The sequence below is a fragment of the Electrophorus electricus genome, chromosome 11 (assembly GCF_013358815.1).
Source record: "Electrophorus electricus isolate fEleEle1 chromosome 11, fEleEle1.pri, whole genome shotgun sequence".
Taxonomy (NCBI): domain Eukaryota; kingdom Metazoa; phylum Chordata; class Actinopteri; order Gymnotiformes; family Gymnotidae; genus Electrophorus; species Electrophorus electricus.
The window spans coordinates 15,795,146-16,046,856 of NC_049545.1; the positions used below are offsets into that span (position 1 = coordinate 15,795,146).

Consider the following 251,711-nt stretch of genomic DNA (forward strand, 5'->3'; position numbering starts at 1 on the left):
GAGAAGATGGGGTGGGGGGAAACGAGTGTTATTACTGTGTGGGGTTTTACTGTACTTTTCAACATGCTTTTAAAAAAGAAACATGTCTGAAATAGTTGGTTTCTAGAAAAGTGTCTAGAAAAGAGTTTCTAGACAGCCTTGTGAATCTAAATTACCAATGTTGACAGGTTGAAACAAATTTTAAAAAGGTTTGAGAAAGAGTGAAAAAAATAGGACATTCAGAGGGGCACTCCACAAACCAAAAAGGAAAGTTTCTTCTTTGTTTTTGCACACTGGTGCTAGCAGATAAACATCAGAAGGCAGGTAGTATTATGGAAGGTTTTATGTGAATTAACTCAATAGAGGAAGACGTTTGTGTCAGGTCTTTAACCACAGCATCCTGAGCACAGTGCATCTTGTCTACAGCTCAGGGGCTTTTTCATGTAAGGAATGCAAGGTTCCTAAATGATGGGCTAAAAAAGCATGAACAATGAGAATGGGTTCACTGCAAAAACAATGACACTACATCTTTAAAGGGGTAACTCTTATCCCCACTGTGAGGGTCTAGAGAGAAATGATAACTTTTGTATGTTATTTACAGTTTTATGTTAGCAGTATCATGCAAGAATCAATATACTCTTACTCCATCATTGTGCATCCTGTTGTAACAGGAACACAGTAAATTAATATCCTTTGAGCTAAACAAATCCTTTTATTCCTCATGTATAAGCTAGCTCACATGATTTTCTAAATAACATGGCTTTATATGCCTTTTTATGTATTGAATTTCAGTGGGGATCAGTGTTTGGAACTATTACTATCAGAACTGGTTGCTAAATGAGCATTTCTGTTAACCTTTTATGGTAGATTTGTTAATGATGGTTTGGACATATTTTTGAGGTCAGGATATTTTGTTCTGTGACCAAAACCATATTTAGACAATAATCTGTTATTTGCCTTTAATTTCAAAGGTTTTATTTCCTCAGCTAATCTTACTGTTGATGTGTGTTTAATGAGAGTATAATGGTCTGTTCCAGATGAAGAACACCTGGAGAAATCAGTAGTTTAACCTGCTGCCCATGAGCTCAACAATGGACAGAATCCTTTTTATACCCAGCAAAATGTTCTATGTGAAATTTAAATTCATTTGCTGACCCACAATTTTGTGGCCAGCAAAACCACGTTCCTTACCATTAAATCACGATGGAATATTACTTGAACAGAATTTTAAATGCATCTGAAAGTTGATGTCCAGTAAAAAGGCAGTGATAGCTCAGTAGTTAAGGTAATTGACTTATAATTGGAAGATTGCTGGTTCAATCCCTGCCACTGCCAAGTTCCCTCTGTTGGCCCCCTGAGCAAGGCCCTTAACCCTCAAGTTCTGTTCACTCATAATTGTAAGTTTTCAAAGTCTGTTTCTAAGAAAGACCAAATCCAATAAAAAGTTATGAGAGTTTATAAAGTCCTCCAGCAGAACATCTTCCCAACTTCAACTATCAATTAAGGAGAAAAATTTGGTTGACACTTTCTTGCACATAAAAGATCATCTTTCCAGGAAACACTGATAAACTGGCTATTGAAGAATCACGAGTCAAACTGACTCAGACACTTCTCATGTAGACTATAGGTCTATAAGAGAATGTGTGATCAAGCTGAATCAAATGAGTATCAGTTGCATTTCTCATGAAAGGAAAACTCAAACACTTACCCAACAATTTCCACCCAGGAGCTCTGCATCAGAGAGCTTATTAATGGTGAAAAATAATCAATCATGTTTTGTTATGGCCTCTATCACTGTTAAGATTCCAGAAGGGCCAATCTGTTCTTGGAGAGATGCAGTGAGTTTCTGAAGCTTGGTTTGGATTTAAACGTTTAATTGCTAGATTTATTTACTCAGTATAGGATGAAGATTTTGGTTTATCAATAAAGTTGATGTGATGGTGCCTACCTGTCTAAACAGTGTGCAGAAGAGAGTATGAATTACTTATAATGACCATTAAAAGTCACCTGTTTTTGATTGTGAATGAAACATCATATAATTTATTGTAATAACAGCTGACCCACCAGCTATTACCAGCAGACTCTGGAGGAAATCACTTCATAAAGAAACTGCAAAAAGTCAAACTTTGCTGTAGTTTACTGCCCAGTGTGTGTATGTGAGAGAAAGAAATGGACATACACAAACTAAAGAACAGAAAGCAATAAGCTATATAATGTCTGCATGTTTAGGTCAAGTTAGGTCAAGTTGTGTACTGTACTTTCCATTTCCTACAGATGAATGCTGATAGGCTGAACACTGTTGGCCATTTGGAGGAAGAGAGTTCTCTCTTCACATTAACACTCAAGAGGGAGAGTCTGCATGGAGTATAATGTGTGCACATTGAAATAATTTCACGTGTACTGTACTCTCAAGTGCTGAGCAAAACGTTTTCATAATGCGTACAGATCACCACCAAATTATAACATTTTATACAATCTTGTTAAGAATGCATTCTGTGATTTTTGGTCAACAGCTATTTGCAGCATTTAAAGCAAATGAATGTAAAAGTTTAAGTAGTTTTTTTTCATTGTCATTCTCATTTTTTGACACATTTCACAAACAAAACATATAACCGAGTTCCTTCTAAAAGGAACTTTCCATATTCAGTACAATTTTCTGTTGGGTTCAGTTAACACTTAAAATAAGGAAAATGTAAAAAGTAGTATAACATTTTATATATTTTTTTATTTATATTTTTATATTATATCTTGCATTCAGCAACTGCAGTGAACCTATGACTTCACCATACACACAAACTTATTTTGAGATGCTCTATAGGTCTTTTTTTAACAGCTATTTATTGTTTGTTGCTGTTCCTTTTCAACAACTAAAATTCTTCACTTGATATCAACAGGGAGCATGACTGTATGATTTGAAAACCTTGAAGAACTTTTTAGTTTGTGTTTCCTGTCTTGTGGAATTAAGAGCACAGTTAACGAGTCATTTATAGAGCACATTTAAAAGACAGCAAGGGTCAGCCAAAGTGCTGCACAATAAAATCTTGTAAAATTCTAAGACAAAATAAAAGAAAAAAAAGCAATAAGACAGTGACACTAGTGATGTACATGCAGATTGAACAGAAACATACTGGAACAGACAACTGGATGTATGGATACATGATTTCTAGAAGGACTCAAATAATAGAAAGTGAAAATGAGTTTTAAAGATTGATTTTATAAACATCTATTGGGGAATATTTGATAAAAGCCAGGACACTGCTATCTCACTAATAATGATGTATGAGTTGGGAGCCATTATGCTTCGGCCACCATGTTTAGGTGTTTTGAATTGCCAGATGTTTCATCTTCCCACTGCATTGGAAAATATTTGTTTTTGATTAAAATACTTCATTTGTACTGTTGCAGTCATTTGCATCGCTGCATTGATGCATATGATTTCATTGACAGTATGGTCAGGTACTTTCTTAACACTTCTGGCTATTGTTCTGTCCTCAATTTCAGTTTATACACATTGTTATACATATTACTGTTATACACACTACCTCCTTTCTTGAGATGCATGGTAAAAAAAATTTAGTACATCAATTTTTCTGTGTTATTGCTTTGATTATTGCATTAGAAATGCACTGAAATTTCTACTTTTATTGGTTGATTATTTTTTGTTTCCTGGTAGTTATTCATGATTCAAATGAGCAGAATTGTATTAGTAAAATTCAGTGTTTAAAATGAGTAGACTGGGCACTGTTGTCACAATGGCAGAAGACAATTTCTCTGTGGTATATGTAAAGAACTGACTTTCAGTATAAAGTCCTCTATTAAATTCCTAAAGACAGCATTGTTAAAAGTCATAAAATTGTGCTTTAAATAAGACACTAGTTCAGTAATTTTAAATGAAGAGGCTTTTATTTACAGCAGTATTGCACAAGTTCAGCACAGCAATGTTTCAGTGCAAAACATAACAAAACAGATGTAAAAACAAAAACTATGACTTTTTGCTACAAATGTACTGGGTCTGCAAGGTGGAGTCAAATCAGTTTATTTGCGGGTGCTCAGTGCAACAACACTGAACAACTTTAAAAGTGTTAGGTCCAGTGAAGTAGTATGGAGATTTGCCTGAAATTCATCTTCTTTGAGAAAGTTTGTTCTAGAATAAAAAGTACAAACAGCTGGAATACCAGGGGTTTGACAATGTCCTAATCATTACATGGGGACTTTAAGGAAATTAGTTGGAATATATAGTGCATAGATACTGAACAGATAGAATGGAAGTCTCAACATTTACATACAGTAGACAGAAAATTCTTTGGTTTGACTGGTAAACCTGAAGTGGCCAAGAAAAGGTAAAATGGCCTGGGTTTTTTCATTTTGGCAAAATGAAAGGAATTAAAAATATATCACTAAACTCATATACACATAACTGCACATTTGGACGTGTGTTACAAGTGAGTTTTTAATTTCCATGTCTTCTATTCATGTACTTAATACATAACTCATGATAATGAACACTTCCCAAGAACTTAGATCTGGAATAAGACCTGAGTCTACTGGAACACTTAATGGAATACTGGGGCAATGGCAATACAGAGGCTGACAAAGACAATAGCCTTTGTAGAGTATAGTTATAGACTGAATTAGGAAGGAAGTCCATTTTGTTCTAGAAATATCCACAGGTAAATCCATAAAATCCCCTGAGTAATTAAGGCTAGTTTTGTACAAAATCCTGAAATCAAGTTTATCTAGACTATTAGGTCAGCTCTCATTCTTGAAAATCCATCAAAAACATGAATCTAGCTCCGGTGTTCTCTTCTATATCTTAAAGTGGTGGTAACCAACAATGATGTTGAATGCATACATTTAGATTATTTCCACTAAAAGCATTTACATGTGAATTTAGTATGTTACATTTCCAATGGGCCAAAATAAGTTAAAAACAAAATCATGTTGAAGGGGGAGCCTTCCTCTATAATCTTTTTTGGAAGTTTCATTCACTCACTGTTTTCCATTCACTTTCTCTGAAGGAAAATGCTGCCTGACTGTGGGTGGTGTGCATATTGAACCTCCAGCAGTATTTAATGACTTGGCATCAAAGCATGGAGGAGGCACCAAGCCAAGGTTAACGTTTCTCTGGCAAATAACACAGTGTGAGAATAATGCTTTTGCTAAAGGATTATTCTTCATGACAGCCCAAATGAAGAAACAAATGTACTCAAAAACATCCGTCTTCAATTTCTGACTTTGTGCCTTTACACTGCGCTAACAAGCTTTCACTTACCAGATGTAGAATTTATCCACACAATTCCATTTCATTGTTCCCCAAAGGCCATAAGGTAATATATGAATATTCAAATAATTTCTTATAACTTCATGTACAGATTATTCAAACAGAAGTGCAAATTTTGACTCAGTGAAGAATGGAAGGGCAGGCAGAACTACAACATTACCGCAGACTGACTATCATCCACTTCAGTAAGAAAAAAGAAAAACAATATACAACTTAAATAGAACAGTGGCAAATAAATACAGTATACAGATGCTTTAAAAATGGACTGAATGAAGCTAATGGAAACTGCTGAAGAAAAAGGTAACATCAGGCACAACGTCAATGAAGGCACATTTTCCACACCTCTTCATGTAAGGAAAAACTGCATGGAGAGTCCTCTCTTCCCAGTGTTTTAATGGCTCAGCTTTCCACCAATGCAGGAAACATTGCCGTAAATTACTCCAGGTTATGTCCCAGAATTTTCATTCTTAGCCAGTATGTCCTCCTCTGAACAGGGAATGTCAACATCAGACAGCAGAAGAAAGCTTGTAAATGCAGATAGGTCCACAAGCAGAGAGAAGAATCCCTACGTGCAAGAGAGGGACAGAAAGATAGAGGAGCGTGGGTTTGGTTCTGCTGCTTCTTATGTACATATGTACAGTCTGGTGCTACTTGTCTGCTGGGTGGGCAGGGTGCCCATTATCTTCTTCTCAGGAGAAGCTGTAATAGGCGTCCAATCAGGAGCCCAATCCACTGCAGCAAAGCGGGTTCATTCTGGGCAGGCTGTTGGGCTGCACCACCATTCCTCTCCACCTGTGGAGATGAGAAATTAGAAAATTCATTTACTTCACCACAAGAAGTAAGCAGGCCTGCAGACATTCACACACTTGCATTAAACATTTACAAACAAACATGAATAACTAATTTGCTAAACAAATCATGTGGAAACTCATTAATAAAATCAGCAGGCAAACACTAACATGCAGCTTGGCACATACACACTTGTTAAGCACCGCCCCCACACACAGCAGTCATCTGTCCTGAAAGCCATGCCCTTAGAAAACTAATAAAATTATTTCAGAAAAATCCACAAACAATGTACAATAAAAGCCTGGGATTTTTTTCTGCAAACTCATTTGTCCAGGAAGCGATCACTTCAGCATTACACAGTGGAATAAATGTAATTAATATTAACACTAGCTTCCAGGTATCATGTCCTTCTCCCACTCTGAGCTCCTGTCTTCAAAAGAAGTGCTCCAGCTAATGACATGGACTCTCCTTAGATTGCCTGAGTAAGACCTGGCTGTGTTGAGTAAGTGGCCTCTTTTGGCCTTCTTCAGTGTTACACACAGAGTGACCATGATAAGAAATGGCCACTTTTCCCTGGGGGCTCTTGGCAGGAACTCACAAGGAAACACAATCCAGAGTGAAAAAGGAAAAGACAAAAAAACCCTTTCCTGTACACAATAAAAGAAGGGTGAAAAACATCAGGCTTAGGGGACTGCCTCTACTGCGCCTCCAGGACACAATTCTCTCATGTTCAGCTATAAAGTTGGATAAAAGTGCCGGTAACGATTAAGGAGACAAATATACATATATATAAAAATTATTAAAATGTGGATTAAGGCAGGTGTGAGCTTGAAGGGAAAAAGACAGGAAAATTAAAGGATGTTGACCTGGAGCATGTGGTTGGAATTAGTCTCAGCAATGCCACTTTTCTAGTTGTGTGTGTGTGTGTGTGTGTGTGTCTGTGTGTGTGTGTGTGTGTTCAATAAACAAATGCAGACGGTGAAAAACAAGAGGAGCGCTCAATTCAGAAAAACACAGCCAAAAACCACAACGTGCCCAAGGAGTAATTGTGTGCTCAGCCAGAGGAAACAGGTGAGGAGGAAGTGGAGTAAATTGAGGGAGATTTAACCCTGCAGTGTGACAGAGGGAGGGAGGAAGGGGAGAGAGAAAGAGAGAGAGAGACAAGCCATTAGTACCACATGAATGACTGGGTTTGGGGAAGGAAAGATTTAATTCCTAACACAACACTCAGTATGTCACCAGGGTGACATTTGATTACTTCAGACCAAGTGTGTGTAATAGTGCCAAGCCACATCACTTTGAGTCAATGAATTTTATACCAGATGATTCACAATGATGCAGATACGTTTTGAAGACCAGCTTCTTCAGCATGCCACCATGTGCAAAGGGCAGCCATGTTTTCATACAATACTATAAGTCAATCACTGTAAGTCAATATTCACACCAAAATAAATGGGTTATTAAATATTAAACATAAACTTTTAATTAAATATTAAAAGTTATCAGGGTCTAGTTAGTAAACGCAAGTTATCTCTGATTTTGATTATCTCTTAATTTAAATTTCCCTATTTATCTCTAGGTTTTATTTTATTTTTAGTTACATTAGCATTGTTGAATGAACTACTCCCTGAACAAGTCATGACAAAGGACATCCTGAGGTCTAAGCGTACGCGAAAACGCATGCAAGACAAACAGAGGAGTCACAGTTGAACAAAGCCAGAGCACTGCAAAACAAGCCTTCCAGCCTGACCGAGCTGCCACAGCATGGATGAGATGATGTGCAGCTGAACTAACTAGTACACATGGCTGCAGTTGCCGGAGGAGAAAAAAACATGCATATGTATACATGTACTAATTATTGTGTCGAATGTGCGTTCAGTTTAGGCATGCCATGTGATGCGCGCGCATACACACACACACACACACACACACACACACACACACACACACACACACACACACACACACACACACACACACACACACAAGTAATAACTTTTTGTTCACTGTGATTAAAAAAGAGAGCAAGGATGATTGAATTACCATTTAATTGTGTAGTATCTACAGTAATATTAACCTTTAAACCTAATTTGCTGAATTTGCTCAAATGATTTATGGAAAGCGATTTTCTTGCTTAAGACTCATTTGAGCTGTTGCAATTTATGTTTCTTTTATTAGCACAAACTACAGAATTAAATTAAAATTCAAATCAATTTATCCTCCAAAATCCATGATTTAATTCAATTCAAGTACTCTGTGGAAGAAAAGGCAGTATATCAGTAAAAGAATTTGCATTTGCAAAAGTGTGTGATGAGGCTTTTTCAAATTACACTAATTACCTCAGACAATGACATGTATTCACGCTTAATGACACCTATTGCTAATAGTAAACTGTCAAACCATTCATTTCATCCTTGGTGACAACAACTGTCAGAGCTCAGTCCTTCTGATAGTCAGTCAATCAAGAGAGGAAAAAAATTGCTCAAGGGAGATACAGAGCTAGCAGTTACACACTGCCAAACAACATGTCTGAACATGAATGCCATTACCCATCTCCTGAGAGGTGGCCATGTGAGTCAATAGAAGTTTCAGTGGCTACAATGGCCCACAGTGTTCTGCTCATTGGGGAGGGGAAGAGGCTTCACAACAAAAGCACACTGATGCGTGGTGCTGCCAGTGATCCAGCACGTGCGCGGGCAGGCCATGCTGCAAACACCACTCTGGTCTGCAAGTGCAAGCCAGCTCTGAGGCCAAACTGCTGCTCCATATTAGTGACAGGTCTGCATACTGCAGCAGAGTGTGTCCACTGGTCTTGCACCAGTACTTCTCACATCGGGCCTCATGAAACATGAAGTGAATGGGCACTGTATGACCCAGCGAGGGCAGCATGATATAGATAAAAGCACTACTCTGCAATGGTTATGTTGTATTCATGCATATTGAGATTCCAATATGCTTTGCAGCAAACTACAGTAAACTACAGTACTCTATGTGAGATGAATCCTTGTCAAGACCTATTCTGTAGTAATTACTAACAAAATATTCTCAGTGAAGAGTGAAGAACACAGTGCCATGGTAAATTCTGTATAAATGAAGAGGTGTGAACAGAGAGGTGTAAATGGTCAAATTACAAGTTCTCTGACAAAACTGCATGGGTTTGACCTGTTGAGGTCAAGCAAAACTGGGCAATGGTAAAAAAAAAAATTTGTCAGGTTGACACTTGAGGCAACAGGACATCGAGTGTTGACGAAGAAGGCCCATAACCAGATGGGATATGTGTGAAGGATTATTCTAACCTAAAAAGGGATAAAGTCAAGTTCATCTTGCTCCAGTATCCTGAGCCTGGCCTTCACCTTAGTTCAGTTTTTGTCATGAGTTGTCAAGGAAGAGGACAGAAAAGAAAACTGAAAGACAACCCATTGCATAATTACATCAAATCCCGAAACTGGGTCAAGGTTACCAAGAGCAGGTGATGTGTGTCCATCAGGCAAAACAAACGTGATGAATGACATCACAGATATGAGCAAATGAAAATAAACAAAACAGGAGGGGAAAAAGAATAGTAACCCCTCCATTTTGATAGTTCACAGGCCAGCTCAATTCTGACCCTGACTAAGAGAAGGTCTAGCTGGGCCTTGAGTGTGTCTCCATGGCGCTAAGTAGAATGACCCAGTGAATAATTAGAGCCCAGAGTCTAACCACAGGGTAAACATAATGAAGTCAACTTGTCCCAGTCACATACAAGCCCTGCCATGCAACACACTGAAGATTTCTCTCTCTCTGTCTTACTGGTACCACTGACTTCATTAGCAGCGGTACCATGCAACTATTACTATCAGTGGTAGGAAGAAGGGGACATCATAATGTTCTTCATCTTCTCTTATGGCATCATGTAAACGCACACCCATCATTGCACTTATTTGGTGTGAACGTTAGTGTTTTACTGTGTGTGGATGCTGGTGAGTAATGGTTTCCTGGAGAAACTGACACCCACATACAAAAAAACAATGTCCATCCATGTTATTGTTTAAAACAGTATGCAACAGTATTATCCAGGGAGGCAAGTACTAATGACAACTATCTTTAAAACTTTTAGCTTGTGTAAAAAAGCATTCTTAAATGCATAATCAGTGACTCTGGTAGAAGCAGACTGAATCTAACTGTTTTGAGACTCCACTGCCAAACAAATACTGCTCCTCCCTTCAGTGTTCCCTCCAAAACTTCACACACATCGTGACTGACAGGCAAGGAATTTTTTTTTTCTCTCTGAGTACACAGTCAAGGCAAAGCAAGTTTATTTGTATAGTACTTATCATACAAAGTGGGAATCCAAAGTGCTTTACACAGACATAGAAGAATAATAAAGCTTGTTACATCCCAAGATCTATTACCTCGGGTATACTTTATTCACAGCATTCAGAAATTGAAGGAATTTTACCAAGCACAGTGTCCTAATTTTGCTGACCCTAAGTTTAATTGATTATTTGTTTTGCTATTTATTAATGCATACAGAAGAAAACACAACCTACAAAAATTAAAATACATAATGTCACCTAACGAGATTTAAAAAAAAAAACATTCTCTTGCAGTCAGTCTGAATGCCAAAGCAAAGATATGTGGTCTGTTACAATGATGCAGAACACCAAGAAAGTACAAAGAAGATATAATAAATGTAAATGTAAAAAACTGCACTCAATCATATTTACTTGACTTTTCTTACCTCATTTCTTGAAATGTTTGTCTTTTTTGAGCATATTTGTACTTCACTCAGCTGTATAAAACTCGGACATAATGAGACCTAAGTTTAAACTGATAATCTAATCTGCCCTTATGCAAACAATAATGCTCAATATGTGATGAATATACAAAGATCATTCTTGTGAATATGGCCAATATGTGAATATGTGCCTTTCATGCATACTTTGGTCCTGAGAGAGCCTTTGGAAAGAATGCAAATAGTATAGTTACAAGTAAAAATTCCTAAAGCTTTTAAAAAGGTCTTGCAGAGAAATGACTGAGATAGTGTCCTGATCATGTGCACAATCTTGGTCATACCAAGCATAAATTATTTATTTTAATTAATATAGTGCATGCAATTTTATTGTAATATATCATAAACATATGTATATATCATAAACTGACAATGAAAAGGCAAAAAAACCCCAAACATGTTCTGTGGAACACAGAAGGATGAACATATACCACTATACCTGTTCTTGTTTTTGGCACATGACATCATCCTTTTTCTAACATCCTAGTAACTTCTACATGGAGTTACAGGAAAACATAACCCAAACACAAACGTGACAGTCACCGCTGTGGGCCAAGACCTGAATATTAGTCATTGTCTCGACAGTCAGCAAGCTGGTATAGCCTGCTCATCAAGATATCTGCAATAGGTGTAATAGAGTGAGATCCTTTAAAGAACACATAAAATGCTAATGTTATTAACAATGGAGGAAAGTTGCTTTATGTAACCACTACTATGCTGCTATGCTACTCCCTTCATTTATTATGAGTAATGTTAAAATGGTTGGATGAAGTATTCCTTAAACCTGTTGTCTTACAATTCCTCTCTCTATTTTTGTGCTCTAAAACATAAGCATGTTGTAGAGAAATAACAGAACAACAAAAATATGATCTGAGATCTAAAGCATAGAGCAAAAAAGCATCCATAAGCAACATTCTTCTCCAAAACACTTTAAAAACTTAATAAATTAACATAAAATAGAGCCATCACTCTAAAATTATTTTTGGGATTTTCTTCAACAAAAAATAATCTGTTGTATGGAGCCAATCAAGATGAACAATGATGAACCAGAGAGAGATTGGCCAATGGCCGATAAGGTATTATTTGCATAAAGAGCTCACTGCAATTAACCAGCACTCCACACTGCAAGGCAGCTGGAGACTCTAATACAATGGCACACATGCCATTGTGTATTAACTTCTGATATAAACCCACATGCCAACAGTTATCACAAAGGCACACTTAGCCAGTCTAAAGCTTTAAATATTGTGTGAGAGGAAATAAAGGGTCAGGATTTATCCACAGATTTATCCACAGGACCACAAGCGTACAGGCCAGAAAGCAAGCCACTGCAGTTAAAAACATGCTTAGCTTTTGACCTCTAGTTCAAGATCCATTGCATATGTACAACTCTTAGTACAGAAAGTATGCTCTATGATGTAAATTCATGCATTATGATGTATAATTAACATGTAATAAATGTCTAATAAATGGTATTAAGACTGTTTCTTTTGATGCTTACTATGAAAAAACACTAAAATAAAAACAAAAAATATTATGGTTTAAGAAGAGGCATGGGTGCCACCAAATACACCTCACTCCTCACTCCATACCTTAGGGAAGCACCTAGATTGCAAATGAAATGATGCAATGTTCAGCAATTCAGTCAAGAAAACACACAGATCCTTCCAAATGAACATGTGTAAACACTCCCTGAGCTCTCACCCTCACCTGAAACTTTCACATGCACTCTCTCAAGCAGCTACTCTCCAGCTCCTGATAATGATCTCAGACTAAAAAGTTGACACTGGATGTTCCTCAGACAACACCAAAGCATGTCAGTATTACTACGGTGAATGAAATAATCATCATCAAGGATATTGTGCACCTGACGTTTGTATATCAGCAACCTACACACAAATACACACCCATACCCATGCATACACACCCACAAACACACACACAGTCACATACACGCACTCACACGCACACGCTCACATGCACACACTCCTACACCCATGTGCCCATGCTCTCACATTACTCACCCCCCGAAAATAAATTCGGTTGAAGTCATCACCGATGCGCCGCAGCTCCTGCGCGACGTACAACTCCGCTCGCATGTCCCTCACAGACAACGCTTCATTAGGGGGTCCGGTCCATAACTCTAGAAACACGTGCACATAGAAACTATTAGCCTGCCATGCAAATTAGTGGCTCTTCATGAGCACTGCAGCATGCATTGTTTTTTTGGAAAAGCATGCATAATGAATTCAATCTGACACTCAGGCGGAAGTGTCAACCCTGTATCAACCTTGACAGTCTATGACAGGTTTTTCACTGATCAAAGATGCTACAGTTCTTTTGATCTGAATCTTAGTTTTAGAAAAACATGATTTAACTTAATTGACTGACATAATATTTTCACAAATAAAATTCTGCCCTTAGTGTGACAGTAGATATTGATAAAGTTTTCAGTCTGTCTGCCTCCTGTTTGTTATTTTATGTTTGTCTGCCTCCTGTTCTTATTTTTTTGGATAATTTCCTGTATTACATTTAATATTATCGTGGTCAATCATCGAAATTACAACAAATAATATTTCACCACCTGAAAAAATTCAAAATATTTGATGAGAAAAAATAAACAATAAGCAACATAAGAACTGATGACCTCTAACAGGAATTTATAGATACATTTTGTGGTTTTACATTTATATTTCCATTTAAGGAATTTGGCAGATGCTCTTATCCAGAGCAACTTACAAAAGTTATTTACTCATAGAATGTATCCTAGCCAATACATTAGGTTAGAATTCAAGACACCATTGAACTAGAATACTATTCTACAGTATAGAGACTACAGGGATCAATGCTGATGCTTAGAAGTGTGAAACATATAAGCTCTATCTCTACAATATTGATTCTGATAAATATGATTTTGATCAACACAACTGGGTGTCAGAAACTTTGACAATGCTATATACAGGTGAGATAAATCAGCTGTCCTACTCTGAGATGGGCAGTAAATCTGGGCACTGGTCTGAATAACAATGAAGAGAGCATTGAGGCTATGCGCTATTATTACAACCACAATCTGGCTGAACCTGCATTGACTCTCCAGCTATGACTCAAGTGAGAACCAGTTTTACTGTTATTTCTCATGCCCAATCATACTACGACCATATGCTACTCATTTCCACACACAGCTAGAAGAGACTAACTGAGGCTTTCACTATTAAATCTCTCAAATCTCACTCAAGATATTACTCAAATATGTGTCCTACTATTACTAGCATGCCACAGGCTAATATTATTGACAGCGATATTGTCAGGTGATAATAACAGCTATGTTTTATTTGTGGATGGCTGTCTCTGTGATTGGATTAATCTGGAACGTGTTCGGTTTTGACCTAAACACGAGTACTTTTTCTGTTTTTTATATCTATGTCTTAGGCATGGCTTCCACACCAGAAATTTCACCAATTTATTTGATCTCCTTCACAACTAGCCGGCAGTGGCTTGGATGATCCACAGCCCTTGACTGAGGGTTGCCAACAAAGATAAACCTTTTGATATATCTCATAAAAAACACAATGAGTCTGCATGTGCTGACACACAACGAAGCCAAACAAGACATCTAAACAAGCGGCTTTTGGTCAGTTAACCAAATTGTGGATGAGACAGTTGAGAGGCCTGATAGCTTAGTGCTGCTTTCCATGTCCATTAAAAGTAGCCTCTTAGAGACAGGATGCTAGTGAGGCACTATAAGCACAGGTCTTATCACTGCCTCCTATCTCTGGGGTCTCAATGGGTTAGAGCAGGAATATCACAATCCCGTGTCTAGTCTTTACAAAAGGCACAGCTCTCTATTTTGGCTGCAGGCAGGTGAAGCTGCCCACCTGAAGCCTCTGCAACAGTATGCAGAAACAAAGACATCGTATACTAACTTCCTGTATAGTTTAAACAATGCAAAAGAAAAAGGTGGGTTTGCAAGATGTTGATGCTCAAACACACCTCCTGTCCCTTGAGATGTACATACAAGCACATGCTTGTAAACATGCAAAGTTCATGTATGTGTGTGTGAGTATATGTGTGCATATATATATATATATATATATATATATATATATATATATATATATATATATATATATATATAGAGAGAGAGAGAGAGAGAGAGAGAGAGAGAGAGAGAGAGAGAGAGAGAGAGAGAGAGAGAGAGAGAGGATCTGCAGTATGACACCTGACACCAGGGGACAGATAATTATTTTCTTTGGTTCTTTAAAATATTCCCTATCGCAGCCACAAACCATAGCTAGCATGATAATCGCGTTACAACTGTGCCGATTTGAACACGGGACTTCGTTTACAAGAAATCGGACATATAGCAGACGCCGGCTCGTTCTACATTTTGCTACTCGGTAACTTGTGTCAAAACAAACGTGCAAGTTAAAAAGACGATAGGCGCTTCATGGCTTTCATTAACACGAAGTATGGGCTCAAACACACGCACAGCGAGAGAAACTTAAAAATGAGAGCGAGTATACATGCAAATATCTTTGAGGATAACGCAGTAAAGTGAGTGAACGTCAAATATCTACAGTGCTATTCTTTTTATTTTGCGAATTTAAACTCCGTAGCGCACAATGTTGTGTTTGCCACAACATATTAACAATTTACAAACTTTGGAGGGGAGCCTTACCATAATTTTGACCGTTGCCTTGCGCTTCGGAAATGCGTTGCAGGGCGTGAATTATCACTTGACTAGATGGACTCGGAGTTTGAGTAGACGTGCTATGTGTCATTAGTGGAGAGCTTGGCTCACTGTCGAACGAAAAATATCCACTCGAGGATCTGGAGAGAGTTCGGAATAGAGGCGACCTTGAATGGTAACCAGAAAGACTACTTGTAATCCCTCCCCTAAATTGGTCCCCTTGGTTCGGATGAGAGCAGTCAAACTGTTCGGGCCGGGAGGCTGTTCCGACACCGGTGTTTTCTCCGCTTTCCCCCTGCTCCTTTAAGAAGGCTGGGCCATTGGCCCGGTTTTGCCGTCTGCAGGACAAATAAAACAGCAGTAATTACTGTTTTGCATGCGAATTGGTCAAGAATATTATTTTTCATGTGGAACCTAACTCACACTAACCACCGCGGTTATGCATTTTACATGCATATACAGCACATGCATGAGAGCTATACGTCTCGAACTGTCGGCTGAAAAGTGACAGCCTGGATTTCGTTTAGTCAACACTGCCCGCTATGTTTACTACGCGGGCCCGACCATCGTTCTCCGCGACGTGCTCACTGTAGTTTCTGAAACGCGTCGAAAGTGGCCCAGCCGCGCGTGTAGGAGCCCGGTAAACTGCGCGTGCCCAGCCGCGCGTGTAGGAGCCCGGTAAACTGCGTCACAAGTAAACTCCACTTCAAGCCAAGTTAACTTCCTATTTCTTCCTTCGATGTGACTCCCTAAAGCCCGCACTCCAAATAATCGAATTCAATTTACAGGTGACATTAAAGTGTGTATTCCTATAAACTGTCAAACATACACCCGATAGCACATCAGCAGTAGGAACTAGGCGAATAATTCCCTCATACAAAGAGATTACCGAATACGATGGTTTATTATAGCTAGTGGGTTTGTAAAAAGAAAAATACAATAATCCCCTTTCTCTGAGCTAACAATTCTAAAACAATATAATGTAATTTCATTTCGTAACTCACGTGAAACGGAGTCTATGACTGACTCAAAACTGCAGACTGTTGCAGCACTTTCTTAAACAGAAAAGGGTAGCTGACAGTCTCGATGATAAAGTAGCCCAGACCTCACTAGCGCACTCACTCTACCTCCACTCACACGTTTATGTCCGCAGGGCTGCTATGAAAACTTGGGAGTCTAAAGAGCGAAATATAAACATGTGTTCTCGGCATAAGATATGATTGGATTACTGCTTATTTGATTGGCAGTCAAGAAGCCAAACAAAACTCATCCACGAAAAAGTTTTCTGGAAATATGAGCACCTCCTAGTGGTTCAACCTTGGGTATTCGGCTCGGCTCCACAAATTCGCAAAAATTCAACATCGCGTGCTGAATAATAAATAAGAAATATAGATAATTAAACAGCGCTATCTTATACACCGCTGTTTGTTAACAAAATCATATGTTTTTAAAAATTTTATTTAATGGAAAGCCACAAAATCTCTGACTCGGCTGCAACATAGTGTACACCGTTTTGCGTATTACAACAACAAAACTTAATCTGAAAACGGACTGCCGTCTTCACGGGTTCCCTTCTCCAGCCTTGGTAAATCGGAAGGAGAAAGTAAAACAAAAACAAACAAGTGTTCTTCTATCCTTTGTACAACATGGCTAAATAATTAAGTCTGTTTAAATGACACGTTTAGACCACTAAGGGGAGTGGACATTCCAGTCACTATATTATCTACTTTGCAACCTTGTCTGTGAACAACTACGGTGCGCGTCACCATTTTCAAGAGGCAAGACCGCGCGATGTGATGTTTCATTTTTATGGTAACCTGCGTGCCTAATAAACTTTTTTCTTCGTATTTCATTGGTAGATATATTAATATGGTTATTTTGGACTTACAACAGCTAAAGTTCAGTATTCTGCAATAATCGTAGAATTTTACACAAAATTAGACAGGCTAATACATGCTTTTTATATCTTAAATCATAGCGATTTTACAGCAATATCGTTGAATTCCAGAGAAAGAAACGTACTGTTATTTAGCACTAACAACTCATAAACAGATTTTTAATACTTTTGGGAAACCTAACTGAAAGCTGGTTTTGATCGGGGTGCGATATTTCCTTCTCGACTTACCTTATCATACTCGAAGATCATAGGATTACTGGATTTCGATAGATAGATTTCGAAAGATAAAAATGACAAGGAAATAGAATGCAACGAAAACTCTGTTTACATAAAAGGCCAGAAAACACTCTAAAAGAAGTTGCATCCAGAAGTTCTTTGCAAAGGACTTTAAAAATGTTATTAAAAATGTTCAAAACTGTGTTGACGGTGTGAAAAAAACTATCCTGGTCAACACCGTTAAACAACATCCACGGGATTGTTTCCGAGTCTTTTGTTTGGTCGCCGTTTGAGAGTAGTGTACTTCCTCGCAGCGGCTCGCGTTTTGACTGAAGCATACAGCGCGCACGTCTGACTGCTTTGCTCAGCGAGGCATTAGTGTCTGCCAACATGGCCCGCCCATCAGAGAGGGCGGGATCTGTAATTTTAACCAGATGGAAGTGGCTAAATCAGCCTGAGCAGTCCTCCAAAGGTAATTTCCATAGTAGAATAACTGCAGCTGTGAAATATGCATTTGTGCAAAAGAACAATGTAAGCTAGTATAGCATTCATACTATATATTTTGAACAAGGGGACCATGCTTTGCATTACATATAATGGAAGTGAAAAATAACAATCACACCTGCAATTTCCTTTGTAAACTTATAAGCATCTGAAATGTTTTATTCACTTGTAGAGCTATGCAAAAGCTAAAAACCACCTACATTACCACTGTCCTCTGGACACTGTCACAAATATCCAGTGCAACACTGTTTTAACTTTTTCAGTATAATATATTGGTAAAAACATGTCATAAAACTAATGCACCATATCTACTGTTTTCTCAATAAAAACTGAAGCACTTCATAACTTTTAATTACCCAAGAAAAAGCATGAAGCATAAATTGCAGTCCTGACTCATATCAAGTGAGTATGAAGCAAGTATGACAGAACACTCTCTGTAGTAGTGATGCTGATCTTAAAAGAATGGTCTAGCTATAAGAATCAATGGGCATCAATATATCTGATAATGAAGAGGAAAAATGCCCTTTTATGTGGCCACTCTTGACCGTGTGCACCACTGTCAGTTTAAATAGTAAACATAAATAACAATCCAAGATGTGTTTAATTACAGCATTCTGTTAAAATCAAACTGGTACCTCTTAATATGTAGCAACTTCATAAATGCTTTGGACAGAATACAAGACGTTTGTACAAGAATACAAGCAATAATGTTATTGAACTCTTACTACCTTATTGGTGGCTCTTAAGAGCAATATCCCTGGAATTGTTTAGAAAAAGGTTGTTAAATTTTTGAAAACAGGTTTCCTGAAATTCTAATTTACATCTGAAATCACAGGACTTATCTGTGAGGTCATAGTCCTCTGCATTCCACTTGGCTGCCATTAGTACCAACAATCCATGGAATGTAACTGAACCCAGAGGTGGAGAAGTAGCACAAAATACTCCATAAAGTATCCTAGTACCTCCAACACATCTGCGAACCTATCTCCGCTAGCTCAGACCAAATGATGAACCAAAAGTGTCAAAACAGGGACAGCGGCTCAGATAGCAGTTGCATGGATACTGTTATGGTGGAGCGCATCCATGATTGGCCTGGTGCAGTTCATCAGGTACCACTGATTTTCAAGACAGGTGACATCTGCATTAAAATCTGTAAGAAAGACTGTAGGTATGCATGTAGCTTTAAACAAACTCGCTAGATTCTTCAGTGGAGGAACAACTGGAAGAACCTTTGCAGTTCTGCTTGCTATCACCATACAGTGCTGACAGACTTGCTCACTTAAGTTCTTAGATCGTACAGCAGAAGCCAAATGGCGAGGCCAAGTATTCTCTCAGAACCTATGAGTCAGCACAGAATTTCCTGGGAACACGTCCAAACACAAGAAGCATATCATCAAATTCGGCAGAGAAGGTGGGAGGGCCAGGTGTTTGGCTGCAGGGGTAATCTTTCTCCCTGAGCTGCTAACACAGTGAACATCGTCAAGGGGTAATGAGCAAGTGTCTTCAGCAATAACACCCAGAGATCTGAAAAGGATAGAAGATAGCTATGGAACAAGATTAAAACATGGATTAAGCAGCATCTTTTATTTAGGGAATCGGTCACCTAAATAAGCATTTGTGATACTGAAAGCCCCGTTAACATCCAAAGGTTCTTATAAAGCAATGGAAAAGTTATCAATCTGTTTATATGTGTAAAATTAAAATACTAATTTGAAAACACAAAGTATTTAAAACTTCCCTTTTCTGAGAAATGATCACAGAAGCAAATGTACATGTAGCTTCCAAGAAAGCACATTACAGTTTATTCATGTTTCAAGGTTTCTGAGGACAAATGAGGTTGCGATGAATGAAAATAATTCTGCAAGATGGAGCAGATAATTTACAACCACAAAAGCTACTCAACCTCAATTATCCATTCCACGTAAATAAAATTATCCATTCTACATAAAGTGTATTGTTAGTGTCTAGCACTTATACTAGTTTGATGAATTTTTTTCCATTCCATTTTAGGTCTGTTTCATTAACAACAATCAATCAATCAAATACTGGTGTTGTTTCGCACACAGCATTAAGATATATGCACACGCACCATCTTCTGAGAATTTAGCATAAATAAATTTATGACCTATTTTTATGCAAACACAGACATAGATTTAATATATAAACAAATAAGAATGATATTCTTATTAACAACATTACAATTGGTAGAATATTAGACACGGATTCCTTTTCTTGACAAAAAGTCTGACAAATCATGATGTTTAATCTGTAAAACCTCTGATAAGGTGCTGTTTACATTAAATAAATCCTAACATTAGACATTATAATAGGAAATACAAAACTGCAATAAGCTCAGCAGAGCTTAGACATGCCTGAAATTGCTAGCTGGTGTAAATAGTGTAACTGCCTCAATTCTGAGCTGAGTCCCAGTGCTGGCTGTCCTCTGCCTCAGAGCTTGGACATGGCCCTCTGCTTGGTCTGGACAGGGGGCATCTCTGGCTTTGGGTAAAATCCCCACTCTGCCCTAGGGTTGGCCACTCCAGCTATGGGTGCCTGGATACAGCATGTAGGCACATTGAAGTCTGCAACCACCTTCAATGCATCATCTTTCACTGCTCTACACAGCTCCAACAACTGCATGGAAAAAAGAAGAGAACAAACATTCTAATATGGTCAGTGTCATCAAGCAACACATATGCATTTACTTAATAGGTAAAGTAAAACTAGCAGTCCACTATTCCATCTGTGGAAAATCACAGATTCGTCCTAAGCACAGCATTGGATGACCAAACGTAAAGGCAGTGACCTGACTACATTGCCCTCTGGTGGCTACATCAGTAAAACAATATTTAGGAATTGTAGAACGTAATTTTTGCCTGCTGCTAAATAAACTACAAGGGATGTCTCAGAAGAATAACATCTTTTATTAAAGAATTGTAGGAAAAAAATATTTTTAGTATAAGAGAACATATTTCTTATGATAATATCTGGATAGCTATATTCAGAGATAAACTATAAGTACTGGGAAACCCACACATTACACCCACTGGAGCTTTTATGACACCTCATCCTAATCCATAAACATTAATATGGAGTTGGTTGCCCTTTGCAGCTATAATAGCTTACACTCTTCTATAAGATTTGAGTGCATCTGTAGGAATTTTTTCCTATTCATCCAGAAGAGTATTTGTGAGGACAGACATTGTTGTTGGACCAGAGGGCCAGGCTATGCAATCTCCATAGTTTTTCTCAAAGGTGTTGGATGAGGTCAAGGTCAGGGCTCTGTGTGGGCCAGTTATGTTCTTCCACACCAAACTCACCCAACCATGCCTTTACGGAACTTGGTTTCTGCATGGGGCAGTCATGCTGGAACAGTAAAGGGCCTTCTCCAGACTATTCTCACAAAGTTGAAAGCATGCAATTGTCCAAAATGTCTTGATATGCTTAAGTTAGGTTTCCCTTCACTGGAATTAAGGAGCCCAGGCCAAACCCCGAAAGACAATCCCATATCATGATCCCTCCTCCACTAAACTTTACAGTTGACACAATGCAGTCAGGAAAGCCCTGGCATTTGCCAAACCCAGACTTGTCTATCAGACTGCCAGATAGAGGAACATGATTTGTCACTTCACTGGACATGTTTCCACTGCTCCAGAGTCCAGTGGTGGCATGTTATACACCACTCCATCTGACACTTGGCAGTGTTCTTGGTGATGTAAGGCTTGAATGCAGCTGCTTGGCCATGGAAACCCATGACATGAGGTGCCCAGCACACAGTTTTATGCTGATGTTAATGCCAAAGAAGATTTGGAACTTCAGTTATTGAGTTAGCAGAGAGTTGGCAACTTTTAAACACTATGCACCTCAGCACTTGGCGAACCCTCTATGTAACTTTATGTGGTCCGCCACTTCGTGGCTGAGTTGCTGAAATTCTTGGAATTTCACAAACTGACTGGTTGCAGTGGTGGCACCCTATTACAGTACCACACTCGAATACAGTGAGCTCTTTAGAACGACTCATAAATGTTTGCAAAGGCTGACTGCATTGCTAGGTGCTTGTGGCAATGGGATGAATGAATGCAACACCTTAAATCAATGATTAAGAGGTGTATTCCAATACTTTTCTCCATATATGTAGTTGGCACCAACAACCTCAAAGGTTCCAGCAAAGGTTATGCACACAACTACCATTCTAATTATGGATTAAAATTTATTATTTTACTGTAGCACACAATCAAAAATTGGACACATTTGCATTCTAATAAATCTCAGTCAAAACATTAGTAGTTAAGTTATGTAATTGGGAAGAAAAAAAATTAAGTGAGAAATTAATGTTTCTAGAACTACGAAGAGAGTGCTTGCAAACATTTAGACACTTAAGCTCACTAGAGGCTCTGTAATGCGAGTGAATGGCAGTATATAGAGTATGCTCTTGCTCATTTACCAGTCATGCTGGGCACTAACCTGAATTTTGGAGCACATGCCTGTGATTATTCAAATCATTGCATTAGCTTTAAACACCATCATACTATCACCTTCACTAGTGGAAATGGAAACATTCAAACTGCACAGATTTTTTTCATTTTGCACCCAAAATAATATTTTGTTAGCTGGACACAAAAGAAAAAAAAAAAAGCAAGTGTTTAAAAAAAGAAAGGCTTAATAATATTACACATTATTCATATCACACATTTACATCCTTCTGTTTGTTTCTCTGATAAATCAGGGCTCATCAGTCAAAACCAAGGCTCACGCTTATATTTCTGACATTTACAAGGTCTCAGAGTGAAAATGTTTCATTGTCTCCTATCGGAGTACCCCCTCTTATTTGCTGAGTATTAGCGACTGAAATGTGCTTTGACGCGTCTGAATCAGCCATCATTCTTAAACGCCAGAGGTGCGTTTGACCACTATCTCTGTTTTTTTTCCTTGAACTATCTGCAATTCTCTGAAGATGAAAGGAAACGAGTTCTCTGTAGTGGAGGTTGAGCTGATTTAAAAAGAGACTAATGGTGGTCATGTGAGAGAGGCAAAAAGAGCCCCAACGACACTCCTCTGCATGTAATGAAAAATATTTAGGAGTGCCAATTGTCTATAAAAAGATACAGAACAAACACAGTCATCTGTATAGTTTATCATATAGTTTATGAAATGGCTTTCAGTTAAAGTGGTTCTAGTTAGTTTGCAAAAAAGTTTTGCTCCAACTCCCTTACAATGAAGCTGGAGGTGGCGCTAATATTGACAAGTTTAATGAGAGTGGTCAGTATACAACAGAGGCCAGGAGCTACTGAGAAAATTCACACCCTGTTGTCAAAAATACTGCCTTAAACCCCCCCCCCCCCACACACACAACACTCGTATGTGCATATTTATGATTGTGAGTACAGACTCGCAACCCAAAAATGTCATACACACATATACAGCATGAGTGAAAAGAGCCAAACCACACAGAAAGCTGTGAAAATATATGTCTAACCTTAAACAGCATACCACTCTGACCTCAGACTAATTGAAAACTGTCACTAAACCTTTAGATGTGTCTTTTACTACCATGAGAAGCTAGTGTGTTAATAGCTGGCTGTGTTAATGATGGTCTGGTGTTAACACTACGTTAATGATTGGTTGGTTGTGTGAAAGTGGGCATTACATGCTTATAATGCTGTTCTAACCAAAATAACCAAGAACTGTTTTTCCCAAGCAAAACTGCGAGGCTTTCCACAAGAACCTTCAGATGTCCAATTAAATCACCAATAACATGAAAGGAGGTCACCTGGTCCTGCATTACTGCACACCACTTTAAACCAATCAGCACTTCCTGGGGCAGGTGGGACTCTTTTCCATATTTGCATGGCTTGGTTCATAGTGTGGTTAACAGTGTGATAAGCAAAAGGCCAGCCGGTTATCTTTTTTAACATGTTTTGATCCACCTATAATAGAGAACCTCTTCATAGGAAGCCCTTTAAGTTACATTCGGTGTCAAATACAGTTGAATTTGGTACAAATTCTTCTGAGGAACTGCACTGTGGCACTGACTTAACGTGCAGTGTTCAACATACAGCACTAGGTCAGAACAAATTTTGCTATCTGCAAAGGCAGAACTAAACACCATGAGGACAGACAGTGTAAACTTAATTCATATGCAAGTATAAAAGTTCAGCATTAAAGTATATTTATAGCTATAGAGCTCAAGTATATTTGAGATTTTCTGGCACCAACCATGACTGACAGGTTCAACGCTGTGAATGCTGTGGATGTTGTGTGTAATGGCCATTTTTCCATTTCCCTAAAATGAGTTGTGGCCTCATGCTGTAACAAGAGCTATTAACCCAATCCTCAGAACATAGAGCAAAAAGCCTTAATCAAAAAGTTCAGCATTAAAGTATATTTATAGCTATGAGCTCAAGTAGATTTGAGATTTTCTGGCACCTACCATGACTGACAGGTTCAATGCTGTGAATGTTGTGGGTAATGGCCATTTTTCATTCCCCTAAAATGAGTTGTGGCCTCATGCTGTAACAAGAGCTATTAAGCCAATCCTCAGAACATAGAGCAAAAAGCCTTAATCAAAAAGCTGAAATAAGAAATAAGGTAGCAATATCTATTCAAAAAGTAATCAGCATGTGGTCATACTAACTACAGGCAACTATACAGTTTCCTAGGCTGAGAAGTGATAAGGCATATTTGTGTGGTGTTTGGCTCTGTTAGCTTTGGAACAATTGCATACAGCCTGGACAGGCGTCTGCTGACTGCATAGTGACAGACTGGTGTCAACCCTACTGTTCTCTGAGCTCCAGTATGCTTCTGTACACGAGAGAGAACCAATAAGGCAGCAGCTCTGTTTAGTAACAGCTAATTGTGAACAACTGGCCAAACCACACGTGGTGTGAGTGTGTGTATGTGGTGTTGGCTGAAGAGAAGGATAATCAATACTCTATTCACATTCGCAATCTGTCGCTGTCCCTGAGCTTCAAATAATAAGTGAAAAGGGTTATTGGACACAGAGGGTCAAAGAACCCTTTTCTTTTTAAATCTGAAGTAGTGGGGAAACTAAATAAATGTGGTTCACAATGGTTAAAATAAGTCATAGTGGAGTAAATATTCAAAGAAAATGGTAAGGTCTCTAACAACAAAACACCATTTTGCTTTATTTAGAATTTTTGGTTGAATAAATCCTTTGAATTCTGATTTCATTCACAATGTCTCATTGTCAGACATAATGCCTTTTTTTTAGAAGGTGAATGGTAGTCAGACTGAATACATACCTGGCTGCGGATCTGCCTGCTAGCCCCAGGGCTAAGGTACTTGTGCTCCAGATACCATGCTCGTTCCTGATACACCAGACTGGTGCCATGAAGAAGGCAAAACTGAAGGTGAAGAGATGAAAAGGAAAAAAAAATACAATAGATTAATATTATTAGGTTGGGTTTGAAATATTAAATACCATTACTGCTGAACAATAGGCGCATATATAAGAAAAAAAAATTCTGAGAAGTATAAAAAAGTGAAAAAAGCTTTTCCATTGTACTATTTTAACTTTTATTTTATTATTTTTAAGTTATTATTTTCAGATGGGGAGTTCATATTTAAAAAAAGAGAAAAAACAGGAAGTGAAACAAAAGGAAAGCACTGTTCAACATAAGCCCTTATACCATTCAGAGAAACCTGAAACAAACAGGATACCTTATCTTTTTTTCTATAAACAAGGGTCCATATATAGTCCCCTGATCGAATGGAACATATTTCTAGTGCTTTAAGCTTGATGAGAGCAGGATGTTGGGTAGAAGATGAAGGGAATGGAAAAAAAAAAAAAAAAAAAAAAAAAAGAGAGTGGCTGAGTTAATATCTCCCCTCACCAGAGGTGAGATTAAAAACTAACCACTGCAAAGCATTACAGAGCTGGGCAGAAAAAAACAGTAGTAGAAGAAAGAGGGGATTTGGAGCTCTCCTCTGCTAGACAGACTGAGGCCAGTAATGTGATCCCATCCCCCCCACAGCTCAGCCAACATGACATTCAGCAAGTCATCTCTCATGACCTTTGACCTCTCTCAGTGTCTTTAATCTGATTCAGCTGGGAATACGCTACAGCCCAAAGTGGTTGGTGTGGGCCAGCGTGCTCAAATGTATGTTAATTAGCGAAGATTTGGACCAGGGACTAACGGGACCTTGGACAGTCAGGCTAAGTGAGTCTACTTCCAAACACTGAAGGCCTTTGTGTGTGCAGTGTAGCATTACTTGTTCAAGCAAGGCTCAAGTTCCATCAGCACATATGGTAGCAACATTTAAGTAATAAGGCATGATTAATGACGATGACAAAACTACAGGTGAGGATGTGAACCTCTTTATAGCATGAAATAAGGACAGCAATGTGTTGACCTCCCTCAAAACAAAATCTCTGATGACGGCAAGAAAACAGGAATGCCTTGCTCAACACAGGTAGGGGAAGCACAGTAGGAGTACACACACACACAAAACGGGCAAAGAGTCTCGACCGGGGACACCTCACGCTTAGTGCCTGCACTTCCCAAAGAGACTAAGGAAAGGCACTCAGATCAACCAGCTTTGTATCAGCTTCTACAAACACATGCTGCAGAATTTACATCGGTGACATCACAGTCTTGGTATGCAACATGGCACATTGGGGCAGTTCTATTGCAGTGGAAAGCTTTCTTGCACCACACACACTGCATAGTCACAGTTCTGTGTGATCCTGTTCACTTTTATACTGTAATTAAACTTACTATTTAACATTCGCCATTTGTATTGCTTATATTTAATGTTAGCTTGGAAATGAAACGACTGTCCCTAAAGTGGTAAAAGACCCTCTCACCCTCCCCCCTCTTGTCCTCTCTCTTATCTTCTCTCCGTGAACATGTCATCCTGTCTATCCTGGTCTCTCTCTCTTTGCCTCTTGTGCTCAGTCTCTTGTTCCTCTGGCTTCCAAACACTGTGCATGCTACTGTCCACTTCCTCATATGCAAACTGGACAGAGAGAGGAAAAGAAGCAGACCTGGACCTTATCACCATGCCACTTTCTGAGCCCCACTACAACACTAGCCAAAGGAGAGACTCAGCCACACAAAATAAAAGCAAGATTGTCGTCACATGCAAACAAGAAGCTTGACACAACAAAATACTATGCATGAACCACTGGAAAGGAGTAGCAAGAACAAAAAATAGGAAAACATGACAGCATGAAAGGGAAGAATAGCTCTTGCTTTCCAGACTGAAATCTGATATTCAATATAACAGCTTTACAGTGGCAGTCAAAAGTTGGTTCAGGTGTTAATAACATTTTGAACTGTTTTAGATATAAAATTTAAGAGAAGCAAGGAAAGAAAAGTAAACAGCTAATTAATTTAGCAAACACAAAGGGAGTTACAGTAACAATCGCAAGTAGCCCACTACTTCTCCATTGCCCTTAATGGGCGTTCTCTTGGGGGATGGGTCTCGGACACATGCACACCATCGGGACAAGACTAGGACCTCTAGAAAGGTGGATTAGACATTAATTGCTTAAATTTTTTCATTTTCTATTTCATTTTCTCTTAAAATTGTTAATATTGTGGTGACCATTGTCACCCAGAGGAGGATGGACGTACCCTTTGAGTCTTGGTTCCTCTCAAGGTTTCTTCCTCATGCTCTAAGGAGTTTTTACTTGCCACTGTCGCCCTTGACTTGCTCACTGGGGGCTTGGACTTGGACATTTATATAGCTGCTGTGACATCATCTGTTGTAAAAAGCACTATATAAATAAATTTGGATTTTGATTGACAATTGGCTAAACTCCACTGGAAATAGTAACTCCGATGTATGCCTTCTACCTTTGCCACATTCGATTAAACACAGTGCCCAAAGATCTAATGTTGGCCATCTAAGAATGAAAGAGTGACAAGCACCAAATTAGTTTCTTTAAAAAATGTGCTTTGACAGATGGAGCAAAATATATTTTGCCAGATGAGTATCCTTTAGCACATTCTTATTGACCACCAGCAATTGACAACCCCTCTTTATGTCCGATTTAAGGACTACATCATGCAAAATTCACAGCAAAAACAGATGCAGTGAAGATTACAATAATCAAGGTCCCTTGAGACCAAAGCCCAGAACAACAATAGTTTTACACTGTTAATATCTAGACTGAGGGTTGAGAGGAATACAAAAAGCCTTCACTTGAAAAAACTAGAAAGATCTTAAAAATGTTATATTACTGTTAAATGTGAAAATGAACAAAAAAAAACTTTAATGTATTAACCTACGTGCACTAAAACATACTCAAGTATGCAAGATTATTTAAATGTGTAAATTTGCTTCTGAAGGACATTGTAATTTATGAGATATTTTTCCGCCCAAACAAGTCATTTTATTTAAATAATCAAAATTCAAATTTAATCATGGCTTTTGCCTGTGATGTTTGTCTCAGTTTACTCAAACTTTATAAATACACATTATATGAACTAAAAAGTAACTAATTGCCAGATAATTGTAGCAGAAGAGTCAATACTGTTACACTCCACCCTTGTCCAGACATGTCATAAAAACATGCACTGAAATTGTAGTCTTGCCCTTGAACACAGACAAAACATACGTTTTGTGGCCATGATTTATCCCACGTCCAAGACTACAAGATTGAGATTTAATCTCTGATAGAAAAAGTCAGACATCTCAGCTGTAGGAATGAGAGTCATGAATGGGGCCATATAGTAATTGACCAGCCATTGTTTATTAGGCAAAGCTTTGGCTGATAGCTACAGTCATGACGATATCATTTGCCATTCTCTTTTTCACATTTTCAATCTGTATGCTGCCTAGGTTTGTCACTGGTCAAGTAAGTCATTTTTATATTACTGAGGTTAATGCACACCTTTATAAAAAAATAAAAATAAATAAATAAATCAACATTACTAATCAAATGTACTGCACAGGTCAAGATATCCACAGAAATACCCTTTTATGTGAACCACTTATAAATGGTCATACCCAACATAACTACATTTCACACTCTCTAAATTATGCATGTCTAACTCATTCATCTCTGAAACTACATTGACTCATACTAATCAAACTGTTAATCAAATATTAGATAGGATGAAAGGTAATCATAAAATCAATTGTTAAAAATGTTTTTAAAATCTTAATGCATCATGCTTCTTTGATATTTTTTGAGCTGTCTGAACAGTTTAAAACATTTTTTTTTTTTACAGAATTTCAGCAGTCATGCTGATATTATAGGTTTAAATTTAATCAGAACATTTACAAAACTGTAAATTACAAAATTTATTTGGAAAATGCTATAATTTTTTTTTTCTGTGATGCTCTGAGTTGGATCCACTTTCTCCTCCACTTCGGTCATTGCCAGCTGTCATTGGTTTCCTCCAATCACACAACAGCTACTGACCTGGAAGGATGAGGGTTAACACATACTTCCACCTAGACACGTGAAGCCAGCAACTGTTCTCTTGGGTACCCAGCCACCTGCAAGCAGGTGGAAATGCAGCTTCCCCTTGTGAAGCCCTGCTTTTTAGGCTTTCTGCTTCTTTCACCCCCAAGAACTTTAGGCACATACAGCATCCAAGAAAACTAAACTATCATTATGTGTTGTATTTATCCACTAATTAATCCATGAATTGTACTTTTTTAATAATCTGATATGTTTTGTACTATGCATTATTAAAAACTGGGACTTAAAGCCTCATAGGTATGACGCTCCAAATCAAACTTTTTGTGCTCTGTCAGTGTTCATCTACAAAATAACTTTTGGTCCAGCTATACAAAAAATATCAGCAGAAGCATAAACCTACCAAAAAAAAAAACTTTTGGTAGGGTGGAAACCTGAAACAAACAATACCCTTTGTTTTAAAATGGTATTCTATAATATATCTATTTATATACCTATAATTCTACAATAGAATAATACAGTATTCTGCATTTTATTACGAGTCACAGAATGTCTATGCATCACTTTATAGGAAGTTGGGTTGGCTTTTACTAGCCAATTTTCAGCAGTTGCACTACTCGATTTTTGTGTACTGGGGAAATTGCAATCATAATCATCTTCCCTGCTCACTTAAAGGAATAAATAATTCGGTGCTTGTTTAAATGTGGAGAACCATTCAGGCCTTGAATATTTATATATTTCACTTTGCCATTTTTCTCTTCAAATGGTGGACTAAAATTCTGAATGCTGTGAAACTTCAAAGGCTGATTTATTTGAAAGTATTGTTCTTTTTTGCATTTTTGAGATTTTCCTTTTTTAAGTGGATTTTTATTTGGGGACATTACATATATTTTATTTAATGTAATAATATATGCATCAGTACTATCCCAGTATCCTCTTTATTGTACAGTGATCTGTAATAGGATATATTTCCTTATTTCATCACTGATCTGTCAGTGGTATGCAGGACCCAGGTGAAAATGTGACACCGATCTCTAAAGTGCTTCCCTGCCTAACAAATACATGTATGGATGTGGGTATTCAAGCCTGACACCTAAAATAATTGGCTGTCATGCATTTTAGCTTATGTAACCAAGCAACTAATGCAAAGCTGACAAACCAATTTGTGGCTTTGGATATCTATATCTTCATTCAGTCTCCAATGGGATATTTCAAGCAAAAATGTTAAATGTTTTGTATTGGTAAATAGTTAGACTGGCTAGCTCTAAAATCTAAATGTCTTTTCTAGTTGTAAAGAAGACTATGGTGTCAATATTAGCTGATCTACATCCTTTAATGGGTTTAATGTAATGCCATTCTCTAGCTTTCCAAAAGCCACTACAGAGGGAGCCAAAGCAGAAGAGATCCGGCAGGGCTGGCCACAAGGCGCTGGCCACAGGCAGCTGACCCAATCAGGGGGCTGACTCCATATATCTCCCCCCCCAAGAACCCAAGAACCTGAATTGAAGCCCAGTACTCTTCACTCCTGGTGCCCAAGTACTTCACTCCTGGCGCAGAAAGTTTAGGGATTTATCAAAACAACAACTCATGACCCAATTTCCAAGATCCCTGAGCCTAAATTTAAAGTCCATGTTGAGATAAATGAGGCACGTGATAAAACAAACATCAAAAGACCTGCCATGCAGAGCACAACTCGGAATACCAGCATTGCATGTACAGAACTGAAAACTGCACGTGCCCCAGTGCTGTTACTGTATACATCGTATGCAGGCAAAGTGTGAAGGAACTCGTCAGTCACATAATGAACCAATTCAGGACCTACAGTCTGCCCCTCCCCACAGAAACAGCCTAAGCTTCACTGGTCAACGCCATCACTGCTTCTCTGAATTCATCTTTCTTTTTTTTCCTTTTTCCACTGCTAAAAAGACCCAACAGCAAACCTCGAATCTCAAGCCTTGAACAGCCGTCTCTGCTGTGGGCACGAAAAGCTGTTCGCGAAGCTTCTGAGAACTTTCCATGGGCTACAACCGATGAGTCAAAAGAGGAAGACAAAGGCAATGCCGCAGCGCATGGCTGAGTGGAAATCTGGTTTTCACACATACCTTGGTTAGCAGGGAGTGGTCTGCTTTCACCTGGCATGCGCGGACAGCTAGTGCAAACTGTTCCAGGGTCACTGGGAGGGAATGAGCAAAAGAGAGGTGGGCAAAGCATGCCTGGCTGACCACAGTGCAGGGTCACTGTACTGCCTCTATATGTCACTTACTGTTCATTTCTATAGGGCTACCTCTAATGCTATAACTTTCTGCTATAATTAAATGAATGGAAGTGAAGTCAATGACAGGAGAATAATAACTATTCATTATTATTAATAAATTGGAGCAATGATACTGTGGTCACAGTTTTTTTGACTTGCAGTTTAGTTAAACATCAAGTACAAAAACCCCACTGGTCAGTATTTAAACCATGCCTCAGCTGATGCTTTTAATAAAGAGCATCATGGTGGTGTCATGTGCATGTTTTTGTGTGTGCATTTGTGTCTGTGTGTGGGAGGAGGCTGAGAGAATGGAAAATTAGTTTGTTTCTTGGGGGGGTCAGCCATGTATAGCTCTATGGTTAACAAGATACTAAGAAGCATGTTCAAGTGCAATGTACACACACAGCAATGCATAATCTATAGCCTATATAGTATAGCTATGAAAAAAATGTGGTTAAGAAGGCTTCACCAAGTAATGGCAAATTCTAATTATACATTGCATAGTTTCTAATTGCTGCTATATATTGGCAGTTGTAGAGGGTTGTCCATCTGAAATGAAAAATTCTGAAATTTCTGATGACACTGTAGTGTACCAAACTATTTTCGAATGTGTACATTCTAGATAATATTCTAATGTGCTCATATTCTCAGTTTAAAAACTTATTACTGATTTAACTTGCTATTTTGTTTTATTTAGTTCCAAATATGCACATTTCTCCATTCATTTAACAAACAATCCTCTGCCCATTTCTTGTGCAGTGCTCTGTAAAAATGTGCTGTAAAAACGGCCTGATGTGTGATGGATCGCTCACCTCGGTGTATATGTGCTAAGGCAAGGCAAGTCACATGATGCAAACATGAGTTCCAGGCATTAAAAAACTCTTCTTTATTCTTCTCTACCTGCTCAGGGTGACAGAAGCAGTGTTATAAAGTTTTGGGGGGGTTTTTTTTGGTAATTTTTTCCATATGCTTCATTAAAGTATTTTAAAAGTGCTTCAGTAGAGGCTTATTCAGCATCCCCCAGACCCCCACCCACCCACCACAACAAAATAAATAACAGTTGAAAACAAGTACAGGGTTTTTTCCAGAATATCTGAGAGGGGCCCATGGTGACACTGACCTTGGTGTAAAGTCGTGAAGCTAGGCTTCGTTGCAAGACCCTCTCCCTGTAACTCAGGGCCTTAAGCAGAAAGTTCAAGTCTCCCACCTTATCCACTGAGAAACTGAAGACACTGGGAGAGGAGAAAAATGCAAGTGTCAGAAAGACACGTGTCAGAGCGCAAAGGGTGTCCGATCAGCCGACTGGAACTGCTGATCTGGACTGTGATTGGCTTCAGGTCTCCGTGACTGTTGCCCTTGTTTGAGTGCCTCGTGCTTGGACCCCTAACATTGGATTCTATTCTCCTAGTAGGACCAGGAAACACATCAGTATACTGCTCCCCTCTGCGGTCATCTCTGTTCTGTGAGGTTTCTCATGGCTTGTGAGATTTTTGCAGCTGGCTACAACTGGAGCAGTTTTATATCCTTGAGTTTTATATCCTTGTATCTTTTATATCCTTGAGTTTGTCTTACAGAGACTGGGGGTGACAGTCTATCTGACAGAGAACAGGGATTTTGTAACAAATCGACTATAACCAGCAAGCTGCTGAAAAGAAAAGCTTTAAGTTTTTGCTTAAAGGAATTAGTGTTGTAATCTATTGATGTAATTCATGTTTAAATTCATGTATCAAGGAAATGGTATTGTAATCTGTACTATATAATTAATACAAAGCACCGCTCAGAAGCTTTAAGTAAATATTTCTCCCTTGTGCATGGTACGGCCCTTCTTCCCAAGTGTATCCCCGTGTGTGTGTTTGTATATATGTATGTACGTACCTACGTACGTATGTACATGCATACATACCATATGTAACACCTGTTTGTAATTGCTTGTCATTTACATGTGCATATAAACCCCAATGGTTCTGTTGTTTGTTATCGGTGTTTGATGTTACAGTAGCTTAATTGCTAGGTGGTCTTCGGTGTCTGTGTGAATAAATGTTGTTGTTGTTCAGCATAACTCATCCCCGCAGCCCTCTTAGCCTCCGTACATTACAGAAACACCGACCTACAAAGGATGACTGGGAAGGGTAAAAAGAAGAAGGGAAGTAAACGCCCTCCCACAGCCCGTGCAGGGAAACCCCCCGTGTTCTTGGGCACCCTCCTGACTCCCACAATAGCGGAGAGTGGTCCAGGTGAGTGTGGTCCAGGTGCGGAAGCGAGTGAGTCGTTCGAAACCACGTCTGCCTACCGGGACTGGTATAATGCTTTCCGGTCCTCGGAGTGAGACTCTGTGGACTCCTCCCATCCCACGGAGAGACCTTCACTCATTCTGGCCTCGCTCCTTGGGTCCACAACGGGGGAGGAACCCACTGGACGATTTTGGGGGGGCCCTGCGTATGGTCTATGGTAGGACTCTACTGAGTCCTATGGAGACCAGCCGGACTACGAGACTCTGCTGGATCCTACAACCCCTACAGGGAATATTTTGAGGGCTACGCTGAGTATGGAGAGAAAGGGGAGTATAGTGACGTCAGTCTGTCGTCGGACACGGGGTCCGATCGTGAGGAGGACCCTGCAATGGAGGTGGAGGAGGCCCCTCATGAGGATCTTCCCTCCCACAGCGACATTACAGGCTCCGAGAACCACGAGCCACCAGCACCCAAGGTTCTGCCCAGGGCACGCAGCCCCGGAGCAAGCAAGCTGCCCCGGGTGACATGTAAGGAGGCATCGTCGTCAGAGGAGGACACTCCTTTCCCTAAGGCGAAGAGCCCCAGGGCGCATGCGCCTACACCTACGCCTAGTAGAGGCAAGAAGGCAGCTGCACCAGTGCCTGCATTGGAAACTGAGGATACAGCGGATGCACTTCCCCATGCGCCAAAACCAAAACAGCCACTGCTATCCAAGCCAGCGATGGACAATCTCACCCAGGTTGGTCAGTCTCTGACCCAGCCAACAACTGGGGGACTGGTTGGGGTTCCTTCCCTCTTTTCTGGACTGTTTAAAAATGCTATGTGTCTGTTCCCAGCCACTTTATCCCCCTTTGTGTCTGTGCCTGTCAGTATGTCTGTTGTCATCCTAGTCCCTTTCCTTCCCTCCTCTGTCCTGCTTGCGCTGGCCTATGGTTCTGTTGTCTGTTGGTGTTTGTTTCACTAGCTTAATTGCTAGGTAGTCTTTGGTGTCTGTGTAAATAAATGTTGCTGTTCAACGTAACTCATCCCCACATCCTGCTTAGCCTCTGTACGTTACATCCCCAAAATAGTAATCTATAACAAAAGATCAATGCTATTGATCTATATTTTTGCAGTACAATTTATGCAAGATTAGTGCATTTAATCTAATCTAATTTGCCAGTTTTAGGTGGTATGTTTAGAGCCTATCTGGGTAAATATCTGAACTAAAACACTGCTTGCTGGACTATTCAAGTGCATTTTAAAGCATTTTTTTGTGCTTGAGGGCTACAACCCTGCACACTTTTGCATTCCCTTTAACAGCAAAGCTAATTAAAATGTGGCCCTTCCAAAAAAGGGTCTAAAGAACACTAGCTCAAAACAGCTATAGAGTATAACTGGCAACATCATATCAGACAAGACAACCAAACAGAAGTGCACTGAGAATAGCTTTAACCTCGAAAGAACATGTCGGACACCCTCCATCTGAATATAATTGCATATAATTACGTAGCATTTCATATTCAGACTAGACCTTGTCCGAAGGTGGTCAGATGCAAAACTGGTCCAGTTTCGGATCAGACCAGCCACGAGGCTGCTCCCCGTCTCCCTTGCATGCTGGGATAACAACTCACGAACCACCACCTACACACACAGGACAAGAAACAGCAGTAAATTACCAGGGCTGCAATGACACCTGTTTGAGAGAGAGAGAGAGAGAGAGAGAGAGAGAGAGAGAGGGAGTGAGGGAGAGGAGATTGTGTGTACACCATTTGTGTTTGTGTGTGTGAGTGAGAAAGAGAGAGACAGAAAGAAAAAAGAAAGAAGAGAATGTGAGAATGAGAGCATGAGACAGAGAGAAACAGAGAGAGAGAGACAGGGGAAGAGAGCAGCTGGCAGAACCTCTTGGTCTCATTATTTCTTTGGTTAAAAATTAGGCCTCCCAAGACCATGCCATTGCCAACATGGCCCCATTTAAACCTAAGGCATGGGGCTGACTGTTACTCTTTTACATTTTAGGTTAATCAAATAGGAGTAGCCTATTCACAAACAAAGCCAAGAGGATTCAAACGATTTAAAATGGTAGAACATTGACATTAATTATCAGTGGAAACATGCACATTTAATATTAATTCACATATCCTGATTTCGCCATCTTGGTTTAACTGAATGAGCAATAATATAGGAAACACATCGAGAAGAAAATGCATGATAAATAGTAATGTGAACATGTTTGATTCAGAAGCAACTCATTTTTGAGAAATAATATAGATGAGATAGCTAAAATCATTTTAAATTATGAAAATTAAAAAACTACAATATAAAATATATGCAAATTCTAAACCAACTCAGGACAGACGTTTCCTTTTCAAGGGGGTTCCCCAAAAGGTGAAGAGGGTTTTAGACAATACTCCCAAGCCCCCTCATGATCTATGCTCTTCAGTCTCTGCTGTGAAGCATCTGCAGTTGGGTGACCAATTCCCCCGTTTACTCTTGTTCACCCTGTGAAAAGGTGGGGCTGGGTTTTATTTTACTCTCTCATGTTTTTGGTAATACAAGTGTGCTATCAGTTTATTTCACAGAGTAGCAGAGAATGACTATTTTAGTACTGGGAGGGCTGCAATCTAATTATAGAAGAAAAGTTTGGTGGGTCTTCAGGTGAGGCAGTGAATAATGACCTTGTATTTTGAAAGGTGTGTGTGCTTGAGTTGGAGGTATTGTTTTGCAAAAGGCAAACTGAATTTAAAGTTTTACCCTGATCATCACAGCAGTTATTTCATAACTCCACAGCCAAAGCCTGCTGGATTATGGTGTCCCAGGCATAACACAAGGTTTTGCCTCCTCACATTACAATTGCTAATTCCAGTGCAAGCGTTATATGTGAAATGCAGATGATGGAGGAGTCTTGTCAGAATAGTTCCAATAGATCCTGTAGGTTTTCTCTATTTTTGCTATTTACAGTCTTTGGTTTATTATACAACAGATTATGGGGAACCACATACCAATGCCAGGCTTAAAAAGGCCTCCTATTTCTAAAATAAGAGAACATGACAAATAACAACCTTGAGCAAAATGGCGTTGGCACACAAGCCCTGTGAACGAAAATTAGAACACAACTAACTCCACCCCCCACGTCACATACGCCCCTCGTGGTTATTGATAAATTAAGATGTGAGCATATTGTTATGAGGCTACTGTGTAGAGAGCCACAGGTTCGCAGGTCAAAGCTCACCTGGAGCATGACCATATTGTCCCCCTCAAATGTCACAAAGGCGTCCGAGTCACATTTCAGAGATGGGATCCTGTTCTCCATCATGAAGCCCTGATGGTAAAAATTGGTGAAAATCAATGACTGGTCATGTGCGTTGGCTTTTAATTTTCCCATGTCCTGGTGTAGTTCAAAAGATTTAAATTCTAACAAAAGTAGAGTGCCAAAGAAAAAAGTTTGTTTCCTTTTACTTTTTTATGATGATGTGTGATGAGAGCGCTGAAAAGTTAAAATATGTCAAAGGATACAAGACAGAAAAGGTGAACATTTCGGTATAAACTTCACTGCTATATATCACTATGGGGGTGCAGTTTTGTGGTTTTCCCCTGCTTTTGGCAATGCACATTGCATATAACTGCAAAGCCATGATGACATGTGCTTTGAGATGTAATTCTGAATTAAGTTTGACCCAAATGTTATGTCTCAAAACAAAATCAACAAATACATCAAAGAGATAGTCATCAGTAAGCTGTATAGTAAAAAAAGGGGAAAAAGAATTGTGAATATAAAATCACAGATTGTTATCCAGGTTCACCAGAGTATCATCATACGAGAGCTGCCCCCTAGTGGCAGTCAGATGAGGCCTCATCAATGAGCCTGGATTTCGAGATTCATTGTTCCATGCAGTGCTCATGACTGGGGATCCCTAAAACTGCATGTGACTAAACTGCACTCTGACTGGGTAAGACCAGTGGGATTCCACCCTCTCTGATACAGCAGTCAGTGAGACCATAGACTACTGTTACACCAACAATCTGGTCAAGCAGCACTTTCCTCCAGGTGTACATAGCTGCTGGATGATGCTTGATGGATAATTAATGGTCAGAAAATACAGTGTGCATTCTAGAGAATGGTTTGTCTCATGGTTACTGCTACTAATCAGAGTGGTCACGTCCACAAGAGGACCTAGCTACAGTCCTGCAACATCTAGCCTAAATTCATTTTAAAACATGCCAGTTAAAAAGAAAAGGTGTTTATTGTGGCATGCGTGTGTTCGTTCCTGCACAGACCCACCATGGCTCCAGTACACTCACGACAGCCCTGGAGGCAGGCTATGTTGGCCCAAGTGCTGTAGGCCTTGAGGCCAGCCACTAATGCCTGTAGCATGCGATTGCCCTGGAGGTCCTGCCCCTGACACAGTGCATCATCCATCAGGCCTGCAGTATACCTAAACATACAGATATGCATGCCCATGCACTGGTTAAAAATACAAATAAAACAGTTATTTGAACAATAATATCTTTCTATTGAATAATAAAAATGGAGGCATGAAAAAGGGCTTCATACTGGAGTGCATCACAGAGAACCTTAGAAAATGTCATGCACAAAATCACACTCTCTCATTGTCCCTTTTCCCCTTAATGCAAAGTGAGAATACCAAGACTAAAATGTCAAGGCAGTCCTACTGAGGTGTTATAAATATCACAAATATTGGTGTTCAGTTTTCTCCGAACATGTATCTACCCACCCCCACACCCCTGGGTGTGTGGTATTTCTCAGAAAGAGTACGGTATGTGTTCATGTGTACAGCACCCAAGAACCAAAATTCTTCAATCTAATAAACAACCTTGTTTAACCTTAATACAATACACAAACTAACCTTATCATCAAGTAGCATGCAGAAGTGTCAGATCTTACTTGCAAAAAAGACAATCTATATGTCTACCCATCCATCCATCTCTCTACATATCAATCCATTTCAGTACCCATCCATCTATACAGCCACCCCTCTATCTACCCACCCATTTTAACCATTCAAACAGAGCAGTGCAGAGTTTGAGTAGGAGTGGGTATTCTGACCTGGTCGTGAAGGTGAGAGCAAGAGCTGTGGCCAGGTGGGGCATCAATCTCAGATACTGCGTCTGATGTTCGATGATCTTAACCTCATCCTGGGCTTTAGGCCCAAACTGTCTGCGGCTGAAAGACAGAGAAAAAGAGAGTGCGAGTGAGAGTGAGAGTGACAGAGAGAGAAAAAGAGTGAGGCTGCATGTGTTTAAAAACACTGATGTTGCTGTGGTTGCAACCAGAGTGTGAGATATAGTCTACATTATTTGTGCTCGGGTGTGTTCAGTTGCACACTGCTGCGGTGGCCTGTCATCCTTGTGCTCAGAGTCTTGTGTGGGTGAGGGTGTGTGTGTCTCTCTGCTGGGGCCATCACAGCTAAGATATGCACACCTGTTGCCCCTGAACTACCACAACTCTATCTCTCCATCTACAAACTGCAGGTGGCTTCCCCACAAGACGGGGGGGGGGGGGGGGGGGGGGGGGGGGACAAAAATTGAACAAGAGTGGTGTAGGTGTGTGTGTGTGTGTGTGTGTGTGGTAGGTTTCCAAAGTGGCACGATATTGAATAAATGGCCTTGTGCACCTTTCTTACCAGCATAGTGCATGAGTCAATCAATGATTCTTTTAACTGGCACAAGTGATTTTTCACATGTAGCCACTGGCTACTTTCAGAACAAGTACATACATGACACTCTTACAGTAGTGTGGAAAGACCTCAAACTCCACACACTTCAGATCAATAATATCTAACTCGCTGGCCAAACTCAACCATTTTTAAACGTTTTTTAAAAATGGCTGTGATTTTGAATGCATTAAAAAAACACCTGTGCTTGACCTAACTCCTGCATGTGACAGAACAGCTCTGTCAGTGCTCAACAAGCAATGGTTATCACCTTTAATATCCTAATAAAGAGAAGTAGAAGCAGTTCCTAGATGGTGACACTATTATGAGATTCTGACAACACCAGGATGTCAGACGAAGCTGGTTCATGACAAAATGTTTGAGATTAAAGAATTGGAGTGTGTATGGGTTGGCAATTGCCAATCAGAGGAAGTCCTCTCCATGAACAGCCCCCTCCCACAACACAGACCTGCATGGGCTGCCCTTTAGCAGCGCTTTCTAGCCCTCACAGCCAAAGGCCCCCGCAGGCCACTTTTGATACTGCAGCAAGACATTCTTACAAAACAGCTGCACTACAAACCGGAGGCCCAAGCTGTAGAATCATAACTATCATCCTCACTGTCAGGAATCACAATGTTAGGCCTGGGGCAATACTTGCACTCTCTCCACAATTTCCAATTGTAGCATCAACAATGAGCCAAAGGGAGCCTAAAGGATGAGTCATGTTCACGCCCCAAGCCCTAGGTGTAGGCATCGAAGGCTTCTAGGTACTTTTTTGCAGTCTTCATTCTTGTATGCTCAAAGAGCACTCAACCAATTGCAAATGGATGCCAAAGAGCCTACTCAGAGTTTGCCGGCACTGAAGAACAGCTAAAGAGGTACTGAATATCGAATAATGTGAAAGACTAAAGTGTGCCAAGAGAATTAGTCACATGACATTAAGTGAGCACTGACTTTTACAGACTACAGAAATTTAAAATAAACAACATAGATACCACTAAATTCTTAAACTATGATTTCTAAAAAGGGCACATGGGTTATAATTCCCATTATCTCAGAAATACCTACTTGACAAAAATAAAAACATTACATCAACAAGCAAAAGCAACTCAAAATGGCTGTTAAATATGTTCAGTGAATTAACTAAGTTGGGATACATCAAGATACAACCCAAAATAATGAATTGCATATTGTCATTTTAATGTCCCATGTATATATAATTCGAACAGTTTTGCTTATTTTAAGAATAAGACCAGTCTTACAACTTCTCAACTCACCAATCTAATCAAAGTAATCTAAAGTTACTGCATTAATGAAATACTGTTGGATCACTGGACTATAAGACAGCATATACATTTATGGTGTTTTCTTTGGAAAGACATGGAAAGCAAGGCTATAATGAGCTCTCAGCTTATAAGAAACAATAGAAGTTTTATCAGACGGAAAATGTTCAAATGGAAATCGTGTTTATGTTTGCCTCACTTTAAGCTTTTATGCCTTCATTTGTAGCATCATTTCCAGATGTGAGCTTCCAGGGCCACTGAGTGGCACAGCTGTTTCACTTTATCATTGAGAGATCAAGAGATGCCACATGCATCTGAAAAAAGCCCCCAGAGGTGTCGCATCTTAATCAGTGTTGCCCTTCTTCAGGTGAGAGAGACATGACTAGTAGGGTGGACCTACTGATGAATAACCTAGGTAACAGCTCAATTTACTTCATTAAAGTAAGGCTTTTTTTTTTTAAATAGTTTCAGATATTTTAGTGGATTTATATGATCGTTAATGATTTCAAGATATGAATCTAGTCTTACTAAGGTTATCGTCACTTATCCCAAGTAGCAGGCTTACTTTATAAATTTTTTTACGCTTAGACAGGCAGCTTGGATTTCATTAAAACCAACCCTGGTGCAATTACTCTATTAAATCAAATAAATCAGTTCAGTTAGAGCAAGTGGGAACGTTGCCTTTCAAACCCTGGTGTGTAGCAAATACATGGAGCTCTGAGCAGATTGGTCTCTGTCTCCATCCAAATGAACTCTGGTATGGTTCATTTGAACTGTGAGCACAGTTTGGACAAAACATGACAAACAGACCAAAACAGGATGTGATATGACAACATGTGGAGGAATTCCTGCAGTATGTTTTGATTCTTTATGCATTTTAGCCACTCTTAATCAGTTTTAAGGTGGACCCTCATACAACCTTCAGTGCACTAGTAACAGCATTTCGCTCATAGGTGTGATTATCTAATCCATGTGTGGGTGCAGAAGGCTGTTTTGTAAATGGAAAACCTGCGACCATAGAAAGCAAACATTTCCTCTCTCTCTGGGGATACCATCTTTGGAGACAACCCTGCAGCTCTTCCACCCACGCATATATTGAAGTGCACATGCACAAACACACACGCACGCTTATACACACACACACACACACACACACACACACACACACACACACACACACACACACACACACACACACACACGTGCGTGCACACATACACCCCCCACATACAAAGCCACATGTAAGGAGGATAGAGAGCAGCAGACACGGGGAGACCTCGAGTCCCCCCTCTGAACGGGATGTTCTCTGTGGTGAGCAGCATCTCCACACGTCACTGCTACATCGGGCTGCTCTTTTGTAGACTTGCTTGTTTTCTCCCTTTTCTGCCCCCTGACCACATAAATGGCTTTTATAGATTGTGCATCCTGTTTTTGATGTCAGCACTTCATTTTAATCTCAAATGGCAGCAGAATTCTTACTCCTAAATGACATAGTAGATATTAATTGCTGTCCACGTTGGCTGTTTGTTGTAGAGCTGCACTAAGGGTGAAAATAGAATGGTATCCATTCATTCTTCTCACACACATATCGAGTTATCCTACCTGTGACTGTAACACACTGCTATGATGAGTCCAAGCTGTAGGAAAAAGAGGAAAAAATAAAAAGTCACATGCATTTGAATCCAAAAAAATGATGGAAAATTCTCATCACCAACAAGGCAGCAGAAGGACAGGGCATTAGAGTAAATGCATATGAGGAGCTATAGGGTGCATCATTCCTGCACCCGTTATCCTTCCTTATTAGCATATGCATAATGCCCGAGATCCAGAACAAGATCAAGACTGCCCAGCAGACAACCACTACAATATAAACAGTGCTGGAATGCAACAGGAACAGCAAAACACTATCCGTTCACCACACACCTGCAGTCTGCTATCAGAAGTACAATCATATCTTCAGCTTGTGCACACCATCACCTGACTGCTGCCATTATACCATAGCACTATATGCTTCTCTGACTTTTGCATACAGTTTGCACTATCTATAGTCCACTATTCTGTACTGCACACTGTAGTGCCTTTTGAGCAGTTTGGTCATGTCATATGGGTTTGTATTGGACTGCACTGGCTATTTCATTGTTGGGCCATCTTTACAATATTACTTATCCCTTGTATTTTTTTTATTTAATAATAAATAAATAAATTAGATAAATAAATAAAAGAGTTAATTGAGAGAGAAACAAACACTCACAGGTTCAACAAACCCATAAGAGGTGGAACCCTGTTTAATCAGATGGGCTGGGCCATCAAGATTTATCTGAAACATTTTTGGGTGATGAAACCCTAAAACACCCTATTTAGTACCTCTATCAGCAAAAGTCTTCGTTAACAGACCATGATGTCAGTCTGTTGACACGATTAGCCTGCCAGGGTTTCAGTGTAGGTTACTGGAATATTCTTTAGATTACTGAGCTTAACAATGGCCTTGAACTCTTTGCAAGGAAAGTGGGGAAAGGTACTTATAGAGTGACAGACTATTTCTATTCATAAACCTCTTATGGATAGCTTTACCAGGGCAAGGACTACATTAAAAGCAGTACTCCTTTTTTAAAATTAAAGGGCTTGGGGAATATTAAAGGTGCAGTTCAAGAGCTCCCCCTTGTGGTGACCACTAGTTACTGGTTGACCAGAAAACACCACTACAGCTTAAACTTGGGTACAAGGGATGAAATTGCAGGCCAATCACATGCGGAGACCCGTACTTTCATGGCAGCCATAGCTTGTGCAGTGAGGGCCAGACGAGTGGGTGTGAGGGCAGCCAGCATAGCGTTGAAGCGACTGCCCTTACTCTGGATAGGAGAGGTGTACTGGCCATCAGGTGACACTGATCCAAATCTGTAAGGCACACACACAAAAAGTAATTACTAAAAAGTATACACAAAAAGTACTAAAAAAGTACACACAAGCCTAAAATGAAGTATACACACACAAAAAAAATTTAATACAACATTTATGTGTTTACAAACATTTTTCAGTCTTAGAAACTGTGCACTGACAATCAATTCTTTGAACAATTCTCTGAACAATAACTAAAACCGACCGCCCATGCTACTTCTGAGTCCAGGTCTGTTAGACCTTCTTTAATTTAATGTATGTCCCAGAATTAACATTTTCGAACACTTTTATTCACTGGCTAATGTTCATTGAACATTTTTCATTCACTAGCAATTAGAAAAACAGTCCTGACAGGTAGTGTATGATGCTATAAAAATAGATCATTTCATCATGCAGTCAAAAACATATGGACTACAGACACATGAGCTGATAACCTGCTTGTGGACTTCATCTGCATATTCAGTAGTACTACCCTAAACCACTGTTACAAATTGTCAAGCACAAGCAGACCCTTCTCCATCTTTAAAGCGGTCTGCGACTTCCTGACAAACAGGAAACAATACTGTATGTTCATCTGAGCCCCTACCTGCCAGACTGTCTTACTATCTATGCAGGTGCCTTTCACAGCCATGCATGTGCTGTGTTACTCTCCTTCCTCCACCCTAGCTGCTGCAAGTCCTTGATCAAAACCCAGAGATGCACAGATCCCATGATACCACTGCAACCCTAATCACAGATGGTAGAGAGGCAGGAGGGTGGGTCATCTCCAGTTTTTGATCTATAAAAACCAATCTGGAGCCTGAACACAATTAAAGGTGTTCTTCATCTTGAACATGAAATATCACAAAGAATGCACAGCAAGAAAACTGCTTACTGGGATATCAGCCATTCCAGGAACAACTAGATAAACTCATTACTGAAACATTGATGAGATCTTTTATCATTTCCTGGTTTGGTTCAGCATCTGCCTACATTAAGAGTGTCAGTACACTGTCAGACTAGACGAGAAAGTCATTATTTCGTCTCCTCCATTTAAGATCTGCATACATGTTCTGCAAAGTGGCACTGATGCCCATCACCACTCTGACAGAGGACCCAGTTGGATTCTTTAACCTCCCCCCCCCCCATGAACATTTTCACAGCACAGCTGATGTGTGTGAGATGGGGAAACAATGATATGGGAAATAATTCAACTCTTCTTAAGCTTCAGTCATGATAATTTTAAGCTTTACTGTATTTAGTAATATTGGAGCTATATACTGAAATTTCTAAAATGGAAAAAAATAATGTCTTTTTAAATACTTAGATATTTTTCAAATTTAGATGTTACCCTATAAAGTATTAAAGACCACACACTTCTCACGTCTCTACAAGAGCTTACAAGTCACTGCAGTAACCCTAACCTAGCAAATTTCCTGAAAATACAAGTTATGCACTAGGTATTTGGTAAATGAGTGTATTAAATCATTGTTACTCATTGTTTTGGGGGTAATATAGCCATACAAACAGTGAATTTGTAGCCATAAGAACTGATAACTACATAAATGGTTGCAGAGCACATAAAGGTTACTGGAGTGCATCTAAAAAGAAGCACATTGATGAATCCAGATATTTTCTGAAGACATCACTATATCTCTAGGGTAACATGGATTATGTAAATTACGCCGTTTATATTTCATTACCATACACTACACTAAAGACTACACAGAGTGCAGCCACTGCAACATTTGAACATTAACTTGTTGCCAAACTGCTTTGTGTTGTGTGCCAATGTTCTGCTACATGATTGGAAATGAGAATTTACATTAAAATCTACCCATCAGATTTTTACACGCAACTATTTGTACATATCTACAAGTCCAGCTTTGTACATTTTCAACTCTTTTTCACTAAAAAGTTGTCTTTTTTTCTTTAGACATGAGAGTATACCAAAAATAATCAATGATTATGTGTGTAATTTGTATTGAAATTATGAATATATTCATTCATTTTTATTAAACAATTACTTGTACTTGATTATTTATTAAATATTTGTATCAATTCACATATTGTTGCAAAGTCATATGAACATTTGAAAAACTCAGTTCATATTTGCAAGTCACAGTTACAGGTCATGGTTCACATTTATAGATTACAAAACGTAGTTTACATATTTGTATATTCTGGTGGATTTTTTATAAAACCTCATAAGTATCTCTCTGCACATACAGTAACTGAAAGAACAGTATTCTATGTGAATTGATAATTTCTAATGTACATACTGGTAGGTAAAAATAATTTTTGCCATACTTTACACAAAGGCTGAAATACTCCCTTGCCATACTTTATACAAAAGGTGAGATACTCACTTGCCCAGCAGGTTTTCCCGTGGTATTCTGACATGGTCAAATGTCAAGATACCATTATCAACTCCGTGCAGACCTTAATGAAAACACAAAGAGCAACTAAGTCTTTCTTGAACATTCCAGTATCTGCTTTTTAAGGTTATAACATGACATCCATCTCAACAAAAATATCCCTACTCCACCTTCTTTATATTTCATGTCAGTGGCAGTCACCCCTGGCCACATGACTCTATACTGGTCACGAATTGGCACAATGAAACAGTGGGGACCTGAGAGAGAAACAGAGCAACACAAGCACAGTAAACATTTACAGCATTTAGCTGATGCTTTTATCCAAAGCAACTTACAATTATGACCGAGTACAACTTGAGCAATTCAGGATTAAGGGCCTTGCTTAGGGGCCCAACAGTAGCAACCTGGCACTTTACAGTTGAAAACAATATTCATTTGTAATTGTTTCCATTACTTAGTATTATTTTGTATGCTCAGTATTATCCAGTATTGCCCAAAGATGAACGGGTCCCCTTTTGACTCTAGTACGCTAAAGGTTTCTTCTTTCAACCAAAGGAATTTTTCCCTTGATCATTAAGGGTCTAGACTTGGTTCCTGTAGAAGAGCTACATAAATAAACTTAATTTACATTACAGTTACCTGATGCTTGTATCCAAAGTGACTTAGAATTACGACTGAGTACAACATGAGCAATTCTGGGTTAAGGGCCTTGCTCAGGGGCCCAACAATGGAAACTTGGCAGTGGTGAGGCTTGAACTGGCAACCTTCTGACTACTAGTCAAGTACCTTAACCAACACAGTTTGTGAGTAGTATGTTGCAGCATAATGATCAAATGATGAAGCTCTATTGCTCCTGCATACCATGAGATTCTCCATTGATTATGAGCTGGGCAAATACAGCAGCATAGTTTCCCTTCATTGCATTCCCAATGTACATCTTCTGAGCCTCTTCACAAGGAGTGTGGATAATGAACTCCTGTATAAGCATGAACGCAATGGAAGTAATCAGTGACATGATAAGTGCATTGTGGTTCAGCAGGACAATGTAGCAGTAACTATGGAACCATGGTGTAGAGGCATGATAATGCATGAATAAAGGGACTCTTCAGTAAAATCAGTGATTAAGAAAAATGAATAAAATATAGTGGGAATCCAGCTAATATTACTATATTTGCATAATAACAACTGGTCCATCTTCATCCATCAACTGCAATCACAGGAGTAACCGTTGTACTGTATCTAGAGCAACATTTATTTTAACCAATCACTACAATGTGATGTCATCACACTCCCACTCCGGTCCTCCCTACTGATATGTTTGAAAACTTTGCAAATAAGCAAGTTATTTTAAATTTTATTTATTGAAGTTACATATTTTAATTCATAAAATTAAAAAAATAATTATTAAAACTTAGTTTATGCATGGATAGTTGACCTCAGCTGAGTCATTTTAAATATTCCCTCAAACAAGTGAGTCCTCCAGAGTCAGAGCACTGTGGCTCTACAGTCGTGGCCAAAAGTTGATCAAAATGACTGATCCATTGAAAAATACTGAGTCTATACCTTTTCATCATTCACTGAAATGAAGACTCTAAGGAGATGCATAGCTATTCAGCCTGCTTATCTAGTTAGCTAGGCATGTGCCTAGCTTAACAATGCACAGTGTAATGACACCAGATAGCAATTGCTGGTTCAAAGAATATTTATATAGGAACATATACTATTTGAAAAAAAATCACCCATCAGCAACTTTAGCATTAACCAGAAAAGCATTGTTTTATTGAGCTGAAAATCAAAACTAACTACAAAAACAAAAACATAGATAACATGAATTTTACTGTGCCTGACTCAGGTAAAATTGGATTATCTTGTCTACAAGCAAACAGATGTTTATTAATTAAGATAACAATTCACCTGTGTAGACGGATCATACCGAGCCTCAGTGAGAATGCCTCGCACATTACTCCCATGTCCCCGCTCTGTCATGGCAAACATGGCAGTGAATGCCAACTCCTGCAATTTATTGTAGGGGGAAAATAGAAGAGAATAGAGAAGACACAAACATTATATATTTTAACAAATTATGGCACAAGAAATACATAAAATTACATAGCATGTACTAGAGCCTTGATTCCCAGACAAGAGATGTGCTGTGCCAACATCATAGGATGAACCCTCCTTTTTTTTAGTTTGTTCATGTCATCATAATGACATAATAAAAAGAATGTTTACAGGAAAATAGGTTTCAACATTGAATTTGAAATATTAACATAAAACATAAAGGTTAATAGAGATTCTTTATCATTATAAAATGATCTGTGCACAGAGAGTGTACTTTGTAGAGGCCTCTGCAAGCTTCTACAAAGGATTCTGGGTAGGCTTCAGCAGACCTCTGTATAGGACACACAATCTCTCCACAAGGTACAGGATGGTACAGAAAAAAAACAACCCAATCTTGCGTATGTAAAATTAATTTTTTTTTTTTTTTTTTAAGGGCTCTTCTCTTGGACAGTAATGGTACCAAGCTCCAACTGGTATAGGTATTGAATATTAATTTGCATATATTGAATAATGTATGGTTAAGATAGAATAATAAAACAAATTTTAAACACTAGTTTAAACTAGTTTAAAAGAAGGTGGGGTTATCACAATCACTTCTGAAAACTGTACAAATTTGGGTTCTTTGTGTGATTATCAGATATTCTCTGAAGGAGGCCCCAATAATGCTTGTTAACTTTGATCTGTAATAAAGAATGGTACCAGCTATTCTCTTCAACTATTTGTCAAGTCTGCATTTTTATTCTTGAATGAAATAGAAATGACTATGCCAGCATATAGAGGAATTTAGGAATGACTGTAATCTGTAAATGTACAACTGTCTTTTTGTTTGTCACCAATTCTCATCCCAATGTTGGTCAATTCCAATTCTCCCTTATGATAGTTACCAGCTGGAGTGAGTGAGGGTCAACAAGCTTCCTCTACTACAAATGTAGCAAATTATGTAACTGACATGTAGACAATGATGCAATATCTATTGAATCTGAACACCAGGATGGGATTTAATTTGTGTCAGTCAAGCAGTTTTGGATGTCAAAGCTCATTCAAATCCATCATCTTCACCAAGATATCATTGTAGAGAACTTTATGGCTGGAAAGCATAACTGCTAGCTATAGCCTATAATTTGCTTGATATTTGTGCAGGCAAGCAAACACGCAAGCAAGAAAATAAGAAACTGAAACAGGTCAGCTATGCAACTTTTAAAATATGTCACACTCACCGTCACTGGCACATAACATTTCTCCACTTGCTTTGGACTACCTAAATTAGTCACAGCCCCACCATACAGTCCACACACAACACCCATCTGCCGGTTAGAAGAGAAAGTACAGTAAGATCATACAACTGAATGAGCACCTTATTCAGATATACACCTCAATAAAGCATAGATATCAGATGCAGCACCTTTACTCCAGTTGCCATATCTGCAGAACAGATTGCCTCTGTGATCCCCATGCTCTTAGTTATGAAACCCCTCTTTCTTCCAATCACCTACAGGCAGCACAAGTCATAAAGAGAGCTATGACTTGTTATTTGAAATTAGTACTGCAGACTGTATCCTATGCACTGAGCGCATTTCGGTGTTTCTATTGCTTTCACCTGATCCTCGAGGTGACGTCGTATTACTGGTAGTTTTAACACATATCGTAGCCTGTCTTCGGTTAGGTCTCTGATATGCTCCAGAGAGAGGTCGTAGCTAAAAGTGAGCAAAGGAATTTTGGAATTAGGGGCGCTTGGATTACCGCCTCGTGGGCTGCGTGATTAAAGGCATACCATTATTTATACACTCAGGTTTCAGGTGTATTAGTGAAAATTGAGCTATATCTCTCAGGTTGTTGAGGCGCCGTGGCGTCGGTGAATGGCGGTTGATCAGTGTACTTCCCGCTCAGATTGCCCATACACTATAATATGACAATTAATCGAAACACATCTTAATAACATGAGCGATAAATTAACTAATATTGTGACAGCCACGCCGGTTTTGTCTATGGAAAGACTATTGTTTGCTCACCTACTGTGTTGAAATAGATCACATTTGGAAATTTCTTCCCAAAGGATGCCCTTGGTTTCCCAGAACTCCCCATCAAGATATCTGGAAAGGCTGGTGGCTAAATGTTTCTCAGCCATGCAGGTTGACTACGCTAAAGAATGAAGACTCTTGCCGGTTCTTTTCACACTCACTTCCGCGTTCTGATGATGTCACTTCAGCGCAGAGCAACTGATTGCCCGCTTGTAAAATAAAAGTGCATGAATCATACATTAGTCACTGTCAATATTCCAGTTGAAAGTTCATGTACGTTAGATAGAGGAAGGTTTAATAGTCTGGTATATTGGAATATATGAAGTAAACGTTTTTCAAGAATTTAATAAACTGATACCTGGAGTTGTCACATGAATAATGTCATTCAGCATGCTAAAACTCGGTTGATGTAGTTCAATTTCTGAACTGTGAATGTTTAAAACACAAAATACTATATTTATTCTTAAAACACAAAAGCCTATTATTTACATTCTCGTTCTACATGCGAACATACAGTACTTAGGTTTTACAATGGAAATGGAATCAGTATAGTTTCAGAAATCACAGCAATTGGTAGAACTGTGCAGTACTAACGGTAACTTTATCAATGGATTAACAATGCTACTATTCTGTACATGCAGTGACTCCTTTTCTGTGTTATTCAAATACTCGATCCTATAGTTCTAAAGCAATAGACCATTCCAAGTGATCTGGAAAATAATTATAAAGGTAGAAAACGTCCAGCTGAGTGAAATATCTACACCTCGTATATCTTTTGCTAGTATAATTTAATATGTATTAAATATTGATAGAGCCTTTGCCCACTAATCTAGTGAAAGTTTTTTGCACAAAACATGATCACTTTCAAAAAGGTTATTTTATTAAAAACTGTAAGGTTTTTCAGATGGGAAACTTTCATATTAGCTAGGATGCAAAAGAGACATAAGCTGTTTAGAATTTTCCAAGTTTATGCAACCTAAGTATGTTTTCTTTATTATTCAGTGTGTCCATTTACTTGTGGCAGTCTGATGGCCATGGTACAGTCAGCCGTTTCCAATAGAACAGTATTTAAAGCAGTAACTTGCCAAGTCTGAGCTAAGAATTTGTGGTTAATGTATATATTTAGTGTTTATATAGTTGTTCATAAGTACACTGGCACAAATGGTGCAAAAGCAAACAGCTTGTATTTGGCTTCTTATTATGTCCTAGAAAAGCCTGACTCTACAAAAATATTTCAAATTTTCAAACAAACAACCAACCAAAAAACAAACAAACAAATATTATAGGCTAAAGTAAGAAAAGTAATTAATTAAAAAATGTATTCAACCTCATTAAGCCTCAGAAGGCACAGTCTGATTTTATGGGGTTTGGATTTTCCATATGGATTTTTTCACCTGCAATTATTTACTAAATGTATGTTACATGTCTAAAGGAAACTCTGGGGTGAGAGCAGAAAAGGGCATGGTTTGCATTCTCGGTTTATCCTCGATTCACTTTGTGTTGCAAAATGTAACATAGGCCTATGTATAGTACACCGGTTTGAGTAATATATACGTTATGCTAAGAAACTATATACATATTTTAACAGGATCTACAATTGCCTGCATATTTCTGTTATGTTGATGCCTCCCAATTGTATCAGTGGATAGCTGTGAGCTCCAGAGTTAGACAGGGACCAGCTTACCGAGCTGTCAGTTCAGTGTTCATAGTGTTCTTACTGTTCAGTTTTTCAGTACTGGAAGAGCCTATCGTACTCCTCACGTTCTGTCAACGGCTTTAGTTGGCAATTTATCTTATTTCATTCGGCAGGGGGAGCACATTTCTATTTTGGAAGCCAAGCAAGATGCGATGAGCGCTCCCTTTTTAAAAACTAATGGATAGGCATACTTTGAAAATAAATGCTCAGCGACGTCCTGTGCTCCGTTTTATCCTACATTTTAGAGAAAGAATGCGGGGAGAAAAATTTAATGACTAGTGCATTGATGTTTGAACATCTTCCACAAAATAACGGAAATTAATCGAACAAGGAAAAACTCTAGACAATGAGGATTTTGATCTTAACCCTTGCGATGCGCTACTGTTGTTGTTTGCATTTCGAGTGTCCGGAGATCTGTCGGTGTTCCATCAAGACTATTAACTGCAACAGTGTGACAGAGGCCACGGCACTGAAGCAGCACTCGACCTACAACAGACTGTAAGTGAAAAGGGATACTATTTTTCTGATTATGAGTAAGGTTCCAACATTTTGTACAGAAACGTTATTTCAAATACAAGGGCCGTGCAATAAGCAAATAGTCATAAAGAGACATCATTCACCGAATGATAAAGGAATTTCTTCATTCATTCACTTGCGTTTGCGCAATTACGCACGACATGAGATATATGTTGGTTAATGACGCTTATTTAATGTTGTAACGATGTTACGATGACCTTACTACATTCGTAAATGTTCTCTCATTTGTATACATGTTTTAGAACAGTGTTACTTAGTAAATTAACCGTATGAACATTAAAGATGTCTAGGTTATAGTGGATGACCACGCACTGTGTGCATTTTTAAATGACAAAGACATTAAGACATTGTATTTATATTTATTTATGTTTTATTTATATTTTATCATAATACATTTCTCAGGTCTTTACGAGGAAAATATAAATATTTTTAAGTGCAGTAAAAGAGACAAAACATTTTTATTTTAGGTTTACAGCTTCATGGTTATAGCATTAGTGAGCTAGATTATGCAGAAGTACACAAATGTGCCTTTAAGAATAGAAAAACACACGCACGCGCCTGTGTCGGGTAAGATAAGAGGCACAGAGTGAAATCTTGTAGGACCTGAACAATCCTTCCCACACAATATTAGTACTGTCCTACTGTCCTATGCGATTCATAACACATTTCATTAACTCCTTTCACAAGAGCTGTGTGTTGCCTTAGTAACTTGGTTTCAATGCAAGCAGGGACTTCAGTGCAACCAAGTAGTTTCCGACGATTCTTTTTCACATCGTATCTCCAGTTACGGATTTGAATGTTGAAACAGCGACGGTGGAGTGAAGACCTTGAATCCAAAAGCTTCCCAATTCCGACACAGAGATAAAATAGATTCTCAACTGACCTCAGAGCAACTGTTAGCTACGGACTTAACCATACTGCTAACTGTCGTGCGTTTGTCTTTTATATATAGCTGCTTAGCTACAACTAGCCTATCGACAGCCTATTCAGTCCCAGGCTGAATTGAAAAAAGATGTCACTTAGCTTTAATTAAAGTGAACATTAATGTGAGGTTTGTGTTGAAACTTCTATTACTAGCTTTTTTTAAACCATAAGTTTCAAAATTATTTATTTAATATATTTACGATCTCTTAGGAAAAAATGCACAGAGAGTAACAGACGCAGGTTAAAAGCTAAAATAAAAAGTAACATAAAAACCCACGCGAAACCATACGATGATGATTAAAGAAACAGCTTATGAATACTTAAATAAACACGTAATCATTAATTAAACATACCATATACTACAAATATTCAAGTGTTTCAATTATACACAGTGTGTGTCAGTAAGAATAACATAATTACCAAATTACCATTACGCAACATATGTTTGTATGTATATATACTAGCATTATTAAACTTATCAGACAACACTGCAGAGATCATAGTTTAACATAGGGGTATTAGCTTTGCTACATAGGACAGCTGTAAAATGTTTCATATTCTTAGTAATGTCCTTTTATTCTAAGCATATCCTTGGTTCACACATTTTGAGAATAATTCAGGAACAATAGCATCACACAGTTATTGCTGTGTGCTTTAATCTATAGTTTAAAGAAATTAATTGATACTGTGTTTGCCAAGTACTCTTCAGGATTCTGTCATTAATCATACTGTGTCTTATATTTGGATTATGTAAACTAACATTTAATTTTTTTAAAATAATTTAATTAGTTTTTTTTTCTTTTCCTGTTTAGTGGCATTGCTGTATATAGGAATGAGAGCGAGAGAGAGAGAGAGAGAGAGAGAGAGAGAGAGAGAGAGAAAGAGAAAGAGAAAGAGATTGTTTGAACTTGCTCACTCTGCTCATTGCCAGTTTAAAGAAGTTTTCTTGGATTATTTTTTGCAACCTTTTGCCTTTTATTTCCTTAGGATTTTGTTAATGAGATTAGTGAACTACTCCTGTTGTCAGCTTTTTTGTCACTATTCTTATATTTTGCGGCATTATGCAATATCTAGCTCCACCATAGTCCTGTTTGGATAGGGCATGTGTTACAGCACTATGACCTCAATTACCCTTTCGTTCTGGATATTTCATAGAAACTCTATTTCTAGACACCTTTTTGTTTCCAGAAAAGTGCATGTTTGCTTTTCTCAGAAAGACATCTCCTTCTTTTGAGAAGAGCCAATAAGGGAGTTGTGAGCAAATGTGAAAACTATCTCAAGAAGGAAGGTCAAGTTGGTTTGCCAACTGCAGATACTCCTTTGGCCATGTGGTGTCAAGAACAGGCTTGTTAGTAGAGTATGGAAAATAGTGCCTGCTGAAACTGAATAATGTGCATTTAATGTCCTTGAGCACTTAAATAATCTCCTGTATCTCAGACCAAGTCCTTGAGTCTTGATAAGAGCTGGAATCAGTCAAGGGCATCAGACCAATCAATGACATGTTGAAAAGGGCATTTCATGCAAAATTCATAATTTACCATTTATTTTTCCATAATGTATCACATATATTACACTATAAATGTAGTTTTAAGAAACTTAGTCAACACTCACAATGTACTGTGTACTTGATCAGTACAATATACAGTTTAACTATCACAACATGATGCAAGAGCGACTGAAAAATATATTTATTCCAAGGACATCCTAGAATCATGGCTATTCAAATAGTCTGAAGTTATGAAATGGTGTCCATATGGATATTAAGCAAATTCATTATGAGCAAGCCAAACACTGGTCTATGAAGTCTTGCTTCGTAACTCAGTCTTGCCACTACACATTTTTGTCCCCTTCCTGAATTTGCTTAAATTCAGATTTATTGCTTGAATTTATTATACCCTTAATATTAATTAGCCTAGAATATGTTGTGGTAATACTGTCAGTTAACAATGTTCTTACTGAAAGCCTACTGTAGACCTAATGACACATAAACTTATGGCAAGAAATTGTTTTTTTCAGATAAATAATGTAGCTGTGTGATTTTAAAACATCTTTTAGACAGGCAATGAAACATTAGAGTGACACTTTGGCTTCAGAAAGAAAGTGACTTACAGTGCTGCATCTAGTGCTTCACTTGGGACCACTTGAATAAACACTACACTAGGGCACTCAATTTATTTATGTATATATTTGTGTTTGCAATTCCCACCTTGCACCCTGTACTACCAGGATACCCCCCCCCCCCCCCCCCCGCCGCCCAGCAGTGGGTTTATAAGATGAATGAATGAATGAATGAATGAATGAATGAATGAATGAATGAATGAATTTGAAGACATATGTGGGGCTATTAAATGTGGCGGAGTACTGTTACGTATACATTTAGTGTACACCCAGCATTTAGTGATCCCACACCAGGATCTGTTGACTATGATTGATGTTGTTTGGGCTAGGCGTGTCTGTGGTAGCCAGATACTCAGCAGACTTCCTTGAGGCATATCAAAAACATTATATAAAACTTTGTGAGACAAGAAGCTGGCAAAACTGTGTAGTTGCCAAAATATTGCTGTAATTTTCCTATAATTACCTAAAATGTGATGGTGAAAAAATGTACAGTGGATATTATAGAATTGCTCTGCAGGTTATTCTAAAAGGTCATAAATGGTCAAAATGCTAACGTTACCTCCTTGCAAGGTGTAATGGTTGTTGAAGCTGCAATCAAGAATAAGTACAACTGACAAATAAGCTTCAACCAATTACATACACTTTTTAGAGTTTAGCCAACACTCTCTGAGATCATCAGTTATAATAGTTTATACACAGTAAATGATCCAAGAATTTATATCAAGCATTTGCCTTTCCATATTGTCTGTGCCTATAGCCTGGGTTTCGTCTGTATGTCTGCAGGCTTACGGTAGGAAACGGAATATAAAACATTGTAAGGCAAAGGACCCCTTTGAATACCTTATATATCAGTACAGAATAATATACAGTGCTGGCTATAAGCGATTGGCAAAAACATGCTTTTGTTGGTTTTTCTCTGATTTAGCACACTGGATTCAAAAAGAAGAAATGGCTGAGATTAAAGCACAAAAAACGCCTACTTTCATTCAAGGGTTTTTGTAACGGTGAGCGGTAAAGAGGCGGAGAAGAGCGAAATTTATTAAGGGCAAATCCAAAGTCGTAGTCGTTAGGGTTGTCCAGGGTCATATTACCAATACGGAGAGTCGTAGAATACAAGATGAACCAAAAACACAAGTACACGAAGGCAAACAGTAGAAGCAGGTTACAGCAGAAACTAGGAAATAACACGGAGGTATGGAAGAACAAACGTAGGATTCGAAAAAAAAAGACGCGTTTTCTAATACAATGATCAGCATCTACACAGGCCATCAGGCAGGGTTTAAATACATAAACTTAACAGGGTAGAAAAGAGGGAAAGGTGTGAGCAATCAAACGAGGGACGGAGAAAACGAAACTACGGCATGGAACTTAAATGCACAAGACAGGGAAAACATGAAAGCTAGGAGAGACTAATCGTAACATTTTTACATATTATGACAGACACTATTGGAATTAATCACCGTAATCTCTTCATGTCTCTTAATTCTAACTCCTCCCGTTTAACCTTTGTGAAACCTTTCTCCAAAGCCCCCTTGCAAATACATGTATTTTTAGTGGTTATCCTACTCTTCTAATCATGTGCTGTGAATGTGCAAACTAAGGCAGGAAAGTTTTCTCTAACTGATTAATAAAGCCAGTCTATGATGAACTTCTAGTTACTATTTTTAGTGTTTCACCTTCAGGATTTAAAGACAAATTGTTCTTAAAACAATGACTTAAGCAACTTTAAGTAAAATGGTAACATTTAGTATTTCAGTACAAATCCTTTTCCAGTTGATGACTGCTTGAATTCTGTAGCCCATAAACATCACCAGATGCTGGGTATTTTATCTGGTGATATTCATTTCTGTAATGCCTTCTTCATCTTCAGTTTGTTCTTTTTTGAACGTAGTCTTGTTCTTGGATGCAATTGTGCCTTGAAGGTTTGCAGTTAAGGTTTTAATAATGTTAAAGTTCTAATAATGTATGCAATCTTTTTTTCCAGTGTTTTGAACTATATCCACTTGAAGAGTATTCCAAAGCTCAGCTTTGATGGACTGCAGTGTGTTAAAAGAATGTGAGTATCTGAGGAGTGTCATTACAATTTGAATCTTTGACCTCTGATTCATGAAGAAGTGGATCGACATTTTACTTTAGAACTGGATTAATAAAGAGAGAACATGAAGTGTGAATTTATATGAACTGGATATGAAAATAACTCAAAATAGATCAAGATTTTCAACATCAATTTGCAGCATCAGTGACAATGATCAGTTCAACTACTCAGCAAATTAGGTTTAGGTCAGAAAAAAATGTCAGGAAAAAAATGCTTGGACAGAATATGTTTCCTGCATAAAAAGGGAATTTCTAACATGTTCTAAGTATTGCAACTAAGCTACAAAAGTGGATATCACTACACCAATACTATATAAAATATTTTATTTCATTACTTGCCAGTAAAGCTCCTTAGTCCTCTTCTGACTTTGGTTAAAAGAGACTACTTCATGACCTCAACTAATACAGCAGAAGAGTCCTTCCATAGTTGTCTTCCTCCTTAGGTAATGTTTCAAAAGTTTCCAGCTAATATAAACTGTCAACGGTCTGTCTACTTACCAGCCATTTTAACAGCAACACCATAATAAAACTGAATAGGTTCCGCATTTTTTCCTCAAACACCCTCTGTTCTTTGTGGCCTGGATTCCATGGAAGTATAGGAAATGTTCTTTTGAGATTTTGGTCCATATTGACATGATTGTATCATATAATTGTTGCAGATTTAACAGCTGCATATTCATGCTATGAATGTCTCATTCGACCACATGCCAAAGGTGCTCTATTGGATTCCAGTTTGGCAACTGGGGAGGTTACTGTACATTGAGGTCACTGTCATGGAACCAGGTTAATATAATTTTTATTTTGTGACATGGTGAATTATTAAACTGGAATTAGCCATTTAAAAATGGCCCAATGTGTGCAAAGATTATATTTACACCACCATTATCATACATAAACAGCTGTTGAAACTCATCAGGTTTGGTCCTTTCTTTTAAATTGTCTATGCCAAAATGGCAGCAGAACTGTACACTATATTGCCAAAAGTATTCGCTTTTCTGTCTTCGCATGCATATGAACTTGAGTGACATCCAAATCTTAATCCATAGGGTTTAATATGATGTCGGCTTACCCTTTGTAGCTATAAAAGCTTCAACTCTTCTGGGAAGGCACTCCACAAGGTTTAGGAGTGTGTTTATGGGAATTCTTGACCATTCTTCCAGAAGCGCATTTGTGAGGTCAGACACTGATGTTGGACAAGAAGGCCTGGCTCGCAATTCAACCCAAAGGTGTTCTGTTGGTTTGAGGTCAGGACTCTGTGCACACCAAACTTGCTTATCCATGTCTTTATGGACCTTGCTTTGTGCACTGTTGCAGTCATGTTGGAACTCGAAGAGGCCATCCTCAAACTGTTCCCACAAAGTTGGGAGCATGAAATTGTCCAAAATCTCTTGGTATGCTGAAGCATTAACAGTTCCTTTAACTGAAACTAAGGGGCTGAGCCTAACTCCTGAAAAACAAACCCCACACCATAATCCCCCCGCCACCAAACTTTACGCTTGGCACAATGCAGTCAGATAAGTACAGTTCTCCTGGCAACTGCCAAACCCATACTCAACCATCTGATTGTCAGATGGAGAAGTGTGATTTGTCACTCCAGAGAACATGTCTTCACTGCTTTAGAGTCCAGTGCCTGCGTGCTTTACACCACTGCATCCGACGCTTTGCATTGCGCTTGGTGATGTAAGGCTTGGATGCAGCTGCTCGGCCATGGAAACCCATTCCATGAAGATCTCTGTGCACTGTTCTTGAGCAAATCTGGAGGCCACATGAAGTTTAGAGGTCTGTAGCGATTGACTCTGGAGAAAGTTGGGGACCTCTGTGAACTATATGCCTCAGCATCTGTCATTTTATGTGGCCTACCGATTTGTGGTTGAGTTGCAGTCATTCCCAATTGCTTCCACTTTGTTATAATACCACTGACAGTTGACTGTGGAATATTTAGTAGCGAGGAAATTTCACAACTGGACTTGTTGCACAGGTGGCATCCTATCACAGTACCACGCTGGAATTCACTGAACTGTCAAGGTTCAATTTTTTGAATATTCTGAGATTTTCTGCTCATCACAGTTGAAAGTTGTTATATGAGTTAACATATATGAGTTGTATTGCCAGTCATCACTGTCAGTATTGCCATTTTCCTCTGATCTCTTTCATCTGTTAAACATTTCTACCCACTACTCATCTAAGGTTTTTTATTTTTGCACTATTCTATGTAAACTATTCAGACTGTTGTTCATGAAAATCCCAGGACAATTTAAAAAATTTTTTAACCTATTTTGATGTAAACATTAACTGAAGACCCATAGCTACATAATTATGTGCATTGCACCACTACCCATGTGACTGATTGGATAATTACATAAATGCTCCTAATAAAATGGCTGGTGAGTTTGTAGTATGATATGCAACTGCCACTAGATCTATGGGTGGGCCAGTCAGGAGGGAAGAGAGGAACATGGCGAGGACTTCCAAAATACCGTGGATCTCTCCACAGACTTTATTTAGTTAATTACTCAAAAGTACTTGTTTGAGAGGTTGACTTATGTGCAAGTATTGGTTCAGTTTAGTTATATCTTTTTTTTAGTTTATTAGAGTGTAGTAGGTACTTTGTTTACCATCAGTATGCAACGCATGTCATTTGACTATCCTTGGCCCATTTAGCCTTAATGTAGCTCCATTTTGATTGTTGGCTGTGTGCAACGTTTTTAAAGACTGCAGTTTATAGTAAAGAATGAACGAATGAAGTTATATTTATATAGCCCCTTTTGGGTAACCCAAAGTTGCTTTACAATTAACACACACAGCTTTTACATCCAGTCACATACCAGTGAGAAGCGGCAGCCAATTGTGCACAGCCTTCTCTAAACTGGAAACCTCAGCCACCTGGGGGACTGAATTAGGTGCAAGGAGGGGAGAGATGGCACCCAGAGCACCATCCACCACTGGGCATGTAGACACACAATTATTCACACATATTCATACTAGCACAATTTTATTAGACATGCAGACATACAAAATCATACACACACACACACACCAGGATAATTGATTTGGGTTAGCAAATTCCCCTAACCTCCATGTTTTTGGACTTGCAGAATGACATGTTTGTATGTGACAGCTATTAAGTATGTAATGAATAACAGAATTAATAAATATTTTTATGATAAATAGTTTATTTATTTATTTTATTTATTCAATATGGCATTGTTATGATAAAAACTAGTATATCCACATTCAAATCTACCTTTTATGTTTTATCTGTTATAATGAAGACACACACGAGGGAGAGAATTCAATTGCTAGAGGTTTTATTTAGTGTATGGGGCAGGTAGGGATCGTAGGTAGAGGTGGTAGAGCTTGGAGCTTTCCAAGCTAGTTAAGAGGAGTTAGGGTAATCATGGTCAGGTCAGTCCGAGGAAGGTGTCCAGGGGTCAAGCATGAGACGAGGTCTGTAACACAGGCAGGATTCAGAAACCAGGAAGACAAACACATTCATAGAAGGCTCGGTATGCAACATGAGAATGGCAATACTTCACAAAGAGTGTGTGAGGGAGTGGAGCTTAAATATGAGGGTAGTAATGGAGAGAAAAGTCATCAGGTGTGTAATTAGTACTCTGGCGAACCAGATCGGAGATGTCGGTGGGAAGAGGTAGGTGTGGCAGTGTAGGGATGAGCAAGGCTCCTGGAGTTCATGACATCTGTGTGGTCGTGAATTGGACATTATGCCATCCTGGGTAATTTGAACTTTGGAGTCAGCCAAGTTCTGTAGTCTTGATCCACTGATTTGGATTTTAGAAGGCTTATCAAACTTCCCTTGAGTAAATGTGTAACGATGAGCAGTAAGGAGGCGGACACGTATGGAGAATAGCGAGATTTATTTGGGGCAAATCCAAAATCAGAGTCATGGTAGCAGTCCAGGGTCATAGATCCAACACGGAGAGTATGGGGATACATGGTAACAAAAACAAGGGCTAGGATAAACGAAGGCAAACGGAAAGCAGGCTATAACAAAGACTAGGAGGAAACGTACGGAGCTAAGGTAAAACAAAACAGCTAGAATAACAGGTTAATGGACACAGAGGCTTAGAAACAAAGACGGGGTTACATACATCCAATATGTTGAAATATTCAATATATTCCACACAGACACACGCAAGGAAAAACAGTGAACCTATCAAACGCAATGAACCTAAATTTGAACACAATGAAGAGCAAAAACCAAGGGCACAAGGAAGGGTTTAAATTCCTCAACTAAACGAGGAACAGGTATTGAAAATCAAATGAGGGGTGGAGAAAACGAAACTATGGAATGAAACTAAAATACAGAAGACAGGGAAAACATGGAACACAGAAGCTGGGAGGGACTAATCGTGACAAATGGTGCATTGTTAAGATGGAAACGGTGATTGCCCCAATTCATAGTGCAAGGACAAGCCAAGACAAGGCAAAATCTGAAACTGGCCATTTGTCAAATGTGCTTGAAGAAGAGATTATATCATTTGTACACATATTACATCATAACCAATAACTGACAGTCTTTTAGCTGCAACTCTTTCTTCCTGGAAGAAGAGTTAATTATTTTTATCTCTTGCCTAGAATGACTTCTTCTACTTTGTGATTTCAGAGAAATTGCTCAGAGTGTCACACTGGAGACCATAGAAACCCAAGCCTTCAACAGCCTTCTTAACCTCTCAGAGATGTAAGTGTTAGTTAAGGACATGTAAAAAAGCATCATGTATTAACCTGGTTAACAAGGCATGAAAGTTGGGGATAGGTAATATGATCAGTTAACATGATACTTTGCTCCTGACACTCAGTCAGCTGTTTTCAGTTGTTACCAATATCAGCATTTTTTGTTTTATGTATGCCTTGTAATAAGACATTGGTACCATATTCTATATAAAAAAGGTAATATCCCTGTAACCCTGCACAATCAGGGTTATTAATGTTTCTTCATGAACCATGACTCATGTATGATTTGACTACAGATCAATCCAAAACACAAGGAGCCTGATTTACATCCACCAACAAGCCTTCAACAAGCTACCCAAACTGAGATATTTGTGAGCACCACATTTATTCTTACTTCTGAATAATATTGCTATCCTATAGAGTATGAGGGGTCTAAATGAGTTAAGCCAGTTCCAATCACAAACCAAAATGCTCCTACACTCAATCTTTCATAAGACTGAACAAATGATTAAATATATGAAAAAAGTCTAGTTTTAATGCCAACAATAGAGGCCCCATGATCATGATACAAATCTTTCTGTATGAATCTGACATCTTGAATTTGAATGTTTCATTCAAAACAATTATGGAGCAGTAGAGCAGTTATTTGTTTGAAATTTAGATTGTTGAAGTTTTTTTTTGTGTGTGAAATGTATATATATATATATATATTTTTTCCTACAGATATCATGAACGGATTTGACAGTTTTATAAAGAAACAGAAACGCTTTGCTTATAAGACTACTAAAGCACTTTTTCTACCAATGACATACAGTGTTTCTCATAGTGAGGTGATATTTATTGTCTTGGTCATCACCTGGTTCCCAACACACACACACATTCTCTCTCTCTCTCTCTCTCTCTCTCTCTCTCTCTCTCTCTCTCTCTCTCTCTTCTCTTTCTTCTCTCTGTACCTCTCAGTGTGAAAATCTTGTGAACATCACAAGAAAAAAAAAGTTTGAATATATTAAAGCCATAGAGTAATTAACTTCAATCATTTTGTGGCAGTGAGCAGTGCTAAGACCCTCTTTGCTCTTGTTTAAATGCTCTCACTAGAAGGCAGATTGCCTGTTCCCCCACATTGGGGTAAAAAAAAAACTACATAATAGCAACACAAGGATATTTGCAATTGAACATAATAGTTTTAATTGTTAATGTGAAGAAAACTCTACAGTTAAACACAACAGCTAACATACACTCAAACTCTACAGCTAACATGCAAATAAACTGTACTCAAACCACCTGGCTGTTATCACGTGACCTGTTTTGTTATTTTCAGGCTGGATTTGTGGTATTGGATTGGTTACAACCATCTCTAGAGAACAACCTTGGAATGCTCCTAAAGCTGTTTCCACATCATTTCATACATTCAAATTTGATTAGCTAAACTGCTAGTATGATTAGATCTAGGCCAACCAAGACCTGCTGTTCAGGTCACGACTGCTCCTCTTCTTTTGTCTGGCAACACCTGGTCGTCAGATTTGTATCCCAGTGGCAGTAGCTTAATGACATCTTCTCCACAAACAAAAAGACACGAAAACCTAGCTTGTGGAAGCCACATCCAACGATCCTTGAGGCTAATTCTGTTATCTTGGTTATGATGGCCAGTTGCTTTTGTTGACCCACTGCTTTTCATTTCCACAGGAGCATCTCCAATACCGGGATAACTGTGTTTCCTGATCTGACATCCATTTCTTCTCTTGAAGCCTATTTTATACTGTGAGTTATATCAGTGTCACATGATTGTCACATGATTTTTTTGGGCCTTAGCCAGAAAAAGGGATGAAAATCATGGCACACATTAATCCACCACATAGTTTTTTTCTATTATGAACTGTTATGCAGACTACTAACTAGTGTAATGTAGTCTAATAGAATTATTTTTTTGGCTAAACAGCTAGCATCAATAAAACAGCTATTTGCAGACCACAACCTGAGCCAGCCGTGCTTGTTATATTAGAAGTAAATTTTCCAGTGTGGAACATTTGGATTTTTAATGAGTCTGAGAATGCTGAGAACAGTCTCACATGATCTGTAATAATTGGTTCACCCACACACATTAACATATAGATGCTTCAACAAGCAATGTTTATTTTTATGTGTTGTCCAGTTTTAAAGGAAAAACCTTTTTTCCCCTTATTTTTGAAGTGATATTTGTGACAACCTCCACCTGCGGTCAATCCCATCAAATGCCTTCATTGGAATGACAAGGGAAGAAACTGCAATGTTAGTATACAGGTTCTGTTACTAAAGAATACATTTCATTTACAATTACTTTTTTGTGTGCTTTTACATTTTCAAGGGCGTTGATATTTGTGTTACTGAGATAAATGCATCTTGCCTAATGCACCTTGCCCACATGTTGGTGCCATTCATTATGTTCACACTGTTCAGAAGAATAGTCATGGTCTTTAAATGTAGTAATCCAAACAGTAAATAAATCCATTTCAGTTCAATCTAGTTTAGACTGTTTACACTGAAAAAAATTAATGACACTGTCAGTATAACATTGTCTCTCATTCTTTTTCACTTTTAATCATATTTCCTTGTGCATATTTGGTTCTTCTAGGAATCTTTATAACAATGGCTTCAGGGAAATTCAAAACTATGCCTTCAATGGGACAAGCTTAGACAAACTGTAAATATTGTTGTTTTTTTAACATTGATGTTCAGGTCATTGTTCTGAACTTGTCAGTTTTACAGCAGAATGTATTTGAACTTTTCCCTTATTTGTTTCTCAGAGTGTTAAAAAACAACCGAAACCTGCAAATAATCCACAAGGATGCTTTTTCTGGAGCTATGGGTCCTACTGTTTTGTAAGATATCCTGCAAAACTTAAGACATGTTATATTTTGTTTCATTAGTTGAGCTTGCATCTACTTGAGAAACCTCATTCTACTTAATAAATTAATTACATAAATGTTCTGCATACTTAAGATGCTCATTAAGCATATCTGATTCAGTCCAGTTTATCCCATCATACTCTGAAAAACATTTTAAAATAGAGTGTTGAAAAATAAATAAATACAGGCCAATTTTGCCACATTTGTTGTATTGTTGCTGTACCGCAGAGATGTATCATCCACTGCTCTGGAGACGCTTCCCTCTCGAGGACTACGGTCTGTACACATGTTAGTGGCGCGCTCAGCATTCTCAATGAAGGGATTACCTCCCCTAAAGAGCTTTGAGAGTTTGAGAGAGGCCCACCTCACCTACCCCAGTCACTGCTGTGCGCTGCTCACCTGGAATGCTCACAGGTGCCTGTCACTTTAATTATACATGCTGCATTGATCCTTAAGAGGTTGTTAATCTATTCACTACTGACCTGGACATTTTGATTAGCACCAGTTTAGACTATAGAATATCACACCTGCAGGTGTGCACTCATATCATAATATCTTCTTGTGATCTTTGTATAAATGTGCATTGTAATATGAGTATTATCCATTACCTAGTCCTGGAAGCAGATTTACACTGCACACATTTGCACTTTCCTTACCATAACACTCCTGACACATTATTGGCTAATTGTAAGTTCCTTCATTAGTGGAATCAGGTATATGAAGCCAGACACATCATAAAACTATGGAATACAGGCAAGGATGTTTCTGTACTAATAGTTTATTATTAGCTAATTATCAGTCTATTCATTAGTTGATTCAGGTATTTGAAGCCAGACATATAATAAAACTATGGAATACAGGCAAAGATACTTCTGTATTAATACTTTATTATAGTTAAGGATTGGATTATTATAGTTAAGGATTTATGATTGTAAAAGTTTTTACATTATTTTACATGATTTTACATTAGAGTTATAGAGTTTTAAATTAGATTTAAAGAATCTTTATGCCATTTTTTGCACTTCTTTTAAAATATATAGCAATAACTCTGTAATGGTTAGTATCCTTTGTTAGCATCCTTGTTAGTATCCTTCAGGTTAAGTTATTGTGTATATGCTCCAACAGGGACGATCAATATTCAGCACAGAGAAACGGATCTTCATACTGTGAAGAGCACAGTTTATTACCAAGGTAAGGGATACCACTTTACTGTTAAAAATGATGTGGGTCAGAGAAGACTCCCTAACAATTATTCTCAATTGGCATACACTGGTCTGCAATTTTGTGTAATGGACAGTTTAAAAACAAACGTAATATGAAGTACATATTCTCTTTTTTGTGCTAGTGACATTTTATTTAATGACCACATGTTTAGGAGTAAAGATGGGATTTTCTCCCACAAGCCCAAAATGGTGAATGTGTCATTTTCCACCAACACTTTGAAGCCCCTACCTGTAGAATCCATTTTTGGCAATGTAGACTTTGAGTACCCAGAACTGGAGTCCTGCCAGACCAGATCAGCTCTCGAGTGCACCCCAGAGGCAGACGCCTTTAACCCCTGTGAGGACATTGCTGGGTTCGGATTCCTGCGCGTGGCCATCTGGTTCATCAACATCCTCGCCATTGTCGGCAACCTCACTGTACTCCTAGTGCTAGTTGCTAGCCGGTGCAAACTCACTGTCCCACGCTTCCTCATGTGTCACCTGGCCTTTGCCGACTTCTGCATAGGCGTCTACCTGCTCATGATTGCCACCGTGGACCTGCGCACACGTGGCCACTACAGCCAACACGCCATTGAGTGGCAGACTGGGGCGGGCTGTGGCGTCGCTGGCTTCTTGTCTGTCTTTGGCGGTGAGCTGTCTGTTTACACTCTGTCTACAATCACCGTGGAACGCTGGCACACCATCACCCATGCACTCCGGCTTGAGCGCAGGCTGGGCCTGGCCCATGCTGCTGCCATCACGGCCTTCGGCTGGTTACTCTGCCTGGTCATGGCCCTTCTCCCCTTAGTGGGTGTCAGTAGTTATAGCAAGGTCAGCATGTGCCTGCCTATGGATATTGAGACACCTCTGGCCCAAGCTTATGTCATCCTCCTGCTGCTCTTCAATGTGGGTGCTTTCCTGGTGATCTGTGGCTGCTACGTACGGATCTATGCGGCTGTACAGCACCCAGAGGTGCCCGGCCGTGCTGCCGATGCCAAAATCGCAAAGAGAATGGCTGTGCTCATTTTTACAGACTTCCTCTGCATGGCGCCCATCTCTTTCTTCGCCATCTCCGCAGCCTTTAAGGTCCCCCTCATCACGGTCACTAATTCCAAGATCCTCCTGGTGCTCTTCTATCCTATCAACTCCTGTGCCAACCCCTTTCTTTATGCCATTTTCACCAAGGCCTTCAGAAAGGATGCTTGCATACTTCTGAGCTCCATCGGCTGCTGTGAGGACAAAGCCCAAATGTACCGCACAAAAACCTACTGTTCAGAGCAGGCTGGGAAAAGCAAGAGTACCTCAGTCGGCAAGGCCCCTCACATGTGGCTGTCCTCCTTTCCTCAGCAGAAGCCCCGACTGCAGATAGAGAGTGTGCAGAAAGACAGCTGAGGAAAGTATATCACACATCACATCCTGGATTTGTCCTGCTCTTGTCTTTTCATCACTGGGCAATATTGTATAGTGCATTATGTTAGCCAAGCATCCCTCCAATAGTTTTAAAAAATCAATTCTGACAAAGGTAAGGTTAGAATTTGGGGTAGACACAGTTATTATCCCTCAGACAATGATATTATTTTTCTCAATTAGTAGGGATAATGATAACTTATTTACTCCAGGAGATACAGACTCTTGATTCTGAGCTTATTTGTGTTCTGCAAGAGAGGAGCAGAAACTAGCATTGATCAAAGACTGGAATTAATGTTCAATTAGACAGCTAACATATGCAATTTATTTACAGTTACATTTTTGTGTGCCTTGACATATTCAAAGGCATTGATATTTGTGTGGTATTGAAGTAAACACATCTTGCATGTAACACTTTGCCCACATGATGGTTCCATTCACACTGTTCAGAAGAATAAGTTCTCCAGATTCTCCAGAGGAAAAGTCATGTTTTATGATAGCATTAAAGTAGTAGTCCAAACAGTAAATAAATCTATTTCAGTTCAATCTAGTTTAGACTGTTTACACTGAAAACAAATAAATGACACTGTTAGTCTTAGGAGTAAACTTGTCTTTCATTCTTTTCCACTTCTAATGATATTTCCACGTGTATAGTTGGCTCTCCTAGGAATCTTTATTACAATTTATTACAACTGTAACTATTGTCTTTTTTACATTTATGTTCAGATCATTGTTCTGAACCTGTCAGTTTAACAATGTTCCCCTCATTTGTTAATCAGAGTATTAAAGAACAACTGAAACCTGCAAATAATCAACAAGGATACTTTTACTGGAGCTTTGGGTCTGTGATGTGGGAGGCGAGGCAGGATGCACAGACGAGCCCTGTCACACAAACAGACATTTGTTTAATACACGTAACAAATTGAGCACAACAAAGTCTGCTAAACATGAACAAGACTACTCAAACAGCACAGTGAGGCATCCTGAAGCAGACTGCTTATGTGGGGTCAAACACCAACAAACACCAACGCCTAAACAGGACTTTACATATATACACGGTAACAACATTAAACGAGGAATAGGTGGGATACACGGGAAGGGTGTGACCATGCAAATTAACACACATACACACACACACACACCGGGAGGTGTCTGGGCGGAAATGGCCGTGCTGTGACAGGGTCATAAATAATAAATAAAATATCTTAAATAAAATATCTTATTTATAACTTATTTATTCCAAGAAACATAGACTCTTGATTCTGAACCTTTTCATGCCCTTCAGGAGAGGATCAGTGACTAGAATATGGCAGAGGCTACATGAAAATGATTTTGACAATTATTTTTAGTTTAAGAAGCATGAGGAAATTACATTTCTCTTCACAGGTCATGTAGTCCTATTATTTACAAGGGTCTTTCTTATAAGCATTGCTGACAGATGGGATTCCATCATATCCTTGTTTTTGTTGCAATAAAGGCTCATAGGTTTATAGGTTCAAAGGTTCATAGATTTTAAAGTCTCAGATAGCCTATAGCCCATCCATGACATCCTGAACAAATATGTAGTCCTATATCCACCTCCTTACCATCTATCTTAGATGTTCTTCGTTGTTGAATTTAAGTTTCATGTTCTGATATTCTGAAAGCTTATTGTAATGAAGGACAATAAACTTGCCTACATCTCAAGGATGTTCAGGTCTTATCTCTGAGATGACAACATGCTGCTGTCTTCAAAGAGGTCAGAGGGCAATGAATCAGTGTTCTGTCGTTGACCTTGTTATCTGAACACAGTGTATTACTGATAGCGTATCCTCAGTTACAAACATGGTGAGAATGTTATGATGATGCAAGATTAAGATCAATAGCGCCCTGTTGTGGACAATCAAAGAATTACAGATTTTGAATTAAATAGTTCGTTATAAGTTACTTTTGTCTCGTTACTAAACTATTTTTAAAATATTTAAAATTATCATAATTATGTGATTTTGCTTTGTTTATTTGTTTGTTTGTTTTTAATTAACCAATGGCTGAACGAACAACGAATTTAAAAATCGTTTTTTTCAACGTGTCTAACCCGCAAAATCAAATGACGTCACGGGAAAAGTTAACTTTTTCGCGAGAACGTAAGTAGCACTGATGTCGATATCAGAAGCTTTAGGAATGCGAACGTGAAAGTTGCTTCCGCTGCGTGAAGTAGAATGTTATTACAAGCATTAGTAAACATGCCTGAGAGGTCACTCGTCTTGTAACTGGAACTCACTGCATCCGATGAACAATTGTTGACAAACCTTATACGCTGTTTATAGGCAAAACTGGGAAGAAAGGACCTCAAAATGACATTAAATATTTTTATGCTTCTTGGGATTTTTTCACATTCAATATCACTCTCGACCGGTAAGATCTTTAATCAGTGTATGTTATTTATTTTTGCGCTTGGCTTTGATTAGACTACGCATCCAATGTGGAACAATGTAGGGTAAGTTAAATATCCCCATGCTTAATGCGCGGAAAATTTGGTGCAGTATTGCCGTAGAATTTATATTGTGCTTGTGGTGTGCTGAGAAAAGATTCTGATAGTAACCAATTGCGCTTATTTAAAGTGGAAACAATTATGACTTGTTTTACGATGACTCAAGTAAAGCAAGCCAAATATGAGGACGCTACCTTACGAACTACGATTTGACCTGCAGTGTAGCCAGTCTCTGCACTATTCCAGTTTCAGTTGTCTTAATAAATTTTGAAGTCTTACGAATTTGTCGGCAAGCCATTTTCTGATTTAAGGCAGAATACAAAGAAAACTATTCTTTCTTTAATGCGTGCAAACAATGCGGAAAGATACAAATGTGATTGCTATAGTTTAAAAAAATTTTTTTTTATAAACTATAGGGTGTTAATTTGGGTGCTAGACTTAAGTTTGCAGAATTTCTCGTCTAACAGTTTTGGAATCAAAATGTCTGCTGATTCTTTCATGCTCAGTATAGCCCTTGAGAAAGAAAGATGTAAATAATCACTTTCCTTTAATGATCTCTGTAGAATTGAGGATCAGGGCTTTTGGTTTTCCCAAAAGCATAATAACACAAACCTCAACGTTAAATGGTGGCGCGAGTATCATCGCCATCATCATGCTTTTGGGAACGCACAAGTTAGTCGACAGCTAGTTTACAGGTTGGTAGCTATTTGACGTAGGCCTACTTGCATCGTTGCAAAAACCAGCATGATACACTTAAAGCAAGTATCAGCAGGATTCAAATCATAGCATAATAGCGTCTAATATTTTGTAAGCCTAGGCACAAAAAAGTGGTGTATGTATTTGCGCGAGCGATCCACCGTTTGGATGTAATTATGTAAGAAAGCAAACCAGCGATAATGAGCCCCTCCCCCCAAACGAGCCCAGAATCGCTCCTGGTGTGGACTCAAGATCTCGGGACGAGTGTGAAAACGCTCTTGATTGATTCCACTCATCTAGATTTGCCCATTGATAGGTTTTTGTTCGGAAACAACAGCATGTCCTTTGTTACTTGTCAGTTCCCTCTTTGGGTCACTAACACTCACATTTTTGGAAAAAATTGGTACATATGAAGCATTGATTCCCAGGCATTTAGTTGCAAGTCTGCTTAGAGATGTGATAGTGTGCTCATGCTCTTACCACCAAATGGGTCGTGCACTGGATTTTCACTCTGTAGAGGGAAAAGTAGTTCCTATCCTCCACCATTATTTGTGGTATCATTTATTTCTTCCCCAAACATTATTAGCAAATAGAGTATCCTTTCAATCTAGTAAATAATTAAACATTTAATATTGCTATTTTATGTCAAATTCGAGTACATTAAAATCAAAAGTCCTGCCAGAATCAAAATAGTGGTACTTTTAGTATCAGTCCACCCATACTTACTTAGAAGGGAAGGAGTCATGGAACATGTGTATTTTGACTGCCACTGTATTGTAATTACACTGAATATGTTACCTGATTTTGCTAAGACTTAGAAATTCTTTACATCAGATTTGTTCAGGAGCTGCTTGCTGTTCACAAAACTGGGGGTGCTGGAGTTTCACTTGAGCTTCAGTTAATCCCAGTTTAACCCATACTTTTATGGTTTCAATGGAGTGTGTAGCAACTCCTGAGGAACAATGACACAGGGATCAAGAGTTTACAGAATGTTAGAGATTACAATCTTTAATTCTTTGTATCTGAATAGGCCAACACCAACCTCAAAATTGTAATTTAAGTAGTTAAGAATGAGCATTAGAATTGAAGCAAAGTAAACCCAGTAGATTATTATCCCATAAAGGTGGCCATGTAGAGTGATAACTAGTGATGATGATATAGCTTTGTTTGTAGGCTTTACAAAGCATGCAGTGGAAATGAAACTCTAATGCTTCTTAGCATTAGATGCTGGTCAGCTTACGTCAACTAGCTACCAACCTGTAAACTAGCTGTTGACTAACTTTTGCTCTTTTTGTGAAATGCTTATTTGAATGACACATGCGCTAGTGAACAGATAAATATGGACAGTTAGCACTTAGGTTGAGACTGTATCTAAATTAAATTATCAGGGTAAAACTAAAAATTAGGTGCTTTGAGCATGTATTTTTTAACCGATAATTATATATAACTAATAATAATTTATGATCAAGCAACTATATCAGTGATCATAGGAATTTTAGTCCTTATATTTTTATTTATCAAAAACTAAATTTTGGGAATTTGGGAATACTGGTACATCGGGATTGAAAGGAGTGATTGCACCTCTGGATTTTATTTGCTTAATAGTTTTTACTGACTTGAGGTCAGTAACTATGTTCCATATTGCTATATACATAAAGTCATTATTTTAATATATGAGTAATGTGAATGTCGACATACCAGGACTACTATGTTATGTCTGTAAGAATAAATCCACGTATTAGATTTTTAACAGTGGATATGGATGGTGCATTAGAAGGTCAACTGTTGGTTCAAGTTCACTCATGGCAGAAAGAATGTTGCTTCAAAACAAACTAATGAGCTTCCTCTGATAACAGATTTCAGTCGGAGAATTTCCTCTTGCTCTTTGGGTTGGATATTCAAGACTTTCTGATTGATCTCACAATATCATTATCAGGGAAAATCCAAACTCTTTAATAGCTTGAAAGATATGTGAAATATGTATAACAAACAGTCAGTGGTCCCAGCTTTGATAAATGCAATACAAATAGCTTGATTAGCTTTTAATTGTATCTTTAATTTGGAATACTGAAGTTAGTACAGTAATTGGGCAACACGGTGGCTTGGTGGCCTGCCTCTCAGCTCTAGGGTCCTGGGTTTGTGTCCCCATATGGGTGGAGTTTCCATGTTCTGTCTGTGTGGGTTTCCTCCAGGGTCTCTGGTTTCCTCACACAGTCCAAAAACATGGCAGCTAGGTCAATTGATTACTCTGTATTGTCCAGGTATAAACATATGTGAATGACTGTATGTCCAGTGATTGATGGTTCTCTGTCCTGGGTGTTATCCTCCCTCCCCTACCCTCTGCCTAATGCAGGCCTCCAAGGGGCTGTTGTGTCTGGTTGACAGTACACTGTGTGTGATTGGCTGCTGCTTCTCACCAGTGTGTGTTGATCAGATGTAAAAAGCAGAGTGTTGTTTGTAAAGTGTCCTTGGTTATGGGAAAGGTGCTATATAAGTGTGAATAATGTAATTTGATTAAAAAACAAAACATATGACAGTGGTGATTTGCAATGAACTTGACCCTTCAGGAATGGTGTCATGTAAACATACTTTTCCAGCTGGCAGCCATGGACGAGCCCTGCTAGCTGTTGCCCTCTCAGTGGGGTTACCACAGGGCAACTCTGCTCACCCTTCTGGAGGCTCGGAGCACTTGATCATGGCTGTCCGGGTGCCCAGTGTGCACCTGTCCCAGGAGGAGATCGAGAGACTGCGCTTTAAACCCACCGTGGGCACCATCTGGTGCTCACTGGGTGCAGAGGTCAAATTCAACTGCTCAATTGACCTCAATGACGTAGGCCAAGACCTGAGCATCCTCTGGTTTAAGGATGGTAGAGAGATTCCTGATGGCATGCAGACAACGGTGTACAACCAGGAGAGGACAGTGGCCCTCCTGTCCACCATCAGGTTAGGAAAAATATGTTTAGTAATATTATTTGTGATCTTGAGCAGCTCTTAATCATGGCTGTTTCAGCTTGGTCCATTAATTTTCATATACCTGAGGTAAACGTATTGAATTTTGCTTTCATTTTTTTAACATACGATAAAGTGTTACCTCTTTAATCATTAAATAAAACTGCAGTTCTTCAAAGTTTGTTTTTTTTGACAGAGCTGTGTAAGGAGTTGAAAGTGTGTTGTCTGTGAGTAAATGAGTAAATGTAATTGAGTAAATATTTGTTCCTTTTCCTCTCAGTATTAAGAATGTTCAGCGAACAGATGCTGGCAAGTACTGTTGCAGACTGAGCGTTAGTAACAAAGTGATTGAATCAAATCCTATCATTGTTGAGGTAGAGGGTGAGTACCTCTTTGTTTTGGCACAAGAAATCAGATTTTTTTCTAGTTTTATATGTATGCTGAATTTATTAATGGCACTTTGAAACAGGCCTGCCAACCTTCACTAAGCATCCAAGTGATGTAAATGTAACCAGGAATACTTCTTTCACATTGACTTGCGAGGCGGTGGGTCCACCGAATCCTGTCACTATAATGTGGCTTCACAAAGGCCAGAAGTTGAACCACACCAGCCACTCCCCCAGCACCATCACTATCCAAGGTGAGTACTTTGTTACATGTATCCCAAACACAGACCTTACACTGGGTGATTTTCAACTTCTAGTCATGGCTTTTACTAGCGGTCTGTTAATGATTTTAAGATGTGTGAAATGTCAACAATACAAAATGTTTTTGCATGGTTCGTGAGAGGTTGTTGGTCAACAGTGTTTTGTGCTGTATTTTATTTGCTAGTTATGTAGTAGAGAATCTAGTTATACCAATGCGGTCGTTTCTCTGGCTTTCACTAAGTCGTTTGAATTATTTGCCGTATAGCATTCTGTCCAATTAACTGATAATGTGAAGAAGTACACATGGTGATAAATGATGATGATAATTTTTTTTATTCCACAAAAGGCGTTAAGAGCTGTGTTACATAATAAGCTTACACAAGTATAAGGCAAAACACTGATGCCCTGTTGCTCTGGAATATTAGGACATCCTTATTGTATCACTTTACTAATCCATTTAAAAAAAAAAAAAACAAGAACCTTGGGAAAACACAAAACTAAGATCACTTTCTAAATGATCAAGAGAAAATGAGGATGCACGACCACATTTTTTTAGGGTCAGAAAAAATGGCACTTGGAGTGAATCATTTATCTGGCCAACAGCCACAGCAGCAAGACTGAAACACTGAAGTAACCACATGGTTATCAGCATCTAAAAGTTCTCTAACTGTTCTTTTTTTCCAGTTTACCAGGGCTTCCTGCAGTCTTCAGAAATAACAGAGCTGTTTGTTCATAGATTGCTTAGACATCCATAATCAGTGTCATATAAGCACAGTTAATTCCACTTTGCAGTGTTATCGAATTTTTATATTGTATTCACCACACACATAGATATTACACTATTGCCTTGATCAGCCTGTCAGACTTTTTTGTGTCCTTTACAACAGTCCCAGAAACAAGTATGTTGGTTTTAAAGTTATTTACACAAAGTCAGTGCTGAATGAAACGGCTCAGGCCGTGGTCAGCCTTGGTATGTGAAAGCCCCAAGTTGAACTTAAAATGATGAAAATATGAATGGAAGTCTCTGGCAGTGCATTGATCCTCTCTGATATGATGAGGGGCTACATTGTCAACAGAGCTCTCTCAGGGTCGAGAACAGTAAAGTATTTGGATACTTAGTCTATTTTAATTGATGAGTGATTGCTTCTGCTTGAATTTCTTTGCTCTTTTCTTTGTCTACTGTTGTTGTTTACATTGTGGTTAGTGGATTAGAGAGGACAATTATCTTGAGCTTGTGTTCCTACAATTTTTGCTACTACAATGTTGGAGCTGAATGACGGTTTCTGCAGTTTAAAGAGTTCATTTGTGCCTTATAATAAATATACTATAATTTCTACTTGACTTGTTCAGATCTTTCAAACAGTGGAATCAAAGCACAGTGACAGGAGGTCATGGTATACCACAACTTTGTCTAAATAATACAGTGGTGTTTACACTGAATTTTTGGTTGCCCTTCTGTCTCTCCACCAAACAATAAACCTCTCAATAATAAACCACAGAACCAGTTTGTTTGCTTCAGCCCCAGAACAAGTATGTTTCAGCCCCACAAGTTATGCAAGTGTGACCTGAAGTATTAAAGGTCATGTTTTTGCTCGGTTTCAGCATGTTGCACTAGAGAGTGGGGAATGGGAGACAGAGTGGGGGAGGGGACGAGGGAGATGGAGGAAGTGATAGAGATGGGGGTGAAACTGAAAAAGGTGTGGGGAAGGGGACAAAGAGTATGGAGCAAGGGAGTGAGAAAGCATGAGAGAAAGAGGTAATTGAGGCTGGAGAAGGGAGAGGCAGAGCCCAGGGGGTAGCGCACCACCCGGTCAGTAGAGGAACTCAGGCCATAGCTATGTATGCCTAGATTAGAGAACGATTTTATTTAATGAGGGTCATTTAGTTCTCTTTAAACTAGATGTGTATCCGTATCTTTAGAAAAGTTTCAGAAGACCCAATTAAAATTATTCTGTGCTTGAATCACTCTTTTGGAATGCAAAGAATTTGTATATTTTTAAGAATAGTGGAATTAGTCAGTAGTGATTTGGTTTTATACTAAGCGTGTTTTCCTCTAAAAAATAAGTGTAAACTGTTATAAGGTATAACAATTCTAAAAACAATTATCCTCTTAAATTTGAAAGGGTTTCCAAAATAGTTATTCCAAAATAAAATAATAAGAATTATAATTTGTGCTGAACCAGACTTGGTTTTTAGTACTATAGGTATTTTTTCCATCCTCAATAATAACAGTTATGTTACCCCTTACACTTACACACACACACTTACACACACACACTTACACACACACACTTACACACACACACTTACACACACACACACTTACACACACACACACACTTACACACACACACACACACACACACACACACACACACACACACACACACACACACACACACACACACACACACACACACACACACACACACACAGAGACACAGACACAGACAGACACACAGACAGACAGAAACAAACACACACAGAATGTGCTTGGTTGGAATTTCTAGTAGCCTAGCTAGAGTTTTTTTGTGTCTTGCCAGTGAACCTATGTGAGCTTTTAACATAATGTTTGAGGGGTTTTTTTAAACCCATAAGTGCTTATAACACACTGACCATCAAAAGAATGAAGTGTTTCTTCTTTGGTTCTGCAGTTTTTTTGTTGTTGTTGTAATAGCAGAACAGGTCACTAGTGTAGAACATTTTTCATTTTTTTTTTCATTGGGTGAAACCGTTCTGGTTTAAGAGAGGCCTTCCAACATGACAACCCAGTACTCGCTCCAGTTTCAACAAATGCAGGAATGGTTGAGTGGAAGACTCTTCATGTGTATATTTTGACTATCAAAAATCTATGGAAAGTTTACCCATAATAACTGGGGATGGGATGAACAAAGCTGCTTGTGCCTTGACTGGGGCTGGAAATGGAGGGACTATTCCATTGCAGGACCGTCAGCGACCAACATGTTTTATATTCCACCCACTGGTAAACAAGCAAACAAATAGCTTCCTGTTAACTCAACTGGCAAAAGCAATGTGCCCATTGTGAAAACATTACGAAGCATGCACAGTGAGAAATAAACTGGCACAAAAGGCATATTATGGAGATGCTGTCACTGCTTTTGGCAGGCTTCTGTCCGAGTGGATGGTGTTGGGTCAGGAGGAGGCTCTTGAAAGACTGGTACTGTGTGGCGTGCAGGGGCTGGACACTGTATAGTCTGACAGAGGTTTCGTTCGTGCCCTGGAAATGAAGCCTCCTACATTTATTGTACCATTTAAAGTGATATTAGCGGAACTGAAAGTCAAGTCAAGAGTGCTTTTATCAAAATCTGAAGTATTTCACCAAGAGAGTCATCATGTTAAACATGGAAATCCCTGATTATACAGTATTAGATGAGAAGAAGTAAGCACGGGGCTAGAGCTAGAGCTGGAACTACTGTCATAGTCCTTAGCGTTGTGTACTAGTTGTGCACTTTGGTAACAACATGGGACATGCTAATTAACTAGAGAACTTGATCAAATGCATTAGGCAATAATTTCAAAACTGCATTGCTTATTGACATAATTCTGATCTAGAGGCTATGCTTTCTCATGTCTGTAGGTGTGGACAGCCCAACCCAGTATAGCTGTGAAGCTCACAATTCCAAAGGCGTTGCTGTCTCCAGAGAAGCTCACATCAACATTAAAGGTACAACAGCATGCAAAGAGTTCACCTACACTTGACCAAAATACCAGTGGCTTGCTTATGGGTTGAGTTAAAGCGGAATTTGGAAATCTGAATCTGGACATCTAAATCTGGAAACAGGTTTCATAAGGTTGTCATTTTTAAATTATTGTAGACAATCCAGCCAAGGTGTCCAATGTCACTGTGGTCAGACGTGAAGCGAACAACCTTATCTTAAGATGGACTCCTGGACATGATGGATTTTCTCCTCTCAGTACTTGCAGTATCACAGTAAATAATTCCTTTGACTTAATATTAGTACTTTTGTTTAGAAGATTTCTTTGTGACAAATTAAGTTTGTCTTGATTTTATTGCAGGTGAGAGAACTAGGCAGGGAAGTGGGCAATCCTACTCGGGTTGTCAGTCTGCAAGTCCCTCCGTTCTCATGTGAGATCACTGGCCTGAAAGCCATGACCTGGTACAACATGAGTGTGTCCTGCACCAATGAGATTGGCTACTCGCCACCCAGTGCCTGGGTCCAGAGCAACACCACAGAGGGAGGTGGGTGTAGAGTGAAGGGCTTTTCAGATGGCAGGGGACATCTGAAATTGGCGTGCCTCCTCACATGAAAGCACACAGTTTTTACACAGTAGGTAATGATGGCAACACTTAGCACAACTAGCTAACATGGTGTATGTCCAAGCCAGACTGCATTATTGTTTTAAAATTATACATATCAAACAGGAAAAAGGATGACAGATATATATCTATTTTGGGAGTGAAGTAGAATAGCAGAATAGTAACTCTTCATTGGTCTAAAAACACCTGATACATGATGATGATCGTGTGTGTGTGTGTGTGTGTTTGTACATGTTTCTAGGCATGTTTATCTGAAAGGAATAAAAAAAATTGTGTGGTAATTTAAATGAATTTAAAAAACAATCATAGAGCTATGATTCAATTGGCTACCTGATACAGGGAACAAAGATGTAAAGGAACTGACATGGGGGTGACTCCTTCATCAGTTATGAAGTCACATCCTCCAAAGCAACACTTTTTCATTGAAAAAAATCCCTGTGAGAGAATGGGTGGTACTGGAGTGGAAGCTTCCTCTTCTTTAGGGTGTGTTCACCTCAGGTTTCCTGTGCATTCTCATAGGAATGCCACTGAGATATTTCCAGTAGTGGAACACCATTCTATCAAATACAATATGTGGGTGAGGGGAACACATAGTATTAATAAGTACTTGTATTAACTGACTACCATGGATCTGGAGGTTTATGATCATACATAGCTGATTGATGTTTGTATTAAGGGATGTATTAAAGGCAAATCGGAAGACTGTGCTAGAGTTCATAAGAATATAAATATCAATGCCAATTTTATGACATTTTCAGTCCCTTCAGGGGCTCCGCTGAATGTGAACATTCATGTAAATGGCTCTATGCTGCTGATCCAGTGGAAGGCTCCACCCCCTGACAAGGTGAATGGAATTTTGAAGGGATACGACATCTTTATCCATGATGGGAAACATATGAATAAGGTTAGTGTTTGAACAAGCTTAATGTTTTTTTATTAAAAATTTGCAAACCTACTCAATTAAAATTTTTTGCATTTGTTATTTTTCTTACCTTTCAGTTATATTTCCCCTTTTCCAGTGGGGAAATTGTAACTTTAGTACATAGACCAAATATATATCACAGCAGAAATAGTAAAAAAAAAAATGTAAAAAAAAGCTCAATTCCAGACACCACTACAACCTTTGCAACCAGCTGTGTTTGTAGAAAGAATGAATGTCGTTACCTGGCAGTGAGCAGACTAAAGACTTCCTCTGCTCTGATGCTTTTCTTATGTGCATAGATTCTCATTACACAAGCAGGAAGTTTGGAGTCATTTCCAGTGCATTTGCTCACTCATGGCAAAAACACTCCATCAGTGTAACGCTTGGTGGCCCGAGTACCGAGGGGCAGCACGCACAGGCTCCAGTGACATGGAGGCTCCAGTGACAAATGTTTATTAATTCACACAGTCAACGGCAATCGAACATGCCGTTCACGAACATGAAATGGTTAACAATAAACACAATAAACACATACGATAAACATGAATACGTTTAACAATGACGAAAAGAACATTAACCTTAACATAAACACGTTATGTCAACAATGACCAACAATCCTGCACACTATGACGAGGCTTTAAATACACATAAACAAAACAGGGTGCAGGAGACAACAAACAAAGATCCTCCCACTTCATGTGGCGGGCCACCCCACGTGACTCGTGGGAGGCGAGCGTTCCGTGACAGTCAAGGAATCAGAGTATGCCTGTATCCTATTGATACTGTCATTTGATTTTTTAACTAACTTTGTTGTATGCCTAGCTCATTATTTGTTTTTTTGTTTGTTTGTTTAGACACCTCAACCTGACATTTCTTTTACCGAACAAAATTAGTACCTTCTGCTGCACTGACTAATGAGATGCAGGTGTGTCAGATTACCTAAACATTTAGTGAATATCATCACAGTGATTTAGTAGGAATCTCTGTACTAGCAGAACTTGCTTTACAGTCCCATGAGGGTTGTTTAGAAACTGCCCAGAATGAACACCTAGCAACAGCAGTAAATTAATCTACACTCACTGCCTTACAGTGCAACAAAAGCACAGACCTGCAACTATAAACCTCTGAAGCAGAATCAACAGACTTTGTGATCTCAGGTAAATTCTGTTTTTAAAAACAAAGGGGATAATAGCAGATAAATGGCACTGTAACCAGGAGCAAATACATAATAATAATAACAACAACAATTATTATTATAATGGCAGCAACAACAACAATAACAATAATAATAATTTACAGTTTCAACTTGGGATATATGTAGTCCACTATCCTTTCACAACATTTAACTCTCCTAGGTAGTTAGCCTTCTTTCATTTATTCAGCTGATGGAAGCATATGTTAATGTTAGTTTGTGTAGAGTCCAAATACAAAAGGGCCATAGACTTGAAGATACAGCTTGCCTAACTTGCTTCTAATTCTGTATAGATACAAGCATGAAGAAGAAACTAATTCCACTTTTGTTTCAGGTTTTCTGCTGCATATTGTAAAACTGTTTAAAATAGCCATAAAGAAAAATAAAAACCTCCATAGGTTTTGTAGTAGTGCATTAACTTCATTATTTTTAGTAGGGTGTATGCATCAGTAGTTTCAGTAGATTCAGTAGTGTGCATACTTCATTAGTGCACATACTTCAGTACATTCAGTATTGCACATAATTCATTAGTGCGCATGCTTCAGTAGATTCCGTAGTGCACATACTTCAGTAGCTCTAGTAGTGTAATGTGATATCTGAGACCAGACTAGACGCTTGTGGGCAACAGGGTTTTATTTGTAGCAAAACAAACAATAAACGAAAACAAAAACAGGTGAGGGTAGTAGCCAGAAATATATTAGACATGCACAGTGGGACGTGCTCAGCATTCGCAAAAGAAAAGTGATAATACTTCACAAGGGAAGAACGGAACAGGAGAGGCTAAGTAATGTAGCGAAGATGTGATAAAGGTGAAACTAGTAAACTGGTGATGAGGATTTGCTGAGGTTGTGTCAGGGAAGACAGGGGTTGTGATCATGGGCTGGGGTTGGTCGCCTAACATCTATACACTTCAGTCGGTTCAATAATGTGTGTAACGTGTGTACAGTAGCTTCACTAGTGTGTATACTTTCAACAATGTCCTTATGACATTGTGCACCATAACATGCTTTATACATATATTACAAATGTAGCATTTATTGTCTAAAATGTAATAACCATATTGACAGCAATAGCATTTGTTCATATGTGCCTCATCTGGCAAGGTTTTTTTTATTGTTATTTTATGAAAGACTGAAAAAATTCTTATTGACTAATATAGTTTCTTAACTATTGAGAAAATCACATAAATTGCAACAGCAGTAAATTAATCTACATTCACTGCCTTACAGTGCAACAAAAGCACAGACCTGCAAATCACATAAATTGTACATGAGAATGCATTGTACTTTATCATGGTTCTATGCAGAGCTAATGTAGAAGCCAGCAACTGTTACTGGAATATGACACCCAGTCCAATTTAAGGAATTGCTTCTCATTTGTTGACTGTGGTGGACTTTTTTCTTAGTTTCACATTGATAGCAGCCTTATCCTGCAAGTTGGGTTTACCTCTTTTAAGGTACATTCATTATCAATGGACTAAGTGTATTTACATGAAGTGATGGTGTACAGTCTGAACTGAAATCTTTTGTATGTCATATTGTGAGGTGGAAAATACTTAATTTTCATAAGCAAAGCTTACCCTTGATTTTTTACAGTCAAAATGTATTATGAAAACAGTACATTATTTGAATTCAAATCAAAACAAGACATAGTAGGATAAATTATTAAAGCTTTTTGACTGAATTTATGGGACAACCTCCTAGCTAGATCTGGTCCACTCATCTAGATAGTTCTTACATAAACACTTATGGAGCTCCAGATGACTTTATCTAGACTGATGTGAGCTTTTTGTTGACTTAATGCTCTGCAGCTTGGAATTTTGCTTAATACTTTAGTAGAAAACAGCTGGACCCTCTCCCAGAGATGAAAAAAAAAAAACTATTTCAAAGCTGAAAGCGATTAGTACAACTGTAATGCTAATGAATTAGGGTTCTGCCTTGCTACAGTAATTTATTTCTGTTTCTAGTTTATATTCAGACTGAATTCACTCTGCAGTCTATATGATCTTCAGCGAGACACCATGATCATATGACTGACGGCATGTCTGCAGCATGTCAGGCTTTATTAGCCTTCCTCTAGTACAACAGCATACTTACTCTCTTTGTATGAGGGGCCAGGAACTCACATTGTGGAAAACTGAAATTAGTTTGTGTCTTTTGTTTTTATCTGCCATGACTCATCGTCGACTGAATGGAACTTTGTCACTGCCGGAATGAAGATCATGTTTGCTGCCCATTTTCTCTAAAAGTGATTCACCTATATGTTGGCAGTTCAGCAGCAGTAACTGGAAGTGTGTGTAATTACAGCTGGCTTTCCTCTGAAACCTGTTGCTCATCTTCAATTTAGTGAGTTGTTTCGTACTCACTTAGGCCCACTTATATAACAGTCATATTGGAATTATGGTTAATGTCTTGCTTTTGACCATGACTTTACGCCATAATGCAGTCAAGGATCGAACATCTACTAATAATGGCAGTGTACCATGGGTGTGCATTTTTAACTGTTCCTGCCATTAATCTGGTTTACTGCAAATGCAGTGGCAATGTTGCAACCATAGGTTCATGGCAAAGGAAGAACAGGAGCCCAGATGCGACTTGCGCAAAAACTAATATGTCTATCACATGCTCCTCGGTCACATCCTCCACCCCCGGTTCTACATCTTCAACAGGCCCTCCCTCCCTCCCTCTTTCTGACAGCAATGTGAAAACAACAGTCTCTCTTCCTCCTTTTGTAAGGCTTGTCACACTATATCTGCTTCTGCCCTTGTGACCACTACATGTCTTCCAGTATCAGCATTTGTTCTTCCTTATCATCTTTAGTTTTACAAAATCAAAACCTGTACTTCCCAGCCTTTTGTTACCAATGTATTCAAATTCTGGGATATACCATTTGCAGTAATTATACTTTTCGACTTAAAAATACTTTCAAAGTTTGCAGTCTTATTTTTTACAATGCATCATATCTGTGCAATCCAAACCTTTGAGACAAGGGCTGTGTATTCTCCATTTGTGCTATCACTCTTTTGGTGCCCACATCTTTTCCTGAGCAAATATACTCCATATATATTCATCTCTGTATTCCAGATTCACAGTATCTCAACAGAGGCAGCAGTGGCCATGCAGGTGTTTAACACCACATATAGCGTGGAAGTCATGGCATGCACACAGGCTGGCTGTGGAGTGAAAAGCTCTCCATACTGGCTGTTTGTCCCTGAGATTGGTGCGTACATATGCATGTCCAGGTCATAAGTGTTTATTCAAAGTAAAACTGTCATCAAAATTACTTACATTGTGACTACTGCATACTACAGTCAACAACTAATGTTTGAAGTGCTAATCAAGGCCATTAGGTTAAGTCACATCTATGCAGTTTGAATTTATTAAATACCTGGGTGTACATTTCCAGATTATTAACATTTAATCCAAAGACAATTCTATTTATCTTCAAACAGCAAATTAGCTACTCCCTCTGTGCTTTGAAAGTTTGTGAGCATACGTCTTTAACAAATGGAATCTGAAATGCACTTTTGCAAAAGCAAAATGCAATATTGCATATTCTCCACTACTCCTTTATACTACACCAGTGCTTCAAAACCTAAAGCATAGTTGCTTTCCTACTGAAAGGCTTAGTGGTTGATTTTGAAAACGAAGGATGGTCTTATAACCTTGGCATTGGTGAGGAATTCAAACAAGGTCAGGTCATCGATATCTGACAAAAACATGACTTGGTAATAGCATGCCATGCTAGTAGCTTTTATCTTTAACTTTTTGAAGGTCAGCGGCTCAGTCTGGTAGATGTATAGTTAAAGATAATTGTTGACCTCAATATACATGTATGTAAAGTATGCGTGTGGTTTGTTTTTCCAGATTTGCCTCTAACCCCATCTTCAGACTTTGAGTACATCGTGTTCGGAGTGGTTTCTGGTTTCTGTCTGCTGATACTCCTGCTGATTGTGGTCATGTGCCTGCGTAGTCGGGTACTAGAGACTCGACTTGGGTGAGTTTGGTTGCACATGTCCTGCTTTCCCCACTCCTAACTAAGGCACTGTGGGCTTTAACAGTATCTGACCTCCATAATTACAGACATTTAAGGAGTGGTCAATTAGATTATTCAGAAAACTTTAGTTGCAATTGGTGTCTTATTGTGTAATATTTGAATGCCTTTAAATAAGTCTTAAACATCCTTAGTGAGATTGATTTAGTTGATGTTTGGCCTCTTAGTTTTATCATACTACATATGTGCATAGTGAAGAACCTTGTCCATTCTGCAGAGTAGTGGCTGTCCTAATGCCTAAATAAAAACGTTAAAGCACAGCAATCAATCATCGATCAATCTTGTGAAAACATTAACTCCTTCGACAAGACTAATTTTAATGTAAAGTGACCTAGAAACTGTTTCCCATTAGAGTAAACTCTAGCCTCTGGCTGATTCTTGTTTTCAATTGCACTGAAGAGAATGGAGTTTGTTGGGGGGGGGGGGGGGGGGGGTGTAAAAGTTATGTGTTCTGAGACCCTGGATGTGCTGTCATTAAAAGCAGAATGTTTTTTCCCTTTTAAAGTTTGAGACAGGGGTATTGCTTCCTGGTGCAATGCTGAGTTCTGAGCTCTGTTACCTCTAGTTGTGAGCTAAAAATACTTTTTAAAAACATCCACATCCCTCATTCTATGGCAAACATTATGGAGCTTCTGACACAGCATTCACACTGCTGATAATGTGCTGTAACTCCTAAACACTTGTCAGCAACGGTGTTGTCTTTTTGGAGCATGCACGCATATATCTCTATAAATCCTTACTGTAAAATTAGACCGCTGTCTGGTTCATCAGAGTGTTGGTCGGTGTTTGTGGTCTATCATTACTGTACAGATCTCATGAATGTGTAAATGGCTCCCCCTACAGAAGGTTGCTTGGAACTGGAGAGAAACTGCCACCTGTTATTGAGTACAGGCCACAGAGGTCCTACAATCGATCAGCCATCGAAATCACACGTAGGTCAAGTGATATCAGTATTATTTCAACTATGCGATTGGTAGAACAGACAGACCAAGGTGCTAATGACACCAAGGTCATGGGTTCGAGTTCCAGGAAACACAGTTATAAAAGGACCTGTGCCAAACATGTGTCAAATATAGCATGAAGTTTCCTGCATGAAGTACACCAAAAGTACTTCACCATGCAGTCCATCAAATGTCTATTGCAGTTTTCCTAATAACATTTTCCAAGACTTTTCAGCCTGGTGTGGTAATGTAATCCAGATCTACAAACACAGCCTAACACAGATAATCTTTATCAATGTAGTTGCAAACCTGGGGATCAGTGAAGAACTCCAAGCCAAACTTCAGGAAGTGATGGTCCTGAGAAGCCTGCTTGCTGTTGGAAAAGTGCTGGGAGAAGGTTGGAAGCAAAACACTTCAGAGAGTAGAACTACACAGTGTAGCTGTTCCCTGTGTTCAGGTATATCTGTTTTTAAGCAGCAACATGTTTCCTTTTACAGGGGAGTTTGGTGCTGTAATGGAGGGTCACTTGAAGCATCCTGATGGAACCAGTGAAAAAGTTGCTGTAAAGACTATGAAGTGTGAGCCTGTTGTGGTTTGTTTGTTAAACATGCCTTAGTACATTTGAACAAGAAACCTAGATAAATTTAATTAGACTAAACTAACAGATCAAGCAATACTAACGATTCCCCCCAAAATGCTGGCTGGAAATAAGAAAGAATGGATATTATACCTGTGACAGCGGCAGGTAGATGGAAGCGAGAGGCAGGTCAGTGGAAAGGTAATCTTTATTCTCTATCGGAAATCCATGACGGGAACACAGAATCTCAAATACAAAGAGTAGAGGAGCTAGTCCTCATCTAGATAAACACTTATGCATTGTTTCTCTTGACATAATAGGACCACTAATGTACAGCTCCATCTCCTCAGATCTGGGGGTAGAAATAGAACAGGGAGTGAATGGGAAATAGGTGAAAGCAATTAGTAATCAAGGGATTGTGAACGGGGCAGGTGCGATGGGTAGTCCCTAGCAGGGGTGGGTGTGTCTCCACTGCTAACTGGCTGACCAACCGTGACAATACCCACTAAGATCAGATTTGGATGATACCATCTAGCATTCATAGCATTCATTTTAGCACTGTAAATTCTTGTGGATTTTCTTTAATAAAAAAGTGGGATCTTCAACCAAGAGATTCATTTTATTTTTCAGTGGATAATTTCTCTCAGAGGGAGATAGAAGAGTTTCTGAATGAGGCTGCCTGCATGAAAGACTTTAACCATCCTAATGTCATTAGACTATTAGGTAAGGCATCCCACTAGTCACCCTGGTTCAACAATTTTTTTCTATTACCTTTAACCTATACCTTGGCTTCTCTTTCAACCTATTCGTGCAGGAGTATGTTTAGAAGTGGGCCCAGGCCATTTTCCCAAGCCAATGGTCATTCTCCCTTTCATGAAGTACGGAGACCTGCATAGCTTTCTCCTTCGTTCCCGGCTAGGAGACACTCCTCGGGTAAGTTGACTATCTTTTTTTTTTTTTTTTTCATACCCTTCTTTCTGGCCAAAATTCAGTAATTCTTAATTATAGAATGTTTCGCTTCTGAAATGGAATTCATATTTGTGGTATGTGTGTGATGTGTGTCTCAGTATCTTCCCACACAGACTCTCTTGCGGTTTATGATTGACATTGCACTAGGAATGGAATACCTCAGCAGCAGAAACTTTCTACATAGAGACCTTGCAGCACGCAATTGCATGTATGTGTTTTTCCATTCTCCTGTTATCATAAATATACAACTGATGCAGGTTTTTCAATTCTATGATTACTTGTCTGGATTTGCTTTCGTTAAATGTGAAAGTATGAGCATTAGTGCTTTGAGTCCCAACCAACAAAGAACTACTCCACAATACAGTGCTAATTTTGTTGTGATACTTTTCAAAAATGGTGTCATCAAAATAATATATAAAAGCCTAAAAATGCCAGAGGGACCAATAGCATCCATTCCATTCTTTTCTTTAAAATTAATTATTAACATGAATAACCTTTATAGTGCATAGTTACATGATTCCCATTTTCATGTTTTGACAAAATTATGGTTTTGGATTCAAGGTATATAAACTCACCAACCTACAATTACTGGACACTATCTTATAGGTGTTTGTACAATCATAGACCATTGCCAGACTGTATTGGCATACACAGTTTTATCAGTAACGTTCTACCCCAGTTCATCACTGGTCAGATCAAAGAACCACTGCTAACTGGATATTATGTGGCAGACCATTTGGAAAACAGGATCAGTACTGTAGTAGCATGTCTATGGATATCATGCATGGGCATGTTAATTGTGTACAGCAGTTTTGCTGTGGTTTTACATGTTTTGGTTTAAATTTTTAAAGAAAATCCAGCTAACTGCAGAGTATCAACACCAGCCAACACCAGTCCTGTGGTCAGAAATTGACCAAAGGCTAACGCGAATCATGCATAGAAACATAAGGACTATAGACTAGCCGTACACCTACAGGGTGTTTCTAGTGAATTTATTTAATACTTTTTTCTTGTACCAGGCTACGTGATGACATGACTGTGTGTGTGGCAGACTTCGGCCTTTCAAAAAAGATTTACAGTGGAGATTATTATAGACAGGGCAGAATAGCCAAGATGCCTGTGAAATGGATTGCTGTGGAGAGCCTGGCAGACCGAGTCTTCACTGTGAAAAGTGATGTGGTAAGAAGCAGCTACAAACCTTCCTGTGTGCCTCTTTAAGCATTACAATATACATTATGAGCTGTAATTGTCCGCTTGTTCCGTCTTAGTGGGCATTCGGTGTAACCATGTGGGAGATTGCAACTCGAGGCATGACTCCATATCCTGGTGTCCAAAACCAAGAGATTTATGATTACCTCCTGGAAGGCCACAGGCTAAAGCAGCCAAATGATTGCCTAGATGAACTGTGAGTACTATTCCTTCCTCTTGTTTCCTGTAGATCAACCTTATATCAATATAAAATATTCTGTCAGAGGTGACCCTGTAGTCTAGGACTAATCCTAATCTAAATCTGAAGACATTCTAAGTAAAATGTTGGCTGATATCTGTGCCCAGATGGACTGCTTATTTGTATTTGCTTGTTTATAGAATTCATTTTGTGCACTGATTTCAGTTTTACACTTTTTGGTCAGGGGAAATAAATGTTGTTTTGTGCCATGAAAAAGAGGAAGGGTTTTTTTTCCGTACTGAAAGAAAATGATTATACTGAAACAGGTGGGTGAACATTCACAAAAAGTCTTTAATTTGGGTGAATCCAGAACTCTCAACTTTTAACAAAGGAACAATGGGTATGACTAGGCATTACAGTGTAACAGTCTAATCTGCTCTCCTTTCACAGGTATGACATCATGTTCAGCTGTTGGTGTGCAGACCCTGTGGACCGGCCCGACTTCTTGCAGGTGCGGGGGATGCTGGAGAAACTGGCAGATAAGCTCCCCGACACGTCAAGCAGGAAAGATATCATCTACATCAACACAAGCTTCCCAGAGGAGGAACCACTGGTGGAAGGTCCCCTCCTCACCTCCTCACCAACCTGCAGACACCAGACCACAGACACATCCATTGTAACAGCAGACATACACGAGAGCTCCCCCATGGAGGAAGATGACCGATACGTTATTGTCATCTCATCAGAAGACCCCTCTGTTGTGATGCAGAATCGCACCGTGGACTGTCCTCTTTTGGCAGATATAAGTTTGGAGCTGGACAGTGCTGACACTGTCAGGGAAGGAGCAGATCTGCAGCAGGCCTATAGCGACATGACACACTTGCTCTGAGGCATTAAGTAAAACAACAGAAGGAGACTTGGTGCTCGAAGTTGGAAAAACATTTTCATCCATTGATTTAACTGAGTTAAAGCTGCTGTAATCAATTTTGACATTGTTGCTGACTTCTTCCAGACAGAAAAACAGTCTTCTGTTTTTGTTTTTTTCCCTGATTCTTTGTACTTCAAACTAACCCATGTCAGAGCATTTGACTTGATTTCTGACACTGCCATATGCAATGTTTTAGAAATACAGAGGTTCGAGCTTGCTAGGGGGGTTTCTGGGGCATGCCCCCACCATGTTGAGTAAAGAGTTTTTAGTAACAAGGTCACTCACTCTACCCATGGTAAAGCAATGGCGCTGGTGACCAGATAAGAAAGGCCTTTGCAGCACCAAAGTAGTGTTTAGGTCATTATTTCATGACTTTCATTATATACACCTCTGAAAAAATACAGCGGTCCAGACCTCCATGACCTCAGTGGTGGGTATGGCCTTGATTTCAGATAGTTATTAACAGCAATAACAGGCTAGAGCTTTGGATGTGAAAATATGATGAGCACTAACAACCATGGCATTATGCGTATGTGAGAATGCCATATATCATAAATGGCCAGTATTTTTTAAGAATTTAAAGATTTTAAAGAGATTACTTCAACGTAATATGGGAATCTGAATCTTAGTTTTCACAGTAGTGAATTTTTGAGAAAATATAGTGTACATAGACTTTATGTATATTAGGTATTCATTTGTAAATATGATGTATGTGGTCCAGATGTTTATATGTTTTATTTTCTTAGATGGGATAAGGTAGTGTGAGAGGACAGGAGTGCAAGACCACAAAAATGAAAAAGGAGTTTAACTGAAGGAAAGTATTAGCCTGTGTCTGAAACGTTTGTGATTGAACCATTCACCAAGGTACTCTGTCAAATATATGCAGTGTGAAATTATTTGCAGCTATAAATCTTTTGCTTATTAAATAGTGTTAGCAAAAGGATGTTTGTAATGTGATTTTTCTATTGCTTAGGCTATTTTTAGGCCTATGTAAGTTATATATAATATTGTGAATCTTAGAAATCAGTTTCTAGGGGGTCTCTGATTCATTCCAGTGCATGGGGCATCTAATTAATTCAGATTCAAGCATATCAGAACCAGATGAAGGACAATCTGTGGACCCCTACTACTAATCTGTCTGTGATGAGTTGTCCACAGTCTGTTCATTCTTTCATTATTTCTCTAAAATGCTTAAACCCATAAATTGAATTGAGAAAGCTCATGAAATATACATATGTATTTTTAAACATTTCAGCATTGTATTTGTTAAAAGTGGCCACCCCTGTTGAAAACCAAGGTGTTAGAGAACTTTGTCAAATCTCACTTGTAGACACATAGGGCTGGTACATGTTTAACAACTGATAAATTAGTTTAAATAAAAAGTATTCAGACCTCTTGTGTCCCATGCAGGAGGTGGTTATTTGCATATTAAGATATCTGTACTGGGTGTATTAATCTTCAGACCATATGGGTAGTCTGCTTGGTCATGAGGACAAGATGAACAATACACATCATTATTTTTGGAAAAATATAAGTGAAATAGAGCAGTTGTGTGATATTGCACTCACCAAAAGGCAATTTTATAAGATGAATACAATGTCACATATACTAACTTTCATGGCAATAAATATTTCTTCTTTTATTAGGATAAGAAAACAGGAAAATGTAAATAGCACTTGAATTGGATGAATTGGATCTTAATTTCTGTTCAAGTGTAATTAAAAAAAATAAATTTTTGTATTAATGCTTCTTTATATGAGAAATAAACTTGAGTGAATTCTATTTGATAGAGTTGTTTTCTGTAGACGTGTATATCAGTATAACGATTTGGTACTATAGGCAAGAAAATGAAAGTAACAAACCCCATGTTTCTATGCAATGCAAGACAAATCGAGGACTCGTATGCTAATAGATAATGATTTTTGCATCATTGAAATTTTATTTGCCTTTATTTGATCGTCATTTAGGCCTAGTATATTTGGACTGAATGACACCACTGTAACATAGAATTGTGAAAGGTTAAAGGTTAGACTTACATATACCCTTTACTGTATATCATTATGTGGCCTAATGCAGAATTTACCTCCTAGCTAAATGTTATAGAACCATCATTTTTTGCAAGCATGTTTAAGTTTATAGACGCAGGTTTATAGACACAAATTTGCAGTAATAGTAAATGACATTTAATAATTTCCTTTAATGTCATTTAATTATAGTAATAACTCCCCCGGCCTTTATTTAAAATGAAATGTTGGTTATTAGCTACAAGATGTCAGGCATGTAGCGCATATCTAAAGGGCATTTGGTGACGCTAGTTTTCCCTTGTATTGCTACCTTCAAGTCGTGTCGGCAATGTCGTATTTACGAGATACGCGCACGTGAACACCACCACAACTTCGTATTTACTAGTGGGAAACAGATTTTTAAAACTGTACAGTTCAAGTTTGTATACATTTTGTGCACAACTCATGTTAATGAGGAATATCAATAAAGCTAATCAGAAGACAGAATATGTTGCCTCTGCAGATACTGATTTTGTGCACATATCTTATTGTTATTTATGTACGTCCATCCACCTGTTTTATTATATTAATTTTCTTTCAGTACGGCACAAAAAACCTTCCTCTTTTTCATGGCACAAAACGTTTATTTCCCCTGACCAAAAACTACTTGAACATATACCATGTCGTAATTATGCCCTCCGAACTAGTAAGTAGGAATTTCCGAGGTGGACTTGAAGGTAGCATATGTCAGCGTTTCATTCTGAAAGCAGCTGCTTTCTTAGTTATATCCTCCATAGTTTATAACCAAAACGTGACTATAGCAAGATGTATCACATTTGGGACATTACGCTTCTTTAGAGTTAAAACCGTTAACCTTCATTATAAAACTACTGTACAGTCGAGTGGTTGGAGTGACAGTTAACATAAACTGTTAGTCCATGTTTTTAAATGTTCATGAAACTCTAACCTTGGTCCAATTAAGAGTATTCTGCTTACTTTCCGTATAAAAATACAATTATATTGAACACTACCTTCAAACTTGGGCAAAATATGATAGATATACGCATATGTGTATATATGAACATGGTAGCTAAAGAATTTGTAAAGAAATAGGCTGTGGTAAAGAGGTAACATTAGCTACCTAACCTAGCTACCTTAAAGGAAGCTGTCTTAATGCTGCTTTCAAATGGGGACGGCCTTTAAATAGGTAGCGCGCAAAAACTGCCTACCTAGGCAGCTGCCTGCAGAATGGAACTCTGCGTAGCCATCCAGCTAGCTAGGTGAGCTCGCGACGCACGCCTACGTTGTTGTCCCTGACAAAAAAAAAATGGCCGGAAATGTTGTTGGGTGGACGATGTGTTCTACTGCCTTGGAGATGCTTTGCCTTTCTTTTCTGTCCTGGACTTTATTAGTCGCATTTAATTGTGGAGTTGACGCAGCTCCAGAGATGGGTTACTGGTCTATTAAAGTTGTCAATGTAAGTAGCTAAAATACTGAATGCCTATGGTGGAATATGTGAGTTGGATGGACGGACCACTGAAAGTGACTTGGTAATTAGCTAGGCAGCTTCAATTGATCTTTTTAATGGTAGATATGCGCCATTTGAATGACTTTACCGTTTGAAGGCAGTGTTGCTCACAATATCATATATCACAACATAAATACATACTCATAAATATTGCTTTAGAACTAAGTTTATAGTAACCTAAGGTTATACTACACCATTTGCTCTTGCAGTATAGCTAGCTTCACTAAAGCAAGCTGATATGGTATTGCAAATGATGGCTAATATTAGTTAGCTGGTATACTTGAGTAATACAATATAAGTAGGTTAACCTAACTAATCTAATCTACGAATGTAACGCACAGATCAATCTCTAGGAATTACTGAGCACATTTCTACTGTTTTGAGCAAGTGCATGTAATAAGATTTCTAAAATTAGCAACATTATTGGCTATTTTGCTAATTTGTCAGATGATCAGCCAGTATGTCAACTGGTACCAGCTAGCTAGCAAACAAGTCTAGCTAGCTGTCCCAGATAGCTACTTTATCTATTCAGCTTTCTGTTGCTTGGATGACGTTACCTAGCTAGTTGGCTATCCTATTCATCTAGCTAGCTAATGCACCAGGACTAATCGGAGTGTGCCATGTAAATTAAAGGAAATTAAGGATGTTGACGTCGAACTACTTGGCCAATTAGCTTAGCTAGTATATATTTTGCCACTCATATACTGTCAGTTCATTCATATGACGAATGTTTACATTCGATGTAGCTTTATCAAATATTTAAAGACAACCATAGTTGTTCCATTTGGGTAGTCCACCTGATATCTGGTGGCTACGACTGAAAGGCGATGCACCGTCTCAATAGAAGGACTGGAGATTAGTTGAACCAGCAATATTAACCGTCATATCCTGAGGTCGGTAGATTTGCCTCTTGTGTTAAAATGTCGTTGGTATTATCACCTGCATCACAAAAGCTCATTGTTTCTTCGCCCCAGACATCAAGACCTTTGTTATTAAGAAAATCCATGTATAAAGACACAGACATCCAACTGAAAGGTAACTGGTTTATGTTTATATTTATATTTGTTGTATATTCACTGTAACTGAAGGTGATTTAATTGTCAATAAGTAATGCACTATTGATTTTGCAGTGACTTCCTTTAGCTGTCCACAAGAGGTCTCATTTACCATTAGTTGGTATTTAAGGTACTACCCATGCCACAATGAGTTCAATAACATTGAGGTGAGTATCCCATGTTCATGTTAAAACTACACATTACAGACTATATATGTATTAGATAGCCCATGCTGAAATTTTGATTTAATTTTTGCTCTCAGGAAATGTATGATAGGACACCCCTGATTCGAGGAAAGAGTCTAGACCCCAACCCTCTTGGACATGGAGAGTACATTGAACACCAGTACAGGGCATTATTCTGCAACAGTTGGATCCAGTACTTTCCAACACTCAATGTTTGTAAAATAAATATTCATTAACATTGCCCATAGTATTGTATCTTGCTTAAATAGTGTGTAGCCCAAGGAAGATGCATAACTTAACACAAGCATACTGATTTATTCTTAATTTAGCATCATTTTACTTCACTGTTTATAGGGCATGGGCACTGAGTTGGTGACATTTATCATTAAGCAAAATATTAGCTTAAAGAAATTGTCCTGAGGTGTTTTTGCCCATCAGAGTTGCAGTGGCATGTCATGCATTATTTTTACCTTCTGCTGGAAGCAGAATGGGAAACCTTTGTATGCCCTGGTAAATGCAAGAGAATGCCTTACGCAATATTACACTTTTCAGAGATTTCCGTACTTTAGCACTTTTTTGGGGCTGAATGGCCCAAATGTTTGTTGTGTAAAATTAGAGCTCCTGCATGTTAATGTAATGTGGTCGTTCTGTCATGAAGTTCATTGCTTTTTATTTATTTATTTTTTTAACTTAAACTGCAGAAATCAATAGCTTGGCCCAGGACTGTGGAGCCACAGGGTGGAATTAATGTAAGAACTAACATTATAATGGTGACTTGATCACATTGGTGACCCCAAATTGTTTGTATTAAAGTCTATAATGTTTCTTCATTTTAGGATGCCAATTATACCAGGTGGCTCACTGCCGAAGCTGACAGAGCTGGAGTAACGGTAAAGCTCAGTAATATATCTTAATGCTTTTAAAGAGATTCAAAGCTTTGTTTTATTTTTAGTAATACGTTTTTAAGAATTTTGTACAGCCAACTACAATATGCTTACCATGCTTTCTCTGTAAAGGATAATGTCATTGCTACGACATGGAGAGATGGACCATATCTTCTTGTGGTGTTGATCCAACCCAGTAAAAAAGATGTTAACTGGACTTTAACCTGTAAGTCTGACATATTTTGTGACTTATTTGTTTGTTTTAGATAAATAAGTAATATAATCATAACAGTGATGGTTTTCCCTTTGTGCATTACAGTTAGTGTGTTAATGAAGGGAGCCCATGGCTTCATTTCAGTCACAGAATGGCCTCTTATGATTGTAAGTTGTACAAGTTATCCTTTCTCACCTCAAATAATATTGTGTAGATACAGTGTTTGGTCTTTATGAAAAAGAATGTTTGTCTCTTAAAATTGTGGGATTTTATACATGCCCCCAGTCATCCTAAATCTTTTATTTTCTGTTTTGCTACTTAGTGTAGCCCAATTTTGAGCTCGCTCTCTAGAAGTCAGTCCAATATTTTTCATGGCCAATATTTTTGCTCTGTCCCAGCTCCCTACACACCTGAGCCATGAAGAACAAAGCCATTAAGGACATTAATGCTTGGTATAGTGCAATCTAGTACACCTGTAGGCTAGGTAAAGCAAAAATGTTCACCAACTGCTGCAACTTGAGGACTGGGTGAAGAAGCACTTCTGTAGGATAACTCTACATAGCATTCCAGTTATGCTTGTTTAGTTGAGCACAGGGCCTATGTTCTGTGATTTCCATCCCAGTTCTACATGGTGATGTGCATCGTGTACATCCTGTATGCACTGCTCTGGTTCATCTGGGCTTCCTGCTACTGGAAAGACCTGTTGCGCATCCAGTTCTGGATAGCTGGGGTGATATTTCTAGGCATGGTGGAGATGGCTGTCTTCTGTGCTGAATATGAGAACACCAATGCTGTGGGCTCAGCCTGTGAGTGAACACACCCTGAAGCTGCATGTCGGCTTCAGTCCTATTTGTGATTTTTACATTCATTAAAAATTACTTTAGAGCATTATCTTTCTCTGACCAAAAGAATTTAAGTGTATAAGAGAAATTTTCAGTTGTAGTTTTAAAGACGGATGCAACGGAATGATTCTGATGTCAGGAGTTTGATTAGTAACATAGCTAATATCTGCCATAAAGCATTAAGGTGTTCAGTGAGTTGACACTAAGAAATATTCCCCATTTAACATCTGTCTTTTTGGCTATACATTTACTGAGGCTTGCAAGTGAAATATGTAATTAGTATTTTGGGCTTTCTTGCTGGCATATTTCAAATCATGCTGAAAACCGCTAACAGATGAGACATTCAAATATGATTTTAAGAAGGCTTTCCTATTACTCTGTTAATACCACATAAAAAAAAATTTTTCTTGCCTTTTCCATTTTTAACAACATAGCATATTGGCTTCTTTCTATAGCTCAAGGCTTGCTGGTTTTTGCTGAACTCATCTCTGCTCTGAAGAGGACTCTTGCTCGACTCTTGGTCATCATTGTTAGTCTGGGCTATGGTATAGTCAAGTAAGTGGAGAGGAAAATCTACTGTATATTAGTTAAATTATGTCAAAATAGTTTTAAATTAGAGGGTCTTTTCCCTTGTTTTTGAGGCAGCATATGCCTTTTGTTTTTTTCAGGCCTCGGCTGGGGACTGTCATGCACAGAGTTGTTGGACTGGGTGTACTTTACTTTGCCTTTGCTGCCATTGAAGGCGTGCTGAGGATTACTGGGGTAAAGTAGCACACTGAATATTTCAACTGTCCTGTTATCCTAGCATATTTTCAAAAGCAGTTACAAATAATAGGTTAGCATTACAATAGCATTACAGTAGCAAATAGAAATTTATCCTTACTTTTCTTTGGTATACATATATAAACTGAGAAGCCATTTTATGTATGCCTTGTAAGTGAGCAAAAAGGTTTTATGTGTTGGTCTGAAAGGGTCGGGACAATGGGCCAGCTCTGATCACTGCCATTGCACTGGCTGTTCTTGACTCCGGCGCCATTTGGTTCATATCCTTCTATGTGTCTTGGTGTTTGAATTGGACTACAACAATATAATTTAAGGACAACAAATTTGTCTCACCACTTTAGTTTTTTGGATGCATGTATAGTTTTAAGAATTAGTACCTTATCACTTTTTTAAAGACTAGATTCTTTTATACTTTTAACCTGTAATTTTGTGAAATCGTTCAACTAAATATATAAAATGGATGTTAAAAATAAATTATTTATTTATTAAAAAAAAATTTTTAAAAAGCAGATTGTTGTTGGAAACATGAACATTGTTTCCATATTGGGTTCTTTATTCTGTTTAATAAATAGATCAAACAATATATAAGTCTATTGCCTGGTGAGAATTTAACAGTATTTAACATTTTTTGTATGTTGAATAGTCTGCTTATTTGCTGTGACACCTTTTTAAACTTCTGAGAAGGAAAGGTGTTATGAAACTGCTAATTCACTACTTGAACAGGTTTCACTACTTGAATGGTTTTGTTGACTCTGGTAAAAAGGGGTACCTTCCAGTTATCCTTTTTTACTCATGCCTGTTTCTCCTCCCTTCTTACTCTTACCTTTTCCTCCTATGCATCTCTCAGGCCGAAGACTCTGATTTGGCCTTGCTGGCCTATATTCCTCTGGCACTGCTTGACTCCTCTCTATGTTGGTGGATATCCTTTAATCATTTTGGGTTAACCAGTACTTGCACAGAGGCCTCCCCTATCTTTTCCTCATTCTTGTCTTGTTCAGATTCTGCATGCTCAGTTTTTAAAGCACTACTTCACCCACATGCTAATTTGGCTTACAATGAAATCTAGTGGGGTATTATCATTGTTTCATTGGCAGAGTATTAGCTGTCCTCTTCCTAGCTTTCATTCATAGTTAGCAATGGTGACATTGAAGGGTCCTTTAAAATGCCTTAAAATCAGTTTTGTGAACTTTTAATTGAGCCTTTTACTTTCATCCTTTTTAGATGTTATTATTTATTTTTGCCAGTAGTTTGTTAATTGTGGTGTTTTTTTCCATGTTAAGGTGTTTCTTTCCTTTACTTCCTCTCAAATATTTGTCAGCTTAGCACAAACCATAAAGACACTGAAACTTAGGAGAAACCCAGTAAAGTTGTCATTATACAGACATTTCACCAATACCCTTATCTTTGCTGTTATTGGTGAGTACATAATGAGCAACATCAGCATAACAAATAATTGTATCTGTGGTTGGTTCTTAGAGCAATCATATATACTTTAGAATATATTTATTTTTGATTTTATTTTTCAGCCTCTATAATTTTCATGGTTTGGACAACAAAAAAATTCCGTTTAGCAGACTGTCAGTCTGTGAGTATCTAATTCATGATAGTTCTTTTTTTCTAGGTGATACTTTTTTTAATTATGATAAATGTTAGTTGACATTCATTCACATCATGTCTTCTAAAATGGGAAGAAATGATCAATATACATTTTATTTATTTATTTGTATGTTTATTTTTTAATTTTTAAACTAATATTGTGGGCAGGATTGGATGGAACTCTGGGTAGATGATGCCTTCTGGAGGTTCCTTTTCTCAATAATACTGCTTGTCATCATGTTTCTCTGGAGACCATCTGCAAATAATCAAAGGCAAGTTCTGACACAGGACTGATGTCATCGTTATGTAGAATGACACTTTAAACCTGCCAACATATTTATTATTGACTTAAATGGCATTGTCAGTGATTCTTATTGTTGTTCTCTATATTATTTAGATTTTTGACCTTTAGCCATCTTTAAAGCTTTAAAGGTGATTTTTTTTTCTTTTTCTTCTTCTTTTTAATCATTTTGCAGCTATATGTGGTTTATTTTATCTTGTAGTACAAATAAATTATATGAAACTGAGGGTTAATGATGGCAGTAGCCAAGACAGATGGATACAGTAAATTAGCCTGTCTTCAATATTTTTTACTGATAAGTTTCACTGCTGGAACAAAGATGTAAAATGTAAAAAATTAGGGGAGTTGTGTGGTGTTTTTTTTTTTTTTTTTTTTTTTTTTTTTTATGAAAAACCTTCATGCTCAGATCAGTTAATGGTCTTAATTTGTGGTAGCTGTGATGTGTGCTATACTCTAGGTATGCATTTACACCTTTGATTGATGACTCAGATGATGAAGAAATTGAAGAGTTCTTGGTGTCTGCAAATCTGGGTAGGTGATAAATAGCTCATAAAAATAGAGGTTGTAGTGTACTTTTTTTTTACTGCATTAGGATAAAGGCTAGGCCTGAACTCTTTATTTTTAGCTGATGGAATCAAACTGAGAGCAGCTAAGGCTGAGGTTAATGGGACACTGAACCCTGCTCCTGGTCCGGTCAGTATCAGCCTGAAAGAGAACCATAATCAAGCATAAACTATTAATTTTAAAAAATTGTATTCAGACTGTATGCAAATGCTTAATGTTGTACCCAGGATGAAGACTTAAAGTGGGTGGAGGAGAATATCCCTGCCTCTTTAACTGATGTGTAAGTCAGCATTTTCCAATTTTTATTAATTACTTATTTTGAGTGTAATGACACTGTGGTAGACAGTGATCATAAATATACAGTACAACAAGTATACATCGGTCAGAAATAAAATCAATATAAAATGAGACAAAACAAATTAATCCTGCCATCGTTTCCTGTAGTCTGGTGTTTGATATCTCATGCATTGCAATGAAGAGACGAGCCAATTTTGGAGTATAGGTTGCTTAGGTGTTCTGAGTGTGGCAATAAAGAATTTGGGAAAAATAATCATAATTTTAAAAGAATTAAGCAGCATGGCACCCCTATGTCAAGATGCTTGACCTAGTAAGTTTTTCTTAAAGAAAAGAAAGTGATATCCAAGCAGTACACTTCTCATTTAAAAAGAGGCATGCAGTAGCAGAATTTGAAACAAAATTCTGCAATAAATTCACCTCTACTGTGGCCAGATCTTTTAAAAATTACATAGTGCCCCCCCCCCCCCCCCCCCCAATTAACTAGCTATTTGAGCATAATTGCACAGTGGGGAAATAATCAATTGTGTAATCATGCTGCTTTAAAGCTGAATTTCTAAATGTATGTGTTTCTTTCATTTTAGTGCCCTGCCCGTTCTTCTCGACTCTGATGAGGTATGTTGCATCAAACTGATTTCATAGCGCTAAACAGCTTTTTCATATAAAGCAAACATTGAAATTAGTATGCTTTCGGAGTAGCTCACTTTCTTTGACCTTTGCAGGAAATCATGACTACAAAATATGAGATGTCTAAAATCGAGTAAAAGCACAAGAAGCACAATGTCCTTCCTTCTGAAATTAAAGATGCTGCTCCTACTGCTGGCACTGGATCTTTACCAGTAGGAAAAGGAAAAGAAGAAATGTTCAAGAAGACATAATGGTGTGGATATTCTTGGTGCATCCAAGCCCATCATGAACCCTATAAAGAAGTGAAATCACTGAAGTCAGAGGAGCATCCTGACCAATCTAGCAGTGGTTCAGTCTGTATTCTTGTCTTTTGTATTGAATATGTGGTGGATTCCACCCCACTATCTGAAAATTAAATAAATATTTTTGGTGTCTGCCCCACCATAGACACATTTCACAGACATGTTGCATCACTCATCAACCCAGGTAGAAAACAAAAATGCTGGATTCAAGTTATTTTTCCATGTACCAAGCCTATTAAATAGTGGGAGCAAGTTATCAAATGCAACATTTTGCACTCTTGGTTGAGGTTTAGCATTTTCAAATAATGTGTTATTTGGGGACATTTCTAAAATAGTGATTGAATAAGTATTCCGTAGGGACATTAAGATGGATGACCAAAGACTTTTCTTTTGCTTGTAGTTTGGGTAGTTTTCAGTTTACCCTTCAAGCATTGTCTTTGCTGTATTTAAATATTTATGACTGTGAGGAATTTCTCTTACAAATGAAAATAGTGTGGGAAACTTTTTGTGTGTGATCTGGGTTCGGTGTATGTCAGTGTGATAAGGACATTGGTTTGAGAGCACTATTGACTTAGGGAGCAAAACTTTCTGGGGAATGGGTAGGGATCTGAAATGCACAATGTATTCTTTAAAAAAAATGGGTAATGATCTGAATGCGATGCAGAGGTACTTTGCAGACACTAAACGTTATCCCTGCTCTAAACTAACTGAATTTTTGTAGCAGGAAATTAGATCTTTTGTAAGAATTTAATGAGCAATATACTATATTCCTCTATTGTGCACACTATTTCAGAAATGCATTTTCTTTTTGACCTTTTAAGCTTTAAAATCTCACTACAAAATCACACTGCGTTTTCAGCCCGCTTTTTGTTTGAAGTTTTATTTCTTTGCCTAGAAAAGCATGGTTTGCCATGAAGATGGGTAATAGACTAAGGAAAACTATAACCATTTAAAAATATCCATTGTTCAAGTGCTTACCTTGTTTTTGTGAAACAAAGGTGTTTTTATATAACCAATTAAGTGGTTGGATCAGGCTGATTCTGTGACACAATGTACTTGCTCATTTCTTCCAAAGTTCCTTACTGAGAATGTTTAATGCAGTTGCAATCTTTTGTATCTGTTTCTGAATGTCTTGATCTTGCTTTGGAAAATCAGAGGGTTTATATTTGTGCTTTTTCAAAGAGTGTACACCATGATTTTCATGTGTTTGTTTGTTTGTTTTTTTAAAGGCCTGTCCATTTCCTTCATGCATGTTTTCTATATTCTGATGATAGTTTTGATTTAGATATAAAATAAAGAATCTTTATTTATGTTTTCACTTTTTTGTTTTGCTGTGTTCTGTTACAGTTTTTTAAAAAAGCACACCCCCACCCCCTTACATGTTTAAGGTTGTTGCTCACATAGATCAGGAGCAATAAGCATTGTCTGTGGCTGATGTAGTGATCACTCAAACACTTACTACATAACCAGACCAGAAGCCCTGGCTAAATTCTGAGGTCTGTACCCTGCTTAAGGCTCATAATGTTTCATTTAGTCATTCAGATCAAGTGACAGAACAGTACCTAGGAACAGACTCACCACCAGTATCAAGAAAAGCCAAGGCTTCCTATGCAATAAAAAAATTAAAGGTAATTTCACAAAAAAACACCCATGATGTATATGGTAAGTCATTCAACCTTCCACCAAATACAGGACAAATGACCACTTCCCAGATGCTCTGAACATGTGTTATGTCTGTTTTAAATCATCTTACACTGGAGTAGCAGTGAGGACCAACACCTCCCTCTGGTAACAATGAAGATATCTACAGAGAAGTAGTGGAGGTGCTGGAGTTCTGGTGCAAAGACAACAATGTCGATCCGAATGTCAGTAAGACAAAAGAGATTGTATACTTCAAACACAAGTGCTTCACATCCTGCACATCAACAGCACTACAGTGGAAACAATGCCCAGTTTGAATAATCAGCTTGAACTCCCTAGAGCATGAGGAAGAAACCTTGAGAGGAACCAAGACTCAAAGGGGGCGGGGGCGGGATTTGAACACTGGCACCGCAGTAACAACAGTTTATAGAGAAAAAAATGAAATAAGCAATTAATGTTCAGTCTAACTTTCTAGAGGTCCCAGTCTTTTCCAGAGGTTTGCATGTGTCCGAGGCCCATCCCACAAGAGAGCATCCATTAAGGGCTATGGAGAAGTAGTTGGCTGGGATGGAGGTGTGGTGGGCTACAGCAGGGCACATCTGGGGGAGGTGGGAGTAGCCATGGCAGTTGAGACAGGTAGAGGCTCAGTAACATCATTACGTTCCGTAAGAGAACATCCATTAAGGGCAACAGAGAGTAGTTGGGTGGGATTTACCATAACAGTTTACCATAACTCTCAATGCCCATGGACTCCCACATCTACACCTTTACCTAAGATGGGAAGTAGTTAATAAAATGCCTGAATGTACAAATAGGTTTTCATCCTAGCCTTAAATATTAAGACTGTGTCTGAATCTCAAACATTTACAGGAAGATTATTATAGATAGCTTTATAGAAGAAGGCTCTGCCCACTGTGGTAGATTTTTTTATTCTTCGTACTAGTAAAGAGCCTGCATCTTTTGATCTAAGCAGACATGGTGGATCGTAAGAGTTCTCTAATGTACTGTGGGTCAAGACCATTCAGTGCTTTGTAAGTAATTAAAGGTATTTTATAATCAATACAAAATTTTACTGGGAGCCAATGTAAAATAGCTAAGATAGGAGTGATGTGAGCAAATTTTCTAGTTCTAGTAAGCACTCTGGCTGCTGCATTTTGAACTAGCTGGAGCTTGTTTAGGAACTTAGTAGTACAGTCTGATAGTAGGGCATTACAGTAGTCCAATCCTGAAGTAATAAATGCATGGACTAGCTTTTCTGCATCATGTGAGGAGAACATGTTCCTAATCTTAGAAATGTGCCTACGGTGGAGAACGGTGGTCCTACAAAAATTATTTACATGAGCTTCAAATGAGAGACTGGGCTCCATAATAACTCCAAGATCTTTAACTGTTAAAGAAGATGTGATTGTGTTACCACTGAGGTTCACTGAGTAATTAGAGTGAGGACCAAGCTATCTCTGGGCCTAATAGAAGTACCTGTTTTGTTACTATTAATTGAGATAAAGTTCCTCAACATCCAGTGTCTTAAGTCCTTTATGCATTTGTCAATAATACTAAGATGAAACACATCCTCTGGTTTTGCTGAGACATATAGCTGAGTGTCATCAGCATAGCACTAGAAACTAGCACAGTGTTTATGTATAATGTCACCAAGAGGTTGCATATATAAAGAAAAAAGCAAAGGCCATAGAACAGGTTCTTGTAGGACACCATAGCTAACCTGCCGAGATATGACGAGAAGTCTACATTTATGTGAACAAACTGGTAGTGACCAGCTAGGTAAGATTTAAACCAGGAAAGGTCTGTTCCCCTAATCCCAACAACATTTTTGAGTCTATATAGTAAAATGTTATGATCTATAGTGTCAAATGCTGTACTCAGATAAAGCAATATAAGCAAAGAGACATAACCCTGTTCAGAAGCCAACAAAAGGTCATTAACTACTTTAATTAGTGCTGTTTCTTTACTGTGATTAGGCTTAAACCCTGACTGAAAGACTTCATGTATCTGGTTCTGATTCATATATGATCTTAGCTGCTGAGCTACAGCTTTTTCTAGGATCTTGAAAATAAATGGAAGGTTCAGATCAGCCTATAGTTTGACAGCTGACATGGGTCAAGGTTAAAATTTTGGATAAGTGTTCTGATTACATTTGCATTTATGGCATTTAGCAGACGCTCTTATCCAGAGCGAATTACAAAAGTGCTTTGTCATTTACTCACAGAATACATCCTGGCCAGTACAGCAGGTTTAGAGTCCAATATACAAATGATCTAGAATACTGTAGAAATACAGGGATAACTGCCGATGCCTAAAAGTACAAAATACTTAAATAATAAACAGTGTAATAAACAATACCCTACAATAAGTACTAATTTAGTCAGTCAATATGGTAGCAGGGTCAGTTGTCATTTAAATTTTCCATGAATAGATGGGTCTTCAGTCTACGTTTGAAGACTGCAAGGGACTCTGCTGTGTGGACAGCAAGTGGGAGTTCATTCCACCATCTTGGTGCCAGGACAGAGCCAGGATGCTTGTCTTCCATAAGACCTGAAGCATGGTATTTCAAGCCGAGCTTACTGCTAATTTGAATGATTTAGGAACATAGCCAAGGTTCAAGGTGGAGTTTGTTAAATTTAGTAAAGGTTCAATTACTTCAGGTAGGATTTCCTTAAGAAAGTGTTTGGGCAGTGAATCTCATAAGCAAGTGGAAGATTTTGAGCGCAAGATCAGGGATGTAAGCTCTGGCTCTTGGATATGTGTAAAGGATTCTAGAGTCGTTTTTGGCTTGGTAGTTCTGATCCCCGAGCAGCTGCCCAATGTTATGTTAATGCTCTTAATGTTATCTCTAATGTGCTTAATTTTCTAAAGTCATGAACTCATTACTACTGTGTGATGTTGTAATCTGAGCTTTGGTGTCAGTCTTATTCCTAGTTCGATGTGCAATTGTACTAAAAAGAAATCTACGATTATTTTTCTTTTCTATTAGGGTTAAAAGATATGCTCTTCCACCAGTAAAAAATGCTTTTCTATACTTGAGAAGGTTCTCCGTCCATGCAAGCTGGAAGAAGACTACAAGTTTACGTACCATTTACGTACACCCATAAGAATCTTGAAAATATAACGGATGGAGCTCATTCCTCAGTAGTATCTTGATTCAAAGGTGTTGTTAAACAAAAGTGCTGCCACAGTAGTCCTTGGGACTACTCCATTTATCTTCTCCTTGGTGCTCCAACTACTCCCTCCCTGGGATAATCACCTTTTGCTGCTTTAGAAGGTACATTGAGGAGGTCCTGAGGCAGGGGTTTATCTGTCCTTCTTCGGCAATGTTTTTCTTTGTAAAGAAGAAGTTTAATAAAGTTACTAAGAAGTTCCTGCATCACCCTTGTCTCTCGTGCAAGCTGCACAGGGGAACTACACCAGAGAACTGTGCATTTATATCAGGTTTGGGGATTTTGTCAACCTAAGATGAATCCATTAAGGAGACAAATGTAAAATGGGCTTCTTTAGCATGTCTGGCCACTATCTGTGTACCCGTTTGTTGTAGTTTACATATTGTAATCCACTCAACAAACTGGAGGATCACATTTGTCATGTGAGGGCCATCTTGATAAGGTAGTTGGAACACCAACTATTTGTCAAGGCAGAGAAATTAGATTAGATTCAACTTTGTCATTGTGCAGAGTACAGGTACAGAGCCAATAAAACACAGTTAGCATCTAACCAGAAGTGCAAAAGTACAGTATTACATACATATAAAGTGCAAAGAAGGGATCTGCAGATACAATATGTACAATTGATGGCAGAGGAGTAGTAGAAAAATATGTGTTTTAAGTGTGGGTATACATATGTACAGAGTAGGTGGAGATAGACAACTGTAGTTTGTATGTGCAGGGAGAGTGGTATATGTAAACTTATAATGTAAAGTATGCAGAGTAAAAATAACATGCAGTGGGTTTATATACAGTATGTACAATATGAATAATTCAGTGATTATGCAAATACGAATAGTGCAATGATACTAGGACATAAAGTACAGTAACAGTGCAGTGAGTGCAATGATGCAATTAAAGTGGCTGTGTGGAGATCAGCAGGGTCACAGCCTCAGAGAAGAAGTTCTTCCTGAGCTTGCTGGCGCAGGACTGAAAGAGGGTGGTTAAAAGTCTGTGCTTAGGATGAGATATGTCCTTGATGATGTTTCTTGCCCTGCCCAGGCAGCGCTTGTGATAAATGTTCTCGATGGTGGTGTGGGGGAAACTTCTATGTCGCATAGGAAAGATGGGGTTAGAGGAACTGGTTTGTCTTTTATACTGTTTTCAACCCGGTGTGTCAGCCAGAACATGACTTGAGACCAGGATGAGTTTGAGAGTTTAATAATGAAGGCAGGGAATTCCAGCACTAACATTATTAACAGACGTTGTCGTTGGTTATGGCCGTGGTCTAAAACACTGTAAATAACAATGTTGCTTGTAAATGACATTCACAGTAAACAAACGCATTTACACATGAGCTCTCAATGATTAGAATGAAATCAATATGACATACTTTACCACCATCTGGCGGCAAATTTCGGAATTGACAATGACTCAGCGAGATCTAAGCAGTGAAATGCCGTGACAACGGTTAAAATCGTTAAAATACTGAATTAATTACCAAACAGATAAACTTACACATATATGTGCTAATATAAAGACAAATACATAAAGCAACACACCACTTGGCTGAGATGAAAGTCTTATCAGAGGAAAAATAGGCTACACGTTAGCATATGGAAAGGAGCTAAACCCATGTTCCACTAACGACATTCAGCACAGGTGGTCTGGAAAAAGCAAATCACCTCACGTCTTCTCAGGGTCCAAACGCAGCGGCGGATCTCAGCAAGCACTTGTTCTGGGCCTGGATGTCGCAGACATAGGTCAAAGTCCTGAATCAGCAGTCTTGGTAGTTGGCTGGGTTGGATCTAGGATGATCGGATGTAGAGTATTAAACACTAGGTGTTCTGATCTGCGAAGTCTCCCCCAGCCCGGATAAGCTCTTTGCTTCTGCCAAACCTAGGAGACAAAGCTACAAGTTGGCTGCTTTTTGGAATAGGTCTGCCAGCTTTCAGAAGGCAAAACTCTTCTGGGAAAATGCACATCTTTACTCTCCTCAGGATTACACTTTCTGCACTGCGGTAATGCTCGGCAGTGGGATGACTGTTTTCATCAGCTTCACTGCTGCCCAAGTGCACTTTACAGGTATTGCACTCACTCATATCTGTGCTTGATGGATGGGGTTTGGTAGTGGCAATAGCACAGAGCGTAGACTTATAGAGCTCTGTGAGGCCATCCTCACACATGCTTGCAGGCTCCATCTGTTGGGCTCTGCAAGTTCTCAGAGCATCTTACCCTGTGTGATGTCATTGGCTGGATTTCTGGCTGAATCTACATACCATAATCTTGCAGGCCCCTGGAGTGCCAATCCAGTCTAGTACGAATTGCAGCACGACCTCCTGGAGGACCTAACTGAATCGGCTCCACAGAAGTAAAGAGGTGTGGTTGGTCACTCCCAATGAGCAACAGGGGTTTGATCGACTTGAAGGGTGGTATTGACATGCCGACTAAGTGTTTGTATTTCTGCTGAAGCTGCTCCATGGTCTGCTAAGTCAAAGTGAGCAGCGGTGAAGGCTCCTGCAATGCAATACCTCTTCTTTGGGATCACAGCAGAGGAGATGAATAAGGATACTGACACACCATGAAGAGTTTGCACATCTTATTAGATGGAACGTTAATCAAATCATTCAATAAATCACATCACTAAAGTTTGATCAGACAACTCCTGTGTGTTAATTTACATGCACACATATATAAATATATATACATACACAGCATATGTGCATCTCTAATATCAAGTACATATGAACACATTGTGGTGGAGGGTAGCTCCATCACACCTGTGATCAGACCTGTCACTGTAGTATCATCTGCAAACCTGGAGTTAGATCCATAAACAGGAACACAATCATGAGTGACTGGGAGTACAAAAAAGGGCTCAGCACTCAGCCTTGTGGCATGCTGGTGTTAAGGGTAATTGGGTAGGAGATGAGTTTGTCTAACTTAACAGACTGAAGCAGTTGAATGCTTTGGCACTGGCACAATGGTGGCAATCTGGTGGTAGATCTGTTTTGAAGAAGGCCTCTTTATTTCCCTCATTGAAGTGAGCATAGATGTAGTCGAGCTCATCAAGGGGTGAGGTACAGTTGGTGGTACAGTACTAGGTGGTTTGGAGTCAGTGATTTTCTGTATGCCTCACCACATACACCAAGGGTCAAAGGAGTTGAAGGGCTTTGCTTTCCACCGTGTTGTAACTGTGTTTGGCCTTTGAAATACCTTTTCTGAGGTTGACTCTGGCTGAGCTGTAAGCCTTTTATTATTAATAATATTATATTTAAATATTATTCATTATTATTTTATTTGTGAGTTGTCACTATGTCTACACATCTGTTGATGTGTTCCAGGACAGAGTTGGTATAAATATTAGTGTCAAGTGAGAATCTGTAGTGGCCTGATCTGCAACCAAACTGGTCTGCAAGAGAGGAGTCAGCCCATTCCATCCAGATCTTGATGGTCAGTGTTGTGGGTTTCACAAGTTTGATAATTGCATTTACATTTATAGCATTTAGCTTTTATCCAAAGCAACTTACAATTATGACTGAATACAACTTGAGTAATTGAGGATTAAGGGCCTTGTTGAGGGTCGCACAGCATCTTATTGGTGGGACTTGACAAATAATCAGAAGGTTGTTGTATCAAGTACCTTAACTACTAAGGTATCATTGCCCACGTTGGACAGTGCTTGGTGGCCAGACTGTCCAATATTGGGAGGGGTGTGGCTCTGTAGGCATTAGTCACACTGGTGAAATTGGATCCAACTTTTTTTTGTTCCTTTGTGTTCAGGACACATTCTGGTGAAACTTTGGAAGTCCAGATCTCAAATTTACAGCGATTACAATCTCCAGCAACAATAAAGGCTCCATCCAGGTGCAGTTTGCAGTTTGCTATAGCAGCACAAAGATCTTTACATTTACAGCATTTAGCAGACGCTCTTATCCAGAGAGAATTACAAAAGTGCTTTGTCATTTACTCATAGAACACATCCTAGCCAGTAGAGTAGGTTAGAGTCAAATATACCAATGAACTAGAATACTGTAGAAATGCAGGGATCAATGCTGATGCCTAGAAGTACAAAAATACATAAGCTCTATCTTTAGACAATAAACAAGTACTAGATTTTGATAGTCAACATCAATGTAATAAACAATACCTTACAATAAATATTTGTTTGTTAGTCATTAAAATATTTCACAAATAGATTGGTCTTCAATCTTCGTTTGAAGACTGCAAGGGACTCTGCTGTCCGGACAGCAAGCGGAAGCTCATTTAGGAGCAAGGACAGAGAATTGTCTGGATGTTTGTCTTCTATGAGACTTGAAGCATGGTATCTCAAGCCGAGCCGTACTTGAGGTACAAAGTTCTCGAGGTACAGAACGAGCTTTGACCATTGACATTATTTATGGAGGGTCTGGTGCATTTTTAGCTTTATAGACAAGCATCAAGGTTTTGAAGACAATGGAGCGCAACAGTGGAGTGATGTGTGAACTTTGGAAGATTGAAGACCAGTCATTATGGACAAGTTGGAGAGGTCTGATGGCTCTTAGAGGAATACCAGTAAGTAGCGAGTTTTAGTAGTCTAGCTTTGAGATCACAAGAGACTGCACAAGCATCCCTTCATACAAAGGGCAGAATCCTTTGTATGTTACAAAGGAGAATTCTGCAAGACAGATTTCTGCAAGAAACTGTAGTCCATAAGCCTTTTCTGTGTTAGGATACAGATTTTTGCCAGAGAACACACATTGGCAGGAAAGATACTAGGTAAGCGCAGAGGGTTTATGTTGCAGTGAAATCTGTTCAAACTTACACTGCTGATAGGTAAATGCTCCTACTCTTGTGTCATTATGGGAAATTTCAGAGAAGCAGATATCCAAATTCAGCCTATATGAAATGAGTAAATATTTGCCTAAAGGTGGTGCGACTTTAATATGGGTTTATGAAAAAATGGTACAGTGATATCTGTCCAAATTATTGAAAGCCAAGGGCTCCTATTCTTCTCTGGTAGTGGAATTGTTTTTGTATTATGTGAAATTTCTGAGAAATAGATATTCAAATTCAACTTATTTGAAATGAGTATGTTAATTTGATGCAACTTTAATATGGATTTATGAAGAAATAGTACAGTGAAATCTGTTCAAACTTACTCTGCTGATAGCCAAGGGGCACCCCTGTTATCTGGTCATGGAATTGTTTTGGCAGTATTAGAAATATCTGAGAAGCAGTTATCCAAATGCAGCCTATACAAAATGAGTACATATTCGCCTAAAGGTAGTGCGACTTCAATATGGGTTTATGAAAAAATGGTGCAGTGATATCAGTCCAGTCTTACCTTGATGATAGCCCAGGGCTCCTGGTAGTGGGATTGTTTGGTATTAAGGGAAACCTCCGAGAAATAGGTAACCATAATGGATTAAAAAAAAAAAATGGTACAGTAGAATGTGTCCAAATTTGCACAGGTGATAGGCAAAGGCAAACTGCGTGTTAGTAGAACTGTTTTGGCATTATGGGAAAATTCACAAAAATATAAAGCCATACTTTCTCTTAATTAAATGGGCATTGAAAGATCATTACAAATACAAGGAGTTTAATATAGATTTATTTTAAAAACTGGTGCAGTAGAATCTTTTCGAACTTGATCTGGTGATAGCCAAGGGCCACCACTCAGTTGGCAGTGGAATTTTTCAGCCCTGGAGTACTCCCTACCCTGCACATTTGCAACATTTCACTAGTGATGTCCCCTGTTTTAGCTGGCAGACAAGCACTATAATAAACCTCTGAGAAACATCATATAGAAAAAACATTTTTCATAATACTTATTAAGCTGTTTACATTAAACACAATTAGAGATTACTCTAGATTACTCTATCCTGTGACCTTGGTTCTAATTGACTCTAGGTAAGGCCCATCTCCTTCATGTCCGCATGGAGATCCCATTGCCAAGGGCTTGTCTGGTGATACTGGATTCTAATTATATAGCAATTTTCTGGTGGCAAGAACACTGGGATATAAATAAGGAGATCTTGCATGTGGCAGCTAGAGACCCTTACCCACAAAAAGTTGTATATACCGTTGAACTTCAAAAGTAGACTCTACAGTAGTAGACACTTCTTTGTGCCCAGGCCATCCAGACGTTGCCCATACCCAACAATTCCCAGTAGTACTGGTGGCCAACCCTCAGTGCAGAAATTCAGTATCATGTGACCTCCTGCTCAGTATGTGCTCAGATCAAGACCCCACACCAACTCCTAACAGGCACATTGGAGCCACTTGCAGTACTACTTGCAGCACTAATTTAAGTAGTTAATGACCTGTTGATGGCTTCTGACCAGGGTTATGTTTCTTTGCTTTATTGCTTGATCTGAGTGCAGCATTTGACACTATAAATCACAACATATTAATAGATAGACTCAAAAATGTTGTTGGGATTAGTGGAACAGCCCTTCCTGGTTTAAATCTTCCTTAGTTGGTAACTACCAGTTTGTTGGAGACTTCTCAGCATACAACAAGGTTAGCTATGGTGTCCCACAGGGATCCATTCTAGGGCCTTTGCTTTTTTCTTTATATATGCTACCTCTAGGTGACATTATACATAAACACTGTGCTAGTTTCCACTGCTACGCTTTTGACACTCAGCTATATGTCTCAGCAAAACCAGATGACATTTTTCAGCTTAGTATTACTGACGATTGCACAAAGGACATCAGACACTGGATGTTGAGGAACTTTCTCTCACTTAATAGTGACAAAACAGAGGTGCTTATATTAGGTCCAGAGATAGCTTGGTCCTCACTCTAATTACTCAATGAACACAATCACATCTTCCCTAACAGTTAAAGATCTTGGAGTTATTATGGAGCCCAGTCTCTTGTTTGAAGCTCATGTAAATAATATTTCTAGGACCCCCTTTCTCCACCTTAGAACATTTCTAAGATTAGGAACATACTCACCTCACATGATGGTGAAAAGCTAGTTCATGCATTTATTACTTCAGGATTGGACTACTGTAATGCCCTACTATCAGGCTGTACTACTAAGTTCCTAAACAAGCTCCAGCTAGTTCAAAATGCAGCAGCCAGAGTGCTTACTGGAACTAGAAAATTTGCTCACATCACTACTATCTTAGCTATTTTACATTGGCTCCCAATAAGATTTTGTATTGATTATAAAATACTTTTAATTACCTACAAAGCACTGAATGGTCTTGCCCCACAGTACCTTAGATCATTTTTAGTGCATTACGATCCACCATGTCTGCTTAGATCAAAAGGTGCAGGCTCTTTACTAGTAACAAGACTAAGAAAATCTACCACAGGGGGCAGAGCCTTTTTTCTATAAAGCTCCCATGTAACAACCTTCCTGTAAATGTTTGAGATTCAGACACAGTCTCAATATTAAAGACTAGGATGCAAACCTATCTGTATAGTCAGGCATTTTATTAACTAATTCCTATCTTACATAAAGGGGTAGATCTGGGAGTCCATGGGCATTAAGAGTTATGGTAAACTGGGATGTTAAAATGCTGTCACTTCACCTCTCTTTTGTCACTCAAGTTTGTTGACTGAGAGCAGCGGAGTGCTGATGTTCCAGGGTGTCATCATACCTGTGTTTCCTTCTGGCTCTTTCCTTTTAGCTGTGCTGTCATAGATAGATCTGCTGGAGTCCATCATTGCACATTTTTGTTCTCTCATTTACACACACTCGTACCTAGACATGCCTAGTCTCTCTTTCTGCCGAGGTACACATACCCCTGATGTCGTGATGTTACTGAACTACTCCCACCTCCCCCTGATGTCCCCTGCTGTAGCCCACCACACCTCCACCATAGCCAACTACTTCTCCATTGCCTTTAATGGATGTTCTCTTGTGGGTTGGGTCTCGGACACATTGAGTCTTGGTTCCTCTCAAGATTTCTTCCTCATGCTCTAGGGAGTTTTTCCTAGCCACTGACACCCTTGCGGGGCTTGGACTTTGACATTTGTAAAACTGCTTTGTGACTATATCTGTTGTAAAAAATGCTGTATAAATACATTTTGAATTTTTATTTTTTATTTTTTGCTTTTCTAAGGCCCATTGTCTTATGCCTCTTCCAGGTTTCCCACTGACCATCACATTGCAGAAGCTTTGTTTGACCACATCTTTTGCCATTCCACCTGCTTGAGGATTTAACATCTGACTGAGTTACATCTCAGGTCTAGAGGGCTGTTTATGGTGTATCTGAACATGAATGTGAGTCTCACCTCACCTTCTTCAGTGCATCTCCAATACACTCCACTTTTGTTGATTATGAACAACTACCCCTTGTTCATTCATCATTATTGTGTTCTATTTTAATGTCTTTGCTTTTTGTTGTTTGCTGCAAAGCTGAACACCTTCGTATGTGTTTGTGGCATGCCATTGTCTTGTGTATCATAATTCTTGTTTGTTGTTCCATCTTATTGTTTTTGTTACTAGTTAGGAAAATTTTTGCTTTAGTATCCATTAGTGTCTCTAAGTTGTTCCAATCCTTTTTAAGGACTTTCAGTTGACATTTCATATGATACATATATATCACTCAAGCATAAAGTGAATCACCTCAATATGTCCCACCGGCACCGTTTACCCGGCTGTGCACTTTATATTGCAACCTTTCATTTTGACTTCTTAATCTGAAAGATATATATGTTTTTGTTCATATGTGGTGTAAATCTTGTCTTGATTGTCTTGTCTTGATGTTTTGAAGATTAAATTATAAATAGAGACCTCTGCCCATGTCATTTGCTCAGCTCAGCATTTAAGCACAATTTGTTTATTGCTAGGTGTAAATTCATTCATATCCCAAAATGGTTCTGTACACTTGTTAATGGTTTGTAGATGATGTAGCTCTTCCTATACAAATACAAAGGTTTAAAGAAAAAGTTGGGGTAGACCCACAGAAACCACCAAATAAATGTGAGGGAACCAAAGGTGTTTTTGATTTGTAAATTAGCTCTAGTGATATTTGTGCAATATTACATTTGAAGTTTAAAGGCTTAAAAGACATTGCTAATAATAAATGTTTAGTAAACAATTACTGTACATATTCAAGAACAATGCTATTATGTTGGTACTCTGTGAGGAAGCAAAATGAATCTCATAGATAGCAAAAGGAATCTCATCAGTACACAAATGGTTACAAAATGTGTTTTTTTAAATTGAGGTTCTCCTTATATTAACTGAACACCAGAGCAAAAACTAGAGAAAAAGAGAATGAGAGTCTGTCATCTTTTCTCTTTGAGGTTTATTAATTTTTCTGAGTTATTGGTCCAGATTTCTTTAATCATAAAATCTTGGACAAATGGTGCTAAAGTTTTAAACATCAATTCTTTCCTTAAACATTTTTGTATGCTTGCTTAACTTGTGAGAAGGAGAAAATGCAGGAACACATTTGGTAAAAATGGCAGATCTTAATCCACTTTACTTAATTGCTTAACAGCTAAACTCTTGGTTACCAACATCATAATTCTGTTCTGTAGCAATGAGCTTCTTATAGAAGAAGGCAATGCAATTGTATCTACTGTCTCTGGCATTTTTAAGACCTATGGAAGATAAATTTAAGACAGACAGCTTTTTTTGGTGCTTTTTTTTAGATTAATGAATTGAAGACTTTTAAGGATCCATGGAATCCTGGAACCAAGCCAAAATTACTAATAAAAATGAACAACACAGTAGAATGTAATCTCTTTCTTTTATTGCATTACATAGAAATGTTCAGTATTTATGTGCAGTACAGAAATAAAATAATAAAATGAAGTATTTATAAAAGATGTAGTTAGATTTCAACAAACAAAACTTCATATATACTGATGGAAGGAAGTCGTGGATATCCTACATGTGTATTTGCTTAACAGTTCAAGGATGTTTTGTGAGTACAGAAATAAAAACTCTTATTTGTCCTGTCAGATAAAAAATATTTATTTAATTCACTGGCTTTGTTGAAAACTCTCTCGTTCTCTCTCTCTCTCTCTCTCTCTCTCTCTCTCTCTCTCTCTCTCTCTCTCTATATATATATATATATATATATATATATATATATATGTATATATTCTAGCCCACTCCATCCCTCCACCACTGCGCACATTTTTGCTTTGTCCCAACTCTCAGCACAATCATACCAGCTGTCAGAGGTCTTGATGAGCTAGTTCATGTGTTGGGAACTGGCATAGGGCAAAAATGTGGACTGCTACAGGTCCCTCCCTGGAGTAGGCTAATGTTGGACTGTTTTATGTAATTTGTGTTTTTTACAAAACATCTATGATCAAGGTGTCAGCGTTGTCTAATAAAAACAATGTTGTTAAAGCAACGTAAATATAACCCACAATCTGATACACAGACTGATTAAAAAAGAAGCCAAGAAGTGCTTTCACTTGGTTTTTAAAGATATCAGTGCTCATTCAAGTGTTGTGATTATGGTTATTTTTCCAAAGCATCAAATGTTATCTGATAAAAAAACAAAGTATAGAAACAAGCAAGCAATGTTTTATAATTATATCCATCTGTATACCTAGATATGTGTATGTAGTCATTCACTTACGTTTCATTGACTCACTCACTTTATACTTATATTCCCCTTCCCTGGTCTCCCCCTTGTGTGGACACATCAACCTTAATACAAAGTTACTCAAAGCTTGGTAAAACCTATACAACTATTCTAGGACCAGCGTAGCTCATTTATAATGCTAAGTGCTAAAAAGAGTCATACATTACTGAAAATCTTGATTAAGTATTACATCTAAGCATAGTAGTGTGGTGTCTAATAAATGAAAACTCCTGAGGCAAGCATTGTGCAAATAAAACATCTTGTCCCCACTTGCTTTCAGTTGTTGCTAGTCATAGTAGTGTTTTGGGTAAAATATTTCATTAACATGCTGAATTCTTGAACAGCCAATAAAACAGCAAGGGAAATCAACAGCTTGTGCATGCAATCTCTCCACTTTAGAACTCATGTGGGGAGACAAGTACATGGACCCTGGCCAGGTGTTTGGCTTGGAAGATACGGTCCGAATACTCAGTCATGTCTACATCCACGCTGAGCTCCTGTGGTCCAACCAGTGGTAGAACCAGGATCAGTTCCCCAGTCTGCCGGTCCAAGCGCTGCATGACAAACAGGCCACGGGCATCTCCCCCTCCTGCAATGCCGAATCGCAGGCTGTCAGGGCTGGGTCGGCCTGGTGCGGCTGCTGTGGCCATGCGGAAGAGCGTGGCTGGAGTTCGGAGATTTGAAGGTAGTGAGAGATAGTGGTAGGAGATGGTTTTTGGTGCCAGAGGACAGGAGCGACTGTCCATGGGGCAGGGGTTCCTCTCACACTGGCTGCAGGGGGGAGAGGGATGTTTAAAATAGAAGAATACTTCAGACCTTTCCAGCCAAATGTCTATGTACCACATCTGCAGCATTTGGTTGATTACCACAGACAATATTTTTGATATGTTTCCCAAAACATTTGACTCAAAAAATGGCTGTGGTAGCTGGTTAAAGTACTTGACTTGTACTCAGAAAGTTGCTGGTTCAAGCCCCACTACTGCAAAGCTGTCACTGTTTGGCTCCTGAGCAAGGCCCTTAACTCTCAAGTTTTACTCTGTCATAATTGTAAATTGCTTTGGATAAAAGTCAATAAACATTTATGCCAATAAACATTTTCCTGATGCTTTTATCCAAAAGGACTTACAATTGCAACTGTTAAGCAGTGATGGGGCTTGAACTAGCAACCTTCTGATTATGAGTCAAGTACTTTAACCACTGAAGTAACTAACCAGTTACTTCAGAGATTGGATTACTCTTCAGTAAACCAGTAGGTTTTGGTGGCATTGCTTTAATGCTTGTCTACTACCATTCAATTAAAAGTAAACATGTAGATGTGATTCAGGTTTTACTTGGATATCACAAAACTCTATGGGATGCAACTAGAAGTAATTAAAATAGCTTTTTATTGTGTCACTTCAGTTTTCAAAAGTTGGATAAAACTAGGCTACATAGCAAATTCTTTGGTTGCATGAACCATGCCAAAGTTTTGTCCTACACTGATTTATGCTTCAAATCTGCTTCTCAGACAGACATGAAATGAACTTCTAAAAGCCTGCAACATTCATGGTTTTTCATAACACTAGGAGGTACTTAGCTATTTGAAGCAGATTTGCCTTCTTCCACACCTCTCATTTAACAGCGAGTACCTTTGCTAACATTATTTGAAGACTCGAACAAAGGAGGAAATTAATATTTCTGAAAATAATATTAATTGAACATCATTGTATCCTTGACCAAAGTTCTCAAATTGTTACCATTAAACATTGTTTGCAATGTTATTAGAATGTATTTTCTATTAAAACTGTTACTATGACTGTTCCCATAACATTTGATCTTTACTTTTTTAAATACATGTTTTGTGGAGTATTCCCAAAACCAGGAAAAAAAATGTTCCATGAACATTAAGAAAACCAGATCACGCTGAATTCTCCCAGAACATCTGAGTTGTAATATGCTGAGAACACTTTTATAGAATGGTCAATAACCAAATAAAAAACATTCCATGAATGCTAAGAAAACTGGATAATGTACAGTTATGTGCAGAATAATAGCAGTGTGTTTAAAACAACTGATAAAAAGCTCAATCCTCATAATAGCATTTATTTCCATATACACTAAGGCACTGGGAGGACTGCACATTCAATTCCAAATGAAAACATGAACGAAATATCAATTTTTAAATTGAAAATGAAGAAAAATGATTAATAGGCTGTTCAAAAAAATACCAGTGTCTTCATTTTCATTTACAAACTCGAATATTACAAACTTGAATACAGTATAAACTGAAAGTTGTTTATAGATTTAGCTTTTCTGTTGATCACTGAACTAATATGTAGTTGTATAACCTTTATTTCTGATAACTGCTTTACATCTATGTGGCATGGAGTTGACTAACATCTGACACCTATGAACAGATATTCCAGCCCAATCTGATTGGACTACATTCCACAGTTCTTCTGCATTCTTGGGTTTTGCATCAAAAACAGCATTTTTTTGATGTCACTCCACAAATTCTCAATCGAAGTAAGGTCTGGGAATTGGGCTGGCCACTTCTTAACATAAACCTTGTTAGTCTGGAATCAGGATGTTGCCCACTTGCTGGTTTGTTTGGGGTCGTTGTCCCATTTCAAGGGCATTTCTTCTTCAGCATAAAGCAACATGACCTCTTTTTTGATACATTCCAACTGGTCCACGGTGCCTGGTATGCGATAAATAGGTCCGACTCCAAAGTATGAGAAACATCCCCAAACCATGATGCTTGTACCTCCATGTTTTACAGTCTTCACAGTGTACTGTGGCTTGAATTCAGTGTTTATGGCTCATCTCACAAACTGTCTGTGGCCTTTAGACCCAATAAGAACAATCTTGCTCTCATCTGTCCATAGAATGTTGTGCCATTTCTCTTTAGGCCAGTCAGTGTGTTCTTTGGCAAACTGTAACCTTTTCAACACGTCTTGTTTTTCAGCGATGGTACTTTACGAGGGTTTCTTGCAAATAGTTTGGCTCATGTAGGCGTCTTCTGATTGTTGCAGTACTCACAGGTAACTGAAGATCATTTTTGATTTCCGTGTAGCTGATCATTGGATGCTTCTTTACCATTCTTGTTATTCTATGATCTATGTGGACGGTAGTATTTCTTTTCCTACCATGTGTTTTGTTTGCCACTTTAAAGCATTTGAGATCATTTTAGCTGAGCAGCCAATTATTTTTTGCCCTTCTTTATATGTTTTCACCTCTCCAATCAACTTCTTGACCAAAGTTCTTTCTCCTTCAGTACAATGCCTGGAACGACCCATTTTACTCACTGAGCAAGGGCTAAACCAGCAGGTATAACATTTGCTGCCCTCTTTCTTTAAATAAGGGTCATAATTGACACCTGTTTCGTCATAGAATTAATGACCTCACTAATTGAACTCTACACTGCTATTAATTTGAACACACCCCTTTCATTAAATGAGTTAATTATACCCAATTAGCAACGTGCATGTCATGACTGTTGATTCTGATAGTTGCCCATTACTCCGCTACACCTAGTCATGAAATTTTTCCCATGTTGTATTATCTTTTCTCCCAAAATCAGTAATTAACTACATTAGTGATGTTAGACTGCTATTGCTTTGCACATAACTGTACGTTTATAGAACATTTAAGAACAATGTTCCCATTATATAAAAGGAATATTAGAGAAACATTCTTGAACCATCAATTGTTAGGTACGTAATTATTGGCCAGTCTCTGACCTGTTTGTTGGAAGCCTGTTCCGAAGTAAGCATAAACTAGCCGGTCTTCAAACAATCGTACAAGCTAAATATATGCTTAGAGCTCATTGGTTTAGAAGGTTAGCAAACACTTATGTTCTAAGTCATTTACCTCCTGCACTTTTACCAGAAAAATAGTTTCAAAGCACTTTTACAGAAATCTAGTTCAAGACCCTTACTGAGCAAGCTAAAGACAGCAATGCTCATAAAAATTTAATCATAATTTACAGAAACAGATGCATCAACTTGGTAAATTATGTAAATTATGTTATTTCTCACGATAATTAAGTATGTCAAAGAAAATGGATTTTGATGTCAAGCCAGGCAGGCTCATAAGGTGAAACCACAGCAGTCAAATAAAATCTAAGCAAATAGAACAATAATTGACTGAAAAGTCCAGTTTGGTAACTTGCAAATGGCTACTTCTCATACCTACTGAGCCATACAACATCCCTCAATTAACTCAGTCTGATTAACAACTTGCTTACCACATTTTCTTTTAAAAATGACCATAAAAGGACTGTATTTGATAAGATGGTGGCAAGTGATGGAGTCTTGCTATTGCTCACCAATGCTGCTGCTATGTTTCTGGACAGCATAGAAATGCTCTGCTCTGGAAACACCTTCTAAAAATATACCTTGCCAAATATATACATTTTACCTAAATCAACTTTATGTTTTAATGGCCTGTAATATCAGCCACAAAAGATGCAAACACAGCTCCTTATCCAAAGAAGATTAAACATATATCCAATTAATCAACATGCCAAAGATAATCATAACACCAGAAATTATATGGGTTTGGCCAGCACACTTGTTGCATTGTGCTTTATTGCCAGCGGTGGCTGGCATACTGGCACTCACAGAGGCGAGGTCTTGACATAGCTGATGTTTGCATGGGAGCGCGGGCACTCAGGGTTCACACACTGGAAGCCTCCCCCGGTGTTGACACAGGTGGTGCGGTGGCTGCAGTTGTGCTGTTGCGCAAGACACTCATCCACATCTGGAGCAGTGAAAAGCAACCCGGGAGCAAAGTAAAGGAAAAACAGACAGTTAGAGAAAAAAATGAATAACACTGGCAAAGCTGGAGGCAGTGGCCCCAGCTCAGAGAAGAGTGGCTTGGTACATTTGGGCACTTGGGTTCAGGCTACTCAATGTTATCATGCCCATGACTAGGAAAATGTGAGATTATATGGTACTGATGAACAATCAAACAGATGCAATAAAAAACTGAGCATCTTGTCACCTGCCACCACAAATTGGAGATCTGCCCCCTTTCTCACCTTTACTCTCAATATGGTTGTGAGAGTCTTCAGTCATGTCGTTTAATTGTCGATTAGTAAGTCAAGGCAACTAGATTTGTAGTATAATCTGTCAGTTCATCTTGATCAAAGGGCAAATGATGAATGAAACTAGTGAAACATCTTGGAGATTATACAAGTCTAGTCACCTTAGTGGTCAGGTTAAGGTACTTGACTTGTAATCAGAAGGTTGCTGGTTCAAGCCCCACCACTGCCAATTTGCCACTGTTGTGCCCCTGAGCAAGGCCCTTAACCCTCAATTGCTCAAGATGTACTCAGTCATAATTGTAAATTGCTTTGGATAAAAGTGTCAGCTAAATATCATAAATGTAAATGCTCCTCAGTAGAAGCACCCAGTAGATTTGACAGATAATCCCTCCCTTCTCCATGTTACTGTAGTCTAAATTACTAAGCAGTTAGCTTCACATTAATAGACCTTTGTCGCCATTGGTGTCACTTACCCTCACAGCTTCTGCCATCTGCCAGCACCTTATAGCCGCTAGGGCATGCACAACGGTAGGAGCCTGGAATGTTCACACATGTGTGGGCACACAGTAGACCACTGCCATCTGCTTTGTACACCTCACACTCGTTTACATCTGTAGAGAGGGGGAGGAAGAGATTTACTAGAATGATGAAGAATTTACAAGAATGTGAAGATATGGTCATACATATTAAATGGAAAGAGGACAAAGAGAAAGATGACCAGACAGGAAGTGTTAGAAACACAAAAATAATCATAAAGTCTGAAAAGAGGCAATATAGAAAAAGGAAAAATAATAGAATGAAACAAAATAGAAAAGTATGGACAATATGAAGAATAAAGAATGAAGGACTTTCTTCAATTTTCTTCTGTCTGGGGCCCTCCAGTGTGTTTACTATATAATTTGTTGTCATGGACCTTGAAGTTGGAAAAGGAACACTGCACAAGCTACTCCAAAGATGTGGGAATTAGCAGCATTTCAAAGCAGGTCTCCTTGTTTTTGTAACTTAAAAATAATCAATGTAATAATTACCATGACTATTTGTAGAAATGGATAAAAAAGTTACTTGTTTATTTATCTTAGAACAAAAATATTTTTTAAAAGTGAAACTATGCCTCTCTTTCCTCTATGTAGTGTGAGGGATAAATATATAGACTTGTAGTTCTTTCTCTAAGACTGAAGATGCTTAGGAAGAGGTGGAGTATACCCTGGCAGATGCTGCTGTCAGATGTGCCGCTCATGTGGAAGCCGGCATCACAGCTGCAGTGCTGTGCTCGGTCCACTTTGGCACAGCGAGGCTTGCGACTGAATGCTGGGTCATCTACGATGCTCCATTCTGGGGGAGCTGAGTGCGAGAGGAAAGGCGAGAGAGGTTTAGCTTTCACCATATGGCTGGCAGACGGGGCACAGTGCACCACAGACAAACATGCAGGCAGAGATGGACAATAACACAGGGACACATACACACAAGTGCATATATATATATATATATATGCACGGACACATACAGACACAAAGACACACACACAAAATCACACATGGTGGAAAAAACAGACATATATATGCATTAAACAGTGGACAAGACAACACACAGGTAATCAAATATAGGTGACTTCCCAGAACTCTTCTGTCTTTTCCAATTATTTGAATACTCACATTAACCCTTCTTAAATCAGCTGAGTTCAACTATATTACATGGTTGTGAAGCTATTTATACTTGCTAGAGGCTTTGCCAAAATATACACACATTGAATTTGGGACAGGATACATATAAACTGATGACATTACAGTAAAGTGATATCTGTTCTCATGCAACATGAGAAATCAGATTAAAGAAATATGTCACAAAAAAATTCTACTCTGGATTCATGATTCACAAAGTCTAGTATGGATTGGTTAGCTCGAATGTGTCTAAGTCTGATCAGCTGCTAGTAGTTAATCAATATTAATCAGTGGTTATAATTAGCACTGTAGGCTATTTTAGGTGAACACATTCCTTAAAGTCAAAGCAGTGATAAAAACACAGAGAAAATTATGAGAAATAACCTAGCCAGGTGAACACCACCTTCACCTGTCTGAGTTTGGTGCTGGCAGTGATTCCCGCTCCAGTTGTGAAGACAGGTACACTTGTACTTGCTGACTCCTTCCACACAGGTGCCACCATTCAGGCAGGGGTTGCTGGCACACAGACTCCCATCTGTGTATACTGCAGTTATCACAGAGGTTATTATATGCTGAGAAAGTCCTTTATGACCATGCAGACTACTCCGCCACATATCTTTTATGCAGAATATAAATTCTATCAATGAATTAGTGGAAAGTACCCCTATTGTTGAGAGCCTGGACATGGTCCACATTTTTCGAATTTCTCCTGTAACATTACACAGGGAAAATAAAAGTGACCTTTGTGGAATGCCAAAAATGAGGCGGAAAAAGAAAAGAAAAGTGACTGAAGTCCAGTATGTTAATCCAAAATGGGGGGCGGGGGCGGGGGCGGGGGCGGGGGGCGGGGGGGGGGGGGATCTATGCAAGTAGGACATATTTGCTGATTAAGCCATTCTCATTTGCCTGCAAACACATGAGATTGTTGTTGGTACCCCCACCAAACCACTTTGCCAGAATCACAATCTCTCAGTAAGCATTGACCACACACACCCTCCTTCTACTGCAGCTGAGCCTTGGATAATAATCTTCGGTCTAATGGTGGGAATTCAGTAGTTAAAGCCTCTAATAGACGGAAACAGCATGATATCTAACACATGTTGGGTAGAGATGAAGAGATGTACTTGAACAGTTTTTACTTTATATATATATATATATATATATATATATATATATATATATAATTTTTTTTAATTTTTTTTTTTAGTAACTGATTGTGGCAGTCACACTGATGTGGACTCAAATGCCCTTGTCATTTTCAAAGCTGTTAGCCATTATTGTGTGGTCCCTTGAGACGTTTGTGCTGTACTGCAGTCTTCATTCAAAATGTACTTGTACAAGGCATGAACTTGAGGTGAGTCAACAGAGAGAAAGTGTAGTTTAAAAGCAGAGAGTGTAGTTTAAAAGAGAGTAGTTTAAAAGCAGAGTTCAGAATTGCTTTCTTCTTTTATATAATCCTGCTATGCAGTAATACTCATGATTATAGTGTAGTTGTGTGTGTGTGTGTGTGTGTGTGTGTGTGTGTGTGTGTGTGTGTGTGTGTGTGTGTGTGTGTGTGCATGTGTAGGAGAAAGTGAGATAGGGAAACAGAGAGACAAAGAGATTTATGGAAAAAAAGAAATAGAGGGACAGATAGACTAAGAAACTGAGGCTTTTGTCTTTCTCTCGACTCCCTGGGCATGGAATTTCTGATTGCCATGTTCCTAATCCTTCCCATGTTTACGTGACTTCCCTGGAGGCTTCCGGCACGACCATTCACAGATGTAAAAGCCTTCCTTCCATCCGCCATAATTTTGCTGCGTTTGGAACTGAAATTCCAAAGATAGATACCCCCCACCCCCAACCTGGTTGGAAGCACATACACTATGATATTATTTATATGTCTTTTTAGTTTTTCTTGCAATCATATACATATGCCAGGGTCATGATTTGTCCCACTGTACCACTTGGAATGTCTGAGCCCCTTGCCAGCTGCGACACTGAAGGAAGCCATCAGCAGCATGCAGAGCATACATGCTATCAAACCAAAGGCCTGCTTTAATTAAATATGTGCACTGAGGTAAAGGGATATTCATTATTAATTTTTTTTTATCATGAATGTAAGCAGGTGGGGATCTAGATAGCATCCTAAATGAATAATTAATTTCATAAGTTCCTCTCATTCATTTTTGACCACAGTTGCGTTTTATTGAAGTATGCCTTTAAGGTAAGTCCACTCTCACTCTACACAGGGCAGGTGGGGTCTCTGTGGTCCTGGCAGAAGCATAAGCAAAGGGGACAGCTCTTTTTACAGTATGCAAGAGACTCAAGCAGGAATGAGATTGCAGGTGTTTTCTGTGTTTCAGGATATTTAATGCCACTTCAACGAGCGCTTCATTCAGTGCAGCTCAGTAGTTTGAACCAGTGTGAAGAATGGCTCTCTTTCTTTGGCTCTGCTTTATCTGTGTGTGGTGATGTGGTGTGTGTGTGTGTGTGTGTGTGTGTGTGTGTGTGTGTGTGTTTTCTTCAATTTCTTCATTGTGCCTTATAGACTATTAGACATTAGCTCACCAAGGTCTGAGTAGGAGGAAGGGAGAATTTCTCCAAGCTTTAGTAAAATAATAACTCCAGACTAGAAATTCCACTTATTCAGAAATGGTGTAGCATAGTGACATGCTTAGCCTTTATGGACCATCACATTCAACAACACTTTTTTTTTTTAGTTTTCCATATTAATTTGCATTGTTCTGAGAAAATGATTGGGACATAAAACTTTTAGTGTCTGAGCTTTATAATGAATTTATTTATCAAAGGAATAGCAAAAAGCACAATTTTCCTCTTCCTCCAAATGCTGCTCAACTATTCCTTTAAGTTTCCTGCTACTAAGGTGTGAGGTTTACACTTAGGAAAACATCTTTACTCTTCCATCCCTCTATTCATATGACCTACAAACCCCTTTGAAACAGTTACAAGTGAAACAGTCTAAAGATTCTTAGTCTTTGTGGTACTGGAAAAGTTGGTCTGACTCTAGATGAGTTGGATGTACTCCACTATCTACAACTGTGTTTGCAGTACAGCATCTCTTGTAGCTAATGCACATATACCCCTGCATTTAATTATTTTTCTAGGTCTTGCAACTTAGAATGTTTCTATTTACATTTCTGAACTTCTGAAGACAGTGTTTACTTCTGTTTGGCCATGGCTGTCATGTATGTTTGCACATCATTATTTAGATGTTAACCAGGTTCACTGTGGAACACAGTAGAAAGACTATTTTGATCAGTTACCAGCACTACATACCAATAATGACTTTCTAGAAATCAGTCTGCATTTTGAATTTGTTCAATGTGTTCAAAACTCAGTGTGAATGTGCAGATACTGGGTAGCATCAGGTGCTAATGGTACAGACCTTTACAGACTGCACTGATCCCACTCCAGCTGCCATTCTCCTGGCACATGCGTGTTCCTGGCCCCACCAGCTCATATCCTGGAAAACACATGAAGTGGACCTCATGTCCCACTAGGTACTTGGAGCCAAACTTCCTCCCATGAGCTGGAGCTTCAAGATCAGGACAAGAGGAAGCTGCTGCAGAGAGAGGCATTAAAGATGAGCTGAATTTTAATCCTTTATTAAATCATCATTTAGTCAGATAAATTATACTATGGAGTCTTATCTTTTAGAATAGGATTAGAGGAAGATGGGACGGGGGGGGGGTGGCTGGGTGCTTGAAAGATAGAAAGGAAAAAGAGGTGATGAGAAGGGTTTATGTGCACCACTACAGCAATATGACACTGTGAACATCTTCATTACAAAGACACAAGCATAGCTAACTTCTTATGTCTAACAAAACCTGGTAACATGTTTTACAAAAAAAAAAAAAGATTAAATACCCCCCCCCCCCCAAAAAAAATCAATACTACATAAAAAAAGATTCTTCAGAAAATGATTCAATGCATCATGAAATCTTTTACCATGACTGAGTTTAAATCAGTTTGATTATTCATATGATTCAGAATAATTTTATACTGGATTGACAATAGATGCTGAAGAGTTCAAGCCATAGTTTTTTTTTTCACCTCTGCCCCTCCAACATGTAGGCATGCTTATCTCTGTCCAAGATGAAAACAACATGAGAGATTTATTTTGGCCAAGAAATACTCAGCATTATTATAGGAACTATAATAAATTCTAACATACAAAAATAGCCAGCTTTAGATTGATGACCTACAAGGCATCAGTGCATTTTTACACCCCTTTTGCCAATGAGTTTACCCTGACTTCCCAACACAAATATATGTATGGACATACCATCTTAATGCACCTGAAAAGCACCTCAACTATATACTATAATGCAGAGAAAACAGAATCAAACATAGAAATGTGAGTAGAAAACATTTTTAATGTAACTAACAACTCTGATTGAAAAAATATTGGCCAACAATATTCTCCTTTTTTCACAACAAATCTCAGTATAGCTGTCGAGGAGTTGATTTTTCTTGGCGTCTTCCATTCAGGTCTGCCAAGCTATGACTACTGCCAGAATGTTTCCCATAGCCAAGCACAATCCTCAAAAGCCTGTTGCACACCAGTGCCAAAATGTTTGATGGCACAGACTCTTACTGCCCAGTGACACAACTGCACATTTGGTGAAGCTAAAGAGTGTTTAGAGAGTGAACCAGTTTCCATGCTCTACTGTCTGATGAATGTACCTGGCCTCTCATACTGAAGCAATGAAACAATTTAAATTTTAAGCAGTGGAACTGCTTAATTTTTATATGTGGGGTCATCTTTGGCATTTTATATATTTTGGTTCAGTTTAATGCTGTGCTGCTTAGCTATAGTTTAGATTAACTTTCCTGCTTGAATGCTAGTTGTGCCACGTCAAATGTGTGTGACTAAGAATCAGTGAGAATGCAATTGACTGGCCATTGTTTAATTTAGAGATAATTATGTAATATTCTTCTACAGTTGTTGTATCACAAGGCGGTGAAGTATGCAAATAGGTGATGATTCATTAAGCTTCTCTGAGCGTTTGTTGACATTTGACAAAGATGCATTGCCAGTAGTGTGGTGGCTTCAGATATATCAGAAAAAGTCTGTTACAGTTTGGTTGGAATGAGATATGTTGGAGTTGACCTCAGTGATCAAAGTTCAAAATAGAACATCAAAGCTTGCAAGGAATCAGTCAATTCAGTCTCCTTCTGAAATGACTCCATCCAAACCTCATCTAAATTTGCTACCTCAGGGCACTGATGGTTTTACATTATTGAGAGACTAGTGAAGAAATCTTCCAGCAGATATCAGAGCATCTGTTTGTGATCCAACACTTAAAATAGGTTTGGTTATGCAACATGACAATGTTATAAAACAATTACACTGAAGTTAGTGCCAATAAAAGATATAACATTAGTTACTAAATATAAAGGTTAATATATTAATGATTTGGTACTGTAACACACTGTGTGTTAGATAAGACTGTCACTATTTATCACTATGACCTATAATTTATAGACTTTATAGACAGAATTATGATAAGATCATATTTTAGGAGCCAAGTCATTTCAAGTGCTTTACAAATTTTACAACCATTAACAACAAAAAACATTAAGCACTGCATACATACATGAAGACTGGTCTGCTTGTGGAAACTTGGAAACAGAGTTCTGAAGGCTGGTGAGCTTGGACTTCATAATTCGAAGGCCCTCTGTGAATCGGATCTCCTGTCCCTTTAGAAACTTCTCCATTTGACGTAAAACGCCCATTACCCTCTGTTTGTCCACACAGCCCTGCCACATTAGAAACCAGAGGAATATTATTAGGCAACAGCCAATCTACACAGGTACAAAACCTCAGTTACAGACATCCACTGTAACAGAGCACCTTATGATAGGGAGCCAGTGGATTACCAAACCACCAATAGTCCTCATTAAAGCACTACTACTAAGAAGTGGCACATATGTTCTATCAAGTCCATATGTGGATGATGTCATAGCATCAACAGGGTGGGTATCGTGATATTGTACAGTACAGGACAGAGGTCACATTTGCTGTGTTTTTACAATGTTTAGGTTTAGATCACTGAAGCCTGAAAAAACAGCAGTCTTCCTAATAACCCCACAATTGATACATTTCAGATGAGTAGGTCATCAACAGTATTATCCTTTAGGAATGAGTGAAGACCAAATTATTATTTTGCTGTGAGCTCAGGCTCTTTTGAATAAAAATAACAGAACAATTATAAGTCTGTGAGTGCATAAATACAAAATGCTACTTGGCTGTATGTGTTTTAATGCTTTTATTTATTCACTTAACTTATGATGATAAATTGGTGATGTTTGAAAAACATTAACATCTAACAACTTTGGTTTTAACTGAGCCGCCAGCAGATTTCTTATGTGCACCAGCAAAACGGAGGATATAATTTGTTTTAGAAGCATCTATCTGGTTATTTTCCTGTCATAAACTGTGCCACAGTACTAAGTATCTAAACTACATGCAGTTTTTTCCACAAACATTTACTAAGTTTCCCTGTTTGTGTGTCCTTACTGATGCCAAAAGTAAGTGACAAAATCAAGAGAAGAGGGTTGTGTTCTCCTATATGAACATGTAGTACCCAGGTAGTAGGTAATCTTACAGTAGGTAAACTAGGTAGTAGGTAATAATGTAGTAGCTAATCTTTGCTGTCCAGATACCTCTTTGCACTCTCCTTCTCTCTTTCTCATTCTCTCTCTCTGTAGCAGTTGTGTGGTAGCTATACCAAAAGGTGTTAGGCAGATGTCCCACTGCCCAAGATAGTCTCCTCCGGTATATTTTTCATGGCAGGAAGACAAAGACTTGGGGGGAGACTGGCTTTGAATTCCATTATGTGCTCTTTTCACAGTGAGCACAGAAATGAGTGGCATTTCACTGTAAGTAACATAGATTAACATCTCGATTATACACATTTTCAATGAGCAAAGGTTAGCCTGCTAATCTCTGATTTCGGTAGGCTCATGCCTATGGTCTGATTTGAAATTTTGATTCACCGTTGGTTGTTAGACAATTTCTCACTACGTAACTGGATAATGATTTGTCAGTGGAGCATTCGGGAGTTGAACATAGTCAATGTTTCATGGGCAAATCGGAACCCGTTCCTATCATATGATTTAAATTTTTGGCGCTTTCACAGAACTGTCGATCTCTGTTGACGTAATTGTTCCTTGTTGATAGTTCTTGAAAGAGCGCAAAAGCAAATCTCTTTTGTGGCAAAATCCAAAACAAAAAGCATTTTGAGCTTTATCGCAGTCTTTGCAAAACAAAATAAACGACAGAGAGCGAGCGAGCGAGAGAGAGAGAGAGAGAGGGAGACAGAGAGAGAGAGAGAGAGAGAGAGAGAGAGAGAGAGAGAGAGAGAGAGAGAGAGAGAGAGAGATATTACCGACTTTGTTGACACATTCCAAGAGATTTTTAGTCCAGAGTAAATAGGTGAAATGGCTGGAGAGACGTTCGACTTCCTCAGCTAAATCGCCTCAGCTATACTTTTCACATTTCCCACTTTTTCCACAGACAAACCCACGTTCTCCTTTATAGAACTTTTACTTTTAGGGCATTTAGTTTTGACATCAACTAAAAATCATTTTTATGATTAATGATGACAATGTTCAACATTTAGGTATGTTGAAAAAAAAATCTTAAACATGGGCCTGCACGCACACTCGCAAACAGAGAAACAAACCTTGTTTTACTGACCTGCATCCTGTCATTACAGCTGTGCAACGCAAAGAGACACAGAAAAAGAAAATAACGACACTGATGCGACATAGTCATTCTGTGCATCTTAATATCTGGGGTCTTGTCCGGAGTCTGGTGTATGGTTTTCAGGGGCTTTTGAGTCAGATGTGAGAAGACACACGTAATCCAAATCACCGTTTCCAGTTACAGATTCTGCTCTATCTGATGGAGAAAAAGAGTGGGCGCCGTTTGGTCTGAGCGCACTTGTGGCGCGCTGTAAGTGCAACCTGATTGAGTTCAGTCTGCGGTGCGCCCGATGCTCTAATCCCTCCTACCATCACACAACATCTTGGTCAAATGCGTTGGTTTGGCGAATATGCGACTTTACGAATATCTACTTCAGTGTAGGTTTTATTTCAATTGTGTAGAACAAAACCTTTCGGTGAAAACGGGACAATTGTTCTTTAAAGTTTGTATAGTTGAACTGATTTCTGTGGCGTTCTGTTGGGTTTTCGTTAAAACACTTAGCAGTCGCGAGTACAATTCAAATGGGTATGGAACACGGATTAAAGACTGAAAAAAACCTCAACTTCTAGAAATACAGTCTAAATGTTTATTAACGTCATTTAAGCCTATAGTCTTGCCCATGCAGTGTTATTACAAACATATCGGCCCAACGTTATCTTTACCATACCCAAATATCTTACACTAACATCTTACGGTAATTATCATTTCCAGCGTTCGTGGTTCATGCCAAACTTGACGAGCATGTTGTATGCTGTTAGATTATTATTTTACATATAAGATTGCCCATTTATGACAAAGTGTGGTTTTGTTTTAATTAAACCTTGCCGGTATACTGAAGATTCACAATAAAGGTTTGTCCTCATACATCTAAACACGAAAGTAGCACATGTAGGTTAAGTGGAAAAAATCGCTATCGCTCGCTAAGATATTGTTTTACATCGGTACTCTTTCGGTTTAGCCTTAGAGGTGATTTGTTTCATAAAGTCCATTTGTAATTCTAGTTTCGAGTCCATACCAAAGGATTGGACTATTTATAAGAAATAGTGAAAGTGCCTGGAAAAATAGGTGGAGCACAACACCAGCTGTTAATGATTTTTAATTAGAGATAACGACAAATGGGACGTAACTGTATTAGAACCAAATTTTACCGTTAAATTCAAATGAAACGAATTATGCTCACTTTGCATAGATTATTGTATTTCATTTGCAATGGGTGACACCTAGTGTGGAAAGGCAGAGTCACATTTAATAAGAGAAAGCCAAATAGTGAAATTAAATCGAAAAGTAGGTTGACAAAGAATAATTTAACTTTATAATTGAAAAAAACACGACAAATGTGTAGTAGTTTGCCCGAGAATATTTTCGTGGGTATAGAGAATAATTGCGCATATTCCTATTATTGTTTGTGAGTCTTGAGAACTTGTGCTTTTGACAGCTGCTATACCCAATAGATTGAGTTAAAATTGTGACGAGCGCCTAGGCGCCAGTAGTTCAACCAATTGAATGATATTTCCAGGTCTTTTTTTTTTTTTTGCATGGGTCGGACAATTTTGATAGGGCAATTTCTAACTGGGAGGGGAGTTTGTCTAGTTCGTCGTCCTCGCAGCCATTTTGCGAAAACTCTTATGGGCGCCATGTCTGAAGGAGATACTGAATGCGTCGAATATAATAACAATCTCTGTTCCACACTCCGTCTCCAATATCGCACCAAGACAGCTGTCAGACGACGGGACGTTAACAAAGCTGGGGTATCAAAGCTGTGTTTACAGCATAAAAATATCATCATTGACATGAGAGAGGATAATGTCTGTTAACCGTCTCATTGTTGAGACGTGTAACCGTGAGTTTTTTCAGACTAATACAATCCTTCATCATCTCTCACAACAAGCCAACGTCTCCATGAGTGACTGAATGCATCTCACTCTTGTTGCGGAGAAGGGCAGTTCCGTTTCCAACCATCATGGCTTTTGTGAGCCTCTTCTCCTATCCCCCAAACCCCGTTCTTGACAAAAACATGACAGACTCTGAGCTGGCAGGCGATGAAAGGTCGAGTAACATTCTTATCTGCTTCTGTACAGGGTTATTTGTACGTTTTTTCAGTGGATGTTTTTTTTTTCTCTTTTCACTTGGGTATTCCAACGTCAAGGACACTGGCTTCGTTGTTAGCTAGCTAGTTCATTGGTACAGGCCTCCCCCAGTACACCGTTCATCTTTTTAGTGCATGCACTTTCATTTTGTTAGCTCGACTGTGAGTTTATCAAAGCCAGTGATCCATGTTTGTCCACTGCTTATGTCCATTCTTTCATTGCTTTCCCCTTATGTGTTTTATTTGCACTCGCGGTTAAACTAATAAACACTTTCGGTCAGTAACTGCTTGCTATGCTATAGGATATTTTCATTGAGTCGTTTTAAGGTATTTGAATATTTGAATAGATATGAGGCGTTGGGCGCCCCTCCCACTCACGTTCCCTGGACAAGATTTCCCCACCCTCTTTGCCAGGGACACCACTTGCTCCCGAGAAAAGTTGTGAGTTATCGGCGGGGCTTCCGTGCTGGGAGATATTGTTCTAAGTGCATTTAAACAGGTGACTACAGTGTGTCTTGGAAAGTGCTTTAGGTGACAGGCTTTTGAGTTGTTAGATTGGTTGCAGCTAAACTGATTGTCCTGTAGCAATTTTAGTACACTAAATGTCTCTTATTTGAATTGCTCTGAAACATCCTATGACATATATATACACACACACACATTTTATTTATATATATATATATAAAAGACGAGTAATAATTAAGTAGCCTCAATGTGTAAAAGTCTGAGATTGTGTTCTCCTACTTAAAACTTGATTAGTTGTTAAATCACTTGTCATGAGGTAGTGAGTTGCAGTGGATTGTTGGAACTCATTTCTTCATAAGAGCAAGTAGTAGAAGTGGTAGGACATCCCCTTTTTGTTTAAAGGGTTTAAAGTCTTTGTGGCCCTCGTTTCAAGCATGCTGTCAAACATTGCAAAAATAAATGCAATGTCACTGACATCAGCTGACCTCAGTTGTTAAGTCACTACCACCATGAACACACCCCCAACACACACACGCACAAACAAAAGTATGTTATTCTTTTTAAGCATTAAGTTTTTAAGTAATATCTACTAAATAAGTTTGATTTGCACAAGTCTAGCCTGTTAAGGCGAGCTTCACTTCACTGACACTTATGAGGCTGTCCACGTATTCTTGACCAGTTTAAAGTATAATTCTGCAGTATTTTCAAACTTCTAGGTTAACTTTTATTGCCACATAAATGATAGGTTTGGTCATTGCATATTGAAAATAATTTTAATCGAATCCCATCAACATTTTTGGTGGTAGTAATGGAATCTGAAACCATTTGACCATATTAATTCCATGGTGTTGTTTTAAAAAAGACCTCTAGATTAATTACTTATGTATTTCACTTTTGAGCACAAAATTTCACATCAAACATGCAGCTTTGCTTTGCTGTCTGTCTGTATATTTGTCTGTCTTTCTTTTTATATGACTATATTGCTGTACTGATAAATACCACTACCTGCAGTGGTATTGAGGATTGTTAAGTATTTCACTTTTGTGTAAGCACAATATTTCACATCAAACATGCAACTTTGCGCTGCTGTGTGAGTTGGATATATAGTCTTTCTTTCTTTCTTTCTTTTATATATGACAATATGGCTACACTGATAAATACACACCACTACCTGCAGCGGTATTAAGGACCACTGTTTTGTTGATGAGATTTGCCACTTTTACCAAATTATCTGATGGGTCGTTCTATGCCTGGTCTCAGTTTATGGCATTCTTTTGTTTCGGGCACTGTAAGAGTTACCGTATATATAAGATGCTTTAATTCGGATCTTATTTCAGTTAATACAATGATTATTACCAAAGGCACAAAACTTTCACATAACCATCCAAGGTTCATTCTTCATTAAACCTTTGCCAATACTGTTTTATACTGAGGAAAATGTCAACAATAGTTATTTCCCTACCATGGTTATCCACTCCATAATTAGACAGAAAGCTCCCCTTTGTTTAATTTCTAAATTAATACCATCAGAGGTATCAACATATGTCATTAGCAAGCCAAATGCAGTCTCCTGTATCAAATTTTATAGGCTGCTTGATTAAGCTATTTTGTCTAGAAGTTTGGTTCCCTCTAGTTATTAGGAAATTGTGGGCATTCTGCCATAGTGTTGTTTTGTTCTTATTTCAAGGCCAAAAACTAGGAACACTTCTTTCGGGCATCTGTGATAAGTCCTCCCGGTCTTGTTTCGTTCAACTCTGTTATGGTTTTATCAGATTAAAGATGTTTTTAAAACTTTTTAAAACTGCCATGTAATTGAAGTTCTATTGTCATGGGTGCTGTTTAAAAATGTTCTGCTTAATATGATTGTCAAGAGTCCCTTTTTTATTTTTTAAAGGGAAGACGGAGAATTGGAAGATGGAGAGATAGATGATGAGGGAATTGGGAATGAAGGAGAAGAGAAGGAAACCAAGGCAGAACCTGAAGATGTGGAGAAAGACAAAGAAAAGGAAAAAGTACGAGAAAAAGATGAGAAAGTGCATCGGCACTCTCATAAGAGACACAGGAAAATAAAAGAAAAACACAGGTCAAAACGAAGGCGAAGGGAAAGGCAAAAGGTAAATTGTTGCCTTAACTCCCTCTTCTAAATATTCTCTGTGCCTCTGTTAATGCTAGTGATACTTCTGAATCTCTGATTCATTATTTCTTCTTGCCATGTCTCAGCACCACTCTCCATCTAGTGGCTCCAGCTCTGACAGTTATGACTCTGATCATGACCATCAAGTCAGACCTAAGAGCAAAAAGAATAAAGGTCCTTACCGGGACTTTGATAGCCAGTTTGCACAGGTAAGAAAGGTCTGTGGTGAATTATTATACTTCAAATTTTTGTGTCCTCACCTACTATCCCTTCAACCCTTTTTCTTCGTCTTTTCTGCACCTGCTTGTCTCTAGCATGAACACGAACCTAGTGGGGGTCATGGAAAACCAGCAAGATCGATGCAGCGCAAGAACAGTGAGAGTGAGGAGAAATATGACTATGATGAAGAGCAGGATGACTTCAGCGAGGAGCTGTCCAAATACAAGCAAGCAAAAGAGTCGAGCACGTCCAGCCAGGGCAAAGCAGGGTCACTTAAAGAACAGGGCAAGAGACCAAACATGAAAGCACAACAGCGGCAACAATGTATGTTCTGAGTATTATATGAATGGCCTGCTCACCTTTCAGTTTTCACTTTCAGCATTTACTGAGTTTGCACAGTTTACCTTTTATTTTATGGTTGCATCGAACGTTGAGACTTAAATAGTTTGTTACATATCATTCTCTTACTTTTGTTCATTTTAGTTAGTGGGCCACGTGGTCGTGGGCGTGGAGGTGGGGGTGTGGGCAGGGGACGTGGTATGCCAAACAAAAACAAGAAGCAGAAGGGCAAGAATTGGGGCCGGGGGCGAGGCCGAGGAGGAGATCCAGGAGGAGGTGGAGATGGAGCAAAAGCGGTGAGGCTCTAATATAGTCTTTGATGGCATTACATAGTCAGCCGATTTTGTTTGATTACTATATTTATATGATCCTACAGGAAGCCAAAGGCCAGCCAGGTTTCCAGAAAAAACGTCCAATTATGAGTCAAGAGTTTATCAATCAACACACAGTTGAGCACAATGGGAGAAATATCTGCAAATATTTCATTGAGGGTAGATGCATTAAAGTAAGTCTGTGTGTTTTTCATGTAGTAAATGTGAGTGGCTTATTAGCTAACTTGTGCTTTTTACAGAAATGATTATAATTCTGTTTGTACAGGGGGTCCAATGCAAGTTTGAGCATGACAATGTCATCCCAGAGAAGAAGAAGGAATTGTGCAAGTTCTACGTCCAGGGCTACTGCACAAAAGGGGAAAACTGCATTTACATGCACAATATCCTTGACAGTTTGGCATGGTGTAACCATAAACTTAGTGTAGATTTTTGTATTGGGGTTAATAAAGTAAGAATGAAATCGTAGAATATATCTTACCTTGTGTAGTTCCTTTACACAGGAGTATACATGAATACCCGTGCAAGTTCTTCCACACTGGTGCAAAGTGCTATCAGGGAGATAATTGCAAGTTTTCTCATGAGCCTTTAACTGAACTTACAAAGGAGTTGTTAGATAAGGTAAGGGCTGTCTGTGTTGCTAACGTATGCATCCTCAAAGTTTGTGCATTTGTAATGCTTAGCATTTTTCCAGTTGATTCCTTGATATAACCTCTAAAGTGAATAAATAAAGTAGATTTGGTTGCATCCAATATTACATTATATTTGTCTTTTAGATCTTAAACACGGATGAGGAGCATGCCAATGAGGATGAACTGGAGCTAGAGGACCTGAGGAAGCAGGGTATAACCCCTTTGCCTAAGCCACCTCCCGGGGTAGGGCTTCTGCCAACACCTGGCTCAGGTAGCCCCCAGGATGGAAACAAAAAGATCCCTTCTCTGTTTGAGATCAAAGTGCATCCAACTGTGGACCTGGCACAGAAGATTGCTCTAAGGTAAAACATCTGCTTCTGAACCATCGTAGAGACTGTTGGAGACTCTCTTTCTGAATTACTTGGGTTCAACTATAGTTCTGTTTTAGACTTTCAACAGTATAACACCTTTTAAATAACACAGGTTCACTGGTATCATAGTTAATCATTTCTGTGGTATGATGAGCATTTGGTGATACCCATTTCCATTTCAGGCCCAATTTCTACAACAGCACGTCTCCCCCTCCTGGACAGTTCCAGGGGACTGGAAGCTCTGCTCAGTTCACTGGCTCTCCAGAGGACATGCAGGCTGGCCACATGCTGTCCCCAGGACACAGTCATTCTCTACCCCCACCTCCAGGTTCTCCAGGGTCTTTGGGTGGACCTCCCCTTCACTACCCAGGGCCTGGTTTTCCTCAGAGCCCCCCAAGACAGTCAACAACTCAGGGCTTTGGGCAGGGCACTTCTTTGCCACCTCCTGGACTTTCAGGTCAGGCCCAGGTTTTCCATGGCAATCTGCAGCAAATGAACCACCAGAGCCCAAATCCTCACATGAACCAGCAAGGCACTCCATTCCAGTCTATGCCTGACATGCAGATGAACACACCCTTTCAAACTATGGGCCAGATGCCCTCTGAATTTTTCAAAAACCTATTTAGTAGCCAGTCACTCGGGCTTGGAGGTAATGATGTGTTTTCATTCATTCCTTTAAAATAAGTATTTCTTTAAGATTGTAGTGGTGACTAAATTGATGTGGCATTTTTGATTCAGGCATTTCTGATTAATAAACTTCCACAACTTATAGTGCACTACTGTTCTTCACAGAAGGGGGCCAGTCAGGGCCTGTGCAGGACTCCCAGCAGCAGCATAGTAGTGCAGATTCCCACAGTGGCATGCACGACTTCCTGCCAGCTGTCCAAAAGGCTCTGCTTCTACACCTGAACCAGAACCAACAGGACTCTGACTCCAACAGACCTGAGAGTCAGTGCCCTCCATCTTCTAGCAGAGTGAAAGGTAGAGGCAGAATAGAATTTGGCATTCTGAATCATTTGTAAATGAAGCTTTTACAAATGTAAAAATGTATCCAGTTCTTTGGAGGTCTGCTCAGAATTACAGCATTATGTTTTGACAGATTTTGTGTGGGTTTGTTACATCTTGTGTCTGCATGTTACACATTTTATAAATAGAAATAATAAACAAATGGGTTAAAATCAGAAGGGAGTACCTGCAGTTAAAGGCATGAGTTTTTATTTGTTAAATTTTCTTGTTTTAGATGAACCAACAAATTGGTATTCCAGTGATGATGAGGATGGCAGTAGTGTGACAGCCATCTTAAAGACTCTGAAAAAGCAAAATGAAATGTTGAAGACCCAACCGTCCAAGCCTCAGCACCCTATTGGAATTCCAGCCCCCCTCACTGACCCCAGGCTACACAAGGAGAGGGCTCCACCTAATGACCCCCGTGTGAAGGTTGACCCTCGGCAGCACATTCCAGACCCCAGGAAGGAGGCAGATGCTGGTGGAGACCCTAGACTGTCCCGAGACCCACGCAAGATGAAATCTAATGATCCTACCTCCTGCAGATCAGAATCTCACCGCCACCCACACCCAAACTCCTCGACGTCTCAGAAGCCTCCTACTGGGGAGGAGGATGAAGAAGGAGAGCGGGAGTTGAGAGAGAGAGCTGCATTGATCCCACTAGATCCCATTCCCGGAACTGTGCTCCGGGACCCCCGCTGCCAGATCAAGCAGTTCAGTCACATCCGGGTGGACATCCTTCTCCAGCGGCCAGCATTTGCTCATAGTGTGGTGTGGGCCCCAGAGGATCTCATCCCTCTGCTCATCCCCAAACAGGAGCCCTCCATCAACCTGCCCCTACCGCCACTGATTGCTGATGCCCAGCTGAACCGTAGCCTCTCCTCCCCACCAGACCATCCCACCTCCTCCACTCCCACCCCTCCAGACCCACGTCTGGTGGCAGCCCGCCTCAAAGAAGGTGTGGGAAGTCTAGGCAGCCCACCCCGCAGGAGTCTTGAGCCTAGGCTCAACCCGGAGAAACCAACTGACCCTCGCACCCACAAGGCTTTAGATCCTAGGATCAGTCGCTCTGGGAGCCTGGACTCCAAGCTTCCTGCTATGAGAGAGGGGTCCTCAGGTGGAGGGGTCATGGATCCAAGGTTACAGCGAAGTACAGCTGTAATAACTAACCAGACTGCTGCTTCACTTAAGTCTGATTCAGAGAAGCTGCCACCGTATGCCCCTCGCCTGGCTTCTTCCACTAGTGGTGGGCTGGAGAGCCCCACCACACTGCTTGGGGGCATTAGCCTGTATGATCCTCGCAACACCAAATGGGAGGGAGATGAGCCCCTGAAAATGGCAGGCATCCTAAAGCAGTCATTGAAACGTGAAAGCCCTCCACCTCCACGGGCCCCCTCTCCACTACGAGTGCAAGCTGAAAAGGGCAATGAATCTGAAGAAGACTTGGAGGACTGGCCTAGTGACTGTCAGCCAGGCCATCACACCACCGTAGCAACGCCTGCCCCTCCCTGCTCACCTGTCCGTGTCGCAGCACCTGCCATGCATAATCTACCCATTCAGGCCCTAGCAGGCCTGATACGGCCAGCGTACACAGATCCACGGCAAAACAGGCCAAGTGGACTTGCCCTTGGAACTCAGGAGGAAGAAGAGGGGGAAGGCAAAGAAGAAGAAAAAAAAGACAGGCCCCTGAGGGATGTGTTTAAGACTTTTGACCCAACAGCATCACCATTCTGTCAGTAAATACTTCTGTGTTGAGACTAGTCAGCACCTTTACCCAACTTTGTCCATCTCTGCTAAGCATTTACTTGTTACATCGTCACGTACTTTCATATTTATTTATATTTGCTTTGTACATACACTTTACAATTCCACATCAGCTTACAAGGTATCATTTTCTTTGGGTTTCTTGTGCATAATAAGTCTATAGCCATTAGCAACAGTCCACTGACAATGCCACTCAAATATTGATGGAGATAGTACTTAAATGTACTCAGAATGCTGCATAAAGAAGTATTCTCAGTTAATGTGCATAGGTGGATAGACTTTGCTGTACAGCTGTAAATACAGAGGTAACAAGGGAAACTTAGTGTGGCTGAAAGGGTAGTGTAGTGGTAATTAAGATATTACAGTTAAATATCTTAGATCTATGTATTACATAAAGCTGTGGTAAGACTATGACAAACATTTTATGAAAAATTTCTGTGTTATGCTTGTAATTATTCAAACGTATATGTGAACTTGGCTAATACAGCGCAACGTTTTTCACCTTTTCCCCAAGCATACCTTTCAATCATTTGTGATGCATTGTGCTGAAGATACAACACAAGCAAAAAGAAAGTTGGAAAAAAATTCATCTAAAAAATTTTTTTCTTGTATGGTGGAGCTTGTGGAAATTTTGTAGCACAAGTTATCCTATTGTAGTTATTTTACAGTCTAAAAATAATGATTTTATTCTTTTATGTGTTGTTTTGATGTACTGAATTGTTTTGTTTACATATCTAAGAAAGGACAATGAAAGATGTCCATCATGTCAATTTGCCTTTTTTTATTGTCTTAAATAAAATGTAAATGATGTGATTTTTCATCTACATGGAGAACATAATTATCCTTTTTTTGTGATGGTTGTTATTGGATTGTATATTATTAAAGCTTTATTTGCATATTTTGAGCATATTGTTTGGCGGAGCAAGGCTAGGTGCTGCAGGATGTAGTGCAGTTTTGCGGAGTCCTAGGTCATCAGTCTCAGGGTTCAGATGCTCGTGTGCTCTGTGGATGAGGAGGTTCTTTTTCCACTGAAAGCACAGGAAAGCTGCCTTTGCTGCTTCAGAGTTGGGCTCAGGTTGTCTCAAGCCCTTCCAAATTAAAAATGCATCATGTTTGTCGGTTGATAGGCAAACATGGAATCCATATCATTATGGTCACCAAGTACTCGGTTTTATATGTACTAAGTAAAGTTGATTTGAGTGTGCCATATGTTTACTAATATTAGAACAACTTGATTAGCATCCAATGAAAATAATATTTCTTGGCATCCATCTTTGTGCTCAATTTCCTACTGCAGTCAAATCTATGTTAATAAGTGGTTATACTTGTACCTTTATACAAGCAGTCTCTGCAGCTCGAACCCCATTGATAACAGTCTGAAGCAAATTCTGTGCATTTTTCACCAGGATTTCATCTGAAGATTTGCACCCAGGAGTCACTGCATTGACACTGGAAAGACACCATACACCCCTTGGGTCACGAGATATTGTCATGTTTGTTTGTTTAATTATTTCTTGGTTGAAAATCAGCATAAAGGTACAGTGGTAAAAGAAAGATGGGATATAGTGAGAAATATTGCCAAGAATGCAGGTCCCTTTAAGATTTGGATGATTGTCTCACCTGGAAATGATGGTGAGCTGGTTGGTAATGGTGACAATCTGCTCTGCTATGATGCAAAGCTCCTTAGTGCAGTGCTTGTCCAGGCAGTGGTCTGCTATGACTTCTACAAACTTTCTAATGGACTGGCAGCTCAAGACTAAATCTTTAGCTGATGTTACAAAAGCATCTTTGCTCTGTTTATGGAAACATGCAAACTGACATCAAATAAAATGGGATTTTAACCCATAACACACTAATTAAAAATATACAGGTTCACTCTTACCTGAATTGGCCCTTTTCTTTTTAAGTATTGTGTCATATGATAGATTTTATCAGCCATTTCTTTAGTCACCTTGACAATATGATTACCCTGCACATCCCACCTTCCCACCTCTTGCTTTAGGATAAGTGAGGTGTAAGTCAAATTTGGATCCACAGAGCTGAAAATAGGCACTGCAGAGCTCGTCTGAAAAAAAAAAAACAGGTAATGCAATATTATATTGTCATATAATAATGTAATATATTGTTATATGTCATATAATATGCCATTTTAATATAATTCCATCTGAAAATGTTTTGTTTCTATGATCACAAGCCATTGAAAAAAAAATCCTACCAATTTAGGTTCCTGGCTGTTTGCTTGGAGGATGTCTACAGGATTTGTTTTTTCTGTGATGACTTGCCTAGGAGATGTGTCCTTTGGGATGACGTTTTGGGTAATATTAATTTCCAAGGTACTACGGGACTCTTTGCCCTGTAAACCATGCTTGATCCGCTCTTTTGTGATATAAAGAATTCCATCTATTTTGAATAGTTCTTCTACAAGGTAATGTGCTTTGGCTGACCAGCACTGCGTCTGAATGTCAAGGCTTAAAGTCTCAGAGGCACTTTGTGTCTCTACCATGAACCTGGCTCTGCTCACTATTTCTGACATCTGAAACAACAGATGATCATTAATAAACCTTAGACTAGATCGCTCCTGTGGATTTCTGATGAAAGTGACACAGTCTTGGACAGATTCTGTGGCAGTTTTAATATTCTCCAACAACAATTCTGCAGTTGCCTCGAACTGTGTGCGAGTCTCCACAGCTTTGTTAGAATTGTCATTCATTAGTACTGAATAAGCCAAGAAGACAGTGTTTTGAAATGCAGAAACATACTCCTCATTAACTCTGCTCAAAAGGCATGAAAGTGCCTTCATTTTAACCTGAAGTTGTCTCTGTAAGAATTCTCTTCTTGCAAGGATCAGGACACCTGACCGGGAAACAGTACCAAGGTCCTCTGCAGCCTGTAAGTAGACTTCAGTGAGGGCATTCACTCCATCTTGCAGTTCTTTCAAGAGTTTTACTTTATAGCTATCTCTACAGTTTATTGAAGACAATCTTGCTGCCTCTTGGATTCGAAGTGAGTTTTCAGACATTACTACCAACCATTTTTTGGGTGTCATCTGATATCCTTTGCCATGAGTTGTAACTGTTCCCAAAAGCCTATCCAGTGAGATCAAGAGAATTTGTATAGACAATGCCCAGAGAATACAGTTTCCATCAAGCTCACTATGCTGAGTTGTTTTTGAGCCAAGGAGGTCTTTGAGATTCTTTGTATTGGTTTGAGCTTTCTGAAACTTGCTTAGTAGAGATGACATGCTCTCATTACCCTCACCTATCACCTTAAGGTCTGTTGATGTCATTAGCTGTACAGTGTCTGTACACAAATGCATTACATTGGTGAGTTCTTGGATGCAGGTGTCTGCCATATTTGGTTTAAGGCTCTGAATCATGGCTTGGATAGCATGGTACCACATGCCAGTCACTGGCAACAGGAACTTACGTGTGTTTTTGATGAGATCTGAATACTGAGTGCTGTGCCTATAGACAGTATCTGTACTCTTGGCTGAGCTCATGGCAGTCTCTTGCGCTGTCTGGATAAGAAGTGGTGTCAGAGCCATTATCTCAGACCGAAGACTTTCCATTTCCTGAATGTCACCTGTTTCTACAAAACTGCGAGCCTCTTTTGTGGCCTGGGTATAACAGTTCGAAAGTCCTACAACCCCTGTGCAAGCTACATTTAAAGCTTCAATATCTTTATCCTTGGTCATGCGAACAACTTCACAAAGGAGGGGCAACAAGTCAACACTTTCTGGTGTTTGCTGAAGTTTGCAGTCCATAGTAAATGTTGATTTGCCTTCCTCTATGTCCATATCAAACTGGTCCAGTACAGTAGTTTTAGGATCTTCCTTTTCTGGAAGTTCATCCTTCAGCCCAGCAGTTAAATCTATATGTTCAAAGTTGGCATGATCATTTCTTGACCTTTGAAGATCTGTAATGGGGGGTAATGGTGGAGTAATGGCAGGCTGTCGAGCCTCTTCTCGCAATGGACTAAGTAGATTTGGATGCTGTAGACCATCTAAACCCTGCAGTAAAACACTGAAGTGCCTAATTGACACTGACACTGAGTTAGCTAGTAAGGAGAATACATCCTTTTTGAAGTTTGTGCAAAATATATCTGTTGCATACCCTGCCACTTCAGCTGCAGAACTTTCAGCTTGTCTTAACAGTACAAGCAGCCCATTACGATAGATGGGATCAACACTCTTATCCACATGTTGCCTTACAAACTGAATAACTTGGCTCATTCGGACAATTAGAAAGTTTAAATGTTTGCACAACAGCTGGTGGTCCTGCACTTTATGTGCCTCTACACTGCTCTCTAAGTCACACTTCAATTCCTGTACTTCAAGATGCATCAAGTCTTTAACACTGATGACATTGGTGAATACGTTCAGTAGCTGCTCTGTTTCTTCTGTCCATTTCTGGTGAATATTTATGAGTTTATTCAGAGCTCCATGGTACTGGACTGAGTCACCCTCAAGCTCCAGCAGAAGTGGTGTGACTCCATCCTTGAGGTGCATAAGGCAAGCCCTGGAATTTTCGACACTCTCAAGACTCTTCTCATCATTGGCTAAAGCCGAGATGAAGCTAGCTACTTCACCCATCCTGTCTGCATGAGCTATGAAAGCCTTAGCTAGAGGCTGAAACTGATCCAGGTGCAAATCAGTATCTGATTCAACTTCTAACATGCAATGTACTGTGTTTACCAATTGCTCTAGAGGAGCTGAAGTTATGACAAAGATGTCCATTACCTGGTATAGAGTTGCTGTTACCACTACCTCATCAAGCTTATAGATTTGCTTGATTAGAGTGACACACAATTTCTCTTGACATTCTTTTGACTTCTGCTTAGGTGTGCAGCATTTCATCTGCTGTGATATATCTGACCAGAGTTGGAGGACAAGTTTACAGTTTGCAACCACACAAGAACGAATTTGGCTTCGAGAAGAGTTTGCAACAGCCATGCTGTGGGATATCAAATCTCGCAACACAATGTTAAAGTCACTCTCTTTAAACAAAGTGGAACTTGGATCAGACAGCAGTCTCAATAATCTGTTTCGTCGCTCTGTGTAATATCCATATGACCTTGTGGACACACGTTCACAGTTGGTCTTAAGTGTGTTTATGATATCATTTACAGTGGTGTCCACTTGATGGAGAATGTATTTCTTTGCACCTTGTGCTTCCTCACTGGTTGGATGTTTGATGGTTGTGTACATGGCTGTGTGGAGCATTGAGATGCATCTTATCAAAGTTTCCATAGAAGCTTTTAAACTCTCTCTTTGTCTCTGGTCACGAAGGTCTGGTATCCTCACCATTACCAAGCTGTGAAGTAGCAGAATTGCCTTAGAATATACCTGGAATGCCTTTAGTAATGAAGGTATGTCTGTAGCAGCTCCTACTTGAGTTAAGCAATCCAATACCCACTGAGCAGCTGAAGTGATTTTCCTGACAGTCGCATCATCCTCTACCAAAAGAATCTGCATCAAAACGAGTTTAATTTGGCAATGTGAGGAATCTTATTGTGATAGTTGTTCTATTACATTTCTCACACTGCAGTACATAATATTGTATCTCACTTTTGTTGGTTATTTCTTCAGTTGTTTTTTTTCTTACCTTTACCACTCCCAGCATCACATTTTGAGTGGCTTCAATAAGTTCATCTTTGTGTTCTGCAATGTCTGGTTGTATGCTGAGCTTTTGGGTTGCAAGAAGCACATGCTGGCCTGACATCATCAGGGACACCAGCAGTGGGCTCATTTCCATCCTCATGACATCATCATCTGATCCTGCCATGACTCTGGGATTAGAAAAAAACAGATGTACTCATGCAGTGCATATAGTTTTCTCTTTATTTATTTATTTATTTATTTATTCTTTTTTTTACAACTGCTATAACATTATTTCTGACATTTGTGTTTAAAGTTATTTTTCAAAACCTTAAATACAAATCCAATGATTAAATATTTAACACAATACATTTTTGTCTGGCAAACTACAAATGCAAAAGCACTTTGCTCATAATAAAACGTTGCTTTCATAGCACACACACACACACACACACACACACACACACACACACACACACACACACACACACACAAATTCATCAAAATCATAAGCACTCCTGACCATCAGATAGATACATGTAACCAATTGAAAAAAACAAAATATTAAATTAGTAACAATTGCATAAGCAGGAAAAAACAAATGCGTATGTTGGTGAAATCCCTGGAAGTGTTTTAAGGCAGAGCAATGCAGCCCACAAACATAACCCCCTTTTTTTTTTTTTTTTTTTTTTTTTTTAACAGCTTTTCTTCATCACATAGACTTGGGGAATTGTGTTCAAAGTAGTAGGTTTTGTGTGTTTAAAAAGTGAAAAAAAAAAAGGTTTCCCTGGTTAACAGTGCATGTTTACCATGGTAACAGGGTACAGATGCTCTCTAATTTGCTACAAATCTAAACAACAAAATTAAATTTATGATAATGTTTAAATTCATTAATATACAGATACCACATAGACAAATGAACATATTTCACATATTACAAATACCATTACAAATGCTATTATTATTATGAATCAATTAGAATTAAAATAAAAATATTTGCATATGAAGCTCTTGACATATAGTGGGTATTGTCTTTTATGGGTAGGTACTTTAAAAGGCAAGAGTTTTAGTTTGATCAGCTTTTTTAAATGCATGTCTTTATTTCTTTTAAAACGTGTTTTTCCATGATCAGTTTTTGTTTATTTCATTATTTTAAACATACTCTACCCATAGGTGTTATGCTGCAGAAATACCAGGTTTTGGCTTTTGTAGTTAGTTGTGGAAACAAATTTGTTTCATAGTCACACTGATGTTCAGTTCTTACAGTATTCTTGTTTTATTGACAACTGACCTCGAAGCTACAGCAGTCATGTTCTTGCAGGCCTTTGTCACTGCTTCAGCTGCAGTCTCTAACTGGGTGAATTGTTCTGCCTCCCCCTCACTCTCAGACATAAGCACGAGGTAACACAGGTGAGTTGCAATGGGGGCCACAACCTGCTCTATAGAGCTGGTCTTTATCAGGCCATCCTCTACTGGGGATGCCATTGCTTGCAAGAGAAATAACATTTTAATATTTTTTCATTCAGTTCAGTTGTGTATCACACATTGTAAATGTATGCACTATGAATATACAAATATATACAGTATTCACCTTCAAAACGTAAAATCTCAATAGTATCAGAAACATTTGGTAATTACCTGATGTTGTAGCAGCTCCGTGCAACTAGCTGTAATGTAGTAGGAATGCATTAATAATACAGTGCACTTGCTGGAGAGGTCTGCGGTTGGCTTTCTCGTGTCTAATGGCAACTAATGTCATCTGACCCAAACCATGACATTAAATAATTAGATGATTGAAGTATATTAATATCACTTTACGGCTGTGTGTGTGTGTGTGTGTGTGTGTGTGTGTGTGTGTGTGTGTGTGTATATTATATATAAAGTTTGGGGGTTACAGGCCCTAGTGATCTGATTACCACGGGAACCACAGGGGGTTGCCCTTACCCCCTACATGTTTTCTATCTCGTCCTTCACCCCTTGGTGCTTCTTGTTTTCCTTTTTCCTGATGTTGCTATCACTTGGGATTGCCACATCTGTCACTACACCCCTCTTCTGCTGTTTGTCCACCACTACTATGTCATTACCATCTTGTCTGTTTGGATCTGGCAGTCCCACAGGATCTTAGCATGGTCATATTCCACCACCTTTGGGGGAATATCCCACATATACCTAAGAATTTCCAGCCCATACTCGCCACAGATGTTTCTGTACACTATGCCAGCCACTTGGTCATGGTGTTTCATGTATGCCCTGCCTGCTAGCATCTTGCATCCCACTGTTATGTGCTGGATTGTCTCAAGGGCATCTTTGCACAGCCAGCACAGCTTCAACAATTTTACATTTAAACTATTTGGAACAGTTTAAAAAAGGTTTACATAAGCCTAGAGTTGGCAGTGGTGAGTTGCTATTGTTACTTTATTTTAGGCTTAGGCTATGGAAAGCTGGCCCTTTAAGTTTAGGTGTTTCAGGTGTTAGGTTAGAGTTTCAAGTTTTATATTAGCTCAAAAGAACTGTTGGATTAGTATAAACGTGCTTTACCATCCCTTAGTATAAGCAAGGGAACGTATAAAGCACTAGATGGCGCCAGTGCTACAAGAATGGCTGTTTTGTTTAGAAGACTTGAGAGATACTCAGCAAAAGACACCCAATTTTGAAATTTTATTTGAAAGTGGAAAAATCAATAGATAAATATACAGCTTGAACATTAACTTGTACAACAAACACAGATCGCAATGCATTTACAAAAATGAAAAACTGTGACAGTAGTTTATTCAAAATAGGTGATAATGGTGTCACTGCTAAAAACACTCACAGTTACTTTACACTTAAGAATGTCAAGTACTTCTCTCTCTGAAACCTGTGTGAGAAAATGTGAGGTGCAGAGCAGAAATCTGGATTTGTGAATGCCATGCCAGTGATGTAATGGATCAAATATACAAGTGTATTTTCTGTGAATCTTTCAGATACCAGTAAAGCTAAAGTATCTGAATACTAAGCAGTGAATTACTGAAATACTGCTAAGAATTGAAATATTTGTTGACTTTGGTGTAAAACTTGGCGACGGTTTTCTCAGTCAAACTTAAAATACAGTAATAACCTACAGTGAATTATATATAAAAAAACATTTTGGTTTATCTTAAGCAGACAACATCTCTGAATTTTCAAGTGTGTAACCAAAACAATTTCGGCATAATTCCAGACAGTTTCAGAGACACATTTATATATACAGCTATGGCATTTTCTAGAATTTAAAAAATGAATCAATGTTTGATAAAGATTGTGGGTATGGCTTTAACCAAGACAGTTGGAAAGAACAGCTCATGAGCAAAAGTGTGCCTAGAGTTGTAGTAGTCTGTCTCTACATTACAGCCTGAACATGCAGGATTCTTCCATATTCCTGCATTTTATTACTTTACTACTACCTTTTACTTCTCAAATCATACTTAAGTGAACATACATTTCTCTTGTATATTAGATTGAATTTGAATAATTTTTCAGAATGCTACTACATTCTAGAAACTACTGCACACCTCTGATCATGAGGCTACGCTTTGTAACAGAATTTCTGAGGCAGCGCTTGCATTCCAAAGTGTTGACTTAAGTGACTCTTCCCCTAAGCCCCAAAGAATAATGCTAGGCCTAATCATGAAGTACAGCACATTCTCACCTACTTTTAGGTGCAGTATTTGTACATAGGTTACTTATATATCCCTTATAGTATACCTTTGTTTGACCAGACAATGCTTTACACACACACACACACACACACACACACACACACACACACACACACACACACAACCCCCCCCCCCCCCCCCCCCAAAAAAAATCCCCCAACAACCTGTGAGTGCAAATGCTAGACTTTGGCACTTTGGCATTACTGCATTATTGAAATAAATGCAATTCTTTACTTTCAAAATGTGGTAATGGAAATTACTCACTATAATAAAAGAAAAGCAAACAAATTTGTATCACCTTTTATCAAGAGTTGTTTTTATATAACTTTATGAGCATAATGGGCATTATCTAGTGCAAATGCAGGCTGGTGATAGCAAATGGCTATTACATATGATCCTGGAATTGAGAACTGCCACTGACTTGACCCTCTCCATTTCTTCTGTTTAATTAGTTACAGTTTCTCTTTTCACTTCAGAAATAGGATGCAAATAATTGCTGGATAAACAAACACAGGAATTGCATCTTTCAATCTTTGGCTTATCAGTTAAAAAAAGGAAATGTATAATCCATCCTTTTCAATTTATTCCTGCCTTGTTATACTTGATACAAAATACTTCCATTTGATTGAAGATTTGAATGATGAGTATCAACTCTTTGGCATGTATCAATCTTCAGTGCTTTCAATAAATCAAAAAATACTCCAAGCCCTCCTGAAACTCTTATCTACACAACATTGAGTACATGTTTTTAAAAAAGCGCCCTGAGGGTTTTATTGTCTGCTAGTTTTGTCGCAATATCAATGTCCTTCTGAAGAAGTCTACATTTCTCCTCTTCCATTTCTACAGTCCCACTGGTAGGAAGCCACCTTCATTGGGTTCAATGGAATTCAACTACAAGTCTTCTGTGGTGAGCCAAATTGTCACCTAAAATATCAGTTTGATCATCACCTACATAAAAAAAGTGTCAAACCTCCGAAAAATTTGGAGAATATTCTTCTCTTCCACATATGGAAGACTGGAGGGAATGGGTCTTGAGCATGGCTATGGTGAAGATAGCAGCTTATTGGATCTTCTAGAAACAGTCATAGCTCTCATTGGCTCTTCTGAAGCCAATCCCAGCTCTCATCACTGTCTTTTCTGTTCTTCTCGGCTTCTATGATCTCTCTGTAATGCCGCCTGAAGAAGCCCATCTACAAAACACCAAGTTGCAGCACGTTACCATATTGGAAATGCACACCCCGATAAAAGGAAAAATGGTTGGACAGATGAAAACATCCTGTTTCAATAACAAACCATGGAAATAGTTTCATGGCAAACTTTACACAAGCTTGCTAACAATTAATGATTAATAGGGAAAAGAACTCATGAAGTGAATAGATGAAAAGCCAAATAGACCTACTGTGAAGAACGGTAAGTGTTAGAGCAATAAAGATGATGTCCTTCTCTGAGTGATTCTGTGGATTTGTGTTTGCTTTGAGCACTATTTATTGATGCAGACCACTGCTCTCCTCAAGAATTTCCTGAATTGAGCATTGCTGGACATGTGCACCTCTTGTAAAAGAGGTTTGTTTTGGCAGATCCAGGGTCTTGAGGAGTGGGAGGGAAACATATTCCTGAACCAACATTCCAGGGTTTCACTGTGGTATTCCCAGTGGAAAATGGTAGAGTGGAAAAGAAAGTTTTCTATGAAATGGGCCTCCTGAAAACAGTTTGATTGCCACTCCCCCTTGAAGATCCCACCTTCTTGTGTATGGGGTATAGTGTAAATTATTGTCAGCACTGGGTTTTGTTCCTTTCATGGTCAGTTAAGGCAGGCTGGGGGCTCTTAATTGGCCACTCAGGCAGCTGGTCCAAGAAAAGCATGCTTTCAGGACAGAAGTGTGTGAACAAGACCCACAGGGCATGTGACACTCAAGGGGGAGAAAAGATCCCCATATTGTCAGGTAATGGACCTGGGGTGTAGTATGCTAGAGAATGCCAGTAATTATGGAATCAGGTTACAGAAAAATCAAATATAGTAACTATAATATAAATGTTATTATTATTATTATTATTATTATTATTATTATTATTAAGTAACTACTTCTGACTTCTTACAAATGACTTCAAATATCTTAAAAATGTAGGGCTTAACAATAACATTTTATTAAAAGTGTTTTATAATGTAGTGTTTTTTTTGTCTAACAAATTATTTTTGCAGTCTTTCCATGGGTATCAGATTAAATTGGACACTGTTGTACAGTTTTTTTGTTTTGTTTGTTTTTTAAGATAACCAAGATATGCTTTTCTTCACCAACTATTAATTTCTGAATGTATCCAAGTCATTAATTTGTGTTAATTTTCATCATATAGTGGATTGGGTAAATTTGCAAAAACAAAAATTAATAAATACTGAATCTCTTTCCAGGACATATTCAAAGCTGAATTTAAGATCATTTAGCTAGGATGGCACTCGATCCAGATCTGTGCAGGTGTCTTTGCTTCATCAGCCAAGGCCACTATGACCTGATGAGTCCTATTCTTTAATTACATCTGTTTTCCTGTGCTAAACCACTTTCAGATATCCAGCCATGCAAATAAACCATGTCTCCAGGTCAAAAGGTAAAAGAGTAAAAGAACTAGCAACTGTAACAAACTCAAAGTCCAAAGTCACAAGATTGTTTGCTGTTAGTGTGATAGAAACTTTTCTGTGTTTCAACCATTAACTAAATTATTTCCATTCTCAGTATTAAAATAGCCGACAGGTCAAAATGAACATTGCATTGCACTGGTTCTTTATTGTATTATGGCTTGTTTGGCTGGTGCTCTAAATATTGCCATTTCCCAGACACTGATAACACCATTGCTACCCTGCAATTGCTTTTTGTTTTAGGGACAGCAAGGTCTTTTCAAAAGTAAATCGATTGTTTCATTGTTATGGCTTAATTTGGCTCACATTAGTTTTAAAAACAGAACCGAGACAGTAAGATGAACATATACTGTCAGGTTAACAAGACCATTTAAAATATCATTTATTATAAGTTGCATAAAACTTAAAGGCACAGTGCTCGTGGCCTGCAGTCCTAGGGAAGTCAACTTGATACAGAGGCATTTTTTTGAATGGAGACAAAGGAACAGTTCTAGCAATCCCACACTCAAGTGCATAAGTGAAGGAAACCAACCTAGTTCAGCAAACAACTAAACAATATGCATTTTAGCCCAATCTTGATTGAGCTGTATGCTGAAACAATTAAAATATGTTATTTCACAATAATCATAATGCAAAGTGATTAAAAGCTTAAAGGGTGGGTTAAATTCCTCTTTTTCTGTTTTGCTAAGTTTATGTTACAAGCCTAAAACAGTTCTAAAGAACAACAGTTCTGGAGCCAGTAATGAGAGGAACCAAATTCTTGGGTGCAGGCAATTTTCTGCATTTGCAGCTTCCACTTACTCACCTTCCCAGAAACAGCATAACTACGAACAAGTGACTGTTTGAGAAGGCTTATGCTATAGACTATGTTGTACTCTTCTCCTTGATCAAAAAAAAAAAAAAAAAAGAAAAAAAAAGGGTCAAGTCTATCGGTTTTATAGACAGAGGGGTTGTGTGTTAATACAGTACCTTCCAGAGCAGTACAGCCAGCAGGAGGAAGATCAGGATTCCCACAAGCAGACTGATGGCGATGATCCAACCTACCACATAACCCCTGGGCTCCTGACTATGCAGTGCCTCAAACACTAGCTGTAAGTTAGTGCAAGAAGATACATACACATACACACACATGCAAACACAGACATTTATGTGAACTTTCAGGTAGTGGGGTAATACATGTTATATCTGTGATATATATGTAATAATAAGCCTATTCTTAACCTCAGTAACCAAAGTACATTTTTTCACCCTTGGATAAACAAAATATACAAACATTTGTGTATTTTGCCTTCTAATATAGCAAAATACATCTTATACCAAAATAATCACTCTGTGAATGTAATGAGTTAAAGGAATTAACAGAATATCAGTTGTAATTAAATACCTCAAACAGTGATTAAGATATTTTTACGGTTTGACTATTGGTCTGTCAATTTCAGCAAAATTATACAGAAGTTAACAATTAAAGGATTATTTTGTAAAAACAATTCCAAAAAACATAACAAAAAACAAAGTGAAGGACAAGACCACATGTAGTGACAATATTTATATATCTCTAAGATCTCATCTCAAAGTCAATTTTTTTTACAACTTTGTGTCCAGGCAGTCTAATAAAAGAAAAAGCCTTTCTTGGGACTGTAGGGAACTGTCCTATTTACAAAGTGCTAGAGAAAATAGGAAGGCCACTCATCTGTTTTATAGTCATATACCAAATTAGCTCACGTCTGACAGCGTTTGGGGGTCAGCTAGACAAGACTTGGTCAGCAACCCAATTAGCTGAAAGCCTGGCATCAGTCACCTCTACCATTGCCCAGTTATGTTCTACTGGGATTGCCAATCAACCAGCACGCAGAGGTTTAGTCTAATGAATTTAATGTCAAATGAAGAGAAAAAAAGCCCCCACTTAAGATGCTATCTTGTCCACCCACAACCACTGCACTTCCAGCCAGTGGAACAGAACTGCCAGTTAAACTGATTATTTAATTCTGCTTAGGAGGTTGGTCTCAGCTTCTGGGTCATGACACTGATTATAATTTTCAGTACCAACTTTTCTCCATGTCACCCTCTAGGCAATTTACTAAATGCACCAAATTCACTAATTGTTTTTTAAATATTTTTAAGATTTTATAGTCTTTTTTATAACTATTAGTAAACACATTTTTAAACCATTCATAAACTCATTATAATGGTAGTCTGATTGTAAAGAGGTACCTATAATTTGGTCATTTTTAATGCATGTTGGAATATGAGTTGAGACAGAATCGATACTAACAGAAATGTCCTCTGGTAGGCCACTGGGCACCTCCATAGCCCGTCCATCTATTTGGATGTGACCTCGTGTCACAAACTGGATGACAGAGGAGCTATCCTGTACAGAGCACAAAAGAAACTTACTTAAGCATTTATACATGAAAATAAATAGCACCTGCTATTAAGAGAAAGATCTGTCAAGATCTGTCAATCTGTCACTAAAATATTCATAGTTTCTGATATGTATTTTAAAGTTGTCTTTTTCCAGTAATTATATTTGTAAAGAAAATTGCAGGGTCTACATTAAAATAATTAGATTTTTTGTGTTAATCAACAGGTGTGTCTATGGAGCAAATGAAGCTTTTCATGTCTGTTTTGACAGTGAATCCACTGATTATTGTTTCATTTTAGGTCAATTATGTCTTATTTATACATAATAAAGATCTTACTCTCTTCAGCATTTCAGTGTTCAGTAGCATTTGCACATCTATACTTGTAGCCTCTTCTTTTGCTTGAGAGCCCAGGCGGCAGGTAGCAGTCAGACAGGATCTCCCAGGCCGGTCACAGTCCTGTTGACAGATGTCACCATCACCGTATTATACACTCACTTCCACCTCTCCACTCAACACTGCAACAAATGGGACCTGAGAGGGTGGGGCAAATCCTTTGATTCTAAACTGTAACAAGATACTGCACTTTGGTTTACTTGGCAGGTAAAGACTGACAAACAGGATAAAATACACTAGTATTATAATCACCTAAAATACATTAACTGGCTCACATTCAAGCCTTCAATGTGCTTAAAAATAAACCCTCTATACAGTATGATGAGTTTCTTTTAACAGCAGTCTCTGAATAATAACTCTTGAGTCTATTGTAAATGAGGATTATTTGCTTACCAAAACCTTCCTGCCAGATTTGGTGAAGAAGGCAAAGATAGTGTGGAAAATACTCTCTTTCTCCTGGGGGATGGTACATGGCGTGGGGTTTCTGTACCATGTACAGTTCCCTCGTCCCTCGGCCACCTGCACACACACAGGAGCACACTATGAGAACTCTATGAATAGCAGCATACACTGCCATGGTAGGCTTTCCTATAAACTGTTCTTTTTGTGAAGCAGGGTTTTTAACAAGCATCAGAAAGCCTGAGGCAACTCAAGGAAATAACTGCAGACTGTTCTTTTAAGTTTGAGGGATTTACAGACTCCTGTTCATAGTCTTAAACTTGAGACTACTCTAGAAATTGTGCTTAATGTATTATCACACTGCCGTTCATATCTTTACAGTCTCAACATGTATAGTGTGATGTATATGGTGGTTCTATCTGCCCTGTGACTAAAGCAGGGAAGGTCCACATATGCCCTTCCATTCTGAGTCGATGTGTAAGGATAGTCGTGCTCATTGTAAGTAAACGAGGCCTGACCTGCAGAGTGATTTATAGGTCTAAAGGAACTTCTATCCCAGGAGGACTTCAGGAGCTCCTCCCTGAGCTCGACATATGGAGTGCTTTATTGCCCAACACAAACTCCTCCCTCCCCGTTCCAGTGGCCGCAGGGAGCTCTTTCCATCTCTGCCCCCTTTCACCTCTATCCTCTCAAGGCCTACGAGGGGCCCCATATGTGGAAGTGTCCCATGGCCTCTTATTGTTTTGCTCTCTGGCCACCTACAGCACTACAGCTCTGGCCGGGCCATTCTCAACACACTTTTACAGCCACTCTCAGTCATTTCCCCACAGATGAGGCTCCCATTTGTGTTCTGACACCTCACCACCACAGGCCTGTGCTTGGCTTCAGTGATGCAAAGTAGTGACTGAGTAGAGACTGCACCCCCCCCCCCCCCCAAACCAAAAATGCCACATGTGTTTCCAGCAGGGTGATACAGTGGAATGCTTTCTCTGGGCATTTGCAGTCAGGTTTGTTGCCTTGACTGTGTAAATTATATTCCTTGGTTGGAAGGTACCCGGGAAGTTTTTATTCCATCCAACACCAAGGCAGTTGGATGTTTTTCAGTGAGACAAAGCATACTGAACCCAAGCAGACACAGTTCTCCTGAGGTGTCTAATTTCACCCTGCAGCGTAAGCAGTATGATCCCCCATTAAGTGATACCATATGAAGCTGATTGGGTGGGATAAAGGCTTCTCAGGTCAGCAGTGCATTAACATTACTAAACTCTAGTCTGAGATACCAGTATGGCCTTGCAAGTAGATAATCAAACATAGTTTTATGCTAAAGTGATGCTGGATCACTCTATTCATAGTGAAGGATGTTATAAGTCCAAATGTGGTATTTTTTTTATTTTAATATTTTAAATTTTAACTGTGAGCCTGCGTGATGAACTTACTAAACTTTCAAAGCCAGCATCAGATATCACTGATGTTATGTAAATGAAGGCTGCTTGTACACTGATTTAGAACCAAAATATTTGGGCTATGCAGATCATTTTAACATGTTTGAATTAAATGAGGTGGAATTGATGTAATTAATTATCCTACCTACTTAAAAGTCAACTCTGTTGTTGTGATCCATGATGGTACTACTTCCAATATAATGCAGTGCGTATGCTACCACTGCTTTTAGTGTAATATAGAGTATGAGTTACAACTGAATTCAATTACATCATAAATCACATCAAACATATAGCAAAACTGCAAAATAAAACAAGACATTTTGTACCATAACTGAATAGAGCAGGATGCTCACCCAATTTTTCTGCTCCTTTAAAACTAGGCTTGATATGCGTGAGCTACAACTGGACATCTTTGACCATAAACTGTTCTTAGGTAGGCTACAAAAATTTTAATTTAGCACGCATTTATATGCAGTAATATGAACAAGAATGAAATGAAACTAAGTGGATGTGTGATACTCACTTGTGTGTCTAAGATGTGGAACATGTCTGCCCCATTGCCAGCCAGTCTGTTTGGTATCCTTATTTCCACAGTAGAGCCAGGCAGTTTGCTTGGTCCATTGTTTATCACCTAGGACACCAACATATGGGAAATGGGTTTATCCAAAACCTTTTTTTATTGCAGTCCTAAGAAATCCTTTTTTGGACACTGAAGGAGATACTACAATGTGAGCCCTGCCTTGGACAATCACACGAAATGACAATCCCTGCCACATGTCATAAGACATGGGGACCTATCAAATAGGCATTTGCAGCTTTCGCACATATAAATGCAGGTGTACACCATGTGAAAAAAGCTCAGGGGCATGTGAGCATGTGAGCATCTCTGCATTAACACACAAAAGCACATGGTTCAGTAACGTCATGATATTGTAATGACACTACAGCCTTGACATTTGAGCTTTTTACAACTCTGAAGCTCTCTGAAGCTACAGCACACTCTTTACAATTTCCTAGACATCTAAACAAATGAGGGTACAGCCCAGAAGTTCTTGCATACCTGGAAGGTGAAGTTGAGAGGCTGAAAGTTGCACTCCAGGTTCTCCAGCTGAACAAAGTGAGATGGATCAATGGAGTTTCCATACACAAAAGAGGAGGGAGTGACAACACTATGGAGAGAAGCATATAATAGTGCCATAAGATATTGCTGTTTATAAGCATCTGAATAGTCCAGTAAGGCCACTCTAACAGTAGCCTAATATAGTCAGTGTTTGAAAGTTGCAATGCAATAATGTGTACTTGAAACACACCATGATAAAATGTACAATTTTAAAAGATCATAGTACAAGCAGACAACTATATTCAAAGTTTAAAGCTTTTTATTGGTTTATATAATGTTACTTATACAAACCTGCTGAAATGTACTAATAATGGAAACATGACGGTGCCCCCTCACCAGCAGCCTCTATGTCACGGAACGCTCCCCTTCCCACAGTTCATGTTGTGCTGCATGCGGTGGGAGCTCACTGACTGTCTCGTTTGTAACCACGCCCTGTTGTTAGCACACAGCTGCACCTGGTTTATTGTCGTTATGTTTGTATGTATTTAAACCCCTGTTGGTGTGTGCATCTTTGGTTCTGGTTCTGTTTGTGATGCATGTTGTGATTTCGTTCGTGTTTGTGACTCTGATGTTGCTCGTGCTCACCCTGCTTGTTCCATGTGAATGCCACTGTGTTTAGAGTATCGTGTTTTGTCTAATAAATGTCCTGTGTGTCCTGCTCCTTGCCCTGTGGCACTCTGTGGCATCCACATAGCCCTTAGTTCATATTGGGCTTTTCTGTTGCACGTGTTATATGTTTTGATGGTGTTCCATGTCCCACACAGGTTGAGCTTCATTCACCATGTCACCTGTGTGCTATGTTCTTTCTTTATAAGCCTTTGTGTTTGTATGACTGATTTGTTACACTGGCTTTCTTTAGTTACTCTTTGATCATGTTTATGTTCATTTTCTTTAAACTCTTCAGTTGGAGACTTTCTTTTCTCTGTTATTTGCCCAAGACTTTATTGGTTCACAGTATCTCTTTTTGAAATTAGTGTTTCAGATGAAGCCCTTTCAAACACACATTCTAGCCCTTTATCACCCATAGTAGTTGTCATGTGTAGAACGTGCAAAAAGGAAGGAAGCAAATTAATCTTCACTGGAAGAGTGTGTAACATAAGTGTGTCCAAAACAGAACTAAAGAAAGCCAATGTAACGTTAATGACCAACAAATGGCCATACAAACACACATGGGCTTATAAAGGAACCTAACAACATAAAGTCACACAGGTGACATGGCTAATGAGTGGGGCATGGCATAAAACCAAAACATCCAACACATGCAACAGAACAATGCAACAAACAAAAGGCCCTGTGGAAGCCACCACAGCCAGTTGAATGCTACATGCGAGGAGGGAACTGTCACATTCTCAGCCTGTAAAAATAATACATTTATATTCGAATGATCAGAATGAGTGAATATACTCATGATTATTTTATACTCTTGTTTGTCTATGATTCAGAAAATATTTTTAGTCCAGTTTATTTTGTGTCTAGTTTATTTAGACATGTCCAAATGCAAAACGGCTCTGTTAGGATAAACTCTTACCCAGTGACAGCTGTGTCCACCTCATGCACAAGAGGAATTGACAGCTCCAAGGTATTGTCATGTAGTTTATTTTCGTGCTCTGGGTTGGCGCTAAGTAAACAAAAAAACAAAATATTCATCTCCAAATGTCTAGCATTATTCAGCATTCGTTTAGCAAGTGATATGGTTTTTACCAACAGGAAAAGAAACACACACTTCACACATTAAAAAAAGTCACACATTAGTGCACTAGAGTGTATATAATAAAACCGTTGCATAGAGAAACCTCACAGTGTATACACCTATTTTTCTCTACAATAAGACAGGGAAAAAAGATTATTGAAGTTACTAAAATACTGAATATGAATGTTAATATTTTTTTCTAATTTAGTGTGTAATACAGGTTTATGACTAAAGAAAGTACATCTGACCAGCCTTAGTAACAAACTGGAACCTTAAAAAGTAAGCCCTTTTGTGTTCTTTAGGGTAAGGCATCCAGCTTATAAAAACTTAATGGCATTAAAAAGTGATGAGGACTAAAGTCATTTTGGTATTTTTTTTATAGAGGAGAAAGTCAATTAGACATAAAAACTGTTCAAACTCACCTCCTGGCATGTATTAAAAATAGCAATGTCTCATTTACACCAGACAGATGGCTTGTGTCAAAAAGTACAGACAGATGGTACTAAAAGAGAAAGAAAAACAGATATCTAAAAAAGGATTCAAAGAAATCCATCAGGTAAACAAATTTCAAGTATTTTAACATGGGCCTTGTAAGTGTCAACGTTCTGTTCATTTCAGCACAGAGACCTCCGGGTATCTAGTAAATTAAAAATAGTGGGTATAATAAATAGTGAATAATGCAGGTTATAAAGTGAGAGTCTTTGGACACTGAACGTGATACTAAAATTAAAACCATTTAAACAATTAAACAATTTAATTAAACCACAATCAAGAACCACAAAAGCCAGTTACACTAGTTTTTGTAGTTGAAATGAGAAAAAACTGGGTCTTGTGTTTTCACCTTGGTCTGCGCTCTCATGAAAGGAAATCCCACACTGCATTTGAGGAAGTCCAGCTGAACCAGGGCACAGGAAATGCCCTTCTCTTCCTAGAGTAGAAACAGACATGAGGAAAACCAGAGACATACTGGAAAAAAAAAAAAAACAACAACTCTGCAGAGCTTTGCCACTGAGCACACGACATTTAGAGGGCCATTGATTTAGACATATCACATTACAAGCCAATACAACTGAGCTACTGTGCTATAGCCCCATTGTGAAATAAGATCACCATCAAGGAATTACATGTTCTGGTTTGTATCTAGAGGAGGTGTCACTGAAGCAAAGTCCTTGGCTAAAGGTTAAGATGGTTAACTATGAGAATAAATCAAAATCTAAAATGACATTCTGTGCCACACTATCTTAGTGTTAGACAAGGTCCAACATGGTTTGTCAACAACTGACTTAGACTTAAATATAGAAGACTGCAAAATAGTTACACTTGAACCTTAGACCATGTTAGAAATTATGATAAAAAAAATTAGAACCACTTTATAGTTATTTAGTGTATTTATACTCTAAAGCATATTTCACACATTTTGTGTAAATTATGCTTATGACATTAACCTAATTTATGACACTAGCCCAACTGTTATGAATATATTTTGTATACATACAACAAAACGGATAGTAAGCGGGATAACCTCCAGACAGTGTGTTTGGAAGCTTATCCAAACAGCACATTGCTTCTCCGGCTGGATTGAGTAAACAGTGGGGCCTTGACCCTTTTGAGGAGTGAGCATTCCTGGAGTGAGAGTTCATAGAGCTGGCCTTTTACAGTCCTGGGAGGGGGGAATGGACTGAGAGGCATCACTGATCTGACAAGCGTGCTGATAAAATAGACAAACTAGCTATCGTGAAACGTTTCACAGCAGGGGAAGCAGAGTGCTCCTGGATTCTGGCACACCTCATGAGGTTTGAGCACTCCACATGCATGCTCCTATTCCCCAGTTTACAACACAGCTATTCTTAGCTCAGTGGTGGAAATAACAAGAGAGGACTTACATCAATAAATTGTCTGCACCAGATAACAGGGGTGGGGGAGCTCAGAGGAGTGTGTGAAGCACACAGTGCTTGACTTGGTTTGCCCTGACACACTGGTTTCTTCACTGTGCAAACTGTTCTGACATTCCTCTCCTCTTCCTTCACACTTTTTTTCCTAGCCTCAGGTATAACAAAGTCTTCCAGCTGCACTAAGCCTAAATAAGGATCACTTGGATACAACTGACCTGGTAGTGACAGATGGAACCCTGTGACTACCTGGGGAATTTCCTGAGCTGTGCACAGAGCATACGCTCCCATAGTAGAGGGCAGAGGAAGGGAAGTCAGTGTGTTTACCCATCATGCACCTGGCAATCTTTGAGAAAGAGTGGACATGTGTACTGTCCTGTATCCTGTCTTGGGGGAGACAATCACCTGCGTGATAAATGTTCTCTACTTTGTCTCAGTCTCTGGCTCATGCACTGTTTATAAGCTCTCTGATTGTAGTACATGTCTGTTCAGAGGGAGTTATTGAGAAGGATAACATGTTTAGATTCTCTCTCATCAGCTCCCTTCGCACATGAGGCCCTAGCTGTACTCCCACAGGTATTTTATGTACTGTGAAACACAAGCATGTTCAAAATCTACACAACCACTACAAGGAAATGCACAATATAGATACCCTTTTAAAGACAAGTGAAGTACCAAAAGAAATGTACAAAATGTAAGTCCACCACACACTCAGGCAGCCACTCTCTAGCATGTTTCACTTAGAACCTCAGGATCTCTGATCTCAAAGAATCTCATTTTCTATTTGTTTCTGTAACAGCAAATGATTATTCTCGCGCAACCTCCTGAAATCGAAGGTAAGGAAAACAAGACCTCTACTTTTGATTCAACACCACTGTACTTATGACTACAAACCCAGAAATGATGGATCTTCTGAAACCAATCGCCTGGCATGGCTCCAACCTGGCACATGGCTAAGGTTGCAAGAGAAACAGAGAGACAATGGGGCCCGACCATAAAAGAAGAGGAGCGTGGGAGTTCACGCGCTGCCTGACAGAGGAACCCCGAGGGAGGTGCTCTGGCCTGACCTCTGCTGTGCAAGAAAGGCACACATCAACAATACTGACTGCTTGCCGAGCTGGAATAATTAGAGGAGCTTTGTGCATGAAGTAACATGGCACTGGCTCCTGTGTCTACTCGAAACATTGTTTCTCCTCTCCTAATGATTCTTTGTTGGCTCCTGATAAACTGAGAGCCACTAGACTTTTAAAATGTTCAAATAACTAAATAATCCACAAATGCCAAATGCTTCAACCTTTTGATTGTAAATTGTTTATACCAGTTTCTCATTTAAAAAAATGCTTTTGATTCTTCCTTAAGCATATTAACTAATAGATTAAATAAATCTGGACACTAAACATATGCTTGTTAATCCTAAATGTGTTTCCTCTCTTAAATCCATACAGTGGGAAATATTTCATAAGCGACACTTTACAACTCCTATCAAACGGGAGGACTGTTCTTACTCAAGCTACTGATAACTGGCACAGAAAGCTTTTGAGGGCTGGAGAAATATGTGGAAGAGGTCATTTGATGAGATGCTGTCAAAAGTTGAGATAGGACACCAGCCAGCTGCTTCTTGAGATCACAACAGTAAATCTCAATCTGTTTCCTGCACTTTCTGTTCTACCAAGCTGCCTATCTATGCCCAGCTGGCTATCTTTGGTTTTAAGGGTATTTTTCTGTTGGATTCTGAAATCACCATATTCTTTAGTTTGGTGTAAACTAAAAGCACAGAAGCTTTTTTAATGGCCTGCAGAAGCAATTACAGAATAGTCTACTTATGCATGCATTAGTGACTCACCATCTGCAGAAAGTTGATATAGTGGACTTCCCTAGAAAAATTTAAGTAGATGTTGGTGTCATAGGCATCATCTCCAGCATTAGAAATGGTTATATTGAGGGAGACATTTTTCACTCCTCCAAGGGCAAGATGAGTCCTGATGTAATGTCTGAGTGGGAAACATAATGGAAAATAGAGGTGGCACCTTAATCGGGGCACAGGGCTTCATTTAAAATAATAATTTAAACGGCCCATGTTAAATGTATTGAAGCATTTCTGCAAAATTTTCAAGGTTATATTTCTGATGTTTGTAATGGACATTCAGTATATGCATAGATATAAATATTTAACTATGCAAAGTTAGTCCTAGCAGTAGGAGTTACAACTCCCAAGGCTGACTAGCAAACTAGTTATTTTCCTTTCTTTTTGCTTCTTTTTGATATATTCACAAACTTGCTACATCAATTTTGTCCCTCTCTGAATCAGGAACAGGCAAAGCCCATCACTCATACGAGCATTTAAACAGCATGAGGTTTAAATGACTGAATGGGTGAAAGCTGACTTCAGCTCTAACATTAAGGAAACACTCATGCACTGAGACAAAAAGGCCCAAATCATTTATAAACCAGACTCAAAGACGTCCTTAAGAGCTGGAAGATGGATGACATCCAGAGCTGGTAGGAGCCAAGCATGTGTCAGGGCCCCAGTGTCCACACCCACACTGACTCAACCTTTATGACATCAACATACTGAAAAAGGCTTGCAAATAGCAGGCAAGTACAATGAGACTAAAAAGAAAGAGAACGGAAGAACAGATACAGGGCTTTACCCTGAAAGCAGCAGTTTCCCGTGTAGCCTTAGGTCAGCAGCACAGTCATCTGACAGGCAATTCTTCTCAAACCAAGTCTGCAAATTGTAGAGGACATTTATAAAACTTAAACATCTTTGTGACAAGAGCAGAACATCATACAAGAGGGCACTGGGATGCAAGAATTCAGACACTGTTGGACAGAGGATGGGCACTTTTCTGTTGAGGGATGAAGACAAGAGCACAACAATCAGGTCTGAGGATAAATTTCAGGTTTACATAAATGTATTCCATTTATTATCAGTCATAAAAATACTTCTGCTGGAGAGATTTCAAATGCCACCCCTGGTTTTCAAGTGTTACAGACAAACTGCATGGTAGGAAAGGATACTAATAGGCTTAAATTCCATCCTAATGGATTCCTGATGTGCGGAGAAGTGCCAATTCCAGATTTTCATAAGCAGAGGAGGGTAAAGGGGGCTAACATAAGGGTGGGGAATGAGATGGGCTCTGCCCAAGTAAAGGCATCAGTCCTGCACATTTTAGTCAAGGAAAGTCAACACTGTTTTTGTGTGTTAAAACTGCAGTGCCATGAAACACAATTACTTGCATGTCATTAGCTAGTGTGGAGCTAGTTTAAGGTAATAATAATAAGGTCAATTTCATTTGAATTATTGGTATACATCACTCAAAGATGCTGAAGTGGAGGTAAATTTGTATCATGATCTCACTTTCATCAATTATTGACCATAATGTATTCTTCAAAATGCTTCACTTAATTAATCTATATGAACTACTTATTAACAGACATCAGCATGGAATTTCTGCACCTGGATGGCCAGGGCAATCTGACCTCATTCCTAGCTGCAATCCTTTCCCCCTTCTTCCAGCGCAGTACTGGCGTGAGTGAGGCAAGCTCGCGCTCGTGATGTCCGTCCAGCACGAGCCTGCCCAGGCTGTATGCTGCATCAAAAGGGATGGCCGCAAACACATCCTTCACCTCCTTCTGTGGAAACACAAATCCTCATGTTAAAATGTCATGTATGCATACAGAAAACATTCAAACAAATCTCACAGTGAATAGTTTCTGCATTCACAGAGCCAGACTTTGACAAAGATCTTTGACAATGCTCTGTGCTAGTGACTCTACTGCCACTTTGATATATAATAGCTTATAAAGTTTTGCATTTATTCAAATTATCAAGTTAATGCTTCTTAATTATCTGCTTGACCTGGTAACCTCCCCCTTCCATTATCCCTTATTCTGGCAATACAGAATACAGAATTTTAATCAAGACGACAGGAGTTTCCCTTGGCACAGGACTTGAAAACACTCCAACAAAATGCTGAATAATATAGAAACCCCATTTAATTTAGGGATTCTGATGGTGGAGGGACATGGGAAGGTTGGCCTTTTCTTTTCCCTCTCTTCTGATGTACATTAAAAGCACCTCTCATCCCATTTAAGAGGTCTGTTATGCTTAGCTTTCATTTCATTGTCTTTTGGCACAAAGCTACAAAGGAAAACTGATCCATTGGCAATTCTGTGCCCACTGATCACACATCACTACTATCTGCTAATGCATAGCCCTGCCCCTTGTGTAAACACAGGTCTTTCCCCGGTTGCTGCTGTACCTCCAGCTTACTTTTTTTAGTGCTCTCTTCCCACCCCTCCCTGTTCGGGTTTTATCACCGGCTTTTCCTCTGTCCACCCACCCAGCATTTTTGTCAGCAGTGGTGAAAATGCGGTTATAACCACTTTGGGACATATGAGATACTAAACCTCAAATGCTCTCCAACCCTCCAACAACCTGCAGCCTATGTTGACAGAGAAATGACATGAAAGAAAAGTTTGATGAATGTCTGAAATAGCCTTGGCAAGATTAAACTTGATTAAAGATTTATTTCTCCATTATAATGTTTTACCCAAGTAAGCTTTTTCAGTGCAAATAAAGATAAAATGGGGAAAAAAACATCACCAACATCTTTAGGGGCAAATACAAATTGTTGCAACTACTTTATTTCTAAAAGGCTCTCATTTTATGTATTTTGTGAATATTGAATTCTACCCAAAATCTTATTAGCATCCCATCTATTCATAATTGCAGAAGTTCTTTGGCTGTTATTGTCATTGCTTGTGAAGGTGCAAACATGCTTTCTTTATTTAGTTAATGTTTTGGTACATAAACAACAGAGGAGGTGCGTTATTTAAGTAAGTCAACTTAAGCAGTGGTGATCCCCCACCCCCTTCTGTGCTTCAGTTAGTTCCAGAGAAAGTGTTTTTACAGTAATGCATCAGGAGTAAAATGAACAAAATGTGTGCAAGGCTAAGGTTTACAGAACTGGCTCACTTCTCAGCCTCAGCTGTCATTAAAGCAAAATGCATCAAAAGAGCCTGGTGAACTGTCCTTCCAATGACCCTTGCCCTTGGGACCAAGGAAGATATCAAAGTTTGATACTTTAAGTTTAAGAGACCTTTTTCATTTCTGCTCACACTTATCAGGAGTGATCTGAGCCTTCCTATTTCAGCATGAACAACCCATTCTGCCCCAATAAAGCAGCAACTCTGAGTAGCTCATTCAGAAACACTAGCAAGAACCCAGTCCACTTCCCATGAGAATACAATGGAGTTCTTAATGGAGGTACTTTGGCCCAAGTATTTATTAGCCTGTTATTAATGTTCCCTGTTGCCAACGCCCTGGCTCCCAGTTCATTCACCACCAACCTCTTTTGTAGAACTGTAAACTTGTATATTTTTAAAAAATGATAGGATTTTAATACGCAGAGTTTGGGAAGCTACCAGTGTTAAAACGGGTGTATTACTAGTATTAAAAGGAATCTCACTTTTAATAGGCTGAGAAAAATGGACCTCTAAACAGTTGCTCCTCATGTGCCACTCAAACATATCAACAAGCAGAAAGCAGGTTACCACAACTACTCATTGTTTAAACCATGTTTAGCTGATGTAGGCTGTGTGCACTCCCACTGTTTCCATCTGGAATAGCACGGACATTCAGTGACGAATTCAGCTTATGCTGTACATTCTCAGTTCATAATGTCTAGCCTCTTTTATCTTAAAATAGCTATAGCTTAAGGTTTCAGCACGACATGACAAATTGAAAAGTAACATCCATTACCTTCATCTTTTGTTTTGTTCAAAGAATGCTACTACTAGCGTATGAGATCTCAAGTTCTCATTTAGCACACCATACGAGAACTGTAACAAAAAGTACATAGCTTAGTAATAAAATGGAGAAGCAGGGCATTGTGATTGGTTGGAGTCTATCCATTTCTACACTAAGTGGGCCAATCATATTTCCCAAGAGGACCATTAAAGTTGACCTCATGTTTTAGAACATGGAGTCAATAACAGATAGCACAGTTGACTGGATGATGGGGTTTTTATTTAATCTTTCTTTAACCAAGTACTCACATTGAAATTAAAATCAAATGAGCCCTAATAAGGCACTTGAAGACCTGCCTTGCTGTTTAAACACAGAGAAGATTCAATAAACTTCTAAATAAATCTCAGAGTATGTGAAGCTTCATGATATGGAGAAAACTGGAGAAAATTACATACTTTGAGCACATTTTAGATATATTCCTATATACTCTGATTGTAATATTGCAATATAGGTCCAGCACATTTTTGTTTCTTTCCTAAGAGCATGTCTGCAAATATCTGCATAACTCTGTTTCAGTGCAACAAATGCTGTTATGTAAGGAATGCATAAAATTACCTAAAAAATTTCAAACTCCTAGGAAACCTAAATCCATTTACTTTCTTCTAGGCACAAAATGTACACATACAAAGTGTGTCCTGTGAATATCATTAACGTTACTTAATTTACATTAAATTTACTTTGCAAAAAGTTCATTCATTTCGATGGATAATGGGTGGTCCTAATGTTGGTGAAAGTTTTAACAGGCTTCATGTAAGCTATACCTTCATTAATATTGTAGAAACATGAGTTATTCTAAAAGTATCAAATCAAATGTTAGAGTTGATACATTGCTGCTTCAGGATTATTTGCAAAATCCTCATAGGTAGTTTTATACATCCAAGGTTGTATGACTTCAGAAGAGTTTCTAGGATGTGAAAACATCTGTATTATAGGAAGAAACATCTGGGGCTATTATCTAGGTTCAAAGTTATCCTCCTTGATAGATTTAAAAAAAATTGATATGAAACCACATTTTCACAATTTTGAGATCACCATTTATCAACCTAGATCAGGTCTTACTCATTACTAAATTATATTACCTAATAATGTGGAAGGTTTATCCATAACTGTTTCTTCACATTCTATGTGCCATTTTGAATATTTAAAAAAAAAGCCTTCAATAGACTGAAATACTTGTATCATATTACAGTAGTCCAATCTTGAAGTAATAAATGCATGGACTAACTTCTCTGTATCATGTGAGGAGAGTATGTTCCTAATCTCTATAATGTTCCTGAGGTGGAGAAAGGCAGTCCTAGAAATATTATTTAGAAGAGCTTTGAATGAGACAACTTCAAGATCTTTAACTGTTAGAGATGATGTGATTGGGAGACCATTGAGGTTCACTGAGTAATTAAGGTGCGAGGACCTAGCTATCTCTGGGCCTAATAGAAGCACCTCTGTTTTGTCAGGATTAAGTGAGAGAAAGTTCCTCAACATCTAGTGTCTGATGTCCTTTATGCATTCCTCAATCATACTAAGCTGATATATGTCCTCTGATTTGGCTGGGACATATAGCTGAGTATCATCAACATAGTAGTGGAAACTAGCACAGTGATTATATATAATGTCACCTAGAGGTAGCATATATAAAGAAAAAAAGCAAAGGCCCTAGAACAGATCCTAGTGGGACACCATAGCTACCCTTGCTGTACGCTGAGAAGTCTCCATTTATGTTAAACTGGTAGCGATTGGCTAGATAAGATTTAAACCAGGAAAGGGCTATTCCCCTAATCCCAACATCATTTTCGAGTCTATCTAGTAAAATGTTGTGATCTATAGTGTCAAATGCTGCACTTAGATCAAGCAATATAAGCAAAGAGACATAACCCTGGTCAGAAGCCAACAGCAGGTCATTAACTACTTTAATCAGTGCTGTCTCTAAGGTTTGAGCTTGGCCTGTAGTTTGACAGCTCAGTGGTTAAGGTACTTGATGTGTAATTGGAAGGTTGCTGCTTCAAGCCCCACAACTGCCAAGTTGCCACTGTTGGGCCCCTGAGCAACACTGTTAACCCTCAATTGCTCAAGTTATACTCATAACTAAGTTGCATAACTAAGCATCAGGTAAGTGATAGATGAGCTGAGGTTAGATCTTTTGATAAGTGGTCTGATTACTAGCAATTTGAATGATTTAGGTATGTAGCCACTGTACAAGGAAAAGGTTATTAAATTTAATAAAGGTTCAATTACTTCAGGTAGGATTCCTTAAGAAAGTTAAAAAATCTAAAATATTTTAGATTTTTTAGGCTTATTTACATACTGCAACCACCTGCAATGTCAATATTGCAAAGACTAAAGTGATGATAACGAACAGTGACGTATAAAGATTCAAATTATGAACATGGTGGGGGGGGGGGGGGGTGGTGGTTGGAAGCCAAATGTGTCTACAACTCCTTATTTGTAGTTCACTTTAACAACCAAGATATTGAGAGAGGGGTGATGTAATGAAATGTGTCAGATAGATTATTTCATGTCTTGTCCTTCTTCAACTGTGAGCCATGTCAGGCTTTGATCTACCAAAACTATTAGAGTACAAGCAAAAACAATAGGACCATGTACAACTTATTGCTGTGAGTGAGTTGTACTTGTCCAGGGAAGGGAGTAGGGATGATGTCAGCCAGACATGCTCAGATCATGCTTGGCAACAGGAATATCAGCGCCCTGTTCATATGACTCCCACCAGTTTGGTTCAAACATAAGTGCAGGGTACATATGTGCTTTGAAACATTTGTATGGAAGGGATATGGGTCAGTTTTACAGGTTTAGAATATGTAATAAAAATGACAATCATGTTAGTAACAGATTAATCATCATTATGTTTATTCTGTGATCCTATCAAATATAAGATTTTACATGAAAATGGTCAACAGATCCAAGTTTTTTTTACTTCCGGCTAAACAGCCTTATTCATCTCATTGACATTTTGCCAGTACATATCAGGTTTCCTGGTTGTCCCACAGAATTCCCAAAAGATCTGGGCTGTTAAAAAGTGACACCAGCAACCACACTGTCTGTGGCGAACAGTATTCCTAACAGAAAGATTATTGTTTCATATGGAAGCAATAATAATTCAAAGAGGCTTTTCAGTGGCTGCAAATGAACAACTATGATGAAGGATCTAAATTAAACTCATTAGTGTTACAACTAACCCTTTACAGTCACGGTGCACTCTACCTTATTAGAAACATCTTTAACTCTTGTGTTAGCTCTTTTCCAACTCTTCATCAATGGTCAGGTTTATGACCACTGCTGTGTTTAACATTGTACACCACTCAAATGAAATTCAATCTGTCAACTGTGTTCCTTTGGTAAGAAACAGAACAGCAGAAATGGGATAGAGGGTTTCTGATAAACTATGCATGCCAACAAATAGGCTACAGTCTGTTGTATGCTTAAACATGCATCTAAAATATAGGTGCACCTAATAAAGGGTCCAGTTGGTGTAGGTACAAGGTAGGTGTTTTTATTAAAGTGGCTGGTAGGTTTGTTGTGGTAAGTAACAATTTATGCTCAATTTTCCTAAAGGTTAAATACTTATCAAACTGATTTATTAGTACTTGATAGAGATATTTTCATAGGCTTTTGGGTAACATTTCACAACAAGGCTTATATGACTATCTTTACACTGATATCATGCAATAAACTAGAAAATATACTAAGCATGCCAGAAGATTCACAGGTTTCCTTTTTTGTACCTCTAACACCCTGGCAATAACACATCTAGAGTTCCTCATTCTGTGATTATGGCCAACAAAGTCACTCAGCATCAGGTAATCCTATATGGATTTTGGGCTCTGTACAGGACCCTGGTCTACACAGCATACGAGTGTATTCCTAAAATTGCTCTCTAAAATCCCTGACTGAATCAGGGGTCATCTCAGGAAACTCATGATCAATCAAAGACACTAATTTCTCAGTCATTAGCCTGTATACATACATGATACATTTCCCAAACAAACGAAACTAAAAGCTCTCCAAAAGATGCGTTAAGCCAAAAAGAAGACCCAAATGTACAGGCCAAATTCACAGGGAGACACAGTTTACAACTTGCTCTTCTATGCTCCAAAAGGACTGCTGTCATTTTACCCATGGGAAACGGTCTCACACAGTCTCACAGGCGATGGGATAAGAGCATGCAGACTGTGCGGAGCAAGGAGGTTTAGCATATGGGAGGCTCATAATTGAAATTGTCAGAAAACTCATTCCATCTGTGGTGTTGCTCCCTCATTCTTCCCTTAACTGCCACACACGCAACACTTTCCCCCTCTGGATCCTCACATTCTCCCATGGTGTCTGGATGCACCACACATCCTAACACATGTATTCGCACATACATTATTGCCACTTTCCCCTTTTTTACTTTCCATAGGGGAGAACATAATCTGTGCACAGTGAGTGGGACATTTCTAAATAGCATATAATTTGATGAGCTACTCAGTGGAACAACATTCATATAAACACAAATTACAGTAAACTTTTATTGGCTAACATACATCAGGTATTCAGCATCTGACTCTCAGACATTTAAGAGCCCAGCTGGCTCTTATAAAGCAGGAATGAAGGTGGCATGCTTCGCCAGTGTAAACTGGCAAGACAGAAAGCATTTTCTCCTCAGACTACAAAAAATAATCATTCATTTAGTACTGAAGAATCCTGTCAGCAAATTTAGACATTTTTGCATTTGTTACTACAGTAAGAACAAAGCATTCAACAAATACTTTACAAAAAGCTGATCCAAGAAACACGACTTCTTGAAACTTAACCAAACATGTAAGATTCCTTGGATAACTCCAAAGCACAAAAATGCTTTCGAATCAGGACATCTAGCAGTGTCCTCATTTTTACTGAGAAGAATTACAAAACAGTGCCTCTGACATTTAAATGTATTATTTATATTTGCTTGAAATGTACATAGTTCATAGTTTCCTCCAATATACACTTTCCCTTAGCATGTCATACTTGTAAAAATAAATATATCCTGCAGTTTTACTTGTCAGTGGCCAGGTAGGACCACTGATAAGGCATTCCCTGGATTCCGGCGTGGTGCCCCCTGTCACCTACTCTCAGCTCTTTGAATAGCATGCATGTTAAAGTTTCTGCCTTGGCCGATGGAGCACTTCGAGAACACAGTGAAGGCACTCGGACCAGAAAAACTACGTTAGTCAAGGGGACACTCAGACCAGGCCATTTATGGTAGCAGCCTTGGCTAGGGCTCAGTGTAGGCAGTAATGTAGACAGGGGGTATGGTGGCAGTCAATTGTTGAGACTTTCAGAATAAATTCTGGGACTGTCCTACAATACAGGATCTAAGAAAGAATCTGAAATCAAATATTCTGTTTCTAAAGCATGGATCTCATTTTCTGTTTTGTCAACTTGAAACTTCAGTGTGTGTGCGCGTGCGTGCATGTATGCATCTCTGGTTAGTCATAAGCACGGTCACAGATGCTTCTTGCCTTTATAGGGATTGCTAGCTCACGAATCTAGGACACTATTATACTGCTGTTAATTTGTGGAGTTTTACATCCACAAGAGTGCATAAGTGCAGCTTAGACACAATTGTCTAAACTTCTCTGTGTGTGGTGAGTACATTTAAAATCCCAAACCCTAGAGCTTAGGCTCCTGACAATCAAGTTCCAATGGGAATATAAAATTTCTAGAATTAGAAAATAGAAAAAGTTGACTTTGCATAAAGTTTACTTAATTACTGTACTGATGTTATAAAAAAGCAATGTAAATGCATGCAAGGGGAAATTAAACCATGTCTCCATATTGCACCTATCAAACTAAAGTAAAGACATCTAAGTGTAATTCCTTGAAGTAAGATTTGTGATGGTCTATATGAAGTATCATATTTAGGCTTGTTGTCTGTGGTAAAGCATGACAGGCTGCTGTGTACACACCCAATACTATAAGAAGATACAGTAAGCATTACTCAGAGAGAGAACACACTGGTCAGAAACAGTATGCTATGCTAAATGAAACTATACAAATACAAAGCTGTGCAGGACTCCATAGAGCTCCCTCAGATCATGCCTCTGGGAATGATTCATGATGACAAAACATTTAACTGCAGTTACGTGTGCTCATATTGGAGCAGAGGATCCTTTTTTTTTTTCTACCGTATTTATTCTGGTTATGGTCCGGCATGTTTCAATATCTTTCAGTCACCATGTTTTATAAATAGTAGTTGGAGTGGCAAGCTTGTTTAATGGGAGACAGCTGTCTATGATTACCTCCCTGCCATGTGAATTCACTGTATCAGCTTTCTTGGCTCAGGGTAAATGAAACCAGTGGAATGGCATCAAGGGAACTGCAGTGTCATGAAGAACTATAAATGGGACAAGCACAAAGCAGGCAGGTGGCCGGCAGCCTAGCACTCTCTGGGTAAGGAGTGTGAATAGCCTCACAGCAGTGGGCTGCGAATAACACTGGTGCTGTACACGGGTTATTCAGGTGTACTTATGTCAGGAAAAAAAAAAAAAAAAGGTTGTGCATTGCTACAACTGTGCTCTTGGACATATACATGCCTTACAATCCTCTGTATCTTTGTGTCAGTGAGGGGAGCACAATGTGATCTGTGTCCAACTTTGTACTGAAACAAAGTTGAAAATATGTCATAAATTTGAGTTGTCCTTTCCATTTGATTCTACCATGCCATCTTCCTGTCAGTGCCAAGTGCTCCTGATATAGCATATGTTTAACAGTAATGCTTAACAGGTCCCTAAATACCCTTGGACTGACAGTAGATTTTGCATATAAAGTAGGAAGCATTATGAATAGTAGAGGGCATGTTCCAAGCAGACAGCTGCTGTCAAGCAGGGGACTTAATAGCCATTGCTAGCTCCTCACTTGAGCATATTTTGAGTTACTTATAAGAATGACAAATTAGTGGTTATCTGCACTTAACTGCAGAATTTGAGCTTCGTACATGTCATAAAAATCCAAATAACTGAATAAATCAAGCATATAAAGCTAAAGGTATTATCAAGTCACAAATATGCACTTTATAGAACATCAAAGCTGATAGTGTGCTAGAAACTGCAAAACAGGAAAACATGCATGGTAGCCACAATAACACAGGAAACTGAACTGTCTTCAGCACTTGGCTTCACTAGTTTAGGTGTTCATGTCTCTCTCTCAGCCTGTGCTGCCTCATTTTAGAACCCAGCTGCACAAATGTATTATGTAAACCAAATGGGAGCTATTTTATAAGTGTTGGCGTCTGGTGATCTTAGAAATAATAAATAAACAGTTCCAAAATGTTTCCAGTGGTTTAAAATGATTAGACCATTAGTCAGTCCACACAGTTTAGGGTTCTCTCTGCTCTAATACACCTATTTAAAATTCACAAAGAACTTGTTAATTAGCTGATAAGTTGGGAGCAGGGCAAACATCATTCCAGGGTGAGCATGGTAAACTTGAAATGCATGCCAAAATCTTTGCTCACTCACCTCCTCTCTATCAACAGTTTAAACTGCAAACTTTAATATTCTCCTTTTTTTCACATGTTCAAAATATCAAGTTTTATTTAGCTAAAAAAAAACCTCAGAACATCTGGCGATCTATTTGACAGCCTCTGCCAACAAAAACATGTTCCAAATGAGTAACATGAAAACGTTATATAATACCCCCAATTCTTTAGCATTAAAATTACAACTGGCTTATTTAAAGTTCTGGGAGTGTTTTAGCTGGGTGGGCAGAGAAATTTTAAATGCCAGCCATTAGGTCTTTACTAACTGTAGGTGATCTGAACAAATATGAACCCAAATACAATGCCTCTTGCCACAGCACTCCAATACACAAAATTAATATAAATATCCTGCACTTCCAATTACACTCAGTTAATTCACAGATCATTCAGGAGCTGATTCTGACATACATTTCCTCTATGTATGGAGTTATCCATGTTTTCCCAGATCATGTTACAAGTCTATGACCAAGACCTGACTTCATTCCCTTAAAGTGAATGTCCTCACATGCAAAGAGACCCACTGGACACAATACAAGCCTAGTTAGAGGTTACCCATCATAGTGGAACCATTGATGTTTATCTGAGGGATTAAGCATACATATGTGTGTATGTGTGTGTGTGTGTGTGTGTGTGTGTGTGTGTGTGTGTGTGTGTGTGTGTGTGTGTGTGTGTGAGTAGTACTGTATGAGCAATGCTCCCCTCAAGAACCCTGCTGGTTTACATTAACGTTATTGAGCTAGCGAATAGGAGGCCTACATAATGTGGGCAGACTGTAACATTCAAATAAAGAGAAGGATTGGCTAGGCAGACCTGGTCCCCAAGATTGCTGGGGAATCAGGGCTGATGACAGGGATTTCAGTGTTTTTGAACTGCCTTACCAGTTACAGAAAGCACTAACATACTCCTGGGTGCATACAATCTGAGGCAGTAAGTTACGGAAAAATGTGTTTCTCACATTTTGATGGAAATATTTATTAGATGGATGTAGAATAAAATTTGTAATTAAATGTATCCGCTTTTGTCTGCATATTCCCTCAGCATGTTTGGTATTTTAAAGTGCAGCATCCTGTTTTTTTTCCCTCAGCATGTGAGACAAACCTGTCCAGACTAAACTCTAACTTTATGGAAGGAGGAAACGCATTACATACACAACCTGTATAACAAACACTGTAATCTAAATTTGACAATAACCACATCTAGTCTGACCAGTCTAAGCAGTGCTCAGACACCTCAACCAGAGACACCTGGTCTTACACAAATTCCAAAAACCATTTTTTTGCCAAAAAAAACAAGAAATATTGTCCACTGACCCAAAACACTGCAGATTAGTTAACAAGTCAGCAATAATGATAAGTAAAAGCCATTTAGAGTGTTTTGTTACATTACAGAACCTAATTTCCTAGCACTGTAGAATCATTTAGATAATTGGTGTGTGTAAACAACTGAAGTCAGTTGTTGGTATCTTCCTAGCCACATGACTGCAAGCCAAATCTCCTATGACAGAAAATTGACTCTTTCAGCAGAAGTATGTTTATCTATTCTGATACATTACAGCTCACCCATGGAGATGCCAGTAGTTTTCCACAGAGCAGATGGCAAGAGTAATCTCTAGTTAAGAGCCCATTTATCTCCCTCTGTAAACATTCACACAACTCAGGCTTTATAAAAAGATATAAGATATCACACAGTAGGAATATATCACAACATTAATTAAATAAACTTCATGAACAGTATGGAAATATATTCGTGCAGTCAGAACACTCTGAATAGGTTAGACCTGTTAGTGGATTCTGTTTGTAAACTTGGTACATATGCTAGTCAGGCCAATAAACAAAAATCACAATTTTCAATTTCTTCAAAATTGAAAGCTTTGCTACACAAAAATTCAAATTAAACACAGGATAAATCCAACGTATATTTTCTGGTAAACGCATGTTTTGCCTGTTTGCATGCAAGCTCATTCCCCCAGGATCTCCCCCAGTGAGAAAAGCTCTGGATAGCCTGGTAAAGTAGTGGCTGAGGGGTTTTTACAAGTGCTGTATGGAACTCTCTATTAGAGCTGCCGCTCTGTGTAGGCCCTGTGGACACTGAAGCCCTGAACAGTCAGTCAGCACTGTGACAAACAGAACCTATCTGTGTGGCCACAGTCAGCTAAACGCTGTAAATGTATTCACAGTGATGGCAACAGGCTTATCTATTTAAGGGCATGTGAAAGAAAGCAAGGGCATAAAAGTTTCAAAGACTGATGATTTACTCGTATAAGTACCCCAGCAGTGAAATCTAAACTCTCCCATATTAATGCTCACCACACAACAAATGTTTAAAAAATGAATGTGTCAAGAAATCCTCCCAAACTTAAAATTTAATTTAACTGAATATGCTCAGGAACATTCATTAATCACATATTGAAAGATCAGCATGAACTAAAGTTTGGCACAAAAGCTCCTGACCTTTAGAGCCTTGACCACAGGTCATGAGAAAATATGAGAGTAAACAAAATCAAAAGAACTGACACAGACCTTGTGATGCTGAAAATAGCCAACATTTACTGTGCCATTTATGAACATTGCAGGACATACGGTGCATTATCATGAGCAGAGCTAACTGACACACTCACCCGTACGTACGTTGTATACTGGTGGCACTCCTTCTGGCTGATGGTAAGGCTAAAACGGTCACTCACAATGGGGGTCTGTTCTCCACTGTTTGTGAAATAGACACGGGATGGCAGACCCTTCTGTCTCTTATCTGCATCGGCGGTTAGATTATATAACAGTTCTGAGGAAAGGGAGCATTAGCAGTATGTTGACAAAGGAAAGTGACTCAGATTCACTCAAGAATAATGCAAACCTTTAAAACGTCCACTAAAATGTTACATGATATCAATTCCCCACACTGATAGACCTGACAAAACATCACATAAAAAAACAATACCAGAACTTCAGCCAGTCAGACTACGATGTTTCATTCAGTTTCTGGTAGTTTGAAAAAATAACTTTGGAAAAAGCTGTTTGAAAAATAATCATGGCTGGCAGGCATGAGATCACTTAAATAGTGTTAAAGGGTGAGTGCACCCATTCAATGCTGGATCCTTCTGAGTAAGATTCATTAGCGTTTTATTGGTCTCAGAGGGTGTTACTGAAAATCTGTGAGGGTGTAGACACAGACACACAGACACACAGACACAGACACACACACACACACACACACACACACACACACACACACACACACACACACACACACACACACACACACACACACACACACACACACACACACACACACCCTCTCTCTTGGACCTGTGTAAGGGTCTAGGCCACTCCTATTGTCCAGCTGTGATGGAGCCATGACCTCACTTCAATGCGGAAGGGAGGGTTTTATCCTAGTGCTACCCAGAGAAGAGGAGCTGTAGCACTTTCCAAAACCAATGCCAAGAAGCGAAACAGAAAAGCCCTTATTCTTTCCTCACTCAGGACCAGCCAATTGCATAACACCCAATTTATACATCCTGAATCTCCTACAAGGACTTGCCTAACAGTGACCAGATCCACTGAATGCAGAGGTCACACCTACTCATGTAAAATTCACTATACTTATTGGATTCACGTTCACAACACAAAATGTTTTAACAGTCTTAAACCAATTAAAAATGATCCATTAATCAGGCTAATTGTGCAACGTGGATAAGTTTCTAGGCTGTAGGGGCAAAATTGGCTAGATGAGTAAATGGAAGGGACTTTTACAAGGGAAGCTGTTCTGAGAATGCATTCGTATTTACAAGCAAGGCTTGGGGCAACCCGCTGGATTAATTTAGGGCTTTACTGGCTTCCTTAATGACACAGTTGTAAGTGACCTTCTGAGACAATGTCAGTTACTAATGGTACCCAAGTTGTTGCTAGTCAATAGCTGTAACCACTGAGTTATCTATAACCTGAATTTTTTATAATAAAAATTGCTTATTTTTTTAATGTAGCATACAAAAAGGCTCCAATGTAGCATTCCTCACCTATCTGTCCAGGCACCTGTTTCCCACTGAAGAGCATACAGATGGTGACATTAAAGCAGTTGAGGTGCTGTGGGCCCTCATGACACTGAGGCACTGAGATGTTTATAGAAGCCGGCAGGAAAATGAACACCTCCACTGTGATTACTGGTCTGGACCTATCTCCACATCAATGAGAACAATAGGACACAGGAATGAATGGGTGCACAGATATTAATACTATTTGTAATTATTTGCAACATTAGCAGTGTGTTTCTCACCTTAATAACACCACACTGTCTGCCATGAAAGCACCAACTGTCACATCTATATTGCAAACCAATATATTATTCAAGAAGGACAGGAATACTTCAGTTTGATCAATTTGTATACTAAAGACCAAAACAAAAGTCTAATATTTTGGACCAATTTCTGACATGAATGCAACGAATAAAATGCTTCGCTCGCTTAGATCGTAAAGGTTGTAGATTTTAGTTCCTAGATTGGTCAAGTCTGAGTGTCCACTGAGGAATGCTGTAAACAAAATGCCTTCTCACCACATCAAGAAAAAGGCTTCGAAGACCGAATGTGTAGTTAATCTACATTCCTTGCATTTTTGCTACAAAGAGTATTTTTCCTTCAGAAAATTAATCCTGAATTTTATTTAATTCCACATAATGTAGTGAAAAAGAAACAGTGAACATAAGGAAACAAAGATGAAGAGTCACACTGTGGCCATATGTCTAAACAGTAGTGTAAGGCCAGGTGTTTTGTGTTACTGAATGTTTAGGTATTAGCAAATCAAATGTATAATGGAAACGAAATAAAAATGGTCTTTCACTTCATCTTAAGTGATTCATATGTTTCTTATTATGTTGTACATCAAGTGACAACTGTGATATGACATCATTTTGAGTATGCTGAGTCAGTCAAATAATGTCATTCAAAGTCTTGTTCAAAGACAAAGAATTTCCTTTTTCTAGTGTCAATTACTTTGCTGTGCATGTAAAGTTTTGCCAGACCTGGATAACCATTTCCATCCATGTCCACATTGCCAGATACAGACTGGCCAAACATTTGGAGGGTTGGACTGATGCTTCGCCCAGACAGCCTCTGCAGACAATGAAGGGGAGAGACAATCTACCTTTCAATCATATATACATACAGTACCTACATCAATAGTATGTTGATTAATCAAACTCATGCAAGTGCTTCAAAAAGAGGGGGTGCACTAAGATGTCTTTTGAACCTAAAACCTTTTAATTTGACATTAATTTCCTCAGTAAGACTGATAATGAACTGTGCTACAGACTACTCTGTGAAGACTAAATGAACTAATAAAGGTCATATCCTCCAATCAAATGACCTAACTATGTATTTCCTAAATTAGTGATTATAATGAACATAGCTGAAGGCAATTTATCCAGAATACCATTTGTCATTTAAAGCACTAATAACTGGGATATGGAGTGGTGTAAGCTACCATTGAGTACTTGTTGACTATTCCTTTAGCATCCCCATGATAAATGTACACTGCACCACCATAGTCATCCTCTTTGGGAGCTCCAATTGCCACATCTGCAGCACAGAAAGTAAGAGATGCAGTGGGGAAAAGAGAATCAGAGAAAGTCTGTATGAGAAAGAGAAGGCACATCTGGAACTGAAAAGCAAAATGCAGCTTTGTGTATTTCAGGAACCCTTTATAAGCCTGTTGACTTTAAAGTCAGATTTTCTTGAAAATCTGAAAAGTCTTCAGAAAGTCTTGGCAGTACCTGTAAAACTCAGAAGTAGAACAGTGGAACAGTGTCATAAAGACAAGGAACATACAAAATATATTACTCAAATAAAAGACACTTGCTCATTTGTAATGTTATACTAGCCTGTTTTTTTCCATGTCTTTAGAAACTGCCTAGAAATATGTATTTATTTATTTAGCACTGCAATCGTGCTTAAAGCTGAAAGTTTTACTTTCACAAGCTAAACATCATGTGATGGAGCTACACTCCACAGTATGTTCATATGGACTCTGTGTTTGAGATGCATATATGCTGTGCATGTATATATATTTATATATGTATGCGTGTAAATTAACACACAGGAATTGTTTGGTCAAATTTACTGAGTGATTAACATGCATGGAAAAAGTTTTATTTAGTGAGGACCTGCAAGAGAAGAGAAACGTGTTGTAAGTATTTGAGATTAAATATTGTTCTTATAATGTTAATAGAGTTTAAGTTTAATGTTCATCTGTCCAGAAAAGTTTGTATATTCTAACTAAGTATGTAAAACAAAGTAGGTTAAGAGAAATAAATGAACTTACCTGTGATTATTTTTGTGGAAAGGCTTCCATATTGTTTTGGAGGGAAACGAAACTGTAGCCTTTGTTGAAGGGGACTTTTATGGGGAATTTTCCCACCCAGAGATCACCTAATTTTCTGTTTTTCTCTATATAAGCTTCTGATGGAAAATTCAAGAAAGGAATGTTTTGAAGTTGATTGATATTGGAGAATTTATGATTGATGGATTTGTTTTTACAAATACTTGTAAATAATACATTTTCCTTTTTAAAATATGTTTTTGCTTGTTATGATTGGATATGGTTTTTCTTTTGCACTGGAGCACTGGGAGCCAATAAACACCTTTTCTTTTGTATCCTACATGGAGTCTTTTCTGCTGGACTATTACACTATTACACTTCACTAACATACAAACTGAATTTCTACTAAAATTAAAACAACTTTCTTAGAAGAGCAATAGTAGTGTGCAAAGAAACATTTGTTAATTACCGGCACTGTGGTAAAACCTTTAGTTGTAGACATACCAAACATGGTCTATGCTGGAACAGTGCCATCTAATAATAACATAACACGAGACATTGTAGAGTGTGCTGTTCAAACGTCTAGCTATAGTAGCCAAAACATGACCTCAATTTAGTTTTATAGATAGTCATAGTTATTCTGTATAAGCCTTTCACTTTTTGGAAGAATTTGTTGTAATATTAGCAGCCAAAAAGCAATCTGTACATCAAAATTTCAAATATATTAATACAGCGTTTTTTACAGCACGCACTATCACAAGAAGTAATGCATTTTCATAAACAAAATCACTTCCAACTAGTTAAAAAGAGAGATCTTGGGAACAACATTCTCCAAGTACTAAACAGGTGTGAAGGGGGATACATGAGAACCAGGTGACTTTATAGATTGGTCTGTGACAGCATCACATTATTACTAAGTGGAATTCTAATAAACCTGAATTTAATGAAAAATATGGTAAACATGTATGTATTGCTAGCTTTTAATAGCTGTGGTGTTATAGGACTGTTTGAAGGACACTGATGCAACTGTTGAATTTGGCTCCGCATCAGTGCCAAGTTGAGGCTTTAATAAGGCACCATGTTCTTACTTCACTTTTTGATTTTTTTTGTCTGTTTCTTTAAAAAGATCATATCTGGCTGCACATTCATGAACATTTAACAAAATAATATGAAAGAACTCATAATAAATTAAGATGTATTTAATGACACTTCAAACATCTACCTGTCTTGGCTGATAGTGTCACCATATAGTGACATTCTTCTTAGCATGGGTGGATCTCTCAAACACACAAAAGAGTGAAGCTGCCGGACAATCTGTGTGTTATTATCGGAAAAGCTCTGGCAGTTAAATCAGGAAACGCACTGAGCATTTTATCTGAACCTCTCTTGAGCACGAGATTGGATGATGGAGTGTCAAGAAAATAAAAAAGAAGAGTAGTGTTCACCAAAATGACTGAATCATCTCATTAAATAACAAAACGCCTTTTCCTGTTTAAGAATAATTGTTAGAATAACATTTCATAACATTATTACATTTCATATTATAAGGACAGTCTGCATATTCTTACCTTGGTATCCATCATCATCAATGTCTCCAATGGTGGCGACACTCTCTCCAAAATGGGCATTGTAAGCATTGTCTCCATTTAAAATCTCAGCCTCCTCCATCACCCCCTGTATGAAGATACAAATTCACCTTGATTCTGAGAATTATACATATGCCTATATAATTTGCAAATTTGTATGTGTATTACATTATCTTTATTTATATAAGCTTTTCTTACACACAGTTGCAATACTAAAACACAAGAAGATTTAAGACAATATAGGATACAACTTCAAAGGTAGCACAGTACTGTTTAGAACTGTTTAGCCATCTATACATGGTTTATAATATTGTAATCTTGTCATCTTAAGAAGGCATATTGAACTCACGTTGCCCCTGCTGAGGTAAACAGACACTCTGCCTTCATCCCGGACCTCACTGAACATGGGTGCCCCCACTAGCAGGTCAGACAGTCCATCTGTGTTCAGGTCAACTGCACACAGTGAGGAGCCAAAGTAAGAGCCCATCTGAAACCAAGCCAAGGCACAGAGCGAGAGGAGTCATATTAGAATTCCATGCACATGTTCAATGCACTGAACACTACACATGGTACACTTGGTATACTTGCATCTACTAATTAAATTGAACCAAACAGAAATTAAGGTAAATGTTAGGATTACACCCGCTAAACCAGTGAAACAATAAAGTCAAAATTGCTATTTTTGTCAGATTTTCACACAGCTTTTATTAAAGATGAAGAAAATAAATGTGGCAAAGTACAGAATGTCATCTTTTATTTTTATATGTGCCTGAATATTATTTTGAAATGACTTTATGCATAGCCCAAGAATTCATCAGACATTTTTACCAACCATTTTCCCTGAGGCTTGAAAGATTTTCACAAGTGATGTACCCTCAATTCTGAATATGTAAACCTACAGAAATAGAAGACATGACAGTACCAGAATCATCAGGAGAATGGCATTTTCTTTAGCAAGGAACATGTGTGATGTACGCTGATACTGAGAAAGAAGAGTTTCTACCTACTTTTCCATCACCACTGTCCTGAGGTGCACCAGCGGCAACATCGATAGCAGTGCGTGAGGAGAAGTGTCCAGCTGTCACTGCATAGCCTGAGAAAGAGTCACTTGAGCTTCAACTACTACAAAAATGACTATTGTATCATTATGTGGTTGTCACTAGGATCCTAACAGAAACTAATACAAACCCAGATAGCTGTATCGTTGAGAAGTCAAATCATTCTTGTTGAGGCTGTACAGAGTACTGGAGGTTATGTTGAACACTTTGACTGTTCCAGTCCAATAGTATGACCCAGGTGCACCCATGACAACCAGCTCCTGGAATATTAAAAGTATTTTTGAGTAAATATAACCAGTTAACCGATGACCACAAACAATGGTGTATTATTTGCTGCTTATCCAACCATAAGCTGAAATGCCATCTGTCACTTCCCCCTAATAGGGTTGAATACTGAGGGGGCTAACTACTTTAATAGCAATTTGTTCACAGCTTAAATAAAAAAATGAATATACATTTAATGGCAACTGGAGGTTCACAAAAGTCTGCTCCTTAAAACAATGATTAATGTTTTTAAAACTGCTGTTTAATCAAACATTACAAAAGGCAAGACATGATCAACTTTGACCATAGTAGGATTAGTGATGCTAGAGATAGTGGTTGTGCTTATAAACAGCTGCTCTCCTAATTTTTAAGAACTAAAGCTTATAGAGTTTACAGAGAGCACTGTTAAAGCAGTATTTTAAATAACAATCCAGTGAGTGGCAGTTCTTGGGGAGAAATTAGGTCAGAGGGAAATGGCCATGTTTTCCAGCGTCCTTAAAAGTTGACAGGTACCCAAATAAGTACTTTAGAGCTGTGGTGTGCAGAAACACTTCTCTGAAAGCACAGTACTTTGAACCTTGAAGCAAATGAACTGCAGAAGTAAAAGACTATGCTGGGTTCTGCTCAGCTACAAAGAGCTACAAACAGGAAGATGAGGCTGCAGTCAAAACGGGACAATTTAGGATCGGAGGTCAGTGTAGCTAAACATGCAAAACACCACCTCCAGCTGAGCTGTCTGTATCCAATTGATGGAATGACCATTTGGTATGCAAGGATTTAATGGTCACAGAAGATGTTAGTGAAAGGTCAATCTGCAATGATAAGGTCCAGTAATGGCACATCTGTGGAACACCTGAAGAGCAGACACTCTAGATTGGCAGAATTCCACTCTTATGGGTTAAAACTTTCAAATTCCTCACTGTGAATGCACAAACATTTGAGATACTAGACATATAAAAGAACTGGAAGGTGTCACTTCCACTTATTTAACGCTTAAATACTGGCCTCTAAAATGACTCAGTATCACGCACAATAAAAGGTTATTCTAAAGCTCAAATACCAAATGCACACTAATAAAACTGACAAATCATTTTCAGATGAAATTGTTTGACTAGGTCTAAAACTTTATGTACAATTATAGTTTATGTGTGTCTAAAGCAAAGACACAGTTTTGCCATTCTTAGTTTTATGATGATACTGATGAATTTGGTGCTGGGCATAACTTCTGTTAGACTAAGAGCTGGTACCTATTACAAAACATCTCACTGGCAGACATCATGTGTGGCTGCACTTTAAATATAAAATGTGAAATTATAAAAAGCAGATGGAAAAACCATCACAACCATCATACCATCAAAATATGTACATTATAACATATGCAAATGTTCAAATACTACTAAGATGAGTAGTGAGTATGGTTTCCAGCTAATGATACTATTTTTTCCCATAGAGTAGCAAAGATTGGAAAATATTTTGTTGACCAAGAAGAGCTTGATAAGGCCTATGAACATAAACGATATCACTATTTTTCATGAACATCTCTTCTCTGCTTTGAACTTTCATTCATATGAAATCCCAGACTCTAAAGTGGCAATACATGCCACATGTTGATGCTGTGAAGAGGGAATGGAAAGGTTGCAACACACAAAAAGCAGCATACAAACAAGAACAATTATGAAACACAAACTGCAGACATTTCCAAAAAACACATGCGCATCACTTGCACTGCTACAGACCTCCATAAAAACACCCGCTATCCCCGCTTGGCATGAACCATGCTCTTCCCCATACATTTTCTTATGGTCTGCAGGAAGAAGAGAGAAACAGAGAGAGAGAGAGAAAGAAAAAAAATATCAGCAACCGCAAAATTATTTCGCTGTGTGCCTGAGCCAGCACTTACTGGAACTCTTCCTGCATTCCATATGGAATTAGTCAAAGGCCTAGGCTCGGTCCAAGAGGAATGCGGGGGCTGAGAGGCAGACTTGAACAACCCAGCAGAGCCACATTTAACAAGAGCTCACACTGGGGGGGGGGGGTTTGAGAAGGGATGCTAGGCTCTCCTGTTACAGAAAATATTGGGATTGGATCCCTGCGAAATGTGCTGTGCACACACTGGACTACCAGCACATGGCTGGAGACGTCAAAGGAAACAGAAGGAAGACAGCGACTGCCTAGGTGACTTGGGAGCCAAACAGCAAGAGGGTTCTGCTCTTGAAAAGATCTCTCCTACTCTCCCCCAATTTTTCCACGTTTAATCAAAACATCTTGGAAAGCCCAGGATCCCCTGCTGGAATAATAATGAAAAGCTATTGGTAGGAAAAGTACTTGAAATTATACAATAATGTTTGAAAGGAGTGCAATGAAGGATAGAGTACAACTGGTAAATCTTGTGTGGGGCACCTTGAATTTTACACAGACCAGTCGTAATATTGCTGTGCAGATTTAAAGCTTGAATGAAGCCTTTAAAGATGAATAAAACAAGTTATTATGCTGACAGGGGCAGCTCTTATCTAAGGGCATCTCTCCAATGTTAACTGCAAGATCATCATCTGCAACACTTCATTTAGCAACGCTTCCATCACCACCACACTGTCACAGACTAAATACTTTTCCTCCACAAACAGGGAACTGAGCCTGTAGCTTATCTTCTGGGCTCCTGGACAAAGTGTCAACTATTTCATTTTGAGTACATAAATAATGTGTTCTCCAAACTCCAAGACTACACAGAATTGCTCGTATTTATATAGTTTTGTTAAAAATACTCTAAGCTTAAGTGATCCCAGACATTTAGACACCAAAGCACATCAGCGAACATAGTCTGGAAGTTGTGTGTCTTCTTAATGGGCAGCCTTCCATCACATTACAAGGATGCAGACTGGACTGACATTCCCCTCACAGTGGCCTGTTACTGCAAAAGACTTAGATCAGAGTTGGAGCTTTAGCTCTCATTGCTTTGTTTATTCGTGATTTCTGAAACTTGTGGTTGGTTTCCTCTGTTATCTAGCCAATGTGGGCTACACTCATAAACATCAAACAAAGTTCTCATCACATCACAGTTACTGTGGGCAAAAAAAACAAAACCCCACATTTTTCAAACAGCTTTTAATCAGGATACAATATAATCAATATAATCAGGAACTTTCATGGACTGTCCAAACTTGCATTATTATTGGATAATTCAAAATTAATCACTTAATTCCCAATAAGAAACAAACTACTTATTCAATATTAAAAAGTCTTGTTTTGTAATAAATATATAAATATGGAATAAAAAAGACACTCTTTTGGGAAAAACTAAGAGGACCATAATTAAGGTTATTAAGGTCCAATATTGGCTATAGGTAATATTTACTGGCTATACGCTATTGCCAAGAAGTATTGGCTATAGGTTATACGTCAAATCCAAAGATCCATACCTTCATAACATGGAATGAGAGGCCGTGTCTTGCCCTGTAATGATGGTTGGATCACGGAGCAGTAACCATGGGGTAGGATGTGCTCGGACTCGTAGTACACATTTTTCCAGCGGTGCGCACAGGCCTACAGATACATACCCCCGCAACACACACCAAAAAAGGAGAGTTATGAGTGAAAACAAAGTTATTCACACAAATATATTAACTTAGCACACTTAGCATGAACATATAAACATTACATTACATTAATATTAGGACACAGCTAGGACACAGGCAACAAATGTTCAACCTTGTTAGAGGAAAACAAGAGAAACAATATGACTCTGTCCCAGTGCCAGCCAAATTAACTTTTCAGATGAAGACCCAAAGCACAACCACATCTTAAAATATTAATTGTGGGTTGGTTCTGGGGGCTGTGTTTTCACACAGTTTTTAGGGGAACATCTTCATTCTAATGTCTACTCTCTCACTGAGGACAATGCTCTTCAGGGCATTGAACCCAGCTGTATAAAGCAGAGAGCACAGAGACAGACAGAGAGAGCAGGCTAGAGAGAGAGAGAGAGAGAGAGAGAGAGAGAGAGAGAGAGAGAGAGAAAGAAAGAGAATGAAAAGAGATAGAAAGTAAAAGAACAAAAAAGCTAAATAACAAAAATGCAATTACAGTCTTTTTTTCCCACCAGGATACAGTTCTCCATCTCAGCTCCCACAATTCATTAAATTGCCCCCCCCACCCCATAATGTCCATCGATGACACACCAAAAACCCACCCCCACGATTAATCCTGTCCACTGACAGGTCTTGGGTTTGAGTCCATATCTGGGTGGCGTTTCCATGCTTTCCAGGGTTTCTGGAGGAATATATATATATATATATATATATGCGCGCAGTGATGATTGCTACACTTTCCTGGTCTTAACCTCCTCCCTTTCCCCTGCAGTCCCCCAGGGGGCTTTGGCTTCTGACAGAAAGTTTGCTGTGCACAGATTGGCTGCTGCTTGTCATTGGTGTGTGAATGATTGTAAATGCTAATATACGTGTCCTTGAGTATGAGAAAGGTGCTATATAAATGTAAATAATAATAATATAATATAGTATAATACAATATAATATATATTGTCACTTTCCACTGACAATACACACAAAACAACCCCCCTGATTAATATTGTCCACTGACATCATACATAGAAATCCCAACTCCTCAAATTTATACACTGACAAGATACACAAAAAAACATCCATCCCTATTAGTACAGAAATACAGCATAAATAAGACTACCTTCTTCCTTTGGTGTTTTAAAAAACATTCCTGTGGAGTATGAGTAAATAAAGGGCAGTGGAGAAGATTTCTGGGCTCAGTGGGAATATAGACACATGAATGTGTTAATTGCTGGGGAGGGTGGTGAAATGCAATTAGGTTCCAGAGCTTTCCTTACTCTCTCCCTGCACTGTGGAACTTCACACACATGAGCCCTGGAGTTATAGACACAATGGGAATGCATGGAAATGCACATGGGTACACACAAACACACTGTCAGATTACTCTGCTGTGACGGAGTATAATATTGAGGTACACTGTTGAACTACAGTTTTATTAAGGTCTTTATAGTCTCCTCTAAAGAAGTGAATTTATTTAAATGAGCTCCATGATTTTACAGGATTAAAGATGAATCACTAAAATGTACATACAGAACACTAACATTCATTCATTCAATTATCTCCTAAACTGTTTAATCCAGTTCAGGCTCACAGGAGTCCAGGGCAACACGGGTGGGATCCTGCCTCAGACAGGGCACCTATCCACCACAAGGAACTACTGAACATTTGTAAGCTTCAAAATTCTATTATTTATTTTAACTCTCTTATGAATGCAGGATTAAGTTACCAAACCTTACAGTTTTATCCATATGGAATGTTTTTTCCTTCACAGAGCTGATGGAGTTTTAAAAGCAAACAAGCTCCAAAGGAGCATTCCACTGTACTTTAATGAACACTCAGTAAAGCTCCATTCTAATAAACATTTGATTCCCTCAAAATTAATATAGAAGGCTGTCCCATTTGAGAATGCTAAAATGCATGAACACAGTATCAGAGCCAACATCGGAGTTCCATCTTCATTGTGTTTCTGTTTATGTTGAGGACTGATTGACTGAGAGGAGAGATTACCTTGAAGAGTTCACATCTGCCAAACAGCCAGCTCACATGCCTTACATGGAAATGTGGGTCAGCACAGATGTAATATGATTTAATTGGATATGCTTCAGGTGCTGACACAGACACAAAGGCAAACTCACAAATACAAATCTACATATTCACATATTCACATATACATAGGCTAGGTAAAGCTTCATAGAAGGCATTCTCTTATAGGTGAGAGAGCTTGCTGTTCAATTAATTTTAACATCAAAAATTTGATATACACTATGACTATAGTTCATTTGTTCAAATATATGAATGACAGTCATGTGCTCAAAGCATCCAGTATAATGTTTTAGCAATGTCTGATGATTTTTTAAGTGTCATCCAGATTTGATGACATCATGTCCACAGAATAATAGAGTACTAACTCTCATACTGTAGTGAAAATGAATCATCAAATCACTGCTTTTAATATTCTACCATACAAAAATCAAAACACAGACAAAACAATAATACCCATTAATTTTATCCGTGTACTGTCATCATGACCATGACCACCATTCTCTAATAACTCCGCCAGCAGTAGCATAAGGTACAGCATGTCTCTCAGTTGCTCACGTCACACCATATCTGCCCCTCCAGGCTGGCCATCAATGCCTACAGCTATTCCTCTGGAGGACAGGGAGATGATCAGGTTTTCATCACCCACTGCAGGAAGCAGCAGTTGAGCCATAACGAGGCCACTGCCCTTGAGTGGGACCACCAGGGTGAGAGGCGAGCCTAAACAAATCCAGTTAGCTTCCCAATTCGCTCCCTGCCACTTTAATGATGGGGGAAAAAACAACCATTTGCCCGATTGGGTTCGGGAGTCTTGTTGGTCTTGTTCAAGCATATCTGTCTACTCTGGGACTCTGGTTCGTCAACACAGGAAAGTGGCCTGTCTTTCAATGCATGCACATAATTAAATAAGGGAAATGCCTTCATTATTTTTTTTTTCAGATACCACTAAAAGCAGTTTCGATTTAAATATTAAATTCGATAATTTTAATTTTGTTATTGGACTGTAAGGTAACAAATTATATGTGTCGTGTAGGAAAAGTGGAGAAGAGAAAAAAATCTCAATATACCACAAAGAAATATTACATTCAGATTTACCTCGTGGATGCAAACATCTAGACTTGCTTCCAAATGTGCATTTTTCCATAGGTTCAGTACTTGTGTACTCATGTAAGTGTCAATATAGCCGCAAGTACTAAATACACATTGTTTACTCTAAATACCTACTTAAAGTAAAGCGCTTTCATCTCTGTCAGTTTAGTTTTATTGTCAGTTTGTACATTTTATTGAATGTGCTTACCCAAAGATAGTGTGTACATACTTTGTAAACATACTTTGTAGACCTCACCTATGAGCTCTATATCACAGGTAAAGAAAACTACTATACTACAATAGAAAAGTATATTAGTATATCAGTATGTGTGTTTTACTATAAGACATACCAGAACTTTGCCGTCACGTTTGTCCTGTCTTGCCAGACTGACACCCATCCACTCATCATTCCTGTCTCCTTGGCATGTCTTCCCACAAGACTCCCTTTGCTTATTCCCTGGAAAAAAAACAGAGGACCATTAAGATAGCTAGAGTCACGGGCTACAGAGCTCTTTGCAAAAACAGTTTTTCTGTGGCAGCTTGGGACTCACAAAGGTGCCCATTTAAATGGTTTTATATGGGTACCTCTAATGTGCTTGTACACTTTATTAAAATTGTGACAGCTTCCACAAAGACTTACTTGTGCAATATGTCTTTGTACGATTCTTAAATGTGGGTACATTTACACTACCAATTTTTTCTGAATCATTTCTATGCGGATATAATCCTTATACTAAAGAGGCATGAAACAACCGAGTGCAAATGGTAAAGCCCATAAAGTCTCATTCTAGAATTATAGAAACAGGTATGCTAATTCAGTGCACTGCAATGGAACTTTCGAATTACAATAATACCCCCAGGAAAACATACAACAACTACAATTACCATTTCCTCTGATTGTAAATTCTGTACTCTCTTGAAAAAAATTATGCTCCTTTTCTTGCTGCTCTAGGCTGAATATACTGTACATTTGAACATGTGTATATTCACAAAATATGTCCATGCAGTGGCCAAGGACCATTTTACATATTCACACAAAGACAGGCTTTTAATGCATATACTACATAACTGTGTAAAAGAGGAACATTAATTACATATATATGTATATATTTGAATTCAGATCCGAGACCTATATCTGAGTTCCTCTTAAGTTAAGAGACACTGGTCATACAAACCTCAAAAAAAGGACAAAATTAACTTCCTTAATCTCAGGGCATTATATGTCACTATTCCTCACCTTTGCAAGTACAGCAAACAGCTCAGTCAATGATTCTTTATCAATAGGTGTTCACTTTGTCCTATAACATTTGGAGGGTAGAAGCCCACAATCCAGAGATCATTTTTATTTATTTTAGCTTTCAACATCATTATCCCTGATTGACTACTGAACAAACTGACAAAAATCACACTGCAAAGAACTGTATCCATCTGCAAATGGATCTAGAACATTTTGATAAACACAAATCCAAGCGATGGGCAATTACCTCCTAGACTGTGTGTGAGGGCACTGATTGCAACTCCAGTCAAAATGTAGTCAAAATTCCAGTATTTGCAAATGGTACAGTAATCATAAACTCACAACATACCTTATCAGAAACATCTAGATTGCACATATGCTCACTGGCCATTTTATTTTGTAGGTGCATTTACAGAGTGTAACTTGTCTGGTGCCATGCACAGTTTTTCAACCAAACCATTCATAGCTGATCACTTCTGTGGTCACTGGATGGTCTGACCACAAGAAAACATTTATGACATTATTTAGTGGGGGACCGTTTTCAACTCTGAATTAACACTGACATAGCAGTGTCAAGATCATGGGTATCACACTAGTATGTATCAGGCACAGCATTTGCAAAGTTTATGTGAGTCAATGTCACTACAGGCTTGACAGTCATCTGCCACCCCCAAAAATCCAACCAGCAGCAGATAGTTGCAAAAAAAAAAAAAAAAATATGATAAAGAATTTGAAGATGGTTAAGACAAATTGTTCAAGGCAAGAGCAAGTCTCTAACTTTACACCTACAAGATATTTCCAACAAGTGCCTCTAATAATAGACATTGAGCTGCCCTTTCTGCTGGAGTCCTCTGTAATATTAGTAAGTACTATTTTCATCGCCCTCCGCCGAGACTAATATATTGCAACTATCATACAGAAATCACAGTAACATATGCGCTTTGAAAAAAGACATCTTACAGGCTATCTTGTATACAGTACAGTATACAAGTGTACAGTACAAATCTACAGATCAAACACAGAAGTATCATTACATTATTCATCATCTGGTTTGGCTCTGCCCCTGTCTGGTGCATGAACATACTTTAGTTGATTTCCCAGTCCGTGGGTATACCCAACTCAGGCTACAGGTACTTTAGTAGCAGTTCAAAATGTTTGAAGAACATGCTTTATTATGCAGTGTGCAGAATGAACTGTCATCACAGATTTATATTTCTTTTCCAAAATTCACCTTTTAAGGGTTTTTAAGTGACCTATGTAATTTGGCCCATTGCTTGTGCTCAACTCAGCTCTATAGAAATGCATTGGGACAATCACCCTATGAGCAAAACAAAATGGGTGCATGCTTCTAGGAGCAAGCAATCCACTGTATAGATACTCCCAAATATCCCAAACATCCCTAAAATATTTTGCCTGATTGCTGATGTAACATCCCTTGCAACCTTATATGTAGTTGGCGGTGGTAAAGTTGAGTGAGAGCAAGTTTGGGTAGATATTTGTGCACACAGCTCTTCAGTAAGCTTTGTCTCTTGTCTGCATGCAGCGTTCTGATTCCTGACTCCATAAAAAAAATACACCATCCACTATCCAACCGTCAATCATTGTAACAGGAATGTTCTGTGTTAGCCTTGATAATGGTATTCAGCTATAATTTTCTTAGGAATTTATGAGGTGTGGTATTTTTTCTGTAATGGGCTTATCCAAACAAATAGAACCACCTAGATATTTCTGCTCATGCTCACAGCTACTGAAACCCCCCTTGGTTATGATTTGGTGCACTGTAATCATACTCTGGAGAAAAAGAGTGATGGCTCCCAGGACAGTGGCTGTTTGTTTTGGCTCTGATTACTGCTCTCCCTATTGCACAGCATACTAACCACATGCATGGAGAAGCTCCATCTGGATGAAATGTGGATGAGATGCGCGACTAAACTTTGCTGTGTATTATCTTTTGTCAGTTTTATGACTGAACAATGCAAAACACAGTAATGAGGAAAAAGCATAAGCAGTAAAAAGCTAATAGTACAAATGCACTTAGCCCAACAACTAATGAAAGCAACAAAAGACTATGCAATTCAACATATGACAATAGTACTCCTTCCAAGGAATAGAACTCATCACTAATATCAACATCATATTTCATGTCGTTAAGACAGAAAGAAAATAAAACCTCCTTTATAATTCCTCCAGAAGGACATTGGGCAGTACTGCAAATGAGAATGATTAAGGAATGCACCACAGACAATAAATATCTCATCAAATCCCCAACTTTGATTCCTCATGTGATCTCAATAACAGACATGTTTGTTTTCTCATCCGTATGGGTCCTGAGTGCTTTTCTCCTCAGGGTTGAGAGTAGTTCACAGAGGTGATGGCTCTTTTCCCAGTCTCTCTGAGGAGCATCAGAGAGATATGGCTTGAGTGCACACTCTGACCGTGTCGAATGGGTGGAATGCATGGGCAGGTTAAAGGACAACCAAGTGAAAGAGCAGGGGGTGGAGAGACCTACCCCCACTCTCTGTTTTGATCATGAAGGTCAGTGGCTTTTTTTTTTAGCAGACAGCATTAAGCAGGTAGACAAAAAAGTGATTATTATAAATTACCATGAAAGCATGAGCAGTCAGCCACGTTCTGGCTGGTTTAAATGTTTGCTAAAATTGCTAAAATGGGTGGAAGCTAAAAGGTCTTTTAACCTTAGACAAATAACTTTCATTTACGTTTAGAATTATTAGCATTGTTGAAGTATTTCTTTATCACTTACTCAGCATAAACAGCAGATAGAATAATATGTAAGAAACTGCACATGGAAGCAAAATCCAGGAATAAACAGTTAGCCACAGTATGATGTGGGCCATGTGATTCACATATTCACTAATACTCCCTTGACTTAGGACTAGTACACAAGTACACAATCCTTCATTCATTTTAACATACACGGATAACCAAATGACCCTATTATGTTGAAATAAGGTATTATATCTGTCTTCCAAAGGCAAACTCCTTGATTGTGATTTTAAATAGGGGCAAACTCCTTGATTGTGATTTTAAATAGGTTCTTTGTTTGCTACTAAAGGGTGTATATTTGGATGAATCTCTAAGGAATGCTAGAGAGTGGAGAAGAAATTGCTTCAAATATTCAGTCTTGGGTTGTTGACTGAGTAGGGCTACCTTGTCTTTACATCTGTCAAAAAAGAATGATGGATAGTCTAGTCGTGGAAGGATGTTCCCTTCCACCTAATGTGAAAATTAGGAATTTGTAGCTGCCTGTCTAATAAAACTTTGGAGTAACTGACACTGCTTGCTATTGTTGCTATTGCTCCAAAGCACCCCTTGGCCTGAGGTGTCTTATACAACATGATTCATGCGTACGTAGAGCTGGAGGAAAAGCTCAGGAATCAGGCCTGCTGCCAGTCATCATTTACTCCTGTGTGTTCTATCAGTGACACATAGAATGAGCAGGAGAGTATACATTTAAACCGCATAAACCACTCTCTCCCCTCAACCACAAGAAAGGATCTCAAAGTGCATTAAGACATGTCCATGACTCCAAAACTTAGCCCAATAGTTTGGAAAATATTAGCCAAAGCATTCATCATTTCTATCAAAAATATTCCTGGACTTCTGCAGCCAAACATACTTCATTTCTGTGCATCTACATCTGATTCAATGCTACTTAAGAACTTAGTACAGGGAAGAAAAACAAATACGATAGTTCAACATACTGTGTGACAGTGCACACAATCATTACATTCATTATAAAATAAAAACAGAATATAGAAAATAGAATTGAATAAAACATCAATATTTACAATTTTTACAATAGATAACAGTAACTGTTATCAGTTCCAAACATGGGTGCTATAATAACACAGGATACTAAATCAACAGGATGTAATAACCTTTTTATTCTTGAGTTTACACTGAATGAAACCATGCCAGTTTCCATGACAAAAAAGAGAGTATTAACAAAACTATGTTAAACAGTATTTCTAGAACTATTCTAACTTTCAGACCTGTTCCTCAGCATTGTTGACTAAGTGCTAATCAATATAACATGAAAGGCCTAATGCCTGTAACCCACCTCTACCTAGGTCAATCTCCTAATGACTGTAACCCACCTCTGCCTAGGTCAATCTCCTAATGACTGTAACCCACCTCTGCCTAGGTCAATCTCTGTGCAGCGTCGCTCTGGGTTGCTGTGGATGCGGCACTTAAAAACAGCTCCAGGAGAATGTACAGAACTGCTGAAGGAGGAGTTAGCTTGAGGAGCCCCCACAAGAATCCTGAACACAGCATAAAATTAGAGTCACTGGACAGTTCAGCATCAAATATAAGTTAGATTTCTGCCCTTTTAGAAGCATTTTTATTATGCTTCAACAGTGCTCATTTTCTGGCAACAGGAGCAGTTTACATGGATTTTGGGTGGCAGATCAATCTCAACACAGCATTGACACTGTTTTAAAACTCCATCAATACTTTGCATGATACATTTAAGTCAGTATAACATTCGCTACCATGCCATTACCATATCACTGTTCTGATGAGTATGGTCCAACACCCAAATAAACATCTGGTCAGCAGTTGTCCTGCGGCCAGACATGAATCAGTTATGAACAACAGAGGATGACTCTGTGCATATCACTAGATGGGTTACATCTTGCAAATCTGTTATTTTCACCTACAAAATATGCGAACTTAATAAAGTGAGTGTCTGTACACAGTAGTTGTTTTTTAAAAAGTGGGTGTTGCACATGTATCACAAGCACCTAACTTTATTGAAAGAGGTTGGGTTTCTAAATGATATTTGGGATCAAATGCATTTTCTCTTTGAGTGTTAGAGGACTTGTATGTTGTGACTGAGCTAACACATTTTTTATATTGCAGCAATTTTACGTGTAGTATACACTACATAATGCCTGGTAATGTCTAGTAAACACTATCTCAGGACAAAATATTAATTCCACCTAAAAGTAACTGGCCAGTTAATGTAAGATTTGCTCAAATGTTAGGAAACATCAAATATGTTTGTAATTTCTAAAGGAACTGTCGGTTTTACTTCTTCCTTTACACATTTTTATTTTTTATTTTGTAAAGTTTACACTCTAGTTTTTAAATTAGCCCCCCCCCACCCCCCACCAGGTGAAAGCCAAATAATTCTAAATAAACCAGTTGCTTACAGACTCCAAACATTTAGATGGAGGGGAGGGCATGTGCTGGTTTATTGGTTTTTGTTTACTTTTGTTTACATGTGTAAAGGTAAGTGTTGTTGAATATAGGAAGTTGGCTAGGTGAATGTAAATAAAACCCTGTCGATGTAAACATAGTAGTTTCTTTGATAAACATAGATGCTGTATAATTATATTAATCCAGGTAGGTGAAAACAAGATAAAAGTAAGAAGATAAATGACATCGTGCATCTCGGTTAAGTTATATCTTTCCATAACGAATATATTTAATTAAGATATATTGCATTGTTCTGATGATTGTGAAATACCTAATGTTACTTTAATGTTCTCTATCTGTCATTAACTCTTTTGAAGAATTTGTTGCAAATTTCACTTTCTCTTTAAAGTGGACCATTTGGCGTAATTCTGATGTAATATAATATAAGCCACTAAAGAGCAACGACTGAACAGTTAAGTTGCGATATTAAAATTTATGAAAAAGCCTAACATGCCCAGACCCAAGTTCTTGCGCGTAAATACTGCACGTGAACTGACGTATAGCAGAGCTGCTTAATAGTCAAGATGAAAAATATAGCCTGTAGCTTACTTATCACGAATCAATTACTTAGACATGAACCCGCTACGAAAGGCTTTAAGAAACATTATGTGACTTGGGTTACATTAACCAGTCACACAAAAGGTTTATTTTCAAACTGGCAAGATACCGCAGCTGTTCAACAATATTATGAGATGGTGAACTCGTACAATGCACAGGACACTTACCAACGTGAATTGTCATGGATATGCTGAAGAACTGAGTATCCAAAAAACGTTGCATCTGGTCCACGAAATACTACGGGGTGTTCAAAGTCAATGTTGTATGAATAAGCCAAATACACGTACAAATACATGTAAAAAACGTCCAAGAGTCCTCGCTTCTGTTTGAACAGTTCAGACATTCTGCAGCACATCCTCAACGCAATATAAGGAGACCCGAGAACTAGTTTAACGCAGACTCGAACGCCCTAATAACGGACTAAGAAACTACATTTAAAGTTTTACTGTCAAAGGTTTTTTTTCAACAGGTTGCAAAAGTATCCAAAAAATCCTATTGTTGCGCCAAATCCAAACAGTTTGCGGTCCCAGGGCATTAGTTCGTTTATCTGCTTGTGGAGCTGTAAAACTAGCCACCCAGTTTCTCCTGGTATTAAGCGCGGAGGTTCTAAGACGCATGTTATTGCGCACGAGCATATTTCATGTTACTACAGCGAGGTCTCAATGTGTACTAAATGCTGCCATCTGCTGTAAGTATGTGTCTCCATGACGTTTTACCTACAGTCGTTCAAGTTGAAAAAACTCGTGACATGTAAGTGAAGCCGAGAATACTTTTATGAAACAGGAGTCAAGCATATGAGATAAACGGGGATGAAGACTTTACAATAATTAAATGTTTGCAAGGAAGTGTGTATACAAACATCAAAATATCCACAGCTACTGTAAATAAATCTTTTATTAGCCACCATCTTAAAATTTAATAATGCAGTCACGATGTTCCCTATTGTACAGATTTATGGTTCTCCTTCCAATGATTATATACAATTTACAATATATTTAGTTAGTCAGTTCCCCAAAAATACAGCATTAGGTTTAAAAAGCTGCAGTAAACAAAGAAAGTACCAAGAGCCTGTGTTTAATTGATACACATATGGGCAGATATTTAAAGGGGAAAGAGCACAAAACATTTAAGAAAAAAAAAAAAATCCAAACTTATTGCACAAATCTTTATACAAAATCTACATAAAAACCGCTAAGAAAAAAAAAAATCAAAATAATAAATTATGAAGTTAAAATTTTCTTACAGGACAAAAATTTAGGAGGATTCTCTAAATCTGGCAATTCATTTAACAGTCTAATTCCTTGCTTCAGGGATTGCTCAATCACACTCTTACACACTTTTCTCTCAGACTGCCTCATTCTCTCTCTCTCACACACACACACACACACACACACACACACACACACACACACACACACACACACACACACACACACACACACACACACACACACACACACACACGAAAGGTGTCTTAGTCAAGTTCTAGCTCCTCTGAACCATCTGTCAGTAGCAGCAGTCTCTTTCCTTCTGACCAGGATTCCACCTTACCGGAGCCAAGGCTGTAACAAAGACACAAACACACAGACAGACACAGACACACACACACAGACAGACACACACACACAGACACACACACAGGCACTTCTACTTTGCTATCTGTTGCTATTACAAATGATACATTTACTGATGTGTACCTCAGAGACAGATTAAGAGACTTAATGAAGTACAAATACATCAAGAAATTCAGGAAATGATTCTACATGTGTACTGAAAGACCATCACTCACAGTTTTTTTCAGTTAATGTAAGACATTTATATCTAAACCATAAAGACAACACAGTTATTGACAGATAATCTGAAATGTAGTCGGAAAAAAGTTTACCATCACCCGAGAATCTTCACGTTCCAGAACTTTCTGTGCCTGGTCTGGAGGAAACTTAAGCATGGAAGTTATGACTTTGGCCATTGTCTGTAAAATGAGCAATGGGCAAAATGAGCAAAAAAGGGTTTTTACCTAAATGCAGTACTACACTGATAACATGATGAATCCGAGGACAATATTTTAAGGAACAAATTAGTCAAAATGAGTATACTATGTGTCTTTGCTTAGAGGAGGCTGTTAGAACACACCACACCAGTGAAAGCATACCAATACTTCATTGCATTGCACTCCAGAAAATATGCAGTAAATGATGGTATGATTGCACCATAAGTGCTGGGTAATGTTATACATATGCAGCTTCTTAAAGAATGAATGGATCGATGTTGTAGGATGTGAATGAATACAGATCATATTCTTGAGACAAGACCTGACAAATCTTGACCCTCAGGATCATGACATGTCTTTCTATATGTACAATTAACATGAAATAGGTGAATATCAGGATAAAAATTGGGATTTGGATTAAAGGTCAAGAATATAATCAAACCATAAGGAGTAGAGGGGCACTACATGAAACCTTGCATTCACTCTCACACTTCTCTGTAATGAATTAAACCATGCAAAGACAAAATTCTTATCTGCCACATGCTGTTTAATCAGCTTCAGGCCCAACCTGCCAGTGCATGTGTGCTTGGCCTAGAAATATAGTAGTAATCGGAAACAGCGGTGCTGCTTAGATCCGGCTGTGCTCTTAAAATGGCAGGCGAGGCTGCGTCATGTGATGGGAATGCCTCATCGAGCCATACACCGGACATCCTTCCTCACAGGGAGGCATGCTGTGATGTCATAGGTCCACTGACTGTTTATTGTTAACCCAGGGGCAGCCTGCTGACTTAAGGGTGCTGCCAACTGGGCCATTAATTAGCTCTGACTAAATGTACAGGGTCCTGCTACATAGACACAGCATAGCTTTTGTGTTGGGTTCCGAAATGGCAGTAAAACTTTTTATATAAGAACAAGATTCTTTTCATTTGGGCTTCCAGTTGAAAAATTCTTTTCTTCTATATAACAGAGAATCCAGTCAACTATATCTTAGACACAAAACATACATGTAATGTTGTGCTTTGATTTCAAAATGCCATAACTGTACTATATAAAATGCAAGAAGAGATTGGATATTTTTGCCATAAATATTAGGTTTTGCATCAATCAGAAAGAACTAAAGCATACTCATTATCAATCAGCTCTTTTTCATTAAGGGGATTTTGAAATGTACCTTTGTTTCTCGCCCCATCATATACTCGAACATCACCTTCCGCATGTATTCAAACTCTGTGGGCTCAGACAGGGGATCAGCACTGTAGTGTGAGGGTTCTGCAGAACACAAAAAAAGTGTTTAACAATTTAATCCATAGTGCAGACTATTATCTGCCTAGTCATGGATGTGCCCCTCAGCCATTTGTTGCTGGTAACCAGCCCCTGTAAAATATCTTCCTGCCTACAGTTTCTGTCTCTCCCACATGCTGCTCTGTCAGGGACCTAATTACAACCAGAGTAGGCAAACGACAGTTTGTGAACTTAGCCAACTTGATACTACTTAGTCTGTATGGAAAAAGAATCAATGTGCATCTTTGTTAAGACAACTCATTCCCTTACTATCTGGGCTGGTGCTTGAGGGTTTGGCCCATGCATGGACAATTATAGACAGGATATACATAAATATATGTAGGTGCTGTAGTGTTACAGTAAGGCACTCTCAGGCACACATACCAACACCCTTGCGATCAGTCAGGATTACTAGATGACCTCTCATCCCATGTGGGTAAAAATCTAAATATCTATTTATTGGAGTACAAACTCTCTTTATGAGAAGAGAGTGACTGGAGAATAGCAAGAAACATTTTGACCATGAAACTGTGATAATGGCTTCTAAATTTTCAAGAATAAAAATGTTCTTTTAATTTTGGATTATGCATTCTGAAGTAATGGTCGTTCATACAAGCAACCATGGATGCATAAAAAGACACAGGAAACATGCAGCAGCCTCACAAAGTGCCTACTGGAAACATGTTAAGAAAGACTGCAATTTACAGTACCCAACTCTGACATCACTCCAGACAGTCTGCAGTAAGGCAGATGTAGCCATTTGCATCTCTGTAATGTCCATTTAACAGTGGCAAATGACACTCAGGCTCCTGGATGTGTCAAAACAGACAACCTAATGGGGAGCAGAGGTCTTTGATCCAGAAGCAGAGATAAAGAGAGGAGTTTAAATAATCCTGCTCACCAAACTGGCCTCAGGCTGGCCTGTCTGAAACCACACTGCAAACACAGCAAGAGCAAAATGGGAAACCTGATATTCTACTTTCCCTAAGCCTTCCATCACCAGACAACAGAGTTCAATAACGGTTACATGCTCTGGTTTATTGCTGACATTAGCACATGCTTAAAACTACTTGTGACAGTAATGCAATTTGTGGATTTGCATCATATCTACTACAAGAAAGAATAATCTACCACCAAGTTTTATATGTGGTAAGAACTTAGGAGCAGAAAACAGTTTATAAGTTCTGAAAAAGATAAGCAACTACTTTTAAATTCAAGCATGAGCAGTTTAAGGTGGACTGAGTTTTCATATTGCTGAGAGCTGTACTATGTAATTGTGATTTTTTTATATATATATATATATATATATATATATATATATATATATATATATAAAAACACAATTGTGAACATTTTTAAAGTAATGATAACACGTTTTTAAGAAGGGTCAATAATTATGCCTGTGAAAGTGAGTGGGGGATCACTCCTTTAGCAGTATCAGGAGACGAAATAAATTAAGGGTTACTTTAGAAGATTTCAGTAAGATCCAAATCAGTAGCACATTTAAGCAGAGTAGTTTATGCAGAGAAAGGTGATCAGTTTCAGGCATTTAGGGAAGGACTGTCAATCCAACTCTTGCAGGGCAACTGTGAAAAACATTAAATATGGAGATGAGATTTCAAGCCCCTCCACTCCTTCACCCCTGACAGATGATTCTCTTTATTACACTGACAAGGAAGGTCCATGAGGAGGTTAGGGCTCAGGGCAGGACCAGCCCTCTGCTCACACTCATTCCCCATATTTTAGATGTATGTTCAGTGGTATGCACATGTAACAGAGCTGCATGATTAATGTGATTTCCCTTCAAGGTCTGTAAAGCAGCTGTACTATTACAGTGTTTGCAAGTTTATAAGACACATCTTTATCGTGGTTGGCACATGGTGCAACTGGAAATTGAGCCTCAGTCCTAAAATACACCTCTGCAGTACAAGTTAAAGCTTTAAAGCTTCGAAATATGCGAGGATACCAGGATTACATGAGGTTACTGGTTTTGTTTGTGGGATTATTTACCTCTGTATGTACTTCCTAGGTGAGTCACCACTGTTTTTTTATATGTGCTTCGTAGCTTGTCTTCCAGAGTATGAATCTGTTAAAAAGAGTCATAACCTCCTGTTAAACTGAGCACCAGAGTACTCAGTACTAACTTGGAATAAAACACTATCAGTGCAGATGGCTACTTTCATAGTAAGTATAAGGAACACAGTAAGAGTGTTGTCAATGCCCAGTTGAAGCTTATAGTATGAGTAAACAAATGTGCTGAACAAATTAATTTCTATAACTTTTTAGTTAGTTGGCTTTCTCTCTTTTTGTAACTGGCAAAGAACCCTTGTAAATGTGAAAAACAGTGCTATGACCATTTAATTCCTTCTATTTTTTTTCCTCTTTCATGGTCCTCACCCACCTTCTCTTGGTATTCCTGCTCTTTCAGTCTGGCTTCACTCAGCTGGGTTGTCTTCTTGGCAAGATGGACCTGAGCAGGATGAGAAGGTTTGTAAAGGTAGAAGTGAGTAAGAAATTATAGTAAAATGCCACCAATAATAATAAGAAACCAGTTTGATTGAGGAAAATTGTTCACAAGTAGACTAGTAAATGCAATGATCTGACTAGTATTCCAAACTGAGCAAATGAACAGTCAAATGAATACCATATTATTGTTTATTATGGGATTTTAAACATGCTTTAAAAATTAAGAAAGCAAGAAAAATACGAAGTTATGTAACTGACCTGAATTTCCTCCATACTCTGAAATATAAGATAACTCAATTATTGAATATTGCATGTTAATTTGGGTGCAGTGCATCAGTTCATTATGCACAATAGCCTAACTGAGTATGGAAAATACTGAGGGCAAACAGTTTACGTTTGGTCTACATATACACAAATGGAGAAGATTAGCGGAGAATCTGTTTTGTGTTCAACTGTCTGTAATAAAATCTCATATCCAAAATGTATGTAAAGGATGACATCAGTTTGTAAAAATGCAGTATAGGAGCTAAAGGCTTAGTACTTGATTTTTATCTTTGAGAAGGAGAGGAAACATTGAAATTTCCCTAAAACACATGGGTAATGCCTGACCCTCTATATGCACTGACAAGACATAAATCTACCTTTCCAGGATGCTCTCTGAGGGTTTAATCAAGAACAGAGAATTAAGGCATCTCCTTATACTCTAAACTCCAAACTTCTCTAGGAAATCGGTAGAACAATCCTAGTGTTTCTGGAAAACAGCCATTGTGCCTCTGTAAGAACTCGAACAAGAATTCTGTAATAATTTCTCTTAGCAAAACATCCTCAGATGAGAGAAAATAACTTGATTTTATGGGGAGGTAAATAGCTCCATCTGGTAGTGGGTGTGGGAACCTCTTGCGCATACCTGAGGATCACTGAGGCTCCTCTGCTGCAGTTCCTCCAGCTCCTTCTGTACCTCCCACACGCGAGTTCCCATCTCCTCTTCACGATTCTGCAGTTACATTGGACAGTTTCACTGGAAATTGTCAGATTACAGAATTCTGTTTCCAGACATTAAATATGACATTTTTTTAATGTATAGAAAGCTGAAAATAGGCATGCAGTTCAGACTACACTGGTCACAAATGCAAAAAGTTTCTGTTCGTCAGAATTTTAATAGTGGATTTAAAACTCTTCAGGTATGAAACATAACAGCTCTGTGGGGAACTGGGGAGTAATGGTTTCCTAATGATGCTTCAGTTATGGTAAAAAGCAAATTTAGAGCAAGGACAAGCCTCTTAAGAATTCATTAATGCCTTAAAATTACAATGCCTCAACTTTTTAGGTAGGCCAAAATGTCTCAGTAGAAATACTGTTAATATATGTAATACAAGCAGCAGCCGCTTCCTGTCTTCATTTTCAGATCTGAAGGTTACATTAACTAACAAAGTGTTAAATCAATCACCCATACCAAACAAAACTGCTGCTAAAAAATGTCATGTGAAAATGAAAATGATGAATGCACCACACCTGAAGGACTTGTTCATAACGTTGAACAGTTCTGTTCAAGTCATCATCTTTCTGGGCAATTATTTTTTGAAGCTGACTGACTTCCTCTCTATGGCTTTCCATTAGCTCAGCTTCAACACTCTGGGCCTTTTCTGTGCAGATGCATTGAAGATAACACATTAAGATTAATTGCTCATACAGAACAAAATCTGCCATCAAATGCTTCTTCAAAAATAGAGGTGGAAATATGATGAGATTTGATATGGTTTTTGCCTCCTGGTAAGTTTATTTACTACAAACCAACTGGATCTTTAAGAGCAACTCAAACTACTAACTAGGTACTTAGAAAAAAAGTTTAATGTGTTACACAAATTAGAGTTTCCTCTTACCGATAGTCTCCTTTACAGAGGCCTCAAGTTCTTTCTCTTTTAGAGCCATTTGGGTGTTAAACTCCCTCATCAACTGTTTAAGAGCAGAGTTGTGCTTCATTTCCATATCTTCCATTTCAAGTCTGTTAAGAAAAATTATTTGCAGCTAAGCCCCTTGATTCAAAGGATAAGTGTAAATGTCTGTGTTACCTGAATCACTTATGATTTAGTAAGCAGCTTTTATTACTTACTTCAGTTTCTTCTCATTCTCCTCTGACATTTCTTTCGTCAGGTATTCCAGTTCCTTTTCATGCTCTTTCCTCAGTGTGCGAAGGTCTTTTTGTATTTGGGAGTAATCTTTTTGAATCTTATGCTTTTCTTTTTCAGCTTCCATAAGCTTTTTCTGTAGATCATTCTCTGAGCCCTTGGAGCAATCTATAAGACATTCACCATCAGTCTCAAGTCTCTTCTGTACATTCTCCTGAGCTCTAAGCTGAGCCTCTTTTCCCTCCAGTGTCCTATTGAGATCTTGGAGTTTCATCTCATACTCTTTCACCAAGAGATCCTTTTCACTTTTCCAGTCTATTTGTTTCATGTTTGTGTCATTTTCTTCCATCACCACAGATCTCAAAGGCTCGAAACCTAAGATATTGTAGGTCTGCTCTACAGAGCATGCTTCCCTTTGTATAGAATTAGTGTCTTTCTCTTTAATTTGTGCCTGAAGGCTTAAGATAGTCTCTTGAAGCTCTTGAACCAACGTAGCCTTTTTAAGCAGTTCTTCTTTAAGACAGCTGATTTCAGCTTGGTAGGTAGCGTTCTGCTTTTCACATTCCTTAAGGTTGATTTCCAGATCCCTGAGCCTTGAAAGGGCTTTTTCCTCTCTTTCTCTACTTGCAGCAGCTGACTCATTGTTTACAGAGGCCTCTTTATGAAGAGTTGCCAACTTCTCCTTATACATGTCCTTCAAGATTTGCAGCGAGTTTGTATGCTCTTCCTTTAGTTTATTGATGACCTCCTCCATGATCTTCCCATTCTCCTCCAAACTCTTCATCTGCATTTCTCTCTCATCCTGTCTCTGCTTGAGCTGTTCTTGGAGATCTTGGATAGTCTGATCCTTTTCCTCAACCTGTGAGTTTAGCTGTTTCCGAATCAAACCAATTTTATGCTCAGCTTTCTTTTTAAATTCTGCTACTTTTGCTGCACTTTCCTCAGCTGACTTCAAAGCCTCCTCTTTTGCTTTTAGGATGTCCGTCTTCTCCCTCTCAAAGTCTTCTTGCTGACTTTCCAGTTGCCGTCTGGCGGTCTGGATGTCTATTTCTAAAGCCTGAAGCTTTTCCTCAGTTTCCTGAACAAAATCGTTTCTCTGAGAGCACTGCTTTTGGGCTTGCTGGAGCTGTTGGATGAGCTCAATTTTTTCACTTTCCTTTATGCTATGGTGCTGCTTCAACTCACTCACAAGCTGTTCCCTGCCTTGTGTCTGCAATTCAAGCTGGTCCTCCAGATCATGGATCCTCCTTGTGCAGGTTTCCAACTCTAAGGTCAAGGCACTTACCATTTGTTCTTTCTCACTCAGTATCTGGTCCATTTCTGACTTACTAATGGACTGATTGTCAATGCTTGCAGTAAGTGTCTGAAGGTGTTCATCCTTTTCTGCTATCTCTCTTTCCATATGCTCCACCTTACTCTGGAGAGACTTGATAGTATTGTGGTTCTGAGCAAACTTGGACTCTGCTTTCTTTTTCATCTCAGTCAGCTTGTTCCTGAGTGTGTCTACTTGTTCGAGAGCCAAACTCTTTTCTTTGTCTGCTCTTTCTACAACGTCCTTCATTTGGCATTTGAGACTTTGTTTCTCCTCAGTGTGCTGCTGATTCAGCAGAGATATGGCTTCATCCTTTTCAGTTATGCTAGTCACTAACTGGGTCTTCAGATCCTCTATGATACCTTCCAAATTACTTATATGCAAAATATTTTTGTTAAGTTTTTCTGATATGTTTTTGTTTTCTTCATCCAGTTTCTCTATACAAACAACTTTCTCAGAAAGTACTTGGGAGTTATTTTCAGCATCTTTTTGCAAAGACTCCTTCTCAACTGCTAAGGCTTTAAGATTCTCTGAATTTACATTTAGTTGAAGAGCCATCTGGTCAAGAGACCTCCTAAAGTTCTGGTTCTCCTCTGTTGCTTGCAGAAATTCTCTCTCTAATGTGCAGATTTTGTCATTCTTGGTCAAGATGACATTTTTGAGATGTGAAAGTTTTTTTTGATTATATGTAACCCTATTTTGCAGCTCAATGACTTTGGCCTCCACTTTATTGCAGAGATCATCTGAAAAACTACTTAACATTACTTGCGCATCTTGACAGTGCTGCTTCAGCTCCTTGCTAATGGTACCAATTTTTATCTGAAATACTTTTTCCTTAGTTTGAAGATCACCGAGTTTCTCTTCAAGGGTTCTCTGCAGATCCTCACCTTCCTTACACCTTGAAGCTTTAAGTACTGCAAGCTTCTGGCATGTGTCTTCTAGCTCTTCAGACAGGGCTTGCAATCTCTCTTTACTCACCTCCTCAGCTTTGCTGAGTTGATCCTGAAAGAGGTTCCTTTCAGTCAAGGCCTGGTTTAGATTTTTTTCTACAGTCTCCACCTGCTTTTTGAGGATGTCCTCTCCTTTGGACAAACTTTCCAGCTTGACTGCAGCTTCCCTGAGCTCTGCTTGAAGTTTATGTACAGTCACTTCTCTCATGGCAAGCTCTTCCCTAAGGTTCTTCACTTCTTGGACTACTTGCTCCTTGTCCTCTTTGCTCGCTAAAAGCTGTTGAGAGAGGTTCCCCAGCTCTTTCACTTTACCTTGCAATGAGAGTACATGCTTCTCCTGCATCTCCTCCTCCAGCTGACGTAGCTTTTCCTGCCAGCTATGAAGAAGGCCCTCTTGTTCATGTTGGTGTAAATCTTGAAGCTTCCTTAACTGCTCCTTGTGATTTGCCTCTAAATCAGACATAGCACTGCTGAGGCCCTCTGAGCTGGCCTGGGCCATCTCAAGGATCTTGTGTTTCAACTGTTGGTCTTTTTCCTGAAGTTCTTTATCCATTCTGTCTAGCTCAGCTTTGGCACTCTCCTCTTGCTCATGAAGCATTTTCTTAAACCTTTCTTGAATTTCTTTGGATTTTTGTTTGACTTTCTCCATCTTTGTCTCCTGGGATTTTAACTTGCCATCCATTTCTTTTTTTAGGCTCTCAATTCTTATCTCATAAGAACTCCTGTTGTCATCCATCTGTTTCCTTAACTGATTTTGCTCCTCTTGCATTGCTTTGCATGTTTCAGCATGTGAACTATCTTTCTCAGAGATGTCATTCATAAGTTGCTGTACCCTTTGTTGCAGCTCTATGTTTTCATTAGTCTTCTGTTGAAGACAATCTGCTTTCTGCTGACAGTCATTGTGACTGGTTTCAAGTAGCTTCTCAAGGTCTTTTAATTCACTCTTTGACTTTTCAAGTTCTGCTTTCAGTGATTTAAGATGAGCATTAGCATCAGCAAGTGCCTCCTTCTCAGACTGTGCAATAGACCTCACAGCTTCTATTTCCTTTAGTTGTGCTTCAACACCTTGCTGTACCTTTTTGCTATCTTCCTCTAGGATTCTTGCCCTTAGAATATGTTCTTCTAACTCCTTATCCTTCTCCTCCAGCACCATCCTTTTTTGATGCTTTATGCCTTCAACCTCAGTCTGATATTTCAACTGTTCCTCCTTCAGTCTCATCTCAAACTCCTGCCTAGCCGAGAGACTAGCAGCCTCAACAGCTGCAAGCTTCTCCTTTAGCTGCTCTTTACACTTCTGCATCTCACTGAGCTCAGAGGACATGGCTTCCAGCTCAATATGCTTTACATCCAGTTTCTCTAGTGTTTTTTGGTTCATGTCCTTAATATGGGCATGAAACTGTATTTCTTTGTCTTTTAAGATGTCTTCAGTCTCAGACTTGTGTTTCTGTACCAGCTGTTCAACAGTAGTGAAGTACTGCTTGCTCAAAGTCTCTGTCAACTCTGCCTTCAAACACTCCAGCTCTTGCTGATGCCTCTCTTTCAGAGCAACTATCTCATTTTCATATCTCTTCCTCTGCTCTTCTGAAAGCCCGTCTGAGTGAGTAACCTTCTGCTGTGAGCACTGGACAAAAGAACTCTCCAGTTCAAGAATTCTCTACAAAAAAAAAGAAAAAAAAAGAAAAAGTAAAATGCATTATATGGACAATCTAACCTGGTCATAATATGGATATGATTCAAATTACTATGAATACATGATTTAATATTTCATTTGGAAAAGGCCCAATTTTGCCATGAAGATACCCAATTGGATTATCCCTAAAGAAGGCATTCTAGGTGTTAAGAAGATAGAAACTCACAGTTCTTGCACTCTCCAGCTCTAGTAGTAGCTCCTTGGCCCTGGCCTCAGCTTCAGTCTGCAGGGCTGCCTTCTGCAGCTGCTCCGCCTCCAGTGCCAAAGAGGCCTGCTGCTCCTTCTCCTGCACTGCCTGCAACAGCTCTTCCCGATACTGGTCCTTAACAATAAATGACAAAACATTCATGAATACAAACAAAATTACACGCATTCAGAATTTAATTTAAATAAACCATAGTCAAGCCACAACAGGTTTTCTCAAATTACAACAAATGTACCACTGCTTGGTTTATCTGCACACTGATTTCCTTGTCCTTGTTAGCCAGAGCATCTGAATGCAACAGCTCCATTTCTGCTATTCTGTCATCTGCAGACTTCTGAAAACATAAAACATGGCAAAATATTTCTACTTAACCCCAATGGATTATCATAAATACCAAATTCTCAAATGTTTGAAAACATCTGACTGCAATATAATGCTTAATATTGCAAGCATCATTAGAGAGATGACAGCTCTTTAAACGCCAACATTTACATGTAGCCTACTAATACCTTAGTACTTAGATTCTAGCCTGCTTAGAATTTATATAAACACCTCAACCACAGCAGAAAAATCCCATTGAGCTCTCAACAAATGTAATTTTAATCCAGTCAAAAGATGTGGTGTACCCTTTCGATAATTTGTTAAAAGGAGGAATGGCCATGCCTTGAAATCGACTACTTTCATAACCTTTGAGTTCTTCTGCAAATTTGCTTCACATCGAGCAACAAAAGCATGGCGAGAGCTAATATTTTGATTTAAAAAATTATGATGGAAAATCTGGCAGGTTTGAAATGAGTTAAACTGGTGTTTCCAAAATATAAAAGGCGCATTCCGCTAATGTTTTGAAACAGATGTTATTACCAGTAGGGTACAATCATTCTTTTTCTACCCTTCTAATGTTCTGGCTACATAAAGAGTACAGCTGGCTGATCTTGCTGCACACAACTAGACTATGCAAAACTATGTAAGATGCTTATAGGTGTTTTGGGAGTACTTCATTGTTATGGTAACTTTAATACTTAATACTAAATCTCAGACTGCATCTTTTGTAGATGCACAGGGATACGGTTGGTGCATTTAGGTTGAACACAAGTTCAGTTTGGAATGAACATTCATTGCATGTAAACACAGCAGTAATATTCCAAGATATTATCTTAGTGAAACAGTTTAAGGTGAGCACTATGGCAGAGACAACCCATACGTACGTGTGTGTGTGTGTGTGTGTGGTGTGTGTGTGTTGTGTGCGTGCATGTCCACTGATCGTTGGTGCTCTCTCCTGGTATTAACTTCCTCCCCTTCCCCTGCACCCCATGCAGTCCCCCAGGGGGCATGCTCTCTGATTGAGAGCATGCTGTGCGCAAATTGGCTGCCGCTTCTCATTGATGTGAGAGTGATTGTAAAAGCTAATATGCAAAGCATCCTTGAGTATGAGAAAGGCACTATATAAATGTAAACAACAACAGGTCTACATTTACATATGATTTACAATAGCCAGGACTTTGGAGAATCATACTTTAGTGCCTGGAGGAAAAATTTTAATGTATGATGACTGAATTGATATAAAAGTTAATGTCTGAATGAATTATGACTTTTCCAGATTTTACATTCTTAAACAAATCTAGTCTGGTGAAATAAAGGGACACATAAGGAACGCCTCAGAAGGTGATTTACTGACAATTTTCTGTTTCAAGTTCCCCCTTTTACAACATCCATGAGTGTCTCTGGCATTGACAATACAACATTATAACATTTATAATTACAGAATTTGTTAGCTCTTCTAAAAGTGACAAAACAGTAGACATCATACCAGCAAGCATGATTAGAAGTAAACAAGCAGTAACAAAATAAATTATTAAGTGTGGATTGAAACAGGAATTAATGTGCTTTGACTCCTGCATACAAAACAAGGTAGTCATACCACAACCACAATGTGGGAAATACCTGATATACCAAGCTTTTACAGTAATGTTTTGCTGTAACCCTAATATCAAAGTTAATTATTTTTGTTGTGACAGCTAAATCCCCACCTAGAGGCGCTGTTTTAAAGGAGAGACCATCTTGTAGTCAAAAAGGTTTTTGCTGACAAACAATGTCAACCATTGGCAACAACCAGATTCCAAGACAGATTCTGCGCAGCAAAATACTTCCCTTATGGAACTCAAATGAGACCACTCTTACACTAACTGATAAGTATGCTTAACTTACCTTCATGATAGTTATCACCTCCTGTTTGACCCTGGTGAGCTCCTGCTGTAGACTCCTCCTCTCCTCCTCGTTGGCCTGCTCTACCTGCTTCACCTGCTCCTCCATATGCGCCTGTAGTTGTCTCCGTGCTTCCTCTGCTCGCTGAGCCACACCTAGGGCACGCTCCAGCTCCTCAAATGCTGGGTGGGAATCACACACACTTTAAGATACCATCACACAAAGGGCAAGTATACAGCATAAACCTATCTGGAAACAAACAATAAAGAGTCAAGACAGAAGACACTGACATCACACACCTGCTTTCTCTGATTTCTCCTTCTGCTCCTGAAGCTCCTCTTTTAGGGCCACAGTTTGCTGAATCCGAGAACGTAACTGAGCAATCTCCTCTTCTTTCATCTCCAGGGTCTCATGCATCTGCCGCTTTGTCTCAGCAATCACCATGCCCTGCAAATCCAGACCAGCAATATGCACTTACAAAACTATGTTTTGAACAGTTCAGCGACCATGTGTCAGTGAGTGGCATTTACTGACAAAAGTCACTATTAGGAAGAAATGCTTTCTTCAGAGGCATCTACATCATCTTTTAAATTTATTTACCATTTTTGTCTCTAAATCAAGAGCTAAAGCAATTTTTGAACTGAAAAAGTTGTAAGAGGTGTACATGGAATTTTGTCATGTCTGAAGTTTCTTAAGTGCTTATCCATCATCACCAGTCCACTATCATTTTCTTTAAAAAGAATCAGCTAGTATTTTAACCAGTGTTAACCAACTACAGTTCTATATTTTCATTAGCAGAGACTCATGGGATTACAGCTAAAATATGACTCTTTAAAAAAGTAGTTTGTTGCCGATAGATATCATCACTGGTAACAGAAGGCTGAACAAGGTTAGTTTGTGTCTATATTTTAGTTGTTTGTTTTTAATAAAATTGCATTCCATGTACAGAATATTTTATTAATGTAAAATGCTGGAAAACCGACATAGTGCCAGTGAATTTTAAGCCTTGTTAAACTGACTGAATTGCTGACTGACTGATTTGCTTCAAAAAAGCTAAAATTTAGAGTCTTCAAATGAACAACCTAGTTCATATTCTTCAAACTGAAGTAATGATCTCATTACAATGTTATGTGATATATGATAATATGATAATGACTAAATTAAATGCAGACTCTGTATGCAATTAAAGATCACTGTGCAATTTCATATACATGTCAGTGGGTTCTCTGCTTATTCGCATTCCATCTAGACACCTCATGGCCTCCAGCTCTCCACCTTCCAGGAGGAGGTTGAAGACTAAACACAAAAGAGGAACACTCAAAGCTCAGAGGAGTTCTGACAAGAAAACTCCTAAGTATCCAGATATGCTGACATCTGTAGCATTTTTCAAAGTACACCGAGTGAACAGTGAATGTAAAAAAACTGTAGTAATAATGACACAAAACATGCCTTTCAAAAACTCTTCTAGATTTGACAATTTCTCTTTCAAGGCCAGATATTTACTAAGTCTGCCCAATAAACAAATAGACCAACAAGCTTAGATCTTTTCACTTCCTAAAATAATAAGTCTTTCTTTTGTTTTACTTAGAGTCTCTGTTATCCCAGGTTTGGTGGTTCATATACACAGCTGTTCAGCAGATAAATTCTCACAGCCGAACCCAAGTGAGGAGTTATATAAGGTCACTCTAGTGTCTCACCTTGTCTTGCTCCAGCTGCTCAATGAGGTTCTTGGCATCCCTCAGCTGTGTGATCAGCTTGGTCTTCTCTGTGGTATGGAGTTCCTGGCAAACAATGAGTGAGGAAAAGGTTTTTTTGTTCACTCTTTCATATATGTAGGCTTTTCAGTACCACCTATTTCCACTCAGGAACATGTGTATTATTTTTCCAGACCACTGACAGAAAATATGTTCCAAGTATCATGGGCACATTTAGGCCCTTTGAGTACACAATAATTTATCAACTCAAGCTGTAATTTTGAAATTACTATTAATCAGTTTTCTAATCTGTAAAGTTTAAGCAACAAACCTTTTTTAAAACAAAATATTGTTAATCCTTTATATTGTTTCACACAGTTTAGCCAAACATTTTCAATTATAACCTGAATGTCCTTTCAGTTTGCAAAGCAAAATGCATGTAATTGTAAATCATGTGAGCAGTTTCCAAGGCTGAGTCAGCTGGGGTATTTTAGTGTGGCAGTGCTCATGATCAGGCTGTAAACCCCTGCTCTCTCCATCACAACAGAGCCCCATTTCACATGCACACACATGCTCGCTTGTGTGCACACTCTACCTGATATACAGAGAATCTCCTTAATGCTTTCCACCCATGCCAAAGCCTCAATGAAACACACAGACTTATACAAATGGTACACAAAGTCTATGTGAAAAACCCTAATATACCAGAAATGTAAACCTAATGTACGCATCTGATAATGCACCTCAATTATTTGCATGCAATATAGGCAGATTATGAAACATTATTTATTTGCAGCTATGATAACTATGACAAGTTATACTTTTCTTCCACAGTTTCCTTCAAGAACCCCTTATCACCATCTGAAGCTGCTTTGTAGCCTGGGCATAACTTTGCACAACCAGTTGTTCTTCTCAACTTGTGCTTCAAATCTGACGCAGTCTTGCAGATTTCTCCTTTGAAACATACAAAGGATTTGGCCCTTTCTCTGCCCAGGTGCTTGGGCAGTCTCCTGTAATCTCAAAGCTACAGTACTGCAACTTGCCACTTGCTGGTCTTCCACCAAGAGCCATCAGACCTCTACAACTTGTCCTGAATGCAGCAGCAAGACTAGTCTTCAATCTTACAAAGTTCACACGTCACTCTGCATTCCCTTCACTGGCTTCTAGTAGCCGGCTGCATAAGATTTAAAACCTTGATACTCACCTACAAAGCCAAAAATGGACCAGCCCCTACATACATGATGTTAGTGGTCAAAGCCTGATCCGTACCTTGAGTACTTTGGACCTCAAAAACAGCTCGACTTGAAAAAACCATGCTTCAAGTCTCGTGGAAGACGAGCATCGAGATTATTCTCTGTCCTGGCTTCCAGATGGTGGAACGAACTTCCTCTGGCTGTCTGGACCAGAGAGTCCCCTGCAGTCTTCAAATGCACATTGAAGACCCACTGATCTTGCTCCTATGTTGACTAACAAACTCTAGTACTTACTGTAGGGTATTGTTTGTTAACGCACTTATCGTTGTCTGAGATAGAGCTTATACATGTTTCACACTTCTAGGCATCATCATTGATCCCTGTATTTCAACAGCACTGTAGTTCAATTAACTTGGAACTCTTGAACTCTAACCTACTGTACTGGCTATGATGCATTCTATGAGTAAATGACAAAGCACATTTGTAAGTCGCTCTGGATAAGAGCATGTGCCAAATGCCATAAATGTAAATGACAACAAACCATTCTTGTCAGTATATACTTTCCTAACCATCTCTACGATGGCGAAACAAAAGTGCAAATAACTCAATCTTAGCAATCAAAATGCTTTCTCTAATATGAAACATTAAGTTATGGCTCCCATCAACACTATTTCAACATTAAGAATTAAATAAGATTCTAATGAGCCTTAGAGGAAAACCAGACAGGCTGTTAGCACTGATTCTCCATTCAAGTTTAGCAAACTTGATCTAGAACCATTCATTTCAGGGCACTTAGCTATGCTTGAACATCTAGTTTTTAATAATGTTCTGCTGTCCTCTGTGATTACATGTGTACCTTCATCTTCTCCAGCTCCTGCAGTCTCTCCTGCAGCTGCTGCTGTAGGGCTTCTTTCTCACTGCTGAGCTGTGTGCTGCACTCCTTGCTGGTGCGGATCATCTCCCTGCAGCGCTGCAGCAGCGACTCTTGCCTGCACACCCGCTTCTGCAACGCCTCAATGCCCACAGTGCCACCTGGCTCACCGCCACCCCCTGCTGCACACAAGGTCATTGCACACACGCATGCACACATATTTCCATAATAACATAGCTTGGTGAGTGAGTGACCTATGGTGGTCTAAAATACATAAAAACATTTTCAAATGTAAACGTGGTGCATTAAACAAGTATGTGTATATACCCTCATTTTGTTCAGGGCTTTGAGGGTCAGAGGTCATGTCAGTAGCAACAGCAGGCTGGGAGACCTCTTCCTCGCTTGACACCAAAGGGACAGCCTGCAGTCGTTTTTTCATAAGAACAACCTAATGGGACAAACATGTTAGTGCCACTTCCAGTATACAATGTGAACCTGTACACATACATTTATTCAAACACATACTTGGGTCTGCAACACAGATATCAACTGGTCTTTTTCCTCTAGAGCAGCATCGAATTCCTCCTGCAGATGCTTCTTGGCTTGCTGATCCATCTGCAGCTCCTGTAGTCACAGATATTAAAAATGATGGAAATCTCTTTGTGCATCTATACAAAATGCAAGAGCAAGGCTGTGAGAACATACCTCTCTGAGCTCTCCGATTCTTCGCAATGCCTTGTCCTGACTTTGGCTGAGTATAGCCTGTAAGAGAAGGAGAAAAATTGTGTAGAACTAAAAGCACAATTAACAGTCAAATATAAAAAAAGTGTTGTTCAACTCTAGTTCTAACCATGTTTTAGCCAAAGAAGTGACTGCACAAATAACTACTGATGACTGCAGGTAATTATTTCAATTGTCTAAATAATGCAAATGAAGCGCAGAACTGAGCTGTCCAAGATGTTTCTAAGACATCATACATCAGCCTGTGAGATATTAGCTTAGTTGTCAATCAATGGTTTCAGAAAATAGACCTATTTACTTGTTGTACAAAATGTTGTGGACTTGATTTTGAATGGATATAATTGCATGTTTTATCCATTAATCTACACTTAATCACCCACAATGAAATTAAAACATGTTTTAGAGTTTTTAAAATTGAATTATAATCAAAATATAATCAAAAACTAAATCACTAATCTCTTATTCACAAAAGTATTCAGACCCTTTGCTGTGGCACTCAAAATTGTAATCATGTACAGCCTGTTTGTTGTAATTATTCTTGAGATGTACCTAGAATTCAGTTGGAGACCACCTGTTGCAATCTGAATTGACTGAACATTATTTGGAAAGGCACACACCTGGGTTTATAAGGGTCCAAAGAACTCCCTCGATCTCTGCAATCAAACTGAGGCAAGGCACAGATCAAGGCAAGGACATAAAACTTATATTGTATTGAGGGTTCTTAGGTCCACAGCAGCCTCAATAATTGGAAAACGGAAGGAGCTTGGCACAACTTTGAACCTTCCTAGAGTTGCCATCTGGCCAAAATGAAAATCTGTGCATGAACGCCCTTCAGGAGGTAGGAAAGTCCCCAGTGTTCTCTCTAATAGAGCTCCAAAAGTCCCTTGCAGATCGGAGAACATATTGGATGGACAACCACCTCTGCAGCATTCCAGAAATCAGGTGATCATGGCATAGTAGCTAGATGAAAACCACTTTGAGTAAAGAGCATATGAAAGCCAGCTTGGAGTTTACTAAATGGCAGGTAAAGGTCTCTGCCAACATGTGGAAAAAGACTTCTCAACATGTTCTTCATTGGCCTTAAGTGGCCAAAGCCCAGATTTAAATTCCATCTATGAGAGACCAGAAGATGGAAGTTTACATATGCTTGCCATCCAGTCTGTTGGACCTTGAGAAGATCTGCCATAAATAATCCAGGTGTGCAAAGCTTGTACTGCGAAAACACTTGTAGCTGTAATTGCTGCCAAAGGAACATTTATAAAATACTGAGTAAATGATCTGAATACGTTTGTGAATAAAATATGAGTTTTTGAATTTATTAATTTCTGAAACTCTAAAAATGTTTTAATTTGTCATTATGGGTGATTAAGTTTAGCCTGATGGGTAAAGACTGCAATCATGTCCATTCAAAATCAAATCCACAACACAAAATGTGCAACACCTAAACGGGTGTGAAATATGACCATCATGTTGAGCAGTTGTATTTCTGAGGCAGTGATACAAATAGGTAGCTCGACAACAGCAGCTCAAGTCCAGTTTCAGCTTATGAGCGTTACCTGTGTTTTATCTTTCTCTTTCTGTACTGTCCTGTAGGCAATGACCAGCTGGTGAACAGATGAGAAAGATGATATTAGCAAAATGCTGGCAAATTCCATTTTGAAACCCAAAATTAACTTTCACATAACATAACAACAATGAAGTGTTTTGTGTGTGTGTGTGTGTATGTATACACACACACACACACACACACACACACACACACACACACACACACACAAACAGTGCATTTTCAAAAAGAAGTGGGAAGCACAAGACAACTAGTGAATGTAATATGCAATCTAATTCAACTTGTAATTAACTTATGTTCAAGCAGGAAGCCAAAGAATTTATGAAAAACACTCCTGAAGGCCACGTACAGGCAAAGTCATATATGCTTCATAGACCACATATTGAAGTGAACAAAGTTTAAATGATCTGTTTTGAATTGGTGCAGCAGTCATGCTGTGTTATGATCAGCAAAGCCATTAATCTGTGGAGGCTTTTACATCAGAACATTAAAACTACCAGCACAGCTCCTGTGGTCATTAACACCACAAAACCTTAGGAAATCATATATGTATTCTGCTTAAAAACTCATCTTACAATTGTTTGCAACAAGTGACCCTACGATGTGACATTTATTTAATGCAGTTTTCTTTCGCAGTATGCATTCTTTATTCTATTACCTCAGAATATTCTCTTCTATAGTTTGTCAAACTCTTTTCCACCCTATGTAGACGATGCAGGAGATGTTCTTTTGAAAGTGCGTCTGCATTGCCAGGTATATCTTCTGCCTCGCTCTCAATGTCAGAGGGGGGGTCAAAGGCTTGGTTGCTTGAGACCTCACTCTCACCCAGTGGGGTAAGGGACTCCCATGATGAACTAAAGACCAGACTTTCCCTGGAGCTGGAGCGAAAGAGCCCCTCTGCACGGCCCGAACCCCTGAAGAGAGATTCAACTGAGGACACCCTCTGTTGCAGCTTCTGAGCAAGAGACTGTGACTCCTCCTGCTAGAAGAGAATGACAATGTGTTTGTACCCTTGAATAAATATACTCAGATGGGAATTTACAATATTCAAGAAATTAATTACACTTAAAAAAATAAGATCAACCACTATGTTTCCATTCTTAAAATGTTTGTCAATTCAGGCAACGGAAATGAAAAGTGTGTAAAAGTCTACAAGTTTGGATATTAATAGGCTAATTGTGCTAATAAGTTATTACCTAGTTATTATGCACTGGCCAATATTTAGCAGCTATCTGAGTCTGTCCATTTTGTCACGACACTCATCAGTTATTATGGGAAAGTTAAGAAAGCCAAACATACACAATTTGTAACATACATGAAATAGGAGATAGAAACCTGTCAACCCCAACTTTTGTTTTTATGAGAAAACCAAAAATTGTTTTTCGTGAGCAAACCAAAAAACAGCTTTTTCTAGGAAATTACATCATGCAATGCATTGTTATTGGTAAAAGTCAATTTGATGGAAAGAAGCAGCTGAGCAGAAAAATTCATTCACAAATGTCTTCATAAATTTTCATTTTGTCACTTGCATAAAGTCGATGGAAAAAAGCAAACTGTATTACAAAAATACTTTTTTAAAAATCAAAATTTAACTACTTTCAAACATTTCAACTGACTTCTTAGAATAATAAACTCTTTATAAATAAAGTGTGGTGCCTGAAAAGCAGTACTTACCAATGGAGAGGCAGCCCCATCTCCATTCACACTGCCTCTAGGAGAGCAACCCATTCCCTTAGTGGCATTCTGCACAGGAACAGATGAAGAAGCATATGTAAAAACCAAAAAAGGGCTACAAGGTTCGATATTGGGTCCTGTTAGTATCCTGGCAATTCATTTGGCTGCACCCTGATTACTCTACAGGCAATATTAGTATTGCTACGAGCAATGCAAGGGCCTCTGGCTACCCCCACATGCAATTTGAGAGAGACACTGAGTTAAACAGAGAGCATTCTCTACTGCACAAAAGAGCAGGAGGTTAAAAACAAAACTATACAACCGTTTAGCCACAGTCATATTCAGTCAAAACTAATTATATGTATACAGATGCACAAAAAGCACTCATGCACTCTCTTCACAAGCCATTCTAAATCCTCTGTTACATTTACATTAAGATTCACAGTAAAAGTGAACAATTAGGACATTTGACCTGTAATCATATACATTAACATCTGAAGTACTGTAACATGGTCAAAGATGACAAATTTTAATTTTGGAAGCAGCAAGTTATATTAAATGAGCTCCAAACTTTTAGAGACTCAAAAAAGAGGAGAATAAATAAGCCACATTCTAAAATAATATATAAGAGAACAAACATCAGTTTGCAGAACGCATTGATAGCATCCTGCAGACTTCGAGAAAATACTTCACCAATATGTGTCCCACTCCATTAGGGACAGAGCCAAATCTGAATATTGTATTCGGCAAAGCACAAATCATGGGCTTTTATGAATATTTATTTCAAACAAATTCTTTAAGATGATTTGTTTTTGGAAGGACATGTCAAATAGCTGGCATTCCTCATAACTGTGAAATAGTTTAATTATAACATTACTTATCTCTTGTTTTCCTATTGGAGCTACAATATGTGAAGTGAAATTTGTTTGATCAGGAAGAGGTTAACCTACGTTAGGTAGTTACAATGTAGTTATGGGCAGCACGGTGTCTTGGTAGCACATTTGCCTCTCAGCCCTAGGGTCTTCGGTTCGAGTCCCTATCTGGGTGGAGTTTCCATGTTCTCCCTGTGTCTGAATTGGGTTCCTATGGGTTCTCTGGTTTCCTCCCATAGTTCAAAAACATGAAGGTTAGGTTGACTGGATACTCTAAATTGTCCTGTATGAATGTGACCTGTGTGTAAGTATGTATGAATGTGTGCATGTCCAGTGATGGCTGGTGCTCCTGGTTTTAACCTCCTCTTGAATTCCCTGTCCCCGGTGCAGTCCTCAAGGGGTCTGTGGTTTCTGATTGAGAGTACACTGTGTGCAAATTGGCTGCTGCTTCTCATCAGGTGTGTGAGTGACTGTAAAAACTGATATCTGTCTGTTAACACTACTTATGGCTACTCTAGCAAAAATGGTGTGCCACTATTTAAACTCAGAAGTCACAGACACAGCTGAGCTTGTTTGCCTGGGATGAGCATAGGCTAGCATTCACCTGTTAGCTCTGCAATTTATATTGTTGGCAGTGCAGAAGTAGCTCTAAATGTGAGTGAGTGTTTTAAATTGCATCTGGTCTTGAAAAGGATTGAGATATTTGTATATTCTGTAGGACTACTACCATTTTTGCAATATCTATAGCCAGTTTGCTCCACTGTCTATTTACCTCATAGTTAGCAGTGTTGACCACCATTTCCTATCCCAAAACTGCTAGCAACAGAATATCAAGCTCATATAACTGGCAAAAGAGCACCAACTTCAGAAAGGGGCATTCAGATGAGGAACTGAAGGCAATTCCTTAAGCAACTTTTGACCAAAATATCACTAATAGCAATAAATTGCTATAAAAACAGAAAAGCACTATTTTAAGACCTTCAGCCTTCTTAAACGCACAAAATTAAATGGCTGAATGGGGTATTATTCAGTCTATAGCATTTATCATAAGTCACTGGACAATGATCTTCCATTCTGCACTTCAGTCTATCCTATTTATTGCGATATCTCATGGAAATAGGGGAAATATATTTCAGCATATCCACCATGGACCATGGTAGTATTTAAGCCTGACTATGGAAGATTTCCTATTACATCAATTCTCCCCTCCTCATTAGTAAGGCTTATGCTTCTTGATAAGACATGATGGGTATGTTCCAGCTGTCTAACATCACAGTAACTGAACTAAAGCAATTACAGAATACAAGCCAGTGCAAGAGAGTGAAATATAAGATGAAGAGAATATGCAAATTGTCCATCAACACAGGTCTTTTTATATATCGCAACTGTCTCTGAATTGGAAACAGTAATACCAGCAAAACATAGTTTAAAATGTTTTGAGAAAATAGTAATGAAACCATCTTCCAAAAAGTAGTAAAAAGTAGCCTAAATTAAACACATATTACCAAGCCAATGACTAAATTAATTAACCTTAGCATTTCACTTTGGTCTTTATGAGCAAAGTACTGTTGGTCAATGCAAATATTTCTTATAAATACAACAACTACAATTAAAACAAGCATTATTTTAGCTCACATAAGATAGCCTATTTGATTAACAGTTTAAGAAAAGCAAACAAAAGGCTCCATGAGCAGTAAGAAGTCAACTACACATATATTCAATTCAGTTAAGCCTGGCGCACACTACGCAATTTTAGTGTGTTTTTAGCCCCATTTTAATCCAGATTTTAAGACCTCCTGACAAAATTTGCCAATTGTAGATGATTTCCAGGTTGGGAGGTGAATTGGAAGCGACTGTTGCATGCATAATATGGTAGTGTGAGAGCAGTAATGAGTCAATCATATATCTTGCAACTGAGCTTCTGAGCTGATTATTATGCTGATATTTTCAAAACATGTTTGTTTTGTATGACTGAAATATTAAGCAACTTTATTGAGATGAGATGATCAGTGACAAAATCAGTGAGTAGACGAGCTTCAGCTAATAGCAGTCTAGTTGAAACATTTATACATTCTTCATATAATACAGCCTTTGATGCAGAAGAGCTGCAAAAGACTGATGACTGCCATGCATGTGCAAGATCACGCAGATTCCAACGAGATCTGGTGTATGGGAGAGTTTTTCATGTGTGCACCATTCTGTTTTAGGAGACTAGACATTAAGTATGAGCTGTGCGTCTTATTTCTGAGTCTTATAATGGGGGTCTTATATTGGCTATGATTTTCAATATCTTGTAGTGTGTGCATAGCAAAAAACACATTTGTGGAGATCTTGATAAGTGCGAGATGTGCGCCCATTTTCAAAATCCTGTAGCGTGTACCAGGCTTTACTCAACACAGAGAAATACACCAGTTTGAGTAGACAGGAAGGGCTAGGTACATGGGGAGACCATTCATTCCTTGAAATGTCAAAACCATTCAGAAAAAAGGGGGCAATCAGCAGAGAGCAAACAAGGGATAAGATGCAAGGGTTAAGGGTGAATGCCTTTGACCTATGTGAGGTAACAAGGAAATGGGAAGAGAAAAGAACAGAAGGTTACAAGCAGTTGTTGACTGGATTTACACAGGCATCCCCTATCCCCAGATCCTCAAAGGCATTGCTTAAGGAGGGTGAGAGGGGTAGTAGCAGGTCTTGGGGTGATTGGGTTGGAAAAGAGGAGGCGACATGTGAGGATGGACTCACCGCAGTGGGCACTTGGGCCGCTTTGGGTCGTTTTGAATGGTCCAGAGCAAAGATAGTATATTCAGAGAGAAAAGCGGGCTCTGCTATCATCCCAGCCAGCAGCTGACCACAACCCACCCCATAAAAATCAGTCAGTGCATTAACGATGGAGCCAGGAAGTGAAATAGAGGGAGAGGGAGACAAAGAGCAATGAGAAAACATCACCGTGGAAAAAAACCAAACAAAGTGAAGGGCCATGAGTGTGAGAAATAAGAATGAAAAACAGACAGAGACAGAGACACAGAGAGAGAGAGAGAGAGAGAGAGAGAGAGAGAGAGAGAGAGAGAGAGAGAGAGAGAGACACACACAATCAAACTGTATTGAAGCTTGGCATTTACACTCGATCACCCATTCAATGCAAGTACCACTTGAAATTAAATACCTTTTTAAAAATTTGGTATTTGGATTTACCATCCAGAATTACTACTAACTAGTGAGACACTCCACAAATGTTTTTAACATTAGGAACATCAAGAAGGTAAACCTAGCTGCTGATGCAGCAGAAAAGCTGAGATGAAATGAAACTAAATTTTTGTAAAAACCTTAAAAAAAAAAACACCAGAAAGCTAAGAGAAATGCAGCATAATCAACACCATTACCTTCTGTTCCATTTCACCCTTTATGGATATTTACACAGTAATAGATATGCCATGTTTTTATGATTTGAAGACAAATGTTACAAGGTATGATTTCAGAAAGCTTAAAAGGTTATAACGTTATTTAAGTTCAGTTAATTGAAGTCCAGTTAATCTAGTTCCCTTGTGGAAGGATATTAAAGGAATAAGAAGTGATATTACTGTCCAGGTGCTGTCCAACTTCTTCCACTTACCTACCTATTGTTGAGACCATAGAAAGGTCTAAGCAAAAAACACCTCACATGCTTCCTACAAATGATCTACAGTGAGAAGAACAAGCATTATGTAATTTAAATCTGAAATATATATTTTGGACCAAACAATGATTAAGTCTAAACTTCAGAAAGACACCTTATAAATTTTGGCAGTTTTTAAAAATAGATCCGAATCCATGCTGGAAAGATGTCATTTACAGTGTTTAGCTCAAAATAAATGGTTACATGCCTCAAATGTACAACCCAAAAACACGTTTGAACATGTTTGTATGTTCCTATGAGATGCTCTGTCAAGACTTAATGTCAACCTTTTTCAGCAGTTACTTTTGAATGTTTCCTAATTTTATGAAATGCATGTTAAATTGTATTTTTAAAACTTTCTACATTTTATTTTGTTTGAAATGGGCAAGGTTGGAATCATTGTCTTTCAGTGTGTTGTACAAGCTTTTTTGGGACATAAAAACAAAGGGTTCTTTATGCTGCAGAATTCATTCTGCTACTACCATCAGCAGCAGCAGCATTAATAAATTCCATTAAACCAGCTGCAGAGGCAGCCATCCAACTGGGCAAACTGGATTGCCATCTATTGAGTAGCATTTTTCAAACAAGTTCTGACCGCACAGCATACACTTGGAAAAATATTTATGCTCAGCTTAAACCAGGACAACTAAAGACATTGTTTCAAACTGGTTCTGGATGCATGAACAAGACAACTGGGAAAACCGGACTGCCATCTATTGAGTAGCATTTTTCAGACTAGTTCAGCACAGCGTATACTTGGAAAACTCTGAAGGAAGCATAAAATTCGAGTGACGCCCTTGTCTTACAGCTGAGGCCTGCTATCTTGTAAGATAACTAGTAGTATTAGTAGTATTATTTGTACTTTGAAGTTATTAGCTGTATCCATAAATAATAATTAATGTTACACATGAATTATCTTGGATCTTCTGTTTACACACATTTCAGCAGTTGGGAGGTACTCACTCATATAAAAAGACCCTAAAGCCTTCCTTGAAAAATTAATAATAATAATTGTTTCCCTTGAAGCACTAGACTGCAGTGAATGAGAAATCATTGATATGTTAAAATGAGACAGGCCTTTCATGTTACACAAAATAGCATACGCTTATACATAAATATGCCTGTTAGCTTGCTAATTTGACTTCTTTTCTCAAGTCCTGAGCTGCTTGGTCAGGGGGGTACAATATATGGTCCAGTAACACTCAATCATATTTATTCTTAAATAAATATACCGTTCATCACAGATTCCATGGGACAATTTAATGAAAATGTGCCACCTAGTCATTACTTCCAAAATATTTCAAACTATGGTTTTCTCTTAGTTGTCCATCACTAAACATAAAACTGAACAGCTGTTGCGTTTAACAGGTCCATCAAAGTTATTTCAGAGTAAGCATGTTTTTGTCAAAACCAAATATGAGTAAAACAGTTGAACATAGGAAATTTAAAATGTAATTTAAAAACAAACGGATTTGCCACTTGTTTGAGTCTGTCTGTGCATTTGAAATGAAACTGAACATTTTACAACCCAGTTAAAGAAAGGGAATCGGACTCATTTTACAACATCCCCTGATGCCTTTTCTCACAAAAACCATAAGCTCTATGTCTGAAGACTAAAGCAGGCATTCACCATGATCAGGAATGAACAGGCTGCATTCAGACTACTTGCAGACCCATTCTCAACAGTACTGCACCTCAACTACACCTGGTGAATCTGTGCTCTGTAGCAAAGAGAATTAAGCACAGGGAGAAAAGTTTTACCAAGGTGTGGCCCAGGGACAATTTCCCAATCTGCACAGAAGCGCCAATGCACAGAAGTGTTTTTCTTAATGAAGTGGATCTATTTCGTCTCAGAGAGACGAAAACCTGCAGGTAGCATTCAGACTTGCAACCACCTCACTGGAGCCTGGCATTATTAATCTGTTGATGTTAAAAAATGTGGGGAAGTCTATAAACATGTAATGTAAATATTTGAGACCCACTGTTGTAGATGTGCATGTGAAATCAGCCATGGTAAATACAAGCTGTGCACCCCTGTGCTAGGTGGTCCTGTAAAAACCCATAAATTTATACTAACATTCTGTACGTTGCTTCTAATATTCACCTTTGGATCTGAAATACAAATACCATAAAATATGCAACAAAATTTTACTTCATAGTTCCAATATGAATGGTTCTCCAAGTGTTACAAAAATCAGCATATTAAACAAAATGTTATCTAAATTTAATAAAGTCAAACATTTAATCTATAATTGTGTCTTTCTGGGTAGTTATTATCAAAGACCTTACAAATGTCCATCATCCCTAAGGCTAACCATAAGAATATAAATTACCCAGTAGCTAAGTCACACAATTTGTTGCCTTAAGTCTGAATTAACATGAAAAAACATCTAGGGAGATCACTCATCATCGCTTTACTTTGCTTTAACAAGCTTTTTTAACATACTTTACAGGTATATGTTACCAAAAATTGAAACCGAAGTTCTTTTAGTAATAAATTATGTGATGCTTTCTATATTTATTTCTGCAATACATAAACATGATGTCATTTACTTTAAGAACAGCAATGTGATAGAGGGACCAACTAACAATCGGCATGCTATAAACGTTCCTGATTAAAGATCATGAAATGGAGCATCTAAGTAATCTAGGCCTTGTAGAGTTTCTGCCATCTTTATATCACACACAAGAAAAGAAACATTTACAGGAAATATTTATTAGTATGTCTCACACACACACACACACACACACACACACACACACAGCTCTCTGAATTAAGTCCATTTCATTTAGAAGAAGAGGAGTTTGGTAGACTCAAAACTAAATTATGCTATAGAGTACAGGTTTTAGGGCATTAAGGGTGTGCAAGCTGTTTCCATGAGTACTAGTGCATTCTGTATAAACACCAACATGATACAAAACCACTGCTTACCTCTCTATCACTTGGGGAGGCAGGGACATCTTGGTGCAGGACAGATGGCTGGCTACGCCTCTCACCTAAACTCATCTAGTGAGAGGGGATTATGACCAATTACACAACACATGAAGTGCATGCAAGAATAGTATGGCTGATGTGAAAAATTTCAAATGAAAATCTTTGTGCTATGTCTGCTTTTAACACAACACACACGTATGGCTCAGCAACACAGACACTAAACAGCAAAAGTATCAATTTAGAGACAAAATTAATTTGAGAACATAAAAAATCCTTTGAGAACATAAAACGTGCAATGCACAAGTATATTGTAGAACAACTAATAGTCCATTATTTAGCTTTTGTTGATTTATCTGGTCAAGCTGTTTTGTTTTGGTTTTTTTTGCTTCATTTGACATTTGGGACTACAAACCGTTTGTGACGTACACGGAAACGAATTAACTTACTGACCAATATGGAAGTGCTTCAGTTTTTAACGCTGTTATGACAAGCAGCTAACTTAACAGTGAAAGGCTGTGGTCCAGACAGCTACTTCAGAGTGTAGTAATTCAATAAATTAATCACGGACCTTGCAATAGACCTTTAAAAGTCACTTGACTTTCTTTACTACATTAAAATACAATGTGGCTAGCTAGCTACCAAACCTGACGTAGCTTTGATATTAAAATAGAAACTTAGTAGAAACATTGTGAACGTTTTTCTACAGTATAGCTGAAAAAGGACTTATATTGTCACACGAATATGTCACTTTGCCTACTGGTTAATAAGCAATGTTAGCTAGTAACGTTAGTACCCAAGTGTGCTATTTGCCACTCTAGCTAGCTAAAGCTAGCAGGTTAACGCTACTAACCTGGGCCTGTTGTGATGACTGGACATTCCTTTGTGGTGACTGCTCTTCGTTAATTTTTTGCTTCAGTTTCTTAAACATGATTTCATACAGTATATTTCACTTCCTAACAGTTTTTGTTTATTATTGTTATGTTTGGCCCTACATCAAACCTTCGAACTCAGTCTGTTAGTCTAGTCTTCTCGCTTATTTCGATATGTGAAATACTGCGCAGATGCAGCCGACGTGGAGCAAAATAGGCAGCTATGGCAGACCGAAAGGCTCAAAAAAAAAATCAAGCTAAATAAGCCTCTGGTCGCTGTTCTGAGGGCAGTTTTAATTCTAATTTAATGCCATACTCAATTATACAAAATGTACAAAGAGCGCTAAAATAAATTACTTTCATAGATCTTCTAGATATTTGATGACTTGAGCCAAGTATTGAGCAAAGTTTCTGGCAAACAATAAAAGTAAAATAAATAAATACCTTTAAACTTTAAAAAGACAGAAAAAAAGAAAGTCAATTACGAGTCAGCTTCTCAAAATTAAATCTATTTATACTTCTTTAGATTTCTTTTAGTTTCCAGGGGATTACTGTGCTGTAGTTAAAAAGATTCATAAACAGAACACTAGGCTTGTGAACTTTGAAAAGGTAGTTTTCTTCATTTCTCGTTTGACTTACTTTACAATACCAATTAGACGAAGGGTAACCCTTTATATTTCTGGTTCGCTGATGACTGCATGGACAGCTGAAATGTTGCTGTAGTGCTTTTTCATTGCTCTAGATGGCACTGTGATCTATCGTTGACATCCTCCTAATTATAGTAGAGCTTGTATATGTACTGATTAGTATTCCCTACACTACAGCAACATTTCAGGAGCTCCTTGTAGCAAATAGCAGTAATACATACATGAAAGCAGCACAAGGAAAGTTTTATAAGCATTCAAACAGCACAAGAAAATCATACCAGATGTATACTCTACTGAACGATAGAAAAACCTCAGTACATTCTTGAGAATAGTGAAAAGTCCTTCTCAGTATATGATTGTTTTAAAGTGCACCAGCCTGTGAGATCATTATATCACACAGTGCAACACAGTCAAGGCATTGATCACAGCACTATTTGAGAGTGACTGTCTACTTTCCTATACAGCATTATGAAACCTGCTGGGTTGAGGAATGACAGATGCACACTGCCTTACAGCCTGAAAAAGTAACCATGAGATGGTGATCTACTGTCAGTGGCAAGTAAGTCAAAGCAGTTCATTCTTTATACTGTTTATACTGCTGTCAGCATTAATTATATCACCATGACTAACCATCCAACCTGTATGGGATACCCCCCTCCCCTCAAACCGGTACCCTTCATGAGAGAGGGAATACTAATCAGTACATATACAAGCTCTAATATAATTAGGAGGATTGCAACATTTCAGGCGCTCCTTGTAGCTAGGAGCTCAGATACATTTAAAAATGTAGCAGTGTTATAGAATTCCTGGATTTAAAGTGGGAGGAATTCCCCCACCTTGGTCATTATGCACCATTTTACATTTTGATTACTTAGGTTCATAGGCTATGAAAAGTCTAGTGTACTTCAGTTTTTAGACAGTAGGCAGTATTACTGCTGTCAGATGGATGCTCCACTGTTTATACTGTTTAAGGACAAGGGACAGAAGCACTATGTTACAGTCACCAAAATGTATTGAATACATGTACAGATTCAATATACTTATCTAAATTTTATCTTTATTCAGAAAACCTTCCTCAGTTTGCTACATTTACGTAGGATTTAATGAAGTGCACAGTGTAGTGGTCTTCTCACTATGCTTTCGGTACAAAAGTGCATTTCTAAGGAAACATTCTCAGCACTTTTCTTTGCAATTTGATTTGATTCTGACTCAGGTCAGCAGATGATATATAGCTGAAGGGCTCTAAGCAATCAAAAGTTGGAAGGCTAGTGGGGATGCACTAACTATTCATATGTGTGTACATGTAAATGCTTAATCTGCCAAAAATGATCATGGCCTTCCCGGAATATAAAACAACAAAAAAACTCAATTGAAGCTAAGAGAAGGGAGTTAAAAATGTCCTCTGTAGTTCCATATTTCCACAGAATATCCTTAGACACCCACACAGTGATCTCAGCCTTGGCATGGGGGAAGCTTCCTCCAGGAAATTAGCATTTTTTTCTCATTGAGACCCTGAAGTGTAGATATGTTGAGAGGTTCCAGTGATTGATTGGAGGCAGTTTGAATGCAATACACTTCACCCTATCTCACTATGAACTTGCTTGAAGAGTTTTTTAGGCTTAAATGTTTATAACAAATGGAATCAGAAAGCTAACCTCTATGAACTGTGATGTAATTGAAAATGAGTTATAGTTTTATATACAGCTATACATGTTAATAAATATAATTGTTGTATGTACAAATATATAAAATCTTTAGTGTTCATTCATAGAAACCCATCTCCAGCTCAGAGAATTCTGTTATTTACCACAAAAAAAAAATCCCCCAAATCAGGAGTGTTATTAACTGATACAGTTAGTGGATAACACTGCATGGGTGCAGACTGTTAAATAATTTATACAATTGAAGACAAATGCTAACATTGTTATCATTGTGAGTGGGCTCAGAATTTAGGCAGCTTGTATTTACCCAATAATTACACTCTCATATGCAATATTAACATTTTAATTTGCAATTATATTCAAGACATTTGCCTAAAGCAACTTAGTAGCAACAAGCCAAATGCATGGCCTGTTCCCCTTTCAGAGCAATTAGGAGGTAAGAACCTTGCCTGAGGGTATACTGGCAGCAAAAGGATGTTACCAGCTGGGATTATATCAGTGACCTTTTGCTTCGTGTTTCAGGGCCAAGCTCTTGGGCCACCAGTATTCAACCCTAAAGACCTCCAACCTCTAAGTTTTTTTTAAACTTCAGATTGTTTATCCAAACTGTTCTCTCAACAAAGGGTAACTAAGATCTAAATATAGAAAGAATACGCTACACACAAGCTACCCACACATAATGTATCAGCAGTGGTCATCACTGTATTTGCACTCAGTATCAGTCATTTCTGTTATGGTATGCAGCCTGTATGGGCCTGTATGGGCCTGTATAAATATTCTGATGTTTAAGTATGAACCTGAAAGGATTCCACCATGGCATTTACCATTGCTTAAATCATGAAATGGAGAATGGCTCCAAATATATGATATATATATATGTATATCGCGCGCACCCGCACAGACTATAATTTCCGTAATACAATAGCTTGTTGAGTGAGTGACCTATGCTGAGCTAACGTATAATAGAATGTATAATAAAACAATAAAACTCTGGAGAAGCAGAGTTTGATCTTAGCATGCCACAAAATGCAAATTCTGATTTGCTTTATGGACAAGTATACACACATCCTATAACATTAAAGCATTCCTTTACAGGAGTTTTTTCAAAGCTTGTTTTAATTTCAGAGAGATCTTAAACTTAGCATTGAGAGTTCATTTCCACTGCTGTAACCTGATTAAAATGATTTGCATTGATTATTCATGACTTCCACTGTCATTTGAACAGATGTCTGACGGCAGGAACAATTACAGCAGCAGTTTGAGTGAGGCAACTCAGATCTGTAGAAACCCTAGTGTTTTACAATCAAACAAATCAATCAGCAAACTCATTCTTCCTTATGATTAATGCATAACTTAGGTAATAGAAACAAGCTATTGTCAGTGTTGAATGTGCATTCTTCTGACATAAACCCTAAAAGAATAAAGGCTTCATCTGAGGCACTTTCAGGTATTTCTTTTCAGTATTACTACTGAAGAGTTAAGATGCTGCATTCAGTTTCTATTCCTATCTTATTTATCAGATATTTACAAGTATTTTTGTTTTTCAGAAGATTATTAGGGAATTAAACCAGCTAACCATCTACTTAAACTCAAAGCCTATCAACTGTCACAATGAAAACAATAGGCTTATGGACTAAATAAAATGCTCCTGTATTAGACATTCTGTAATATTTCTAATAAGCCATCTCTGTGGGATTTTGCATGCCAGATTGCAGCCTACTGTTTTGAACATGTGCCAAATTGCGTGCATGTGTTTTAGAAAAAGGTTAACTAAGGTATGCCAAAGAACAGAACTAATTATACTGTGAGAGAAGAGAAAGAGTTAGGTGGTGAAGTTGTACAAGTGTGATGTATTTACATTTATCTGATACTTATCTAAAGTGACACAATTACGACTGAGTACAATTTGAGGGTTAAGGGCCTTGCTCAGGGGTCCAAGAATGGCAACTTGGCAGTGGTGGGGCTTGAACCAGCAACCTTCCAATTACAAGTCAAGTACCTTAACCACTGAGGTACGCCTATGCCCCATATTAAAATGTGATATAGGCCTTCTTCTAGAGGAAACATTAAATCCTGTATTGTTCCCCCACATTCTGATGTTGAAACTAAAGGCTCTTCTCCTTGCAAATCTATAACCCTGCTGCATGTGATGGGATTATATATAGAAAACTAAAAAAAAAAAACAGTCCAAGAAAGTAGGTACATGATCCAGAGTGAAAACGTTACTCTAGCCATCTTGGTGTGACTAAGTGGGGAATTGGGTCTTATATTTACATAGCAAAATGACCCAGCACTGAATTAACATCTTCAATAATATTATAGGTCAATATGGGCACAAATCAGTGCTATAAGAGAACACTGCAGGGATAATATAACACTGGGGTTTTTGTTGTGTTAGACCTACTAACAAGTTATATGAACAGGAATCTCTTTGATAATATGTGGAAAAAATAGAATTCCTTTCAAAAGTATTGCTGTTTCTGTTTGTTATTGATAATGGTATGTTGTGAACTGTAGAAAAGCAAACATGTTAACAATTTCCCACTGCCCTATTTCTAATTATTTATAGAAGCTCAGAAAGAAAACAAATCTGTCATGTTCAGGTACTTATACAGAATAATACAGAGCAGGTAAAGGAATGCATTATTCAACTATGGGAGGAAATAGGGCTGAGGGCTCCATTACCCCAGCCAACTCTTGTGCCTCAAGTATGTCTTCCTGCCATTCATCATTGTTGACAGTGCAGGTGAAGACATGCAGTAAACTTCAAATCAGCCATTAAACTAAGCAGCCATACTTAATCCAGGCAGAATGCAGCCAGTACAACAGAGAGCCATGTTAGCTGATCTCAGAAAGCAAAAGGTATTTTAAAGAAGAAGCTATAAAGAGGTGTTATAAGTTATACATTATCAAAGCATTTGATAGGCAGAAGAGGTAGAAAGGTCTCCCATATTGACTGACTAAATTAGTACTTTTTGCAGGGTATTGTTTATTACACTGAGGTCATTTAACAAACTCCAGCACTTATTGTTTTATTGCACTTATCATTGTTTAAGATAGACCTTATGTATTTTGTACTTCTAGGCAACAGCACTGATCCCTGTATTTATTCCCTGTATGTATTCTATGAGTAAATGACAAAGCACTTTTGTAAGTCACTCTGGATAAGAGCATCTGCTAAATGCTGTAAATGTAAATGGACAAAATGTCAAGAAAATTTCCAAAACCTTCCCACATTTGTAGGCCACATTACTCATTCATGCATTCATGAATTATATGCTTCATATCGATATAGAACTAGAAAGAAGTTTTAAAAGGTTCAGTTAGATTTTCATTGTGTGGTGATGTCTTTCATGTACAAAATAGTTTTTTTTTACTGTATGGTGACAAAATGCTTATTACAATTTATTAGTGTGCTTGAATAAATGCATTGTTTACAGCTTTTTTCAACTCATCATTTCATTAACTATGACTATTTTCCAACCACTAGAAGGTATTAGGAGCTATTACAAATGTATTAGTATTTAAGATGCAAGTGTCAAGAACATGCAGGTGTCAAGAAATACAAAAATATGTCTGTTACATATTTTGAAGCACACAACAGCTGTTGTTACTTGATTGCCCTTGAATGTGCAAATTAGTTAAACACTGTTGTGTTTGGTTGGTTGAAAAGAAAGCCGAACTGTACTGGATCCAGTGGTGGATTCTAGGTCTGACCACAGCACAGTTTCTCTACTTGTCTGGTGTTTCATTTGTAACTTTTATGATCTAGTTTTAAAACACATTTGCTTTCAAATATGTCCATAAATTGCTAGAACTATGGGGTGACATATTTTTAAAAAAAATTAAAAATACTTGTGCTACACTTCCAGATGTTTTTCTTTCAGCACTGATCTAAAGTATTTCTTCAACACTCTCATCCCTACTCTCCCCCTGGAACGATGAGCTCAGTGCTTATGGTGTGTTCCCGCTACATCAGCATAAGGACTTCACAGTTCATTTTCTCCTCAAGTACTGAGTGTAATGGAGCAAATGTCTTTGCCAAGAGTTTTGTTCTCTCTGTTCTCTTCAGGGCTGCTGTTGATGGACAACATAAAACAGTTCCTAAGCCATGCCAAATACTCTGAGAGACAAACACACACCTCCTCTTAGAGGGCAGATAAAATAACTGAAAAAGTAGAAGGAAAAAGGACTTTATCAGGTGAGACATGATAAACCGAATGTCAATTAGCAGTATGTGCCAGTTGCAAAATGTGCCATACTGTGCTTCTAAAGAGACAGAACAGTCTGTGCCATTGATCACAAATATGACAAGATGATTTACAATATCAGTGAAACAGTAGAAAATAAAGTCAGTGTTTTAAACATGGACAAAGTGTGAAGAAAGAAACAGTGTTTGGGCTATGGGGCTATAGCAATATATTGGAAACTTGGCTGCATTGTCATTTAAGATCACAAAATGATGGCCTCAAGTTAGCATCCTTGTACTTCAGTCTTAACAAAATTACACTAAGTGGTTCACAGGGTGCAAATTCTGTGCTCAAATTGTTTTAAACCAGCCTGCAGGGCCGCTGGTTTAAATAACCCTGATTTTAAAACCAACACACAATAATGTACCTGGTGTAGCAGAGAAAAGTATTGATGACTACTGAGTTTTCTTTCACCCTGCTGCATCTAGAAGTGTTCAGATCTGGAAAAAAAGCCAAGCTGATTGAATTTATGCCCATACCTTCCAACACTGTCAATTTTTCTCCAAATTTTTAACCCTTTCTTGCGCTGTGTTCCCAATTGGTAATTTCCCTCCTTAATCTCTCAATTTCATAGTGATACAGATCAAGTAGGTTTTCTCAGTTTCTGGGTAGGATATGTGTCGTGGTACCCAGCAACCCAACACAACGACTACAATGTGCCAAGGACCCTGGCAGATATGCATCACACGTCACTGTACTGTGTGCACCCCCCGTGACCACTGCACCCAGTTTGGTGCTGGAAATAGATTAAAAAACTGCCAAGAAGAAGAAAAATGCTGCCCAGTTTTTGTCCACTTGGTCCTAATCCTTCCCATTTTAACAGCTGACCACATCAGCAAACATTTGCTTTTGTAACTATGTTAAAAAGTAAAACATGGAACAGTGTTGATTGTTATTCAACGTGCTCTCAGGAAATGCGTGTGCTCTATCCAGTCACTTACTCATCTGTCTGTATATTCTCTCATGAAACTCATGTAAGTAATGAATGGTTCCAAACTTCCAAAGGCCTTTCAATCGTGAGAAGACCAGGACAAAGAACTCAAAAATTTATTCTCTCAACACACTTGGGCACACAGTCTTTTCTTGCACCAGACCAATTCAAGCAGTAGAATATAATTTACCAAAATTATCCAGTGTCTTATTAAATGTACTGAAGATATCCAGCAGCAGTCTTTTGTAGTTTATCTAGGGGTCGACACAAATACTCATTATTAGTAAGCAAGGTCTCTGATAACCGGTATTTGGGGCTGATTTTATTTACCATAAATTTGATGTTTCAGAATGCAACTCTTTCTCACAATTCATACAAAATAAATAAAATGCTTAATATTAGAACATTATTTAAAAATTGCTGAGCTTTTGACAGTAAAATGGTGGCAAAAATAGTAACAAACATGTTAAAGCAATCTGTATATAGATAAAACTAAAGAACTCTCTATAAATAACAAAGCAATACACAACTCTACAAAAAGCTCCTCAATATATAAATATGCATAAATGTAGTTAATTGAAATCAGCAAAATAAATAAATAAATAAATAGATAAATAAATAAATAAATATATTCCAATCTAGCTAGCTATCTGTAATATAAATGTAAGTTGACTAATTAGAACCCCAAATAGGCATATTCATAGTATATACATTATATAGTTATAAATGTAGTTACATAATTTTGACAATTTGCAGTGCTCATTGTTACTAGTATGCCTCTAAATTTAGAGTATTCAACTAGCAAGCTAACATCAACTGGTTTTTTAGCTAGCAATATAAACTTAGGGTTTTAGGATTAGCTAGCAAGCAACTAATTATGTTGTTATTATGACAACAATATAATTCTATAAATGCAATTAAAAAAGGGAAAAATAAAAATATGATTATGACTGTTGTTATATGCACATCATTGCATGATGGTCCTGTCAAGCTAACTATTTTAGCCTAAGAAAAGACTGCAAGAAAATGCTTTTGGATTGAAAAAAGCTAACATCGGATATCTAGGCTGTTGGCTCTATGCTTCAATGTAAAGCCTTTAAAAATGAAGTATACTGTACAGATTAGCCTGCTGCTTGAGTGTTGGCAGTGCATATATTTTTCACCAATAATACTGCTTCCATAATGTGTTAATTTTTTAACACTCAACGCATAGCTACTTTTTAAAATGAATCTGCGGAGGAGCACTTATGAAGTATTTTGGAGGACAGGCAAGTGCTACAGCTGCTGAAACTGCTGGCGAGTTACACTGACCAAAAGTTGACTGAAATACACAGTATTGTACGTAAACATTCATGTTATTTAACCAGGAATTGTATTCTTATTAAGAAGTAATTTGTAAAAATCTGTGCCATGTCAGCTGTCAAACTACAGGCTGAACTCAAACCTTCCATTTGTTTTCAAAATCCTAGAAAAAGCTGTAGCCTCAGCAGTTAAGAACCAAATCTGAATCAGAACCAGTTATATGAAGTGTTTCAGTCAGGGTTTAGGCCTACTCACAGTACGGAAACAGTACTAATTAAAGTAGTTAATGATCTGTTGTTGGCTTCTGACTAGGGTTATGTCTCTGCTTATATTGCTTGATCTGAGTGCAGCATTTGACAATATAGATCACAACATTTTACTATAGACTCAAAAATGTTGCTGGTATTAGGGGAATAGCCCTTTCCTGGTTTAAATCTTATCTAGCTGGTCACTACCTGTGTTAACATAAATGGAGACTTCTCAGCATACAACAAGGTTAGCTATGGTGTCCCACAAGGATCTGTTCTAGGACCTTTGCTTTTTTGTTATATATGCTACTTCTGGGTGACATTATACATAAACACGTGTACTAGTTTCCACTGCTATGCTGATGATACTCAGCTATATGTCTCAGCCAAACCAGAGGACATATATCAGCTTAGTACTATTGCTGACGGCATAAAGGACATCAGATACTGGATGTTGAAGAACTTTCTCTCACTTAATCCTGACAAAACAGAGTTACTTCTATTAGGCCCAGAGACAGCTAGGTCCTTACTCAATGAACCTCAATGGTCTCCCAATCACATCTTCTCTAACAGTTAAAGATCTTGGAAGTTATTATGATCGAAGTCTTTCATTTGAGGTTCTTGTAAATAATATTTCTAGGACTGCCTTTCTCCACCTTAGGAACATGCTCTGCTCACATATAATGTAAAACATGATGTAATTTAAGAAACTATTGAGCATCTTGAGCAATTGAACTTTTCAAGACAAAGCTACTTACAAATGAGAGGTATGCCATCACCTTTTGCAATATATCTGGAAACAATATTTTGAGGCTTATGCATTTCAAATGAACCTTCTTTGGAAAATACAGCTTTCATTAATACATAAAATGGTATAATAAATACAATAATTGTCCATTAATTCTTAGATAAGTATAATACATAAAATAATCTTTCATTAATTCATAGAATGGTATAATAAATACAATAATGTTTCATAATTCATAGAACAGTATAATCAATGTTCTTTGCATAGCAATCCAATACTTGAATGAACAAGAAGTTAAAATTTAACACACAACAAGAGAGAATGAAAAGTTCCTTTAAACAATTCCAGAGATAATAAATTCTTAGTTGAATGGAGGATATTAGAGAGAATAAAATAATGTATGGAGCATAAATATTAAATTAAGAATTGTTGTGGAAATCTCCGGTTTCAGCCTGAGGGCATCTCAGTTGCACACACACAAGGCATCAGGGAGAGGCAGCTTCCCATTTTTCCTCTGCTCTTCTTATACTACTCTTGGCACTCACAAACTAGCAAAACAACTCCTAAAAAGGGGTAGTTTTGCTCCATGCTGGTTTATCTGCTCTACAACAGAACATTCTTCTCAGTAGTCAGATTAGCAGATTATACTAGGTATGGTTGTTCTGATATTCTAGCAATGCACACAAAGAGGAGTTTACAAAGAGGAACTGTCTGCTCCATGTTCTTGTGAAACAAGTGCAATGTAATTTTCCATTACATTTCCCTCCTTTTGTCATTTTAAGACAACACCAACAAAATTACATTCCAGTATTTTAATATATTAAACAGTAAAGTGCATTAAACAGTTTCCTCTGTACATAGTCTCTTCTTAGGAAGTTTGACTAGGACATCATTCGTTTAGTTAAGAAGCTTGCGCTGCTTTTGTGGGGGAAAGGCTCCATTGTATGAGCAATACTTTAAGCATGCAAAATACAAATCAACAATATGTCATTACATAAGTTCATATTTGTGCATGAATCAATCCCATTTCAAGCATGCTGTCATGTACATGTTGTCTCACAATGCTCACTGTCCTTATCAAATGTCCTTGGTTCATTGTTGTCAACCGGTACAATAGGTGATATTTGTCTGACCATGTGTCCTGGATTCAGGCCTAGGATGTGTTCTACTATTGCTGTTTTATGCGATGTGCGTCTGGAGAGCTCAAATGTGTGATAACCCCATCTCATATCCAACTGCACTACCCTGTGTTTTTCAATCAGATGCCATTTTCCTGGTCCCACACAGTCAGGGTGCTCTATTTAGAACCACTCTAATGTCTCCCTGTGATTTGGAGCCAACCTACACTCGGACATCTGCTTCCCTGCTTATCCTGTTTGGATCTGAATACTGGTTACAGAGAATGGAAAAAAGGGGTTCCTTCTAGTTTGCACCTTAACCCTACGCCAACTGCTCCTGTTTCACCTTCCTGATTTGAGCCTAGCGTGTATATAGTTATGTGGAAACTGTTCAGATTTCCAACAACCCCCTTGTGATGCACCCTCATGACTTTACTCCCTGGTGTTTGTACCAGGTGGCTATTCTTTCTTAGAAAAGTGGGTACGTGGGCCTGTGTCCACTCAGATTTATCTATTCCTATTCGAGTGGTCTAACTATTGGGTAATAGTTGCAATACCCTGGCAATACCCACACCCCTGGCAATACCCACACCCATGTTGTCATCTGCTAGTTGCTGGAGTGTGATGATCTCCTTGTGAACTTCCCTTGGGAAGTGTTCCCTTCGAGGTTATCTGCTGGTCCTGGCACCTTTTTGCATTGGCTGGCATGTACCCAGGTGGCTCATTTGGTGACCTTCACTGCCGTCTGATTCGTGAAGAGCACCTGGAACTGTCCCCACCACCTCTGTGCTTTCTAGTGTTTTCATCGGAGGTCTCTCACGACTACCAATTCACCTGGTGCAGCTTGGAGTTGGTAGGTTCCCTTAGGGCATCTTTTACTGGGGACTTGTATCAACAGAGAGAACAGGTTTGCACAATATGCCAACATTTCTGCCTCACATTCCCCTGTTAGTTGCCTGGGAACTCCTATCCCCATGTTTGGATCCCTGTGCTCTATCCCCATGTCTGCAAACCAATATTGTCTATCTGTGTGAACTGGAACACTGAATAAGGTGCTAGCTAAGTCAACTACTGAAAACCATTTACAGGTCAGTGGAATCTGTAAGAGAATTATGCATGGGTTTGAGACATTTGGGGCTCTAGCTATCACTGCATCATTAACTGCCCTAAGATCCTGTATAAACCTCCATTCATCTGATTTGCCCTGGGCTCGAATGTTTTTCACTGGGAAAATGGGTATTCTGACTGAGGAGTTTTTACAGGGTACTATCACTTCTGCCTTTAATAGTTCCTTGAACACTGGTGTAATGCCATCTATAGCTTCTGGTTTCAGGGGGTATTGGGTTTTACATGGCCTGTAACACGGTCTGATTTAGGAGTTATTTGTACAGGGGCACAGTTCCTAATTAATCCTACATTGGTTTTACCCTTTGCCCAAAGCTTTTCAGGAACACCTTTCAGTTCTCCCTTAAAATTGACCTTTTGTGAAACATCCCTTTGTATTTTCTCCCTACTTTGGCATTAATTCTAGGCCCCTTTTTGCTTGGGCCACCCAGTTTTATTTCCATGCAAAACACTCCCATTATCCTTTACACCTGGATCAGATGTGTTCAACCAGGGACACTGTAACACTGCTCTTTTCACCCATGGGCCTAATGTCCCCCATCCACTCTCTTTTCTCTTAGAGAGTGAAATATGTGGAATTGACCCTGATGCTGTGAACAGACATGACTTCCCTTTTTTGTCATCTATTCATGACAAATCAACCTTGACCACATATCTCTGTGTCCCAAAATAACCTCTTCAAAATCTGCATTTCTGTCTTACTGTTTTATTTAAACCACACTTGCTCATACCTCTCATTGAGCCCCTCTCTATGTGAGCAGTGCAATGCAAATTTCCATGTGACATATATTCTGACTGTGGCAATAGTGAACGATGGTACCATTGTCACAAGTTTTTGGTTCTCCTCATCAACAGTGAATGTGCATAGTTGCCACTCATAAACATACAGTAGGGGTTCCATGCTGAACTTTAAGGCTTGAACAAAAATATAACCACACCTAATTGTTAACCCTTCTAGTTTACTAATCAAAGTGATGCCCAATTTATACATTAGATCTCTGCCCATTATGAGGACTTGGTCATGTAACACACAATTTTTTTTTACTTACTGATTTTAGATTGGGAGACGACCCCGGTGTTGAGGTGACAATTGAACCCAGGTCTTTCGATGGTTTGATGTCAACCGGATGTAGTAACAGCCTTCCTCAATCACGGGGTCCTGTCTGGGGTGCCAGGTTTTGTAATAGAAATATCCAGTCCTATAATAATGAGCAAAAGCAAATCTTATTTATTGTCTCAGCCTAAGAGCATCTCAGTTACCCCCCCACACACACAAGGCATCTGCAAGGGAGAGGCAGCTTGCCTCTTTTCCTCTGCGCTTCTTATACTACTCTTGGTACTCACAAGCTAGCAAAACAAGTCCTAAAAATGGGTTGTCATGCTCCCTGCTGGTTTATCTGCCCCGCAACAGAGCATTCTTCTCAGAAGACAGATTAGCAGATTATACTAGGTATGATTGTGGTGATATTCTAGTAATGTGCATAGAGTTTACAAAGAGCAACTGTCTGCTCCATGTTCTTGACACAATTTCCATTACGGGATGTAAAGAAAAATATTTTAAGAGATGAAAGGGACAATAAGAACTGATTTAAATGATGTTTGTCTAATTATCTGTGTTGGACCTTGGCCTCTCTCTCACTACTTCACCATTTGTGTGTTTGAACTTTTTAGACTTCCAGAGATTTTTCAGAGACATCTGAGAAGAAAAGGAATTTTATAAGCACTGACATTTCCCCTTGTTCCACAATTAAGAATACATTTTACATTAGGAGTATATTTAGCCCATGTAGAAACAGAAATCATACACTGAAAACATATTACAGATTTACTGAGCTAGAGTTTGAAAACAATTTGAAAAAAGTGCTGCCACACTTCCCCATCATGGTCCCATGTTTTTCATCTTGCTTTCTTTCCTGGTTTAGCTCCTTGTTTCAGTTTTCTCCACCCTTTATTAGTTTTAACTGTTTCTTGTTATTTTCTCATTAGCCTGTGTATTTAAAACCAGTGTTTTCTCTGTCTGGTTGTTGGTTATTGGTTATTGTTCTTATATTTGTCTGTTTACCCAGCCTTTTCACTTCATTGCCTTTGGTTCCATAGCTCTGTGTTTCATTCCCATGTTCTGTTATATGTTTTCCTAGTTCTGTATTCAGGTTGTGTTTTGTTTCCTGACTTCCCTGGTAAAAAAGACCCTGGACTGTTACCATGACACTGAGTATGGATTTACCCTCAATAAAAGTCGTTCATTGGTGGTGCTACTGTTATTGGACAGAATAAATGATGAGAATAAACTAGATAAGCAATTATATAACTCTTTCCCTTTTCTGACTTACAGGAAATTATTGTCCAGCCAGTGTTTTAAATCTGTAATGCATAGGTGTGACGGTGGCGGCTCAGAGAAAGTAAGAGACGGGGTTGCAGGGAAGTGCATTTTATTATCCCTAGTTAATACGATAGCTGATGCACAAAACACATATGTTATCCAAGGTAGTCCTCATCTTGAAGGCAGTGCAGCAACGATCACCTGCTTATGCTGGGGATTAGTCCACTAATGTGCAGCGCTGTCTTTAGGTACCTGTGGGTGTTAAATAGACACTTCATTAGTGAGGACAGGTGTGCCCAATTAATACTCCGGGGATTGGGAGTGAGGATGGAAAGTGGAGTGATTCCCACTATGAGTGGACCGGCCTCCTGTGACAATAGGCTAATCAGCAAAGCAACATTGCAAGGAAATCTGAAACCATGATTATGAATAATCCTGCCTAGGGAAAAAAAAAATTGTAATAAAAATAATTCTCAAGGAGAGAATCCTGGAATACTCCCTGAGTAACATGGGTGATAGAGGTAATGTTATGATGCTGTCACTTCACCTCCTTTTGTCCCTCAAGTTTGAGAGTGAGTTTGACTGAGTGTAGCAGAATTTTGATGTTCCAGGGAGCCCTAATATCTGTGTTTCCTTCTGGTTCTATGCTTTTAGGTCCATCCTTGCACACTATAGATTCCTAATTTATGCACTAATAATCTACCCTCCCTTACTGCTGAGTTATATCTACTCCTGGTGTCATGCTGTTGCAGAGCTTCATCCCATCTCAGCTGCAGTGGCCCACTACCCCCACTGCAGCCATCTACTTCTCCATCACCCTGGGCAGCTATGCCAGATAAAGATGATGCCAACTTTGACTAGACCTTCTCATCACCACAAATCATCTAAGAAAATGTCCCAGTCCTGCCTGTAGATAAAGCAGTACTGCCAGAAGACAAACTGATGCTGCCATGCCTGAAACAACCAGGCCCACCCTGGACTCACTGAAGTGACTGATACTCTAGACCTACTGGAGTGGCTGAGGCTCCACCCTAGAACCACTGGAATGACTGAGACTCTACTTCTACACCAAATATATATATTGGAAGTGGATATTTGGTCTAAAAATAACATCATAAAGCTTGGATTGGTTACTATCTTGGCTGCCCAATGAAGGATGGGTTCCCTCTTTGCTCCCTGCCACCCAGAGAGTTTTTTCTTTCCACTGTCAGGGATCAGGATCCATACATTTGTAAAACTGCTAAGTTGTGATGCATGTTGTAATATAGAGAAACTATAAGAAAAAAGCTACAAAATAAACTTAATGAGTTGAGGATTTTAAAAATGCACATAACAAATTTGGCTTTTGGTAGTTAGTTTCCATGTTTAATGTAACTACAATATTTGAAATTTCCATACATAAAAAGAAATTATAGAAAACACAATTATTAATAACACATTAACTATGGTTAGAGTACTGAATTGTCACTATCAACAAGCTGATCTCAAGATACACAACAAGTTAGGTACATTACCAGTGTTGTATATTCTGAATGAAGGAGAGCAGAGGGGTTCAAAAAGAGATTACAATATGCATGATTACACCATGAGTGGGAGAGGGAATGAATAGATAGGAGTCAGAGATCATCTGTATTCAGCTCACACAATGACACAAGGCAGTTAGTCATTTGCAGGAGAGTCATTTCAGTGTCATGGGGAGGCATGTGGGATGGCTCCTTGAGAGATTAGCATTTGGACTCGCAGTCATATTCCGCAGTGACTGATGAGTTTGATTCCGAATGGCATCAGCCCAATTTAGGGTGTGAGTAATGTATACATACATACAGTTAGAGTGCCTTATGGACTCATCCCATCTTAATGTAAGATAGTGTAATGTAATCCTATGCAAACAGATGTTATTGACATTAAGAGCGGGCATGTGTAGCAATTTCAGAATACAATTCGCAATAAAGAAATATTTAGAGGGGTGGGATGTGTTTTCATTGTAAAATCTAAAACGTTGAATTTTTTGTTAACTAACAGTAACAAAAACAGGGTTAATTAACAGTAACAGCAGTGACAATAATTGCAACAATAACAATTTGTCACGATTGGTCCCTCCGAATGTCCGTCGCTATGGTTTCCTTGTTTCACTTTTCCAGTCCTGTTCCAGTCCTTGTTCTGGTTTTCACTGTTCATGATTTGCACCCGTGCCTTGTTTAGTGTTGATTAGTTCAAATATTTAAACCCTGTCTGGTGGCCTTGGAGTTTTGCTGTTCGTTATTTGAATGGTTGTATTTGTTTGAATATGTTCGCAAGCACGTCTGTTTTTCGAAGTCTACGTTTGTGTTATTTCCTAGTTTCTCTTGTAGCCTGCTGCCCTTGTTTGCCTTCGTGTATTTGGTTCGTCATGTATCAGCATACTCTCCGTGTTGGCACTATGGACTAGTGTTGGTACTATGGACTAGCCAACACATAGTGTTGGCACTATGGACTACCTTTACGGGTACGACTCTGGATTTGCCCCTAATAAATCTCGCTCTTCTCCGCACATTCGTCCGGCTCCTTACCGCTCAATGTTACACAATTATGGTTGCCACGCCCAGCACCCTGTCACTGTTCCAACATACTTCGTTTCCCAAGAACTTCCTGTAGATCTTGTTTTCCTGTTTTTTTTTGTTTTTTTTTATCTTCACCTGTTGTCAATTCCCCTGTGTGATTGTCTGTGTATTTAAATCCGTCTGTGTGTCTTGTTTATTGCAAAGTCTTGTCCAGTTTTCACTAGTGTGTACCGAGCTGTAGACTTTTTAAAGCTTTTTTAGACTTTTTGCTGTCTGCCTGTTTGTATTCTGGTTTTGACTTTATTCACTTTGTTTATAGTTTGCCCCCTTTTCTCTATTAAAATTAATTCACTTACTTGAAATAAATAATTAATTACATCTGACCTACTCTAACCTAAAATTCCATTTATGAACCATTGTAGCCTCAGTTTCCAGGCAACCGTGTTTCCAAGAGACATAGCTATAGAACCAGAAAAAAGGTGGCCATGTTTCATGTTTAGGTCAGTCATATCAATACACAGCAATCAGGGGAGAAGATCTGCTCTCTCTTTGTTTTTGAATACTTTGTTCAACCAACCACTATTCACCTCAGTTCTCCTGTGAAGCTGTACTGAAACCAGATCATTGTTGCAGAACCCAAGAACTGCAGCAGTTGTTGCGCTATTATGGTAGTTCTAATTGTGGCTTTGAATTATTCATATGTATTGCATTCACAAGAAATGATTACTAATTACATTTAGTTAGGACAACTTTAATTAAGGTAATTATTGTCAACATATGTCTCAACAGATCAGGTTATTCTGCAGTGGCAAAGTTAGCTTTGCAATACCTGTCCAATAAACTGAAAGTGTAATGTAGAGGAGGCAAAATACATGTGCAACACATCTGTAATAGGGTTCATCCAAGATTCACAGTCAATCAAGGCAAAAGTGGTTTAAGTAGGCAGGCAGATATGACACATGTGAATCTATAATCATAGTCAAATCCTGGATGACATGGACAACCAGGAAAAAGGAAACCCTTTATCCTGGTTTAATTAATGACAGATTAATAAAAACATTCAATTGGGTTCACAAAATACTGACAACAACCGAGGGGTAGTCTTAATAGTCCATAAATAAGAAACAGATGATAATTAATGGGTGATATGGATGATAAATAATGAGCAATGTGGAATCAGAGCAGCGGAGGGCTCATCAGGACAGGAAGAGCCATGTACAGCAGAGATCCTCAAATCTTGATCTTAAATTGAAAATCTGGTTCTGTGTTTTGTAACTACATATAATTAATTTGTGTCAAAGGCATAGATATTCAAATGTCATGTGCGACATCAAAATCCAGGTGCTATTTTTCTTCTTCTCTTTACCTATGAGTCAAGTGGATGCCAATATGACAGTATGTTTGCTCCCTGGTACAGCTATTGTGTTGTATTGTCTTATGATGGAAATATTTGTTATCTCTAGAGGCATTTTTCTCTCAATAATTACTTGATATATATCACAGGTAAACAAAGCCTCTTCAAAAAAATCACCCCACAGTTTTAATGTATATTAATTCTATTAAACATGATTCTTAAATGCCGTATCTCCAGCCTGCTGTGTGTGCTATGTGTTTCATTCAGGCTACACAGTCTAGTCCTGAAGATCAGATCCATATCATGTATCATCATTACCCGCAATGCATCCTGTCATGTCTCCGGTCACAACTGACCCAGAACAGGGACGCTTCCATTTCAGCCAATCCAATTGGTCCAATTTTACTGCTAATTAGGACCAGACACCAAATGGCTCTACTAGATGCGATAAGCAGTATATTCAAAAGCTTTTAAAGATACATTGACAAAAGTACATCATTCAAAAATGGCCAAATAGGACCTTGGACACCACTCTCCACATTGGAACAGCCAGTCCATGTTGTCCATGTTGTATTGAATTCATTTAGTGCTCTGGAACACAAAAGTCACTAAGTAACCTCAGTGCAGCAGTAAAAAGAACAAAGAACCACTCTATAAGCTCCAGCATGCCACACCATTAACATCAGCACCCCTTCCACAATCTCAATCACAGGCCCCATCTGCCCCCCTGCTTACCTCCAACCAACTCGACCTGATGCTGGAGAACAGCAGAAGAAGGGGGCTGATGTGTAACCGCTCAGGCATCCCTGTCTGTGTGCAGAAATGCATATTCATAGATAGTTCATCAGCTCCCTTGCTTTTCTAATGTGTTTTGCCCTGGGGCTGGTGAGCATAGGAAAAACATCACTGTGCCTTAACAATGTACAATCAATCAAAGGCATGCAATCCCTTTTGATGATGCACGTTGCATTAAAGCTGAACACTGAAGTGTTGAAAACACCAATTATACTTTTCCCAGAAAGACTTATGACTAGTTGGTCATAAAAAAAACCAAAACAAATAAAACTATATATATATATATATATATATATATATATATATATATATATATATATATATATATAAAATTATGATTAAATGATTAAATTAAAGTTCAGTGATTGGTAGTCACACAAAACAGTTACTGGCACAAGAGGGCATTTGGTCTCCATGGTGTCTACACTCTAGGCTTACTTTGAGCTACTTGGTCAATGTTGGTTGAAGGTTCATTTCAAGGTGGGACATCTCTATCCAGTTGCTGTGACTTGAAAACAGAACAGCAACCCTGTAACCTCCAACAATTAACTTCTCTTAGCAACTACTTAACCCTGGCAGCTGGTGGGCTGTGTAGTTGATTTTTGTCAGCTACATGCCAGTCCACAAACCTCCTATAATTTATTATTTGTACTGGCACCAAACAGAAAATGTTTTGAATTATCCCTCTTATCTTTAATTGTATCATGCATTCAGATGAGTGTATTGCCAAAAGTTTAATTTTATTTATTAATTTTTTTTTTTTACAAAAGAATGCAGTTGTTGTCCACGGGCTCTTATTCTATTTAGTCCCTGGAAGTCTGTAATAAAACTCCAAAGGCAGTGAGAACAGGATTCATTGTAACCTATACCATCTGTAACCTATAAACATGGTAAAATGATCTATATCTTCTACGCATGATTTACCAGTATAATTTAAGTGATATCCAGCTGAGTCTGTTTCCTCTCTCCACTGTACCAGATGTGTTACATTCAGACCTCGTCACTCAAAGTTCCCCGAGACCCATTGTAGAGTGTATTACCATTCAATTTAGCTTCCAGCACTTTCAGCCAAATGGGTGCGCTTGGTACCATTCTCTGCTGGCACAGGTGCAAATGTATTGCTTCCTTCTGGAAGTTTCACATCTGGGTTCAACTCAGAATGGAGTTAATGGTTGCTGGTTGAGTTTGCTTGGCCAAACTATTCTCATTGAAAGTTAATGCAAATTGTTAAATCATGTGAGTTCTCCCATTAAATTAAACCATGGCCGGTATTGGACAGTGGACTATTAACTCCAGTCAGCAGATTCCATAGGGTAGGAGAATGGCCTTCGAGAGGAACAGAGCATGAAGGAAAATGTGTGTGTGTGCTGGTGTGTGTCTTTTGTAAAAAGAGGAATTACCATACAGACTAACTAATTTTAATTTATGCATTCTTGAATCGTTGTCTATGGATAAAATTTGAATAAAGGGGAATTAATATTCTACACACAGAGGAAAAAGAGGTTTTTTTTGGGTGTGATATAAGGAGTTTAGCAAGGTATAATAGGTAGTTTATAATATTAGATTATAATATTCTATTTTAAAAGCTCACTGTATGCATCTTTCCCTTTCATAATGTAACCATTATTGCCTTCTTTTATTTTGGAGATATAAGCATTGAAATATAAAGGATTTTAAAAACGGTCAGATTCATCACACTCAGCCAATTGGATTGGCAGAAACACTTCCTACCTTGCAGCTATGTTATAGGTGTCACGGTTAAGTAGGCATCCAACCAAAGGGACACGCCCACTCACACCCACACACCTCACTTGATCTCACAGCCCCTCCTCCCATCTTAAACATACACACCTGTCTCTTGTTTAAACCCACAGCAAACATCTTTTAATGCTTTGCATTTGTTTCAGTGCTGACAAAAAGTTGGATAAATTTACTGAGAAGTGCTATTAAACTCTTGTGCACCTCATTGTTTCTTTATTTGAGCCTCAATAAAGAGACACTTCACACTCATGTTTTGCTCCTCCTTGACAATATCATAATAGATGTACTGATGACTGGAAATTACAGACTATATCTTATTTTTTGCAGAAGGATACTGCTGACCTAATATTATTTGGATATTTTAATAAACATGTCAGTAACACTGGCATGGTAACTGGATGGTAAGTGGGTGTTGCTGTCCTTTGGGTGCATCACACACTGCAGTGTTGCTGGAATCTTTACATTTACCCCTGTCATGTCTCAGTTGAATGGTCTGCACCCTAAAAATATCCAGCCTACAGATGTCCAGTGCTCAAAAGCAGACCACTGACTTGAGAAATGGATAACACAATCTATGCATGGCCACAGGTGAGCCAAAGGCTCTACATTTATGCCTTTAAGATGTTTCTAATTAATAAATGTTTCTAATAAGTAAACAGTGATCTCCTTTTAATATTAGGGATTCTTTTTTGTATAGCTGTGCATGCAGGCTAAACACAGGCCCTGTTTCTTATAAAATCTATTTCACAAGTTATGCAAAGCCATCCAACATTCAGCAACTCCATCACCCACAAGCCTCTGCCTAATCAGCCCTGATCACTGATTGGTTACTGCAGCTGTCAGCTATCCTCCACAACATGACTCCCTCCTCTGGTAAATAAGCAAACAGATATTAAAGAAACAGCCTAGTTAATCAGGCCACTTTGCATTGCACCTTTGCCCCGTCCCCAATTTGCATTCCAATTAGGTGTATTGCCAAACTGCAAGAGCTGAGACTCTCTGCCTGTTGCCTCTGCCATGAATTTCTGCAGTGGTGGGAATTGTTTGCAAAGCACTTTATTCACTGGGCTGCAGGCCAAATGTCCTCAGACTGAGTGAAAACGACATTACAGCAAACCTGTGGAGAGATGGAATACCTGATGGAGACTCCAAAACATGGCTAGGCTGGAGAATATCTGACTGAAATGCTTGGATCCTAATTGGCTAGCTGTAAAGATATAGTTTACAGAGCATGAATAAATTTTTTCCCCTTTGTGTACAGACCTTTGCCTTCACCTGGCACTCTAAATATGTAGGCTACACAAAACAGCTGATGATGATCCACATGTTCATCTGCATTCACTGAAAGTAAAAAAGTCATGTTTGATTTATAGCACTTGCTGACACTTTTATCCAAAATAACTTACAATTAAGTGTACCAATATATTTCATTGTTGACACATAGGCTTATATTTGTAATTTATGCCAAGCATATTATTTTCTATACATTATCTGCACCATGTCTTATTTGAAATTGCATTTTTAAAAATGCATTTGAGGTGCCTATGTTAGGTGAGATATTGCTGGATTCAGTGGTTAACTAGTTAACTTTAAACTTTGGATTCTATTGGAAACACTTTACAAGTACTACTTTATTATGTTTCCATCAATATTGGAAACTTTGGACATTTCAGGCAAAGTTTGACACATAGTTGGCATTCTAATCTTAGTATTCACGCTTTTAATATAACTTGTAAAAAACTCATGGGTTTTCTTCAAAAAATATGGCAGTAGTCCTTTTATGATGTAGTTGTCAATAATCTAAAAGCAGACAAATATATTTCTGTATTCCTCTACATGTGCTTCATATGTAACTAACCTATGTCTCTGACTAAGAATATTCCTTAGATCTGTGAGAGCAGTTTTTAGAGGATTTGTGTTATATAATGAACTGTATACCTCAGCAAAACAGGGTTATACTCCAAACCTAGTAAGACGCACCATATTGCCAGAGAAGCACTTAAAACATTCTGATGCTTTTATTAAATGTGTCTCTTTAAATATGCTAATACTGCTAAAAGCACTGTGTTTGTGTGTGTATGGTCTCTTTACTGTTGAGGTAAGGGAGACAATATCCTCAATCCAGTGAGTGTTTAAGTAGGGCAGGTACCTAGGAGCACATCATAACTCCCTTGCCTAGAACCTTCAGCTGAAGATGAATGACATTTTAACTGCACTTTAACAGCTCTCATCAAAAAGTTATTGGAACATCAGTGGGATGTCAGTGGCCCCACATCCCCCACCACCTGCTGTTATTTTTCTCTGGTGTTTCATCTCAATCCAAAAATATCACACCGTATTTTTTCTCATATGCGATCACCTTCATATTTCACACTTAATCCTGATGCCTGTTTTTTGGTGTGTTTTTTTTTTGGGGGGGGGTTATGGTACATTGTGTTTAACTGGTAATGACAAACTAAAGCATGATGGATCACTACCCAAATAAATCAAAACCAGTTTCCTTATTTGCAAAGAAAGCAAAGGAGTGAGATAAATAACAAAGCAGAAATAGAGATGTGGCCTTTCTGACAATCTTTAATGAACTGCAGTATGCTAAGAATAGTTCCTCCCATATATGAAAGGATGAGCATGTGGTCTCTGACACCAGTCCATCCCCAGGAGTGTATGTGCAGTCTTCTTTGTACAGATACAGCTGCTGTCAGCAGGTTTGTGCTGAGTGGGAAGCAACAGCCAAACCTTCTGCAGCTGCTGCTTCTGCATATAATCAGCTCCAGTTAGAGCCTATTGGAGGGCTGTGTGTGTTCATGTTCTCTCCAACATGGAGAACATGCTAGGATTAGACTCAATTGCATTAATTATTACTCCTACAAGACTAGCATCCAGATTGCTGTATTTGAAAGGGTGTGGAGATGTTCCAGTTTAATGAGAAATCTTGCCCATGCAGTCCAGAATCAATGGGTCTGCATCTTAGTTTGACAAGGAAAGGATCCTGGGACATAATTATCTTGCTTGTGGACAACAGGCATCTTACTGAGGTGCA

The 251,711-nt window shown here is 38.6% G+C and overlaps 9 protein-coding genes and 2 long non-coding RNA genes across 20 annotated transcripts; 6 read left to right on the forward strand and 5 right to left on the reverse strand.

Annotated features, from left to right (window-relative positions):
• Positions 1-3,869: 3,869 nt before the first annotated feature.
• On the reverse strand, positions 3,870-17,957 carry bcl2l11 (BCL2 like 11). Its single transcript, XM_027028007.2, has 4 exons — positions 17,636-17,957; positions 15,499-15,848; positions 12,845-12,963; positions 3,870-6,052 (listed from the first exon to the last, which is right to left on the reverse strand). The coding sequence occupies exons 1-4, from the start codon at positions 17,641-17,643 to the stop codon at positions 5,939-5,941; spliced, it is 591 nt and encodes a 196-aa protein (XP_026883808.1). The 5' UTR covers positions 17,644-17,957; the 3' UTR covers positions 3,870-5,938.
• Positions 17,958-19,902: 1,945 nt separating this feature from the next.
• Positions 19,903-50,422, reverse strand: acoxl (acyl-CoA oxidase-like). The gene is made up of 19 exons (XM_027026424.2): positions 50,267-50,422; positions 49,855-49,951; positions 49,660-49,746; positions 49,475-49,561; positions 48,111-48,209; positions 47,058-47,172; positions 46,367-46,453; positions 46,188-46,260; positions 43,707-43,839; positions 42,547-42,581; positions 39,055-39,171; positions 38,269-38,422; positions 37,219-37,308; positions 35,521-35,630; positions 32,897-33,008; positions 32,589-32,676; positions 31,625-31,695; positions 25,390-25,491; positions 19,903-20,761 (listed from the first exon to the last, which is right to left on the reverse strand). The coding sequence occupies exons 1-19, from the start codon at positions 50,380-50,382 to the stop codon at positions 20,576-20,578; spliced, it is 1,959 nt and encodes a 652-aa protein (XP_026882225.2). The 5' UTR covers positions 50,383-50,422; the 3' UTR covers positions 19,903-20,575.
• Positions 50,423-52,317: 1,895 nt separating this feature from the next.
• lhcgr (luteinizing hormone/choriogonadotropin receptor) lies at positions 52,318-67,812 on the forward strand. Its single transcript, XM_027026776.2, has 11 exons — positions 52,318-52,469; positions 57,535-57,606; positions 62,269-62,343; positions 62,633-62,707; positions 64,020-64,094; positions 64,524-64,601; positions 64,945-65,013; positions 65,117-65,191; positions 65,447-65,632; positions 66,344-66,409; positions 66,597-67,812. The coding sequence occupies exons 1-11, from the start codon at positions 52,318-52,320 to the stop codon at positions 67,810-67,812; spliced, it is 2,139 nt and encodes a 712-aa protein (XP_026882577.2).
• A 2,140-nt stretch (positions 67,813-69,952) lies between these two features.
• On the forward strand, positions 69,953-91,640 carry mertka (c-mer proto-oncogene tyrosine kinase a). Of its 2 annotated transcripts, none has more exons than XM_027026755.2 (19): positions 69,953-70,221; positions 73,591-73,936; positions 74,223-74,323; positions 74,412-74,582; positions 78,188-78,274; positions 78,426-78,541; positions 78,628-78,811; positions 79,648-79,793; positions 84,087-84,222; positions 84,870-84,999; positions 85,900-85,988; positions 86,299-86,394; positions 86,495-86,575; positions 87,205-87,297; positions 87,389-87,507; positions 87,642-87,751; positions 88,563-88,722; positions 88,812-88,948; positions 89,381-91,640. In XM_027026755.2, the coding sequence occupies exons 1-19, from the start codon at positions 70,161-70,163 to the stop codon at positions 89,817-89,819; spliced, it is 2,802 nt and encodes a 933-aa protein (XP_026882556.2). In that variant the 5' UTR covers positions 69,953-70,160; the 3' UTR covers positions 89,820-91,640. The 2 variants fall into 2 exon arrangements, with proteins under 2 accessions (XP_026882556.2, XP_026882566.2); XM_027026765.2 differs by having other exon boundaries at positions 79,657-79,793.
• Positions 91,641-93,188: 1,548 nt separating this feature from the next.
• On the forward strand, positions 93,189-101,804 carry tmem87b (transmembrane protein 87B). Of its 2 annotated transcripts, none has more exons than XM_027028439.2 (20): positions 93,189-93,338; positions 94,364-94,424; positions 94,520-94,611; positions 94,707-94,841; positions 95,331-95,378; positions 95,466-95,519; positions 95,646-95,739; positions 95,833-95,894; positions 96,350-96,533; positions 97,025-97,124; positions 97,238-97,331; positions 97,541-97,612; positions 98,660-98,768; positions 98,879-98,937; positions 99,117-99,220; positions 99,707-99,780; positions 99,875-99,942; positions 100,041-100,093; positions 100,692-100,722; positions 100,830-101,804. In XM_027028439.2, exons 1-20 carry the CDS (start codon positions 93,189-93,191, stop codon positions 100,869-100,871), a joined length of 1,686 nt encoding a protein of 561 aa, XP_026884240.2. In that variant the 3' UTR covers positions 100,872-101,804. The 2 variants fall into 2 exon arrangements, with proteins under 2 accessions (XP_026884240.2, XP_035387761.1); XM_035531868.1 differs by lacking the exon at positions 97,541-97,612 and adding an exon at positions 98,200-98,271.
• A 14,106-nt stretch (positions 101,805-115,910) lies between these two features.
• On the reverse strand, positions 115,911-131,011 carry LOC113588525 (fibulin-7). 2 transcript variants are annotated; one of them, XM_027027748.2, is made up of 8 exons: positions 130,777-131,011; positions 128,672-128,834; positions 126,457-126,630; positions 123,478-123,612; positions 122,614-122,751; positions 121,884-122,021; positions 120,986-121,124; positions 115,911-117,152 (listed from the first exon to the last, which is right to left on the reverse strand). In XM_027027748.2, exons 1-8 carry the CDS (start codon positions 130,861-130,863, stop codon positions 116,777-116,779), a joined length of 1,350 nt encoding a protein of 449 aa, XP_026883549.2. In that variant the 5' UTR covers positions 130,864-131,011; the 3' UTR covers positions 115,911-116,776. The 2 variants fall into 2 exon arrangements, with proteins under 2 accessions (XP_026883549.2, XP_026883542.2); XM_027027741.2 differs by having other exon boundaries at positions 126,457-126,633.
• Positions 131,012-132,396: 1,385 nt separating this feature from the next.
• LOC113588490 (zinc finger CCCH domain-containing protein 6) lies at positions 132,397-140,947 on the forward strand. Its single transcript, XM_027027688.2, has 12 exons — positions 132,397-132,831; positions 135,231-135,450; positions 135,557-135,679; positions 135,785-136,013; positions 136,173-136,324; positions 136,405-136,533; positions 136,626-136,740; positions 136,869-136,978; positions 137,134-137,351; positions 137,543-138,009; positions 138,153-138,341; positions 138,601-140,947. Exons 1-12 carry the CDS (start codon positions 132,746-132,748, stop codon positions 140,103-140,105), a joined length of 3,543 nt encoding a protein of 1,180 aa, XP_026883489.2. The 5' UTR covers positions 132,397-132,745; the 3' UTR covers positions 140,106-140,947.
• An 8,614-nt stretch (positions 140,948-149,561) lies between these two features.
• Positions 149,562-198,190, reverse strand: itga9 (integrin, alpha 9). Its single transcript, XM_035531687.1, has 28 exons — positions 197,749-198,190; positions 195,956-196,083; positions 190,914-191,020; positions 187,279-187,402; positions 185,599-185,666; positions 183,729-183,858; positions 183,548-183,633; positions 183,373-183,435; positions 182,890-183,027; positions 182,523-182,628; positions 180,121-180,215; positions 179,660-179,750; positions 178,919-178,964; positions 178,662-178,816; positions 177,270-177,430; positions 164,811-164,963; positions 163,979-164,055; positions 163,171-163,318; positions 160,280-160,366; positions 159,861-159,940; positions 159,277-159,366; positions 157,689-157,797; positions 157,152-157,259; positions 155,181-155,306; positions 154,731-154,850; positions 154,304-154,399; positions 153,001-153,120; positions 149,562-150,592 (listed from the first exon to the last, which is right to left on the reverse strand). The coding sequence occupies exons 1-28, from the start codon at positions 197,934-197,936 to the stop codon at positions 150,494-150,496; spliced, it is 3,099 nt and encodes a 1,032-aa protein (XP_035387580.1). The 5' UTR covers positions 197,937-198,190; the 3' UTR covers positions 149,562-150,493.
• On the forward strand, positions 150,599-154,692 carry LOC118242222. Of its 2 annotated transcripts, none has more exons than XR_004776671.1 (3): positions 150,599-151,345; positions 152,998-153,122; positions 154,619-154,692. It is a non-coding gene; the product is annotated as an uncharacterized LOC118242222 (long non-coding RNA). The 2 variants fall into 2 exon arrangements; XR_004776670.1 differs by lacking the exon at positions 154,619-154,692 and adding an exon at positions 154,322-154,409.
• Positions 198,191-198,974: 784 nt separating the features above from the next.
• golga4 (golgin A4) lies at positions 198,975-228,063 on the reverse strand. 3 transcript variants are annotated; one of them, XM_027026513.2, is made up of 25 exons: positions 227,853-228,063; positions 227,000-227,074; positions 223,158-223,259; positions 219,544-219,612; positions 218,528-218,851; positions 217,859-217,906; positions 216,267-216,323; positions 216,087-216,185; positions 215,889-216,009; positions 215,547-215,740; positions 213,501-213,584; positions 212,103-212,250; positions 211,807-211,985; positions 209,837-209,935; positions 209,563-209,718; positions 205,429-209,360; positions 205,199-205,320; positions 204,831-204,961; positions 204,226-204,312; positions 203,577-203,594; positions 203,254-203,322; positions 202,863-202,938; positions 200,743-200,840; positions 199,467-199,553; positions 198,975-199,143 (listed from the first exon to the last, which is right to left on the reverse strand). In XM_027026513.2, exons 1-25 carry the CDS (start codon positions 227,928-227,930, stop codon positions 199,129-199,131), a joined length of 6,468 nt encoding a protein of 2,155 aa, XP_026882314.2. In that variant the 5' UTR covers positions 227,931-228,063; the 3' UTR covers positions 198,975-199,128. The 3 variants fall into 3 exon arrangements, with proteins under 3 accessions (XP_026882314.2, XP_026882303.2, XP_026882327.2); XM_027026502.2 differs by having other exon boundaries at positions 215,547-215,743; XM_027026526.2 differs by lacking the exon at positions 223,158-223,259 and having other exon boundaries at positions 215,547-215,743.
• Positions 202,203-213,494, forward strand: LOC113587718. 4 transcript variants are annotated; one of them, XR_003411772.2, is made up of 5 exons: positions 202,203-202,881; positions 203,281-203,355; positions 212,209-212,692; positions 213,053-213,157; positions 213,392-213,494. It is a non-coding gene; the product is annotated as an uncharacterized LOC113587718 (long non-coding RNA). The 4 variants fall into 4 exon arrangements; XR_003411773.2 differs by having other exon boundaries at positions 213,053-213,494; XR_003411771.2 differs by lacking the exons at positions 213,053-213,157; positions 213,392-213,494 and having other exon boundaries at positions 212,209-213,013.
• Positions 228,064-251,711: the final 23,648 nt, after the last annotated feature.

What these genes read in the sequence shown, in the direction of transcription:
- bcl2l11 (XM_027028007.2), bottom strand. An exon ending in AGGCAACGGTCAAAATTATG is followed by an intron (nt 12,964 to 15,498) that starts GTAAGGCTCCCC and finishes ACGTGTTTCTAG; the next exon opens with AGTTATGGACCGGACCCCCT. An exon ending in ACCGAATTTATTTTCGGGGG is followed by an intron (nt 6,053 to 12,844) that starts GTGAGTAATGTG and finishes TCATCTCCACAG; the next exon opens with GTGGAGAGGAATGGTGGTGC.
- acoxl (XM_027026424.2), bottom strand. Translation starts at nt 50,382, where the DNA reads ATGGCTGAGAAACATTTAGCCACCAGCCTTTCCAGATATCTTGATGGG. An exon ending in CGGGAAAACCTGCTGGGCAA is followed by an intron (nt 43,840 to 46,187) that starts GTGAGTATCTCA and finishes TGTGCCTTACAG; the next exon opens with ATTTGGATCAGTGTCACCTG. An exon ending in GTGAGTGTACTGGAGCCATG is followed by an intron (nt 37,309 to 38,268) that starts GTGGGTCTGTGC and finishes TTTTACCATCAG; the next exon opens with GGCTTCATGATGGAGAACAG.
- lhcgr (XM_027026776.2), top strand. Translation starts at nt 52,318, where the DNA reads ATGAGGATTTTGATCTTAACCCTTGCGATGCGCTACTGTTGTTGTTTG. An exon ending in CTTCTTAACCTCTCAGAGAT is followed by an intron (nt 62,344 to 62,632) that starts GTAAGTGTTAGT and finishes ATTTGACTACAG; the next exon opens with ATCAATCCAAAACACAAGGA. An exon ending in ACAAGGGAAGAAACTGCAAT is followed by an intron (nt 64,602 to 64,944) that starts GTTAGTATACAG and finishes TGGTTCTTCTAG; the next exon opens with GAATCTTTATAACAATGGCT.
- mertka (XM_027026755.2), top strand. Translation starts at nt 70,161, where the DNA reads ATGACATTAAATATTTTTATGCTTCTTGGGATTTTTTCACATTCAATA. An exon ending in TGCTGTAAAGACTATGAAGT is followed by an intron (nt 86,576 to 87,204) that starts GTGAGCCTGTTG and finishes TTTATTTTTCAG; the next exon opens with TGGATAATTTCTCTCAGAGG. An exon ending in GGCTAGGAGACACTCCTCGG is followed by an intron (nt 87,508 to 87,641) that starts GTAAGTTGACTA and finishes TGTGTGTCTCAG; the next exon opens with TATCTTCCCACACAGACTCT.
- tmem87b (XM_027028439.2), top strand. Translation starts at nt 93,189, where the DNA reads ATGGCCGGAAATGTTGTTGGGTGGACGATGTGTTCTACTGCCTTGGAG. An exon ending in CCTTATCTTTGCTGTTATTG is followed by an intron (nt 98,769 to 98,878) that starts GTGAGTACATAA and finishes TTTATTTTTCAG; the next exon opens with CCTCTATAATTTTCATGGTT. An exon ending in CCATCTGCAAATAATCAAAG is followed by an intron (nt 99,221 to 99,706) that starts GCAAGTTCTGAC and finishes GCTATACTCTAG; the next exon opens with GTATGCATTTACACCTTTGA.
- LOC113588525 (XM_027027741.2), bottom strand. Translation starts at nt 130,863, where the DNA reads ATGCACAGAATGACTATGTCGCATCAGTGTCGTTATTTTCTTTTTCTG. An exon ending in CCAGCACCAAACTCAGACAG is followed by an intron (nt 122,752 to 123,477) that starts GTGAAGGTGGTG and finishes TCTCGCACTCAG; the next exon opens with CTCCCCCAGAATGGAGCATC. An exon ending in TATGTCAAGACCTCGCCTCT is followed by an intron (nt 117,153 to 120,985) that starts GTGAGTGCCAGT and finishes TCCCCCCTGCAG; the next exon opens with CCAGTGTGAGAGGAACCCCT.
- LOC113588490 (XM_027027688.2), top strand. Translation starts at nt 132,746, where the DNA reads ATGGCTTTTGTGAGCCTCTTCTCCTATCCCCCAAACCCCGTTCTTGAC. An exon ending in CCAGTCACTCGGGCTTGGAG is followed by an intron (nt 138,010 to 138,152) that starts GTAATGATGTGT and finishes TGTTCTTCACAG; the next exon opens with AAGGGGGCCAGTCAGGGCCT. An exon ending in ATCTTCTAGCAGAGTGAAAG is followed by an intron (nt 138,342 to 138,600) that starts GTAGAGGCAGAA and finishes TTCTTGTTTTAG; the next exon opens with ATGAACCAACAAATTGGTAT.
- itga9 (XM_035531687.1), bottom strand. Translation starts at nt 197,936, where the DNA reads ATGTGCTGCAGAATGTCTGAACTGTTCAAACAGAAGCGAGGACTCTTG. An exon ending in CTCTCAACTTCACCTTCCAG is followed by an intron (nt 157,260 to 157,688) that starts GTATGCAAGAAC and finishes TTGGTGTCCTAG; the next exon opens with GTGATAAACAATGGACCAAG. An exon ending in AATCTGGCAGGAAGGTTTTG is followed by an intron (nt 154,851 to 155,180) that starts GTAAGCAAATAA and finishes ATCTGTCAACAG; the next exon opens with GACTGTGACCGGCCTGGGAG.
- golga4 (XM_027026502.2), bottom strand. Translation starts at nt 227,930, where the DNA reads ATGTTTAAGAAACTGAAGCAAAAAATTAACGAAGAGCAGTCACCACAA. An exon ending in AAGAGAAAGATAAAACACAG is followed by an intron (nt 216,324 to 217,858) that starts GTAACGCTCATA and finishes CTTCTCTTACAG; the next exon opens with GCTATACTCAGCCAAAGTCA. An exon ending in AAGCCCTGAACAAAATGAGG is followed by an intron (nt 215,744 to 215,888) that starts GTATATACACAT and finishes CCTTGTGTGCAG; the next exon opens with CAGGGGGTGGCGGTGAGCCA.